We start from the raw sequence: 216,694 nt of genomic DNA on the forward strand, positions 1-216,694 counted from the left end.
GAATACAGAAATGATTGACTGGATTTTTTTAATTTCAACATGCTATACGAAATTTCGGAATTATGAATATTTGTAGTTTCAACGTCGGAAAATTCAAACTATTATTGATTGCTTCTAGTTTGTAAAAGAAAAAAAACCATGTATCAGAGAAAGTCTATAATCACGCAAACTTTGCATTATACAGCAGTGAATGAAATCTCATTAAAAGGAATTCAACTTCGAAAATCTGAAAATCACGTTACGGTTATTTAGCGAGCATGTCAATTTGCAAATTTGTGCTTTCAGTAGATGAAGTGTCGCGCAAGCAATAATTGAACTCAGCATACAGATACAATATTTGTTTAGACAAAGGAAAAAAAAGAAACGGAATTCGTGCTATGAAGATTTAAAGTTTCAAATATTGATTACGGTTTATCAAAGATACTAATGCATAGATTCGTAGATACTTTTTAAACATAGCGCAACTGAAATCTTATATTCATCTTTCAAGTTTGGTTTTTGAACTAGTCTAATTTTCGTTCGAAAGAGCGTCTAGATTAAGTTTAAAGAAGCTAATATTTCGAGTTTTTGGACTCAAAGTGTAAATCTTAACTCTCAATTCGCAGTTTTGCTCCGGTTCGACGTAGTAAAATTTTTGGGTACCTGATATCGTTTTTTTCAGGCGCTGTTTCTTAATATCGTTCACTTTTAAAAATCAGAGTAATATTAAGAAAACATCGGTTGGTTTCGACGATTTGAATTTCTTGCAAATTGAATTCGACGCAAGACGCTAATTTGTTTTATGCACTTTTGAATCGTGTAATGCTTGGTTGAAAGGGTGTTGCAACAACGATCTGTAAATATTACTGGACTTATTGTTGATAATAATTTAGATCACTGAACGAGTCATATTGAATAGATGGCTGAATACGACATAAGCAAAGCAGAAAATCTCGAGCGGACACGGCGTCGGACATTCTGAGAGAACGGCACGCTATCAAGGTTTGTAATCAATGCAATGTTTGGCTTAAGTGACTTTTTCGTTCATTGCTACATGTAAAGTTTGCGCGATTATGAATTCTCTCTGGAAGCATAGTTTTCCTTCTCTATGAAACTGTTTACAAATTAGAATCTGTTACCGGATAGAGGTATTGGTATTGACGAGCGGCTTACAATACGCTTCTATACCCATCCAAGACGTTTTTTTGGGCTTCTTTGGGTTCGTTCTTGTCGGTGCCTTCGCCTCGGGGAAAGGATGAGGAAGCAAGCAAAAAATCAAACGGAGAAAAGGTTTAATTGAATGTGTAGATAATTTATTGGACTAATGAGGAGTGTGAATGTTGTGAACGAAGTGGATTTTGGTATGGATGAAATTGGGATTTGATATTAGAAGTTGAGTTACTTGGACGTGGGAATAGAAATTGATATTCAATACCAGAAAAAAAAATGTTGGTGGCGATTTTATTTTTTACTTGTAAGTATGATGTGGAACGACTTCCACGTCTATTTCTGAACATCCGCTGATTAGATTACAGCGAGTAAGACCATGAGATTTCATATTATGTATGTTATATGTTTATTACAATGAGTGCTGCCTGGTGCAAGCGGAAGCAGTTTCAACGCGGAATAATATATGGGCTATTCCACGCCAAACGGGATGGGTTTCGGCCAATGGTCAGTGAATTTCACATCTGGTTTGAGTCTCACTCCTTACTATTTTGCGAAGAGTCTTCCACAGTTTTGGGTCCCAAATAATTCAAGTTCAAGGTATTTCCTGACGCATTGTCAAATATTTCCCCCGAAAACCTAATATTTGTTTACTGTTCGTTATTACGTAGGATAAGAGCCAAGAGGTACAGTTATTTACGCAAACTTCTCGTAAGATCCCGATCAAGTTGAGGTTTAGGATTACTACAAATATTTTATATAGTTATTATGAGTTGTAGTGTACTGGAAAAAATCTCTGATCTATTGAAACGAAGAATAAGAACCCAACCTTTCGGATGTTTCCACTGTAGTTGAAAAGATTTTGAATTCTGCGCCTACGGAAAATAGTTAAGATTAACCCATGTCTTTAGACTCGCTCGCTCTCTTGTAGTCTGCTTCCTGTATCAACCCATGACGTTAGATAAAGAAGCAAGTAATCCTGTTCCAGCTGATCAGAATGTACGTTCAAGTTAGTAACTTTACTGTCAAAGAATATTTAAAAAAAACACATTCACTTTATCATAACTTGACGGCCCTCGAGAAGGTTGAGACCAATCTGGTATCACCTAGATTGTGAGTATGCATTTTTTTTATTGTCCTCCCAACCCCAGAAAATCACCCCGATACGACGGACGTAAAATTGACTTGTCGACACGCGTGCGTTGCATTCGTTTTAGAATTTTATCTCGTTGATCAGGTTATAAATCACAGTATCTAACATCTCAATTGTTGGTGCCAGGATTGTAACCATTACCCGATCGTGCCGAGTGCACGCATACAACAACTACACCATATACATATTACACTCAAAGTTGTGGGGTGTTCTGAATTGAAATTTAATTCGCCTGTTTGACATAATTTTTTGCACATGTTTTTATTGGTAGATAATTAAAATCAGGACAAAAAATGTAACAACGTGTACAGTTGCGTACATTTAAATTGTAAGCGCAGAATTCGTATATCGGTCGGTTATCGGTGAATTTCTTTTTTACTGGCGGCAGAGCGTACGTGTCACCTGCAGCAAGCCTCTTTCCGAAGCGCACGGTGCAAGCCTTCCTAAAACTGCCGAAAACCTGCGTTAATTCTTAGGTTTCTATAGTAGTATGGTATTCCAGTTGCAGAGCTGATACACGATGTGTGGCCTTGATGACGCGTCACGTGACTTGGCTTGCGGAAGCTGCGGCAGCATTTGTAGCAAAAAAGTGATTTAATTAAAGTACAAGTACCCGAGAAAAGAATGTATCCATAGATCATAAATAGTAATAGATCAGATGGAATAATGATGCAGAGACCAAATAGTGTATATGTATATGCGGTCCATGTACGATATTAATTCCATTTACGATTAATACGAGATCCATGCTATAAATTTGATAATTTTTCAGAAGACAAACTAGATTACTTACAATAATACGTCTATAATGTGAAAATGAGGAATTATTTATTTTGAAATGGGATTCTATTCGACACCATCGAAGACCATCAAAGGGCCTAGCCGTTTGAGTCTGGAATCGGCAGGAAAGATGAAGTCCGTATTTCTTGTCTGAAATGTAAAAATTAAAATCATTATACATCACATCACAGCATCATACATCCTCATACAGTATACATCTACATCATACATCACACATAGTATTAAAGTTCGAAACTATAGTTCGGATGTTCAGAAAGTGACGCTATCCAAGTTTTTTTTTTCTTTTGCTATCCGAATTCCTCAGTCTGGAAACAACCGCGCAGTAGAGCGGATGTATGAGAATCGCGCTCTGCAGATTTCGAGTACCGGGTTCTCTACCTTCTGGGTCTTGTGCTCCAGGTCTGCTACCTGGTGAAACTTGACTTCAGGGACAAGCGTTCCGTAGTTTCTACGCTCAAGGTCCGCTACCTGGTGGAATTCGACTTTCATAACAAGCGCTCCGTAGTTCCAGTGCTCAAGATCCGCTACCTGGTGGAACTCGACTTCAGGAAAATGCGCTCCGTAGTTTCTGCGCTCCAGGTACACTACCTGCAGGAACTCGACTTCCAGAACAAGCGCTCCGTGGTTCCTGCGCTCTAGGTCCGCTACCTGATGAAACTCGACTTCAGGAATAAGCACTCCGTAGTTTCCGCGCTCCAGGTCTACTACCTGCAGGAACTGGTGGAAGAAAGGAGGAGAACGAGGAGGACGAGGATTTCTGCACCAGGAAGGGAACCCGGAGCACAGGATCCAGGAGGAAGCGAACCCGATACTCGATGTCTGTGGAGCGCGATTCTCACACGTCCTCTCTGCTGTGCGGTTTTTTCCAGGAGGAATTTGGCTGACTGATTTTAAATCGATAATGTTAAGAGAAAAAACATTTTGGTAAACGTTAACGAAAAAATTGTTCCCCATCCAGCTCGGTATCATCGAGCTTATAGACATGACGGTAGCATCCCAAGGCTAGGTTTCACTCGCAGCAAAATTGTGTGGCAATATTTAGCGTTGTTTTTTTCTTCATTTTTAGAGCCGAAAATTTTTCGTCTCAGGCTCGAGTATGACCCTTTCCTGACTAATTGGACGACGAGGAACTTAGAAAACGCAGGGAAAAGTGCGAAAGATCAACAGCAGAGAAATGTGGAGCAAATTTCTTCATTTTTCGGCTGCACCTTCTGATGCGTTGATCGCAGCGTATTGGGACTGCGCCTAATCGATTTCTCTCGCAAAATTACGTCGGAATAGTGCATGAAAGAATTTATTCCGGCACTTTTCAAAATCGCGAAAATTTTCGCCAAAAATGCAAAGGGGTTAGCCTTGTTACGCCCCGACGTACCGCCTTGGCGTACCTTTTTCAAAATTCCATTTCATTTCATTGCTTTAATTTCTTCAATGCACAGATATCATTTCATCAAAATCTCATATTCTAATAACGGCGAGTTCCACCCCTCCTGGCAAAAGTCACGTAGAGACCAACGATGATCCCTAGTATAAGGTTCAACTTTCTTCTATTTAACTGGTACCAAGAACTGAGATAGGAGACTGCTGAATTAGCATCAGTAGCGCTCAGACTGGAAATATCCCTCTTTTTAAGTTAAAACTATAATCAATAACTAGGATAAACCACTACCTTTAGAACCACCAAATTAAAATAGATTACTTATTGGAATGTATGAATGAATGTGTGAACATTGCATGCAAATATCTTTTGTTCATATTTTCAATGTGTCACCGACGAGATTGAGAATCGTCGGAACACCGTCGAAGAGCGAGAAGTAACGCTGACCATGTGGATTTGGGCACCAGGAGATCGCCCTCGCACCTCATTGGCTAATTACCGTTGTAACTAATTACAACTGCAACTCCTTGGACCCTCGGGCCCAAGAAGCCGCGTCTTTCGTCTGTCAAGTCGCGAAGTGCGTGGACGTAAACCCGGATTAGCCCTCTCGAGCAAGAGTAGAGTTTGGAAAATCTTACTTGTGACCGACCTAAAATCTCGCGCTAATTCGTCAAATTCGAGCATTCAGTTATTCTGTTAGCTGCAAGAGACTCACTATTTTCTACGTTTCCATCTTTTCTGTTCTTTACTAAATCTCATCATTTCGCGAATAGACATTTTTATGCAGTTCCATTTTCCATAATTAAACTGAGTTCGGCCCTGATTCAATCGAATCAGGTAATCTTAAGTAATAATAATAATAATTACACCATCATTTTCAATAAATAAATCGTTGCAATCAATTTCATCATACATTAAAATCAGAACATTGACACGTTCAACTATAACTTTCTGTAACAAGATATCATTCTAAATTCACAAAGACTAAGTGACCGGCGTTCAACATCATTCGATTCATCAACTCTTCCAAATTTGAGGTGAGGCCCCTGGTCCAGCATTCTACCGACGCAGACCGACACGATCCGACGGCTCTCAATCTCGTCGACCGATTCACCTAAAGCTAAGTCAATTCGAGTGTTAATCTTCAAAATGAGACGAATTCTTGTTTCACCTTGATAATCAAAAACTACTTCAGTAAATTCACAAAACCCAAGTCTAGAATTGGTGGCTAGCTTCACTACCCCCAATTAAATTGTACTTATTGTGTCCAAGAATTAACGAATAAGATTTAACAATTATATATATATATATAATCGATTTAAAATAATCTAAAAAGAGAGATACCATACAATACTCACGACCAGCTAGTTAAAACCATCGTTCAGAGTAGATGTTCCTGGTACCAAATAATAATATCCTCTAGAATAGTATAACACACGATTTTTATAAACTTGAAAACTTTATAAATTGTTATTTTCGGCTCATATATCATTATCGCCATCGATTGTTACCAGATATTTCAATAACCAAATTGAAACAGAATATACTTCATCTTTTACCAGTTAAATCATAATAAACATTTATTTTGAACGACCTTCTTCCCATTTTCTTTATTATAAAATTGCCTCAACAATTTAAACAAACCTCACAGACCTGTACAGTTCTATAACAACACGATCCTACAAATGACCGGCTTATCGAAAGGTGAGTCTTTTTCTTAGTTTTAATAATTATTCATTGTCGTTACGTGGGAGCTTGATTATTCAATTAATCATTAACTACCACCGCTCAGTACACCCTCACCCCCACGTAACAGCCTCACTTTTTCTTCGTTTTTGGAGCTGAAAATTTTTGGTCTCAGATTTGATTTAAATGACCCTTTCCTGACTAATTGGACCCCCAGGAACTCAGAAAACGCAGCAAAAAGGGCGTGGGATCGACAGGAGAGAAATTACGAAGGAAAAAGCACCTGCTGAAATATGTCGAAAACTCAGGTCTCGTTTTTTGGCTGTAACTTTTGATGCGTTGATCGCAGCGTATTGGGACTGCGCTTGATCGATTTCCCTCGCAAAATTACGTCGGAATAGTGCATGAAAGAATTTATTCCGGTACTTTTTAAAATCGCTGAAATTTTTGCCAAAAATGCAAAGGGGTTAGCCTTACTTTTTCTTCGTTTTTGGAGCTGAAAATTTTTGGTCTCAGATTTGATTTAAATGACCTTTTCCTGACTAATTGGACCCCCAGGAACTCAGAAAACGCAGCGAAAAGGGCGTGGGATCTACAGGAGAGAAATTACGAAGGAAAAAGCACCTGCTGAAATATGTCGAAAACTCAGGTCTCGTTTTTTGGCTGTAACTTTTGATGCGTTGATCGCAGCGTATTGGGACTGCGCTTGATCGATTTCTCTCGCGAAATTACGTCGGAATAGTGCATGAAAGAATTTATTCTGGCACTTTTTAAAATCGCTGAAATTTCTGCCAAAAATGCAAAGGGGTTAGCCTTACTTTTTCTTCGTTTTTGGAGCTGAAAATTTTTGGTCTCAGATTTGATTTGAATGACCCTTTCCTGACTAATTGGACCCCCAGGAACTCAGAAAACGCAGCGAAAAGGGCGTGGGATCGACAGGAGAGAAATTACGAAGGAAAAAGCACCTGCTGAAATATGTCGAAAACTCAGGTCTCGTTTTTTGGCTGTAACTTTTGATGCGTTGATCGCAGCGTATTGGGACTGCGCTTGATCGATTTCCCTCGCAAAATTACGTCGGAATAGTGCATGAAAGAATTTATTCCGGTACTTTTTAAAATCGCTGAAATTTTTGCCAAAAATGCAAAGGGGTTAGCCTTACTTTTTCTTCGTTTTTGGAGCTGAAAATTTTTGGTCTCAGATTTGATTTAAATGACCTTTTCCTGACTAATTGGACCCCCAGGAACTCAGAAAACGCAGCGAAAAGGGCGTGGGATCTACAGGAGAGAAATTACGAAGGAAAAAGCACCTGCTGAAATATGTCGAAAACTCAGGTCTCGTTTTTTGGCTGTAACTTTTGATGCGTTGATCGCAGCGTATTGGGACTGCGCTTGATCGATTTCCCTCGCAAAATTACGTCGGAATAGTGCATGAAAGAATTTATTCCGGTACTTTTTAAAATCGCTGAAATTTTTGCCAAAAATGCAAAGGGGTTAGCCTTACTTTTTCTTCGTTTTTGGAGCTGAAAATTTTTGGTCTCAGATTTGATTTAAATGACCTTTTCCTGACTAATTGGACCCCCAGGAACTCAGAAAACGCAGCGAAAAGGGCGTGGGATCTACAGGAGAGAAATTACGAAGGAAAAAGCACCTGCTGAAATATGTCGAAAACTCAGGTCTCGTTTTTTGGCTGTAACTTTTGATGCGTTGATCGCAGCGTATTGGGACTGCGCTTGATCGATTTCCCTCGCAAAATTACGTCGGAATAGTGCATGAAAGAATTTATTCCGGTACTTTTTAAAATCGCTGAAATTTTTGCCAAAAATGCAAAGGGGTTAGCCTTACTTTTTCTTCGTTTTTGGAGCTGAAAATTTTTGGTCTCAGATTTGATTTAAATGACCTTTTCCTGACTAATTGGACCCCCAGGAACTCAGAAAACGCAGCGAAAAGGGCGTGGGATCTACAGGAGAGAAATTACGAAGGAAAAAGCACCTGCTGAAATATGTCGAAAACTCAGGTCTCGTTTTTTGGCTGTAACTTTTGATGCGTTGATCGCAGCGTATTGGGACTGCGCTTGATCGATTTCCCTCGCAAAATTACGTCGGAATAGTGCATGAAAGAATTTATTCCGGTACTTTTTAAAATCGCTGAAATTTTTGCCAAAAATGCAAAGGGGTTAGCCTTACTTTTTCTTCGTTTTTGGAGCTGAAAATTTTTGGTCTCAGATTTGATTTAAATGACCTTTTCCTGACTAATTGGACCCCCAGGAACTCAGAAAACGCAGCGAAAAGGGCGTGGGATCTACAGGAGAGAAATTACGAAGGAAAAAGCACCTGCTGAAATATGTCGAAAACTCAGGTCTCGTTTTTTGGCTGTAACTTTTGATGCGTTGATCGCAGCGTATTGGGACTGCGCTTGATCGATTTCCCTCGCAAAATTACGTCGGAATAGTGCATGAAAGAATTTATTCCGGTACTTTTTAAAATCGCTGAAATTTTTGCCAAAAATGCAAAGGGGTTAGCCTTACTTTTTCTTCGTTTTTGGAGCTGAAAATTTTTGGTCTCAGATTTGATTTAAATGACCTTTTCCTGACTAATTGGACCCCCAGGAACTCAGAAAACGCAGCGAAAAGGGCGTGGGATCTACAGGAGAGAAATTACGAAGGAAAAAGCACCTGCTGAAATATGTCGAAAACTCAGGTCTCGTTTTTTGGCTGTAACTTTTGATGCGTTGATCGCAGCGTATTGGGACTGCGCTTGATCGATTTCCCTCGCAAAATTACGTCGGAATAGTGCATGAAAGAATTTATTCCGGTACTTTTTAAAATCGCTGAAATTTTTGCCAAAAATGCAAAGGGGTTAGCCTTACTTTTTCTTCGTTTTTGGAGCTGAAAATTTTTGGTCTCAGATTTGATTTAAATGACCTTTTCCTGACTAATTGGACCCCCAGGAACTCAGAAAACGCAGCGAAAAGGGCGTGGGATCTACAGGTGAGAAATTACGAAGGAAAAAGCACCTGCTGAAATATGTCGAAAACTCAGGTCTCGTTTTTAGGCTGTAACTTTTAATGCGTTGATCGCAGCGTATTGGGACTGCGCTTGATCGATTTCTCTCGCATAATTACGTCGGAATAGTGCATGAAAGAATTTATTCCGGCACTTTTTAAAATCGCTGAAATTTTTGCCAAAAATGCAAAGGGGTTAGCCTTACTTTTTCTTCGCTTTTGGAGCTGAAAATTTTTGGTCTCAGATTTGATTTAAATGACCCTTTCCTGACTAATTGGACCCCCAGGAACTCAGAAAACGCAGCAAAAAGGGCGTGGGATCGACAGGAGAGAAATTACGAAGGAAAAAGCACCTGCTGAAATATGTCGAAAACTCAGGTCTCGTTTTTTGGCTGTAACTTTTGATGCGTTGATCGCAGCGTATTGGGACTGCGCTTGATCGATTTCCCTCGCAAAATTACGTCGGAATAGTGCATGAAAGAATTTATTCCGGTACTTTTTAAAATCGCTGAAATTTTTGCCAAAAATGCAAAGGGGTTAGCCTTACTTTTTCTTCGTTTTTGGAGCTGAAAATTTTTGGTCTCAGATTTGATTTAAATGACCTTTTCCTGACTAATTGGACCCCCAGGAACTCAGAAAACGCAGCGAAAAGGGCGTGGGATCTACCGGAGAGAAATTACGAAGGAAAAAGCACCTGCTGAAATATGTCGAAAACTCAGGTCTCGTTTTTTGGCTGTAACTTTTGATGCGTTGATCGCAGCGTATTGGGACTGCGCTTGATCGATTTCTCTCGCGAAATTACGTCGGAATAGTGCATGAAAGAATTTATTCCGGCACTTTTTAAAATCGCTGAAATTTTTGCCAAAAATGCAAAGGGGTTAGCCTTACTTTTTCTTCGTTTTTGGAGCTGAAAATTTTTGGTCTCAGATTTGATTTAAATGACCTTTTCCTGACTAATTGGACCCCCAGGAACTCAGAAAACGCAGCGAAAAGGGCGTGGGATCTACAGGAGAGAAATTACGAAGGAAAAAGCACCTGCTGAAATACGTCGAAAACTCAGGTCTCGTTTTTTGGCTGTGACTTTTGATGCGTTGATCGCAGCGTATTGGGACTGCGCTTGATCGATTTCTCTCGCGAAATTACGTCGGAATAGTGCATGGAAGAATTTATTCTGGCACTTTTTAAAATCGCTGAAATTTCTGCCAAAAATGCAAAGGGGTTAGCCTTACTTTTTCTTCGTTTTTGGAGCTGAAAATTTTTGGTCTCAGATTTGATTTGAATGACCCTTTCCTGACTAATTGGACCCCCAGGAACTCAGAAAACGCAGCGAAAAGGGCGTGGGATCTACAGGGGAGAAATTACGAAGGAAAAAGCACCTGCTGAAATATGTCGAAAACTCAGGTCTCGTTTTTTGGCTGTAACTTTTGATGCGTTGATCGCAGCGTATTGGGACTGCGCTTGATCGATTTCTCTCGCGAAATTACGTCGGAATAGTGCATGAAAGAACTTATTCCGGCACTTTTTAAAATCGCTGAAATTTCTGCCAAAAATGCAAAGGGGTTAGCCTTACTTTTTCTTCGTTTTTGGAGCTGAAAATTTTTGGTCTCAGATTTGATTTAAATGACCTTTTCCTGACTAATTGGACCCCCAGGAACTCAGAAAACGCAGCGAAAAGGGCGTGGGATCTACAGGAGAGAAATTACGAAGGAAAAAGCACCTGCTGAAATATGTCGAAAACTCAGGTCTCGTTTTTAGGCTGTAACTTTTAATGCGTTGATCGCAGCGTATTGGGACTGCGCTTGATCGATTTCTCTCGCATAATTACGTCGGAATAGTGCATGAAAGAATTTATTCCGGCACTTTTTAAAATCGCTGAAATTTTTGCCAAAAATGCAAAGGGGTTAGCCTTACTTTTTCTTCGCTTTTGGAGCTGAAAATTTTTGGTCTCAGATTTGATTTAAATGACCCTTTCCTGACTAATTGGACCCCCAGGAACTCAGAAAACGCAGCAAAAAGGGCGTGGGATCGACAGGAGAGAAATTACGAAGGAAAAAGCACCTGCTGAAATATGTCGAAAACTCAGGTCTCGTTTTTTGGCTGTAACTTTTGATGCGTTGATCGCAGCGTATTGGGACTGCGCTTGATCGATTTCCCTCGCAAAATTACGTCGGAATAGTGCATGAAAGAATTTATTCCGGTACTTTTTAAAATCGCTGAAATTTTTGCCAAAAATGCAAAGGGGTTAGCCTTACTTTTTCTTCGTTTTTGGAGCTGAAAATTTTTGGTCTCAGATTTGATTTAAATGACCTTTTCCTGACTAATTGGACCCCCAGGAACTCAGAAAACGCAGCGAAAAGGGCGTGGGATCTACAGGAGAGAAATTACGAAGGAAAAAGCACCTGCTGAAATATGTCGAAAACTCAGGTCTCGTTTTTTGGCTGTAACTTTTGATGCGTTGATCGCAGCGTATTGGGACTGCGCTTGATCGATTTCCCTCGCAAAATTACGTCGGAATAGTGCATGAAAGAATTTATTCCGGCACTTTTTAAAATCGCTGAAATTTTTGCCAAAAATGCAAAGGGGTTAAACTTACTTTTTCTTCGTTTTTGGAGCTGAAAATTTTTGGTCTCAGATTTGATTTAAATGACCCTCTCCTGACTAATTGGACCCCCAGGAACTCAGAAAACGCAGCGAAAAGGGCGTGGGATCTACAGGAGAGAAATTACGAAGGAAAAAGCACCTGCTGAAATATGTCGAAACTCAGGTCTCGTTTTTTGGCTGTAACTTTTGATGCGTTGATCGCAGCGTATTGGGACTGCGCTTGATCGATTTCTCTCGCGAAATTACGTCGGAATAGTGCATGAAAGAATTTATTCCGGCACTTTTTAAAATCGCTGAAATTTCTGCCAAAAATGCAAAGGGGTTAGCCTTACTTTTTCTTCGTTTTTGGAGCTGAAAATTTTTGGTCTCAGATTTGATTTAAATGACCTTTTCCTGACTAATTGGACCCCCAGGAACTCAGAAAACGCAGCGAAAAGGGCGTGGGATCTACAGGAGAGAAATTACGAAGGAAAAAGCACCTGCTGAAATATGTCGAAAACTCAGGTCTCGTTTTTTGGCTGTAACTTTTGATGCGTTGATCGCAGCGTATTGGGACTGCGCTTGATCGATTTCCCTCGCAAAATTACGTCGGAATAGTGCATGAAAGAATTTATTCCGGTACTTTTTAAAATCGCTGAAATTTTTGCCAAAAATGCAAAGGGGTTAGCCTTACTTTTTCTTCGTTTTTGGAGCTGAAAATTTTTGGTCTCAGATTTGATTTAAATGACCTTTTCCTGACTAATTGGACCCCCAGGAACTCAGAAAACGCAGCGAAAAGGGCGTGGGATCTACAGGTGAGAAATTACGAAGGAAAAAGCACCTGCTGAAATATGTCGAAAACTCAGGTCTCGTTTTTAGGCTGTAACTTTTAATGCGTTGATCGCAGCGTATTGGGACTGCGCTTGATCGATTTCTCTCGCATAATTACGTCGGAATAGTGCATGAAAGAATTTATTCCGGCACTTTTTAAAATCGCTGAAATTTTTGCCAAAAATGCAAAGGGGTTAGCCTTACTTTTTCTTCGCTTTTGGAGCTGAAAATTTTTGGTCTCAGATTTGATTTAAATGACCCTTTCCTGACTAATTGGACCCCCAGGAACTCAGAAAACGCAGCAAAAAGGGCGTGGGATCGACAGGAGAGAAATTACGAAGGAAAAAGCACCTGCTGAAATATGTCGAAAACTCAGGTCTCGTTTTTTGGCTGTAACTTTTGATGCGTTGATCGCAGCGTATTGGGACTGCGCTTGATCGATTTCCCTCGCAAAATTACGTCGGAATAGTGCATGAAAGAATTTATTCCGGTACTTTTTAAAATCGCTGAAATTTTTGCCAAAAATGCAAAGGGGTTAGCCTTACTTTTTCTTCGTTTTTGGAGCTGAAAATTTTTGGTCTCAGATTTGATTTAAATGACCTTTTCCTGACTAATTGGACCCCCAGGAACTCAGAAAACGCAGCGAAAAGGGCGTGGGATCTACAGGAGAGAAATTACGAAGGAAAAAGCACCTGCTGAAATACGTCGAAAACTCAGGTCTCGTTTTTTGGCTGTGACTTTTGATGCGTTGATCGCAGCGTATTGGGACTGCGCTTGATCGATTTCTCTCGCGAAATTACGTCGGAATAGTGCATGGAAGAATTTATTCTGGCACTTTTTAAAATCGCTGAAATTTCTGCCAAAAATGCAAAGGGGTTAGCCTTACTTTTTCTTCGTTTTTGGAGCTGAAAATTTTTGGTCTCAGATTTGATTTGAATGACCCTTTCCTGACTAATTGGACCCCCAGGAACTCAGAAAACGCAGCGAAAAGGGCGTGGGATCTACAGGGGAGAAATTACGAAGGAAAAAGCACCTGCTGAAATATGTCGAAAACTCAGGTCTCGTTTTTTGGCTGTAACTTTTGATGCGTTGATCGCAGCGTATTGGGACTGCGCTTGATCGATTTCTCTCGCGAAATTACGTCGGAATAGTGCATGAAAGAACTTATTCCGGCACTTTTTAAAATCGCTGAAATTTCTGCCAAAAATGCAAAGGGGTTAGCCTTACTTTTTCTTCGTTTTTGGAGCTGAAAATTTTTGGTCTCAGATTTGATTTAAATGACCTTTTCCTGACTAATTGGACCCCCAGGAACTCAGAAAACGCAGCGAAAAGGGCGTGGGATCTACAGGAGAGAAATTACGAAGGAAAAAGCACCTGCTGAAATATGTCGAAAACTCAGGTCTCGTTTTTAGGCTGTAACTTTTAATGCGTTGATCGCAGCGTATTGGGACTGCGCTTGATCGATTTCTCTCGCATAATTACGTCGGAATAGTGCATGAAAGAATTTATTCCGGCACTTTTTAAAATCGCTGAAATTTTTGCCAAAAATGCAAAGGGGTTAGCCTTACTTTTTCTTCGCTTTTGGAGCTGAAAATTTTTGGTCTCAGATTTGATTTAAATGACCCTTTCCTGACTAATTGGACCCCCAGGAACTCAGAAAACGCAGCAAAAAGGGCGTGGGATCGACAGGAGAGAAATTACGAAGGAAAAAGCACCTGCTGAAATATGTCGAAAACTCAGGTCTCGTTTTTTGGCTGTAACTTTTGATGCGTTGATCGCAGCGTATTGGGACTGCGCTTGATCGATTTCCCTCGCAAAATTACGTCGGAATAGTGCATGAAAGAATTTATTCCGGTACTTTTTAAAATCGCTGAAATTTTTGCCAAAAATGCAAAGGGGTTAGCCTTACTTTTTCTTCGTTTTTGGAGCTGAAAATTTTTGGTCTCAGATTTGATTTAAATGACCTTTTCCTGACTAATTGGACCCCCAGGAACTCAGAAAACGCAGCGAAAAGGGCGTGGGATCTACAGGAGAGAAATTACGAAGGAAAAAGCACCTGCTGAAATATGTCGAAAACTCAGGTCTCGTTTTTTGGCTGTAACTTTTGATGCGTTGATCGCAGCGTATTGGGACTGCGCTTGATCGATTTCCCTCGCAAAATTACGTCGGAATAGTGCATGAAAGAATTTATTCCGGCACTTTTTAAAATCGCTGAAATTTTTGCCAAAAATGCAAAGGGGTTAAACTTACTTTTTCTTCGTTTTTGGAGCTGAAAATTTTTGGTCTCAGATTTGATTTAAATGACCCTCTCCTGACTAATTGGACCCCCAGGAACTCAGAAAACGCAGCGAAAAGGGCGTGGGATCTACAGGAGAGAAATTACGAAGGAAAAAGCACCTGCTGAAATATGTCGAAACTCAGGTCTCGTTTTTTGGCTGTAACTTTTGATGCGTTGATCGCAGCGTATTGGGACTGCGCTTGATCGATTTCTCTCGCGAAATTACGTCGGAATAGTGCATGAAAGAATTTATTCCGGCACTTTTTAAAATCGCTGAAATTTCTGCCAAAAATGCAAAGGGGTTAGCCTTACTTTTTCTTCGTTTTTGGAGCTGAAAATTTTTGGTCTCAGATTTGATTTGAATGACCCTTTCCTGACTAATTGGACCCCCAGGAACTCAGAAAACGCAGCGAAAAGGGCGTGGGATCTACAGGAGAGAAATTACGAAGGAAAAAGCACCTGCTGAAATATGTCGAAAACTCAGGTCTCGTTTTTTGGCTGTAACTTTTGATGCGTTGATCGCAGCGTATTGGGACTGTGCTTGATCGATTTCTCTCGCGAAATTACGTCGGAATAGTGCATGAAAGAATTTATTCCGGCACTTTTTAAAATCGCTGAAATTTTTGCCAAAAATGCAAAGGGGTTAGCCTTACTTTTTCTTCGTTTTTGGAGCTGAAAATTTTTGGTCTCAGATTTGATTTGAATGACCCTTTCGTGACTAATTGGACCCCCAGGAACTCAGAAAACGCAGCGAAAAGGGCGTGGGATCGACAGGAGAGAAATTACGAAGGAAAAAGCACCTGCTGAAATATGTCGAAAACTCAGGTCTCGTTTTTTGGCTGTAACTTTTGATGCGTTGATCGCAGCGTATTGGGACTGCGCTTGATCGATTTCCCTCGCAAAATTACGTCGGAATAGTGCATGAAAGAATTTATTCCGGTACTTTTTAAAATCGCTGAAATTTTTGCCAAAAATGCAAAGGGGTTAGCCTTACTTTTTCTTCGTTTTTGGAGCTGAAAATTTTTGGTCTCAGATTTGATTTAAATGACCTTTTCCTGACTAATTGGACCCCCAGGAACTCAGAAAACGCAGCGAAAAGGGCGTGGGATCTACAGGAGAGAAATTACGAAGGAAAAAGCACCTGCTGAAATATGTCGAAAACTCAGGTCTCGTTTTTTGGCTGTAACTTTTGATGCGTTGATCGCAGCGTATTGGGACTGCGCTTAGTCGATTTCCCTCGCAAAATTACGTCGGAATAGTGCATGAAAGAATTTATTCCGGTACTTTTTAAAATCGCTGAAATTTTTGCCAAAAATGCAAAGGGGTTAGCCTTACTTTTTCTTCGTTTCTGGAGCTGAAAATTTTTGGTCTCAGATTTGATTTAAATGACCTTTTCCTGACTAATTGGACCCCCAGGAACTCAGAAAACGCAGCGAAAAGGGCGTGGGATCTACAGGAGAGAAATTACGAAGGAAAAAGCACCTGCTGAAATATGTCGAAAACTCAGGTCTCGTTTTTTGGCTGTAACTTTTGATGCGTTGATCGCAGCGTATTGGGACTGCGCTTGATCGATTTCCCTCGCAAAATTACGTCGGAATAGTGCATGAAAGAATTTATTCCGGTACTTTTTAAAATCGCTGAAATTTTTGCCAAAAATGCAAAGGGGTTAGCCTTACTTTTTCTTCGTTTTTGGAGCTGAAAATTTTTGGTCTCAGATTTGATTTAAATGACCTTTTCCTGACTAATTGGACCCCCAGGAACTCAGAAAACGCAGCGAAAAGGGCGTGGGATCTACAGGAGAGAAATTACGAAGGAAAAAGCACCTGCTGAAATATGTCGAAAACTCAGGTCTCGTTTTTTGGCTGTAACTTTTGATGCGTTGATCGCAGCGTATTGGGACTGCGCTTGATCGATTTCCCTCGCAAAATTACGTCGGAATAGTGCATGAAAGAATTTATTCCGGTACTTTTTAAAATCGCTGAAATTTTTGCCAAAAATGCAAAGGGGTTAGCCTTACTTTTTCTTCGTTTTTGGAGCTGAAAATTTTTGGTCTCAGATTTGATTTAAATGACCTTTTCCTGACTAATTGGACCCCCAGGAACTCAGAAAACGCAGCGAAAAGGGCGTGGGATCTACAGGAGAGAAATTACGAAGGAAAAAGCACCTGCTGAAATATGTCGAAAACTCAGGTCTCGTTTTTAGGCTGTAACTTTTAATGCGTTGATCGCAGCGTATTGGGACTGCGCTTGATCGATTTCTCTCGCAAAATTACGTCGGAATAGTGCATGAAAGAATTTATTCCGGCACTTTTTAAAATCGCTGAAATTTTTGCCAAAAATGCAAAGGGGTTAGCCTTACTTTTTCTTCGCTTTTGGAGCTGAAAATTTTTGGTCTCAGATTTGATTTAAATGACCCTTTCCTGACTAATTGGACCCCCAGGAACTCAGAAAACGCAGCAAAAAGGGCGTGGGATCGACAGGAGAGAAATTACGAAGGAAAAAGCACCTGCTGAAATATGTCGAAAACTCAGGTCTCGTTTTTTGGCTGTAACTTTTGATGCGTTGATCGCAGCGTATTGGGACTGCGCTTGATCGATTTCCCTCGCAAAATTACGTCGGAATAGTGCATGAAAGAATTTATTCCGGTACTTTTTAAAATCGCTGAAATTTTTGCCAAAAATGCAAAGGGGTTAGCCTTACTTTTTCTTCGTTTTTGGAGCTGAAAATTTTTGGTCTCAGATTTGATTTAAATGACCTTTTCCTGACTAATTGGACCCCCAGGAACTCAGAAAACGCAGCGAAAAGGGCGTGGGATCTACCGGAGAGAAATTACGAAGGAAAAAGCACCTGCTGAAATATGTCGAAAACTCAGGTCTCGTTTTTTGGCTGTAACTTTTGATGCGTTGATCGCAGCGTATTGGGACTGCGCTTGATCGATTTCTCTCGCGAAATTACGTCGGAATAGTGCATGAAAGAATTTATTCCGGCACTTTTTAAAATCGCTGAAATTTTTGCCAAAAATGCAAAGGGGTTAGCCTTACTTTTTCTTCGTTTTTGGAGCTGAAAATTTTTGGTCTCAGATTTGATTTAAATGACCTTTCCCTGACTAATTGGACCCCCAGGAACTCAGAAAACGCAGCGAAAAGGGCGTGGGATCTACAGGAGAGAAATTACGAAGGAAAAAGCACCTGCTGAAATACGTCGAAAACTCAGGTCTCGTTTTTTGGCTGTGACTTTTGATGCGTTGATCGCAGCGTATTGGGACTGCGCTTGATCGATTTCTCTCGCGAAATTACGTCGGAATAGTGCATGAAAGAATTTATTCTGGCACTTTTTAAAATCGCTGAAATTTCTGCCAAAAATGCAAAGGGGTTAGCCTTACTTTTTCTTCGTTTTTGGAGCTGAAAATTTTTGGTCTCAGATTTGATTTGAATGACCCTTTCCTGACTAATTGGACCCCCAGGAACTCAGAAAACGCAGCGAAAAGGGCGTGGGATCTACAGGGGAGAAATTACGAAGGAAAAAGCACCTGCTGAAATATGTCGAAAACTCAGGTCTCGTTTTTTGGCTGTAACTTTTGATGCGTTGATCGCAGCGTATTGGGACTGCGCTTGATCGATTTCTCTCGCGAAATTACGTCGGAATAGTGCATGAAAGAATTTATTCCGGCACTTTTTAAAATCGCTGAAATTTCTGCCAAAAATGCAAAGGGGTTAGCCTTACTTTTTCTTCGTTTTTGGAGCTGAAAATTTTTGGTCTCAGATTTGATTTAAATGACCTTTTCCTGACTAATTGGACCCCCAGGAACTCAGAAAACGCAGCGAAAAGGGCGTGGGATCTACAGGAGAGAAATTACGAAGGAAAAAGCACCTGCTGAAATATGTCGAAAACTCAGGTCTCGTTTTTTGGCTGTAACTTTTGATGCGTTGATCGCAGCGTATTGGGACTGTGCTTGATCGATTTCTCTCGCGAAATTACGTCGGAATAGTGCATGAAAGAATTTATTCCGGCACTTTTTAAAATCGCTGAAATTTTTGCCAAAAATGCAAAGGGGTTAGCCTTACTTTTTCTTCGTTGTTGGAGCTGAAAATTTTTGGTCTCAGATTTGATTTGAATGACCCTTCCCTGACTAATTGGACCCCCAGGAACTCAGAAAACGCAGCGAAAAGGGCGTGAGATCGACAGGAGAGAAATTACGAAGGAAAAAGCACCTGCTGAAATATGTCGAAAACTCAGGTCTCGTTTTTTGGCTGTAACTTTTGATGCGTTGATCGCAGCGTATTGGGACTGCGCTTGATCGATTTCTCTCGCGAAATTACGTCGGAATAGTGCATGAAAGAATTTATTCCGGCACTTTTTAAAATCGCTGAAATTTCTGCCAAAAATGCAAAGGGGTTAGCCTTACTTTTTCTTCGTTTTTGGAGCTGAAAATTTTTGGTCTCAGATTTGATTTAAATGACCTTTTCCTGACTAATTGGACCCCCAGGAACTCAGAAAACGCAGCGAAAAGGGCGTGGGATCTACAGGAGAGAAATTACGAAGGAAAAAGCACCTGCTGAAATATGTCGAAAACTCAGGTCTCGTTTTTTGGCTGTAACTTTTGATGCGTTGATCGCAGCGTATTGGGACTGCGCTTGATCGATTTCTCTCGCAAAATTACGTCGGAATAGTGCATGAAAGAATTTATTCCGGCACTTTTTAAAATCGCTGAAATTTTTGCCAAAAATGCAAAGGGGTTAGCCTTACTTTTTCTTCGCTTTTGGAGCTGAAAATTTTTGGTCTCAGATTTGATTTAAATGACCCTTTCCTGACTAATTGGACCCCCAGGAACTCAGAAAACGCAGCAAAAAGGGCGTGGGATCGACAGGAGAGAAATTACGAAGGAAAAAGCACCTGCTGAAATATGTCGAAAACTCAGGTCTCGTTTTTTGGCTGTAACTTTTGATGCGTTGATCGCAGCGTATTGGGACTGCGCTTGATCGATTTCCCTCGCAAAATTACGTCGGAATAGTGCATGAAAGAATTTATTCCGGTACTTTTTAAAATCGCTGAAATTTTTGCCAAAAATGCAAAGGGGTTAGCCTTACTTTTTCTTCGTTTTTGGAGCTGAAAATTTTTGGTCTCAGATTTGATTTAAATGACCTTTTCCTGACTAATTGGACCCCCAGGAACTCAGAAAACGCAGCGAAAAGGGCGTGGGATCTACCGGAGAGAAATTACGAAGGAAAAAGCACCTGCTGAAATATGTCGAAAACTCAGGTCTCGTTTTTTGGCTGTAACTTTTGATGCGTTGATCGCAGCGTATTGGGACTGCGCTTGATCGATTTCTCTCGCGAAATTACGTCGGAATAGTGCATGAAAGAATTTATTCCGGCACTTTTTAAAATCGCTGAAATTTTTGCCAAAAATGCAAAGGGGTTAGCCTTACTTTTTCTTCGTTTTTGGAGCTGAAAATTTTTGGTCTCAGATTTGATTTAAATGACCTTTTCCTGACTAATTGGACCCCCAGGAACTCAGAAAACGCAGCGAAAAGGGCGTGGGATCTACAGGAGAGAAATTACGAAGGAAAAAGCACCTGCTGAAATACGTCGAAAACTCAGGTCTCGTTTTTTGGCTGTGACTTTTGATGCGTTGATCGCAGCGTATTGGGACTGCGCTTGATCGATTTCTCTCGCGAAATTACGTCGGAATAGTGCATGAAAGAATTTATTCCGGCACTTTTTAAAATCGCTGAAATTTCTGCCAAAAATGCAAAGGGGTTAGCCTTACTTTTTCTTCGTTTTTGGAGCTGAAAATTTTTGGTCTCAGATTTGATTTAAATGACCTTTTCCTGACTAATTGGACCCCCAGGAACTCAGAAAACGCAGCGAAAAGGGCGTGGGATCTACAGGAGAGAAATTACGAAGGAAAAAGCACCTGCTGAAATATGTCGAAAACTCAGGTCTCGTTTTTTGGCTGTAACTTTTGATGCGTTGATCGCAGCGTATTGGGACTGCGCTTGATCGATTTCTCTCGCGAAATTACGTCGGAATAGTGCATGAAAGAATTTATTCCGGCACTTTTTAAAATCGCTGAAATTTCTGCCAAAAATGCAAAGGGGTTAGCCTTACTTTTTCTTCGTTTTTGGAGCTGAAAATTTTTGGTCTCAGATTTGATTTAAATGACCTTTTCCTGACTAATTGGACCCCCAGGAACTCAGAAAACGCAGCGAAAAGGGCGTGGGATCTACAGGAGAGAAATTACGAAGGAAAAAGCACCTGCTGAAATATGTCGAAACTCAGGTCTCGTTTTTTGGCTGTAACTTTTGATGCGTTGATCGCAGCGTATTGGGACTGCGTTTGATCGATTTCTCTCGCAAAATTACGTCGGAATAGTGCATGAAAGAATTTATTCCGGCACTTTTTAAAATCGCTGAAATTTTTGCCAAAAATGCAAAGGGGTTAGCCTTACTTTTTCTTCGTTTTTGGAGCTGAAAATTTTTGGTCTCAGATTTGATTTAAATGACCCTTTCCTGACTAATTGGACCCCCAGGAACTCAGAAAACGCAGCGAAAAGGGCGTGGGATCGACAGGAGAGAAATTACGAAGGAAAAAACACCTGCTGAAATATGTCGAAAACTCAGGTCTCGTTTTTTGGCTGTAACTTTTGATGCGTTGATCGCAGCGTATTGGGACTGCGCTTGATCGATTTCTCTCGCAAAATTATGTCGGAATAGTGCATGAAAGAATTTATTCCGGCACTTTTTAAAATCGCTGAAATTTTTGCCAAAAATGCAAAGGGGTTAGCCTTACTTTTTCTTCGTTTTTGGAGCTGAAAATTTTTGGTCTCAGATTTGATTTAAATGACCTTTTCCTGACTAATTTGACCCCCAGGAACTCAGAAAACGCAGCGAAAAGGGCGTGGGATCTACAGGAGAGAAATTACGAAGGAAAAAGCACCTGCTGAAATATGTCGAAACTCAGGTCTCGTTTTTTGGCTGTAACTTTTGATGCGTTGATCGCAGCGTATTGGGACTGCGCTTGATCGATTTCTCTCGCGAAATTACGTCGGAATAGTGCATGAAAGAATTTATTCCGGCACTTTTTAAAATCGCTGAAATTTCTGCCAAAAATGCAAAGGGGTTAGCCTTACTTTTTCTTCGTTTTTGGAGCTGAAAATTTTTGGTCTCAGATTTGATTTAAATGACCTTTTCCTGACTAATTGGACCCCCAGGAACTCAGAAAACGCAGCGAAAAGGGCGTGGGATCTACAGGAGAGAAATTACGAAGGAAAAAGCACCTGCTGAAATATGTCGAAAACTCAGGTCTCGTTTTTGGCTGTAACTTTTGATGCGTTGATCGCAGCGTATTGGGACTGCGTTTGATCGATTTCTCTCGCAAAATTACGTCGGAATAGTGCATGAAAGAATTTATTCCGGCACTTTTTAAAATCGCTGAAATTTTTGCCAAAAATGCAAAGGGGTTAGCCTTACTTTTTCTTCGTTTTTGGAGCTGAAAATTTTTGGTCTCAGATTTTATTTGAATGACCCTTTCCTGACTAATTGGACCCCCAGGAACTCAGAAAACGCAGCGAAAAGGGCGTGGGATCGACAGGAGAGAAATTACGAAGGAAAAAGCACCTGCTGAAATATGTCGAAAACTCAGGTCTCGTTTTTTGGCTGTAACTTTTGATGCGTTGATCGCAGCGTATTGGGACTGCGCTTGATCGATTTCCCTCGCAAAATTACGTCGGAATAGTGCATGAAAGAATTTATTCCGGCACTTTTTAAAATCGCTGAAATTTTTGCCAAAAATGCAAAGGGGTTAGCCTTACTTTTTCTTCGCTTTTGGAGCTGAAAATTTTTGGTCTCAGATTTGATTTAAATGACCCTTTCCTGACTAATTGGACCCCCAGGAACTCAGAAAACGCAGCAAAAAGGGCGTGGGATCGACAGGAGAGAAATTACGAAGGAAAAAGCACCTGCTGAAATATGTCGAAAACTCAGGTCTCGTTTTTTGGCTGTAACTTTTGATGCGTTGATCGCAGCGTATTGGAAATGCGTCGAATCGACTCCTCTCTGTAAGTTACGTCGATGTACTGTATGAAAAGGTTGAATTCTGCATTGTTTAAAATTCACAAACAGCGGATAGAAAAAAACTGACGAGGTCTACCTTCCTTTTTTTCGAGCGGATAATTTTTCGTTATAGAATCAATCCGAACGACCCTTTTCCAGACTCATTGGAACTCTAGTATTACAAAAAGGTATTTCGAGCCTCGTGGGACCAATACCGGAGAAGATACGAAAAAATTATGGAGAAATTACAGTTGGTGTTATTCAATTTATTCAATATCACATATAATAGTAATACAACATTACACATCTTGAATCCTGCAGAGGTGCATTCTAGCTTTTAGCATCGTAGGTACTCAGACTGGAACCCAAACTGCGCTTACAAACAACATTAATAACTATTTTATACAACATTGTTCCTATTCTGCTCAATGCAATATATATCGCAGTATCTATTCTACATAGAAATAGCATACTAATTATATTAATGAGAATATTATTATAGTAATTATCGGTATAAAATCATTAGTATAATGTACTAGTATAACATAATAGATTCATAGTATTTGGAAACTTGTAAAGTAGTATACACTGACACCTGAACACTTGTACTACATTGAATAAACTGGAACTGGAACTGGAACTTTGTCCCTACGAGTTCGTGATTTTCCTTTCCCACCTCGTTAAAAATCCAGTGCAAATTTGACGTTTTTCAGCCGTAAGTTGTGATTCGTTGCAAAATTATGTTGATACTGGGTGTGAATAAATCGATATCAGCATATCCCAAAATCAGCCAAAAATTTGCGACTCTCGGAGTTTGGAAACCTTTCGTCGTAAAATCGTTTATTAAATTATTTAAATACTTATAAACAAAAACAAAATATTTTTTTTTCAAAAATTCTAAAAAAATTTATAGAATCGAAAAACATCAAAAGTTAAGAAATATAAAAATCATGCAAATACCCAATTGACCAATTAGAGTGAGAGGTCGGACTCCCGCCGTTGCTTTCTCTTTCCAATTAGGGCTTCAGCTCGGTGCGCGGACCACGCAGTCTATCTATGTTCTGTACAAATCTATGACAGTCTTACTGGCCGGTGAGAATGTCAAAGCGTGATTTGGGATCGCAAGATTTTGTTAATACCGGCTCTTGAATCGCAGTCTTTGAACCTCAGGTACGGCTATAGCAGAGGATAGATGAATCATTAATATAGACTTTTAAATAGGATTCAGATAACTTGTTGCTATTTTATCAGACGTAAACGAATCTGCATATCCTAACCTCGATAACAATGTGGCAACTTCGTTGCGCACCTGAAATAACCCACATTGTGCTGTTATTCTATTGTTTACAACGCTTATTGATGAACAAATAATCATCAGTAAATGAAAGTATCTAACAACACATTAGGATACACGTATATAGATATTTCACTGCTGGCTTTATCAATTCAATTCTAATTCAGTGTGATACGCATTATAAAATTATCCTCACAATAAATCAACAGCCTACTTATACTTTTTACATTTATTCTGATTACAAGATGTAGTTAATAAGATCAATTACAATTCAAAAATGAAATGCAATTTTGCAGCATATACAAGTTTCTCTGATTCACGGGATACGGTTGAGTTCTTAAAATCGTGACAATGGCTGCTGAGAAACAAGTTTCCTGTGGGCTGGACTTCTGTTCAGTCCCAGATTTAAGTAATTGTTTGATGACTGCGACATCATCAAGGTTAGTATTTATTATTGCCATTTGAACATGACGTTCTACTTGAAAAAATCTCTGATTCATGGACATCATTTGCAGGTATGATTTTATCTGCATACCCTTGGTGCATCCAAAATTTAAACGTGAATTTGTTGATCCTGAATTGAAAAAACGTCCTGGGCCATTCACGAGGTCTGACATGATCCTATGCAGCTCCGGTAAGCTGAGAAGAAAATCATTTGCACTGACTTTCAAATTTGCTTACCAGAATTTTTAGCATATACCACTGAGTGAATTTAAATTCGCAGATTGGAATAACTTGGTGATTGGGAAATTGTCGCCTTACATTGATGTAGATTGCACTAATCCAATCTCCCGAAAGAATAACGAAGAGACTTTAAACCAGGAATTGGCATTGGCTACACACCTAGGTCTTCCAGCGATTACATTCAAGCTAACAAGAAATATGAATCAGAATATTAATTTTGCTCGAATTATTTACAATAAGTCTACAACTCCTTGTGCCTTCCAGGTATGTTTACACATTGATGTTTAGTTCTGTGCAAGTGTATCAATATTTTGGTCTAACCGCCAATTTAAAATCATAGAATGTAGTCAATTAAATCTAATTGTGAAAAACTAAAACAAATACCCTTACAGATCAGTTTGATTGAACTTTATTTTTCATCATTATGTTTAATAACCTTGGCATTCGTAGGTGTGGGTTCAAGTTCCAATGGAAAACCCTGCTAAGCAAGCCAACACGTACAGATCAGACAAAGGAGATGATGCAGTTGAAAGCACATGGGAGTGGTGGAATTCCCTGAGATTAGTCTGTGACTTCCATGGGAAGCTTGGTGTTGCCTTGATTGTTAGTCACGACATTCCTAGTGCAGAAGAGGTGACTTGTAACATTGATATTCCCCTCATACGTGATTTTTTCTGTTTTACCTGGTCTCTGTATTACCTAATCTAACTTCAGATAAATAGATGGTTGGGTGAACCACTGAAGTGCCTAATTCTACCTACAACCTTGTTCATTACCAATAAAAAAGGATATCCAGTATTAAGTAAGGCACATCAAATGTTGCTCAAGAAGTTTTCTCCACTGAGGGTCCAAATGATTCTATCCGGATCAAACAGACATCAGGATATTACTTTTTATCATAATTATCTTGATCATCTTGCAAAGGTACGGTGTATCCAAATTATTCATTTCACTCTTGTGCAGTGCATTGTACACTTATTTTTGCTATCTGTGGTTAAAATGTCTAAGATTATTTCATTTTCCCAGACTTATCAAAGTAATGGGCCAGTTGAAAGATTTGCCAGGGGCTATGAAGATTATTTGCAATGCCCGTTGCAACCGTTGATGGATAATCTTGAATCTCAGACATATGAAATATTTGAAAAAGATCCCTTCAAATACAATCAATATCAGACCGCTATTTACCAAGGAATTCTCGACAAGATTCCAGAAGCTGAAAAGGATACCAAAACTTTGTAAGGAACGTGTTAAACCTTACACTAGAATAAGAACTTGTTTTGAACTGTGAATGGGTAGAGACCGCTGATGAATTTTATGATTAGTCAACCAGTTTTCCCCCAATTGAACAATCTTTTCATTGCCTACTCACTAACCAAAGTTATTAATACATCTTGTAACGTTTTACATTGTGCAGAGTTATCATGGTTGTCGGCGCAGGTAGAGGACCCTTGGTACGGGCTTCTTTGAATGCTGCTGAAAAAGCACAAAGAAAAGTCAAGGTTTATGCTGTTGAGAAAAACCCTAATGCCATTCTAACGTATGCATAATTTGTCTTGATAACCAAATTGATCAACTAAATCTGTACTTAACTCTCAACTTGCTAGTACTTACCAGATTATTGATCACAGGTTACAGGCTTTAGAAAAAGAAATATGGGGAGACAAGGTCACTGTTGTATCATCTGACATGAGAGAGTGGGTCGCTCCTGAAAAAGCAGATATTCTCGTTTCTGAGCTCCTAGGATCTTTTGGCGATAACGAGCTTTCACCTGAGTGCTTAGATGGGGTTCAAAAGTTCCTAAGTGGTATACCTTGCATCAATACTTACATTCATTCATATAGTGTTCCCATGGATTTATTTGTAGACTAATATGTCTTCTAAATATTTCTGATTGATAGATGATGGAATAAGTATACCTTGTTCATACACGTCATACATTAGTCCAGTGCAATCGTCAAAGTTGTATAATGAAGTCAGGCAATGTAAGGAAAAAGACAAGCATCCCCTGGCTCACTTTGAAACCCCTTACGTTGTTCATCTTCAAAACAAGTATGATATTGCACAACCACAGCCTCTCTTCACATTCGTTCATCCTAATAAAGGTAAGAGTTGATCAACGTTTATGGTAACTAAAAGCTGCGAAAGATTTCTGTTTTTCCTATTACAATGTAACAAAAATTTTCATTTTATTCTTTTTATCTTCAGAACCATTTATTGATAACAACAGGTACGAAGTGAAAAAGTTTGTAGCAGAACAAAATTCGGTATTGCACGGTTTTTCCGGCTACTTTGAAGCCATCTTGTACAAAGATGCGACTATTAGTATAGAACCGAACACACACAGTCCAGGCATGGTTAGCTGGTTCCCAATTTTCTTTCCTATCAAGGTAATAATTTACATGAATCTTATATTTCGCAAGGATATATCTGGTGTACAATCCAACTAAAAGAATGTTGATACAACTATGGTTACTAACAATAAGATAAGAGCTTTAGATCGTCACATTGTTGTATTATTTTTTTTCCTTGTAAGTTGTGGAAACAGATCAAAATTTCTAAATAAAATACCATATAAATTTTCCAGGAAGCCGTTCTACTGAATGCTGGTGATGTGGTCGAGGCACACTTTTGGCGAAGGTGTACATTAAAAAATGTGTGGTACGAGTGGTGTGTCAGCAAACCTGCGCCATGTTCCATCCATAATCCAAATGGCCGATCCTATACAATTGGGCTTTGAATTACAATGAACTGTGTGATATGAAAGGTTGAAACTTGAAAATTAAATAAACAAAGAACCACTTTTCGTTATTTTGTAAAAAATGATTTTTAATGTTGTTCGAAAAAAGATATTTTTTCATTTGTTGAACTGATTGTTCGGTGCAGTATTTGTAATCAACTTAGAGAATATCTTTTTTATTCGATGAGCCAGTAACTGCACATTATGGAAATACAAGAATGCATTTTAATGCGATTAGAAACATATATTTGTGGTTTGTAGCTTGTCGCATTGATGTGATGGATAGACGAGCTACCGCCCCTTGCAACTTATTTATAGTGATTCTGCATATACTTATGTAGGTGGTACTACGTAGAATTTCGATACATAACATGTTTGCTGTAATCACGCTGGAGAAATGTTGTAACGAACCGATAAACCATTGACCTCACGTGATCAGAACAGTCATGTACCGATACCACACGCAAAGTGCCGCGTAAATCGTAGATCTCGGATTCTATTAAAGCAAAAAATGTCCGTACAAAAATTTGTCACACGTACGGCGATATTGAAAATTATTAATCGTATTAAATTTCACCCAACTTTTTCAAAGCAGATGGGAGCAGTTCTAAATGATATAGATATTTTTATATGCCTAATGTTGATTGGAAGGAATTTTTTAAAAGAAGTCTGGTGGATATTAGTAATACTTTCTGGCTTTCTTTTTGATGACTTCGCAATATTTTTTTCTTTGACTATAATATAATGTATACTATAATCTGTATTTCATTCCATGTTTATTCTAGATTTCTATAGGTGCGTGAACGCACGACCTCAAAAGGTCATAAATAATAACGTTTGAAAAGTGTAAAGACCGCGTCAAAGTCGTTTATGCTCGTTGCACTGTCTGATAGTAAAGCAGTGATTGCGGGGAGGGGAAAGATCGTTCACAAACATAAACATTTTAAGGGAAGAGAGGGAACGCAAAGAAGAGTCTAACCAGATTGGAAGAGAAGAATTTCCAATATTTTATTGTGTGCGTTACGGGAGTTCCAACTTGAGCTTTGTTGCGGTCGTTTTGTCACACGCATCGTGAATTAGTTGAAACCTAGCAGACGACGCGGTAGTAGCAGAAAAGTAGTAAATTGTTTACTAGTACGTTATTAGTTCTATTTACGTAATTTATCCCGAAGAAGTAACAAGAAAAGTGTAATCAATGGCTCAATACGTGACGCAAATTTTAAGATGTACAGTAAAAACAATAGCCTCTACTCATGGTAAACAAATGTTCAATAGTGGTGTTTCCCTAAGATCAAAGATATTCTCATCACGAGGAATAAGCACAACGCGGTGTATGTCCAGTACCGGTGAGTGAAAATTTCTTACTTAATTCATCTTTATATATAGTAGGATTTGACATCCAGCCCGTCTCTCTAGTGTCATAATTTATAACGCACTACTATGATTTCAATATCGTCGGTTTGGTTGTGTTTGTCACAAGTTGCCTAATCTAGCCTAACCTATATTGGAATTTAAACTAACAGCAGACAAAGAGGGGAGAATGAGATCTTTGATCATAAAGTTTAATATGCGATATGATAACTTGCGTCATTTTTAGATTCAAGAATGTCGTTATGCACCAGTAGAGCTAAAATTTTTTGTGATACAATCTACGGATAGTATTTGTTCCACGCTCTCACGCGTACGTGAAATCTGGACCTTTGCATCGACTAAAAGTTACATTTTTTCAATCTCGCCATTTCAAAGCATTAAAGGCTAGACCGGTTATTATTTTTAGTAAACAAATTTTCAACTCTTATTTGTTTTTCAGAGAGATGGTATACAGATAAACACGAATGGGTAGAAATTAATGGTAAAGTCGGTACCATTGGGATTTCACACTATGCTCAAGATGCCCTCGGCGACGTCGTCTATGCACAGCTTCCAGATGTTGGCACTTCCATAAGTCAGGAAGGTACGAATAATTTTGTTTTCATTTGCTTCTTTTTCTCGGATTTTACATTACGATCTGGATTCAATGTCTCACGCAGGTATATGTTTTCATAAAAAATGTTTTCAGGAAATTCCTGAACTGAAATATTTCCAATGTGAGCATAATAGGTGAAGCAATGCTGAGTTACATTATTTTTGACAGTATTTACGATTATTAGATTGACGATCAATAGGAAATCACCTCGATAGGTTTTCATGATGCTGATATTAATCAGTATTGTCTTCCAAAATTTACCAACACGACTGTGACTTCAGCTCTGCTGTCCTAAAAATGGCACAAAAGTTTCGTTTAGCCACATCTAGTAACGATTTTTACAAAAATGAGTCTTGGTATAAAGTTCTTGTTGACTAACTTGAATTAAGCATAGAAACACTAAACTGAAACAATTTTGTTGTCTGTGATATTGATGGACAAAACTACTTATCTGATTGCGAGTCATATCATTTAATGTTTCAGACGAATGTGGAGCATTGGAGTCTGTAAAAGCAGCATCGGAACTATATAGCCCAGTGTCTGGCAAAATAGTGGAAAAAAATGAGGCAGTTGAAAGTAGTCCTGGTTTAATCAATTCTTCCTGCTATGAAAAGGGCTGGCTTTTCAAAGTTGAACTGACTAACCCAGACGAGATTAAGAAATTGATGGATGAAAAGACATACGATCAATTCCTGAAAACAGATAGCCATTAAATAAGAATGTGTACAAATAAATCGTACGTAAATAATTTGTGAAATAATATAGTTCCATTATTTATCATGGGATAGTATGAGGAGTTTCATGAGCCCAATGGATTTTGACAATTTTCATCGATATAGTTTTTAGACACGTCTTACAAACGAAATGAAGAACTTGTATCAGTAACATCACAAGAAAAAAAATGTACCAAATTATTGTATATGTGACAACCGGCACATCTAGGTTTATCTTTGGCATGTTTTAACTCTTGAAACTCCTTAGGCACTAATTTTATGTACGCAAAGTTTTCATTTCGACAGTAAAATTCAGGGGGCACAGCAATGGTAAAGTTTCTGGTTAGCATACGTCCATATTGAACAGAATATAAATAGACCTACTCTAAAATAGCCAATCTCGGGTCAAAAAGGACGTAGGTCATAGTTATGAGATCACGTGAATAAGGTTTATGAGTCAGAATACATTGTGTACAGAACATATAAGTGCGTTGGTAGAAAAAATCATTATGCCTTGTGCAGTAATTGGCAAAAATCTGTAATACAGATTTAGAGATTTGAATGACAGTTACAATGTATATTTATTCTGAAGTTTTTTTGTAATATATTAAATAGATTGAAACAACAAATTGTCTTCGCTATTTATCAATGCGTCTGAATAAAGGACCTTTTTGATTATTTAGCACTGTTTATAATCTATATTCTTGATGTCATATATGTATCGAATTAATTTTCTTACACATACAGCTTATAATTATTGGCTTAGGTATTATTACCAAGATTCGTTTATTTTTTGTGTTTCCCAATTTTCATTGTTACCAGGTAAATGGTAATCTGGGTAATCCGACTCTCAATTCACCAATTCAATCCGTAAAGCATAGCTGTGTGAAAGACTGGCTTTCAGAAGTTTACGTCAGCAGCCCAAGCCTGATAGTGTTAAATGTTTGTTGGCTCACTGACGAGTTATACATTATTTTAAGAACTGAAGCGCCAGATCCAACGATAATACTAATGTTGAGTCTGAGAAGGTACAATTGTATGTTAATAATAAAGATATATTTACAATCAATGAATTTTCTACATAATTTACAATTGCCAGTTTCTAATGGCAGTGTCAACAATGCGTAAGAATTTATATTTTTTTTTCCACGTTTTTCTTCGTTTTTGTTTTAATTTAATTCCAATGATCAATTGAACTAAATAATCATAATGATATCAAATCAATTTCTTGCCAATTGTAATTGGTAACTGTACATTTAATATTTAACACAATGTACATAACACCATATAATTATCGTATCTATAATAATTGTACAATTGTTGATAATCAGGATGTAATGGAATTCATTGGACAATTAAATAGGATGGGTATTTATAGATACAAAGATAGCGGAGGACCTCAATTGAGGGGTGCTCTCCTCTCTTCTTCAGGGGTGATGTTTATGGATGGTTTCGTATCGCATATTCGAAAATTAGTCAAACCTACTGGTGGCGGCACATCTTTAATTTAGGAACAAATTGCAATGCTTCAGGTATCGAGAGTTATTAAAACTGTAAAAGTACAAAAGTGAAATATATTCATTTGAGGTAATAGTCGTATATTTAAAGTTCATAACCATTTCATAACAGAGCGAAGGAAAAAATTTGAAAGAGGAAGTGTGAACTATTCTTCAAATCGATCGAAGATTAATAGTTACTTCTTCCTTCCACTTTTTCTCCTCTAGATGGTGTAATGGGCTTTAACATACACAGGGTGTATATTTTAACATCAAGATATTTCATGAGACTAAATGTACAAAGTAGAAATTCTTTTAGAAATCCCTAAATAATTGACCACATATGTATAGATTTATGTAGCTGTATTATAACAAACCAGCAGATTTGACACATTTAGAACATGTCAATATTATAGACTGTCAGGATCCGAAGTCGAAAGTGACCAACCAGCAGCAAAAATCCTTGCGCACAAGGCATAAAATTTAGCTAGTAACAACATCAAGGCAACGGCACAAGCAAACATTTGATAATATATTCGCGTAAAATAGCGCTACTCGCCGTATATGGTAACTCTGGATAGAAACTCTATGCACTCCTTCGTAGCATTGAAAGATTATTTCGATATACAAGCAAACTTACTTTATATGTCGTTAAAAGTCAGGAGAAAAAAAAGAAGAAACAGAAGAACTATGGTGTGTGCGTGATGTACAGAAATATAAATTATGGTGAGCGGCACGATTAGTTGAACGAATTTATAGAAGGAGGCGAGAGTGGGACAAGGAAAAAAAGCAAAGAAAAATTTACCCCTATTTGAATATTACTAACCATTGTGGGCAATGATTTCAGTCAGTTTGGCCGTTTCTGCCTCTCGAGTCCGACAATTGTAACGGGAGGCTCGTTAGAAGCCACCGCAGGTGTCCCAATGACAACCTTCACAGCACTGAACAATTTCTGACTAAGAGCTAAACAATATATAATATAATAATAATCTATTGATGAAAAATAACTATACGAGCATAAAACTAATCTATCTTAACATTCACTAAATATTTATCATTATATTTAACAACTTGATTAAGACAGTAATATTCTGATTATTATGTATGTATTATTAATTACAACACAATTTAGGACCACATAAACCTTGCTCCAGTGATTCTGTTGTTTTCTTAATATAATCTTTATTATGGTACAATATACAAGTAGTAATAAAATATCGCAATTCGTGGTTATTTTTTTCCGCCACCTATTTGAGAACAAAAAAAAAAGGGAAACAGAAAACAATTCAAAAAATCACATAAAATGATAAGACAAAAAATACATTCAAGAATAAAGTATTAAAATTAATGAAGACATTAAGTAGCTAAGGATTTTTTCAGTAAGCAACAGAAATAAATTTATTTCATTAAACTATACACAAATTATTGTAATTACATATTTAACATGATTTTATACTATACAATGTAATTGGAATGTGTTAACTAATATTTACAAGAACAAGAAGATAATCCCTGCTGTTTGCAAGTGTGACGAAAAATGCAGAATTAAAGGAAGTTCTAAGGATGCCCGGCTGGTGGCCTTTGCATACGTGCAACAAACATGTCACATGCAAATTCACTGTGTTATTCAAGTATGCCCGTTGAATCCCGTATAGAGATACGAATAACTGGAGAGATTGGTATATATGCGTATACATATACATATGACATGCAGGCGTACACATCCGCACACGTATATGTACATAATGTGTACATATATATACATATATCTCTCTTTTCTTTCATTACTTCTTTCTTTTTCCAACAATAGGATATTATCAGTTGAGAGCAAGGCTTCAGTGGTATTGTTACTTAAAAATAATATTGTTTCTAATATTAGAAAAATAGCTTTACTTATTCAGACAAAAGTTGCCTGCCCTTTGACCAATATTTTGTTAACCACCCTTTGTACTGTTTTCAAGGCATCTTGCTTACTATTCCCTGCGCATAATACCCCCCGAGTTAGGGTAATTCTTCACGGATACATCTCTAAAACTTCAACATCAAATATAGAAAATATATATCATTATGTTTATATATATTTAGATACATTTTTTTCTTTTATAATACATATATACTATGTATTTATGTAAAGTATGTACGTCTATACTTGATTTGTTTTTTTCTTTCTTCATTTTCATCTTTACATAGGTAATACATGAACCAGGGCCCCGTAATTTGGTACAATACCTAAATAAATCGCGTTACTTTGTGATAGATACGTGAGGTCCATTTCGTCCGTTGGCAAGGGGCGGTACCAGGACTTCTAATATAGTACAATATACTCTGTGGACAGCACAGCTGTCCATATAATTGATCATTTCATTTTCTCTTCGCATGAAGCATCTCCATGAGAAGGGTCTGTGTCGGGGCTCCTCCGTTACAGTGTTTGTGATAAAGGTGCTCTTCACCCCTACTCGCCACCGCGTGGATATCTGGTAATACTGTCAGCAGCTTGTGAAACTTGTCCTGGAGCAAAATATTTACGATTGTTAATTTTATATAAAACAAGTCATAAATTGTTGGTAAACTAGAAGAATTCCGGTACATAATTCTTGCTCAAATCATCATTTTAGTCTTCAATTGAATACCAGCTGAGTAAATGTTACCATCGGATGCTCAACATAAGTCATCTTTTTTTTTTATTACTATTAATCAAAGAATACGACAATGAAAACGTACTGGTAACGACGGATAACAAGTCAATGTGTAATCGAGTAAAGCACGTTGCACTTGCTCATGTCCCTCTTGCACATGTTTCTTGTTCACCAATCCCCGTACATCTGTAAAACACAATTTTATTTTTGCATCAATTAGAAGAAATCTTTTAGAAAGGTTAAATCGAAAAGCTTTTTAAACATCAGGAATTTCAAAAACAAAAACATTTCAATCAAAATGTTCTATTTCCATTCTATTAATTCGAAATCGGATTTTTTTTTAGTATAAAATAGATAAGTGCAAAATGTCGGTTAATAAAGTAACGGATTTCAAATAATTTATAACTCACCATGATTGAGCAGCATGAGAAATTTCATACAAATGTAGTCGGATAGGTCGAATTTGAGCTCTTGAAGTTTATTGGACAACTCATTGAAGAGATCTCCCAATGAAGGAACACCCAGAAGTCCAAGACATAAAAGATCGAACTTCTGGCCGTTGTGAAGAGTTGTTTCATCTGGTAAGTTGTTGTGTAACCTTTGATGGAGATGGTCAAGCACCAACATATCCGACCAAGAGTGTTGTAAAAGTTTCATTTGGTCATCAACCTAATTGCATGTACAGAAAAGAAATGAAAGAAGTTAGTAATATTTATCGATTTACAATCTAAATATTTCGGACAGGGTGACAATCGTTCAATTGTCATCATTGGCCGATAAGAATATTAATAGAACCTTTCTCTCTTTCAAATTTTTTAGTTGAATATAAAAAGGTATTTTACAATTGCTGTATCTAGACTTAATGACGCCATGACAATGTTACATATTAAAGCAGTGACGCAAAAAGCAAACAGCCATAACTTTGCTGGATACTTTTTCAATATTTCATAAAATATACGAAAATAATTTACTTTTCAAAAAATGGAACGAACTATATTATTCATCGGTTGATTAGATGTATGTTGCAATAAAAATAAAACATGAATAACTTTCTTTTCGATTCAAACAAATTCGTCACACATTCTACAAGAATGATATTCCGTATAAAATATGTATCATCGATTTCAAAGATGTATAATAAATTTGCTCTACAATTTTATTAACATCTAATTTAAGAACAGACCGCAGACATAAAAAATTAATTCGAATTTTATAATACCACGGCTATAAAACTACGAGCGTATGTGACCATGCGGTGAAAGTGATTACAGGTATATAATACCGACAAATCAAAACGAAGATGAAAAATCTTTGGAAAAATTTCAAACGAAATCAATTACATATTAAAATCGCCACATGTATAATCGGCAACAGCGTGTATACACGGTGTTACGGGGATTGGCTCAACGTCTGCAGCAATCGGCTTCTAGACTCTCATATTTGTAAGAGACAGAAAGAGTGAAAAAAAAACGAGCGAGGGGGGAGGGGAAAGGAGGAGGAGTAGTTTGAATGGCGTGGGTGTAGAGGTAGGTATATGGCATGTAAGTGAATTTTGGAGAAGGTAATACGCGAAGACATAATATCCCCGACGTAGACCTCCATAGAATGTAAATTACTATGGGCCCGCTTCGGGCCAGCCATCCAGCCAGCCCAGCCAGCCCAGCCAGAGCCGCCGCCATAACCTAGAAACGTATCGTGTTATGACCCAGATATGAGGCGATGCTTGAAATCATTCACCGATTGTGAAATACCTCGCGGTTACCTCACATACCCCGCTCTTACACACTCGGTGTGGCGGTGTAGGGGGGGGGGGGGGGGGGCGGCCTCATAGACACACTACAATGAAACGACGACGACGACTTGTTGATGTAAGAACATCGAGCAACGCCGTCGCGTCAACTGCAATGCAGGGCAGCCAACACCGGCCGCCACAGACTTTGGACGTCGCTGGTTGATAGCTGATGGCTGATCGTCGTGAGCGGTGTGAATTCTCTGCCCGTCGCGTGCGCCGCGTTTGCCGCATGACGTCATATCCGTTCACCAAAATGGCTCCAGGAATAGAGAACAACGTACTAAGAAAATTTTGTATTTCGTACTAAAACCAACACTGAGAGAAATTTTTAGAACGGGTTACCGCTCAGTCCTTAACTATTTTCACTTTTTACGATAATCGAAAAATATAGTTCTAGGTAGAAAATAAAAATTAGTTTTCTAGCTGTTACCGGAAAGTCTAGTATCCGTTGCTATTCTTTCTCATTACGATCACTGTTGCTATGTTTTCTTGTAACTGTTTCGAAAATGGTTGGTAATGGGTACCAAAAGTACTCCCGATATGAAAAAAAAAAATTGAAAAATAACTTAAAATCGTCATTTGGAGTTTAATTTGATCTAGAATATTTATATCGTTCTATATACACGCTGTCCAAATGTCCAAAATAACTATCGTGAAATGTCCTAGCATTAAAAAATGTTGAATTTCATTTTGCGCATGAATTTGATAGAGCTGACCTCTCTGCTGTACGTAGCACTGGAAGAGTGCGAAAATAAATGAATGCATATATTTCTTCCAACAGTGTATATATATACACTCCTATTATTAACATTATTATTGTTGTTATTATTATTATTAATGATCGGCGCAGGTCTGCACGTGTCCCATTATTTATAATTGCACGATTGTAAAACAATGTCACGTATTATTGAGCACGATTATAGGCGTAGACATTTCTCCGAAGTTAACATTACGTAGTACCGTGTAACAAAGTTTTCGAGCATAAAGTCCTGCAATGTACCATATCGAAAGTTATTATCTAAAGTACCCTTTCCGTTGCAAAAAGTTGTTCCTGCGGGTGATTCGTACAACGTATAAAAAAAAATAACGAAGAGTAGAAAAAAAAGATGAAGTGCAACAATTATTCTTTATAATAACGAAATCATTCAACGCTTATTCGAGTAAAGTCATACGATCATTTCCCTCACGAGTACCGAGGACCGGAATTGAAAATATTTCGAGAACTCGAGCTTGGGTTCCAGGTTCCAGGATATTGCCGTACTATGTCAAGGACTGTCGTGATATTTCGCGAGATTTTCAGGACTTCCAGGACGTTCAAGGACGACGGGCAACCTGTCAACGATACTCTATGGAAATGAGATCGCATAGGAGATACGAAGACCTCCGTAGAGTCTAACGACTTTAATATATTCCAAAATATACTGTTCAAAGAGTATAAAGTATGTATACCGTTTTGAGTTGCAAATATGTTATACTTTGCGAAAACGGGGGGTTTTTTTTTTGTGTCTTGGCAAATTAATGATTTCATTTTTTTTTTTTTTTACTAATCTATCGAATTACGAGAAAGAACCTTCAATACTATATAAAGAAAGAAATAATAACCATTTTCATCTTTAAAGTTTATCGCTGGATGGAATAAACCTATTGGTGTAAAAATACACAATGCGCATCGTTCTGACGATTGTACACGTATACCTACACACAAGTATTTCACAAATTTTCTACGGTGATTCGTGTATGTATGCATACAAATACGTTTTAATTAAGAAGGAATTTTTACTTCTCAATAAATTATGTCAAACAAGTTGTGAACCGAACTTACGAAACATTCTGATATCCTTCGTACTAGGTGGAAACAATGAGTAATAGCGATTATCACTTTTGTATGTGTAAAAAGTAAGAAATTGATTCTAACCGTAGAGATGTGTGTAGGTACATAAATTAGACACGATTTTGATGTTAATTATAACCATTGAAAACAATGGCATGCCGAAACTTAGTAAGAGCGGTAGGAGGAGCGGGATTGTAAGATCAAGAAACGAGTGTAACGGGGTGTAACGATGAGATTGGGAAACGAGGAGAATCGTCGTTGAAAAATGTAAATTGACAAACCTTCAGATCCTTGAAGAAAACCGAGTTTCTCGCCCAGTCGACCTGCGAGAAGAGATTCTGGTCGAGCACTTTGCACATAAGTTCAAACAAGTCCACTTCACACTGATTGTACGTTTGGTTTTGCAATAGGTTAAACAGCGATGATTGCCACTCCCGATCGTCAACGGTCTGAACGAAGTCTCTGATCATCGGACTAGTTTTAAGGGTAGCTGTGGACGGTGTGTTGGCCGGTTGATGAGACTGCTGGGACTGTTCGCCAAAGTTGAAGGCCTTCGGACTCGGCGTCGTAGAGTTTGCCGGCCATAATTTACTCTCGAGGTTCGGATTGGCGTTGTGGAGATGATTGCCGGCCGACATCGTCGGCTGGGAAGACGGTGCTATAAGCTGGTGCTGACCGGCTCCTCCTGGTCCCGACTGCGTCGTCGCGAGTCCCGCGGCAACCGCTGCCGGGGATGGACTCGAGTCCGGAGACGAGGTCAGACTCGAGACCTGAGGTATTTGAATCTCCTGCTTTATGTGGAGGAACGGCGTTACGGCAGACGGATAACCGACCTCGCTACCGAGGCCACTTCGTATCGTCTGAAGGGCCAATTGGCGCTGTCTCATTAGCTGAAGTTTCCTCGCTCTATCCCTTTTGTACATCGGTCCGAACTTGTTCCTACCGCCCCTCATCCTGTCGGCTCGTACGGCTGAAACACGGAACAACGCCCAACTTTGTTCAACAATCGGTACAATTTTAACGACATATTCAGATTATTAAAGGACGTTCGGGAAAAATTAAAATCCACGAATGTAGAGGGCACTGTAAACAATCGGCGCGACGTACGAGATTGTACATTTGGGGACAATGAATCTGAGACGGCTAATTTTTTTAACACTAGACAGTTATGTCGGCAACACAGAGAAACCTACAGCGCCACAGTCGGCCAAGCGCGAAACTAACTCAATCTCAGTTAACGTAACATAACCCATGACCGTCGAATCTAACCTTAAAATACCGCGGGGATATTGACTTGTTGGATTGACGCGTATTTGAGTTTGTTTCGCGTTCGGTCGACTGTGGCGCTGTAGGTTTCTCTGTGTTGCCGACATAACTGTCTAGTGGAAAAAATTAACCGTCTCAGATTCATTGCCTCCAAGTGTACATTGTTTCAACTAAAATCTGTTAGTAGGGAAAAACGATTAATTTCTTAACAACAGTTGCTCGGTGAACGTAAATAAATATATCATTAGCAGGAAATCTTAAAAACAGAATATTTCCAGGACTTCTGGACACCATGTTATTCCATGAGTGACAAATTTCTTTATTTCAATAACAACCTAGTAGTTAAATCAGCTGCTCAGGTACCTAGATACAGACATTTAAAGTGTTCTGGAACATTTCCCCTTCCTGCACGTATGCGTATATATCATATATATATATATATAGTTATATAATGTTATTTTTACATTTAATCCGAAGGAACGTTGCAATCTTCGGTTTTCGATTTACATAGGTACAACATACCTACATTACTTCCCGGATGTCGTAGAAAATAATACGAATATCGATTAGACATTATAGACTCAGGACATCGAGCCATGTGATATTGTAGTTACATCTTATACATATACTTGTATATAGTTCAATCTGCTTGCATAGAGAATGGTTAAACGATAAAGGAAAATTATGAATTTAGATAGTCATTTTCGGCATATAAACGCGTTTAAAAGTAAAAGTTCCAGTACGAACCTAAAAGCCAAACATTTCTTTCAGTCGTTTCTTCATTTTTTTCACGAACGACCGAAATCACAAAACACGACGTTTTTTCAACAATAATATTTTGGCTGTTTGAATTATGAAATGAAGAAAGAGAGAAAAAGAAAGTAAAAATAAAAAAAAAAAAAATAAATAAATAAATAAAAGGAAACAGTTCGTTTTAAATGCCCATTTACGGACAGCATATGATACACACGTATGTGTAAAGTAATTTCCCAACAACATTAAATTTAGCGTATATATACGTATACGTATACATACACATACACAATATACACCAGACATATATTTGTCACGTATATTTTTCTACCCACCTGCTAGTGGCAAATTAAACTTTCCAATAGTCCGAACTGAACGAACACCGGCGGTTATACTTGGCAGGTATAGGTATAGTGTAAACTTATACACGGCCAACTTACAACACTGCATATACGTATACATGCATGTCATATATACACGCTCCTTGCGGTAATTTGGGTCATTTCGTATTAGAACGGATAACGCGTGCGCTCGTCACGTTGTATGTATAATGTACCTACATACCTATACGTGCGCACATGCATACACACACATCACGTTTAAACTTAATGCAATTAAGGGAAATACTTTTGCAGCGGTCCGCAGCTGCTGACAATTTGCAAAAATGAAACGAAGCAAAGGATTTTTCTTTTTCTTTTCTTTTTTTTTTTTTTTTTAACAAAAATAAGAGTGAAATAAAATAAAGACGGAAAGATTATTATTATCGTGAGATAGGAAATATCCAAAGAGATGAAACTTGACAGGCAAACTTCAGCAGCACCGCGTGTACGAATTTGCGAATTTTTCAAAATCCGATCGGTATTGGGTGTGTAAAACTGATGTAAAAAAAAATATGTCATTTTTTTTTTCTGTAAATACACACGGCGAGTATTGACATGTACAATCGTACGTGAAGCGAAATTTCAAGCACGTCCTTCGACGGCCATATCGCAATTTCAGTGCTAATACAAATTTCATTTAATATACAATGAAGGGAATGAAACGATAGCAAATGTATTATTTGACGATACTGACTCGTTCGCAAGTAGACATTCGCGTATTGTACTTGAATATCGCGTAAAAACGAAAAACAAGAAAACAATTTACACATCGATTGCGAGAAAGTCGTTTATAAACGCACAATACAGATATTAATCCCTGCATTTTTGTATATCGTATGTACGTACGTATGTACACGTAATAATCACGCGATATTTGCGAATTAGAAGCGACGCATGAATAGCCGCGTGCAATATTGAACAAAAAAAAAATCAAGAGATCGGAACGAAAAGGAGAAACAAGAAAAAAAAAATAAATAAAAATATAATAAAAGTAACGACGAAAAACGCCTGTTAAAATTTCGCAAATTTTTTTTTTGTTTTACCCAATTAGTACAATTGATCTTCCAAACTCTATATATGTATATACACACACACACATACGTAAGTAAATAAACTGGTTTCGCGTGTTGGCAATATAATATGCCATAGCACATACATCGTACGTACATACACGTGCGGTGTATTACATGCATGCGAACGTTCTTAGGAAACCAAAGTGTCGACGACGTTTTGAGGGGGATCGGACTGCAGGGAGACACATTTCGTATTCCGCAATAACCCTGCCTCCTTTCGACTCTCCCCACCAATCTTTGTCTGTACACACGTGTGCACGTATAAAACTGTATACATACATACATACATATATATATATATACGCATGTACGTATGTACGCATACACGCAAATCGAATGCCGGTTCTGCATTATTCGCAATAAATATATGAGATACGTGGGTCTTGCCAGAGAGTATGTGTAACGGATAAGAAAAAGGAATGAAATGAAATGAAAAAAAAAAAAAAAATAATATTGTAATGCTTTGAAAGAAGATTATTATGTATACGTAGAATAAGTGCGGAAAATGCGAGTGAGGAAGATTTAGGTTATAGGTATGTATAGGTATACGTAAATGTAAAGGAACAATAATTCGTCGGGATGGTTTTCTACGTAGATAATTGTTGTTGTTTGAATATTATTTACCAATTAGTCGACTGAAAGTTTTCCAAGAATACGAGTAATTGCGAATATCTGTTATCGTGGTGAAATTGAAAATAAATCGTTATCTGAATGATTGAATATTTGACAGTATCAATGTTTCAATGAAATTTCGATCAATCTTTAATAAGTTAGCAAACGTATGCCACGTTAATCTCAACGTAACGAAAACTGCATTCATAATTGCAATTCCCTAAATTGACCTATTTCTTCATTCCAGAATCAGTCAAGAAAATCTTCAAATATTCGATTAAATTTCCTCGACCTTATCCATACGGAACATCTCAAATTCGACCCTATTAATCCATGACATATTATATACAACGAAATAATTTAGTCCGAGAAAAAATGCGGCTGAGGTTAGTAACACTAATTTAACGAAAAATTACTATTTTGCCTCGTTAAGGTTTACTGAATTTCTAAGATTCCCGCATCAGTGAAATAACGATTTTCCGAAACGTGAATCGTAAAAATAACGTTACCAACTCTAGCCTCGCGAGAAAAAGAAGAAGAAATAAATACATCGCAAAGCGGAATAAATCACGACTGATTTAGAATAATCGAAATCATCTACGGAATAATATTTTTCCCTATAAAATATAATCTTACTATACTTACTACCCTGAAATTTAATCCCAATTCGCGTCGACGATGTGTTTTAAAAAAAATAAACTGCTGGACAAATTCGCATTCACGACGATTAATTTCTTCGACGAATGCAACGACAAAAAATATCGTCGTCGCTGCACCATAGCTACGTAATCTTATAGGGCCGATTCCCGTCTTAAATGCGGCCTGGTAAATTACACACACACACATACGTTCATAAACGTGGCACGCGGCCGAATCAAATAAACGCAGCGTTGACATCGAATTAGATTAGATTATTGCGAGAAAGAGAGAGAGAGAGAGAGAGAGAGAGTTGGAGAGAGAGAGAAAGATTATGGCACAACAAAGCAAACCGTTGTGCGTTTATGGTGTATACCTACGACAACTTCGTGACTGCAACACACACTCTTCGCGATGCAGGCTTAGAACGTGATCGGAGTCCCGAGTTGCTCCAGAACGAATTCTTTTTTCTCTCTCTTTCTCTCTCAAAATGTATACGCGAACATTTCATTTCTCATTCTGCTCGGACATGTATTATTATTATTACTATTATACGTTTTTGTCCAACCTGCGAGAATTTTTCTCTACTTGTTCGTTGTTTCGAAATAATTTCACGAGATAAATCGAGCGACGATTCAGACACTTTGTAATATTGCGGTGCTTCGGCGAAGATGTATTGCAATTTTTACGAAGCGTATAGACAAACATATTATGTATGCAGAGGAGAACGATGTGCAGGTGTATAAAATTGACGAGGCGGGAAACAATTTCAATTTTAGAGTTGGGAGAATAGGTAAAAAAATAAATACATTTACGAAGGTTCGCAAGATTTAAATACTTTTGGAATTTTGCAAGGGATTTTCTCAACGGTAATTGTGAGCTCTTTGATTTTTTTTTTTTTATCGTCATTTTCTTCTCACTTTGATCAGGTTACTACAGATCGGTTGTTTTTATTCTGAAAGAAAAAAAAAAAAACTAGTTGAAGCTGATAATTCTCGTTTTAGAATGCACCTGACGTTTGAGCAAGAAAATTTTACCATACTTGTAAACTGTATTCAAGCTACCAGTTGCAAAAGTTTCTGCAACGAATCTGCAGTTATTCGCCTACGGACATTTTTCATTCTTTTTTTTTTTTTTTTTTTGTTTTTTATTTCTCTTCAGCTGTTCTATTTTTCTATTTTTCGAATAGCACGGAAATCGGATGGTACCTGTAACGAAATACATGTTTCAAAAAAATATTATAACTGTGGGAAATCAATTCGAAGGTGATACGCCAGCATAAATTAAATGATGATATGTCTTTTAATTAAGTCCGTCCGGATCATAAATATGAAAAACGACGAAAACAAAAAAAAAATACAAAAAATTATGAGCAATGCATCGGGTCAGCACGATTTAGGATTATCAAATATTTGCAATATTCTTTCCACCGAACGCATCTGTAAATTCATTTCTAGTATGGTGAAAAAAAAACAAACGTGAAGAAAAAAAAAAAAAATTGATAATCATCTTACATTTTCAAATTCAACTATCAATTTAATTATATATTGTGAAAAATTGAAGTTTTTCTTTTATTTTTCTCCTTTCAAGTCCCACAAGCTTATCAAAATTTCTTTTCCCATATATTGTTATAAATATACGTTACACGTATAAATCTTTAAGAAAGGCATCGAATATCAGAAACTTTTTTACACAGCTTTGTGATAAAACAAAAGAGAACGATAAAGACGAATGTAAAAAATTACTGTTGGTGAAATGTTAAGAAAACCATCTTTGTCTAATAAAATTTAAAAAAAAAAAACCAAGGAATTCTCGATTCCTACTCAAAATAATCCTAAAATCTAACGTACTAAGAAAAAAAAAATAAATAAATAAATAAATAAATAAATAAATAAAAAACTCTCATCAAAATCGCACAAAACAAAAGCGGCAAATAAATTGAACGCTTTCGGAGTAAAAAAAAAATAAATAAATTTAAAAAAAAAAAAAGAAGAAGAACAAAAGAACTAAAAATAGTAATAAAATAAACACGCGGCAAATATCCTCGTATAAAACGCGGGAATCCGCAAGATGTGCTCGATACTGTAAAATCAACGTTTAACTACTCGTCGGGAGGACTGTTAGAGGGGGCGGCGGGGGGGAGGTGGGGGGCAGTTGGGCCTGTTGGGCCCGAGTGGGGAGGGGGGCAGTGGGCCGAGCAAGCCGAGCGCCTCAACCTCCTTTCACTTTCAACGTGCTTATATTATGACCGGGTAGAGTCTGTATACGTTTATAAAACGCGTTAGTGTATTTTGTACGGTTGTATACGTGATCCACACAATTGTAAATAGCGTCCATTTCAGCCATTTTATTCGTTTCAAGTATATTACAGACAGAATGCCACGTTACTCTTGCCAATCTCTTGACTGCATCCCATGATGTGAGATGAACCTATCGTGTAACGTGGGTTATAATAAGTAAAATTATAATGCGCTGTCTGTTGTATCGAAATACGGAGTTATTGTTGAACGCGTGACGATAAACGTCGAATTTAGATCGATATGCTACACTCCGCGTTATGTTGAATTGCGAATTAAAAAAAAAAAAAAATTAATAAATGAAGAAGAAAAAAGGAAAAAAAAAACAAGTTACGTCTTTGAGTATTGATTGTAATATAGGTATGTGGAGGTATGCATATTTCTTGTTCTAAATTTATAATCAAATTAGTGGCACTTGTTAGCAATACCACGAACTCTGCGTTCGGTAGTAATTTAAAAACTCGCATACGCGGCGAAATTTCTTCAATTCTTGTACGATAAGTTCGATCTCGTTGCAATTTTGATGATTTCCTTTTTTTCATTACGGTTAAAACGATATTCATAAGCTTTTTTCCTTCGAATTTACAACGACGTTTGATATTTTTGTATTGCGGTGATTATGGAATTTTTTTTTTTTTTTAATCCACTACGATTGGACTTCGAAGTCATTGAATTTTTATTATTCTTACATAGAAGAGATATTAGCGGTAAAATCTATAGGATAATGTAAATAGTATCAAAATGTCTTGATTTTAAGGTTACGATTTTGAAAAAAAAACATGATTTTTTTTTTGTTTCTTCAAAGCACAAGTACATCAAAGGATGTTAGCAGTCATTCGACATTGTTCACACATAACATATACATCGCTACTTATATATATTTTTGTTTTTTTATTTTCACGCGTTAAAATAATTGGAACTAATCAGAAGAGAAGAAGAAAACTAATAGCTCCAACAGTTCATTCAATTGAGCTTTTTTTTTTCATCTCTTTTCAATTTCTTGCAAATTTATGTTATACTATAAGATAAAGATTATATTCCCAAATTCACGCGTAACGGTGACATACTTCAAGGCTTAAATTATCTTACTGTGAAAAGACAAGAAAAAAAAAAAAAAAAAAGTAAAAGAACAATATTAACGGGGGGTGGGAAAAAAAAACAACGCTCAACAAATAACAAATTCGACTAATGGTACCTTCGTTGGTAAATGGATACGTTGTTTTTTTTTTTTTCATCAACTGGATCGCGCGAGCATAATCGGACTTTCAAAAACAATGAAAAAAAAAAAATAAATAAAAATGTATCATCGGATGAAATGTATATAAGAAAAAAAAAAAAAAAAAAAAAAAGACTCGATTTTATAAATTTTCGATAGGTGGTAGAAATTGTAATAATCATTGTTATAAATACCTGTGCCTGTAAAATCGCGTACACAAGGTACGTAGAATATATACGGATCAATTATGCCGCTAGCAATGACATTATACTTACATACCGATCACGAATAACTACCCATAATAATATAATACATATATGTAGATATACGAAGGAGAGCTTTGACGAAGGCCGTTTTCTCAACTTCCGTGATAACACTTTCCCATTCCTCGCCGCGTATTTACACACCGTATTATCTATATTGTACATTTGTATAATGCATAATACCGAGACTGTACAAGGGAATCCACGTTCAAGTATGCGTTTGTATCATATATATATATATATACAAACGTACTTGATTCGTGTGTTGCATATACCTGTAAGTTTTGCTCCAATGTCACGGGCTTCGAGACGGCGGAGAACCCGGAACCGGAAACAGGCATCGACAAATCATAACAATTCTCGCTTCACGGTTTTATAAGTAAAATAAAGAAAGAAAGAAAGAAAGAAAAAAAGAAAAAGAAAAATGAGACACTCCGGGCTCGTTACACGTTACTTACAATTTTTGCAAGAGAGACCGAACAATATAATTACGGTAAATATGAAATTTTAAGAAATGTACATGCACGTGTAACTTTGTATAATTTAAAAACAATTCTCTAAATTTTTCACACTTTTATCTCATCTCTCAATTTAAGATACTCGTGTTTCGGACACATTTTCAGCGGCAGTATTTTATTTTAAGAGTAAATTAATAGTTTTAGTTGAGATAAGAGTTTGAAAAAATTTGATAATTCTTTTTTAATTATTTAAAGTTGATTTGAACGGCGTCCAGGAAACAAATCGCCGACACCCTCAATAACGACCACCCTAATACACACACACACACGCACACACATATATATATATATACAGTGAACTAATAATACGCGAGAAGAAATCATAACGAGAAATAAGAAATTCGTAATCATTATATATATATATATAATATATGTATATATACACTTCATATGTAAATCGGGATGAAGAAATTTACTGTACCCTATTGAGGTCACAGCGACGATAAATAACAAAGCTGGGTAAATGTTTTAATTTCATAATTATAAGGAAACGAACAAAGTTGTTTTCTCGTTCATTTTTCGTTTTTTTTTTTTTTTTCTTTTCTTTTTAAGAGTTAAAATCCTTAGGGTGTTAAAAATTAGTTACAAATCAAAGAACCTGAGATTTATAGTTTAATTGGAAGATTATTTTCACATAACGTCGCATTTTTGTACAATGACTCACTCGAATTGTAACTGGAATTATTTCCTATCATGGTTGACCTGAATTTATCAAGTTTCCGTGCATCATTCGTGCAGAATGCGCGATGAAAATTTAGGCGATCGGCTGAATGAATAAATTAAAGAAAGATAAAAACGAGGAAAAAAAAAAAAAAACAGAAGGAAACGAAAACCATGCCGAGAGACGGACGTCACTATCGTTTTTTGCAGCAGAATCGCGGTGAATGAATCTGGGATAAGCTTGATAAATGAAACGTGGTGTATAACGGGTAAGATGGAATATCTCAAGGCCGTTGCAACGTTTTCAATAAAATAAAAAGAAATAAATGACGAGAATAATGAAGTGAAATGAAAGAAATTAAATTGACATTAAATAAATATAATATTCATCAACGACGACAATATTTAGCCAAGTAAGAATATTTATTCTTGTATTTGACAAGTTGAACGGACTTTAATATGACGATATAACCATGTCCGAATGTTAGATCTAACTTGACGATATGCTAATGGGTATATTAAATCGGAATGACTCGCTGAACGCGTCCATGTAATATATTGATACCAATATAACTAATTACCGTCAAACCCGTCATAAAAATCTCGCGGAAATGTTTTTTTTTTCTTGTGTTTTTTTTTTTTTAATAGCGCACAACGATAACGTGTTTCGATAGTCGAGTTATAACATCGTCGAGTAGAAAATTAAGAAATAAAATGAAACAAGGAAATCAAACTTTTGTGAAACAACCGAAGTTTCGAATGGTCGGAAACAAGACGGTTCAAAGTTACGAAATGCGAGATTCAAAAAATTCCAAAAATTGGAATACACTCGACGAGTGGGTTTGAAAAATCAGAAAAACTGAAAATCAGAATAACCCGGATTCCGAAAGTAAAAAAGTATCGAAAATCCAAAAGAAAGAAAGATCAAAGTGGTGAAATTTCCAGACATTTCCAGAAAAGCCAGAAATTCACGGAACTGAAAATCTTCGATCATTCAGAATATCGATGTTTCAGATTTAAAAATTTCCTCATTATCGGACTTACGGAAATTTGAGCCTCGGATTTCGGACCATTCAAAACTTTGATGTTTCGGCAAGGTTTGTATTCTTTACTTCAAATTTCGCCGCCAAAAAAAATCGCAACTTTTCAAAATCGGATTTCCACCCCCCGGATATGATAAAAAAAAAAAAAATTAATAAATAAATTAATACAGTACGTTCTGCGTTGCAGATGAAATCGAGGATTGTTGAACCGCGTAAATTATTTTGTGATCGTTTATACGCATATGCGCGAGTTTCTCTCCTCCACAAGGGACAAAGAAATATCATTTCTCGCGAGAAGAATCGCGCAGGTTGGGTGCAATAAAATGACTGTTTATGACGCGTGTGACGTACAATATGCATATATATATATATATATATATATATATATATATATATATATATATATATATATATATATATATATATATATATATATATATATATATATATATATATATATATATATATATATATATATATATATATATAACATGTCACTCGTTTTTATTGTATTTTATTGTATCGTACATTAAACAGGTGGATAAAACTTTTATTTTCAATAAAAATGTACCAAGAGCTCGGTTATAATTCATACAATTATAATGACGGTACTCGAAATTAGCGTGTAAAAGCAACACGCGCGGGGATTACTGGGAGAAAAACAAGTCAAAAATCCACGAAGCGCAAAAACAGACAAAATGAAAAAAAAAAAAAAAAAAAAAAAAAAATACAACAAAGAGAGACAAAAATTTAAGACAAATCGCTAATTCTGCACAAAGGACAGAATGATTTTTTTTTTTTGAATTTTACGACTACGTTACACGTATATATGAATAATGCATTCTTTATCGATGTTATCGTTGTCGGTCGAATTCGGAGAGTATAAAGTGAATTTTTAACGAGAATTGAAAAAGGGAAGAAGATCGACTTCGGGACTAGGTAGAAAAGAAAAGACTAGAAAGAAGGAAAGGAAGGATAAGAAAAATAAAAAGAAATATACAATTTTTGTACAACTCATCGCACGATTCTGTATCTCATTTTAACCTTGGATTAACCTCTCGTCGTCGCGATGCCAATACCCTCCGAAACGGTGTGCGGTGTGCAGGTTCATTATACATAATTGAAAAGTTTTTCACCTCAGCCGTTATACACGCTGTGTATGTAAAAATGTATAATAAAAGTTTACGTATTATTTCAATTTTTTTTTTTTAAATATATATTATAAATCTCGATGAAAACCGCGTTGCAATTATCGAAACAATAACATCGATTATGCATACAACCGCGGTATCATGGATATATTATTGTAGGATATATGGGTAATTCCACGCGAACCCAACGAACGTCTGATCCTCGTCATCTTTGATTTCGTTCAAAATTTTTTTGTGCGATTATTCAAATTCCGAAACAGTGTCCCGAATTAGTTTTCATAGTTTTTATTCAACTGATTAATTATTTATAAATATTGAGAGTGGTCTTGAAAATGACCTTTTTTCAAAATCCTCAAAAACTGTATTTTTTTTTTTACAAACATTTCAAGACCGGGTCCATAATGGATCGATTCATTTTTTTTCTATTCCTTTATTCACGGTTTCAATATTTTTGACCAACTAAACTAACATCGTTTGAGCGGTTATGAAATTTCCAAAAACATTCTCGAAACATCAATTTTTCACTTGTAAAATTTCTAGACCTGTTTGTTTCATTGTGGAACGATTTTTGGTCAACTTTTTCAACATATTCAACTTTTTTTTATACTTTGTAACTTCGTAATAAAACCGGTCGAGAAATGTTCCAAGTGAAAGATAGAAGTTTGGAAAATTTTTCGGAAATTTTCGGCAGGTTCAAACAACGTTTCAGTTTCTCAGAAAAAAAAAATAAATAAATAAATAAATAAGTAAATAAATGAAATAAAAAAAAGAAAAAATGAAAGTGCACGATAAAAGTAGAAAAACAAATCAGCCTATCACGGGCCCGGTTTTGAAGTGTTTAAAAAAGAAAATACGGTTTTTGACAATTTTCGAAAAGATCACTTTCAACATATTTATAAATAATTGGAACACAAATTCTGGGCACTGTTTCAGAATTGTAACAAATGCCGAGTGTCGAACGTTGTTTGGGTTCGCAAGGAATCACCCATATATACATATTATACCACGCATACGTGTTTTATATTAATTTTATACACGTATGCGTATCGGAGTGATGCAGAACTACGTCATTCTGACGTACGTAATATAACATGCAGCGATCAAATTGTCGCGGCGATCACTCGAAACGTTCTGATAATAATAACGATAATAATAATAATAATAATAATAATAATAATAACAACAACAACAACAACAACAACAACAACAACAGAGACGAAGCGAACCGAAAAAGGGAAAGTTATGAAAAAAATAAATAAATAAAAATAGGCGTTATTCTCTTGGACAAATTTTGCACAGGTGTCGTATACAACGTATGCGAAAAAAGTAAAGAATCATATTCACTCATTGCACTCGTAATATAACGAAATCGATATAATTTTTGTGTTGTCATTCGTTGAAAGAAATGGATAAATCAATTACCGGGTATAAACTTTGGCACGAATTGTACACCTGTTATAGAAAAGTATATTGGTATACGATCAATTTCCGACGAGTGTAATTTTAACCAAATTTTTGATAAACAGAACAATACGTGACTTGTCGTATTCAAAATTCTCTTATACACACACACACACACACACACACTATTCTATAAATAATAATAATAATAATAATAAAGAAATTAGCGCATTCTGTGTCAAACGGAATATAGGTGAAATTTATTAACCCCGATAATTCTAATCGTCTCGATTAAATCTAGTCATCTTCTTTGTGGGACGATTTCGACAAGTTTGCAAACAAAACTCGTCGGAATAGGTGGAAGATAAAAATAAAAAAAATAAAAAAAAAAAAACAATCAAATTCCACATCCGAAGGTTACTTGTAAATTTTTGACATTCGTTTTCAACATGTTCGAGAATTCTGGCGTTTGCCGGATGCAGAGAAAAAAAAAGATAAAATAAAATAAGAAAAGAAAGAAAGTAACGATAATAATAATGTTCAAAATAATAATAATAATAAATAAACAAGCAAATAAATAATATACGCTCCGAGAAAAACGAAAAAAAAATATAAATCATGGATCAAACATGAAACGTCGAAAACAAGTCGCAAGTGTTTCGTCTTTCGAATGAAAACGAAAACGAAAAGGAAAGTTCCACGTACGTACCGTACATAAATGCATACGTACGTACAGAGTGTGCGGGCGAAGGAGGCGCGTGTTAAAGTGCAGTTAAACACCGTGATCAGTTGAACTCGAGTACAAACGAGAAGCTTTTTAACGAGCGCGTCGCATTGATGTATGCATTCGTTGTAATAACACGAGATTAATTATACACGCGCTGAGACAAATATTTATTTGTTACGGTAACTAGTAAAAATTCAGTAAAACAGGTATCGTTAAAAAAAAAAAACAAAAAAAAACTGTCTGAATATCGTTGGAATTACGAAAAACGAGCTACGCCTAACCATTTTCCGCTATTGTCGTACCTTTTTTTTTATGGGTTATTGCAACGCAAAATCAGTTTCCGAGGTTTACTCTACCTTTTTAGTCAAACAAGGCTTTAACGTCAATTTGTCGTTGCGCGAGCCTTAAATTTTCGCAACGGTTACCAAGAAAATCTAGCAACAGTGATCGTAACGAGAAAGAACAGCAACGGATACCAGACTTTCCGGCAACGGCTAGAAAACTAATTTTCATTTTCCGCCTAGAACTAGATTTTTCGATCGTGGTAAAAAATGAAAATAGTCAAGGACCGTGCGGTAACCGGAACTTAAAATTTCTCTCACAATCAGTGCGTATTGCAACAATACGTAACTAAGTTATCCTGTAGAATAATAGAAATCCACCAGCGATGCAACATCGCACGCATGGTGGTAATATGTGTATATACTGTAAATGCTGTTGTTATTATTGCTATTACTGTTATTATTATTATTATTATTATTATTTTACTGCAAAGGTATGCGCGACAATGACGTCAGTTTCAACTTTGGCCGGTATATCGAGTTATTTTCTTGGCCACCCTTTCTTTTACCTCTCGTCCTGCCACGTTATACATACATGTATATACCTCTGACACGTACATGCATACGACACATGTGGGCGTAATGCAAGGAGAGAAAGAGAGAGAGAGAGAGACAGAGAGACACACCGCACGATATCCTGCAAATCGCGGCGACAAAACACCGCACAAGCACTGCGTCCCGATGCATGAGATGAGATCAAGCAGGTTGTTCGCGTTCCTTCTCTCCTGCACCTACTCGCGAGTGTTTTGGTTATCTTTGAGCCGAGGAATGCGCGAGCATCCGCAGCTCCAAGGCCAGAGACGACCGGTTGAGAGAGTGGGAGAGAGTGACAAAATAAGAGAAAAAAAAAAAAATAAAAATAAACAAATAAATAAATAAAAAACGATCAAGAAAAACTTTCCCCATTTTTCATTCAACGTCCCCTCCTCCCTTCTTATACATATGCAATAATGACGATACATACGCACGCACATGCGTGTATACGTCTACGGAGGTGGCGGGTCTAAGAATCCGTCGATTATCTACAGCGGTTTTAAAATCCCCATCATCCGTTGCACCCTTTCTTAATTTCGAGTCGTTTTTTTTTCAATTTCTTTTTATTTTTCCCCATCCTCATAGATATCTCTACTATATTCCAGCTAAATAATAACCGTTGAAATTTATTAATTACGCAGCGCAGTTTTACAATTCACAGAGAGACAGAGATATTGTGTAGATACGTATGCGTGTATAAACATATTTAATATGTGTGTGTGCGTGCGTCTAGTTTTTCTTTAGTGAATTTTTTCACGAGATCAATCCAGCTGAAATGACAAAATCCGGTGCGAATGCAAAAATTGGAATAAAAATCCACTTACATTATGTATAATATTTAAGCTGAGGCTAATTGCTCGCTTTGCGATTCCGACACCGTCCGCAAATTTTTTTTATTCTACATGAAAAAAAAAAAATCGTGCAGCGGTAATCATTGTCCGAAAAGAAACAACAACAATAACGATAATAATAATAATAATAATAATAATAATAATAATAATAATAATGAATCGAACGTTGAATACAACAAAAAGCGAATATCGCGAACGAGAAGTTTCAGCCGTATCAGCCCTTTTTGCAAAAAAAAAAAAAAAAAATTCATTACAATCCATGTAACATCGCAAGTTATCGATAATCGAAAAAGCCGATTTCTTTCTATATGCTTGTTTTTTTTTCTTTTTTACTCTTTTCCAAAATCGTTCAATTTCATGACCAAAGGTATGAAATTTTTGCAAGAACGATATCAAGTCTCGTTTCGCACGATGAAAAAACATGACAAATCATCTTCAACGGGGGTCTGAGAGAATATAATTTTCGTAAATCGGTATAACAGGAGTAAAAAAAAAAAAAAAAAAAAAGAAAGAAAAAAAAAGATGCGGTAGGACCGAAATAAAAATGAGAAAAAGAAAAAGAATAAGGTTCTCGGTGGAGGCAGGGATCGCACATCGGTAATCGGGACGTTGCACAACCCCCGCTTCTTTGTATATATACATAATGTGTGTGTGTGTGTGTGTTAACCTTTCGCGAGTTGCAGTTAAGCCAAGCAGCCAGGCAGGCAAACAGGTAGATAGATAGCTAGATAACTAACTAGATAGTATGAGATAGGATAGGTAGGTGGATGGACAGAGAGGGAAAGGTAGTGAAACAAGTGTCTGTGCGCGTGTGTGCGGTTACAGATATAACGTGGTAATATTTAAACGTGACACAATAATTATGAAATTTGTAAGTTGATTTCTAAACGTGTTCGTATAATACAACCTCGGCAACTATATCATCCACGCACAATTACATTTCACTTCCCTCCCTACACTCCTAGTTTTTACATTTTTCTGTCCGCATGTACGTACAACAAGTGGATAAATCAGCAGTTGCTGTATGTAACTGTAATCCGGTTAAAGCGGCGCCGAAAATTAATTAAGCTTTCTGTGCGACCTCGCACGTAATAAATACACATATATATATATATATATATGCTTGTGTGAGAAACGCTGAGAAATTTCAGTTCAATAGTAAAACCGTTTTTCATTAACAATACGCGTATAATACAAAGACTGTTGTTATACGTAGTCAGGTATAAGCATGCATATATACCTATAGTAATACAGGTGAAGACCGTGTGTTTTCAATTACAGGTCGTAAGTTGACCCGAGAGCTTTTAAAATTATACAGGCATAAATATATATATATATATACATACATACATTATTTTAAATTAACGTTGTAAAATTAAATTTATGGGCTGCAATATTTTGACATCTTTTGACTGATATACGAGCCCTGATTTATGCTGTTCGAGTCAATTTAAACGTGTATATATTACACGTTATGCAGACTTTCACAACATTTCATGCAAACTGTGATAAAAATCAGGGTATGGTTAGCGGTACAAATTTCCCCAAATTTCCCAAGAAAGTGAACAAACAAATAAATAAAATATATATCGTAATATCAAAACATGATTAAACTTCCGATTCGTGAAAAAAAAAAAAAATAAAAAACTTTCCTGCATATATGTATATAAAATGATTACAAACAAAACACAACGTTATACGTGCGCGTCTCGTGTACGCAAGAAAAGTTTAAATACACGAAATATCTGTACACCGTATGTGAATTAAATGTAGACGAATAGTTGGATGCGCGTATTATATATAAATATAAATAAATATATATATATATATATATATTGCAACAACGATAACTATCTGTATTTTGAAATCCATGCGCAGGCGCGATGATCTTTTCCCGTCGTATGCTATGACGCAATACGTGTGTTACATTCATGTTCGTACACACGTGTATGTATACCTACGGTGTACGCATCCGTACATGCATATGTATGCATCTGTGCGAGGTGCGTTAGCTAAGTATTTAAAATTCATGTAGTGTGCAGAAAATGTTTGGTACAAGCATACCTGCGATAATGTTCGAACTGAGAATGATTGAATGAATAATAATAAAGATGAATAAAAGTAAAAAGCGAAATTAAAATCTTCGTAACGTCACGATGCCCCGCTGCAATAATTAAACGTTGGCCAATACGTGTAATAATATGCACACGATATTCGTGAGAGCGTACAAAATGTGTTGTAATGAAATAATTTCGTATACGTCAAAAAGCGGAGGTGAATGTAGGTGAATATAGAAGAGGAGAGTGAAGGAATGAAATAAAAAAAAAAAAAAAAAAAAAAAAGAACAAATTAAATTATCCACTCAATTAACTTCAGATGCGTGCAATATTTGCAAAGGTAGAGAGAGAGAGAGAAAAAAAGATTTCAAAGAAAATGCAAGTATTTTGAAAGTAGGTCACGTATTACAACCAAGTGTAGTTTAATAAATTAAACTCGAAGGAAAGAAGTATGATGTAAACACATACATTTATATACAGACAAACGTTGAAAATGGGCAAATAGTCGTCGTTGTTGTCGGAGGGACGGATTTTTATTTATTTTTTTTTTTTTTTTTGTTTTTGTTTTTTATAGGAATGCCCGTTACAACTGCAGTTCGGATTTATTTAAGTTGGACCATTGCAAAACTGTGAAACTGTGAAACTGACCACTTTCATAGGCACCGAGAGAACAACTGCACACAACACAGCCGTTCTGTGAAGTGACGAAATCTAAATTTATTAGGGCGTATAACTGCTCGGGCGAGCGTTTGGTTAGTGGTGCGAAATTCACCGAGAGTATCGAGTCTATAATCCATAAACATATATGCCCGTATCGTACATGCAATTGTGTATAACCTTACAAGATATAATAACCTCGTCACAATTTCGTGTGCAATATAATTTTGATATTTTCGCGTTACGATCTGATCGACGGATCAATTTTTAACTCTACTTTTTCTCTATATTATTGCAAATGAATGTCGGTCATTTTTTTTTTTTCGTTTTTAGACCATTTTTATTTTCCTCAATACACAGAGAGGTGAAAGATAATTGTAAAGATACCGAGCGATGTTACAGAAATTTTTTTTACTGCGTAGTAATAACAATTTATTGAATTATTCGTTAGAGGCACGAGTTTTTATAGATATATATATATATTATACGTTGAAATTTTATTCGCGCGAACGTTACGAGTTGTTAAAAATCAAAGAATCAAAGTATATTTTTAAATCACGTACGACAGCTTCGAGTTTTTTTTTTTTTTTTTTTTGAAAATTTCACAATTCTTCCTTTCGTTGTTTTCATATATTTCTTTCTTCTTTTTCAATTCCATCGACAAAATAATTATCTACTTTACATAATCGGTACGTTAATTGTCATTAGCAGTAATTGTACAAGTTATAAAACTCTAATTAATTATTTATTAGCCAAATCCAAAGCAATATTACACAACCAACGTGCACTTGTGAGATTTACCCAAGATCCGGTACACCTGATAAAACAGTGGACGAGACTTATTTTTATTTTTTTTTTTTTATAGGAATTCTTAATGATACCAGACAGCGGTTTTGTCTCAATCAATTGGTCAGTCGTCGAATCGAAGTCAAGAACGTTAAAAATCTTAAACGATGGGGGGAAAAAAAGAGAAAAAAGAACTAACCATCTGGTATTACTAGACTAGACTGAGAAAAACGGGCGTGCGATTGTGAGTTAACGAGTCATTTTGTTGAATGAAGCGGAGAAATATGTAGTTTCTTTTTCCCTCTCTCTCTCTCATTGGCATGAAACGTGTGTAAATAAGATAAAAGGTAGAAAAAATTGTAAACTCTTCGATAACATCGTACGCATAATAATGAGTGTCTAAAATAGCGGACGAAAGGGGAGAGAGAGAGAGAGAAAATTTCACCAATCTAAAAAAAAAAAAAAAAAATTATACGCGTAGTAAATATACTTGAAAAATATTTGATTCGACGTATTTATATACGTATAGGTAATATATATATATATATTGATTTATATGTCATCTGGAAACTCTATATAATCTTGTCACATGCATTTTCAATTTGATAGAAGAGTAAAGATGAGTTTCTTTTGCTGGTAAGAGAGTAGGAAGAATAAAAGAAAACAAACTCGGTGTTTATAAACGTCGATAAGAGTGATAAAAATCGAACGTTATGAACACCGGACAAAAATTGGCAAATAGAGAAAGAGAGAGAGAGAGAGAGAGAAAGAAGAATCGCGAAACGCGTCCAAGAACTAGACAAATATTCATAAATACTCGACGCTCCTGACCTACGCAATGTATATAAAAATAATATATGTATAATATAATTGGAATGCCAAAAAAATTGTTGAATTTCTTCCGTCCGTACGATATAACATCGAAACAACGAAGAGAGCACTCGTACATACTTGTAATATTATACGTATATATACGTGACACTGTAATGATAATAACTTTGAGCCGATAACAGTTTCGAAAACTACTAGCTTGCGTACGGAGGAAACGTGACGAAAAGGAAAGTAAAATAAGGAAAGAGAGAGAGAGAGAGGAAAAGAAAGAAAGAAAAATGAGTTAAGGAAAAGAAACGTGTTATTACTGTACATTTACATGCCTATATGTGTATATAAGAAACGTGTAATGTAGATAAAAGACACTTGTCAGGTTTGATAGCGCACTCACAATTATACACAAATACAGAGAGAAACGCGTTTATCCTGTGCGCGCGACGCGACACGCGGAGTGATGAACTTGAAAACGTTTCAATTTTCATTCGGCGCCGATTTGACGTTGACACATATCTCTGTCTCTCTCACTTTCTCTCTCTTTCTCTGCTTTGCAATCGGTAACGAGGCGGTTACGTACGTAGCAGAGTAATTAGAACGACGCGATTAATCGTAGGTCAGAGTTTAGTCGATGCTGCTTGTTGCTCTATGTACGTAGATATATACGTGTACTTAGAGGAGTTGAAGTTCCGAATTTTAAAAGTACCGAAAGTGCGAAATATCGAATTACTTGGTGGCAAAGTTTTGAAGTAAAGAAATCAGACTTCGAGGAAATCAACGAAGTTTCGAATCGTCGAAAAGCCGACGGCTCAAAATAAAAAATAAAATTTACTCAGACAGCGTAGTTTGCTCGACGAGTGATTGTGAAAAATCAGAATAACCAGGAATCGAAAACAAAGAAACATGAGAAAACGGCGAAATTTCACCGTACAAGAAAGTCACGGGAGTGAAAATGTTCGGAACTTTGAGCGTCGGGTTTCGCGACCGTTCGAAAACTTCGATGTTTCGTTTACAAATCGGCACACCCACGCACGCACGTAAAACTTTTCGTTTCTCTCAATTAACGACGATCCTTGTTTCGCGTGAAAAAAATAAACCGTACAACGTGAGATACCTGAGCGAAACGCGTTAATTATATCATCGGTGAACATTCACGTGTCGATTCCCTCTTGAAAAATAAATAAAAACGTCCGCGACGAATGAACAAAGTCATTGTCACCGTCTGCACGCAGTGTAATAAACGTACCCGTACACCACGTAAATCTATGCAGTCATATTGTATTTTACGTACGTACGTAATGAGCGTCGTGACACGGACGTAACACTTGGACGTTTCTCCTCCGCTATTACGGCAATGATTGCGTTGCAAGTCTGCGTGTATGGCATAAACGTCACACGCCCACCACCCCGGCATTGCCCATTTTTACGGGCCTTCGTGTGACGTCGAGACACGTGGGGTAAAAGAAGGCCGATAATCGCAATCCGCGTGACGCGCACACTTTTTCATTTAAATATCGCGCCTTCTGTTGCGGAAACTGCGATACACGCGTCTATGGACCACGATGCACGTCGGAAATTTGAAAGGCTCCGAAGGCGATGAATTTCGAATTTGGTTTGGTTGGCGTAACTCGAAGGGCAGAAATCAAACTTTGGCGAAACGTCAAAGTTTCGAATTGCAATTTCGAAATGCAATTTGAATGAAAATTGTTCCCTCTTATTCCCACATCGAATCCATCCGGAATTTTCGTAGTAAATTTGTAAAAAAAATTCTCTCATATTCGATAAAGGGAACGTTTTTAATTGCTGTTGAAATTGAAAATGATAAAAAAAAAGAAGTCTCATATCAGTTTCAATTGACCGTCTCCTTTGATGAAGGAAGATTCGTTCGTTCAAATACACGCCTGCCTACCGTACAATTTTGCAAAAGATAACAAAGATAAACGAAAGGAAAAAAAAATTTAATAAAAAATCATCATCAATCTCAAGATATCCGTGAGGTGAAGGAGTAACTTTTATGTTTATTTCTGCAAAAAAAAATCCTTCCGACTGGCGCATATTTCTGTACCTATCGATATTATTCGATAAGAGATTTAACGATTGCAAATATCGGCCGATATAAGACAACGTGTGAGAAGCGATTATTTAATCGTTTACCAAGCAATCGGATTTTGCAGCTGTTAAATAAGATTTCTCGAACACATATTTACACTTTAGGTACATGACGTGACATACGGTTCTACGTCATCACTGTATGTAGGTGTAACACAGGTGCCCCGTCTAACCAAAATGCTAAAGACCCGGCGCCGTTTTTTAAGGCCAAATCCCCGGAGATATTATAGAATGTTCGGATTGATTTTTCATCACTCGTCTGATAATTACAATATTGTAATACGGTGGTTTTGTAATTTCCGAAACCGAGTATGTTAAATACATATTTATTAGGGTGGTCGTTGATTTCCAAGGTGGACTTTCCCGACCTTGAAATCGATAAATAATTACGAACAAACAGTCTCTGAATGATTTCAGATTTTTAGCTCGATTGGAAAGGATGCCAAAATTGATTTAAGGTTGACGGTAAAAAAAAAGTGGCTCAATTTTCGAGTAAAAAACAAATAACTTAAAAGCTCTCGTTCAATTCAGTTTATTTCGTTAGAAGAAAAGACAAGATTGTTCCTCGTTTTTTTGCCCTACTTTTCTAACCGAATAAAACGAATTAAACAACAGTTATAAAAAAAAATTTTACTCCAAAATTGAGACTTTTCTTTTTTCATTATCAAATCGATTTCGCCACTCTTTCAAATAAAGCTAAAGACCCAAAGTAATTCAGACACTGTTTTTTTCGTTATTATCTATCGATTCCAGGGGTGGGAAGTATACCTTGGATATTAACGACCACCCTAATATTTATACATTTTATTTACCTCAAACTCCGTATTATTAATCGGTAGCAATATCGCGTATCTTGGTGATACTTCAATTCTGGTTGCATCATTAATAGAATGATAAATGCCCAACTAAAATGTATCAGAGAGGAAAAAAAAAAAAAAAAAAAAAAACGTTTGTTACAATAATTGCATGTATACATATATACTGAATATAATACTGTAAAGCAGGTCTGCTCTCCACGCATCGTTGATCCGTACGCCGAACAAACGACCTAGTATAGTTTGTTATTGCAAAATACGACGCATTATATTCGTATTCCAATATCAAATTTAAAATGCCTTGTTGTAATATACAACGAAACGACAAACGGAGCTACTTTTACTTCACAGAGCGCCTCTATCAACGAATCGTTGTACGGAAGCTGCATTCCATAATTCTACCTACATACTACAATATACACAAAGTTTGACTTTTACCGGGCGTGGATTTTAAAATGCAAAACTGGATTACTAAAGGAGTTACTCCACCGAGAGACACGCGGATTGGTGAAAAACATTTCATTTTCGTATATATATACAACAGTCTCTCGCGGCGGCAAAGGCGAGTTTTCCAAACACCGATATACGTATATAGAAGCATAAAATTTATGAAAAAAGCAAGATATAAATCAAAGAAACAAATCAAATGGTATTCGATATAACTTTTCTCGCGCAGGGTGGGAATATTATTTTCAGTTACCCCGATTTCATGTTTCAGATTCCAAACGGTTACCGGATTGCTCCAAACTGTTTCCATAATACCAAAGTCTCCGGTTACTTTAAATTATTCGCACTTACGAGTTCAATATTACAAACATGCTTATCATAATTAAACCGTTCATGGACATTTGTATGCATAATCGTGCATATGAAATTTCGATGATCGTTAAAATCACAAACGAAGTGCATCGCGAAAGGGTATTTGGAATAATCCAAATTCCGCGGTATAAACACAATTCAAGGATTTTCCTATCTTTTTTTTTTTTTTACTCAGGGCACGTCTGTTATCGAATAACGCGGTTAGGTTGGGTTAGGTTAGGTTAGGTCAGGTTAGACCGGTATCGATTTAAAACTGTTCTTTGGAATAAATTGAAAAATAAAAAGCGGAACAAAGAATCAAGTTCAATTTGCTCACCTTCAAGCTTCATCCCGACCTCGAGACACTTCTGGAACCGGCAGAAGGGGCATCTCTTCCTCTGTGTTTTGTCGATGTGACAGGACCTCTCCGCGACGCAGGTGTAGACCTTTTTATTCTGCACGGTACGTTTGAAGAAACCCTTGCAAGATTCGCACGTGAGTAGTCCGTAATGATAACCGGATACCTTGTCGCCGCAAACAGGGCAAAGTTCCTCGATAATGTCCTTCGCGTCGGTAAAGTCCGACGATCCTGGTATCGAGCCGGTAACAACGCCGACACCGACACCACCACCGGCGCCCCCGACTTGACCGACGCAACCGCCGCCTCCGTGTCCCATTCCCCCGCCGCCGCCGCCGGCGGAGGTGGCACTTCCGGTATTATTACCGGGGGTGTTACCACCGCCCCCTCCGCCCCCGGCGTAGGTACCGCCGTCGATTCCGGAAGACGAACCACCGCCGCCGCCTCCTCCTCCACCTCCTCCACCCCCTGTAGGCGAGAACAAACACGTGTACACTTTCTTGCTAACGCTCGGCGAGCCGTTGCGTTTAAAGAATCCCTTGCAGGATTCGCATGTGAGAAGCCCGTACTGATATCCGGACATTTTATCGCCGCACATTGGGCACCTCTCTTCGGGACAAGTGGCGTCAAAGAAAGCGGCATCGATACCCGAAAGACCGAGAGCTTGGGACTGAGATTGGGACTGATGCTGTTGCTGGTTTTGCATTTGTTGCTGTTGCTGCTGTTGCTGATTATTGTTGTTACTACTGTTACTGTTGTTGTTGTTGTTGTTGTTGGCGGCGTTGCTGGTTTGCTGATGGCAAACACCACCACCACCACCACCACCACCACCAGCACCTCCGCCGCCGCCGCCCCCCGTCGTCGGGGGACTTTGGGCGCAGTACGATATCGGCGAGCTGTAATGACCGCCGGCAGCCAACGCTTGTTGACCCCCCGCGGCACCCTGCGAGGGACTGCCTTGGGGGCTGAGATGGAACGGCGACATGTTCAACGACATTAGGCCAGAATGCTGTTCCATCTCCAATAACATCACACAATCAACCCGCTCGCTATCGTTACACACACCGGCCTACCCTCCTCGACCGTTACGTTACTCTTGCTGCTCCTACTCCTCCTACCGTTGCTTTTAACGCTAACGCTACGATTCCCGCCCCTCCTGCTCCTCGGAGGGCAATGCATTAATCCAATTCCTCCTCGCCGCCACCCCTTGACAGGGATCGGAGGAAATACTCGCGGTAAACCTTGATTCGAGCGAAATCCGTGGTCTCCACAAATTTTAATCCTTCTTTTTTCCCTTTCGTTCTCTCAATGTTTATACGAATCGTCGCGACGTCTCTCTACGAACAATTAAAGCCTGTCCCTGTCCTGCCTCAACACTACGCCCGAATTTCGGGCTGCGGACACGCGACGCACGTTCTTAACGACACACACCAGACGACGCACGTCGATGATTGATTGATGGTCACCACCTTGCACGATTCTTCGTTGTTTTTTTATTATTAGTTTTATTATTGTTGTTGTTGTTGTTGTTGTTGTTGTTGTTATTATTTAATACACCACCAAGTCCCTCACTGATTGTGAGATAACAAGAGTCGGTGGTACACTTTGGCAATGTAGTGATGATCGTCGTTTGAAAATATAACAAGCGTCCGTTTCATTGTGGCTGAATTGTAACAGTTACAGTTTTCTAGTATTTTTTTTTTCTTTTTCTTTTTTTTTTACAGATTTCTGTATCCGACGGTGTCAGTTTTCCCGTATATCTGTTTTACGATGTAAAAATTCTCGTCTATGTATATAGTATTTATGCATGTATGTACCAACGTGCGTTTGTTTTTTGTATAGTATATTTGTGTATATCACGAAACACCAATGTGACACATTTTCACTGTAATCCAGAGGCACGGAAGCGGCATGTATTATTATATGTTCGTCGTATGTTTTATCAGCGATGGGGAAGAGAGCGCGCGAGAGAGAGAGAGAGAGAGAGAGAGAGAGAGAGAGTTGGGGGGAAGAGACGACGATATAATGAAAAAAGAAAAAAAAAAAAAAAAAGTAGACAGAATTCAACGTGACACTTTATTTGTTTTTTGTTTTCTCGTTGGCTCGTTTGTTTTATATTATTCAATGTTTTTCCACCACACAATAATCACAGCGACGAGTAATCGTTTATAATCCTTTTCGGTACGTGTTATGATTTTCGCAATTTTGTTGCGAAGAAAGGGGAGGAGGGGAAGTACCCGAGAGAAAACGAGAACGATAAAGAAAGAGAGAGGTGTATAGGTAGCGTGTTGTAATACACACGCCGGCGATTAGCGCGTGCTTAAAAACGAAACACACCCACAAACACCAAAACACACAAGCTCACGCGTGAGTAAAGACACGAACTATCAAGCTGCGAGGTAACAGAAAAAAAAAATAAATATATAACAAGCCAATAAACGGCTCTCGCTGACACAGTATCCACGATTGTACAAAGTTACGGGATTCACTTGCGAGGTGAGAAGATGAAGGAGAAAAAATTAGAATAACATTAAACCACCCCGCGATGCGTTGCGTTGGAAGATGTTTAACAAATCGCGGGTAGCAATTGGCGAACGATTAAATAAATGTCTTGATGCGTGGTAAAGTGTAATCCAACAACAACGATGATTTACATGCTCGCGGTAACAAAGTCATCACACTTTCGTTGCAGCACGCGATTTAAGAACGAGTAAACATTCGATCGGAAGGAATTAAATTTAACCAGAGTTAAGTTAAATCACAACCACTCGTTGGTAATCAATGTTTCGTCACAGTCCGTTCTATGCACAAAATGATGTTAAAACGATGTAAACAGTCACAGGTCGACGATGAAAAAATTGAAAAAACAAAGAAAAAATAGAACGACGAAAACTTGGATCCATCGATCGATCTCAACGACACTTGGCGTTATACGATTATATCTCCTCTCCTCGTAAAAATGACAGCGCGCTACCGCGTACGTTACATATGACACGATGTCGAAACACGCGTATTCCTACTATTTTACGTATATCCGTTAGTTTCTCCTATTATTCGTTCAGAGAAAGAGAAGCACCGCGGTCTCGACCACGCGTCTCGGGTATCCGCTCGTGACTAGTTGATTCGGCCTCCTCGCTCGGTCGGCAGGGCCGCCACCCCTCCTACCCTTCTCGCTCGTATAGGTAGGCAGAGGCAAAGAGGCACGGTGTTGTCTCGGTGTTTCGCGCGCGGCTCGGCGGTGCGTTGTCTAAGCCTCGTGCCTCCGCGCCTATCCGTTCCCTTCTTCTTGCATTTCGTCCGTTTGCCGCTACGAGAAACGAACGCGACCCTCTTCTGCCCATCATCGCCCTCTACTACTTCTACTTCTTCGAATTATTATCCCCCCATCTCTCTCTCTCTCTATCTCTCTCTCTCTCTCTCTCTCCGCTTCTTTCTTCCAACGTCCCGACGTGTCGCGGTCTCCGTCCGTCGTTTACGGTCGTACAGTCGGGTCGTATAATCGTCGTCGTCGTCGTCGTTATTGGTGGTGGTGGTGTCGTAGTCGTTGTCCGCCTCGCGCCCGGTCCTCACCCGTCGACTGCGGCCCCTCCTCCGCCACCACCTTCTCCTACTCCGCCGAACGACTCGGAACCAACACCAGCGCACGGCATAAGTGAAAGTGATTCAGCAACAGCGGCAGCGCATGCCACCAGGTGCCGGGGGGGGGGGGTGAGGAAGGGCGGGAGGGAGGAAAGGAACGGGTGGGGGGGGTAGGTTAGGACTTGCGGGGCGCTCCGCAAACATTGAAGGGAAGGGGGGGGGGGGCTGTGGGAGAAAGAGAGAGACGGATAAATCGACGCGGGACTAGGGCAAGAACGAGAGAGGAGGCAGAGGAAGAGAGGGGGGAGGGTCGCTGCAACGACGGCGGAGGCGGAGGCGGAGGAACCGGCCCGGTGTCTCCGCGGTGGGGATGACCCACTTACGGAACCAGGTCTATGTCGGCCGGACAAGTATTGGCGGCTGGCAGGCTCGTTCGCTGCTGTGCTACCGCTTCTGCTGATTCAGGGGCGGGGGGTGGGGGGAGGAGTTTTTTTTTAACGCCGCGCTGCGGGCCGCTTGGTCTCAGCAGCCACGTGTGCCTCTGTCCGCCCCGCTGTCGCATCGCCGTCAACCCTAAAATGCTACACTGTATGCTACGCGTATCTACGGATGTACATTTTCATCGTCGATGTATATTCGGTAGCACCGTCTCCCGCGATATTTTTACTTTTCTTTTACTTCTCTTCGGATCGACTTTGATCAATTTCCCTGCAGTCGTGTAACGATTATTATTCATTCGGCGAGTAATACGATAATTGACCCGCGGATATGGGATATTCTCCTCGCCGGTGCTGATTCTGATCCGCGGTCTCCAGGATAGTGGGTAGACAGATTGTGACCGCCCGGCACGGCCGGGAATGGGACGAGTTTCGTATAGCCAGCGTTCGCGTTTGCGTCTATCTTGCGAGTGTGTTGTAACAACACACCGCGCCTGGTAAGAATCTGGTTATACTGCCCGACTGGTAGCCGCTGCCACCGCTGACACGCCGTATACGCGATAATACCCTGGAACTAACGAAGTGTGCGCAGGTAGCGAAGGGAGATTAAAATTCTCGTTACGAACGGGTTCCGCCCTGCGGCAGGATTACAACGCGCGTCGATCCTTGAATCGAATTGCATTTTCCGCGTTACTTCACCGCCAGTTATGAAAAATACGGTTGAAAGGAAGAAGAAAAATGTGCTCGAAAATATTGCATCGAGAAAGAAAGAAAGAAAGAAAAAGTAAAAGAAAAGAGAAACGATATGGAAACACCAGTTCCTAATATCGTCGCGTCAGATACGCATTAATATTACGCATCGTGAGATGCGTCGGCCTTTGTATAAGAGGAACTCGGTTTATCATGGATTTTTCTACGCGCTCAAAGAGTCACGTCACATCCCCGCCGAACGTCAAACCGCGGGACAACTCTTGCTTTCAAAGAAGAAGAAAAAGAAGAGGAAGAAGAAGAACTTCTTTGGCTCGGTAGCCGGGCAGACCGCTGTTTACAGCTGGGTCAACAGCAACGCCGTTGGCACTCCCGTCGTCGAGCAGCGAACACCACCAGCAGCAGCAGCAGCAACAGCAGCAAGCAGCGAGCTTGCGGTGCGATGTCGATGCGAGCGAGAGCCGCTGGAGGGGAGACCTACTGACCCAGTTCGCCGGGAACATGACGCAGCCGCGACTCACTACCTCCCCTTCCTTCCTCCCGCGGATCACCGCGGCTCAACGTCGTACTACCCTCACGGGAAAAAAAAACCCCAAATTGGGTGTAAATTCGTACCCCTAACTTTTTTCTTATGGGAAATTAGCATTATCTATGAGTTGGGGGTACGAATTTACACCCAAGTGGGGTTTTTTTTTCCGTGAGGGTACGGCGAGCCCTCTCCGCCCATCTATCTGATCATCTATCAGTCTATCTATCGTCTATCTAGCTGCCTATCTTTCATCTACCCAACAATTTATCCATCTTCTATCTTTCATGCTCACGGCCCGTCGTGCCTTGCGACAAGCGTGAGCAGCGTCTAATGTGCACGCGGTTAGAGGAATCCTGATATTCCTAGATCCTGGTGTGGCGTTGCGTCGTTGCGTCGTTGGTACACCTGCAGAGCGAAGCCAGCCTCTCAACGGGCCGCGATCGTCTTTTGGACATGCAGCTAGATATGCGCTGGTAACACACTTATTACAATCACTTACAGCCAGCGTCTATGGTCATAGAGGCGTATCGACGCGCGGGATGCGGAGTGACGCGTTTCGTGTTACTCGATTTCACGTAATGTTACATTTATTTTGTCATGCGATGACACGACGTACACACACACACACACATCCGTCGTTGTTTCGAACGTAAGCGTAATGGAATTTTGTGACGTATGTTTATATATACCTGTATAGGTATGCATGTATTGCAGGGGTTTTTGTTTTAAGGATATGCACAGCCTGCGGCGTGGAAGTTGAATTACATCAATGACTCATATATCCAATATTGTGCGGGAAAAAAATTATGAAACAGGTTGCGAGGGACGTTTTTTTCAAATGATGTACATAGGTATAACGAAAAAGAAGAGAAAATAGCAATGCGAAAATAAAAGGAACGTAATTTTGTCTGCAAGAGGTATTGTGAAATACGGGGATTCGAGAGCTTTTGCGACGAGTGGGAGGAAAAACTGCAGGTTAAACCCGCGTCTACCAAGAAGGCGTAATGAATTCAAGAAAAGTGGAGATATCGGAAACTCGACGGAGAGTCGAAGAGTTTGCGAGTGTCAGGCTGACTTGTCAAATCGTATGTATAAAATAGCACGCGACCCCCTGCATAGCGATTGCAAAGCGCGTGTAAGTGCAACAACTTTCTCAGCTGCAGTACGAAACGCGTCGTGTCCGGACAGCCGTTCAACTGTCGTTCATCTTACGGTTGTTATTTCGAAATTGGATAAACGGACGTATCGCGAAATCCACCCAGAACATAATCAAGTGCGCAAGTAACGAGAAGCCGTGGTTGCATCGTAGGAGAAAATCAAAGGAATCAGAAATTCGTTTCAAACTACTCGAGTATAGTATTTCATTTTAACGCAGCCGTTGTAACGTAACATGAAATTGGTGTTGAATCAGATTTCAACCGAAAGGAGCAAGCGTATGAGTAATAAAGAAAGGGAGTGAAAACGCATGGGAAGAAATCCGGCTATTAGACTTCGTGGAAACCGATGTTACATATCAACTGTGCGACAAATATGGATAGGGAAAGTATGTAATCATTTTCATAAGAGCTCGATTTTTTTATGCTTGGAACGGAGATGATCAGTGAGGCGAATCAAGTCATCGGAAATTCAAAATATCCGTTAATTGACAGTGATGACTTTCTGCTTATACCGTATACATAAAAGTGACAAGCTGATGATACTTTAAGGGTGCATAATAGAAGTCTATATTGTAATGTGAAAATTAGATTTGAAAGTCAAAGCAAAGTCTAAAATCTATATGTAAAGCTAACTTTACCGTTCAGCCAGCTGTTCGACAAATCTATAATATGTTTAGACGCAATGTATGTACATAACGAACGAATAAAATTTTCGAACCTCGGACTTTTCCCAACTTTTCCTTAACATGAATTGTAACGAAAACGTTACCAACTTCAACATAATGGAATCAGCAATCTTGGTATAGCGAATATATATGCATCTACGTACATAGATGCATACTCAGGTGCTCGTATGTGCATTTGTTGCATCGAACAGTGACCCATACGAAATATCTGGAGTACAGCCAAAAGATAAAATAAGACCCCCATCTATTTATTCCTATTGTCTTCATATTATTTATATACGTGGAATTTAATAGTATATTACAGGAATTGAATTACAAGCAGTAATGCGGACTGAAAACTGTGGAAACAAAGACATGTATAATTAATAAAGTGAAGTGGAAAAAGTGTCTAGATAAATTAACAAGAATCTCGATACGATTGTTTATCAAGGAGTGCCGTGCCTCGGTAACGTAAAGAAACATCAGTCTAGGATAATACAATTTCTCGTTGAAAGAGTTACGAAAATGATGATCAGGTGACAATTATATTGAGCTCGTTATTGAGATTATTAAATAGACCGATAAGCGAAAACTAATGAGAATAACAACAATAATAAGGAAAACATCGCATCTGTAACGTCTACGACACACATCACCAATGGGTTTTTAAGCCGTGTGTAAAGAGATATTATATTCGATTTGCCGCAGGTCAGGAAAAGGTTGCTGCGTTTTTCACTTTTCATTTTTTATTTATTTATTTATTTATTTTTGTTTCTTTCTTAATCGACCCTGAACCTAACCCAAAGGCCCGAAAGTGTTTTAGAATTGTCTTTCAGGCGCATGCATCGTAACACTGCATATGTAAGGCAGGTGTACGAACATCCGTGTATATGTACACATGTATATACATATATATAAGTATCTATTTGTAATTGAGATAGTTTTATTGTGGATGCAGATAAGCTCGCGCGGACCGCCGGTCGATACGCGTTTTATACATGCATAATGTATCGGTACAACCACGTACATGTTACACCTATGTACGTAAGGTACGCGTCCACGTATCCACGTATGTATGTACGTACGTATATAGTTAGACTTATACATATATGTATAGGTGTTATGCCTACGTTATACCTACAAATGCTCTCTTCACCTAGTCGTAATATTTGTCATAAGTGCGCGGCAAAAGTGTGCCAAGGCTGCATAACGAGCGATGTCCCCACCGCGCTAGCTGCTATAACATTTTCGAAACTAAAAGTAAAATCTAACTCATTGTATCACTTATAGCAATGCTGGGCAATCTCTCTCTCTCTTTCTCTCTCCCGCTTTTGCGGTGCATAAATGTAAAACAAACTTGTCCAACATTACCGTGGATCAAATAAACTGTCCGTCTATCTATCTATCTGTGCATCTAACTATCTATTAAACTATCTATCTATCTATCTCTCTCTTTCTCTCTCTCTTTCGCACACCCACAGCTGTGACCCGTATCTGTGAAACTGGGTTCGAAATGGTTCGTAATTAATATATAATAATGGTAACGATAATAAGAACGTGTTACTATACACAAGTTAGTTGTATGTATTATATACCGCATGACCAACCAGCGTTCAGCTCTGTAACGCAATAACCAACAATGAATTTACGTCATCTTATAACATGCACCGATATACGTAAATTCAGCTCTTCTATTCGTCCGTTAAAAAAATATCCAAGTATAAAGAAGAGAAAGAAGATAGAAAGAAAAGGTACCTCGCACTCGGTGCATTATTATTGATATCAACTATCGCAAACTTGAAACGGGCTATATCATCATCATCGTCGTCGTCGTGGGTAGGAAATACTTCGACTTACTGACCACATTCATCCGTCTATACAGTATACAATAATTGCACGTATACGCGTGCTGAAAACTTTGGCGTAATAAAACAGAGTACATGTTAAACATGTACGAAAATGAACGCGGGTTGTTCAAATTTTCAAAATTCAATTTCATCATACCAAATCTCTCTCACCGCGGCATGATTTCTTCGACAAGTGTGATAAGATTAGACCTGACCTAACAAAAAAAAAATCGTCACTATGCGAGGGCGGCACACGAACACCTCTGTTAACCCGTCGTCCATCTTTTATAACAAAGAATACTCCGCGAATGTCACAACGATTCGAAACAATGAAATCCTCAGAGCTGAGAAATGATCTTGCTCAAGATCGTTCTCATCCTCGGTTAAAATAATACACGTACGTTATGTTATGTACGTAATAACACAACCTCCGAACATTGGCGATAAAAATACGAAGAACAGAAAAATGAAGAAGGCACCGGTCAATATCTCCGCACCGTATACGTATTACAGGTGCACTCTGTACGGTGACTTAATTATACATGATAAACACGATGCGTGTACCTGTAACGTGGAATTGTATAAACGCGGCTAGAATCATCCGGCGAGCAGCAAGCAGCAACAGGATAATCGTAGGCTATCACGTGCATATACCTAATTGACGGATGCAGCAGCTGCACCTGGTGTAGTACAGTGCAACAATGAATACGTTACAACGCAACAACAATAAACCAACACCCGCGTTATACATTATCCGCGTGCAGTCCGCAAAAATCCCGATTAGTAACAACCGGACGAATTGTCGCAGAGTCGAATTGTATCGATGATAAATGAAAGGGACCGGAATCAATGATCATCGACCTTCGGATTTAAATTATTGCCCAATGTAATGCAGCGTAAATACACGCAAGATATAATCTGTATCGAGCGATAATTAAAATAAGAATCAATTTAACATCGATAACAATCCTTTAAATTCGGACCACCTCTCGTCGCTTCAATATTTTTAAAATAACATTACGGTACGTTGAAAGTAAAATTCCTAAACTCGAATACTGTTACTAACAATAAGAATAATAGTATCCCCACACCGCATAGATTTAAGACAGTCGGTGTGAAAAATAGTTTTACAAAAGCAACATGCGATTACAATGTACTCCCAAATGTTGAATGAATACTTGATGCTAGAAAAAAAGGCAAAAAAAAAAAAAATGGGCATCATTAAATTATTTCAAATAAAAATAATTTATTTTATATCACTATTCATTTTTTATCAAGTTTCTGTACCACCGCGCCACGAACATGTAACCTCGATTACCACTCTGCAGATGCTTACTTAATGATTCTGTAATTATTATGAAAATCTTTTTTGTTTATTAAATAAATAAATAAATGAATAAATAAACAAATAAATAAACGTATTTAATTACAGCCTCTGCAGGACGCGACAATCTCTCTATTCACTCGTTTCTGCGCAGGGATCTCTCAAAAATAAGAATAATAACGCAGATATATACGAATACACATACATGTACATGCGAGGCTTACGCTGGATATACGATATACTTGAGATGTATAAAATATAATTTATTATAAATTCTAATTGCGTCGGTGTGGTGTGTCAGGTGAGGCTGGGTAGCAGGTATCCCCCATGTGGGTAACCGTGTCAAGGCCGTGCGAACTGGGTTGCAGACCGGCGACGCGCGTTTCATGGAGAATGACTGGCGGAGGGGGTGAGAGAGAGAGAAAAAGAGAGAGAGAGAGAGAGAGAGAGAGAGAGAGAGAGAGAGAGAGAGAGAGAGAGAGAGAGAGATATCGTATATGAAATGTCCGAGTGAGAAATATTCGCAAAACTCTTACTTTTAATCATCTCACATTTCTACGTATACGTATAACGTGTATAGATCTATACATAGGTATATAATATATAATGTAAATTGTTTATTACTGAAATTCAACGAATCTGCAACATACGTATATATACATATATGGATATATATATTTTTTTTTATATCCATACATACGCACAGTTATTATGGACGCGCTTTCGCACGTACGTTCGCTGTATGAAATTCATACAACTTTGATACATCGTTATGATATTTCAATTTAAATTAAAATTATTGCAATGGACGATTCCCATGAACAACGGTGCACGATTATTATTGGCCTTGCTGTGCTGGTTTGAAGCTTAAATATCGCATGACAGAAACGTGAGATGAAATAAAAATTTTAGATATTGTTATTATGAAATTGAATTATTACATGTCCGAGTAAAGAAATGTTAATCGATTCGAATACTCGTGAAAATTTCACCCCCTATGACCTAATTATTTATCGATTATAATCGAAGAAAAATCCGACTTTCAATTTTTACTTTTAATTTATAAATTTCTTTTATTTAACCCGAATATTTACGATGGACTCTTGCTGATTTTTCCTTCTCTTTATTTCTTCTTCGAATACTCGTCGATAAAAAAGTATCAAACAAATAGCTTCATAAATATTTTCTCAGTAAAACTTGATTTTCAACGACAAGGGAAAAACAATTGACAAATAGTTAATTGAAACGTGTACATTTTCTTTCAATTTTATCAACTTGGTCCAACATTGTCAGAAAAAAAAAGAAATAAAAATACAGTTTTTATAAATTGTGCCGTTTGAGCAATAATTAAAATGAGTAAAAAAAAAAATAAAAAATCGATCCTATCGAAAAACCGTACGCATAAACATTATACTTGCGCGGCTGATTCTCATTAGATTATTGAGGCTGCGACAACGTAAACTACTCCGCATATAACCACGTACAGCTGAATGTGTATAAATTTTTTTTTTTTTTTTTAGTTATCAATTTTTTCCAAGCTTTATTTCAACCGAACGTCGTCGCACAAAACGCTACGATAAACTCCACGGTTTCCAAAAATTTCAACTTCGTTTTTACCATCGATCAGAAAACGAAACGTGCAGCATGACGAAAGTGTGACTTTAAAAATTTGTCGATAAAACTTGAATCTCTGATTAATGAGAATAACAACAACAACAACAACAACAACAACAACAACAATAATAATAATAAAAATTAGAAGTTAAAAAAAACAAATGGAGCAAAATAAAAAACGTATATATAAATATATACCTATGTATAATATAGAATAATGAATATATTTCACCACGGGCCCTTTCACCCGAAGTTACGCCACTGTGTCATGTCTACGCGCGGACCACCTTATGACAATTACAAATTGTATATAATACCTAACTGTAAAGTACAAACGTGTATACATGTATATACCGTAATACATAGATATATGTGTAATATATAGCGTAAATCGAGGATCACGTACTCGAGGTACAAGATATGGTCTATTATGTACACGTAAGGCATGCACGGAAGTGCTTTCGTGTAGGGCTGGCAGGATGAAGGGGGGGGGGGGGGGGGGAGGGGATAAAAAAAAATGTTGCGAAAGATCGTCAACTCGTTGCAACGCGAGCCCTCGTCGTTCGAGAGAGCGAGAGAGAAAAATTGGGCAACACTCGTGAACGTGCTGAATTATATTTACAATATACCCATATAGTTTAAAACGGAGCCTCTCGCGCGCATGCGGTAAATAATGATCAAAGATTAATCGATTTTCGATCGAAACGATTATTTTTTATTTTTTTTTCCGAATAATCGAGCGTAATCGATTATTTTTCAAAATCGATTAATCGGGTGATTCGATTATATTTCATCACTATCGATTTTCGTTTTTCAATCCCATTGACGACGCGGTGGAATATCAATTTGTGTGATCGGAGTATCAATCATTATCGTTGTCTTACTTATCGAGCTCATATTTGATATAATTAGTGAAAGATGAATGAATATTTTCTACCTGACCGAATGCACCGTTACGAAAAAAAAACAAAGAACAAAAAATAATACGAAATAATCGATTATTCAATTAATTCTTACCGATTCAATCGAGTCGCGTTCGATTCTTTTTCTGGACTTGATTAATCGATGCATCGATTATATTCAGTTTAGGGGCCATCGCTCGGCCATGTATATACAAGTATAAGAATTATGTTTGTGTAATTTTCTTTCCAAAAAGCCATTTGTCAAGTGTCAAACTCAATTTTCTCGACTTCGAAATGCAACTTTGAAATGCTTTAATTATATTTCATAACTTTCCCGTTGCGACAATTTTTCTTCGATTACCGAAGGAGTTGTACGGTATACAAGTAAAAACATACGTACGTCCTTTAACTCAGCATCGCGTGTTTTAACGAGATTTGTTGTACGTTTGCGCAAGATAGACGGAGTGATAAGAAAAAAAAAAAAAAAAAATTAACGATTTATTGGTCGAAGAACCGAAATGTGAGAAAGTAAGAAAGAAAACGTTTAAAAATCAGAAAAAAAAATTTGTCACTAAACGCGGAATACGCAGCGTTAACGCGGCAGATTGATTGCAATAAGAAAGTGATATCGCATTAACTGTGGGTAAAATAATTAATCGCCGTTCAAAAACGCAGCGGATTAATGAATAACACTTGAGCAATCCTCCGGTGTACATGCGGTAACATGTTCAGAGATATATAAATATGATAATCGAAACTGCAGGGTATAATAATAATAACAAAAATAGTAACAAGTATCGAATAATACTCGAATACGTTTCAAATTCGTAACTGTCCGCATGAATATTTTTCACGCGTGATCGCCAAGATAAAAGAAATAATAAAATATATAAACAAATATAACGAATAAATAAAAAAAAAAAAAAAAAAAGAGTTTGAAACGGGAATAATATTTGACATTCTTCGTCATCTTTCCATTTGTACAACAAAATTTCGAGCAAACTGGGTAGGCTACGATGTATAAAATTGTCATAGGTAACTAATCCATATGTATACATATATATTATACGTATAATATACAGACCGTAATTTTGGGAGAAAGTTGTAAGCAAGTTAATTTAGACAGCATGGTAGCGCAATAAATAATTCATACGCGTAAGGGTAACAAGGATACTTACCATCTAAATATTTTGAAAGCGTTTTTCATTGTCAGTAAATTGTTATAACCGGTGGTAATAAGGTGCGACCCAGTGGCGCAAATACTCTCTAGAAACTTGGCGGATGCTCGGCCTTCCTTTCTCATTATTTACTGCAGTTGTAATTTCATCCCCGACCATGACCATATACTGCAGACGGTCCCATTTTCTGCATTTCACTGCATTCACGAGGGCTATAACAAGACCGTCGTAAAATTCTTCGCAACTGCGAACTCTGGCGATGCAATAAAGTGCAACACGCTTTCCTCAAAATCGGAGAAGAAATGCCCACGTGTATAACAATGTTGTACTGAACGTAAGGAATCCCATGCGAACCCAACCAACCATCGGACCCTCCCAATTTTTCATTTTTTTCAACATTTTTTCTGAAATTCTACTAATCCTGAAACAGTACCCTCAATTTTTTCAGATTTTATATTGAATGGTTTATTATTTATACACATTGAGAGTGATTTTGAAAATGACCATTAACAAAATTCTCAAATGATTGTCAAAAACTGTATTTTATTTTCCAAACATTTCAAGATCGTGTTCATGACTGTATGATTTTTTAATATTTTCTTTTAGCGCTTTTAATTTTTTTTTTTTGATCAATTAAAACATTGTTCAAACGATCTGAAAATTCCCGAAAAATTCTCAAAACTTGGAGTTTTCACTTAGAAAATTTCTAGACGGGTTTCGTATTGAAGTTGATGAAAAAAGTTGAGTATAGCAGATTTTGAGAATTTTTTGTGCATTTCCAGACCGTTTAAACAACGTTTTTCTTGGTCACAAAAAAATGGAGAGTGATGAAAAAAATATTTTAAAAATCGGCCCATCATGGGTACGGTTTTGAAATGTTTGGAATAGAAAATATAGTTTCTAAGAATTTTTCGTTCAAACTTTAAATAAGCTCCTTTCCAAAATCACTCAAAATATTAATCAATGACTAAGCAGTTGAATACAAGGTCGGAAAAAATTCAGGATACTGTTTCAGAGCCGGGACAATTGCGAAAATTGTTTTGAACAGAATCAAAAATGTTTAGGATCAAACGTTGTTGGGTTTCGCATGGAATTCCCCATATAAATGTCGATGATGATGATAACGAGCGTGACTCGATAGTATCAAAAGTACGTTAGATTAATTTATACACCCTGCACATAACGTTCAGCTGCTTCATTTTATAACCGAATTACTCGAGCACCGAATACCGATACATGTATAATATAATTACAGGTAGGTTGTACGTTCTAATCTAGCGACGTTATCGGTTTTGCCCGAAGTTACAATGTGCACAAAACACACGTTAACACAGTCACATATTATCCCTCTTCCGATTAATTATAATAGTGCTTCGCTTGCGTTGCGGCCTTGATACGACATTCGACTCACAAAGGTGAGAGATAAGATACGACACCTTCGGTACCAAGGACTCCGAATATCTTCCTCAGATTATACACTTATACACAACCGCTTGTGTCGCACACGCGGTGCATTAGAGGCCTGCTTTAGGTGTAGAATTAGAAAAGTAAACAACGACGATATCCTACCTGTAATCAACCAAGTAAGGTCAGTATTGTACGATATAAACTCGAGGAGAGTTTAATTTCCTGCTAACTTGATTTGTTATAGTAGACAAATCAGCGTTAAAGTGACTTATTACCAAAAAAAAAAAAAAAACAACGACAACTATACCATCGAAATCATGAACTTGAATCTCACATTCGATCCAGCCATTAAATTCAAAATTGTCTTATCTGTGCCAGCTATAGATATTACAAATTTTCTTTCCATAAACATTCTCAACGTGTTCAATTCGTTCAAAGTATAAGAAAAGATAAATAAACAAATAAATAATCTTACAGATGTAAATCGACGTAAGAGGGCAATATTTAAGGGTAGCGAAAAACAGGGTGGCCATAAATTTTTCGGAAAAAACTTCCATGACATTTCCACATGTTCTAGGACTTTCTACCCACTTTTCCCCAACATTTCCCCAGTTGTAGTAAGTTACTAAAGCCTAAATCCTTCAGTTTATTAACTCTACGTTATTCGGCTCAAATTCAATGCGAAATTGAGTAAAATATAACGTCAAAAAAGTCAGTTTAAAACCCAATTCATTCTCTCGACGAAAATAACAAAATTTCTAACCTCAAAAAATCATTTCCAATTCCCGTGATAGAAAAGTGATACTTTCAGTTATCTACCATAATCAAATTAAAAATTCCCCGACAACTCCGGGTTTTTCAGGTCTGTGGCCACCCTGAAAAAAGGTTTTTTTTTTTATTTTTTTCTTCTTCTCATTTCTATCGCATTTTGCATCGCGCGAAACTGATCCGCATGTATCCATAAAATCGCTGCGCGAATCGGAACGATAGAGAGCGAAAATACTCGAAGCCGGTTGAGAACGAGACCGAGAACGGTTTTACTTTCATTGTGACATTACGAGGGGAGGGGGGGGGGGGGGGGAGGAGACTTTCATTGGCAATGGAGAAGCATCGGCGAAGCCAGAGATCCTTGCTCGCCGATTATGCGAGGAGTCTGTTACGCCTGTTACGCGATGTACCGACGCCTCTCTCCCTCTCTCTCTCTCTCTCTCATTTTCTCTTTTCTCTTACTTTCTCTCTCTCTCTCTCTCTCTTTCTCTCACTTCTCAGCGATGACGCGAGGCTTGCCTCACCGTGAAGTAACTCCTCACTCCTACTTTCATCGATCATCGTCCGGCGGCTTGACGCGATGTTGGCACACTTTGGAAACATCGCGTTGTTTGAATCGTTTGCTAGGATGCTGCGGCCCGTGATTATCCATTCTTTCGATTGTTCGTTATATACATATACGTACGCTGAGAAAAATTTCATTTCTTACAGTGACTAGAAAAATTGAGTGAAACAGGTATCGTTAAGGCAGTAGTCTGGTAACTTGAGACGATTTTCATGTATTTTTTTGGAGGGCGTTTTTTTTTTTTAGGACAAATAAAAATGAATCGTTTTGGATATTTAGGATGTGTTTATTTACATATTAAAGATACGAAAAAAAATTTTTTTTGAAAAAATTTAATAGTTTATTATTATTGTTGTTATTATTATTGATCGAAGTTGGCGACTCGAACAAAAAGCGCGTGGGTGGCCCCGGTGATTTTGGCTCTTGATGTTATCTGTATTCAAAAATTCTTGATAATTCTTGATCTATACAGACATGTCATTCTCCACGCACCACGTTCATTTTCCACATTTTTATCGGACCGTTTCTTATCTTGATAGATTTTTACTATTGGAGTGAAGGAAAACAAACAACTTCAAAAAACCTTATACAGTACACGTATCGTACCTCAATTATCGTTGTTCCATCATAATCGGCTGAATGAAAGAACGAACGAACGAACGAATAAAAGACGAAGGTAAGAATCGACGGATAGACATTTCGCTTGTTCTCTCAAGTTCTACGACCTGCACTTGCACAAAAGCAAGAAAAGCATCGTGTAATTACGCAATATATGGATACGAAAAGACGAAAAGAAGAAAATATTCGTGAAGGAGGGTTTTTTTTTTTTTTTTTTTTTTTTGAGGTAGCAGGGCTGATCCGCCATCGTCATCATCATCCTGTACATTGTCAGATGCGTATAACGCGTTCCCACGGAAAAGTGGGCCGGGCATCCGCTGCCTGCATGTTCGTACGTATTATAATACCTGGTGACTCGTACTCCCTGCTCAACGTCCCGGGGACTGAATACGACAGCAGCGAGGCTTACGAATAAGGCCCCAACGAGAAACGAGAGAAGTCGCCAATATTGAAAATGACAAATTTTTAGCGCCGGATACAAAGTACCACGATAAAAAGATACCGGAAGGAAAAGGTAACTCGGTACCTCGGTATTTTGCGGAGGGAAAGGTTTAATCGCACTGTTTATAATTGCCAAATTACGGGGATAAATGATAAGCGCAGTTTATTTAGAGGTCAAGGAATCGAGTCTAGGAATTATACGAAGCGGACGGGAAAACCTCTATAGGAATTAGCAACAAAATAGAAATAAACGTTGAGATAATAGAGACGATATAAACGCGACGTAAAGATATTTGCCTAAAAAGCTCAAGTTTAATGTATGTAGCAGAAAAAAAATGAATAAATCAAAGAGCGTAGCAGGAATCGTAATTCGATTGCACAAAAGGAACATTGCCTTAAATTAATACCTGCGACGCGAATTGAGTAGGTACGGAGGATATTCATGCGATATACAAACATATCTTACACGACAAATAGGGAAAGAAGCTAAATTATAACGTACGCGAGTTACCGACGGGAATACGCATACGGAATATTTTAGGCGCGGTAAGAAACGTAAGCCAAGTATTATTTACCAATAAAGGCGAAATATATTAAACATAGCACGAGCAAAAAATAAAAAACAACAATCGACGGTAATATTAGAACACGATGTATAAAAAAGCGCAACGCGACGCAAGTTCAGATTATTTCCTAAATCCAGTAAAGACGTAAGTAATTGACGAAACGTAAGGAAAATCGAAAACGAAAATTAATTCGCCAATCTAGACACGAAGAGTTTACCGGAATTAACAAGTCACCAATATTGGTTAGGATATTGACTATAAAACGGCTTATCGATGTGGTCAATTGAAAGAAATTGAGATAAAGAAAGCGACACGAAATGGAGAATTCGAAATAAAACTGAACAGAAGCCGGGGTTGGAAAAAAAACTCAGCAAACGAGGATGTACGATAGACCGAACAATAAATTAAAAGATACTGCAAAAAGGTAACGCGAAGGTGAAGGAAAACTGAAGTTAGACTGCCGGTCGGATGATCGTCATTCTCGGACGAGGCTCGGAGAAGAAATGTCCCTAGAAGTGACCACGTGACGGTTCGTAGCAGCGTTGCCAACCCTCTGGCGGCAACAGGCCGTACTCAAAGTGAAAACGGACCCGTAGTTTGAAATTTCAGGATTTTGCTTCGTTTCCAAAAGAACGGATAATCAATTGAATCACGATGGGAAAAAAATAAAATAATATTAAGTGAGTAAGGCGTACGCATAAAAATAAATAATAAATATTACAATAATTACTGGCGACCTATAAAAACGAACCGAAAAATTAATTCGATTACGGTCGAATTAATTGGATCGACGTAAGGCGTGAAACCAGGCATTTACATTGTAAACTTGTACGTACGAATGATGATTGACTTGGTTATAATATCTATTATACGCATTGATCGAGTTTCAATGAGAGTTTCGCGTTGTATAAAAAGGAGAAAAGGGTAATAGAAATTACTAATAACATTTAGATTCATCGATTCGTTTATACGTACGCACAAAATTAGCGTGCGAACAATTATATGCTGGTAATAATGAAAGAAGAAAAATCATACAATGCTAAAAGTTAATGTGAGATGAGAGAATATAGAAAACGGTGAGGAATTTTTTTTACGAAGTGAATAAACCAAAGAAAAAATAAACATATTTCATCGACGAGCTTCCTGTATTTAACATATATTGACGTAACGTGAATCAAAATTGCGACGAAACGGTTTTCATTGCACGCTGCCTGCAGTAAATGCGTGAAAAAAAAAAAAAAAAAATTGGGAAAGGAAAAAGAACGAAATGAATCCACAACGGAACTGTTCGCAACGCGAAATAATATGTATAACGAATCGAACCGAGCAAAACAGCGATAAGAAGAAAAACAACGAAGAAGTGAAAGAAAAAGGAAAGAAAATAAAAAATAAACTCGCGTAAATCAATAAGTCACAGAAACAAACCAACCGACAAACAAACAAACAAACATCTATTAAAATAGTGTATTCGTTGAGCTATGTGCTGTAATAATACATCAATTTTGCGAAAGAGGGGAAGAGTGTTATAAATGTTGTTCTCGAACATTATTCACCTAAGTAAGTGTGCCAAATTGCGCTCTGTAATACACATCTATAAAGGCATGCATCATGTGTGTATAACGTAAATACATTATGCTTATAATTATAAGGTTAATAAATCTGTTATCAGCGGCTGCAGATAACAGGTGCGATAACGAATGTAGGTCAGTTTGATACAAGTGACCCAATTCCCGAGAGTGCCGCGCCATGCAGGGTATACATATATTATATATACATACATACATATATATATATATATATATATATATATATATATATATATATATATATATATATATATATATATATATATATATATATATGTGTGTGTATATGTATGTATTATACGATAGAAGAATACAATAAATTGTACGTGACGCGTACATACACATATATATAATATATACTGAATGTTGAGTAAAAATGTGCAAGTTGTATATTGTTAAATGGCAAACTTCACATTAATCTCGAAAAGAAGTGAATTTTTACATAATTTCAATTTTAACCTTGAATAAATTTTCAAACAGTCGCGTTATCAAAACACGATAAGAAGCCTTTTTTGTAGAGCGTTCAATTCCCTGTAAAAATATGCATCGGACGTTCATGAACATTGCCTCGTTATTGAGCTACAAGAATCAGAATGAAACTAAAGCTACTTTCGCGTGTTATTCACATGGAAAATGAAAAATGGCGTTCAGGAACCACTAAATGTCGACGTTAAGGGCTCGAATTATGACAGGCGTCTCATTTCCTCTTCCTACAACTACTAAACGTGTGACTTTGATGAGGAAATATTTAATTTTTCTTGGGCCGGTTTAATATAATACATATCATATAGTATATGTAATAAGTACTTTTGTACCAATTATCTTTCACTTTATCATACTGTATCTGTGTACACATGCCTAATTAGATTATACCGGATATATTATCGTACCACAGGCGTGCGATCATTGGTTACATTGTTATTACTGTTACTATTATCATCACTATCATCGTACCGCATCAACTTTTATACATGTATGCAATTATGCGTACGTTTGTGTTAATAATTGATTAAGCAGGGTAAGGGGAAATGTGTGTAAGCCACTAGCTTGATAAAGTGAAAAATTAAATATGAATGAGAAATTTCATTCGACGAAGTTTATAAAAAACACTGCAAGCGCATGTTTGCTCAAATCATCTATGTAATACATGTATCGATTTATCACATTCCCCATAACACTTCATACGTATCTGGTACTTTAATTTTTTTTTTTGCCCAATGTTTTCTCAAACGAAAAATTCCCTTTAAATTGAATAACAAGTAAAAAAAAAAAAAAAATTCCATGTAACGTTGATGTAGATATTCTATTAAAGGTAAAATTCTGGACTAATTACGGTTTCTAAGCATCGACTGCGCACCGATACACATAATAGAAAATCATCGAAAACGAAACGTCTGCTACAATTGATTGTGTTATAACAATGACGAGATTGAAAAAATTACAAGAGCTATTAAATTCTATATTCATTCGAAGAGCTGTTACAAGACGTTCGAAAATTTCCGGAATCGTTTAAAAATAAAACAAGTGCAGGAGGAAATAACGATCAAGCTGTCATTTGTGATTAAGAAAAAATATACCTAAGATGGTATAATGTAAAATACGATACAGATTAAAGACAGTTTAAACTTCAAACCGTACAAATTAGACATAGTATAAATATTAACGTGTGTACGGGAATATACGGAGTAGATATTTTGATCTCCAAAACGACGGTTCGATTAACGCCGAAGGTGCCATTTTTGTGAAAAAAAAAAACAAAAAAAATAACTTCACCGACGAATTCAAGCGATAAACAATAAAAACCGTTCGAATCAACCATCGCAACGAAACATCTCGATGAATTGAACAGGAGAATTATAAAAAGGGCCGAAGGCGTCATTTTTGTCATAAAAAACGACTTGTCTCCGTTTTAAAAAAATTTTTCGTTGCAGGCACTTACAGCCTCTTTTATTTTTCTAAAGAATTCTGATAAATCAATGTAAAGAAGAATCGAATAAATTTTCTTATCCGCATAAGCTTCACGCGTGAGATCGAACGCGCGTTTAAAGTTTGTTAAATCCACGTGCAAAGAACGCAAGTATAATAACAGGGCGTAACCGTCGCGTTGCTTTGTCGTCGGTATGACGGGGAAATATTTGAATCTGGGTCAGCGGCGAGCGTATAATGGGCTAGGTTCGGGAGCGTCGCGACGCCCGGCGTCGTCCCTCCTCCGCAACTTGACCCATTTACCCGGTGCACTTGGACTACATATATAAAATATCGACGAACGACGCCTTCGGTTCTTCGCGTGCCGCAAAGACGCCGACGCTCGTCTCGTTGGAGAAAATAAAGAAAAAACAAAAATTTATAAAAATCTTCTTACATACGGTATGCGTGTATTTTTTATAGCCCAAGAAATTTGCCCAATCACCGATCGTGCCAATGTTTGCATACGTAACCCGTAACTCGGTTAGTTAATTAAGCGTAAAGGTAAATAAATTTATACATATATATATATATATATATATATATATGCAAAAAACAGTCTTCAAATATTTTCATTTTTCTATATCGCAACCGAATAATATAATTCGGAGTAAAAATACAAAAACCGAGTCTTTTTCTACCGTTATTATTATTAATTTTTAAATTCCTGTAACCTGAAAATTCGGTGTTACGTGTTACTGTTCGATCCTTTTTTTTTTAATTTTTTTCTTTCTTACTTTGGTCACCGGTATATATATATATATATACAGCCTACTAATTTTCTTGTTACTATTGCGATAATTCAATGTTGGCGCAACGATAAATTGATGTCAAGGTCTTGTTTGACTGAACGAGAGAAGAAGTTGAAAAAAAAAAAAAAACCAGCAAACACAAAACTTAGTCAACCAAACGAACAGGTTTAACATCGCTATGTAATCACGGAGAAAATTTATTTTTGACGATTGTAATGACAATAAATAATAATTCGTATCATATTCAATTGTAATTCGCACCCATTTTCCTTTGTAGATTTTCTTTAATAGATATATAATTCGATGACAGTTTTCTCAGCGTAACAAGCTATTCATAGTCATCGACAATACCAATCTAATAACAAACTTTGTTGTCATTCAAGTTGTTTCAGTAAATTTTATTAAAACTGAATAAAGCGTATAATATATACAAATAATTGGGGTTATTTTTGACTCCTGACTTTCAGTTGCTAATTATAAATGTATAATACGTGCACCGATTGTTCGGTTTGTTTCACGACGAACAATGATCGAACAGCTGAATACCGAAGTGTGTAACCAAAGGTCTGCGAGGAAAAGGAACGAAAAAAAAGAAAGAAAAATAGGTAAAAAACAAAAAAAACAAAAAAAATAAATAATTACAAACAATCAGAATAGCGTAATTGTTGGTTAAAGTAACACCAGGTGTTTTGGAGAATAGTACAAGTTAATCGTGCATGGTTACGCGTAATACCGTGAACCAGGCAATGAGCAACGAACGAATTTCGCAACGTAATGAGCGTGGTAGTGATTTTGTGTGTAAAGAATAGAATACCGGCTAAACAGAGAGTTCCCCGTTTTAAATACGGTATTTTTCCTGTTAAGTAACGAGTTTAACCGAGAAATATTGTTCCCTATATAACAATAAGTATATTACCGTAAGGTATGTCGTATTATTTGTACGTGTGTATCTATTTTAGAGTTGTTCACGGGAGAAGAAAAATAAAAATTTCCTGCTTTCGAGTTTTAGCTGTTACATTGATATATGACGTAAAAAAAAAAAAAAAATTCTCACCTTAACTCTCACCGCCGATTTTGAGTGAAAATATTGACCAAAATGAAAATATCAAGGGACCGGTTGTTTGTAGGCAACAATACTTAGTACGAGAAAAGGTCTCCAGATATTTTATTGAAATTTGCATATTTTTAGAATTGTTGTGACTTAAAAGTGAAGAAAATTGATATAATCGTATTAAAATGCGAGAAAATAAAACTTTTTGTCATTCTTTGTTTCTACAAAATTTTACGTGTTATTTCAACGTAAAAACGAAAACTGGAAAGCGGGACCTCTAAATCCTATCCGATCGAGTTCAAATTTTCAGGGAATTTTGCTTGTGGTTTTCAAGAACCGCTCCAGTATCTACGCATGTCTACTGTAAGCTTCTTTTCTCCTCTCTATGCTGTATTCTGTGTTCTCGCATCGCCAAAGTGATTTATATCTCGAGTAGTAGACCTTTACAGGGTTCCTGATTTCCCAGGGTACGTTAGATGCCGTCTTTACCGACATTCTTGAATTCAATACCGAATAACTAGCTGATTATCAACTTTTGACTAAAAACGGTACAACAACCAAACTTGCAGAAACTTTAACTCTCTACAATTTTACCATATACAAATACCATATTTTCCAACTTAAACCACAAATTTAAATTGGTGACAGTTTCCATCAAACAACTCGCTCATACTCAACTTTCGTTTAAAAACTGTACAACAACCAAACATGTAGAAAATTCAACTCTCCGCAATTTCATTCCGACCAATGTTTTTCTCTCTACGTTCGATATTTTCCAACTTGAACCATAAATTCAAGATGGCGATCTAAGCCACCGCGGAACCTGCTCGAAATTCTGGATTCAAGACCAACGTTGATCCCCGCCGGTGACGATAAAAAAAAAAGAATAAAAGAAGAATATCGCGCTATCAAAAGAATTGCGATTTCTCGTGTTCTTTCTCGGTAGGTACACATACCGACCGAGCTATAGAACGTAATACGCATTCTTGTTTCGCGTGTGCGCAGCCATACGTGGTGATAATAATAGGCATGTAACATATGTACGCCAATAGAAAGAGGGATGGAGGGAAGACGCATACCAAATATAATAGGTGGGAAGGAAAAGAGGAGAGGAGAGGTTGGATAGGAGATAACCGACGAAGATAGACACATTCCGCTCACGCACGGCAGGCATCTCCGTGGTTAGGTTAGGTTAGGCGTACCCGCGTGATCCTCGCGGCTTATATACGATGAGGCGCACACACGCCGCATTCGTTTCTCATTGACCCAGTTACCCAGTACACTTGACCGCCTCTGCAGCCACATCCAGGCATGCTCTACGCGCGTCTCTCTCTCTCTCTCTCCCCCCACCGCGGCCTTCTTTTTATTTCCCCTCCGCCCCTCCGACGCTTTTAGAACGGTTCTACTAGATTCTGCGCACGTGTAAAGCCGCGGGCGTGTGCTACGATAATATATACGTTCTTCAAGTGGGAGGGGGGGGAACAAAATTTATCGGAAAACCTAGAATAAATTATTGAACAAGTCGAAGAATAATTGAGGTTGGCTGGTTGGTTGGTTGGACGAAAATCGATCATTTTTATCAATTTTAAATAACGAGGATAATACGTACGGTCGTACGGATGTATGGATGGATGTACATACGTCGAGTTGTTGTCGAGGTATACTTTGAAAATATTCAAAAAAAAAAAATAAAATGAAAATTGAAAAAAAAATTAAAGAAATAGACGATACTGACATTGTAAACAATAGCTGAGATCCTAACGATGCTTCGCTTCAAATGGCTTCGAAGTATAAGCTTCGATTTTCTCTTTATTTCAGTCGGATCAGCGTCATTTTCTACAAATGACACCTGCGTTCGATTTAATATTACACGGTGCGAAAACGGGACGTAAAAATAGAAAAAAAACATGTATCAAATAAATTTGTCGAAAACAGTTCCTTCCTAATAAAATAATTAACCATTGTGTACCGAAATCGAAGGAATCATCTACTATACACGGTTTTCGACTATTTCCAAATCAATATTAAACTAAGCATCGTTATCGAATCTTTCGTCTATAATTTCATTACCTATTCTTTCTTTTTCTTTCCGTCTTTGTATTTATTTTTAAAGATCTCTTCGTCACAGCTTGCAAATACAGTAATTGTATATATTATCTTCAACGTACGATCTATCTAGATATCTGTAATGATCGTCCTATCTTGTTCTCCTTCTCCGGTAATAGCCCGAATCGAAACATAGAAATAAACCGCGTTTACTACCACTGCTACACAAATCCGAGTCCTTGAAGTGTTGTATATTTTATTTCACGATTTTATTTTTTATTGTTTATTTTCATTTTATTTTTTTCGCTGCCGCGACTCACGCGCGCAAGTTGACGCAATCAGTTTCAGTCCTCGATGCCCAAAACTTCGGGGAGAAATTTGCAGAAGGTGGAGGAGAGGACTTGCCCGAAAAGAGAGAGAGAGAGAGATATAGAGGAGAGAAAGATTGTAAAACGATTTGCACGTAGTTCGTTTGAATAATATGACGTGGTGTACGTGAGGAAAAAAAAAGAAAAAAAAAAACCAAGCAAAACGGTTAATACGCGACCTCGACAAATTTTTGCACTTAATTCACGCTTCTCAAGTGATGGGATATGTAACAATGCGAAGAGTCCTTGTTAAAAATGATCATATATATACCAGATGTTTGACGAAATATTTTCATTGCTTCTTTTCGTTTTTTTTTTTTTTTTCTTCTTATTCAATGTTTGTTTTATTTTATGTTATTTGGTTCGTTTATACGCTTCTTTCGTGACTATCGCCGCAAGTTTTCTATGAAATTACTCGACAGCGAACGACCTTGAATTATGCGATACTAAACATGTCGCAACGAGATTTTTAATACAATTATATATATATATATATATATATATATATATATATATATATATATATTGCACTTGTGCTTACCTACAATACATACTGTAAGTGTAATGTTGAAAATGGAAAGTGAGGTTCTTGCATGTGTAGGAAGAAAAAAAGACATACATACCTACCCATATATATCACAGATATGTATGTAATATTTTATTCGCAAATATGACGACACGTCGTCTATGTATTCAAGGTATATTATTAGACGATGCGAATTATTATCGACGGTGAAACGAATATTGTCCTCGAAGTAAATGATTGATTTTCTTTTTTCTCTTCTATCACATATTCTAGAAAAAAAAACAACCAAAACATTTCACAGTGTAGTTTTATGATATGACGGTATGGGAAACGGATTGAAAAAAAAAACAACGAAAAAATTAAAAAATAGTTATTTTTAAAGACACCATTCAACGAATAGTATTTTAAGTATACACTCAGAATATGTTCAAATTTTTTTTCTCGCTTCTTAAATAGGCAATGAAAAAATTATGCAGGTAGGTAAAGTTTAGTGTTTTTAGAAATTCTACCTGATCGAAATATTTACAGAATGTTTTATACAGACGTCACGCGGTGATCAGATTATTATACATCATATGCAGGGTGTATAATCGATCTGAATAACGAATTTTACGATGATTATCAGACCTACATATTTATGTAAGTTTACTCATGATAGCAAATACATAAATATATATAACATATATATAATATGGATATAGAAATTTGTAAATCCTTAAAGGCGTGGGAAAAATGTAATCCCAAAAATTACAAGGTACGCACCTCATGTGGAACCTGCGCCTTTCGAATTTGGAATGCTTCGTTTTTTCCGTAGAATATGCAAAAAGGAACAACTTTCGTCACTATATTTTATACATATTCACATAGGCAGAATAATTCGTCTACGGAAATTCCCGTCGGAGTGTCGACATGCCGCGTGCTTTTGTTTGACTTGAGTGAAGAGAGAAAAAAAAAAAAAACAAAGACAAACAATTTGTTTCTTCATATTCCCTTTTTCCCGGCATATATACATATATAATAAAGAAAAGTGTATTCGAAACAATTACCTATAATTTAACAATTGTTTTCTACTGGCCCTTTTCATATACATACGCATACATGTGTAGCTAAATTGTACGATACAAATGTTACAAAACATAATCCGATGGAAATCATAACTATTATATAAATGATAATCACTCTTTCCCCCCACTTTTTTTTTTTTTTTTGCAAATGTTTTTATACACCCTGATCTTCTTTCTTTATCACTGATCCCTTTTACGGTTTTACGCTGCACTACGACGCTACGTTATTGTAAAGCATGTTCACATATCATCTATTATACATACATACGCATGTATATCTATATGTGTGTGTGTGTGTGTGTGTGTGTGTAGTTAATTTCACCTCCTCGTCACGCGCAGAGTGAGAGTGGTGAACAAGGTCTGCTATTTTTATCTGATCGTATATAATGTAACACCCTGTCCTGTGTGTAATGTACACGCGTAACTGACTGCAAATATGTATATACGATACGTAGATACACGTATATATTTAATTATTTACGTTAGTTCGATGACGAGAATCGTTTTTTCTTAAATTCTTACGAAAATTATTAATTACATATATTATATGTATGTGTAACATAAGCCAGAAATTCCTCGCCAAAAAATTTCTGTATACTTTATTCATTTGTCCCACTTGCGACAGTACGGTGAAATTTTGAATCATCTTTTACAATGACGCGTATGTGCATATACACGTAATGTGGGTGGCGTATAACGTATAAAATGACAGATGCGTGCGGTAATTCGCGAGGGCGATTTTTTTACAGTCGAATCGAATCGAATGACGGTTTGAATGACTGGCGCCTGTTGTACCTTGCGGCCCACTTTGCCTCTTTAGACGACGGATTCTCAACGAGTATTATTTAACCTGTTGTCTGTCTGTCTGTCTACCTACAGTCTACAACGATGTCGCAATTGCGAGAAACTTGGGAACTACGACGCGCGGGATACTTCAAGGGTGATGGATTTTCGAAACGAACAAAAGAAAGAAAACCGATGGACGGAATCGAACGTTGAAAAAATGACGGGGAAAAAAAAAAAAACCAACATATAAACAGCACTGTTCACCTTTTATACCTGTATAGTTTATAAATATTAAGGATAAATTTTTTAAGGTATTATATCGAAATGAAAATAGGTGTATATAAGAAGAAAATATTTCGAGTCGAATTTTCATGACACCTATACGTCTATATTGCGATAAAGAGGACAATAACGTATTTATCCAAGATAATTCTGATTCCGAAATGACCGATGCTGTTGTTCTATTATAATAATATGATTTTGGTTGCGGGAGAGAGGAGAAAAAACAACTAATTTTACACGAAACTGCAGGTAAAGAGGAACGCGTCAAAATTTTGTGGTAAAAAATATCCACGTCGAGTATATTTTTTACCATAAACGTAACGGATTTTATTCTGCAGGGGCGGGGGGTTGAAATTCCGAAATTGAAAAGTTCCGAAAGCGACAAATTTCGAATTTTATTGGTGGCGAAACTTGAAGTAAAGAATTGAAACTTTGACGAAACGTTGAAGTTTCGAACAGTTCGAAACCCGACGGTCAAAGTTCCGAAAGTGCGGAAATTAGAAAACATCAAAATCTTGACCATCGATATTCCGAATGACGGAAGATTTTCAGTTCCGTGAATTTCCGTCTCGGAGAAATTTCACCACTTTGATTTTTCTTTGTTTTGGATTTTCCATATTTTTACCTTCGAAATCCTGGTAATTCTGATTTACGGTTTATCTGACTTTTCGCACCCACTCGTCGAGTGAACTACGCCGTGTGATTATATTTTAATCCTCAGAATTTTACTCCGTCAAATCTTGACTTATTAAAAATTTGCTTTATCGTAACTTGAATTTTCGAAATCTTGTATTTCGGATCTTTCAGCCGCCACCTTTTCGATCATTAAAAACATCGTTGTTTCGTCAAAGTTCGATTTCTTTACCTCAAGTTCCGCCACCAAATAATTCGAAATTCCTCGTTTTCGAAACTTTTCAAATCCGGAATATCAACCCCGTCCCACTCTCCGCACAGTCGTGGATTCGGAACACTGATTCTGTAGTAAACATTTAACAAAAAATAAAAAAAGAAAACACCCGACGTGTCCCTCTTCCCCTACAGTTTTCATTAAAATCGACTCTTTCGTTCTCTCTCCTCTTCCCCGTTCCCCTCTTCTTCTCTTCCCACTTACACTCAAATCCCAATTACAATAACAGAGCTAGCGGCGTGTCCGCAATTTATTCGTTTTTCCGACGGTCGTTGCAACTTGTGTCTAGTTTTTCCACCCGATCTGTCTGGATTTTCTCTCTCTCCGCTGCCGCTGCTGCTCCCCGAGTCTTGCAGGCGTTGCACCGTTGCAGCCTTGATCCTATTCCACGCACGACAGCTCGCGGCGCACGCCTGGTTGCACGGTTTCTTACTTCTACCCACCTCGGCTACTCTTTCAAAGGTTTTGACTGTATAAACCGTACGTACCACCTCGGATCAACATCCAAGAGGACACAGAGAAGAAGACATATCTCGTACGTTTAGGATGACAGGATATGCTTATGGCCCGTTGTACGCGTGCGGAAATTAATCGTCGTCTTCGGAGATTTCGCAACGTCCCGGCAAAGCGCGATTACGGCAGAGCGTCGATTATCCGAAATAATTGGGACCGGGAACCGTTCGGATAATCGAAAATACGGATAACCGAACCATGTGAAAAAAAAAGAAAAAATGTTGATTTGTTCAACGTAGATACATACGAACACGAAACGGATCAAGTATCTTCTTATTCGATACATAGTACTTTTGGTTAACATTTATGACGCTTACGTAATAGTGTATATATAGTGTATAAAATATACGTATTGAGAAACAAGTGTCTATACTTATATTAATATTTTATAAGTGGCAGGTGTATGTACACATTTGGTTTCAACCTTTGGAAAAAAGTTCACAATTTTCCTCTGTTTTACAACGGAAGTTCGGCTTGTTATTCGTAAAAACCAGGAACTAAATAATCTTTCGGACGATTGACGTTTCGGATCAATCAAATCACCATTCGGATAATCGACGCTCTACTGTAATTCATTTTCACTTTCATATTACTCAACAACTACGAATGTCCTTCTTCTTCATCTTCTTCTTCTATTTGTTTTCTACTTATAGAAAAATGTATCACAATACATTGCCAGATTGTAATTCAAATTGAAAGTGCGTATGTTACGTAGGCACAGCGTTCGAATTGCAATCCGAATGAACGTTCTCGAAAAATGATGTTCACGTATCGTAATATGACGATCCACGTATGTATACATGGTTGAAATTAATGTTGAAAACAAATGGTTTTCAAGTGTACACGATACATATGACTAGCAAAAAAAATAAATAAACAAACAAAAATACGTACCCCGCGTGTCTTAACCCTTTGAGTCACAGCAGTAAGTATTCTCACCACCTATTATATATATATATATACATTTTTTTTATATCCAAAGAACTTTGAAAACATATTTCTTTGCGGTTTTTTGCTATTTTTGATAGTATACTATCAAGTCTTCGATATTCGAGAGTAATTGTTATAGAATATTGAAATAATAATTAATTTCCCAGAAAGTTATCCCTCTACGCGTACACATGTTTCACACAAATTATAAATTTTGTGGTCGGTGATTACGAATCTGAAATCAGATTTTAAAAATCGAGACGTTGGATCCGATATACCGGAAGAAAATTTCAAATTCGATCGAATCCGGAGAAAAAAAACTCTGTCCAGGAGTTTTTGGAGTCACTGATTACGAATCCGAAATCAGATTTTGAAAATTCAGTATGCCGTATCCAATCAGCGGTCCCGAAAAACTCTGCACAGTGTTCTTCGACCAGATTCGATCGGTTTTGAAATTTTCGTCCGCCATATCGGATCCACCGTCTTGGAATTTTTGAAATCTGATTTCGGATTTGTAATCAGACGTTGACCCCAAGAATCATAAAATACCATCTTGTTACAACAGTTGTCTCAGCGTAATAATGCGCGGTTTAAAGGTTTAAATAAATCTCGGAACTTCCCCAATACCCACCTGCAGGTTTCCTTTCAACATCACTCGCGCATCGATATCCCCGGTAAGGAGACTGAATTATCTTTGTTACAGGAATATCACGTCGTGGGGCAAAAAAAAATATCCCCCCCTTTTTCTCGTAAAAATTTTCCTACGGACCGTATAAGCCAAAAAAAAAAAAATAAAAAAAATAGATAAAAAAAGTCGGGTAAGCCGCAGAGGTAAAAGTAGGTTAAGGCCGTGTGAAAGCGCACCGTCGGGGAGATTCGGAACTGATAGGTATTATAAGGGTTGGGACACTGTTGCACGGCAACAGCGGCAGCGACGAGAACGAATATAAAACGTGTCCTCAAGATATACGGTAATAAGTGAAAGCTCTTGTACCTATAATCGGAATATAGCGTGGAATACGGAAACCGATTCAAATCGATCTCAAGAAAAGCAAACCGGGATGTGTAAATTTGTGAAGATTCGAGATTTTTGAGGAAGACAAGAGAGGAAAAAAAAAATAAAAAATAAAAAATAAAATAAAGAAAGAAAAACGGAAATGAACATGAAGAAAAGGATAAGACAGAGATTGAAACGAGAAACTGATCACTTTCGTTAACGCACAACGATTATATCTGTATTACGTTTCAATACATGTGTGTCCGTATATATATATATATACGGATACAGAAGCACAGCCGAGAAAGGTTGCACAGGTTTCGTGAATAAAGAATGAGGTCAACTGTCAAAAAAGATAAGAAAGAGAGAGAGAAAAAAAAAGAAGAGAATAAATGAAAGAAAAGTTGCAACAGCTGATGCAATTACAGGTATATATGCATATATACACACATATATATATACGTATACATAATCGAAAATCATGTTAATAAATTGTTTGATCATTTCTCATTTTGAACGCAGCAACAGCCGTGTTACATTTATACGGATACACTATGATTTCTGAATCCATCCTCGATAATTTTTATTTTTTTGCTTTTATTCTCCTCTCGAAAAAATCTCAACGGTTATTTATTATACCGTAGGTATACACACTCGACTGTGCCGTGCTTTTACCTAACTTTCAACGGTTTAGCGTACTTAAATCCGAGTATATAGTTATGTACATACATACGACACATACGTCGGTTATTCGCTTCGGAATTATTGGTTCATTCGTGAGTTTAGACTAATCTCATCGATCAAAACTATTCTCGTACTCGGAATCCCGGTTGCAATTTAAACGCAAGTTTTCTTTTACTTTCTTTTTTATTTTCCGTTGTGCTGTGAATCGTGCGAATTTCGATGTATAAATACTATCGCGGATCCAAGATCATTTCGAAAATTTGTTCATTACATGTTATTACACACTAGACGGTCGATTTACCGCAGATACAGATTACAAATTTTCAACCAACGCGTGGAATTCAGCGCATGAATTTGTGCAACTTTGTGCAACCTGTTTCAAATTGCTTTTCACCGTCTCTACACACACACAAACACACGTGCACGTGCAAATGACATATATTATATATTGTTCAGGTATACAGGTGTTAAATATTATCGCACCGGCAGGTTTAATTTGACGAATTTCACGCGCATTGCATTGTTAATTGAAATCGAACGTGTGACACAACAGATTCAAAATCCAGGCTACAACAGCGTAAGTACATATGTATGAAATACCTTCTTTACGACAAACGGTGACAATGCTCCGACGTTCAAGTGCACGGCTAGTTTCTCGGTTCTTTGCCTTTTTTTTTTTTTTTTTTTTACTTTGGATATGTTTGTTCCGTTTTTTTTTTCTCTCTCTCTTCTTCTCTTTTGGTTTGTTATTATCGGCTTCTTCATCTCATTTCCTGCACGTAACCCCATCTTTGACTCGAATCACAACGTAATAAAACAAAGTGCACGATGCAGGCAAAGAGACAGCCTTCGCTCATCGGAGCGGAACTCGCTTTACACTACGACTCTATTTTCTTTCCAGTGTGTGCGTGCGTGCGTGCGTGTATGTGTGTATGTGTTTGTGTAATATTAATCGAATCTTGTGCATACCTCAGAGTAACGTAAATTATTACAAACACTGGTTCAGTGCAAGAATAATTAGCAGAAGCACTTTGCATCTTGGTTGTTTGAAAGGAGAAAAAAAAGAGAAAAAAAAAAAAACTATACAGTGGAATAAAATTAGAAAAAGAAAACAAAACGTATCTAGAGAGGAAAACGGAACTAGGTCATTGGAAAAGGACGATTGTCGTTTACAAGGAGAGCCTGCATCTTATAGAGTAGGTATATGTTAGAAGAAGCCGATTCGAATGAAAAATTCCACAATATCACCAAGGAATTTGTTGAATGTCCCGTTGTTATCGAAACAAAAAGCCAAAAAGCCGAAAAAAAAAAAAACACGTCTTTCTTGAATTTGTAATAGCGACTAACAATGATCTTTTCTATTATATCGCTACAACGAAATTTTCAAAACGTTCGATAATTGAAAAATCGCCGAAAATACGCGAGGAAAAAAGAACCATAAATATACCGATTACGAACATACATGTATATTTTTTCTTTTTCATAAGCCGCCGGATGATTATATTACAAGAGATCTCTGATGGATTTAAAATAAACAAACAAATAATTCGGTTTTAGTTTCAAGGTGATTTTTCAGCATGAATATGTATTTCGAGACGAAGGAAAAATCATAAAAACAGAAGAACGGGTATAAAGAGATAGAGAGAGAGAGAGAAAAAAAAACAAGAACAAGGCTTAAGGTCGTTGTTTCGGAAAATTGGCTAAACTTCAATGATGAATTTTTTAAAACTAGATTCTGAAAACGCTCCTAGCTCGATAGGAAATCCGAAACAACTGGTGGAGCTTTTGTATCATGTACTTATACAATTATACGTAAACGATTAATACTACCATCGAATCTCGAGCATTAATGTATTACAGCACGATTTCGTTAAACGAAATTTAAACGCATTTGAGTTTGAAAAATGATCCACTTGTACTTTTGAATAGCTACGATATTTATCGTCAGAACGATACCGAAGCTCTCCTCCCTCTTTCTTGTTTCTCCCATCAGGTCTACTACAGGCAGCGCTAGGATACAAACACGCATCAAGGCTCGCGGTTATTCCTATATATCGTTTGATATTTATATCGACCTACATTCTACTTTTATATCTCGCCAAGTCCGAAGAATACTGATCTCACTCAATGCAAATCTCGGGAAAATATGTCGCACTTAAATTGCTTGCAAAACACAGAGACAGACAGGCGTATCTAGACGCTTCGTGAAAATTGAAATTGAAACACTTTCTTCGATGCGGTATTGTGGATTAAATAATATCCGACGAATACAATTCTCATTCATGCGGGTTAACGTTACAGGTACAAATGCCTCTGGCCATATTCGAAAGTCGAGATCGAGTCCTGAACGAAAAGAAAAAAAAAACCGAAAACTACAACGTGTAAGAGAAAAATGTTTGTTACCACTGACTTCGCAATCTTCAAAGAAGATCGAACGAAATGTTATTATGTATACTATAAAATTTCACGTTAGGAAACGAGTCTATGTGTGTGTTTTTTTCCTTTCTTTCTCCAACGAATACATTAACAACAAAGAACAGCAATAAAATGGTGTCCGAAAACCTCGCCTGCGATTATAACATTGACTTCCGAATCACCATGAATACTTTTTCAAACAGGTGTACGGTAATGTCCTTAAAAAATAAACTTCGTTTTAATACCGAATGAAATAATGTCATACACACGGGAGTCATTTATTGAGAAGACTTCGTTACAGAGATGCATCTCCGAATGATTAACGACAGGTTGTACCACAAAATGCCTTTTTCCTGCGGTATTATTTCCTCTGCTCGGCATGCATACGCATGCAGGATTCTAACGTGCACTGAGAAAAATTTCATTTGTTACAGTAGCTAGAAAAGTTCAGTGAAACAGGTATCGTTAAAAAAATGTTTGAATATTGTTGGAATTACGAAGAACGAGATACGCCTAACCATTTTGCGCTATCGTCGATCCTTTTTTGGTTATTGCAACGCGAAATCAGTTTCTTCGGTTTACTCTACTTTTTTAGTTAAACAAGGCTTTAACGTCAATTGATCGTTGCACAAGCATTAAATTTTCGCAATAGTTACGAGAAAATCTAGCAACAGTGATCGTAATGTGAAAGAATAGCAACGGATACTAGTCTTTCCGGTAACAGCTATAAAACTAATTTTCATTTTGTACCCTGAACTATATTTTTCGATCATTTTGGTAAAAAATGAAAATAGTTGAGGACCGAGCGGTAACCGGAACTAAAAATTTCTCTCAGTGTGTGAAAGGTACCAACATTACATCGCAACTGTAAATCTATCTTGATCCTTATAAACTCTTAAGCCCCGTGTCAAGCATACCGTCACGCTCGGTGACCAGTGCCCTCCTTGATCCAAATTCCTGTAGCCCCGCGACTCTGCAGCGAGCTACCAGGTTGGAGGTTGAATAGTTCAATCTGATACCCTGCCCACCACCACCGCCGGCACCAACCTGCATATAATACACGCACTGCTCCTGCTGCCGCAGAACAAAGCATAAAGCGCAACGCGTGCAAGAAATGTAATAATAAACTCTGCACTGGTCGAATGAACGCGGTTAACGAGGTTCCGTTCCTCGTACACAAGTATTAAATATACATATGTATATATATACACACACGTATATATAATACTTTATATCGCATGTAACCAACGTGCACCATTGCTGTAGGTGCGTTACACGTACACCCTGTGAAATTACAAGTTTCTTTCGTCACCCCGCACGTCGAGTTTACAAGTTAGGTTGCACTTCTGAGTTCTACAATATTCGATGTTACAATATCACGGTTTCCAGTGGTCCTGGAATTGTCCTTAAATTTTGCATGTCCTTCAAAAGTCTTGGAAACTATTCTTGAATTTTTCTTGTCCCCTGGAAATATTCTATTTTTAATGTCCTTGAATAACCTGAAAATGTCCTGGAATTTGTAACGGATTTTTTACTGGACACCGTGAATATTCAGAAATGAAGAAAATTCACTTTTTCATCAAATGCGAGATCAAATGAATCCCTTCCTGCATTGGCAGGACTCCGAGTTGAGTGGAAGCGGTTCCCTCGAATGTTCGGAAAACTTACAAAATTTCATTGCTGTTAGAAATTCATGAAATCAGTATACATACCATTACTCATGAGTAACGTTCGAGTACTTCTTCAATTATAGAAATAAAATATCGTACAAGTAACTACATTTGCTCTAATTGGTATGATTTTATTGAAACGTTGTAAAGTCTTAATTTCCGTAAAAACGTCGTGAAATTGTCGATGATGATACGGATTATATAAATCGCAACGAATTTAAAGACGTCAGAACTTGGAATCCCGCCATTGATGTCTCTGCAATAGTTAAATTTCGGTATATCGTAGTGAAAAGAAAATCCGCGTCCAGTTCACCCACGTTCACAGTCACGTGTATATCCTTAATACACGCGTAATACGTGCCATGGACGGTGTGAATTATTTTTGCAGTTTGAATTTCCCGCCCGTCGGTATTTAGGTCGAAACGTATAGCGTGCGTAGATATAGAGATATCCTAACCTACACACATATGTATACGCGGGGCGAGCGTGCTAGGAGTTGCGCAATCCTCTTGCTTTTGTTATAAGAAGATCGTAAACGTGACCACCGACTGTACAAACTTCCGGTGCAACGGTGCGTCCCGCGTCGAGGCTTCACGCGTGCTGATCACAAATTTTTCTTAATTACCAGCCTGCACTCTACCTGTGAAATACGTATAACAACGTTCCCATCGCATCGTTCTACATGAACTTTTACGTATGCATTACAGTGTTACAGGTGATGAACTGCGCCTCTTTCCTGCCTTCGACCCCGTGACAAGCCGAAAATTCTCATCTTCATCGCGTATACGTAAGCCTTAAGGCCTTTACACGGATGCACAAGCGGCGATAACGCATTTACCTACATCCAAGTTTATGTATAATTTACATACATTAGCTATACATTGCAGAGATACGTACAGCAATACTTGAGAAAATTCAAACGAAACGCGTTACAAAGTACTGTGTATATACTGTATACTATATGTATGTACAATAATTTTAATTAATGCCTTGGACTTCCGGCTAACTTGTTTTCGGTCCGAAACAAAATGATAGCTCGATTCTAGACGAATTATGTGACAATGACTCCCGATTTCTTACGTCGACTGCATCGCTAGTCATTGTCACATAATTCACGTAAAATCGAGCTCGCGTTTTTTTTCCGGCCCGAATCTACCATTACCGACCAGGTAGCATCCCCCCAAATAAGTTGAACGCTTATTCAGCTGGACATGGTACAGAAATTATGATACGAACGGTCTTCAAAAGGGAAAAACCCCAGGCAAATTTTTTGTACCGATTTCAGAAACCCGGGCTTCCCAATTTATTAGAATTTCCAAACAGAACTTTGCTCGCGAAAACTGTTTTTTTTTTCTGTTTCAACCGAATAACAGAATAAAATTGAACAATTTTCAATTTGTAAGTATCTCCGGACACTTTGATTCGACAATAATTTGCGAATTCAATGAATTTTAACCAATTTTCAGAAAAAACCTGCGTTACAGCGAATCGATAAAAACATAGACGAACACAGAACCAATTGTAAAAGTGCGTCAATTTTATCCTACGGAAAATTCATTGTTTAAGAAATACGAATTCCGATGGTAAACCTACGTAGAATATACAGTAACACTCATCAATCCCTTCACAAATCATACTTGAACCCACGGTAAAAACCGAGCACGCCATTTCACTCTACAAATAAATTGACCAATGAATGTTGACCAGAGTCGCAGCTCGTTTGGGAATAACGTCGATTATATGATGCATCAAACCATAGAATGTGAATAATGTAGTAAAGAGTGAAACCGAACAAATGAAAGACCAGTTTTCGCATCGGTGTCGGAAAGTCAAAGGCAAGTTTGTAATAATCAATTGCTCAGCAACGTGGTTAAAACGGATAAATCACCACAATCGCACACAACCAAGTGTTCGGAAATAATATCTCTTTGTCCCGCGGTTTTCGAGAGGATACGAAGAAAAAAAAAAAAAGTTATAACCACCGCTAACGCGGTGACGGCGGCAAAGCGTTGATGAAAATAATCCAAGCCACAACGCGTTGTGGTAGTAGAAATGAGAGATAAAAAATCAAGTCAGAGAAGAGCAAGAGAGTTATAAAGAAAAATACAATTGTATACATAATAATAGAGAGAAAGAGAGAGAGAGAGAGAGATAGACAGGCGGAGCACAAATAGCGAACATGAGAAAACCAAAAAAAAATCAAAAATTATCAATGGAAAAAGGACAAATATGTAAAAGGTTGAGCCGGGAGAGAATCAGGTAGAGAAAAGACGAGTTTGTGCAACTCACCGTCGTCTCACCTCTCTTGTCTTAATTCGCTTAATTCGGCGTGCAGTATTGCCCCGTTCCAGAGAGAGAGAAAAAGAGAGAGAGAGAGAGAGAGAGAGAGAGAGAGAGAGAGAGAGAGAGAGAGAGAGAGAGAGAGAGAGAGAGAGAGAGAGAGAGAGAGAGAGAGAGAGAGAGAGAGAGAGAGAGAGTGAGTAAGCGAGAGGGAACGGGAGGGCGAAGAAGAAGAGAGACGGAGAGCGAGCGGCTCCCCGCGAAGAGACGCGAGATAGATAGACAGACAGATTGCCAGGCAGGCGGCGCGGCAGGTAAAGCGCACCGTTTCGGCTCAGTCCGCCCGTCTCGGACCGCTGCTCAGCGCGTTGTGTCCTTGACACAAATCCCCCCCCCCTCCGACTCTCCCCCCCTTCCCATCCCAACCAGCGACCAACACGCCGCACCCCGCGTTCCGAGGTTCTCCGACCAACCGACCGCGATTCGAGAACCGGCGGCGCGTCGCTCGCTTGTTTGCTGCCTCTGTGCTCATGCATCTTGCGTGCAAGTTGCGCTCGTCGCGGCGCAGAACCGGGAAATCGTCTTCTGCGCATCGGTGGTGGGGTGACGCCCCCCCCCCTCCTCGCCCCGCCGCACGGCCCATCGCGCCGAGCGATGTTTTATCTCGTTTTCATTTTTTTTTGTACACTTACCCGGTTGCGTTGCCGCGCGACACGCGGCGGTTTATGAATTCTACGTGCAGGCGTGCGTCGTAGGTCAGTTTTTGCAGCTCTGTTTTGAAAATTGAACGGCCATTAGTCGATGGCCAATTTTCAATAATGATACAATGGAATTGAAGGGGGGGAAGTATTGTGAAATGTTACATTCGTTGAAATATTTGCAGTAAAGGGAGATATAGAATTTTCAAAATCAATGAGAATTACATGGTATGGAAATTTAAGGATTTTGAAATTGTATGAAATGGATTCTCGCGTATTTGAAAATTTCTTTATTGCGCAATCCTTCAATTTTTCGATCTATACATCACGTTTTCGTTACGTCGTCACCCTTAATAACTTGCGTCGGCGTAAAATCCGATTTTTCTAATGAGATTTCGAATGATGATGATACGAAACTAACTATATTAAGAATTTTCGGTATTATTCGATTGAATAATAATTAGGGTTGAATAAATTCCTAGATGTTTCAGGCTATCATTCAACTCGAAATAAATAATTTTCAAATATGTAACAGCGTCACTATTTTCACGAATCATAGATTGTACAATAATGAATGAAATACAGAACAGTAGTTGAGTATATTAGGTATACATATTTAAATTCAGTATGACAATTAATACTTTTATGTTCCATTCGATTTCATATACCTAACATCCAAGAATACTGCTCAATGGAATATTGCTGAATCAGCATGACTTTCCCGATTTTTCTTCTCCCTGCAGTTTCCGCTATCGCAACTTTTTCCCATATAGACGCAGCGATGTAAATGCGAAAGACAGATTGCACATAATACAATGCAACCGAGGATTTTATATGAGAATGACGTCACCGCGATGCAGCAGTGAATAAGTAATTGCATGAACGTATAACGCACGTACGTACGTGCAGTCTCGTACAGTCTGCAGTTATATTTCAATCTATGATACCCCCCACGCCAAATGATTTCAAATGTTTACAACAACAATAAAAAATGGCATTCCATGAAATCATCCACTATATAAAAGATATCGTCCTGTTTTCACGGAATTGATCAGCATTCGATGTTAAATTTTACGTGTTTTCTAAAAATTCGGGTGAATTATCGTAAATTTAAAATATGCCGCATAAGATGCCACGGTAATGCCATTACTCCGGAAAATGCACGATGACTGGACACCGTGATACGCAACGTATAAATAATTATACATACATACAATGTATGTATCGGAGCATCAAATGTCCTTGCAATATGTACACAATTATGGTATTATAACATCATCATCATCATTCAAGTGTAAAAAGCAGCAGAAAATCGACAAATCATTGACTTCTATTTTTTTATTTGGCTTTTTTTAGCTGAAAATATACGATTAAAATTTCAACATATGATCGCCTTTTACTATTGTCACAGTTTTCAATCTGATATATGTATGTGTACATATTTGTTTCAATTTTTGTTCCATGGACAGAAGAAAAAAGTTGTATCCATGATCCAATTATTCTAGATTTCTGCTTTACATTGCACAGTACATGCATGCATTTTCATTATTCTATAATATATATACGTGTATTGTATACATGTAGGTATAAAACGTATTTTTATAAATCCTTGAGCGTATACAATATACTGTAATGATTTCGGTTGAACTATAAACATATTATTACTCTCATTATTGTTATTACCATTATTTTATTTATCATTATCCGTTACATCTTGCAAGGATTTCAGTTTTCTTTTCCTTTTTTTTTCTCTTTTTGTCTTTCTTGGCTTTGGCGAGTATACGCAGTCGTCGGAATCGATCGCGTTTATACGCGAACTCGTTTTTCCTTTTCTCTACGGATTTCACTACTCTTTTTCCTTGTCATCCGTGTGTACAGGTATATATACTCTTCGGATGTGAATATAGAAAAAACAACAGACGAGAGTAATTTCCTTTGAAGGGGGGGGGGGGGGGGGGGGGAAATAAATTGAAACAATAATTCGTCGTGTTTCAATAATGCTCGGGATATTCGCGAAAAAGAGAAGAAAAAAAAAGTATCGATTGAAGATCGATTTCTCTGTTTCGGAATCGGGTGATACGATATTTCAATTTCATTTCATTCGTTCCCCGGAAGGGTACGATTCGAAAAATAGGAATAATAAATTACGACAAGATAATACCGAATGGATAGAAATTAAAATTACAACCGTGGAAGAAAGAAAGTTGCAATTTGTATTAAAGTGGCTTCAAAATGAAATCGAAGCGAAAAAACAAAAACAAAAATCCAATTTTCTCATATCGCAATGCGTTGCGCGGTGTTAGACATATCATACATACATACGTACGTACAAAAATACACGTACATATATATATATATATACATTATTATACATATATATATAAAAATTAGTTACCTAATACGCGGCGGTAATTACAGCAAGGTTTAATCTTTATTGTCGAAAAAGAAACTAAACAAGCTCAAGGTAGCCCCTAACTATTATATTATAATATAAGAGAGGGAGAGGGTGGTATTATTACTACAAAGGGAAAGCGCCGCTGTTAGTCATGTGAAAGAGACAAGGAGTTGATGAAACGACGCAGAAAAACAAAACTCTGTGTGTTTTATAGTGCGGGTGTGTTTACGGACTAACCCAGAGAAAACTCAGAACATGGACAAGTATTATTCGTACATCGGACACCACCTTATATTTTATAATACATACTTTTGTCTTACGTTATTTATCAGGCATATATGTATATACCTATGTACAGGCGATCGACTTTGGCGGCCGACACAGGATACGAAAAAAATTTAACAAAATGCCCGTTTAACCTGTGTCTCACCGTTCATCGAGTGTACGAAGTCGATTATCGAGCCGACTCCTTCCTGTATCCCGGATATTCCCAGAGCGCACCTGTTTCGTCGAAATAAGAAAGTTCGCTTCTGTTGTACGCAGGAGCATGCATTGCCGGTATAAGGTTACGACCGTTTACCGAACCCGATCCGACGTAGTGTATAAAACGTGCAAGTTGTAACGTCTGAGTCTTAATTTTTTGAAATATTAGGCAACCGTTAAAATTGGCAAAATATTCTCGGTACATGGAAGATTAAACATGTGACAAAAGTAAAGAAAGTTACTCGTAAGAAAATATTGTCACTGCAAGTAACCGCAGTAATAATAATTTAAAAAAAAACAATTGTAAAACATAGACTAGATTTTCTGCATGGTTGAAGTTGCAAAAAACTCATCCTAATTTTCCGTCCAACTTTAACTTTATGATTTTCGATTTATGGTTAGGTAACAAAAAAAAATAAAAAATATTTAAGTAACCAGTAACTAAAAATTCGTCTCGTTGTGAGTTAGTAATATACGTATACGTCTATATGTATGGTACATGTAAACGTATAATGCACCATCAGATTTGCAAGATATAGTAAAGCGCGGCGTTGCGGAATTATCATAATCATCATGAAATGTCATCGTTGGCATGACATTAAATGTATATGAAATGACAGCGTTCTCTTAACAAGCGCAAATGTTTCTAAACTTATCTGTAGATGTAAGTGGGTGTTGTGACAGGTTTGCGATACATGTAACCTTTTCCCGATCAGTTACAATGTGTGTGTGTGTGTGTGTGTGTGTGTGTGTGTGTGTGTGTGTGTGTGTGTGTGTGTGTGTGTGTGTGTGTGTGTGTGTGTGTGTGTGTGTGTGTGTGTGTGTGTGTGTGTGTGTGTGTGCACAATAAACATCTAGCCAACTAATGTATAAAATCCTTTGTCTTTGTCTTTGCACCAAATTGTTCCTAAAGTTTGCCCAAGTTAACATAGGCTCAACAAGTTATCCAAAATGGAACCAATCAATACGTAATAATTACACTTGATATTACAGCAGATTTTTATACCGTAAATTGACAGCCGCAAGTAAAACAGATGATATAATATCATCGGTAAAATAGTGGAGTTACGAAATAATCTCGTCACGCTTTGATAGTTTAATTAAACGCATGATGTTCACGTTCATGTGGAGCGAGCGAGAAGAGTGCGAAGCTCTTAACGAGGTTCTGCATACACACCGTAATGGTGGGAGAGGAAACATGACGATGATGACGATGACGACGAGGCCGGGTTACTCAGGGGTGAAAAAGTACTCGAAACTCGAGAGGAGTCAGCGGGATTACAATTAGCAACCTGTTGCCCCTCCTTTTAATGGGAAACAGAACCTTCCTCTTGGTTGCCTCGTGACGAAAATGAGAACCCCTATCGACCGCGGTGACAAAGAGACTTTTAAAGCCACATCCCTCTAGCGTTTTCAGGATGAATGGATCTCACCCCGTCTGATTCAAAAGTTAGGAAAGGAGCAAAGAAACGGTTGACAAATTTCCAGAAAATTGTATTTTCACCGAGGCTAATGAATACGAATTAACCCTTTCAGTCACGGTAGGACGCTCAGCGTCTAAAAACTTTTTTTTTTTATTTTCTTGTCGCAGCTTTTCATTTATTAAACTACTATTTTGGCAACAACTACCGAGTTTTTTGGTTCCACAATATGCCCGAAGCATTTCTAAATATGAAAAAAAAAAGAAAATTATACAATTTATCTATTCGTCTATCGCAAAAATAGCACGTGTAAACAAATGGTCAAAATTCGTAATGTTCCACGAAATAAAAAAAAAAAGCATTTTTTGCTAATCTCCGATGAAAATCCGTTTACCAATTTTTAGACAAACTTATAATAAAGACTAAAAAATATTCACAGAATTTCTTCAACATTATTTTACTTGTTTTTGTTTGTCCGCCATTTTGAATTTTCGAATTTTGAGTTCGGATTCGTAATCAGTGACTCGAAAAACCATGTAACGTAAAATTTCATCAAAATTAACTAACTTTTTTAATTTACGTCCTTCATATTGGATTCACCATTTTGAATTTTCGAACTTCGTGTTCACTTTCGTAATTAGGAAACCCGAAAGCCGATTCGTACAAAATTTCAAGTGAATCCCATATAAGGAGGAATTTATGGATGAAAAGATTAAACAACGTCAGTATTGTGGTACTAGAAATGAATCTAAAACCAGTGAAATAAAAACTTCTATAACTGAAACATTCAAAATAATTGTAGTCTGATGTTTTTATCCGGTTCCAATGTTTTCAGTTCAATTTCCTAGCTGACTAACATAAATTGTATTGTAATATATAACTAATGAAAAATGTATTTGTTATTCACTCCGCGGAAGACATGTGCCGGCATTTGTGAAAAGATTTTTTCAAACCAAATCTGGAAATCTCTGTAACGATGAAGATAATTATATAGATTATATACATTGAAGTTTGTTGAGGGGGGAGGGAGTGAATTGCCTTATCGCATTCAACTCGGTGCGATATTTACACCTTTACAATCTGCATACCTGTAATATGAACGTGTGAGATAATTTATTACAGCGTTAAAAATTAATATCCGCGAATAAAAAAAGGAAAGCGTGATTCCGATGCGGGCGCGCAGATTACAAACCGGGCGGAAATATATTCGGGAATAATTCATACAGAAGCACTGATGTATAATTCGTCGATTACGTGCAGCGTTAGAATCTTTCTTCTTCTTCTTTTTTTTTTATTTTTTTCTCTTTTGTTCCGTTTTCTCTAAAAAAAGTGTAATTTCACGGATCTCGAGAGTAATTATACGTATGTTTCAACAGAGATTTTGCGAAACATTTGGACTCTGTAAGGCGAATATGATAAAAAGAGAGAGAGAGAGAGAGAAAATAGAAAATAAACGTATCAGCAAATAATTGTTGCGATCAGACGTATACATACAACAATACACGATACGATTGTTGCTTTTTTTTACATTATTTTTATTTCTTTTGTCTTTACATATCTCTCGAGCCTGAGATAAGCGAATGGAAAATCGACAAATAGCAACGATGATAAGCTGCAGCGATGAAACGCGGCCTGCTCTACTTTTTCTGCAAGATTACAAGATCGACGTGTAAATATACAATGAATTTTAAATAATAATGCGGTTGTGAATAATAACAAAATCACAGATGTACTCGTCAAATTTCTATACCTATACCAGATATATCCAGATGTATAATAACGAGAAATTACCTCTTGTATTACAAACGGGTCGGTGTCCCTGAACTTTTGATCCCCTGTGATACAGAATACAATTTTCTCTCCGATGGGGAAAAGAGAGAGAGAGAGAGAGAGAGAGAGAGGGAGATAGAAAATTAAACGAGAGATCGAGTTTTCCTTGATCAATCAGCCGGGCATCTCTCTCCCTTTTTTCTCCCTCACGTCGGGTCGGTAAATCAATAAAGAAAAGAATTGCAACAGCGAATATACAACGGCAATCAACGTACCAAGGGCACGTCGTCAGAAAAGAGAAATAATCCCTCTACGTGTAATATTAGATTCTTTATTAATCTGTACCTTGCGTATACGGTGTACTACAGTTGCACTTTCATAGCAATCTGCGGATAACGCAAAGAGTGCGAGGGAAATATAAATCGAGCATTTTTTCGAACCTCCGGTAATTATAAGTGTACATTTTTGTCAGTCATTGCACGTAGAATTGCGTAGGATTTGATAAAAGTGAAAGAGATTGACAGTTTACTCCGTCGGTAAGCACTTACTGCAGAACTCCCTTAAACCTTGTATACAAGGCGAGTATTCTTTCCGCGTTTTTTAAATTTACAAAAATTATAAATGAATAGTCTCTGTTAATCATGGTAACAACGAACGAGAGTGAAATATTACTCTGTTGGTAAAAAACTGACCAAAGAACTCCCTTAAGCATCGGCTGTCTTAACAGATAAAGACTTTGTTACAAGTCGAGCATTCTATCCGTGAATTTCAAACCTCCAAAAATAACAAGTGGACAATTCTCTTCATCGTGGTAATAATGAAAACGAGTGAACTTTTACTCTGTCGGTAAAAACTGACTAAATAACACCCTTAAGCCTCGGTTGGATTTCAAATCGTAAGACGGAGACTTTACATCGACGGATTGCGGAAGGGCGCAGTAATCGGATACCTTAAATTTCTCCTCGGAAGGTCTACGCAGGCATATTACATCGGTACCCTGGGGGGTTGGGGCGTCGTCGGACCTTCGTGATAATCAAGATTGCGGAGCCGAGTCGCTCTACAAGCGTAACCTACTCCACGAGTCGGGTTCTTGGGGCACTACAACGCTGTAGGTTAAGGGTGCGGGTGGAAGAATCGGGGAGTAATATACGACTCGAAGAGGGAAACAAGGCCAGGTTTACTCGGTAACCGTGTCACCGGCTATCGATTCGACCCCAACCAACGCGGCGTAATCGCGGAAGGAATTCTAGACCCCGAAAGAGTGATTGCGATAAACATTCGTGTGTGTGTGTGTACGCGAGGCACGTTCCAAAAGTACAATCGGCGTAAAATAAATTCGTCACCACTATCGCTTTTACACCGTCGTCGTACAACGAGAGAAACTGTTCCAGTTATCGTTACTCCAAATTCAACGATGTTTTTCAATTTTTATTTTCAAATGCCTGCATATTTTGCAGATATATTTCTACCGTAACCGGTAAACTATTTTCATTGATCTCCGTACAGGAATTGGTATGAAAATTATTCTAATATACTATTTTTTGCTGTTGATTTGTGAAATTGTTGTAATTGAAAAAAGTAAAATTTCGTATATTGTATGCAAGTAGGTATAAGGTATAAGCTGTTTAGTGTTAGTGATTAGGCCTGATTAAAGTAACCATATTTTTCGGTTACAGTGAACAATAGTAACAATTCATAGTTGAATGTACTGTGTTTAATAACAATAACCTGAACGATTAAAGATTTCGTTTCGAATAGGTAACATCGACATGTTGGAAAATTTGTTCGATCGAAACAAAAATTCGTAACATCAAATCAAAAAGAATAGAAAATTTTTATCGAATTTTCAAGAGTAGGAGAAAAAGAATGATTGTTTTTCTTTTGTATTTAATCCTCCTATTGACCTTCGTTGCGGAGAATTGCAACGCGTGCATAATTTGTTGCCGGTTACAATACGCGATTGAAATTCCGAATTTCAAAAACTCCGAAAGGGCCAGATTCCGAATTTCTTTGGCGGCGAAACTTGAAGGATAAAAATCAAACTTTGAGGAAACATCAAGGTTTCAAATGGTTCTAAAATTGCGAAAATGAGAAAATTCAAAAATCTGAAACAACGAAATTCCGAGCGATCGAAGATTTTCAGTTCCGTGACTTTCTGTCTCGTTGAAATTTCACCACTTCGATTTTTCCTTGTTTCAAATTTTCTGCTAACCCTGATTTTCGGTTTTTCTAATTTTTCACACCGACTCATCGAGTAAACTACGCAGTCCTGGTACATTTTGATTATCAGAATTTCACTCCATCGAAACTTTATTTTTCGTAACTTCGCTCTGTCCTAACTTAACTTTTCGAAATCTTTCATCTCGGAACTTTGTTTCTCGTTTCTTCAAAGTTCGCTCTCTTTACTTCAAGTTTCGCCACCCAAACGATTAGAAATTAGGCGCTCTCGGAACATTTCAAATTCGGAACTTCAACTCCGCCCCCCCCCCAAATCGTTCAATTAAATTTTTTCTCCTTCTTCTCGTCGAGGTAGTTTTTACCCAGCGGCGGCGGCCGCCTGCCATAGTCAAGTCGTAGAAAATGAATGTGTAATGTAACGTAATGTAACGTAACGTAATGCAATGTACGTATGCATGCGTGTATGTATAGAATAATAGGTGTGCAGGCACGACTCGGGCCGCGGTTAGCTTTCGTTTTCGCGCGCAGCCTACTTGTTAATCCGGTGAGTCAATATAGTTGTATAACACTGGAACTGAGTGAGTTACGTAACCATACCTACACCAATGCCTGCTTCATGGTTTCCCTCGCGACCCACTTGCCCACTAAACTAGACACACATTTCTTATCCTCGCACATCCCTAGACTCCTCGTAGCTTCCACGTCGAGCGCAATTTTTACACTATTACGGTTACACCTCCACCCACACCTGGCGCGATAATTTATGAAAAATTTTTTGAAATTTTTCTTAAACAACAGACGGATGCGCTATCGCCCAAAAGTAATTTGAAGAAAAAGTGAAAGTCAAAGTTTTCTAGATAAGCTTTCTGTCTAACGCGGTCAACTTTTGGCGAACAAATTTTCATCTTCTTCCGTTTATCGAAAATCATATCAGTATAAATGATGGTTTCATCGACTCGTTTTTACGGCAAGGATTTTACAGCGAAGAAAAACTGCGGGACAATTCACCGTTTTACCGAATTCTTCTAGTTATCTCAACAAATGACATTTTTCTCAATGTAATTATTTCTCCCCTTGTAATCGATATACTTTGCAAATTTCATTTGCTCTTTTTTTTTTTCTTCACTCGCACATTCCTTCACATCAGTACACATTTACCGTAAACAACGCAATAAATGTTAACAAAGATATTCAAATTTTTATGATTTTCAAAGAATTCGAGATTCGCGAAATTGTTGCCTTTCATCTTTTCCGCGTCACGGTCATAATTATTGTAATTCTTGTTGCCGTTACTGTTACAATTCCTCTTGTTCCCACAGTCAATATACTTCGTAAGTTTCACTTTCCGTAACAATGTTAAACAAGATTTCAATGTCGGATTACAGCACATCCGTAATAAGGGATATGTAACACGTAACATTGAAGCACACAGCTTCTGTATCCTGGAAAATTGCACAACCATACACATATAACATAGGCGGGGTCCGAGGATTCGTTATTTCGCAAGAAGGGGCGTCGATCGAGCGAACCAAATACTAAATATAACCGGGTTAAAAGGCTGCTTTTGAGGGCAGGCAGCGCGTTTCTTACACAAACATAGACGTACGATGGTTATACGTATACGCGTATATTACAGGTATAACGTATTATTATCCATGAAGTGTCATAGCCACGTGCAGGTAAAATTGCATCGGTGAAATCTTCGCCCTTTCGATTATTATCATAGTTTTTACTATAATTGTTATTATTGTTATGCTTGTTGTTGTTATACACGATTTTCTATCTCTTTTTTTATACATAGGATTATAAATAAGTTATTCTCGGCAGCAGCTCGGCGTGCCCTTGCCGAGAAGGTTTCAATATTCATTATAATATCGTCTACCAGCTATATTGTACGCGACGAGTCATTGAGAATTAATTTTTCGATAATTTTGTCAACAAGATTTTTCCTCGCGAAACAACGCACGGGTACTCGGTTTGAAAAAAAAAAAAAAAAAACAAAAAACAAAAAACAAAAAACTCTTCGTCTTCAAATAATGTCGTTCAATTCTCGAGATTCGATTTCAAAACGTAATTAAACGCAATTTTCACCAAAAGATTTGGAAGAATTTAAGGGAAAGTTTTTTTTTTTTTGTTTTTTTAAATCACTTTCATTTCAAATTCGTGTCTACGACACAGCGTTGGAGAAAAAATTACGTCAACGTTTGAACGTATGGAAAAAATGTTGACGAAACTTTTGAAAACACCATTTTTGCAGGGACGCGGTTGAAATTCCGGAATTTTCTGATGGCGAAATTTGAAGGACAGAAATCAAACTTTGACATAACATCAAAGTTTCCAATGGTGCGAAACCCGACGCTCGAAGTTCCGGGAGTGCGAAAATTTACAAATTTTCAAATCTGGAACATCGAAATGCCGAAAGATCGAAGTTTTTCAATTCCGTGAATTTGTGGCTCGGTAAAATTTCACCGCTTTGATCATTCTTCGTTTTGGATTCTCGATACTCTTACATCCGGAATCCTGTTCATTCCGATTTTCCGATGCCGTTTCTCGAAAATTAAACAATACAACCGTAATGCAATATTTGCTATAGATTATAACACGTGTAACCATACAGGTGCGGTGCGTTTAATAATCCATATTCAACATATCCATAGTTACGTACACACGTGTCACGTCTACATATATATATATATATATATATATATATATATATATATATATATATATATATATATATGTGTGTGTGTATAAATTTTATATCTATCTATGTATATATATATATATATAACGTGTTACAATTGGAATTTACACCCGCGAGTGTATTACAAATTCACAGCTTTGCCTCATACACCGGTAATTTAACTTTATGCGTTACGTGTTCTACTTAAAAAGCACGATACATGTACGCGCCTGTATTACACGCGCAAAGACAAACACAAACGCAAACACTGTACGATCGACAATCGTAATTACCCACATTTCTCTGTATAATGCAAAAGGCAAAGCGTCTACGCGTGCGTGCGTGTGTATAATACGTATTCGTATGCGTGTAGAATTTACATCGTAGAGACCTCGAAGTCGCTGTTAAGGTGCCCCGAAAACCTTGACAATATCAAAACGGAAGATGTGCGATGCGTAATCCGTGGTGAGAACGAAAAGTAAAAAGTTCAATTAAAAAAAATAAAAAAATACAATTAAAGCTCGATATACGTAATATAAATGTATTACAATGCTGAATTTCCCATTCCTCACCGTTTCTGGTATAATTATTTATTTGTTTTTTTTCTTCACACCCGCTTCCACGTACCTTCTAAAGCTTATTTGTTATTTTCCACGTGTAGTAGGTATATATTATACATATCATTTCCTTGTTTTCCTGTGTTTTCAACAACGTTTCGACGATAAGGTTTCGGTTGGATCGCCGCAACTATCAGCTCAGGTGTAATCGGTTTGCATGCGGTTTGGTCGAGTAAGTATACGATATGCATATGCATACATGTGTACAATATACATGCCTATGTAATAATGTTAAAAAATAAAGGAAACCGTGAAAAACAGATGGAGGGGGGATATATATATACACATACACATAGAAGTGCGTCTTTTTGGGTCAGATAAATAAAAATTCACTCGCGCTACAAGTATCATTGGTAGATACGTAATATAATTATGTATTAATAAAACTACGCCAGGCGTACGTCTCTTATTCAATGAATCAGACCAGCAGTGAGAGTAAATAGCCAGAATCACGTTTTGTGTATCATAACATTGTGATTAATTGAAATCAATTTCCTTTTTATCCCAGAATGTCCGTAGATGATAAAAATTTGTTCGAAAAATGGAAGAAAAAAAAATATATACACAATAATAATAATAAAAATGCCGTTCTACATATTGGAATATATACGCGTATAATAATATTATGTGTATATATATTTATATATATACATATATATACGTACAATAAACGCTGTTCAACACATTTGACCCACATTGAATATTTACTTTTATTGGAAATGCGATAACGTGTATGTTTGACACATATATTACTTTCACGATTGTTATTATACCAATTGTCTCTCGTTTTAATACGATACATTGTACGTTATTATTATTGTTGTTATTATTATGATTAAAAGGAACGGACCTCCGGGTTCGAATGTTAATAAAATTGATAACCGTTAATTCGAATCAGTTATATTCATGCCTATGTATGTACTAACAGGTCGAAGAGTTCAAATGCAACCGCATGATGTAATATCGATGGACAGTTTTGTTTAAACATTATTTCAAACAGAAAGTAATCTATCCGGACTCGGTATAAATGCGTTAATAAGTAAATACTACATAGTTACTATTTTGCAAAATAGTTTCTCGTGTATAATTCCAACCTGTAATATTTCACCCATTATATTTAAAATATTGCGTAACGATGTATAAAAACATGGCGAATTACTTACGACAGAATGGTCAGTAGTCTGTTACAATTTAACGCGCATGCGTGACAATTCGAGAGGAGTTGTTTGCCAGGGTGACCAACCGTCGTAAATTTAAAAGACAGTTCGCCCTGACGTATCTAACCTGAAAAACTTTCACAGTTATCGGTGTTTAATACAAATGCCGGTAACAATTGTCAAAATTTTTGAGGTTACGTTCACGACGGTTGGTCACCCTGGCAATCAACTACTTTCAGATTACAGCGCGTGCGCATTTAATTGTAACAGACAACGGACCATTCTGTCGTTAGCAATTCATTCCGTATAGTTACAAATAAATTTCACTTAAACTTTGAATATAGTACAATCGCAAGAAATTACATGTACAAAAAATTCACATCATCAAACCAGACGATCCGGACAAATTGCACTTCCTCTAAATGGAAGAAAAGTCAATTTTCGAGGGTGTGCGATTCGTCGAGATTGCATCGTAGGATGATGTGTGAATTTTTTCTCAGAGAGTATCATTAATTTCCGCTAAAACCTCGCAGTTACATATTTTTCTAAAAATTCTTACTTTTACAATAAAATACATACTTAAAAATTTGTCCGAAACACGTGTATTTCAAATATGGAACTCCACTCTGTTATCGGTACAGGTTTAGTGTCAAGATAAAAATCTGAAAAAATGAGGCAATTGTTTTTCAATTATTTGAAGAATATTTCAGAGATATTCGTTAAAAAATTCGTCGACGCCCTGATATATAAATACACTGCGATTTTACTGCTTTTCCTTACTCACTCTCCGTACATTATACACTGCGCGTATGCACGTAGTTACGTATTATACATATATATATTACAGCGAAAAGGTAAACCTCCTTCTGACACGGAGCTTTTTTTTTATTAGCCCAAGTATTGAGATTAAGTATATTCAATACCGAGTGTGCCATGACACACTAACCAAGTGGTCGAGACCTACTTACAGCTACTGGGTGACCTCCGTCAAAATGAATGGGGTTGCTTGCTAGTCTGTATCTCTCTCTCTCTCTCTGTATATACATAAATATCTATATATAGACCGATACGCAAGTATTTAATATACATTATACACACATCAAGGTGCACCGCATGTAATCTCTATTTTACGAGGAAAATAAATTATGCAATTACATTGTACACTCACACACACGCATACCGTATAAACATATGGATGTGTATGACACGAGCAACTCGTTAGCCGCAGGTGTATACGACTTAATGATACGCAACGCAGACTGACGCGTTACACGTATACACATGTATGCATATATTTATATGGGCAAGTATACGTATACACGTACGATAAATGCGCGAAGAATGATCATGATACATATGCTGTTGGCTTCAAACGCGTTTCGCAACTTGTATCGCGGCGGCTGAGGAACCAGGCTAATAAAAATATATCGTGATCACTACCGTAACAGCCAGAGAAATACATCCTGTGTATGTATGCCATGTATATATAAATATTTATATACATAAATACATACGAATACGAATAGTGTGAAAATCAAGTCTGGATGATGGATAATATCATGCGTAACGTGTATTATATTTAAGCAATTTGTGACATGTAATATACGCTTGATTATCGATTCATGCGGGAAAAGAAAAATCACTACGAGATGAAAAACGAATACGTATTAAATCGCGAATTATGCGAGTACGTTTGTCGTTTTTTTTTCGTTTTTTTTTTTTTCTATCCCGCGATTGAGAGACGATATTCCGATCCAATCGATCTGGAAGTTTACTTTATTACCGATTTTTTGCTCAAAAAGGAATTAGATAAACGGCGAAACTCTCAAGCGAATGACAATTATTTGTATGCTGTAGAATACGCGTGACAATCAATTGCTGATAAATCGATTGTGAAAGATAATCCATCTGTCGAATGATCAACGATGCAGCGCGGATTGATACGAACGGTGGGCATCGATTGGCTGGAGTGTAATATATTTATATATATATTTGCATACGTGTGTGTGTGTGTGTGTGTGTGTGTGTAACGTGAAGTTGAAACGAGGGCAGAATAAACGGGGCATCAAAATACTATGCAACAACTTTTGATACGTTGCCGTTTATGCGGCTGTCTAATTATCGGACAGTTAAAAAAGGCTCCAAGTGCCATTTTATTTTCGAAAAAGAAAAAAAAAAGAAGGAAAAAAATATCCAAGGACAAATTCAAGCTACAAATAATAACAATCAGATCACAAGTGATTTTTAGGGAAAGATTTACATTTTCCTGCATATACAGCAGCGTGTCATTTTTTACAAGAAACACGTAAATGAATGACAGCATGCTATTGTATTACATGTATTAAGTAGGTAGAATATGTTGTCCTTTGGGCGTTACTTTTTTTTTTTTTTTTTTACAATGAATCGCATCTCAGACCGGTCTTTAAATCGTGGGCAGTGGTGAAGTTTGTTATTACATACATATTGTAAAATATCGATGGAACGCGAGTATTATTACAGACGGCCGGACATCCGCGATCATCGCACAGTTTTACGAATCTCGTGAAAAAAAGCCCCTTGCGTCAGATAATAAAAATTCAACCGAGGTTGGTAGAAATCCTTTCCAAGTATTTTGGATCTAATGGGTGTGTAGCAAATTCCGGCTAAAGTGATTCAAGCCTGGGAGACACGAAAAACCCAACATGTATGAGAAAATAAAAAAAAAATAAATAAAAAAACAAAATTAAAAAAATAAAATCATTTATCTACTAAATATGGCGGAAGGTAAGACGACGAAATAGGAATTTAAAATTTGGAAGATAAAGAATAATACCGTAGTGTAAGAAAAAAATCGGTCAACGTGAATTTTCAATCCGAGTTCTAGATGTCAAATTTGGATTTCTTTCGCGTAACTCTAATAGAGGAGAAGAAAAAAATCATTTCATTAAAACAAAGTTTGCTCCTCGTTTCAACGTTCTGCTACCTGCTGCTTACGTCCATCAACCAAAAACATCGACACTTATTTATCAACGTTAAAAAAGACAAAAGTAAACTTTACAATACAACCTAATTATTTAAATAAAACCTCAAAAAAACCAAGAAAAAAAACTTTTTCCAGACCTCGCGTTATCCAAAATTATTCCAGGCAAATAAATATAATAGCCGTGCAATGAAAGGTTAGTTGAAGTTCCAGAATCCACGAGTAATCAAAAGATGGGGTGAGACAAGGGTGTGTAATCCAAGTATAATACGAGGTGTTACACATAATAATAATAATAATAACAACAATGAATAATGAATAATAACGATAATAATTTCACGACAATTTAACCACAGGAGGTAAAGAGAAACATGTACGCACACATGTATATGCAGCGAGTAAGTCCGAGCATTAGCTAATCATCATAATGAACACAGAGACGTATGGTAAGTAACAGTAAGATAAATACACACGTGTAAACACGCATCTAGAGATACACGGACAGGGATTCTTACGCAAACTAGCGAAAGTAGGCGACGTATCGCGGCTTGAAATACGGTATATCTATATATAGGATGAAATAATACGCGAACGTGTGTGGTTGCACGGAGACGTTGCGAAACGCGTCCCGCCGAAAGCGAGAACGGCCGTCCCTCTCTCTCTCTCCCTCCCTCTCTCACTCACTCTCACTCTCTATCCCATGGCATATGATATACGTGATACGCGAGGCCTGTAATTTGCCCTCTTCGAAGAAATCCGCGCGAGTTTCATCTTTTCGTACGGTATAAGGATGAATGGACGTCTGGACGAAAAGTTGGGTAGAAGGAGAGGGGTGACAGAAAAAAAAAAAAAAAAAATAAGTTTCGAAAATCCCAAGCAAATGTGTATGACGTTTGATAATGCGATCGACCCTCGCCGTTGTTTCCCTTTAAAAGAAAAAAACGACAAAAGTAATTCTGCGATCGTTCCAAGCTCTGAAAGAGAATTCTGAATTTTTTCTTTCTTTTTTTTTCAAATTTTTGTAAAGTTTGTAAAATACTTTTTAAACTGATTTTTGAAAGGACGTTTTTTTAAATTCCAAGCACAATTCTCAGAAACCGTATCTTCTATCCCAAAAATTTTCAGATTTTTTTCATTTTTCATTGTAGCACTCGCAATTTTGTTTTTTAACAAAACATGTTTCAACGGTCCGAAGATTCCCTAAAAATTCTCAAAACTTTTATTGTTCGCTTGGAACAATTTTAGGCCGGTTTCGTTATAGAGCGATTTTTGTCCCTTTTTTTTTTTTTAACAACCTTACGTTATTACAAACGGGAATGTAAGTTACGCGTGAATTCTGCTCCGAAGAAGACTGTCGAGCGGAATTTTTATCGTGCTCAATGCGAGATATAAATTCTCTAGCTACATCGAAAACGAATTAAAATTCGCAATTTCAAACCACGAATCTTTGAGATCGTCCGTTATTTGTTTAATTTCCACAGCGTAAGAACTTGTTAATTAATTGCATTATATAATAGTGGATTTGCAATGTGTAGTACGTTATTTTTTTGTTTTTTTTTGTTTCTTGCAATCAACAAAGGAGCCAAGTAAAAAACCATCCTCACAAGTATATTGTAAAAGGATTTAGAAATGAAACGTCAAAATTGCAAAACCCGTTAGATTAAATTTGACGAATTATGAAACTACTGTGCAATATTAATTCATGCACGTAATATCTCGGAGTTGAATTAAAATTCGTGACTTTCAATAAAATTCTACCTTTTTCCATACGTCAATTCTAAGTATAGACGCATAGTTTTCAAACGAATTTATCCCATAGATCTAATCTAGAGTATGTAATGTATACACGTGTAAACGAAAAGTTTTGAAACATTTGTTTATCATTTCGAAACTATCGATTCAACCTCGATTATTCGAATTAATTCAAATCTTCTACGAGTGAATTAACCCTGAAATATAAGTATCGTATATTATAATACATTACACGTTATACTGTAACATCCGATAAACTGTATTTTGTGTGTGAATAAATAGTCGTGGTCGCATTAAAAATACAAGGTAACGGCCTTCCAATATCACGGACAACACCGTCGGTAGATCTTTCTTAACGCACAGGAGTGCGTAAAGGTACGAACACGATCACCGATGTAAAGTATCAGACACGTACGATCAAGATTAGAAAGAGATTTCTTCCTCTTGATCGCGATACAAACTGAATCGAGTAATTCTTACCCTACCTATGCACTACGCATTATCTATTACAGGTATAAAAATGTAACGATCCGGTGATTACAGAATAAATTAACACAGCTTCGTGAGATTAAGAAGCGAATTAACAATCGGCGAAATTAAGAGACGGGGAAAAATGATTTTATTGGGAAATGAGTGTCGTCGGTTCAAAGTCTGAAACAATACCGTTATTGATAACCAATAATATAATATAACGTATTGACGCAGCAACCTTATTCATTTCACAACGTACGAGAGCTCTTATTATACCGGAACAATCTCTCGAAACTTGATGACTGGTAGGTAAATTATAAAACGGCGTGAAAACGTGCGATTTCACCCTTTTTAACAATAAAATACGCTGCCGAATGAGGGAAAAATTCATGCTCATCTCGTCGCAGCATCTTTCAAAATCAAATCTGACATGTAACCGAATCACTGTAGTTTTCTCTCATTAAGTAAATATCCGCGGGACGTATCCTGGCCTCTGCTTAACAAAAGGTTATTCGATTTCCAATACCATTTACGGACATGGGACATACTGATCATCGCGTGCGGAGCGCATTGCGAATCCTTGAAAACTCGTACAGTTCCATACCTGTAATCGTACCCTGTCTGTATACCCGTTAAATCCGGCATTGCACATACGGACATAACGTATGTGTGTATTAGCTATGTATAATTATAATAATAATAATAATAACGATGATAATAATATAAAACATTAAACCAACATCCGTAAATGCGTCACATAGGACCCATTTGTGTGTATACGCCGATAATGAATCATGAAATCGAAGAACGAAATCGTTTTCCAAAAAACAAAATCCTAAAAAACAATTGAGAAAACGATGATACGATATGATGTGTGATAAGAAAAGAAAACCCCAACAGAATGGGAAGAGAAAAGTGGTGCAGGACTGAAGATTTTTACCTCAAATATAGCCAATTTGGTACATCGTAAGGATAACAAGGATAAATACCTGCACCTTAATATACCATCGTTGTAACTTGTGTAAAATAATTATCGGATCTTGTTCAACTAGGTAACGAATTACAGTACCAGCCGATGGAATAATTATATTAAAAAAAAAAATTGCGTCGATCTAACGCGTGTATGAAAACAAATAAAAAGACTAACAATATGGAAAAAAAAATTCGACAAAAAATAGAAAGAAAAGAGAAAAAACCCGAAAAACCCGCACGTATGTATAATAAATATTAAACGTACATATCTACGATACAATTAGTTATATATGAAGTGTACAAAATTAACGAACGACGACGTCGATAATAATTCTACGTCACTGGGCGTCGCGTCAACCCGGACGGGGTTTTGCGGTGAGGTGAGGGGAACAAGCCTACGCTCCGCGCACGTATGTACACGTATCGATGTTTGTAACGCAGAGGGAGGAAGGGGGTGTACATCTATACATATATACGTGTATGCCCCCCCCCCCCCCCCCCCCCCCCCCCCCGATGCCGTAGCTCCTTCTCACTTATCCTCTCTACAAGGTACGTCATACAGAGAGACCTGCGCAGCGAGTCAGTCAGTCAGTCAGTCAGTCAGACCGCGAGAGATCGATGTCATTGTCAGTGGGTAAGGAGGTCAGTGGGTCAGTGGGACACCACTTTCAGTTTCGCTTCTGCACTACGGAGCAGGAGTCGCGCAACACCGCACGCAACGCGCAGGTCTCCGACGTATATCTCCGTTTATCTATCTATCTATCTCTCTCTCTCTCTCTCTCTCTCTCTCGCCGACGTTATCTCACCAACGTAGCGGAGGGAGGTGGGTGGGAGAGAGATGAGGGCTGACGGAGGGTGGTGAAGGAGGGGGAGAGGCGCCGCCGCGTTGCGCGAGATACCGCGGAAAGTAGGACGCTTATTAAAAAACCGCGCGCGGCGCTCCTCCGCGTGACGTGTTGGTCGTGGATATATACGTATACGTAGGTATTACGCGGATGTATGCCTGGTTTGCGGTAGCGCGCGTGCGCGTGCGCGAAACCTGCAACGTTGCCCGTTCCACCATTGCCCGTTGCCCCTTGCCCGTTGCTCGTTGCCCGTGTTGTCCGTGTTGGCGGGACGCGCGCGCGAGCGCGCTCACGCGATTTGTAATGTATGCCGTTGCTGGTGGTGCTGCTTCTTATTACTTCATGGCATGATGATCGTTTAAACTGTCGGTTACCCAATCGAATTAACATCGTAACTAACAATGTCTCTCTCTGTATACCGCGTTTATTGTAACACGCTTGTACACCGGGACAATATCTTGAAACTTGAAAATCAACCGCGCATGCGCCAAATAATTAAATCTCATTGGTCGGCGAAATCTTCCCGTAGCGATATTCTTGTCCGCGACGCAGGCGGGCCAACCTACGCAAAATGTGTGCGTTTGAATTTTCAAAGAGCGTAAGCGTCAAGTTCCGACCGTTCTTTGAAGAATCGACTCTCCGGCCCGATAACAAATGCTTCTCAAAACTTTCCGAGACGCTGCCTCGATTATTTGAGATTCTAGCCTCGAAAATTCGTGCCAACTACATCGCCGGCGGAAATAGTTTGACAGCTGAAACTCGGGATGGCCAGCCTGCGCGAACAGCCGATAAAACTCGGGCGTGCGCCGTTGATTTTCCAAGTTTCAAGAGATTGTTCCGGTATACATAAGTGTAGATGTATATACGTATGTATATTGTGATGTATATATATATATATATACTTACAATTAAAATTGTATGGAAAAAAAGATGTTTTCTTCTCGCAACTCAAACGAAAAATAAGCGGTTTTTGACCGCCTGTTGAAAATGAGAACAAAAAATAGTATTTGTTGAAATTTTAAAAAAGTACCGAACAGTTTACGAGGATTTCAACTTTTAACTAAAAGTGAAATGTTTCCATATTAAATGAATGCGAAATAACAAAATTAAAAGCAATCTGGTAGATTTGAGAGCTCATCTTTTGGGAAGATCTTATTCTGTCAAGCACTAACGTTTCAGGGGGGTAAGAGAAAAAAAAAACCTGTTTTTTCAACCACCCTAATGCACATGTTACAAATAAGATACATTAATTTTACCCATTTTGCAAATATTTATAATACGTATACCAATTCGTTTGTCGATATATTTATTTATCATCCATCATGTGTATACGCGCAACTTTTGTAGACACATATTTAATGGGTTTTAGGCTTCATCGCTCTAACATGAATGTATAATGAGTCCGTGTATGCACAGAAATGATCGTTTCTTTGTTTCGTTGTACATATTTTAATATCTAGATCAATGATAGTGTAAACGTTTTCAACAAACAATTACACAGACGGTACTTCTGTCTGATTTTCAACTTTATTTGTGTATCTTTCTTTTTTTCTTATTTCATATTTAACCTGATTTCCCAAATGTTAACTGTAGATGATCGATTGTATTCTCCATATATGTAAATTATTAGCGGTATACGTTTGATTGGATTCGATTTATTCTCTGTTATTCTTTTTCGGTTCCAGTTAATTTGACATTCAAATCGACGTTTCGCATTCCAATATAGACATGAATTTTCAGAGCGTACGCAGTATAAAATCTGATATCTGGAACAGTTGATGTTTAACTTTTTTCTGCAGGCTATTCTGTAAAATATGTACAGTGTACGTACAGATGTACAAGAATTGTGGGTACGAATTATAAATTGTGTTGTGGGAATTTGATGTATCAGAATTTCAGTAATTACCACCCGTGGCATTGTTCCAACAATAAAGAACAATTCAACTCTCGCTAAAACGTGGATTTACACATGCCTGAATTATTGTCGTTCCTATTTTGTGATCTTTTTATTTATTTTTTTTTTTTTTTTTTGACAAATTTCTTTGACCACGATAGCTGTAAGATTCTCAAAAATAGCCAATAGTATTCAAAACTAAACAAAAAAAAATAATAAAATGAACGTATTATGAGAGTGAAAGAATCCGGTCAATTTTTTTGTTTGGTTTATTTTTTCGCAAAAATTTCAACGCGCGATCTGCATATATTTTATGATTACGATACTTCACAACTCGCAATCTGTGTGTTTGTTTTTAGTCGAAAATACTGAAAGGCAATTATCGTTATTCTCCTTAGAACGAATTTGAAAACTTTTGGGACGATTATTCTAGTTCTTTATTTTGCCTCGCAGTTTATTGAATTATCGTGAAAGTGTGCCGAAGACGCGTAAAAATATTCAAAGTGGGAGGTCTGACCTAGTTTCAAATCGCAGAGGCGAAATAAATGTCGAATTGCAGAAGAAATATAATAACGTTGCTCGATTATTAATATGTGCGATTCGAATGATTTTGAAGCCGAGGAATTAAACTGATTGAATTTAATTGAAATCATAGATTGAATTTAAATCTAACTGACGTACGGATTATAATAATTTGAAATTTGGATTTCTTCTTTAATAAAAAAAATCAAAAATATAAACTCGAAATTTACAAATTCGACGTTCTTAAAAGTTATTCTGAAGCTGCGAAATGGTGATCTTTTTTCTTCTCGCAATCAGAAACTTGCAAAACTACAAGTTGGTTAATTTTTTTGTTCGTAAGATTAAAAAATTCATTAAAATTAATGATAGTACAAAATACTTAAAACGCTGCAATTGCGGATCGTATGAAAGAAGTCCAAACATCGTCGCCAAAGAGCAGCTATGTAATAATCGGAATAAAAAGTTGATTTTGAAATTGTATAATAAAACGGTTGCATAAATGAGAAGTAATAAAAAAAAAAAAAACAAATCGAGATTGTCTAAATTTTGCGGTACATAATTTAGTAAAATATCAAAAACGTCGGATACAATTATTTCAAATTTGATTTGTACCCGATTCGGTATTATCCGGCTATCATCGAATGAAATTTGTAAAAACAACACGAATTTAGCGTAAAAATAAAACTATTCGATAATGTGACTAGCTTTAAAGATTATCACAATTTTCGAGCAATTTCTATGTATAAAAAAAAAAAAAAAAAAAAGTCACGGTACTCGATTACTTTTTCCGTCCCAAAGGGTTATATTTTTTCGATAAAACATATCGGAATCTGATTCAGTTGCTGATTTACAGGCTCCTGTTCCTCAATTTCTCCGGTTTCGGCAATTTTTTTTTTTTACTAGACTGTACACCCGATGAATCTTCAATCAGCGATGTATAATTTCACCTAACTCACGTTGAAGCGGGTATATATATATATATACATCTCTCTCGCTCTCTTTATATATATATACATATATATATAGAGAGCGAGAAACGAAAAGGCGTGAAAAAGAACTGGAAGAGAGAAAAAAGAAAGAAAAAAGAGACAAAGTACTCGCAGCGTCTAAATTTATAGCCCGGGTGAGAGATTTATTTATTAATTTTTTTTTTCTATCTTTTTTTTTTTTTTTTAGTTTTATTCAGCGACCATGTTACAGAAGATGGAACGAGACGGTTAATCTAACGGTCTGGAATCGGGTCTCCCTTTTATAATATAAATATAGCCAAATGTACATTTATACACGAATGGGAAGGATAATAAAAAAGACTCGAACACGAAGAGCTGCAACACCGAAATTTAAGAAGCGCGTCTGTCTGGCTCGGCACAAAACCGACCGTCGGGTCAGAAAACGGAGACGAATGGACTGTGCCAACTGGTCCATGAACGAGCCAGATGTTCGCTAATCCCCGTGCAGAAAGATTGAAAGTGAAATATCGAGGTCCCTGCCTGCAGCGCAAGTGCCGTTTAAGGAGGATGTACTCTAGAGTGTTTCAAAATGACCGACTATTTTTTTTTTTTTTCGAAGAGCATTGAAAAATCTTTCGAGTGTCCCTCAAAAATGACCTCGGTAAAATATGAGCTCTTAATATTGATTTTTAGAGGTGGCGATTCTCAATTTTCTATTTCCCATTTAAATAACATGGGAAAATTTTTTTTAAAAATTTAGAATTTTATTGCTCGAAAACGAATCGGTGTGAAGATACAAACAAAACATATTCTTGTAGGAAATTTTACGCTCTACAAAAAAGATCTGAATAAAGATTTGCGTAAGGTAAGTCGTTTCGGAGTTATCAGGCCTCAAACATCGAACCGTTTTAAATAATGATGTTATTAATTTATAAATGCTACAAAACTGACTTTAACATGCATCGTTAAAGTAACGTTACCAACTTCAGCCTCATCATTAATAATAATGATCCTTGCAAATTATTAGCGGTACACGTTTAATTGCATTTCGATCTATTCTTTTTTGGTTCGTTTACGTAATTCGACAACTTTATTTATTTATAATAATATCAAGACTTTCCCGTCTGATTGTTTTCCTCTTCAATCGACTCGCTGGTAAGAATTATTCAAATTTCGAATCTTGTAACGCGGACTGCAGCTCGGCTTGCTAATTAAAGACCGCACGTACACACGCACATAAATATATATAGTTAAGCATACGCAAGGTTCGCAATCCGGTTAACTTCGTCTCGACTCATAGTTCAAACAACAAGTAAACATGACCCATCTGTATTTTCTAAACGAACCGTCGATTACCACTCATTGAATAATGCGATCACGATTAAAGACTGAGAAACGGTAATCGACTAGTCCGATAATTTTTGGTTGAATATTGGCGTAAAAAATAAGAATCTGCATTATCATCCGTGCGATCGATTATCTACCGAGAAAATCGAAAGGAAAAGTTTCGCTTAAATTAAAACTCATACTTCCTGCTCGCATGTTTATTATTCTTGAATAGCGTAGAATCTTGTTCTAAATATAAATCAATTTTTATCCCTGCAATCGTAATCTGTATGATCTCCACAAATACATTGCAGCATAATAAAATATTCATTATCCAACTGAAATTTACTGCTTGTTTTTTTACATAAGTACAACAGTTTTTACGACCGTACTCGGTACTTTTTTTCTTCCTAATTTCTTTCGGTGTACCGTTTTCCCGCTTTTTTCCGAAAAAGAACGTTAAAAAAATTAGAAGCATTTATTACGCGACACTCGATATTTGAATATATTTTCATATTTTTTGGAAATAAAATTATGCTGTGAATTAAAAATAATATCGATCAGCAATTTGATAACCAATGATTCTACGATGAAAATATTTCATGCTATTATTCTTCATCCTTATTTGAATGTCAAATTTTTCATCCGCGACGCTTGTCGTGTTACTTCCGAAGTAAGCACGCGTGTGACGTACAAGTACCCCAAGTGACTAGAAAGACATATCGAGTACCACGTAGACTATCTGTGCGGCACAAATTTACTCGCGGTACACTAAGCTGGGTAATATCGTTGTTGATACTCGCTTGTTTACTCCTGTATAATTACTAATTATACGGTAAAACTTACTCACGGTAGACGTACAATTCATTCCTGAACGTTCCATGCAATTCAATGTTTATCGATTCTTGCATTAGTTCAGCGCGGCGTCGAAAATAGAAACTGTTTATAAATAATACATAATGCATGAGGGTAAATACGATCAATTATTAATAGATCAGAAACTAGTGCCATTGTTTAAAAGTCATCCGTTACGAAGAGAATTTATACAGTATAAATTCGGATGATACGATAGCGTCTAAATTCAAATTTCACCTCTCGTTTTACGTGATGTTTCACATACACATGGGTCAGTTACGAGCGAATCTTCTCGATATTCAAATCATTGTCATCATTACAGTTCGCGCGGATCGAAAATTTCGCAACGACCTCGTCTACGATATTTACACAAACGAATACAGTTTTCAAATATTCTATTCAACGATGCTTCGTTCTCCTCTCTCCTTGAGTCAAGGATCGCGTTATTGCAGAAAGAAGATATATTTAAACTTGACACTTCTGTCGGTGGTAAAAATGTCAATCCAAGTTACAAGTTCAGTTGTTCACACGGGTCTGAAATCAAAAAACTGCATAGGTTTTTTAATACTGTTTCTTGTAGATTGATACCGGGAAAAATATTCAAAAAGTTCCATCGCGTCAGGTATTTTTTTTTTTTGAATTCGCATTTGCAGCTTCACTTAAAGTGAAAGTACCGTTTAATTCGATATCCGGTATCCTATTCTTGATTCTAAAAATCCTATGCAAAAGTGATTTTTTACTTTCATTTAATATGCATTAGAGTGAGACTCAAGAATAAATACAAACAGAGAAACAGAAATTATTGTATAATAGAGAATTATAAAAGGTTTCATTGGCGAAAAGAGATTGAACACGGAATTTTAAATAAACTAGTTGTAAAACCCTCGCTGGCTAAAGCTCGCTCTGGGTCGGATGTTTGGTTTCGAACTTTAATACTATGTATGATGTTTGATGTATGAAATTGTTTGTTTAATTGTTTACATGTTAATATAAACATAATAAATATGTTTAATTCGTTGTAATAAAATGATGATTTCTTTATTAGATTTATCCTTTTTTTTCATGCAAGCACCTTGTATTTTGCAAAAATACTCTGCGTGATAGAGGGAAACGGAAATCATTTTTGGATTTAGGAGACTCGAAAAGTTTAATATTTACTGAAAAAAAGCTGACCTGTGGTACGTGTAATTGCGTATTTGAAATTCAATTGCGAGTATAAAAAATGTGCGTCCCGATCATTCGATACTCTCCGGATAATATTGAAAGCCTCTTTCCCGAGTCACGTTTTCATTCCGACAGATTTTCGACCCGACTGTCCAACATCGTCGTCATCGTACGTCAGTCTCTGTCCCACAAGTCCTGCAATTCCACGGCAGCGATCTACACTATCGAACGATGCAGACGGAGTGGGCCGTGTGACGTCAGTGAAGGAGGCCCGCCGATCGTTTATCCCTGAAAGTGGTCGCGTGGCGGCGCTGGTGTGAAAGTCCGTGTAAAACGTTGCTGATTTTATAAAAGAACCAAGGAACCGTCTTGCAACCAATCGACAAACTCACGCCCAAGTTTTGCACTCCGTACAATATTTACCTTGCAACGACTCCTTGTTGTCAATTAATTCGTTCACACAAGAGGACTTAGTTTTAAAAGAAAACGATCGTACAAAACGGTCAGCCCAGAAAATTTCCGATAGATGGTGTTTGTGGCCGTAAGAAAAAGTACAAGTGTTAAGGCGTTAAAGCCTTTTTCGTCACATCGCGATTCAAGTCAAACGCAAAACTGATTCCAAGTCGAGGTCACCCTATCTTTTAGTTTTTTTTAATAACGCTGCACTGTTACACGTTTCGTGCACCAACTGTAAGATTACCGCAGGTATGGATTACTTGTACAACGGTTATAATATTTCCACCGAGGCATTGAAAATTAATTCTGAGATGCGCGCGTGTGTGTGTTGCGTTTTATGTATTACGTGTGTTATATGTATGATACATATTATAGGTACAATGGTATATTTTTAATGTCTTATATTCCCTCGTAGAAAATAATATGAACGTAAATATCGTATATTGTAAACGTTTTTCAACCATGGAATATAAGTTTCAACGATTCGTGTTCGGCTGGACGCGTGATTTTGAAATCCCGGTATCAAACGATGATGTTAATTACTGCAGCTCAAAAATGATTCCCCTTCCTCTCCTCGACTCATTTTCCATTAATTACCGTTTGTTTTCTGTACAAAACATCGAACCGAGTGTATAATTTATATATTATTTGGTAAGCATGTCACGTTTATGTTTGAATGTACATGCGTACGCAGTATATAAAAGCGCGAATTATCGACGCAGGAACCCCGAAAATCGTTGAGTGTAAAATAATGGAGAACGGAACATGTCCGACGATCCTTCAGAAACAAAAAAAAACCATTCACGAAGCACGATTTTTGGGATTGTCTGAGACATTTTGAAAGTACTGCGAAAACGGGAAGCGAGAATACGAATAATTTTATTAGTAATCAATGTAAATGAATTATAATACTTACAACGTGAAGAAAGGAATGTAAACAAAAAATCGTGCCAATTTCTTACGCGAATTTGAAGAATTCTTGACAAAAAAAAAAAAAAGAAATTACTCAAGCGGATTAAAGCAGGCAAACTCATTTGACGGCGGTTATTGCAACTTCAGGACTTCAGAACTAGCTCATGGTCTTAAAAAGAATTGTTAAAGTGTATAGAAAAGTTTAATACAATAGAAGAGAGAAAAAAAAAAATATATTCTACAAACCACTTCAATAAAATGAAAAAGAATAATTTTCAATCAAATCACTCTACTTGCGTTATTATTTCAAGACGGAAACGCGATTTCTTGCTTCAGACGCTGTGAATAATGAAAAAAAAAATAATAATAAAACACAACTTACGAATATCACAAGCTAAATATTTTTCAACACTTGTAAACGTGCCACTTGAAGAGTGTTAAATTTTTTCAACAAAATCAAAAATGGTCAAGGTCACGAATTGGTTGGTTTCGTATGGAATGCCCCATACATATTACATATTATATGCGTGTGTATGATGTATTATGTGCCAGACAAACGTTGTGCCAACCCGATATAAAATTGATATTTATAACTTGCACCCTGTTTAGGCTTCGGGTAGTTATAAGGCGCCTACCTATAAAGGATTATACAAACACTTGTCGTGTTTTTAGAATAAATAAGAGAGGGATAGATGGATAGACAGTTAGATGGATAGGTAGGTAGATACACAAATAGGTAGATAGATAGATAGATAGATAGATAGACAGACAGACAGACAAATAGATATATATATATATTTATAGATAGATAGATAGATAGATAGATAGATAGATAGATAGATAGACGGATAGATAGGCAAATGGTTAGATGGGCAGATAGATAGATATACGGATAGACAGAGTCGAAACAGTCAAGTACGTGCATAATAATTATTGTTAACTTTGTGGTGTATTATTGAGTTATTCCAGTGCGGGTTTATCGAAGTGGGTCAAGCGATTCAATAACTGAGGTATACGCGTGGGAGACGACGGAGCTGAGCGGAGGGGCAACGAGAAGAGACGCGGGGAACGCGGGGGTATCGCCAACGTTACCCAATTCGTTGGCAACCAGTGCCTCCTCCTCTTCCACCATCCTCCATCCACCTCCTTCTCCTCGTGCCTTTATGCCATTTTACAACCACTTTTGTGTACCTCTCTCTCTCTCTCTCTCTCTCTCTCTCTCTCTTATTCTACACGTTTCATCTTAACTGCACGCACGCAGGGAGACGGAAGGAAAGAGGGAACGATAAAGAGTAAGAAGGATTGCAGAAAAAATAAAAGAGAAAATACTGCCGCAACCCTAATCGATTCCATCGTAACTTGGTATCGATTTCCCTTATCATCTAGGTACTTCGACCTATATTCGCAAATTTTTCAAATATTCCTCAAAATATTTGTGTTATATTACAATTTATGAAGTAACGGTAAGGTTTTTAGTATAAACTGTGAGAAAAGAAAAAAAAAAAAAAGAAAAATATGTATACAGCAGATCTAGAACAACTATACACAGACACGTGTATTATATAAATATATAAATATACGTGACACGAGTGCACAACACGTAATTAAAACTTCTACATAATTATTCGATATTGATGAATGGACACTCGGTTTGACGTGTGACAATGTAAATTATATTATATTGTAAACCCGATAGCATTGAATGTAACCAAATGTTTGGCAAACAATCTTTTTTTTTTTTTTTTTTTTTACAGACAATACTAAATTTTTGGTATAACCTAGTAATATCTACACAATAAACACGTATCTAAGATAAAATTAAAATAAAATTTTGTTTCAAGTTCATTTCAACTGTAATCGTATAAAATGAATTTTTTTTTTTCAACCAAAAAGAAATTGCCCACAGCAAAAGCAATAAGAAAAATACGAAATAATTCCATCGGACAGTGTGCGTCGGATAAAATAAAGAAAAAAAAAATTAAACTATACGATCGTCATATAATTTTGTTAGATGTGAAAAATGACAGAATTGCAGTCAATAATATTTCACTGCACAGATTTTGACTGCTAGCCTAATCGTCATTCAAGAATCTGGTCACTCCCCTCCCTTTGGAACTACAACGAGGGTAAAATTGAGACTTTAAATTTACCGGGCCGCAGCTAACTCGGTATTGTACACGCGTTACGTAGCAATAAATACAACACTGCATACACAAAAGGTTGTAAAATCGTCGATCCTACTCCCCCCCGGTGAGAAAGTTGGCCCAACAACGTCGAGGGTTGCTGCCTCTTAAGCGATACCCATAACCGAGGGGAGAACTGTCAAAACCGTTGTTGCAGGGCCCGAGGTAGGTGTGCCTAATTGCGAGAACCGAACCCTGGGTCTATCCATTGGAAATGAATCGTCAGGGTGAATGGAGCAAGTGCCGATTTAACGCGAAGAGGACTCGAACCACCTGCGGAGACTCGCCCGGGCAAACAACCCCGTGAAAATGACGAGATTTTAACGGGGGTAGGGATTTTCGGCACGTGCCAAAAAAAGGACCGGGACCCAATGGAGTAAAAGGAAGACCGGCGTCTTTGGTCCTTTGTCAAATTGGGCTCATCGTCGTCCCGGATCCCCGCGTGCAGGTATGAATTTCGTGTGGATTTTGACCTGGTTTAATGGCGTCTGTCCATCCGTTCCATTCGTTCGTTCGCTCACTGGCGAACTCTTACTTCACCCGCGGGCTCGCGCCATGCACTTGGTCACGGAAAAAGGGAAAGTGTGACAACAATGCGACCTCTCCGACTGCAGTTGCAACATCCTTGTGCCGACAAAGGTTACCGAATTTTACCATTCAAATTCGACCGATCGCGTGCTACTATAGGCACCCAAAAAACGCGCGCGATTCCATTTTTCAAATATTCAAGTAAATGGTAAATCAAAAGGTCGATCAAGTTCGATCGGGTCAATAAAAAAACGAACTCTTTTCAATATGGAAAAGCGAACGGACTGAAGGATTTTCAAAGTGGAAAGAGCTCGATTATTTACATCTGCAAGAACTTGTTCGACAACATCGCGGAGTGCAAGATAAAATTCGTTTTCAACTTTTTTCGAGTGAGTAATTTGGTCGCAATTTAACACCATCTTTATACTCAACCGCCCCGAAGTGATTGGAAAAATTTACAGGAGTACCTTGGACGAGACATGAATTAAGAACAAGATCGTTATTATTCGGTGCTCTGTGAAAAAAAAAAAATAAATAAAAAAATAATCGAAGCATTTTCGTCTTCACGGTTCTGCTGGGTTCAAATGTACTAATAAATCCATTTGTTTGAATTGCATATAGTAGGACTTGATTCCACTGTTATCATAGCTTCTGTGTACAAAACCTCATTTTTAATCACGCATATGACGATACGTTTGTTTGTTCAGGTCGCAATTTCAAGAGTTTCGCAAATTTCACGTAATTCCAAGACGTTATTAAAGAGGTCTGCAATTGCAATCGCCGTTCGAAGTGCGTCCTCCTCATACGTTCCGTTCATACTGCGAAGGCTGTTGTAAAAAGATTGATTCGGTGCATTCCCATAATCGGAATGGTCCTTGATTGAAATCGGTTGTCGAATCATCAACGTTATCGTTACCACGATTTATACTTTGGAACAACCGGTTAGCTTCTCTCTAACTAGCGACCTCGGTTAATTAATAGTTGTAATAGGTACGCGTCTATGCTAGTAGACGAGATGAGTCTGCCGATCTAAAATAACCAAATGACGCTGATCGGGTGTGCCTAATTTTAATGAACCTGCAAGTGCGTCCAAGGATGCGAACAATAAACATACACCAATGCAAATAATAATCTGTAAGAGAATGCTCAGCAATGTTTGCCGGTAAAATTTCGTGAATTTCATTATTCGATCGTACGAACGAACGCATCGTTGTAAAACACAACGTAGACATTGCGCAAGATCAGAATAGTGAATACTTTTGATGACGTATGTATGTACAGGTATTGCGATTCGATGGAATCTCTAAGTACAAGAGAAAAAGCACACGCTGATCGCACGCGATAATGCCAACGTAAATATTGACCCAGTCAGTTTCAAAATAACGGGGGAACAAGAGAAGAGAAGATACCCTTCTTGGGTGAAAGTACGAACCGTAATGAAGGTGAAGAAAGGATCACGGTGGGTTCTGGTACCTCATACCTGTCGCCATGCCGTGACCGTTTACTGTTTGCAAATATCGTCAGTTTTTCGCCTGCGTCTTGCGCGTGTCTGTGTCCGTATACCTTTGTAACACCATTGAAACAAGCGCTGCGACGAAAGCGAGATTTTAATCTTGATTTATGACGGCGTTCGCACGTCGCAAGGTGCCTCTCACAGAGATCAGGGCCCCGAGTTAGGGCGTCGCTAAATTACTTTCGGAAATGTAACAAGTGCAAGGCAGGTGCAGGTACACGAGACATACCTAGGCCTGAGGTATGAGAATAGAATCGGATACGCGCATTGACTCGTCGTCAACAAACACGCCGGGAAGTCTGTGCCGAAGATTAACTGCGCCCTTTTCCCTTCATCGCCTAAACGCTGCGGCAGGCACGTGCCGAAAAGGGCAGCAAACCGTGAAAAAATTGCTTCTCCTATTTTTCGCCCCATTGAAAAAGCCCGCGGTACGGGAAAGAAAGTCACCGTGACGTCTGGTGCTGGAATTCGATGTTCGATCGATTTTCGAAGAGCGGCGAATTCGGATCAGATTTCACGACTAAAATTACTAATATAAATTAGCCGACGTTAGAAACCTTTGCGGTTATTTTTTCAACCTGTACGAATGTGATCGGGTATAGTTTTTAACGATTTTTCGTGCGTTAATTGGCTGCCAAAAATACGAATACGAGCAAGTCACTGTTTACAAGAATATTTTCAAAATAATGTAAAAGTGAGGATGAGTTGCGGATAAATTCGCATGTTTACGAATAAACTTTGAGCCTCTCTTTTTCCTCCATCAATTGATATGCATTACCATATACGTATGTACAGAGTCGTGTTTCTCTATAAGACTGATCCCGACGAAACCCACGCGCGAAACCTGTTACAACTTAAGCTAATGCGCCGATCGTCGCGTCGTTGATTGTGAATGTAAGATAAATTGAAGAAATGATTTTATTCGCCACATCTGCAGTGCCGATGTCTGAGGAGTGAGGAGACGCGAGTAACAACAGACACACCGATTTCAATTCGCACAGTTCCTACACGATGATTCCACATGCCGTCGATGTGCGACGATAAGTAAGTTCGAGTTAAAAGTGACTGATATTTTCCTTATTATTTTACATTACAGCAGTTCACCCATCCTGCCGATAAGTTCATACATTCCTTCCACTTTTCGCGATGACTAGAGACGATCGAATTATCGGTTTCATCGATGACGTGATACCGATTATAGCTACTGCATTTCATTCGGATAATATAAACGAGGCTGAAGTTAGTAACGTTGAAACACAAAATTACTACATCGCACCTTATTATCAAAATAACTGACAAACTTGAATTTAGACAATATGAGTTTGTGATCGTGTATTAACGGTTTGCTAAATATCAGGTAAATTTAAAATTGCAAAATGACAACTTTTTCCAAGGATGCATCGTTGCAATAACGTTACAAACTTCAGCATGGTGAACATAAAATCGGTTACATGTCTACACGTTTGACAGGTAGACACATATATTTGTTACCATATTATTTCTACAAGAAGGATGGTTCATTTTACAGCCAATAACGAGGAGAAGAGAACAAAATGGTCAAACGGAGCGCCGTACTGCGTACATTTGCACGTTTATTTCATACAATACCTACACAGACGTAGATACGCGACGTGAGCAATTAGCCTCTTTGCAAAGTTCTAGCTTTTTTTTTAGATTTTTCAGCGGTAATTTATATACGTAGCCTGAATTTATCGCGGTTCGCATCGCGCCTCTAATAATGTATCTGGGATTTTCTAACAATGCAGGGTTTCCTTTTGAAAGGTATTAAGAGTGCCTTGGTGGATTTCGCCATTGACGTATATATCTCCAAATATCGAAGTCCGTGTACCTCTAATGCGAAAAAGGACTTGACAGTCTGATTCTACAAGAAATTCTTAACAAAAACATTACAATACATTTTTATTTGACTCGGAAATAAAGAAATGGCACGAATTCTACGAATTTACTGTTACGATTTCGTAGATAACGTGCCATTTCTTTATTTCTGCGTCAAATGAAAATGCATTGGGGCGTTTTTGTTCAGAATTTGGTATAGAATAGGCGTTGTCCAGTTCTTTTTCGCATTTGATTTACGTGGACTTCGATATTTGAAGATATGTACGTAAACGTCGATATTGACCAGTGGCATCCCCTTAAACAAACGTCGCTATCATATAACAAATACGTACATTGTAACATGTCCGCGGCAATGAGCTAAGTGAGAAAGTAAAATCAATTATATACACGTTAATTAATTGCGTACGAGGCTAAAGCTAGCAGCCAAAATTAACAGGGCAAACGTTCTAACGTTCATTCGAATCATGTAGTGGAAGTTCGAAAATGAAAATTTTGTCAAATACCTTGATACCCCGATAATACTTTTATTGAATCATGAAGCTAAAACTGAACCGCATTTTCGTATTTTCAAAAAGTTTAACGCGTTTCGCTGCCAGCTCTTCAGCTTCGTTAATTAATTTGCGTAAAAATAACGCAGCGTCTCGGGACCGATTGTTCCGTTGATTCGCTTCATACTCGAAATTACCTGCAGCGCTAGCGCTGAGAGAGCGTTGGAGAAATAGAATAACCTGAGACAATACACACCAGGCTTGCTGCAATTGTGCAACGATTACACGTATTACACGTATAACGACACGACGATTGCGCGAGAGAGAATGAGTTATTTTCATCGCAATATTGAGCATATAAACATACATGTACCAGCGTGTTGGGGGATTGGGAGAATTATTATTAGCTGTGGTAGACGTACGGCGTACACACACCAAGGTATGGGCAAGATCGCGCTGCACGCGTCATTCACGGACATCGCGTGCACGCGTGTGAGCTGCAAACTCACGCGCACTGGCCCAAATTCTGCGTGCGAATAAAGAAACGTGTGTCTCCGGGGCAGCAGTGTAATGTCTAAGTTTACGCAGGCAGGCACGCGTGTGTCGATCGTACGCGCCTATGCATACAGGTAGGTACACACGTGCGTATCGTTGTACTTACTTACTTATGCCTACGCATGTCGCGTATCAGTCGTAAGTGTGCGAATGAATCGCAGAGACAGACCATGTGGAACGTCGTATTACATCGCGGCTGGATCTGACGACGATACGGCACGACGTTGCCGGTTTTCAGGCGCGATGCGTCGTCCCTGCCCTCCTGTCCTCCTGGCCTCCTGGCCTCCTCCTATTTCTCTTTCTCTTTCTCTTCTCGGCGCGCAGCGATCGAGTGACGACGACACACGTAGTGGGTCGAGCCACAGGCTGGAAACTTTAGTGAATGATCTTTCTCTTTCTCTCTTTCTCTCTTTCTCTCTTTCTCTCCGTCTCTCTGTCTGTCTGCCCCGGTGTAACCAGGTGTTTCCCTTTCGCAGGCACATCGCTACTCGCCGTGCTTTTATATCCTTTCTTTTCAGAGAGACCGATCTCTTCCTTTCGTCGGTTGCGTAACCCCGTCGTCGTTCTCGTCGTCGTCGTCGTCGTCGTCGAGACGACGACCGATGTGTCACTGCAGCGTGACAGCAACAGCAAAACAGCAGAAGTAGAAGTAATTAACACGGTAGCAACAGTTCCGCAGCGTCGGTCTTATCAGCAACAATGTCAACACCAGCAACATTCATGGTTGAGGAGGAAGGAGAGAATGGGAATAAATACCTATATGGGGTAAACGTGGAACAGAAACGGCGGGAAGGAAATGTAGGAGGGGGGGGATCGACGGACCCCCGACCACGGTTTACACCATCTACCGTGTTATGCCAGCGTAGCGAGCGCGTAGGTACGAACACAATACAACTGTACCGGCACAGGTAGGTGGTTGTAATAACACATTTCGTACAAGTGTGAGAGCGGCAGGTACGTAGAGTGTGCCGGGGGGGGGGGGGGGGGGGGCGAGGGAGGAGAGGCGGGGAGGCGTGTAATAGCCGACAGAAACGTCGGGGGTTATGGGTTAGAGAATTTTTGACCATAGACAAAAGAACATCGAAACAAAGAAACAAACGAACTCGTATAAGGTTTGACAAAGAGGATTACCACCGCCACCTGTAGTAGTAGTAGTAGCAGTCGGTTATCCCCGAGTTAGTATAGTATGTACAGTACGGCTGGCTTATCGGTTCGTTTTTGTTTTTTTGTCACTCGTGTTTTAATAGGCTCATACCTGTGGCTTCGACGGTGGCGGCTGGCACGGCAGCGCTGCCCTGCGAGGCTAGTGTAGGTGGGTGATGCGTTGCAGTTTCAGTTTGTACCTGTTGGGGCTGCGGTGGTCCCGTTTCAAGGACCGGGGCAGGGGCTGATACCGAGGTTGAGACAGGGACAGGGGCAGAGGTTGCAGGGGCCAGGGTGACCGAGGAGGCCTCGGACAGAGCGGCCGCCGGTGGGCTACCCGGACCCCCTCCGTCGGTCGTTGCTGCTGCCATTCGGCCCTCGTGCATTCTAGTTATGTATGTATGTACTCTCTGTGTCTGTCTCTTGCGCCCGTCTCTTCTGCCGCGCACAACACCTACACCACGCCGTTAATGCCCGACGCCCTTTTCGAGAAGCTGCGCGAACACCGTACGCTATCGGGACATCTATTATCACGCCGACATGACGACCCCAACCCTTCGAATTATTAATCCCTACGCGGGTAAAAAAAATCGAACGTTAGATAAATGTAGGTCTGTAGGCCACTTCACTTACACTTTGCATTCAGAGACGGAGACTCGCTAGTCAAGCGAGCGTTCGCGACTGGTCGTAGCCTCGTTAAGAGGGACTGACAGCCGACGGTCCTATGTAACCGAATTACCTACCTCTTCGTTTTTTTTTTCCTTTCTTTTTGTTTCTCTCTTTGATTTAATACGGTTACTTTAACCCCATGCGTTTACACCTACCCCTCGTACCGACCTAGTGTATCGAAACGATCAGATACATCGGTTTATTATAACCCGACCAATGATTTCGTTGATCATTTATTCCACCGCGGATAGGTGGTTTTTTTTTCCTCTCGGGAACAATGATGAAAGGCATTAAGTAGGTCAGATGTCACAATATTATTGCTCGTTTATTGACGATGCTTCAATGCCCGTTTTTCACATTTATTATATCGTTAATTCGAACGGTGGATAAACGTTGATAAATCAACAACAGAACCGAAGATAATACGATCTAATACGCATTTCATTAATAAGCGGCGCACTTGACTAGCACGTTAGAATTCATCGCCGAGGCGCCACCTACAACTTTTATGACCGCGAAAATCAACCTGACTAACGTGCGACGCGACGTCGCGCGGATATTCTAAACAGATTACTTTCGTTTTCGCTCGTCTCACTTTCTAATCTCGCCGGGCTGATTACACATTCGCACACGTACATTACAAACATACGCGCGTCGTTCGAATGATTTCGTTTTTCACCTTGTTTTGCTCTGTTTCTTTCTCGTCTTGTCGCGTATATGTTTAAAACGTAACCGTTGCTGGCGTTCCAGGGTATTCAATGAACTCTATGAACATTTTCAACTGCGTTCACATTAATAATTTCATATGAAGCAAAAAATAAAATGTCCGGAATAAATTTCGAGTTATTTTTCGAAAACAACTCTCCACTGTAATCCCATGTGAACATTAGAGATATGACTCATCATTCACCCCGCGAAACCTTGGAGAAATGGACTATAAAATACAAAATGCAAATTCCAGGATCACGAAGAATTTTACGGGAATAAGCAAATTATTTTACAAATACGTATAGATGATGCTAAAGTTGTCAAATCTAATGTCTCCTAAATATTGTATATTATACAGTCTACGACACTGATGAATGAAAAGTGATAAAGATAAGGAGAGAATATATTTACAATTTGAAATGGATTAGGAAACAGGTAGAGAATAATTTACGCTTCAGAAGTAAACTTCAGTCAAGTAAAGAGAATAAAAAATATATATTTTTTGTGAGCCTTATTTCACTAAACGCCCATATTTAAGACACACGCTATTTCATTAGCATTATGAATTCTGTAAGCAATTTTGTATGTACAATTGTATTGGCGGAAACAATGATGCATTGAGAATTATCTCAGCATTATTGGTGCAATGAGATATTATTATGATTTGTACATGTGATTGATATGATTTGATCATTTACCACCTTGTTGAGCCTCTGACAATAAAGCACGTGATATAATCATTCTTTGAATTTGAGCTGTACCTTCGTATATTTGATAAATCTTAGCGTCTCTCATTAGTTTCTCTACAGGGTATTCAGTGTTGAAACCACAGCCGCCAAATATCTGTAAAGAATCACACGTTGATACTTGGTGATTATACCTATTGGTGATTAAACACTAAGTAGTTTCAAATCAAACGTAAAAAACTGAATTCTACGTTCAACTTGCCATTTTGTATTTATGGATATGAATAAAAACTTTTTACGCAATGCTTATCGAATATACAATTGCAATTCTGGACTTGTGACAAACCTGTACTGCATCTGTGGCGCACTTATTAGCCACGTCTGCGGCATAACATTTAGCAATACTGGCTAGAAAGGTGTTCCTTTGGCCGTTATCGACAGCCCAAGCAGCTTTCATCCAAGCTAGCCGAGCTGTTTCGATTCCAATCGCCATATCAGCCAACAGGAAAGCTACTGCCTGATGTTCGGCAATGGGTTTGCCGAAAGTTTTTCGTTCCAGAGCATACTTGGTAGCTTCGTCCAGTGCTCTTTGCGCCAGTCCAACTGCACCAGACGCAACCTTGCAACGATGAAATAGTTTTCAAAGAATATGAAATTCCACGACAGAATTCTATTGGAGGAAAAAAAATAAACAGTTACCGGAGGACGAGTTTTGTCAAAAGCTCCCATTGCAATCTTGAAACCTTGACCCTCACCGAGCAAGACATTCTCCTGTGGGACACGTACATCTTCAAATGTGATCATGCGGGTATCAGATGCTCTTTGCCCCATATTCATTTCCTGAAAGTTTTATCCCTGAAAGTTACTTTTCTAACCGTGGGGTAACAAGTAAGTCATCCGATCATTAAACTTACTTTACGTCCAGGAGTTAGACCCGGTGTATCCCGCTCAACGATGAAACCAGTAAATGCCTTACTAGTCGGTGCTTTAGGGTCTGGATTAGTGCGAGCCAGAACAAAGTACCTATGAAAATGGAAAAATTGAATAGGATTAGAGTTCTTTTAATTTTGCTATAAAAGCTAAACTTCACATTAAATCAAAAATGCCGTTATAAACAAAGTCATGGATTTTCAGGAATATCAACTCTCTTACCACCATTCCTTTTGTCACAATTCATTCTATTAATCTATTCATTCAATTATTTTAGGCTGAACTGAATTTCGAAGTGCTTAAAATTGTACTTGCTAGATTGTAAATACACGTAGATAAATTTAAGGAGTAAATTTCTACCCTCAATATTACCAATTGGCAACACCGCCATTTGTTATCCACATTTTAGTGCCATTGATAACCCATTCATTTCCTTTTTTCTCTGCTCGAGTTTTAATGGCGCTTACGTCAGATCCAGCCCCAGGTTCGGTTACACAGTAGGCCTGCCATGAACGAATCATTATCAATTTATTCACTTACTATCATAGCCTGAAGAGTTCAAGTTATATCTTGGAACTCGTGGAATATGGCAATTGCCGACCCTTACAAAAAGTAAATTCTTCAATCACACAGATTTCCAGCAAATTTCTCGCGATATCTACACGCGTTCAAAGGTTATTCACAAGTCTCAGTACCTTTGATCCACTCTGTATGAAATGTGTAGCACGAACCTTGGTATTCAAATTGTGATGTGATTGAAAAAACAACCGAATTAAGAGATGAAAAAATTTTTCATTAATGAGTTTCTTATGTTGAGTATTAAAACACTAGTAAATTAGTATATACTATGCATAGAAGAATGACACACTCTGGTTCTTGAATAGAAGGGTAACTTACCGCTAGAAGTGGTTCGTCAATGAGTCTTCCCAAGTATTTCTTTTGTTGTTCTTTAGTTCCAGCAATAATCACAGGCATTTGCTATGAAATCAATTTTAACACATATTTAGGAAATACGGAATGTACTTTAAAACAGCAACAACAAGCGCAATAATTTTAATGTGACTAAGCAAAGGTTGTGCTTCAGTAAACTGATATACAGATGAACCTCATTACCAGATTTAAGGACATAATAGATGGTGCATAGACATTCTCAATTAAGCTGCAGCAATTTCTTACACAAAACAGAAGAGACAGAGAGCATTTATTTTCTTTCCCTACTTCGGATCCTCATATGCAAAAACTATTAAAATTAGAAGATGAAAATACTATAGAGTGAAATTTTGGCAATAAAGTTTAAAAAATATAAATTTGCTCATTCAAGACTGCACTGTAATTTACTGTGGAAATCAGTATGAGAGTATTGTTGATCGTGGTGAAAGGATGTTAATGTTTAGAATTAATTCATAAGTTAGTCAACAGAGAAAAAAATTAGTTTTCGATCGCGAGCAGAATGAACTTACGCCGAGACCTGATCCCTCCATTGCAGTCTTTATCCCTGTACAGCCATAGGCAAGCTCTTCCGCCACCATGCAACCGTCAAAAATACCACATTCTAATCCTCCTGGAATGTACCAAAAGCCATTTAATGTATCACATGTCATGGCTATTTTGGCATATCGCACGATTTTCGTTTCAATCTCGAAACTTCTCGTTATCGGGTAATGCTTTTTCCCTAATATATCTATTGGACCCACATGTCAATAAGTAATTCATAAAATATTTGATATCGCTTCGATGCTCCCATACAAGCCTCCAAATGTAAAGTAGAACAATATGTAATTACTAAGTAAGATAACCCACCAAGAAATCAACACTGATATTAATGATACGATGAATGACGTCCAACTCCCTTCGGCATGAATCCATATATCAGCTCAAGAACAATGAATTGCGATGGAATGTTACATTCACAAATGCCACTTACTCCTAATTTTGTGGATCCAATGCCACTAGCAATACCAGAGCATCCGTATGCAAGTTCCTCTCCAATCATACAAGAATCAAACGTATTCATTCCAATACCACCTGAATGTCAAATTAGTACTGTATACAATGTTACAACATTGTTCCATCTATTGCTATGCAATGAGCAACAAGTACTATGCTCATAATTTCCTATCGATAGTATTCTGTTTGTTTTGTTAACATAAGAATTCATAACATTGAAACATAAGATTGATTCAGTATAATAAAATGACTGAGGACATAAAAGTATAGTCGCCATGATAATGTGATGGACTGAACGTCACGGAAAGCCTGCAGAACTGTCGTAAGTATTAATTAACACTTTGTAGAAAGTAACTATGTCAACTTATATAATTTGGTAACAATCGGAAATCCACAAAAAGCTGAAAGAGGATGAACTAACGAGCCTGGATGAAACGGGCTGACTGCTCCATAAGCTTGGATCAAATTTTTAAGAATTCTTTTTCATCTCCGGCAGGAACTTACTCCTAAGTCTGTGGATCCAAGACCACCAGCTATACCAGAACATCCGTATGTGAATTCCTCACCAACCAGACACGTCTCAAAAATACCTATTCCCATTCCTCCTGAAGATTCAATTGTAATTGAAAGTGACCGTATTAATTTGGCTTTGAGAGAGAGCAAATTGGTTGTATAATTGTACGATTCCATGTTGATTCCTCATTCCCAATTAAAAATTGAGTATGAAGTAGATACTTCTTTTGATCTTCTGTTTTATTTGACTGTGGTAAACTATCAGCAATTATTATTATGTAATGTACAATTTCGTATAGTTGTAAAAACGATTCATTGCGGTATTTTGGCATATGTTAGGATACAGCACAGGAATTGATGTTGAGAAATGCCGTTTAATTGTAGTCTGGATGAATATTTTGCAAAAAAAAAAAAGGAATGCAGATATTTAAACGAACACAAGTTTTAGAATTCGAAAAGAAATTTAACTTTCGTTATACCACATACAAAAAAACTTGTATCTGATCTTGAACAAGTGTGTGAATTCTCACATTTTAAATAAAATTTTCAACCATCCATGGTAAACCAACATCAAAATATACTTAATCTTCTGATACATTATCAAACATATGGTTCAAATATCTTGACCTTGTTATTGTTCAAATATTATTGTTTTAGCATGACAAATCATTGATTAACAGATATCTTGCAGAGCGATCAGTGTACTACTATTCTGATTAGATAAATATTACTGCAAAACAGATTGGGGCACGTGTAATTATCAGAGATATAAAATAATCGCACATCACTATGGGTTAAAGTTCAAAACAAACTTACCATCCTAATTATTTCAATTTGGAATTAGCAGTTGTTCAAAAGGTTCAAGATTCAATATATTAAATGGTTGAAACGCTGAACGTTTATCCGAATGGAAATAATAATGGGATTATACTATGCCAGATGTATTGGAAAAACTTTGAACTGTGTACAAACAGTATTTGTCAGAATCGATACGAATCGATAGATTTGTTATCAAATTTGTAGAGAAATTGGTTGAAAAAACTTGTGTGGTATATGTTGCTTCAATTGTCGTTCATTTGGATGCCTCCAGCTTCAAATACACGAAATATCATATCATCGGAAGAAAATTCTTAGCCAAGGATATTTTGAACATACCGCAATGCTGTGGAATGTGTCCGTTCATGAGTCCCAAACCCCAGGCTTTCTTGACAATTTCCCATGGGAATTTTCCAGTTCTATCGTGCTCCGCAGCTACAGGAATTATTTCTTCTCTTGTGAACTTCCTGGCAAGTTCCTGCATTTCTCGCTGCGTCTCAGAAAGCTCTGAACAAAAAATATAACAACATTGCTTCGGCACTAATTCTGTACTCAGAATTTAAGTAATCAGAACAGTTTTATTTTCTTCGTAGAAAGTAATGCATATGCAGCTTGACATTTTTGCCATTGGATTACTCATAATACTAAACTGTTAAAATATAATGTAATTAATGTCAAAATTTAATACTAACGGAAATTGTAGCCATTTGGTACTGCAGCTTGAGAAGAAAAGGACCTGACTGCTGCTTGTCTCACTGACCTACTAATCACCTGCAATTAGACGAACAAATGAAGGAAAATAGTTTGGAATATCTGATGACGATGCAATTATCCCTACTAATATTTTAAACCGTGCGTACAGTCTTGAATATTAGTGAAAGCACACAACGTTCGACGGGGAAATTATACCTGGCTCAAAGACATCCTGAACATAAACGAGTCGATCGACGCTGGAGAAACGATTGAGGTGAGAGTCCAGCTACAACAGTTCAAAAGTTTTGAAACTCGAATGGACTTTAACCCAGAGATAAATACAATCAGCGGACAACGGTGATGGCCTACAATGACCAGTTTTCCATCTGGAGCTAAATACGTATGTAAACTGGTATAACCCAGTATAACCAGAATTGGATTGGAGCAATCTCTTGTATCGAGGCTGTCATTGGTTAATTCATTTGAACTTGGCCGGATTTAGCACTAGATGGCAACGCAGTTGATAACCAAGTATCACATTTGGCAAGAGCATCCAATATACCGCTAAGCGGTGAAAAGCGCGCCTTTTAAAAGTAGAATGCTTGTACTTAATGCGGAGCAATAAGTACCTTGGAATAAGTGAATGAGATGTAGTGAAATACAAGTAAAAATCAAGTAATTTCTACGGAAACATGTTAAAATAACTTTTATATCTGATGCATGAAAGTCTAAGCTGTCTATCCAATTGTCCGTTTAACGCATCGGGGAGTTTTTAGAGCTGGCAGCTGATTTCAGAACGCACCCTTAGCTACGTCGATTTGTAGAGCTTACAAACACGCGGTATATTTGAGAACTCGCGTTTCGGCCAATCGAAACTCGCGGCTTGTGGCTTGAGCTGGGTCGAGCATCGATCGTACACTGCCATCTAGAAGATCTTTGTAAGGGGTAAACGTCAAAATCGAATAAATAGTCGTCTGCAGTGGCAGACGTCATAATACACGACAGATGAGTAGAGTGGGGTGCGAGCAAGTGTCAATTTGATTATTGTTGTCGGTTTGATATAACAGTGCGGATTACAGTCTGTTATTTACTACCGATGATTGAGAAATTACGCTTAAAAATTTTTGCGGGTGCCACGGGGAGGCGAGAAGGGCCACCCTTTTAATTTCGGGGAAGGAATGACGCTGGAAGACCCCTTCTTTGTCGTCAAGGAGTAAGTTCACAAAATGGGGCTGACGTTATCAATATTTTCTTTGTTTTCTATACCTCTTTTATTCACACTTCAGCTCAGATACGCTGTTGCATCTGATATACTGTCAAATCACCTGGTTTATTTTTTTCTAAACAACAGGCAAAATTGTCATTCATCATTTACTATGTTTGTCAATACACGCGTTTCATGTGTGAGAATCTATTTAAATATCTCGGAATAAATTGCAGCACACGTTTTAAATTTTCGTAAACCGATATGTAAAATTACAAAAATTATTTTTGTCGTTTCTTCGTGTTCAAAATGTATCTTAGCATTATATTTCGCTAATGTTGTTAAAAAATAGCTGCGCTGCTTCTTGACAAAAAACGAATAATCATTATCAATTGTCTTCGTTAATATTGAATAAGGTCGCATAGTGTATACTCTGTGGATTTGCAACAATTTATATTCGTATTATTCTTACTATTATCGTCATTTACAATCCTACAACTTATACCCTGCACTTAATTATTAAACATATTAATCGAAAATTCATATGTTCACAATATTTGAAACGAGAAATAGATCAAGAGTATCAACTGTGAAAAATTTTGTAAATATATTGAATAAATGTCAACAATGTTTCGTATTCGAATTCGAACCGAAACACAGTAAAATATTTTAATTGGTTTCTTTAATAGATACACGGGTTGGAACCGATGTAAATAAATAATTTCCAATGAAGCAAATTTATGGAAGAATCAGAAAGTTACATGGCTACGATCTGTTTGAATAATTTAAGTAATTTTTATGTAGTAAAATTTTGTAAGGATGTAAAACAAAAAGTTGTCGTTTAGCGAGGTGTGCAAGGCTCTAAATAAAACACGAGCATTATACGGGCGTTGGACAGAGTTACAAGATGGGTCGAATGCAACAACAACTCCAACTGTAGTCGGAGGACTTCCGGTTTCGCGTGAAGAACTTGAGTGGACGACCACGGAATTGCGGAACGCTCTCAGGTCCATCGAGTGGGATTTAGAAGATTTAGAGGATACGATCTATATCCTTTTACTATTCTATGCTTTAACCTCGTGAAATTGTGTGTCAATAATAAAAAAAAAATAAGCAACAACTTTATGTATATTAATTTTCACGGTTTATTATCGACGAAAATTCTTAAACGTCAGATGAAGCTTTATTAGATGTTTATTAGCGTTCGCCGTCATGCCTGTAAAGTGCAATTCAGCACAAAAAAAAAAAAACTTGTCTGTCATAATTTTTGCGTAATCGACAATAACGCGCCGAAAATTGTATTGATATTGAAAATCAAGTAAGTTGAACCATAAATTAATTATTGAAAATATTTTACAATATTTTTGCTCTTGTCATAACCTTACAGGGAAATCGGGAATAGGCTAAGTTGAGAATAAACGTTTGTCTTTACTGATACTATTTCCTTCACAATATTCTGCACGTTGACAACATGTTTACACCATTCAAAGCTTAGCAAATATGTAAGCCTTAACTTCACACATACGTATCGTAGAAAAGAATCCAAACAAATTTAAAATCGATAATAAGGAATTAACCATCCGAAGAAACTTCATAGAACAGACTCGTGAGATGGTTAAGGTGAGGTTGTGCAGTTAAGGACTAACGTTTTTCTAAAATTTCCATTACCAACATTACATGACTCATCCTTCCATACTTCTAATGCACAATTGAGAGCCTCGTTCATTTTTTTAGATTATGAAAGAAAAAATGAATGTAAGCAGAGGACGAGACCGTGATCATACCGCGAGACAGGTCAGTATTCTTAACTGAAAACAAAGTATTGAATGCAAAAAGAAATTATTCGTTGATTTGTTAAGATTGTGCAATGAATGAATCCATAAAACTAGGAAGAAAAGTTGTTTATACCTGATTTTTACAGCCCCTGCTGGACAACAGTCCAGCAAGAGTTCCCGTCACTCATGGAACAACAAAGTACAGTAAGCTGGAAAATGAAATGGACAGTCCTAACCGGCAGTTCCTTGCGGACACGCTACAGCAGCAAAGCACAATGATGCATCAACAAGACGAGCAGCTAGATATGATTGGAGAAAGTATTGGTACCCTGAAAACCGTCTCTCGTCAGATAAATACAGAGTTAGACGAACAAGCTGTGTAGGTCTGACACTGTATTTAAAAAAAAACAAATTCAATAAGAAGTTAATATTTGATGCTAGTATGACAGTTCACAAGTAGCAAAGTTTCCTTAATGGAATATTTAATTTTTTAAATACTTCCAGAATGCTAGATGACTTTGGAAATGAGCTGGAAGTAACAGACTCAAAATTGGATGCGACAATGAAGAAAATGGCAAAGGTCCTTCACATGAGCAATGGTAACTATAACAATTACATTCCTGCTCCCACCACCTCATCGTCTACAGCATCCGACCTTATTTCTAAGCCTTCCTCTTTATCCTCTTTATCTAGTACCTTAACAAACTGTTTCTTGTGTTCCGCAGAATAGGACATTGGTAATAGTGTTCTAGTCATGTAAACATCAGCTACCAATCCGTGTAATTCCTAATTCTCAAGTTGATGTTGGTTTGATTTAACAAAAAATTTCAATTTGAACGAAACATTTTTCAACAAAGTTTGAAAACCAAATAATATTGTAATAACAGCAGCTTATGTTTACACAATTAATATACATTAACCAGTTCAGTCAGTGCAGTATCACTTTGCACAATTTTAATTTTTGTTTAGTGCATCGCAAGGTCAGAGAGAAAAATACGTGCAATTTAGCAAAATCTGATAACCTAAATCAATTGAGGGCTGGATGGATTAATGACATGACACTAAGAGTTTACAGTTTACAGCGGATTAGCCTGATTAAATGGTATTTTCCTCGTCTATAAAATAACACGATTCTTGGGGGTGAATATATGATTGAATACATTGAAATGAATGCATGTATTCCATTTACATGGCATAGTCTTACTCAAACGAAACACTTTGGTGCACATGGGCTACCAATTTCGACAGTATCCGGAATTTCGTTCTTAGCCACCTTTCAAGAAAGTAACTCAGATTTATATCTCCTATCTCTTGATGTGGGAATGTATAACACTGGGTAAGTTATAAATTCAAATCTAGTTTCCATGGCGAGTACTGTCAAAATCAGTCACCATGCATCCAACAAAAAGTGTCCTGTTGCAGCAAAACTATTCCACATGTGTGTAAAAAAAAGTCCTTTACCTAATATGTGCTTTAGACAATAATGTACCATCTATTTGAACAAGAAATGGTAAAGAAAAATTATAATGTAACTTTTCAAGAGTTTCAGCTAGTCAAAACTATGACGGTAGGTATTTTAAATACTATCATCCCAAAAGTTGTGTCAATATAATTACCTATTAGACATGTGGTATGTACATAGTTACCACTGTTAAAGGTCAGAGAAATATTGAACGGGATGTACACATGAGTTTTCAATTAGTAAGAGTAAAATTATACGTAGAGGGATCAGCAAATGGCATCAAATTTGCATAATGAAATAATGTCATTCCTATACCTAGTCTAACAAGACCTGAAGTTACAAAAATTTGTATACATATAGCATAGTGTTACGTTAGGTATTAAAATCATGTTGTTGACAACTACTATGATTATAATACATATGTTATGAAACTGTTGCAGAACTGATTGAAGCGTTGATTCAGAATTTATAGAACCGTAGAATCTCAGCTGATCATTCTGTTGTTGCGACTTCGGAAAATGTACTTGTATACCTAGATGAACAGATAAAACGTTGATAGTTTCTGGGAAGCGGATGTTAACTATTGTAAATGATGTTTTTGAAAGAAATTAGACATTCAATCCAAATATTCGTATTTGTTGAGAGATTTTAGAAAACTGTAATCAGTGGTCATTGTGACAAACTGAAAAGTAATTCATCTTAATCGAACACCAAATGATTACATACCACACTGAGTTGTATTGTACCCCAGACTACATATTCTAGTAAATTAAAACTTCCTTAAAAGTTGCAAAATATAAATTGAATACGTTTGCAGCTAATTTAAAGAAATGAAGACGATACTGTTCTGAAATACAATCCTGACAAAATCAACATTGTTAACTAGGCTCATTTTCAAACGCATATCAGTTTTAGATTTTATCAGTTACCATTTTTGAATAGTTAGATTTCTGCCAAAAACAACTTCTATAATATGGAATTTAGAGATGCTTGCAAATAATGAATGTTCAAAGGAATGTAAGAAGAAAATCTACACGTTAACTCTAACCATTATGGTATATATATACTGTACTGCTTGGCAGTGATTTAATTTTTTGATAAGTTTTGATTACACCTTTTAAGTTTAAAAACACTTGAGTCCCCAAAATGTTGTTGAATATTTAAACAATTTGAAAGATCTGATATTACAAAAATAATAATAAACTTCAATGTTAAGGTCTTCTTCTGATTGTTGGTATTAAAGTTTAAACTAGGGTAAGACTTATTTGTGTTTCAAATTGTTACATATTGTCTCTCACAAAATCAACAAAATAAAAAATGTAATTTTATAAGTGGCGCATGTGATGTTACTTTCCGTTTGTTTTAGATCGGAGACAATGGGTAGCCATTGGCGTCTTGACTGCGATATTGGTACTACTAATTATTTTGTTTATAATTAAGTGAATAACTTATTTCATTTTACAGACTGTTCATCAATTAAAGTGATTAATTTTCTTACTAGAATTTAAATGTAATCCAGTGTACACGTATACATATTACATACATATATGTATATGTGTATTATATATATATATGTATATTAACTTTTGTTAAACAGCATATTTATTTACCAGAGTACCGTTTTACCGAAGATAAATAAAAAGATATTTACGTTGTTGTTAGAAACAAAGTGCCATGTACCATACATATAATGTTAACTTGTCCTTTGTATAATGGAAGAAAAATCAATATCTCGTAAAATAAAGGTAGTCACCTTGAATTTTGACAAAAAACATTTTTTCTTTTCTTCTTAGTTGTAAAAATTATCAATTCCTGTTAATTTTTTGACATCATAAAGCTGTTACTTATTTCAATTTCGCGTTTCAATTATTCTCATAAAAAACAAATCTCATACGAGGCCATACAAAAATTATGAATCATTGTAATTATTTTTTTAGTGTTATCAGAGTACAATGATTTTATAATTGTTTATTGTTATATTTTATATGCTACATTTTGTTCTAAACTATAAACTTCGTACAAATGTTTTTTGTTTTTTATTTATAATTTTATATAAGTAAAAAGTTTAAAGAGTAAAGTATTAAGTATTATGAATTGCCAAACAACACCGGTAATCAAAGTTTCTAAAGTTGGCTGAAGTACCAGTCATTAATTTAGATTACCAGTTGTTCTTTCTTACTTTGTCGGTTCAAGGAGAGCTGAAACAGCCAACTTGACTGCACATCCATTGACAGATGATCCATACACAATGTTACAATGATTGATATAGATGTTCAACAATGACAAAGCTCATCATAACGCATTCGTCAAATGAGTTATAGTCTTCGTACGAGACTCTAAAGTTTCGGGACCTATTCTAAGCTGAGTTTTGAAAACGTGTGTTCTGAGCTTTAGAAAATGAAATAAGGAAATCCTTAAAAGTTGCAGAGTATAGTTGGCAGAGGTATATTATTGAAAATTTCATAATGTTGAATAGGGTTCTATTATTTAAATCTTTGGTATAATAATCATGATTGCAGAGATTATCATTGTATAAAAAGTATCAACGTACTTAACTTCAGAAAATACAAAGTGAATGTTTTAACTTATCTGTTAAATAATAAAATCTAGTAATTAATGTACAATTAAAATAGTTTTTTTTAATGTTTTCTTTTTTTTTTTTTTTTGTTATTGTTATTTTCTGATAAAACATTGTACAAACTGTGAAATTTTGTATAATAGAGAATTAAAATCTCGAAGTTCATTTTTCGTCTATTAAAACATGTCGTTTTTATGTTGTTTTTCGCCTATTTTCTTTCAATTTTTCGTAATTTTTTTCTGAAAATCATATTTTTGCATTCTCAGTGTTCATTTAAAATGTTTTTTGTAGCATCATGCGATACTGTATAGATTGTATAGATTTTGAGAATTTGACTTGTTAGTTCTGGTTTCATTCAAGTAAACGAAACGTAAAATTCATGATTTTTTTTTAAGTATTCTATGGCGTATTGTATGAGACATGATGGAAGTCTAAGGTTCGAGACGGACTCGTTTAAAGCAATCCGTTGGAAGAGCTAATTTAATAGTTTCTATATTTTCAACTTCAAGTTTAAGCCTTGCTACTTCTTCATCATAATTTTTCACCCACTGAATTTGAAGATTTTTCGCCACTGTCAAGGCACGAATTCTTTCATCCAAATTATTAGCCTTTATTTCTTGCTCGGCTGCATTAAGTCGTTCTTCCAAACGATCCAAGTCTGCTTCGTCTAAAAGTATGCAATGTTATAGTAGATTTTTTAATAATTAAATGACTTTGTACATCATCAAAAAATACTACATGTATAAGTATAGTTTTCTCAAATAAAATACTTTACGCTGTTCACTAGATTATTGTTTTCTTGCTTCCAAAACTCACTTATTTCTGGCAAAGCCTCTAGTTCCTTTATAATCTCAGCTACTTCTATCAGAGCTTTATCAACTTGTTGGGATGCAACACCAACATTGGTTTTTGATTGTCCGACCTTTTGTTTCGCCTGATTACAAAGAGTAAACATGCACATTATTTTTTTATGTTAGTTTTCAAATTGAATTGAATTAATCGAAAAATTATCATTTGAAAGAAGCATATTATATATATTTTTCGACACTAAAATCTGACCTCGCTAGTAACGTTTGCGTCCCTGGCTGCCTGTTCTTCTTGTTCCTTGATACGACTCTCTGTGAATTTTAGCCTAGTTTGTAGGTGTTCTGATTCTTGACTCAAACTAATGGCTTTGGATTTTGTTCTATTCGCTTCCATCCTGATTCTGTTGGCATTTTCACTTGCTTTATTTGCATAGTTTTCCTGGAATACTTACAGTTAGTATCTTTTCATGTTTAAAGTTCATTAGAAACATTGTTTTTATTTACCTGCGCTTCTTTAGCAATATTCCGTGCCTTGACTGCATTAACTTCAGCCCCATTCAAAGTTTGATCAGCTGATCTAGTTTTTTCAAAAGCATCATCAATCAGTTTTCTGATCTCGTCAATGTCACGCAAGGATTCTTGTGCTATCAGTTGTTCCCGTCGAACTTCTTCGTCAAATTCTATACAAAACGTGAATCGTAAGTTATGAACCATGTGATAACAACTTGAAAAAATAATTGATGTTCCAGCTATATTCAACCAAACTAACCGCTCAATTTCTTGTGCGTTTCTTGGGCTTCTTTAAGAGTGTGATCACCCCTTTTAACAGCTTCATCAACCTTTGCATTCGCATCGTCCGCTTCCAAGAATAGTTCGCCAATTGTGTCTTGTTGATCTCTCGCTCTTTCCAATAATTTTTCACTGTTCAAAATTTTCTCACTTATTTCTCGCAGTAAATCATCATTGTCTTCCAGTAATAGTTGAGCTCGCTCTTTTATCATTAATCCCTGTAACATAGACAAATGATAAAACTTATGAGATAGTATGACATTAACAATGTTTCACTCAAGTATATAGAAAAGCAAAGTTATAAGTAAAAAAAATGTATGGAATGTAGACAAAGGTGCAAAAATAATTTGAACTTAGGTAAAATCTCACCTCGTTACTGATGGCATCGGCTTGCCTTTGAAGTTCATCAATATCAATGGTTGGAATAATAAGATTTACAATTGATATCACCAATGCTTCTTTTAGAACTGCGGCAGATTTATTAGCTGTAATTTTTGTGAGATCCTTGACTTTATTAAATTTATCCTTGAGTAACTGGAGTTCATTATCCAATGCTCGAATCTCATCGCTGATGGAATAAAAAAAATTATGAATAGTAAAACCATATAAATTTCATGTCAATGAACATTCATTGCATTCAATAGATGTTGACCAATTAAGAAAATTTTCAAAGATTACACTGACCTTATGTTGGTGTTTTTGTACATAGCTTGTTTTGCTAGATTATAAGCTTGCAGTGTTCTGTTTTTTGCATTATTTGCAATGTCATAAACTTTCTTTGCTTCGTTTGTGTTACTGTAAGAATATTTCATTTAAGCCTTAGAAATAATTTTCATGTGATTCGAACAAGTTTTATTACAAGTCACATACGTCTATACAAGTTTCGTCGCATAGTTTTAGCTGTATTTAGAAGAAAAAATACTTGACCAAATGAGAGATGATATTAAACCCATGGTTGTATAATACCGAATAGGTTGCTTGTAACTTACATATCCGCTAGTTCACGTGCCTTCTGCGCGATAGCGGTCATCTGATTATTTTGTTGGCCAACTTCCTCGGCTCGTTTTCTAGCATCCTCTAATGCAGTTCGACCTTCAGTTGCTAAATAACCTTCAGCTTCCTGCAGTCAAATGATTTATTTTGCATTGATGTATAAGTACGTTATGCATAAATGCTAGTTTAAAACTATAAAATAATAGACTTACAGACAGTTGTTCGTGAATTGTATCTAACACTGTTTCGGCCTCTTCAATACTCATTTGGCCGTTAGTAGCGGTCTCGTTGGCTCTGTTAGCAATAGATTCGACCTCTTGTGAATTGTCATCTATCTCGTCCAGAAGATTACGCAACTCGTCCAATTGTTCGACTAGAGATTTCTTGTTACCTAAAAGATATACAATTTCATTTGTGAGCAGTTAATCATTTTGAATAACAACATGAAAATGAACTCTACTGAAAGAAATCTAGATACCACTTACTTCCAGAATTTTGTTGAGCATTTTGTAACAACGTTCTGACACGATCTTGAACGTTCTTTAAATCTTTTTCAAAGTCCGTATCTTTTTTAAACGCAGTTTGAGAGCCTCCAATTTTTCTTAATGTATCTTCTAAATCATCTAAGCGCCTCCGATGCGCGTTTATGGCATCTTGAACCAAATTGTAGCAAGGAGGACAGTCTATACATCCACGCTGCCGGTCATGCTTGTTTTCTTTGCAGCGGTCACAACGTCGACCTTCCACATTTTGCAGACACTGAGAAATAGCACAAAGTTCGTGTAGAACAAACTCAATTGATTTGCATAGTACAGAATTAATAACTTACTGGACACTGCCCATCTGGACCACATTGCAATTCTTGTGAACCAATTTCATCGCAGTCACAGCGCTTGCACCCTTCATTACCAAATCCGTATTGGTAGGGCAAACAGGCGTCGCAACGTTGAGATGTTACTCCAGGTTTACATTGACACTGTCCTGTCAATGCGTCACAAGTCCGGTCATGCGATCCTTCGGGGTCGCAGTTACAAGCAGCGCAACCCTAAAATGCGTGTTTAAACAATATATGTGAACTTGAGTGATGTATTACTCTTGAAATTGCATTTGAATTAGCTACAAATTCCAAGAAATTACCTCTCCGCTAGCGATATTATAATATCCGTCTTCACACTTGTCGCAGTTACGCCCAGTCACATGAGGCTTACACCTACAATAGCCTGTCAATTGGTCACAAGGAGCGATACTTCCGTCATCAAGTTCCTGTGTGCCTGGAGCATAACACTGGCACGCTACACAGCCATCCTCTTTACGATCGGATAAGGCATCGCCATAATATCCTAAAATGGTCAAGAAATATTCATGCAATTGCTTATTATTACGCAAATGAAAAAGTTTTTCACATCAATGAAAATGCGAATTATAGATTACCTGGAAGACACTCCTCGCAGTTAAAGCCAGCTGTGTTGTTTACACACTTCAAACATTCTCCTGTAAGTTGATTACAGTTTCGCACCGCATTCAAGTCGATGTTGTTATTACACTCACAAGGCCTGCATTTTTGGTTATTTTCAGGGTCACCGAAGTAGCCATCAGAGCAAACTTCGCATCGAGCACCTGTGGTCGGATGTGTTTAATCAGTATTCAAGTATATGTCAGCGTTATACAATATACTATTAAGTATACATGTTACTGATTTTGTGCTTCCAGTATCGTAGAATACGAACCTGTACGTCCTAGAGGACATTCCGAACAAATTGGGTCGGCATTATTATCAAGTAAAATGCAATGCCCTTGATCTGGACAAGGGCATGGTTTACAATCATCAGGTGTCCCTTTTAATGGGTACCCATAATATCCCCGTTGACAGTGCTGACAATTATCTCCCGAGGTGTGATGCTGGCATATACATTGGCCTGTGGATAATTAGCAGGCACAAGTTTAAAATATTGAATCAATTTCTGATTGTACTTGCAAATCATCGGTTTTTACCAATAACGATTTCTGCATAATGATCATACTTTTATTATGTAATACGCACCTGTTTCGGCTTCACAAATCTCGGCATGTCCATTACAGTTACACGGTACGCAAAGCGCGAATGGACCACCGTTTGAGGGTTCATGATGAAAACCTGGCGAGCAGGATTCACAAAATTGACCAATGTATCCGTGAGGACAGGTGCAGTGTTCTATCCAATCGGCCGGTTCGCCGGCTGCGCCACGATGTGCTGTTTCTAGCATTACATCATCCAAGAATCCTCTGCCTGAAGTGCATGTAAAAAATTAATAAAAATACAAGCTTCAGAGAAGGAAATTAGAAGATCTTGATTACCTTTGTGAGTGTAAGTTCCCCTGATTTTGATCGCGGTCAAATTAGATAATATCGACATGAAATCTCGCGATGATAATTGCGGAAGCCAACCATAATCAGGATGCTCGTGTAGCCTAAATCTGTATTCCATAAACTGTGGAAAAATCGTGGATTAACGTCGCGTCAAATGATAGACAATGCCGTTTCAATAATTATATACGTACTACACCAGATGGTGAAGGGTTGTTCTGTCCGAATATTGGTTGCGCAATCGGCTGCCCATTCCTTCCTTCAAGAATTACGTCACTTACAGTTGGTGCCGCGCCTCTATCTCCTATCCTCAGTTTGAAAGTCATATCTTGATTGTAAGACGCACGTTGATCGCCAAGAAATCTGTCTACAAGGAACATGAGTGATCAAAATATTATGAACAATATACGACTCGATTGACATTCACATTTTATAAGGTTCACACTTACCAGGTGCAACGAAATACACATCTTCACGATCTTGGGCTGCCACACTGATAGATTGTGTCAGCGAGTCGTAATTGAGTGGTAAACGTCTGCCATTGACTTCCGCCGACCAGCGCTCGGTACCTCTAGCAAACATGCTCTCAATAACAACTTTAGAATATCCAGATTCAGATTCACAGACTGATGAATGCCCGTAACAGAAGCACGGGGTGCACCCGAATACATTTGAAACAGCAAGATTGAAGAAGCCAGGACGACACCTGCGAGTGAAGGTTGAGATGTTATTACGACTGTATGGATGTCGAGTAAAAATTGGATACAATATAATTTTGCAGTATCTTTAAAAAAAACATCAAATTTGTAATTTGATTAAAGCTGACTATCAAAATTCTTACTCGCGACAACGTTTTCCTTCAACGTTTTCCTTGCACTGGCAATCTCCGTTATATGGGTCACACGTTTCAACGTTACCCAACGAACCAGCAATATTACACTCACAGGAAGTACAACCAAGTGATCCAAAGTTATAAAAATTAGGAGCACAACGATCACATTTGTCTCCGGTAACACCAGGCTTGCACTGACACTTGCCTTCACTGTTACACTGCAAGCTTCTTGAACCTGTGAACATCGAATACCGCAGTGAAATATATTATATATTTTAATTGAAAATAACATATTTGTACTCTATTTTCACAATTTCAGCAGATTCCTATCTAATTATTACAGAAGCTACGATTCACTTACCAGTTTCATGACAATTGCAAGGAAAACAATAGCCGTCCTCAGCACGTTCGTAGAAATTTTCACGACATCTTTCACAATTAGCACCGTCACGATTCAAACTACAGTCCAAACAGTGTCCTCCGTGTCCAGTAGCTTTATACAGTTCATTATCAAAGTAACATCGGTCCGAGTAGCCGTTACAGTTGCACGCTGATATTGAGAAAAGAAATGTATTTAATTAAGAATATTACGTAGGTATAACAAACTATGTAAAGTATAAAACTATCATCATCCAAATTGCGCATTAAAAATCAACGAAACTTATAAAACAAAATATGCATATCCTACAAGGAGGGGCTGCATAAGGAAATCCCTTATAGAGGAAATATATGTATAGGTACAAGTATGCAAGATACATCGCGGCGGCTTCTCGCAAAGAAGTCTTCGCAGTCACCGTGAAAGGGAAGGCAGGTCATTGTTTTCGAAAACCGCGTGACTTCTATTTTATCAGCAATTGCTTTTCATGTCACTATATCGGAGATGCCCATAATTATTCTCGACTTTCTTACGTTTCTTCTTAACAATTGGCTAACTCGCGATTTCAAATACTTCGGGACAGCAAAAATTGATACGTGATTCCAAAGTAATAATTTTTTTTTATATACATCATGTTGAGAATTTAAGAGTGATCAATTCATTTTAGATTTCTGCTGTTTGTGGGAATATCAGTTGCATAGATATTCTACGAATAATGGCGTAATGTATTTCAATCACTCCAGGGGATCGTTTGGTTATTTATTTTTTTATTTTTTTCTCCTTAAATAAATTCAAAGAACTCCGCAACGGCTATCGCACGATTCACGTTCTGCATTACTTATCGTTGTAGCGAGAACGAAGAGCGTGCGAAGCTTGGCGATGATGGTATTCTTTCGTTTCGCGACTTGGTTGACTTGGTTGACTTGTCCATATAAGGTGAGGCCGCACAATGGGGTTCTAAGCCGACCGAGCAAGACGGTGGGCAGGCAGTTTATACGTGAGGAAAAAACATTCAACAGATCCACGAAGCGGCAGAATGTTCGCGGATATCGCGATCGCGAAGATATGATTATGCATCTGAACGAAGCTGCATAACCGATTCGAATAATAAATTTTATCGAATTCTAATTTAGCGATGAAATAATGCGTTCCAATATCAATTGAGAAAAAAAAATCGTGACGATGATTATACCTTTGCATTCATAGGCGTTAAACGACGTGGCTCGAGCCCAGGGTGCGTCATTGTAAAATGGCAAACACTCGTTGCAATCGGCTCCAGCGGTGTTGTGTTCACAGCTGGAAAAATTGTTGATATATTGTGAATTTCAATTGTTCAAAAACATATCGTTGAATAATTTGTTGTTGTAATTGATACGTAAATTGAGAGTGAAATAATAATAAGCATTATAGAATCGAAGAAAAAATGCGGAGATTACTTCGATAAAATCCGAAACGTGTCAAGATTTGATTTTTCGTCTAGACGATACGTTCCGCAATTAAATTTCGCGGCTTCCCGAGTCAAATGCTTACCGACAAACGCGACGAGTTGATCCATCGATACCCGTACTCTGAACACATTCGCCTGCGTGTCCGTTGCAGGTGCAACGTGCACCAACGGCTACTTCAGCGATGGCGTAGTAGTACGATTTCAACACTTGATCATCCCCGAATACCTCGTCACCGAATGTGTTCAGCCGATCCAAAGTGATCCTCAAGTCGCTGGCTTGGACCCATTCCTATAATATACAGAAAACAAGTTTGCGCGAGTAATGGAAGATCTTTAAGCCTTTAATTCACGCTGGGAAACTCAGCTTCCGACCGTTTTTAAAGCTTTTCATTTATTAAACTACTTTTTTTGATAACTGCCGAGTTTCTGGTTCCACATGGTTCCTAAAATACGTCTAAGTCTAGAAAACGGTATAAAATAAATTTATTTACTTATCGTAAAAATAGCACATGTAAACGAATGCTCCTAATTCATATTTTTCCACAAAAAAAAGCATTTTCCGCTAATCTACTATGAAAATCCGAATGCCAATTTTTACACAAATTTAACAGACACCAAAAAAATTGACATGATTTTTTCCAACTTTTTTTTCTCATTCTTTTTGTTTGTCCGCCATATCGGATCCGCTATTTTGCATTTTCCAATTTCGAATTCAGATTCGTAATCAGCGGCCCCAAAAGCCCATGTTTGCAAAATTTCAAGCGAATCGCATCTGAGGAAAAATGTATACACGAAAGGATTTAAAGACTTCGGCGAAAAAATCTCGACAGTCAAAATTAATTACCTGCAGTTCCGGGTTGGTCTCAAACCAGTAAGCAGAGGGTCGTCCTTCGAGGGTGGAAAAGGCTACGTTCCCGCCGGTTAGGGGAGATATGTCCGAGTACTCAGAGCTGCACAACACTCTGGTATCGTCGCCGCGAACGGTTTCCTTGGAGTCGGGAAGTCCGTAGGTGTCCCTGCAGGTAGCCGAATAAAACTGGTACGGCTGCCAGGGGGAATTCTCGTTCTTCCTCTTGTATATACCCAAGCTTTCGGGTCGCGGTGATATGAAAAGTATCCGGACGTAGGTAATGTCGTAAGTCTTATCTGAAATTTGTTATTACGAAAATTCTTACTTCTCGTTTGAGAATTCAGATTACTGGGTATCTGTAATTTTTTCGTTTGTAAACGAGGGAAGAATGATTATTGTGGTAAATGTTCGAGTTTCGGTTTTTCATTGTGATTAAATTTTTCTGAGAAAAACAATCCCGTTACCGCATTCTACAAATTCCAGATCCATCTGCGCAATTCGTCAATTGCACTTCTCTGATCACATTTCGCCGATTCGTTAACAATGAATAATTATTGGCTACTTGGGGCGAATCGTAGAAGAATAATAACGGTTTGGGCGTTCAGTTTCCGTGAGAATGAGGAAGATTGTACCTATAATATTTTAATGCTGCAGCAGCTGTCCTTTTAAAAATTCGTGGAAAGACCGCTTGGTAGGTGGTCTTCGTCACGTTGGTTCAGATGAACGTTGAAAGCCTTAGAAAGTCGGCTGTTGTTTTATGAATGAACATGTGGGGCCCAGAAGGTCTCGATGGTTTATTCTGTCGGGACCGCATGATCGTTAACTCGCAAAAATTTCTCCCTCGCACAGCCATATACATATACTGTTTCTTATTACGAATGTTTGTATGACCCTATGTTGAAATAAGAGAATACTATAGTAATACGAAGCTACAATATGAAGTGTAATTTTTATTCATAGTTGTTTTTCAACATGAGCAAATGAAGATCAATGAATATCAAAGTAACGAATTTCTTCTTTTCCTGAATTAGTAGTATGTATATTATAGTATGAGCAATCTGTTATAAAATGCCCACAAAACCTTATCTAAAGAGGTCAATATTTCACCCCGCCCATTCCATTTTCCTCTTCTTTGATACTCTCGCATTTGACTCTCCCGTCTCTTATATCAGCTTATATCTTCGCTTCTCTGTCGTTATAATAGTCGTAACGAATGAATGAATCTTTTATAGTACAGTCCTGCTGCAGCTAGACGCCATACTACGTGTATATAGGTATATCATACATCATACCCGACCGTACGATATTACACACAGCTGTACGTCTGAGAACTGATATGACTATGAATACTTATCTGTATAGAAAAAAAAACAAAGAAGAAAAATAATCATGAATCTGCCCGGATGTATGGTAGGTATATGAAACTCAGTAATACGTCAACTATATTTGCAAAAAAATTAAATCTCATCTCCTCGACGTTGAGTTTTGAAGACTTCGTTTGTTAGGTATTCGCAAAAAGAATATAGAATAAAACGGTTTTGTTAATGGATATAAATTGACGAAAAAAACAAGTTACAAATCGCTAACTTTTCCGCGAAAGTACAATATAATGCAATGAAAACGAAATAATATAAAAATCGTTTTGTGCAGGCATCAAGCTGCGTTACCGGAAAATACGTCACGCACGTGTTTTACATGCACTGCGCCAAGGTGGGCGAGCTACCTGTACATGCATTTCATGGGTGTAATAAGCCCGTGCGTGTTTACAATGTTGAAGGCTTGTAACCAGTGACAGGCGATATAAATAACGTCGAAATCACGGCTAAGATAGTTCAGTGGCATCGCCATGCAGAAAAATGTAGCAGAGCGCCTCTGCCTAAAGTTAGAGTCTATATTTCACTGCCCGATATATACGTTTCAACCATCAAAATTAAGCGCATGATGAACGACCACGAACTCGGCTTTACGCTTTACCGCGTTACACTCGTATAATCATTACTAGAAAAATTTAAATATGTGATATTGAAATGCGAATGACGTGCAATGTGTGTTTTGATTTTGTTGTTTCACAGTTCGCCAAAAAAAGTTGGTGGGATTTATTTTTAATTGAAGAATTTCAAACGTACCTAGGTGAAGGGTCAGATTGACCTGGTTGGGATACTGAACCGCCTCGTACATTGTTTCCGATTGCCACCACGTAGCGTTGTCGTTATTCCCAAGATCCGTTAGGTAGGATGCAGGGTGATCACCCGCATGGCAAAAATCGCAGGATTTTTGCTGGACTCCAGTTTGCTTGCAGTATTCGGTAGGGATACCGTTTTCACCGCAGGTGTTCGTTGCCTCCATGGGAACGCTGAATGCCGCGTTCAAAAACGAGGGAATGCATCTCTGAAACAATATGATTCGATTCGTCATTTTCAAGTCTATTTCATGCCTTGTAGGTACAATATAAATAGAGAAATTGGTTGGTATAGATCATTCGTCGTTGCGTAAATACGCCGAGGTTCTTAATCGTATTTCCTTCTACTTCGTCAACAGCAAGCCTCGTAAAAGCGTGGCGAAGATCATCGAGGCCTCTGAAAACGTGGCACAAGTCGTAGAGATGTTATGTTATTTCGAACCACGGATTCTGTTGACGATAATATGCTGACCCGGTACCGATAATACAGAGATTTACATTCAACGGTGATTTCCCGGAATAATTATTTACATCGAATCGCGGCGGTCCGAGTTCCGTCTGGTCCGGTCTATTCGTCAATGAAAACCGATATCCGTTCCGCGTTTATCTAACGACTTTTATCGATATTAGCAACTACGACGGTCTATCGATCACTCCTTCTCACATTATACAGTACATATAACACAGTTCTATGTTTAGCGAATAACTCTTCAACGGAATTGCAGAGCTCTGCTTTTGTTGCTTACAAAAACTCAATATAATTTCCGTTCCTCAACTTCAACGTCGCTACTGTTGTATGCATATTTTACAGCGATCGATCTGTTCTCATTTCTTTGCGTCTAATTATTACTTTTCGCCTCGCGTACTGTCATTGCAGGTTATACTATCAGTATGATAGGTATACGAACTTTTTGCGAAAAAAAAAACTGTATAATATACGATATTACAATAATTTTCTCCGTCTCGTTCTCTCGTTCTCGTTCCTTCTGCTTCTTCTTCTTCTATCAGTCAGCGCACATAATGGAGCGGTAAGTTATTAGCCTGTAAAGATTGAGACTTTCTAGCCGCGACGGACGGAGAGCTATGAGTACCTAGACGAAAAAACGAGAGGTCTCCTTATCCCTCCTTGCAAGCAGGTTCATACATGCACGCTGCACTCGAAACGCTTGCCGATATCGCGGTCGCACTTGTGAACTTAGAACATACAAGATTACACCACATGAAGTACCTATTCCGAGAAAAAGGTTTACATTATTTCAGGTAAAAATATATTTCACCCGATATTGAAATATAACTCGTTTCAAGTATATCATATACCTATGTTTTGTTGCTTTACAAAAATTCTGAGTCAATTCGACAGAATTTTACCTTCCCGTTTGCTGCTCAACTCAACGGTTTGTAAATCCTATTCTTACACGGTTTTATTACTAGAGAGCATCACGCGTTACATGGCGAATTTCTATGCTCAAGCGGATTGCGGCGGTGAAGAACGATTCGAACAATAAAGCCGGTGAATAAGCTGCGGAGAATGCGACAAAGGGAAAAGCCCTGCAAAATTTGTCAACCGACGGAGTTCGGACAGTCAGTCTGTAGAAGTACTGGAACAACCGAGGGAAACTATGAGGAATAATCCTTACGCATTTTCTGGAATGTTCGGACCTTGTCTCCGCTCACAATCACCCTTAGACAGGCAAATATTTACCGATGGAGGATTCACCCTCGGTCTATGGTGCTAACGAGCATTCTATCGCGTCTACTTCAAACCGATAAATCCGACGAGGTTGAAGTTCGTAACGTTATAGTAACGAAACGTCGAGAAAAAAATCAGTGTTTTCTTATTTTTACAATGATTTTGACGTAACTAGGATTGCAAAATATCAGCATGTTTCATTTTATTACGGTTTACTGAATTTTAAATAGTTCCAAAATTGCGAAATAACGGTTTTCCCTCAGCACGAATTGTACGATAACGTTACTAACGTCAACGTGATTAAATCCGCATCGGCTAAAGTCTTTCAATAATTCAACCAACTGTGGTGCCTATATTCACGAAAGAACCGCATAAACTCGGTCTTTGTTGAGAATCGTGGTTGCAGAAACGAAAATTTTTTTGAAAATCGAGATCGTGAAAACATCGGGGCAAGTTCGAACTTGCATAACATTATTTCGATGTTCTTCTACGGAGTTTTGACAAACGATTTTCGGAATATCTCAAATTTTGGTTACGGAATTTGTACAATTTCGTGTCCAAAAATGGAACAGCTGAGAAGTATCATACATTTACATTGTACGCGTAACTACATCATTCTTTATTATAAATACGTACTCGAACAAGGAGAGCGGCGGTGCTAGTATCGCGTATTTATCTGTGGTGTGTATTTATCTCGGCGGAGAGTTCAAGCAACTTCGAACTCGTTGATAACCCTCCTGTACCCTAGGCGTCCCTAACAAAACCCAAAATTAAGTCATCTAAAAATAGATCGTCATTTCTTCTCCCGTTTGCTCGCAACACACGCGGCATGTGCAGGCCATGCAAAGACGTGGAGTTACGACGTTCCAGCCTTCTTCTTCTTCCAGTTCCAGCGGCGTCGTGTGAACTACTTAACAGCTTTACGGGCGAGTTCTTCTCGTCATTATCAACCATCTTCAACATATCCTCTCCTTCCTTCGCTGCTACTACGCTATATCGGCTTTCTACGCTGTATAGCCTACAAACGATAATAGTATATTGTGTAACAAGGAGGCAAACTCGGTCTTTTCGAGTCGAGCGTAAGTTTGCGATACGAGTCGTGGATGAAGTAGAAGTGGAATATTGCAAATAAGCGAGGCGAAAAGACGTTGTCTCCTTGTTCCACACGATTCTTTATGCAACAAAAGTGTGTTATGCGTTTTTTCGCAAAGCGTGAAATTGAGGTTAGGTTCCCGTAATGTCAGATTTGTTCGCCACAGCGCGCGCGCAGTGTAGAAAAGGCCACTTTTATCTCCTCGGTCTTAAAAGTGGTGTTTTCTGTACTCCGCGCATGCGCATTCGCAGACTCACTCGACCGTCATGGAAACGGGTACTTTGTGTAAGGAAACACGCAAGGAAAACGCGTAAAACATGCTCGCGTTACATAAACAAAATTTACAGCATCGATCAAACTCACCTGCGCTCTTCCGGTAGTTTCGTTGTAGCACTTGTCATCTCTACGCGTTATCGGTATCTGGTCAAATTCCGCGAGCACTGTAACCACGGAAGAGCTCACGGCGGCAATGAGGAGCAGCGAATTCCACATCGTCCCAGACATATTGTCAGTAGTTTTGTCACGGTACCGATATCGTCCGTACCAGTTTTATACTTAAACCTGTTTATTATCTTCGAAGAACGCGCTGCGCCGATTTTTCCGCTCACTCATCTATGCGCGCGATTTTATTCTTTGCGTACAATAGCAGCTGAGAAACACTAAAGTCCACCACTCGTTATTCTAGTGGCAGTGCCAGTTCCTTCATCAATCCTCGGCACTGTAATCAATTTTCACTATTCAACTACAACGCGGCGTAAAATATAACCCTGCTAATGATATCATTTCAACGACATTACAAACAATTACACGCTTATTTGCCGATATCGTTCACCGGTAGTTATACAATTATACATACAAATTTCCAACATCAAACCACGGGCATCGGCAACTTTCGTTGTAATCATCAATGTTTCACGGATCGGTAAAAGAGTCCAGAATCATTGATAGATAGAGAAATAAATAAAAGTTGCTAATGCCCTGCATCAATATGAAGATAGTAAGTATCCTTTACGAACGTACGTACGCATAGGTACATACATACATACGTACATACGTGCATACACCGTGTAAACAATAGACGATCGGCACGTGGTGTCGGAGGATTGACGCGGGAACGTGGGAGCCGAGAACTGGGAAGAGAGGATAATCGGCCAACAATAAATTACAAGGCACCGGCGAGGCGGTCAAGACGTCCTTAAACGCACGCAGAGACGACGACAACCGACACTGAACACCCTCCGCCTGGCGGACTCCAACTGCGGACTAAACTCAGCTCCGTCCTCCGACTCTCTCGGCTTGGGAGCAGGCGGCGGCACTCGGCGAGCCTTATATTTCCCATTGTCAGCTTCGCTTCGCCTCCTTTGCCCTCGGCTTCGCCGGCACTTCGCCAGGCTGCGCCAGGCTTCGCTCAGCTCTCGAGAGCGCCGATGTTGTGGTGGTGTTGGTGGTGGTGGATCCGTCGATGCGACCATGCACACCAAGTCGTGAACGGGCTCCCCGAGAATTCTTCTCGTTCTCGCTGGAACCTCTCCCTTTGCTGCACGCCCCCCTCCTCGTCCGCGGTCCTTCGCTCCTCGAGAGTCAGACTCGCCAAGCCTCCGGCAATAACCCGTCGACCCGTTCCTTCGCGTCGTGTTGCTGGGAATGAATGCCGAATGCAGCCGTTTCGCTTCGAGGGACACCGACACGCGTCGTGTTTGTATTAAGCTTGACGCTCGCCCGGCGCCCTACGCCCACGGGATAGGTATAAAGGGTATAAAGTACGCGTTATTTGCGAGGTTCGCCAGGTTTCACGCATCTCTGCACCTCGCGACGCGCGCCCTTCTCGGTCTAACCCCCTTGGTGAAAATCATTTCTATGATTTTCTACCAATTTTTAGGGAAATTGGAACACTTCGTACAATTTTGTACAAAAAATTTGTCGATATGTATAGTATTGTTGTAAAAACTCTTGTAGATTTTCGGTAAAAAATCTACAAGATAATACAATTTGTAACGAAAATTAACAATTCTTTACAACTAACTATGTATATTTACAATTTTTACGAAATGTTCCAATTTCTGTAAAAATTCATAAAAAATCGTAGAAATGATTTTCACCAAGGCCCACTGATATGTATCAGTGATCTACACTTTCGAGGCCCTTGTTCTTTGACTTAAGCACGCGATGTTAAGAATATTCTCCTCCCGATTATCGGCAGCTAGTGGACTTCCTCGTCTCTTAATTAATCGTCAAACACTTAGAGAAAATGAAACGGTTGCGTGCGTTACGTCGTTATTACATACCATTTACGAGGTGCTAAAGTGTACTGTTTTCTAGCGTGAAACAATAATCAATCACGATACTTTTATACGCATCGAATATTCTCAGCATTGTATCTTATTGTTAATTACGGTACTAAGTTACGTTAGTAACGTTAACGTAACGAAACACCAGGGAAAAAATCATTACTGTGCAATTTTAAAATGGTTTTGAAGAAGTTGGATTTTCTAAAATAACAGCATGTTCTGTCTATCATGGATTACTACATTTCGTACATTGCCAAAGATGCGAAGTAACGATTTTTCCTAAACATGCATCGTTACAGTAACGTTACTGACTCAATCCTCGTTCAATGAGACGACGGTGAGGTGGAGGTCGGATGTGCCATGGGGCAAATGATATAGATATCTCTTTACCCGGAAACGACAAGCGATACTGTGCGCCTCCCACGCTTCGAGACCATAATGGTACAAGAGCGGGTATCTCGGTGTTTGTACATACACATAATGTAATATTCTCGATTTAGTTATGCGGTATATGTGTACTGCAATCATGCGTCAGTCGCTTTGCGGGATCTAATATTGGGCGATCGATCGTTAATCGAATATGTTCGCGATCACCGCGGTGAGATTTACCACGATGCATATTTATTACGTATAATGTGGTCCACGGAATTTCTTCGTTGACAAATTCACCGACAGAATCGACCTAAATAACATCGAGATCAGTTTCAAGCATAAAAAACAACAGATATGCCTTTACAGTATATGTATGTTGTATTGCACAGATAATATGACCGACGAATAAACTTTGTTTCCTTAGTTTTCTTCAACTTTCAACGTCAACAAATTACACAGCTAACATCCATCTGCACGTAGGTACAAGGTAGAGCTGTGTGCGTTATCTTCCATGTCGATGAAGATGAACTGGTTAACTTTCGTAGTTCTGTAAGAATATCCTAAGGATGACTTATCGATTAAAATTATTATAAGCACAATTTAATTTGTTAAAATCGACATCGTGATATATTGTATACCTACGTTGCTTAAATATAGTAACAACACGAAGTATACCCGTACGAAAACGTTAAATGTGGAAACGAAACATTTTTAACACGACCATATTATTTTCGTATCGTAGAATGACTAATTTTGTTGTTCTTTACTTCTGTGCCTGAAGCGATAAATATTATAGGCCTGAAGCGGTATGAGGTTAAATATGAGGCCGTATTGTAAAGATTGTACTGTTTAAATTGACACGAGTAGAATATTGAATGACATTGTCAGCGTAATCTTTTACAGTAGAAAAAAAAAATACGATTTGTATCTTTATTGTTTTATTCGCGAATTTTCAATTCAATATGACAATAAAATTAAAATCGATATCATTGTATAAGTCGTACATGAGTATTAAAATATAATAAATTTATTTCACCTTACATTAATCAAATTGTATTATCTTCAAGCTTACACACAAATGACTTTAATTAGTATAATCAATCGTTGATTAATTTTCCGTGCCACCAAATCAATGATTTGTCAAATTACTTAGCATGTGTTAATTGGTACACATATCTAAATCGTTTATATGAGTTAAATATATTAAGAATAAACAACTAAACAATAACACTAAGAATTCCTGCGGTGCGAATTATCCGCGGCGTCACAACTTTATCAATATAAATATTCATAGTCATTCGTGAAATAATATGTACATGTTTTCAACCCTTTGCTTCGCATTGCATGCAGGTGATACAAATGTGCCTCTAAGTCTCATCGTCAATATTAGAGTTATTAGGGGGTAGAAAGTAGTTTTCTCTATCGCATGAATTGATCACGGAGGATATTCATAACATGTAAATATTGTTCGGTAGATCCGTGCTCAATATCAAGCAATAACGTTGGTAACACTTAAACGGAATTTACTCTAGTTTGACATACTCATTTCTCAAGTCAAAGAGACTTTGAATAATTTAGTTACATGTGAAACTGATTTGCTAAGGCGATTCCGTCATCTCGTAACGAAAGACTTTGTCGAAATGGATTTTGAGGTCGTTGAGGCTGCGGTAAACGTCGCGATGAGGTACTTTCGTGTTATCGGTTGGCTTTTTGTCATCACGTTTGATCAGTATGGCGTTCCATTTGGCATTTTTGGCACCGAGATAATCCTTGTCGTACGTATCTCCGATGTGTACGGCTTCATGGGGTAGAACCGATCTATCGCAATAACGTTTCGTTATTTTTAGAGCCTCTTCAAATATCAATGGATCGGGCTTTTCGGTTCCAAGGTCGTACGAGGACAAAACGAAAGAGAAATACGGGCGCAATTCGGTGCTGACGAGTACAGACTCTAGACGAGCATCAAAGTTTGATATGACACCGAGTACGACATTCTTCTTTTTCAAGTAATCGAGTATATTTAGCGTGTCGGGATACTTGTGCCAGCATTCATTCGTACTATAACATTCGATCAGGGTGCTCGCCACCTTTTCGAGGGCCTTTTCGCAAGTGTGCTCGTTTTGCTCTCGGAAAACGTTGTACACTATGGTTCGCCACCAATTCTCCCATCCGAGTCCCGTGTGCTTTCCAAACACCGGATGATCCGCCGCCAGTTTGTTAAAGTTCTGTTTAAAACTTCCCGCCAATTTCCCAGGGTCCACCGAAATCCCGTATCTCAATCCCACTTCCGAGTAGTGAACCTCCAACCCCGTCATCAGCAGAGTTCCCGTCACGTCAAACGTGACTAAACGCGGTCGTATAGCGTTCATTTTTCACCCTGTATTTTCACGATTTTTTCAATACCGCACAACTTCAATTAAATCTGACTGTCACGCGATCAAAACAGAAAATCATCACGGATTTGCAAAACTGATGAGATAAAAAAGGGTTTAATTTTTTTATTACCACCGGTGCTGCTAGCGCTTACAAAAATGGCCGCCATTCGATATTTGTGCGCATCAACGTGCGCATCTTTTACGTTATTGTTATGTTATACTTCTATCGTAAAAATTTTGTCAAAGGAATTATGGGATTTTGTACATATTTGTCCACCAATTCTACGAATATTTTTTTAATTATAAACGGTCAGTAATTAATTTCTTACACTCTATGTTAGTACCAGCGTTAAGTGACGCTGAAAAGTTTGTGCGCCAAACTGTGGATCACGTGATTCTGAACAGCGGAAATTTTAAATAAATGATCTTAGATAATTATTTTCCTTAGTTATTATTATACTTATTTATGATAATACAGAATTATTCATCAAATTCATCAAGTACGTCAAAGTACTCCGACATTACTTCGAAAGCTAACAAAGCATGATCTGAAGGCTCATCGATATCGCCGATAATCTCTTTAATACCAATTTGGTTTGCAGGCAGTGATTTTTTGTCATCTTCATTATCGGCGCCTGAACGTGTGTCTGAAGAATCTTCTAAAACAAATGCATTGGAATTGGATATAAAAATTTTTGTTGAATTTGTTTCTCACAGACATCATTCGAAAAATATTTATTTTAATATAAGAGGTTCAGTTTCTTGACGTTCAGTAAAGATTTCCCCATATAATTAATAACATTCAATCCGTGTAATGTATGCAAGCCTCATACTTAGTGTAGAAATGATACTGTTACTTTGGATTGTTACATGTCAGAAATCATACACTAAATTTATCTATAATAATCCACTATATTTACGTTGAGAAAACAGGACAAAACTGTAGCAACACGGCATAGATCTCTTGAGCCAAACGAAACAATGTTTAGCTTCTCTAACTTATTTAATTGAAAATTAATCAATATTAATGCTGTAACATATTTTATTACAACGTTAGTAGATCCTCGTAAAATTAAAATAAGAAAACGCGAAAGACTAATGATTATTTATTTATCCGAAAGCAGAAATTGTATCATTCATCTTGTTTATAAGATACGTATCTGAAAACAGATTCATTCTAATTTTTATGCACATGCTCAAATACACTTAAAATTGTATCATCCCGCAAATATCCAACGTAATTACTCCATTAATTATCCATGTATTTTATTCCTTTATCGTAACTTTTTTTTTTTTTTTTTCAAATAAATTTATATTCAATTAATATATAATTGTCTTGCCAATTTATTGCCTCGATTTCTTCATCCGATCTAAGATAGTTATAATACCTTTGGTTAAACTCCGACATCCTGAGAATGAACTCTGCTCTCCGCATTTATACTTCCGTTTCGATCTTTTTCAATATTATTGCAATAAGAAATTGGCGCCCAACATAATAAATATTGTATAACGCACGACAGCCGGAGTTTCACAAGATAGAAAATCGATCACAGAAATAACGATGGTAAATATAAATATCTGCAAATTCGTATCTTACCATTCGCCTTTGAGGAATTCATGATGCTTAGCGTCGTGATACGTCAACGTGAATGATGCGATTTGACTTGAGTAATTGAACATGACCATCATGTGTATTTCCTTCTCTCCCAGAGTGATTATAAAGGTTTTTCCCTGATGACGGTCTTGCCGGAAGTGGTATCGCCAGCGTTGTTTGAAATGTTGAAACAATGGTACATTAAATGATAAATGCGGGAAGTAGGGGGTACCGATTCCAAATATGTACAGCAAACTTGCGCTGTAAAAGATAACCGTAACGGAAAAAACCACATTTGTATGTTTGAATACATACATCACGAGAACTAAACTAAATAGTTATGAAGAGTCTCATGGATTCTATAGCGAAAATAGTATATTAGTACATTGTAGACTAGAATGAAAAACGATCGGTATGTTTAATTTTTATTTTATTTTTTTTTCTGTTTAATAATACTTTAATCAATTCTTAACAAATGGAATATTTTGTAATACTATATATCCAATATGTACAATTATTGCAAAATAAGAAGGAAGAAAATAAGGTAAAATAAAGACGTGGATTGAAGTGTATAAATTCTGCAATGTACATTAGCCAGATGGAGTACGGTACACTGCAATAATAGCAATAATGAGATATTCATCAGACATTACAAATATTAGATTACAAAAAATGGTACAATTACATAAACAATATTACTTAGAACTATAAGTTACTGTAGAAAATAAAGATCTGTGTTGGTTGGTATGTGCAGTCGTTTAAAGTTTATCATAAAATAAATTTTATATTACTTCTATATAGAGAAGGAAAAAAAAAACATTTAAGAAAGAGAGAGATACGATATTACGTGTATGCTTATGTAATAATCTAGGGATTATGTTATAAGAAACGTAAATATAATATATTAATCGATTACACAATACGAAACGAATTACTTTTTGCCCACTGCCAAATCCGTGTGCTGATCTTATTTTATACAGCAAGAGATCAGTCAACAATACACGAAACTTATACATACTGCCTAACACGCGTTCAATTTCAAATGACATATTTACGCCGGAATAAATTATCAGAATACAAAAATTTTCGTTTATGTAGTTTTACTCATTTTTTCCTGCTCTTCCCATTATTCGTTTGCGCGAGGCGTTTCTTTGCGATCTAGAGTACATCATTACCATTTTCTGCATATCGAACAATTAAAATTCTTAACGACTCTCTTATAATTTACGAACTACACTTGTAAGATTTGATATCTGCTATACTCAATCTTGCTCTCAACGCAAGTTGTACGTTATTATTTGTTTTTTAAAAGCCCAGCAGCATAATTTATTATTACTCATCGATCATATCTAATTGCACGGTCGTATTTTTATTTATTTCTTTTTAAATCACACAAAATTAGTGATTTCGTGTAAGAATGTATCGATTCATATACATGCGAACACAGTATAAACTAGATATCAAGTAGGTGAAATGAAATAAAGTTTGCTTCTTTAGAAAGTATCAAGATTTATAGATGTGAATAGAATTTTGAATGGACCTTCAGGATCGTTTGAAACTGTTTTTTTTTTTTTTTTTACTAAACTTCAGTATTGAAATATGTGAAACGCATTTAAAAAAAACTGCAATACAGTTTTGTTAAACACCGAGTAATTTGTCCAGTCTTTCCGTCGACATTTTCCTTACAAGAGGAAAAAACCGAAGGCGTTAGAAGATATACCTAGATTTAAGTTGATACGAACTATCATAATTTTAGTATAAAATTCTGCATTAAATGCTATTTTCGGTATAGAACAACACTGTGGATAATATAATAATAGTAATAATGATAATGATAATAACAATAATAATAAATATCATCTAATCACTAATTTATGTCATCTAAATTGTAGTTAGAAAACGAGCTTTCTCATGTAAGCCTTACGTGTTATGATACAGATGTTTTTGGTTTCACCAAGGACACATGTATATTAAACGGTATAAAATTGCATCGGTTCAAAGCGAGCTTTGAAACCATGAAATATACAATGTCTTGTGTGTTGTGACTGATTGATACTTAGGAATAGGTGAATTGCACAACAATGATTTTTGTTAGCTTATAAAGACAGTAGAATGTATTATACCAAAAATCTACTTGTTAGGACCAATTCAACGTTTACTAAAATGCACTTTCGAGAACATGATCAATATCTTGCAGCAGTGAAGTAAGCTTGATCACATTTTCAGTTTCGATTATCGTACTAATTTTGTTATATATGAATGTATAAGTGTATTTCTATGTGTTTACGTAAGTATGGATGCACGTATGAATGTATGCACAGATAACCATATACAATTGACAATAATTATGGCAGTCATAGTTTTTCATTGTCAGAATTTCATATATATATACATATATATATATATGGCATTAATCTTTGTATAGTTTTTCATTCATTAATTGTATTTCAGTTAAATATTCATTTTAGTACATCGATCAGTCTCACAAGTATAATTTTACGATTTGTATAGAAATTCTATGATGCAAGTGAACTATTCGATGATTAAACTTTTTTCTTATATAAATAGTATTTACCCAGTAAAATCACCATATTTGTAATATGATATTTATTACTTTCAGTATTGACCGATATCCATGCTCATTCTACAAATGGCATATAATGTTTTCTTTCGTTTACAGCTTCATGACATTTCTAAAATCCACTCTTTCAAAAACTCATTCAATGTGTCTACCGGTACTTTCAAATTGTAATTAGTTCCAATTTTATTAGATCAAGTAGTAGAGGAGTAAGGGATAATCTTGCAAGTTTGTTACTCGCCGCCTTGTTTACAATGAATTTCATTCATTAATCCATCAAGGCATCAGTTATTCGACTAATTATTAGTGATCACTCATCAGTCAGTTCTCAGTGAGATGCCGAATGATAGTTCAGTTCATTTTATGCAGCATTTGTCTTACTACACACGATAAATCTCTTCGAAGCTTAGTTACATGTGAAAACGTTACATCGTCATAGAGTACGTATTTGAAATATGTGTATCAAAGATGGTTGTATTAAAAATGTTTAAATTGAATTTATTTAAATATTACTTGGCACAGGATTTTTTCTAGTCTGTATGTATAGTTTGGGTGATAAGAATATAACTAGACAACATGTTAGATTAAAATTGTATGTCTGATTAAAACAGCAGTGTTCAAGGTTTCTTGAGATATTTGATTTACAATTTAAATTGCACAATGATATATGTTTCGCTACAGACATATAATCATGGCGATGATATTGCTGCGTTCTTTGTCAAGTAATTTCTTGCTCCGTACCTGGTACATTGCACCAATTCCATATTTTCTATAAAAGCGTTGAATGTTTATTATTTGCTGATTAATTTAACTTTACCAAGTTTCGTTCTTGTTATGCTATAAGATAAAAATGAATTTTACTAATTGGTATAATAATTGGCAAATTTATGCTAGTTTTGCTAAAGCAAATGGGTTACAATCAAGTTAGGAGTTAATGATATACAATTTTATATTTTCAATGGTATCTATTAATTTATTTAAATGTATCTTTCTTTGCTGCTGATACTTTACCTCATACATATAATAAACATAAAATACAAACATTTCTGTTTAATATAAACGGTGTACTGTAATTATCTAGGATGGATGATGCATTCCATTGAACGAAATATAGGATATTTTCGCAGAGAAAATAAAAACAAAAAGAAAATTTCATATATTTACCGCTATCTCCGAACCTCGCACATATCGAATGAAATAATTCAAATTGAATTTGATTTCGAATTTTTAACATGTCATTCTATAGCGTAAGGTTATTTATTCAGTTCAGAGTATTATGGAAACACAACTTTATTGGTTGTGTTCAGTTACCGATATTATGCTGACATGAATAACAATCATTTATTGCGTTTCACGATTTATGAAAAATGTATGTTCAAGTCTTAAAAATGTAAGTCATTTTCATTAAAAATAGGCGATGAAAATAAATAAATTTCTCAATATATAGCCAATAAATTACCTGGAATCAAACATTACCCTCTCCGGCTACGTGGCGAGAATTTGATTATAAAGAATTGGATACTTAGTTTGCATAAAAAAAAAAAAAAAAAATGAGTATAAATTTGATACAAATAGAGAAGTACTAGATATTATGATTACACAAGAGTGTATCGCTAAAATAAATAAGTATACCGATAATCGCCTTACTTTTTATGCACTAGACCATGTGGCACAAGAGTTTGCACTTTCAAAACTTGGATAATTACGTTCAACATTGAAACTTAATGGCGACTTGATTGAGCGTCCACATTTAAATGTACAATTTATAATTTGTCAGGTAACAAGATGATTTATATCGTTGCCTGACAAATTGCAGATTCGATGTTTGATTCCAAGCGAAGAAACCTACGTGTTCCTCTGCTACGTTACAAAGATTGTCAATGAGCCTAGGTAAGACGGGCAGTAAGTAAAGACTAATTTGTTAGCTACTCGGATAAGTGAGAAAACACCGAATATAGTTTGTAAACGAATTAGCAGATTATTGACATTCTACGGAACTCGATCGAAGTACGAGACTTCAGAGACGAATGGGAACACTTTGCGTGTTTCAATTCTAATTACAAAATTTAAGTCACGTCGTTATCTATAAGTTAATATTTAGTTTGTGCCGAGCGAGATTCATTTAAAATTAATGAAAGTTTCGCAACAGATTAAATCTATAAAATCTGTAAACATATTGAAAATTGCTTACTTGATGTGATTTTCTTACAACTTGAATGGAAAACTATGAACTGAGTTGGAAAAGCGAGAGTTTCACTCCTTTATTTGTCATTGCGGAATAACGTATTTAATAAAGATGTGTGTACCACAGGAATCTTTGTGCTATTCACTTCGTTACGTACCCATCTTTCAAAATTAGGAGTCAAGCTTCCCAACTATTCATTATCAAAGGTTGTCTATATATATACACACCCAAACACTTCGGCCTCAATTTGATAGCAGATTTCAATGTGATTAAGTCCATAGCTAACATTGAATTATTCAAAACTCAGTCCCTTAACTGATCTAGTTTCCTTACTCTCTCTCTCTCTATACACATCGCTGCTGTCCGTTGTAGTAATAATACTGCATTAATATATCATCATAACAAATACGATGCTATTTAACAGACTTCATGTTTTCATTACATAATTATATTACTATTATTATTGCTATAATTGGATCTGAGCTCTGTTACCCGAACACATTGATTATCATTAAGGACATGGGTCACCTGCGTGCCAACTCAGATTAGAAGGATTGGGGACCGAGTTGGATGACACCTAGACAGGCTAGCTGTGGTAAATCTGTTATCGCTCCAAAGTTGCATGTGGTCATAAAGACCCAACCGTACTCGTTTCGTTTTTCAATACATGCAAATACCTGAAAGAAAATGCGACTTCGATTCTATACGAATTATGTGACAATGCATTCCATTCTCTCACGTCAGCCACATCACCCAGTCATTGTCGCATAAGTCGCATAGAATTGAACTTGCATTTTGTTTCGGACCAAAATGAAGTTAGCCGGAAGGTAGAGGCATTAATTAATATTATTGTACCTGTTATTTTTGCCCAATAAATTTTCAAAAATGAAGATGAATTTTTCGTTACAGTAGGCGTAAAGTACGGGATTTTATACCTAGTTGGCGTAAAGTAGTCCCATGAACGTTTTCCCGTACTTTACGCCTACCGGGCGTAAAAAAATCTAACTCTATACCCGCGAACATAAAGGTTTTCTCGTAAATACACCGACTATGATGGAAAATATTGTTCGTATCACGGGTGTATAACTTTAAACCCCTCGTGTGATCGCGCAATACTCGTGGCGTAAAGTACGAATTGATACGAAAATAGCTATATCGAAATTTTTTTAGAAATAATTTATTTGGTGAAAGATTTGGCGTTAAATAAGGTCCGATAATTCTAGGTTTGCAATATACAGAAAAACGTTGTTCTTTATAATATTTACTAGTTGGTTTTGAACTTTTGGCTCGAAATTAACATAGCCCGTGCTACACAGTTTCAATTTCGATTCGGTGCTAGTTGGATATCAGAATTATTTTACGTCAAATAAAACTACATTTTCAAGACAAGTCGCTTACAATTTGAGATGTATAAATCTTGAAAAAACATTGATGGTATTTAGTTGTAAACTATGATAGTTACTCTGATCCGTAAAAGTCAGAATGTTTTCTTGAAATAGAGCAAAATCTAGCTTTGTCATCGTACCATTGGTTTATCAAATTTTGTTTTCATATATTCTGGCTGAATGATTTTGTCATTATTACATTGAATAATGTCATTTTCACTAATTAAATTTTACAAAATGAGCACGTAACTTCGGCTTGAAATCACGTGATTCCTATATTTTTATAATTCAGCACTTGATTGAAAAAGGTTGACCCATGCCTTTAAAGTTGTTACCTAATAATAGTGTCATGGAGCATTACGCCATTTATTTCAAATGCACATGTATATTAAAACGTATGATCGCCATTAGGATCTTTTCGAACAAATTATTACACTCAAATTTTTGTTGTTTCTTTTTTGGACCCAAATATGATTTGAAAGATGATTGGCATCTCGGAATACCTATACAATATTCACATATATATATATATAATTGCATCAATAGATTGTCTCAGAAAACTCGAGCTGTGGATGATGAGAGATTTTACTACCAGGAGTAAATGAATTAAAATGACTTTGGAAATAAACAAAATAAAGAAAATAATAATAATAATAATAATAATAATCGCAATAGACGAAAAATCTCGAATAACTTCCTAAAAAAACTGCCACGAGTCGAGCATTTTTATTTAATTTTTTTCACTCTAAACATCTTTTTTTTTCATTTTTTTTTAATCTTTTCTCTCTTTTTCAATAACAATGTTTATACTCCGCGAAAATTAACACTATCATCACAGTGTTTTGATCTATCCAGCTAAGTTTTATCTTAGAATAAAAACTTTTGAGTTTTTTCTGAACACTTAGTCTATTTGTTAGACATTTGATGTTTTTTTCCTTCCTGACTTATGAACAGTCACGAGTTAGCAGGCAGTAGATAAACTAAGTATTAATTTTTAAAAAATTACAAACGCTTTCATATTATCTAACATACATTACTTGACAAGTATATATATATATATATATATATATATATTTTCTCTCTTTCGAGACTTACTCATGCACAGCCTTTGCTGTCTGAGTATGTCTTCATAAAACTGTGACAATAATCACAGAATGATAAGGTAAGTAAGTCATTGCTAGAATGTACACCTACCTAGCTACATACATGAGAAAGAATAAATTAAAACTCTACAAAAGATTGACATTAATTAGCAATAGACTGTCTGGCAGAGGCGTGTATAGCAAAATCGACTAAACGATTCTCGGAGATGTTGACAGTTTGATGCGAGCTCGTGATAACGTTGGCAGGAGATGCTACCGAGATCGGCTTGTACACAATTTGGTCTATCTGTTTCAGAGGTACCAATTTAATAGGTAGGTCGGAGTCTAACCTGATTCCTTCAGTTACCGGGATCGTCTTGAGTTGAACACTCTGTACAGGTATTGTCTTGACCTCCTGCTTAACAGACGGATTCGAATTTGGAATTATTTTCGCTAGCTTGCTCTCACCAACTCCCTGATTGGAAGATTCGTCATAGCCCGAATCCGAAGAGGAGTCACTGAACGATTTGGTGACCGGTTTGGGAACGGTCGGTTCTACAGTCGAATCTAAGCTGTGCGCTGGACTCGCTGACGCTGAACTGTGCGCAGGACTCGCAGATGCTGAACTGTGTGCAGGGCTCGCGGATGCTGAACTGTGCGAAGGACTACTGCTCACTGCATTTGCCTGTCTCTGTCCCTCTTGCCTGGCCAAGCACCCAATGCAAGGTTTTATTAATGATGGGTCGATCATCACTTCTCCATACGGACCCTTGAATATCGTACCGCAGCAGATTGTTTCTCTGGAAAAACATTCCATCAAGGTTATTTCAGTTACCACGAGATACAAATTTACGTGCACATGTCTAAATATAAGAGCTTTTTCTCCGAAGCAAAGAAATTGGTTCAGTTACCTTTTGAAGTAGGTCAGGTCAATGAAACCACTGACTGGTATTTGAGGCAGTCGTCTTTTTATTCCAGATTCACCTTGTTCCGCAGCTAACCTTTTTACTCCTGTTAAACCATCATCGCTTCCGGCAGGGCTGCCAGCACGGCTTGAATTCTTACTGCCTCCTCCTGCATTATCTGGTAGAAAGTCCTCTGCAAAGAATAATCGAATTCTATATACATTTCTCCGCCTTCAATGAATGAAATAAAATATGAAGAAAAAAATCTTGCGATTTTTTAATTCATCAAGACTTGTCTTTCCCCAAGAAAATAAAATTTACTGGTACTAACCGGCGTACTCATCACTCATTGCAGGACTTTGTTCCCTTTCACGATCAGGTTTCAGGTAAACATGCTTCTTTTTAACGATCTTCTCATGTTTGTCTTGTACTTCCTTCAGTTTTTTCTTATTCTTTGACTTGAACTTTGTCAGAGATTTTATTCCAGGTCCAGCACGAGCATCAACGACCTATATAAAATAAGATAAATTTGAAGTTTTCTTTCAACAAGTAAAACGGTAACGTTATCATTTGTGTTCCTAAGTATACTGAAAGCTACTTACGTGACTCCAATTACGGTCGCTTCCAGCAGGCAACTTTTTCCAACGTTTCACCAGGAGAACACAAGCATTACATATCTCTCCTGTACGGCGTTCCAGAAGCTGGAAACATTCTATGAAATCATCCTCGTACTTTTTGCTGTCCGTAAATCGTGAGCTGGAATGAATAGAAGATGTTAAGTATTCTGTAGTTTTAAAAATTATAATTTGAAATTAATAAAATATGATAAAAGTCAAACCAACTTGGAAAATTATAGGAATAGACACCAAAGGTTTAATTAATCAGGACTTGATATTCAAATAATGCCCTTTAGAGGATGGAAAATAAATGATATTTTTCTCAACAAGTTTTGACAGCCATATAATATTTTATTTTTAATTGAATGGAATTGGTTTTGATTCTTTATAAATAAAAAAGAATAATTTTATGCGTTTCTACCAAAATAAAAATCGTAAGTATAAGTATCAATTCAAACAAAACAGTTCCACATATCACGAAAGAATTACACTGAATTACCATCAATACCACAGAAATAAGATTACCAAAAAAAAAAAATCAAATAATTATAGAAATTCAAAAAATACACATCATTGAGAACAATTGGGGAAATTTCGACAATGCAAGTAAAATTCTAAGATACCATCACAGAAATCTAACAATAAGACAGCAGAAACCCTATGAAAACATCAGAAGTTTTTTCAACGGAGTTATAAACTAACAGATATTGAAAAAATTTCCAGGATTGTTGAAAGTTCCCCAATTTTTTCAATTTCGTTTAATCGACTTTACAACTTTTTTCGTGAATGCAAAGCGAATGAAATTTGTGTTTACAACTTCGACGTCGGAAAGAGTATCGAAATAATTGAGTAAAAATACAAAACCGGTTTCCGGCTAATGAATACGTAAAAACATCACAATAATTACCTGCTCGACTTGGCTTTGCAGATGCAACAGCCTGTAGTCGACCGATACACCTTCGGCTTGTGAAAACTAAACATACTGGCGTTGGTTTTGGGATCTCCACGTTGTCTCTCTGAAAAAAAAACCGAACAAATATAAATAAAAATAATCCTAAATCGAAGGCGTACTTTGTATCACACATGTTTCTCCAGGGAGACGTGTGACGCGGTAAAACGCACGAACGCCAAGGGGGGGGGGGGGAGAAAGAGGTGGGAGAAAAGGCGTCTCTCCGTCTTTCTCATTGCACCCCGCCTCCAACTGCCGCTGCTGTTACAATTTCATTTATACCCGGTTGCTCAACGCGCTTTCAAAAGTTACAGGCAAAGCTTGCGTGTACCGTGCGTACGTTTTTATCGTACTGGTATTTCTTTCTCGTTTTCTTCTCGATTTCGCAATCGAAACGCGAGAGGCGCAGATGCACCGCCGAATTATTTTTGTTACCAAATGATATTGCAATAAGCGTGTAACGTTACTTCCAGCAGACGTACAACTATGTGCATACAAAAAGAACCAGTATGGAAGCCCAAATGACAGTATGAAAAAAACAGCTAACCGGCACAGATCTGGCGGTTTTCTTTGTTGATTTTTTTTTTTTTTTTTAACACGCATACCGATCGTACGTCGACCGCGCAAACACGAATTCAATGCAATTCGTATGTATTGCCGTTTTCTCACTTATCGCGATGTATCAAAGTGTCAAGGTCATGTAGTCAAGTTGATTAGCTTTATAATAAAATCAAACTTCATGTCCGGTATTCGGTAGACGAGTCAACTGAAATCGTCAATTTTCGAATTTTTGTGTACGTAACTTCGTGCTAGACGGACTTATAATTAATTATATTTCATTTCGTTGATAACGCGCGTGCATCCATCTTTGGCGGCGCACGTTAGAGAGCAAGATATAACGGGAGCGCGAAAAGAATTACTGAAATGGAAAACTGTCCTTCACCGAGTTATATTGCAACAGTAAATACGCGGTCCAGGAATAGATGGAGGAATGGAAGAGAACTCGGTTGCAATATCGCGAAACACCTTGTCTGACACATGATCTAGATCATAACGATGCGTTTCGCAAATACGAATTATCTTAACGATTGTGTATCTGCGTAATGTGCGTAGAGAATAAGAGTATACTTGAATATATGTACGAAATTTTCGCCAACTTTCAACGCCGGACACATTTCTCCGTTGTGAAACGTCACGCGTCCCTGTCCTAGACTTACTTTAACGCTCCGTTATACAATTTCTATTATTTAATCTGAACGAACTAGGAAGAAACAGAATGTATTTAGGTGAAACCTCGATCGAGAGACGCGCAAGGCACGTATAAACGTGCCCCTGACACCATTACCTGATACTTGAAACTTTCATTCTCATTTTTACTGTCGCTGTTAATTCCGCAAAGTGTTACGTACGAATAAAAATAAAAAAAACATATCGAAACACTTTTACTCGACGTATGTATTGTAACGTACTTGACGAGGTTTGGCTCGTCTAATTAACGAAACGATACAAGCGTTGCAATCAATTGAAAAACCGTTTCTCTCATTACGTTTTCGCGGATGTAATTTTTTTTACCCACAGTTTACTGACATTTCAGCGAATCAGGAAGGAACCAAATCAGTTCCTTGGTATCAACGCAACGACGTGTGTTACATTTACGACATACGTAACAATCGTGACGCTGACTGTGGTTTGGGATAAAACGATGATAAAACAAATGCAAGAAAGTGAGAAGGGGAAAAACCCTCGTGACTGCCTGCGATTGATATTACACGGTGAAATTTGAGATGTCAGGGTGAAGTACGCGACTGCATGTAATTCCCTAACAAGAAAGTGGAGCAGTGGAACGAGCATGACAGATGGAGAGACGCAACGACGTGCGCGAGAAGGAGGCAGGCATGGCGCGTGGCACCGCACGGCGGTCGCCATAACCAAACCGCCTCGCATCGGTCCTGAGATGTACCGACAAGGAGAGAGACATGCGTGCGATAGTCGTTTGTTTGCGGATTACATACACGTCGACGCGCGCCAATTGTCAACATAACATGGTCAGAAATTGAGGCAACGGAACTTCAGTTGGGGATAAACAAACCCTGCCGCTGTCAAACTGGAATTCACTGACGTGCAAGCGTCAACGAATATCGTGTGCACGTCGGCTGAGACCCCGCCATACGAACGCCATGACAGATGAGACAGTACGCAAACAAACAAGTCCACTTGCGAAATAGAACGGCGTCCCATTTTAGGAAGGACTTAATAGAACGCTGATAAAACTCGATTGTCCAAGTAGAATAAAGGAGAAAAAGAAACAAACGAAAGTTATCTCACGATAATGACAGATATCGGCGGCATCTCGTCAGATGTCAAACGCGTGGTAGAAAAATGCGAAATATTTCACAAAATCTCATAGCGTACACTTTCGGTGAAAGTTTCGATACGTATATTAATTATTAACAACGATCGAATGGCACGGACCGGCAACCGACCGGGCAACCGGGAGAAATACTTTTTTCAACTTTACGATCTTATCCACGCGAAAAATATTTGCTGTTAGAAAATGCTTGCTCTATGTCATGATACAGCAGGCTGGCAGTTCTACAGCGGCCGGAGACGCTGACGTTTAGTCACATATTTCTTGATAATAGAGGGATAAACAAATGTGACAATAGTTCCAAATATAAATAGCTAATTGCGCTGGCTAAATATGATAATCTCGCATTAAATCCGCTGAGATTATCTAATAAAACGCTAAAATTAGTATGACTGATTTGCTTACCTTTTCAATACAGGTGACGGCCGGATTCAAGAATTCTTCAGCGCAATCTTAACGCGCAGGCTTTGGTTCACGCTGTCAGTCAAACTGGCAGCTTTTAGATGACAAACTTTGGAAACTACTTCATGCCGGAATTCTGTGATATTTTTATTTACCGCATATCAATAGAATATTTTATAAGACAATACACACCGCGCTTCACCAAGATTTTAATTTACAAAATGTCAAGTAATCTATCTGGCTGTCAGAATTAAGCTTCCGGTTATCGCTGATTCGCTTCCTGTGCGCCATTTGAGTTTTGTTGCTAGACGAGAGTTTTCGATGTCACCGCCAGAGTGCGTGATGATTTTTGTATTATCGGCATTGAGCTGTGTTGTCAGTCGTGATGTCGAATTTTAACGTTCGAATCTTTGGATTTATCCTACAGCACAAATATTTACTGATATTACGGCAACTTGCGGGCAAAATTTGTTAATTTTTCTTTCTCCAATATCACCATTTCATCCACAGAGAAATAATGCATAGATACGGTACAAATCTCGTCGACATACGAGATGACTTAAAATTTGGGGTTACCGCAAATGCGCACGTTCATTCGAAACAGGTTTTCCCCATCATTGCAGTATATTTTGAGCTGGTATTTTTATCCAGCGTAGAGTAAATAGTTGATGCTTTTGCTCAATGCTACTCAATTGGGATTATATTCTCGCACGACGAAATAATTAATTATGTAAACACTACGAACCACCAAATGGAAAACGTCATATTTCGACAGTTTATAACTATTTCCACCGGTTGATTCAGGTTAAATGAGGACAAGTCCGTTTCTTTGAAAAATAAGAAAGTTCATACATTTAAATCTGTGAGAAAAGAGTGAACATTAGCAACAATTAAGAGGATTACAAAGACTCATTGATATACTCCTTGTTAATTCGATTTGGCAGCTTAGAGAGCTAAGACGCCAAAGGCAATGACATTTGAATGCATCAAAATTACTTTCGTCTCTCAAATGTTTCCCGAAGAATGATCGTAAGGCATTAAATGCATTGTAAAGCAAAGATTGTTCCGAGTTTCTAGTCGATTCAAAACGATCGAGATATTGCAAATCGTTCTAAGCATATAACAAACTGATCTCGTTCGAAACCATTTGTTCACGTCGGATTGACGTATCGTATGCGGCATACGGTGTTTATTTTTTCCATTTTTTCCTAGAGGTTGTAGACCACCTGCCATCTACTGTAGATGATTCTAACCTTCGTATCAAGAAGATAACGCACGACGATCGCGCATGCGTTTAAATCTGTTGTTGAGGAAAATTTCTTGTAATGATACAGGTGAGAACAGCTGATCTCTCGCACTTGACGTTCCGTGGACAACCGCGACAGAGATAGTAGTTGTAAAAAAAAAAGTAACATTACGTACATACATACGATATACATCGATTACTTCTACTGTCAGAGAACTAGGCCTATAGAATATAATGACAAATACTAGTTTGTACGTTAATGATAAACGCGTAAAATAGTATTTTCATAAAAGCTTATTCTCATTTCTTTTCTCAATTATAATATTATTTTACTTTTGTAAACAATGGCCAGTTCCTCACCGACTGCGAATAATTCAATCAATGGTTACAATTTTAAAGTTGTTTTGCTCGGCGAAGGTTGCGTAGGAAAAACATCTGTCGCTCTACGATATGTCGAGGACAAATTCAACGACAAACATATCACCACTCTCCAGGTATTTGAATTGTCATTTTTTTCTCTTATCCTATTTGGAACGATACGTGCATACATAAATCATTCAACTTGTAACCTATTTACTTATTCGCAGGCTTCGTTTCTTAACAAGAAACTCAACATTAATGGAAAAAGAGTGAATTTGGCTATCTGGGATACAGCAGGACAAGAAAAGTTTCATGCCTTAGGACCCATCTACTATCGTATGTCAAACGGCGCAATTCTGGTATATGATATTACCGACGAGGACTCGTTTCAAAAGGTTCGAAGAGTGAATGAACACCAGCTTGTAACATATATTATTTTATTTTATTTTATTCTCAATTAATTAAAAATAAATCAGTAAACTGCGTATTGAGTCAGAAGTTTGGATCAATAATCATCAAGATACGACGTTATAGTTGGATACGTAAATTTACAATAAGTTTTGCTCCGAAACTTGTTCAATTGAGGATACGATTTAGATACAGCGATATTATGGCTGACAATACTTATTTTCTCAACTTTATGTGAAAAATATGGAGTTGTTTGATTTGAACAACTTGAATACTTTGAAAATAACTGGATTAAATTTTACTTGTTTCTTGCGCAAGCTGTTTCGCATCGGCATCGATAAAAGTCAAGTAAAGTTTCTTCGACTTTGCACCAAAGAAATAAACGATGTTTATGTTGCTTTAACTCCATCATCCATTCTCACAAATTTGTGATTTACCACTTTTCATTTATTATCAATTTCTCAATTGCAAAACTTCTCCCATTAGTTAAGTTGCCTTTCATTTTTATCAATCTCCTATATCAGTTCTACACTTCGTTATATTACTTTATTTTTCGTTCAAAAGTGTAGAATCATTATTTGATTCCTCATTTTTATATTTATATATTTATAGGTAAAAAACTGGGTGAAGGAGTTGAAAAAGATGCTTGGCAGTGAAATTTGCCTTGTCATAGCTGGTAACAAATTAGATCTTGAGAGGGATCGGAATGTAACACAGGAAGAAGCAGAAGAGTGAGTTACACGTTGTTCGCTGTTTTGTTCTAGTAAAGTATATGTCAGTTCACATTATAAACTTCATAAAAGTATTTGGACATCACTTTCAGAAGACCTAACAAGTGTACAAAATCAACAAAGAAAGAAAACGAGTATGAAAATATCTGTCAACGAACCTGAATCTTTTCTCTGATAAGATAATCTTGTTTTTTATTTTTTCAATCATCAATCTGCTTTGTTTAACCCAGCATACAAAGTTATAATTAGACTAGACTGAAATAAGAAGAAAAAACAAACAATTACATGCGAAATAAATGCACAAGCACAGATATTCATTATTCCATTTCATTCTTATCAAGGAAGCAAGCTACCAATCTACTATTTTATGTTTAACAGAATCAATTTATACGAATTATTTTCTCAGATATGCCAGACAAGTTGGTGCGGTCCACTTTCACACATCAGCAAAACAGAATCAAAACATTGAAGAAATGTTTCTAGATCTAACCCGCCGCATGATGGTACATGCGGATATGGTTGAGCAAAAATCTACTCTTACACGGTCAAATAGCACGCGACGGAATGTCGTGGTTGTCGAAGACGAAGCTGAGCAAGAGAGACCAGCTTCAAGCTCCTGCTGTGGAGGATTTTCGCAAAGTTCATCATAGGTCGATGACGTGGCTTAAGTTTTTAGGGGGTTTGAGTTATACATAATTGTATATAGCAGTTGTTTTACAATTATAAAACACGAAAATTTGCAAATTTCAATGTGATCAAGTATACTGTAGTCGTTTTGAACACATACAGCCTGTGGATCAAGTACGAATTAGGTGGATATACTTACAGGTATATGAAAACGTAATTGTATTCAATCAGATCAGTGTCTCATTTATCATTCGATCATAAAAATTTAACAATAATTGAAATTGAAAATAAATAAACTTCTTATTTATCTGTATTTCTTTGATAGTTTGAAATTTTTACCTGGAACAAGCCATTTAGAAATGTCAACAGTAAAATCAATAGCTTACCTGCCTACCGAAGACGAGAATACAGGAGATATTTTACACTATATGTTAAGCGATATACCGTATCATATGCACGTGGTTTACCAAGAGTAGAACAGAGTGAACATTCAGCAATATTTTAGCTGTATCACTTCCACGTGTACTTGCATATATTCAAATATTTAATAATTAATATTTTAGCTGATGCTGTAACAACTTTACATTACTCGCAGTGTTAAAATGTGAAAGAAAGTTATATATCATGCTTATTTCAGTTTTAATCCCATGTAAATTAGTTAGCTTCACATGGATTATTATAGGAATAACTTGTTACTAACGACTTTGAAACTTTTTTGCTATGGGAATTTTCAAGAACCTCGTCAAAGTTTTTAATAAAAGTGTTTTGTACGCAAGATAAATTTGTGTGAATCTACCATTGAAATTCCAAAACATTTTAGACAGCATAATGTTCCTATTGAATGCAAGCTCATATATATATCTAATAGATATAAGTATAATTAATGTATAACGTTTGAACGAAGAAAAAAATCAAATTTCAAATTACTGACGTATTTAGATTGTAGAAAAAGATTTATAAGGACGCCTATTTCGCGTTACTGTTCCAGACTGTGTAAATTCATAATTGTCTTTGACATGATGTTACATACCACTGTATCGAATTACCGTACTCGTACTAGGGACTTATAAATGATGTTATTATATAAATTACACTTGTTGTTTTGCGTTGCCATATACTGTATTTGTAAATATATTGCTGTCTATTGGCATATATTTACACGAATAAATTTAATATAATTTACGACCTTACTGTTTTTTCACTAGTATAAGTCTTCGAGACTCTGTCAAATAGTGTTGACGATATTTTCTTAATTTAGGCGAGATTCTGTATAAATTAAAGAAATGAGAATTCGATTGGTATAATTTGATTTTAGTACTATATTGTTTTTATTCAGATCCGTATGATGTTCGAAAGATAAAGATACAATGTGCTATTCTATCACAGGTACATGGATCGTGCATACATTTAGTTATCCTAACATTTACAGCTCTTGGTCAGAACTATAATGCAATGTAACATATGATGATATTTCACTGAATAATGTATTGACGTGTAAATTATGTATTATCCGGAATGACGAGTCAACCTATGACTGATGTATTTTTTTTTCATGTTCGCAAGTGGCAATTGTGCAATTACGTAATGCACATCATATAGGAATGTCAGTGGCAAGTTATTTATATTTTCATAAATTGTGTGCATGTCTCATATTGTTAGATGTGCGACAGAACAAATTCGTTTCAGACAGTTACAAGTTGTTTAAAAAAAAAAAATTTTTTTTGTTCTTTTCTGAACACATTTGTTGACACTCTCTTTGAATATATTTGCAATTTCTTTCAAAACAAATTAATCGCGTATGCATAAGATTTTTTTAAACTTACAATTCAGTTTCTAACCATGGAATGGTTATTTAAATTCTTGTCTGTTTAACGCTGTTGAAATACAGTTTTTGCGTCGCCAATTACAATTTTTATACTCAATTCGTTCAAGATTTCTGTATTTTGTTATATAGGTATATCTATTATCGATTGCTGAAAATTAATACTTGAGATGTTCAAATTATGACATAAACTACGAAATATGATAAATGAAAATTACTATATCTCAGTATCTCACTTATTCGTCGTTCTTATGCCAGCATAAAACAATATTGAATAATTTGCTAATTCGATTATCATAATATTTTTGTCACTGTTCGTTATTATATGTATTTATATTTTATTCTTATACGCTTTTTTCAATACTTTATTTAAAAATCAGTACTATATTTATATGTATATATATCTATTCTATGAATTTATACACCATGAGATTATTTACAATTTATAAATTACAGTACGGAATGTGTCGAAGATTGTCTAACATTGTGTGACAAAATTCTTTGAGAATAATAAATTACTATTCTATGTAATATAATTGAAGAGAGACTTGGCTTTGGTTACTATTTACTGGAATATTGGTAAAACTGTAATGGGTATCACGCAAGAAATTCAATAAACCTAAGCAAACGCACATCTCAAATTTTTTAATTCGAATATAAATGATTATCTTTTATAATACTATACTGGTTGAAAAACTTTGTTACCAAGAAATATTCAATCTTCGATAATCATTCCGTAAAAAATATAATAATTACTAATTTTACCCATTTAATTAGACTATTTTGTGAGTATACCTACAGTTTACACTGATTACATTATATGACGTTCTCACCTATCTTTGGTATACAGTGGTAATTTTTTCCCTTTTTTTTTGTATAAATATTATTCACATGTTAAAAACTGTCATACAACACTGATCAGCTTGCTCACATTCATTCTACGCAACACTCATGACGATCGCAGCATATTTGGCTAGAAAAAAAGTTGTGCATTCATTATTGTGAAATACTTTACGAAGAAAACCTGTGTATGTTCTACGATTTTTGCTTTTCAGCAAGTATATAAATTAGTAAAAAATATCAACTATGCTTTACACGACAAAGACAAAAAGGAAAATATTTTATAGAACATTACACAAGAACGTGTGTTCAAACGTGAGGCTTTTTTGTAGATATTAAAAATTGGATTTGCGTGTACTTGCTACTGTGATTTATATAAAAATACTATATGCTCATTATTGAATTGTACTCATATGTAGGATCCATCTTGTGAATATGAAAATGCTTCGAGCTATATTCGATAAATACGAGAAATATTATTCAAAATTAAATAACTGACCTGCAGTGTCCCTTCCAAGTCTGTAAATTAAAATTTTTTAAATCGAGGGAAATATAAAAGTTTTACCGATGCAATGATTTATGCAAAAATGAAAGCCGTGGAGCAAGTGTCTAATGCGCTCAAATTAGATTTTTTTTTTTTTAATTAATTGACACATGTACTTTCATATTCCCCACAAATCCAATTTGAACAATCTGATTAGTGTTTCAGTCTGTTATTTGAAACGAGTGCCAATTTTGTTAACGTTTTATAGGCCTTTAATGAATCAACACTTTTAGTAATCTAACCCAGTCTTAAATGATGAATATTTTATCTTGGTACATGAACAAAAAGTCGGTAAACTGATTGATCGGACCAATTGCTGAAAGTGACATTCCTCGAGAAGATGGAGCTCTTACTAAATTAGGACCGAATACTACTGCCAGATTATTCGATGTCATCTTGTTAAGATCACTTCTGTCCATTACCTACGAGTGTTAAAAAATATGAGTATTTGATCCATAGCCACGACGTTCCATGAATTACAGTGAGAGAAACAATGAGAATTGAACTCACCCTGGATAAAAATTGAACGATATATTTCAAAAGACGATAGTTAGCTTCAGGTAGTTTTTCAAGAATCAATATCTTAACTTTCCGAGGTCGTTCGTCTTTTGATAAACCTTTGGAATGATGAAAAAAGATGAATGGTAAATAGGATCTAAATAGATGCTAATGTAGAACATCATCGGTTTAGAGTTGTTTTTACTTACTTTGAAACTGGGTTATTTCATCGTAAAGTTCGTAGGTCATAAGTGGTTCGTCCAGTTCTCGAAGGAATGTTTTTAGAAGTACAGCCGCTATGTGAGGATCACCTCGAAAGTCTACAGGCAATCCCAAGTTACAACGGTTTTGAAGTTCTTTGATCACGGTTACATTGGCTGATCTTCTGAACAGGCCTTCAGTTTCCAACGCTGTCGAAGTAAAACAATGTTTATTATTGTTTGCGCACTGCTTTGCAAGAAACATTGAATGATGTGCCTCACCGTCTGGAGTATCCAAAAATTCTATACACTGCGTTACTATAGGTGGTATCATTTCGTCACCATTATTTTCTCTAATAAATTGTAGACTTGCGCCGAATTGCGTTGTTGCTACTGGAGTAACGACAGTTGTGGGTGGTGGACTTACAGGTACATTTTTTCTATTTTTTATCATTAACTGTTCGTCGTGTCTGAGAATTAATAAATACTTGATGTTACATTTGTGGAAAGCATTGCACTCCCTAGTTTCAATACGAAAATTGTGTGGATGGATGAAACAGAGGTCTAAGTCGGTTCACAACTTTTTCAGACGATTGGTTGCAGATCGACCTTTTATCAGTAGTCAAAACTTCGTTACTTCTTTTTATGTTTTTAACCATAACTTTATAGAGTAAGTGACACTTTTTATGGCTTAATTATTTCTATCAAAACCATCTTGTGAAACGTTATTCATCTTGAATATGTATATGGTATTTTGCTACATTTTAATGCCAACAACAATATTTTACGACTTATACACCTTATTCTCACATCCTACATATATTTGGGGGAAAAAACATAGTCAATTCCAGCTGCTTACTGTAAAACTTGCTGAGGAATACAAAGTTGATCAAGATTGATATGTTGTGCAAGCTCCTCCAGGTAATTAACGTACATCATTTTGCGCCCAAATTTAGCACTGAAAACAGGGAAAACAGGTTAAAGGAATAACAAAAGCTTCAGTAATTTCGTATTTTCTGTAACTCTTACCTAATAACTGGTTTAAAGATTTGCCAGACAAATCTGATAAAATTTGTTGGGTGTACTAAATAAAGAGCCTTAAGATTTTTCTTATATTTTCGGTCAAAAGCTCGATATGCTTGACGCAACCATGCATATGGCGGTTTATTTTTCGATGTCAGACCATGATGAAAGTACACTAAGCTGTAATCTTGCTCGACGAAAGTGTCCAAGGTATGTGTGAGATATCTGGAGAAATTAATCATTCTTAACTGAATATACATTGTTAGAAAGTTGTAGTATGGGGTGCAGCGTCAATATTTTTCGTCCCACGTAATTTGGGAATAACTTATTTCACCTCAATAACTTAGCATGATTGAAGGTCTCCTCGTCATTTGACGGCAGCTTACAAGCAGACACAACAATCACTTTTCTCCCTGCACTGTCATCCCCGACTACCTCAACAATCCCAAGTCTCGCAATATCAAGGTAATCCTCCTCGTCCACAAGGTCACCTTCGAGTGCTGCCAGATCGTCCGCTGCTTGTAATAGAATATCGTTATTCAATACTTTGCACAATTCTTTTGTTCATATTCCTTATTCAGGTGAAATTCTACACTATCTAATCAACAGTTTTAATCTTGAACATTTAAAAGTTATTTATCTTCAACATTTGAGGGATGTACAAAGGAATCCGAAGGCCACATACCGGTTTCAATAACAGGTGCATCCACCAAAGCCTCTTCAAAATTTTCTTCTATTGTTCCATCGCTTACGGGGCTCTCTAAGTAGTCCAGTCCTGTTCCAGCGCAGCTTGCACTTAAATCTAACTTTTCTTCGAGCAGTTCTACAGCTGTAAAGTGTGACTTCGAATCAGTAAACGACTTTGAAGAAAACGTGAACTAAAGTAGTATGGCAGATGTGATATGTTGCTTGTTCAGCTCCAAATTACTGGTCAAAAATGTTGAGGTAAGAGTAAATTACGGTATACGAGATGATTGTAATGTCTTATTAATTAAATTAAATAAATAAAGCAACTAATCTATGACGAACCATTCATGTTGATATGTAATTAAAAAATGTTTTTAGGTATGATTCCCATGTTGAGGAACAAAACATGTGGAGAAAAAGAAAATCTAAGGAGCGAAAATTTGCTAGCAGCTTTAAGTAGAACCATGTTAGGGTGAAACTAAAGTTGCGAAAGCTTGAAGCAAAGCAGTTAGAAGTATAAGCAGCAAGAATATGCCTTAATAACTTGTTTGGGATCTTAAGCTGACCTCTTAGTATATCGAAGGGAGACTTTTGTCCTCGGAAACAGATAGCAGAGGGTGTCTAGTAGCTAGAAGGATTATACCAACTTATTACATAGTCTAAGGTCACTGGACACCCTGTATTGAGTGGGATGATAATCAAAAGAGAGAAAAGCTGGTTAAATTCTGATACACAAGGTAAGACTTTGGTCTCTAGTGGTTAGTGAAGTTTGAATGGATTTTGCGTGGATCTATTTCAGAAAATTTCAATAGTATTACAGACATTGAACGAAAATTAGGCAAAATATAATTTTTACTACAAAACGAACACGCCTCGTTTACACCTTACCGCTGTCCGAAGTTGCCTGGAGTTCGGTGTCATCAAATTCCAAGTTGGGCTCATAATCATGATAATCCGACAGACTCGGGTACGGGTCTTCGCCTTCATTGTTCATTGCTACCACACAGACACAGGTACGTCAATACACATGAAGGGGTTTAGGACAGGAAGGTATTGCAAACGTACGACAAAGCGGTGGCAATTTCTTATTCTAAATCTTTGAGTAACCACACATTAAAAGTTTGTTGTATCGATCTGCCCACCTTTCACTCATGGAGCATAAAGTATTTTCTCCATAAACGATTTACGAGTCTTAATGCTAGGCAGGGAATTTGTGCGTGAATCTATTCATGCTCCGCGCATCTACGTAGGCAAGCTGTTGGTAATTAAATCCTATTTACAAAAATGAGAACCAGGGAAGAAAAGGGTGATTTTTACCACAATTATTCTTGTAAATACCCATAGCTTTGAGGCATGCATAGTGGAGACATAGAATCAGAGATAATACCGAGCATATAATTATTGTTTGTTCATTGCAATTAAAGATTCGTCACTTATGGAGTGTTTCTGCTGTGACCAAATTATTGAGGGCGAGTAAATACAGATCGACACTTCGAAAGTCATGCGTTATTATTAATTGTACATATTATACATGCAAATTGGTGGGCAAATCGTGTTAAAAATAAAAGAATTCAATCCAGCACAGGTGTATTGTGACAAGTGTTTCCTTAATTTTTCCATTAATGAAAAGCATTCATTAGGAGATGATTGTCGATTACAAAACATGTAACAAAACGGATGTTTTTTTTTTGAAATAACAAACAGTGGATCGTCCGGGGAAAATTACAAACGGTATAAACAGTACTTCGGTTCGTGTTTGATCCAACTATTTTGTTTTCGTTCAGCAGCGCACGTTCTTTCCCAGGGATAATTTACTCCTTCAGTGATAACTTTGTTTTCTTTCTTTTTTTTTTTATTATTGAACAAAATTTTCGCATCTCTTGTCAATAAATTACCCTACCCATTGAAACTCAAGTTTATAAGTGAAAAGATGATTTTTTAATATCCAATAATAAAAATTGGATACCGGTATGCACGTTCCACTCTGCCCATCTGGCTAATTATTTGACTAATTTAAAAGTTTACATAAGGCGATATTTTCACATACGTTTTTTGCCGATGTTATTGACAGACTTCATGGTGTCAACTCGTACAGAATAAGAAAATAAAGAGATGATCGTAACTACACCTCTAGAGTGTTTGACAAATGTTTATTTCGCTTGATTAAAATTACGAAGCAAGAAAAAGAAAAAAGTAAAACTATATCATATATCGGTGAAACTATGAGAAAAGAAAAGGTGGAGTTGTAAGTAGGCGACTTTCGAAATAAATTTTTTTCTCTCCACTCTTCAAAGATTGTTTGCTTATTTCTCCCCCACTATCGCTTCTCTAACTACGGAGAGTCAAACAACAATTGCGTCGTCGCGTAATATGGTGGGAGTACGCGTTACGTGCGTGCGTGTGTGTATTTACATGTAGATGTGCGTGAGTAAGAACGCGTTATAACCTCTGTGACGGCGGATGTAATATTTTCAAGATAAGGAGCGTTCGAGAATCGAGTAACGAATGCCACGACTTGTCAACCATTTTTTCAGACTTTTACTTCCGACGCATCGAATTGCCGAGTGACATTTAACTGTCAGATGCGTGCCGTTATCGATATAATCTATTTCAACCTCCAACTGACTTTCTTACCTGTCAAAACTCTGGCTGGACTTGGCGTTGGTTGATAGTCGGCTTCCATAGTTGGAAAATAGCCTCACCAGAACAAAAGAATGTAATATTGTGTTGTTTTTTTTTCCCTTTTTATCCGAAAATTATTTTCACTATTTCTTTAGACTTTGCCACATCGTTATACCTGATAACGCGAACCCAACTACCTACGCAAGCACATACACTCGGGACACACTTTCATCCGCATCTGCTCAAGTGTTTGGTGTCGCGACTCAGTTCCCAGCCTAATAATCGTCACCTCCCACTTCAGATCAACGGCTACTTCACTACTTCACATCGTTCATAATCGATTAGTGGATTGCTGCTACTTTCAGCTTGTCTCAGAATGTCGCGCGACAGCTCCTCTATGTATATAAAATTTCAATGGTGGCGTGATTTCAGGGTTGAAGACGTTTTGCAAGCTTCCGATGTCTAAGTTTGATGTCGCTGCTATCGGGGGAACAAGGTCCTGCATACGTCAGGCATTACTTGAGACAATTACAAAGTGCTTGGTTTTCCAAGTCGAGTCCACTTTTGGAAATTCGTTTGAACTTATAAGTGTAAATAGAGATCAAGGTTTAGAGGATTTGCCCATACACTTGTAATTGGATTGATTTATATTTTGAATCAGTTTTAATTGGCTCATTAAAAAATACTGATAATGTTGTTATTGTAGATCGTCCTACAGAAATTATTTCTAGGTAATGAATTACAAGATAAGTAAGCCATATATTGATTCGTCGCTTGAAAGTATAATAATGAATAGAAATAACATTACATTGTACCTATATCAGTTACTCATAAATTCTATATATGTATTAACAAAAATAATCATTCAAGTCTATTGCACACGTTGGCGCCTACGTGCAGCCCCTAGTTTGTCATACCGCGATTCCATTTCTTCCAGAAGACGAGGAGTATACCGAACAACTAACTTCACTGAGTTTTGGGCTTGTTTCAGTAATTCCACAGGTTTATCATGATTCTCGCCTTCAACACACTAGAGGAAATGAAAAAATAAAGTTATTTACAATATCCTGTATCATCATACAAATTCTTGAGTGGCAGCGTTTAAATATAATTAGATCTTAATTTTTCAACAATGTAAGAATTTCACATTACTCACCACGCCGTTAACAGAGAGTAGCTGGTCACCACGTTTCAAACCACCGTGTCTGTCAGCCACACCCCCTGGAATAATTCTAGATATATATATAGGCCAGTTTTGCTCTTTTCCTCCCATTACGTTGAATCCAAGACCCTCCTCTGTTTTTGGCAATTCGACAACTCGCGGATGGGCATGTCCTTCACTAGCTGCAAACGCAGCCACAGTTGCCTTAGCTGTGGCGGAAGCACGCACATCTTGAGAACCCTGTACCAAAAATTCCACATACCCTTATATTAAAGTGGTTTTAAACAAGATACGTGTAATAAAGATAAAATCGGAAAAATTCACGAATGGCGCATACCAGACACCAAATAAAGTAAATGTTTGGAATCAGTTGCATGTTTTTCAAAACATTATCTTCAGAGAAAAAGTTGATTATTTTATGAAAAAGATCTACTTGCTTGTAATTAGTATTACCTGAATATCAACGGTCTCATACACATGTTCATAGACTTCTCTTACTGCATTGAGAAAGTCGCTTTGAAGTACCTTCTGCAGTGCTGCTAACTTTGTAGCCGGTACTTCGCCACCTGAAATAAGTCAGCATCATTGATCAATTATTCAACATAAACTTTGTTGAAATATAAATAAATAATTTTTGAAAAAATGTCAATAATCAACTTACTCTTTTGTAGTTTGTCGAGAAGTTCGATCGATCTTTTAACATCTATAAATACAAAAATAAATATAAGTCAGTACCAGAATTAAAAATAGTAAATGCTGAGTACACTCTAGTAACTAATAATTAGATAAGCCTATAGGCATATAGACAAATGGATTAAAGCACCAGATAATGTATTTTTTATTCTAAAATTCTTTATTCAATGGATTTACAGTTACACGTTCAATTCAATTACTAATCACACTAAAAAGCGTATCTACGAATTGAAAAATATATCGTTTGCACGACGAACTGACAACATTGCAAACTGATTGTGAGTGAACAAGAGTAATAAGTTAACTTACCCCTGGCTAATGTGAGAGGTTCTCCAATCGTTGCCATTGATGTTAAGCGAGATCACGAATATTCCTAATATGATAATTACTCTCTTCGTTCTCCGCAATGATCACTAAGTTAGTTTTTCTTAACTTTCACCAACAATGTTCTTGCTCTATCAATAACTCTGCTGGTGTAGTCGAAATTCCATAACAGTAATTATCGAACACCGTCCAATACAGAAAATTCCAACGCCTTTGAAAATGGCCGATAGATGGAGGTTCGGCTCAAATCGACTTGGAGCACTGCGAGTCAACTTTCGATACAGGCGATTCTATGAGGTTTCCCTCTGTTCCATGTAGAGCACCGTTCGTTGCCTAGGGAGCGTTCCAAAATCAGCTATCAACGCCAGTCAACGCAAATCCACGCCGTAAGACCGCGCAGTCTATCTCTATAAGCCTATGGACGCCCCTAGTGATACCTACTCTATGGTCCAGGTATGAGTTTTCCCCATACAATATATCTATTGTTCATACCGTTGAATAATTTGAACATTACACCGATTTTGCACCCAAAGAACAGTTGAAATCAAAAATATCTTTCTACCCGATGCCGACTTCTCACCTGCTTCTTTGTTTAGCCCGTGGCGTTAGACAAAAAACACGAAATGGTATACCAGGTTTCCTCCATGTCTATACCTAGCTCTAACGAACGTCGTCTGAGGATTCAAATTTACGCCTGACGCTGCGTATTACAGAAATTTTTCAAATATCTGCGAACGTTTCGGGCAGCTCGCAACGCGAGTCCGAGCGTCAGTTGTTTTCGAGCAGCCGGGGTGAAATGTTGTACAGGATCAGTCCGGAATTCAGATCGCGTTGTGTCGGCTGTTACGTTATTCGATCAATCAGTTTATCTCTACGATACTTAACTGTGAATAATACACAAATAGCAGTGTGTGGCCCAGACAATAAACGAGTGACTGCAATGACAACATCCTGCGAGGATCGAAGGTGAGTTTCGTGTTTTGGGTTCCATTGTTTTCTGTAACTTCAGCTTTGAGCGATATCGAATTTTGTCTCTCTGAGTCGAGTGTCATTTTTTTTTATCGATTGTTTGGCTAATTTTCAGTAAATGCGCAGTTAGATCGTAGCCAAGTTTTCTCTGTCGTTTCAAACGGCCAGGTACAACAGAAAAAAGTGAGATTAAGTGTGGAATCGAGTGTTATTGCGGTGTAGCTTCTTGGATTGTAGATTTCTAAAGTTTGATGAGTAGGTTATCGACAGACGTTTAATTAGACACAAGCGTTTTGTGACAAGCAAATGCCCCGATAACCTTCCATGTGGTTTTCATTCTTACGTTCTGATGAAACGGATCTTGCAAAACGTGACCTTCGTTTGAGTTTGTGACTCGGATTACGGTTAACGGATCGCGTTGCTCGCGTAAACACATGTTTGTACAAGGCAATAGCAACGCATTTATTAAATTTATATCACCACTGCCAGTAATTTTTGTGGATTTCACATATATTTCAAAATTTCGAGCAAATGTAAATCGTTGGTGGTTGTTTATTCCTCATACCTATTATATTTTTGAATAATTATGTTAAATTTCGAATGCTGTTTAAATTGATGCTCACATTACATTACTAACAAAATACTGTTCTCTTATATGATGATAGTAACACATTGCAACATCGTTGATTGACATTAGTAATTATCCGGATTGAAGGATCCTGTCAATAAACTTTGGAAGACATCATTTGGCAGCAGAACTCATGAATTTATTTCAGAAAATCAACAGATATTAATGGAGTCCTTACAAAACAGTATAAATTAATGTCAATCATGTCACATTTCATTATGTAATCCATATCATTTTCCACGGTTTGGCATAACACAGAACACACTGAAATTGCGTTTGTTTAGCTACTCATAATGAGTATATACCATATGAATGTTAAACATGAAATATTAACAAAATATTGTGGTATTTTATCTAATTACAGAATTGAACTGCAGCAAGCTTAATCAGGGCTAGTGAACATATGAAGTAACTGACATTATCAATATATAATAGAAAACAAAGTGCAGAAGCTGAACAGGTCAACATATTGTGGAAAAATACGAAACAGGTATAAATTTATAAACATTCTTGGTTATAACATTACGCTCCCTTCACTTTGAGAATTTAGTATTTTAGTAGAAATTTATTGCTATTGGATCTTTGATTATATTTCAAAAAAATGATTGCAAAGTTTCAGTGGCGCGTTTATTGATTTGGAAAATAAAATACTAACAAAAAGTCATCGCTTATCTGACCACAGAGACAAACTATATTTCAGCCGAACTGAATGCATTTCGAAATGATCTAAATGCAGTAACCCGATCAATCGATGTCTGCGAACAAAGTGAAAACTAGAGCAACCCCTGCAGTGAATAAAACTGGAAGGTACATAATTGATATGATTTTTAATTACTATTTCGCTTTTCATTGGAAATTAGTCGTAAAGCTGCTCATTGATGTTATGTATTTATTCAATGTTTATTTTATTAGCTTTCTGTTATTAATTTTCGCAGTTTATTTATTAATACATCAGAAACTACTGAAACTCTATGCATAAAAAATTGTTTTGAAACAGGTAGCATGTAGTGACATGAAATCTGATCCAAGTATATTGTGTGAGTAATATTCTGTTACATTCTTATTGCAGTGTTGAAAGTGCGTCGCTTCACCATTCAACCTGAGATGCTACGAGAACTACATGTTTACAATGTAGAGCAACCCAGAGGAGGTAAGAATTCTTATTTGATTAATTGTTTGACAATTCAAGGTGGTACCTTTGAAGTGAAATTTTTGTGTTTGAGTACAATGTGGTGAATAAATCTAGTAGTAGACAACAGTGATAATTAATCTGATATAATAATAAATCCTTTTGTTTAATACATGTAAAATTTTGCAAGAATAAATTATTACTACTACTACTGTACTACTAATGTGAGAACTGAAAATTGAGATGGATAAATTGATTCAAATTTTCTTTTTTGCTTCTTCCAGATTCAAGCAGAGACATCCGTGTAACTTCTCTATTACTCGGCAACGTTGGTGAGTTTGCATGTGTTAGGTTACGGGTATTTCCCCAGGTTTCCCTTGTCACGTGGCGTGGCGGTAACAATTGTCACTCAAATTTTTAATTTCTTAGCTTCATGGATACGCTCATTCGCGATCGCAACGATGCTTGACTTTCTGTTGAATCATTTTGTTACCACAATTTGTTTGACCTTAGCTTATTCGGAGGTAGAATGTTGCACGTTGCTGAAAGTGGAATGAGCATCGCGATCGTAGGTTACTATCGCTTACTCGGCATTCGCGACAACAAATTGTGTATAGTTACTGACATCTTAATTTATGTTTGATGTAATCAATGATGTCGTTTAACTGATAGTTTCACCCGAAGTTTCAACACAATCCAACGATTGTTCAATCAAATTCACATGATTTTTGGATCAATGAAATTTCAAAATCTGGCCCAGAGTAAAATCTTCAAACTGCATGGTATATTGTCAGTAATTTTCTATTATCTAACATCTAACAAATGTCGATCAATTGCAAGTTTAGCTCGCTTAGAAAAATGCCGATAAGCAGACAGGATGTTTCTAATCCATTTTACAAAAGGTTGATCGACAGATAGTCTGCCAGTACTCACTAAAATAATACATAATATGCTGAAATTATAGAAGTACTGTTGCTTCCACTGAAGTTGTTCATTATGATTTTTTGAATCATACTCTTTTCAATATTATCGTATAACAACAGGCTGACTATAGTACGAAAAACATTTTGCTCCCCACAGGTAATCAACGAAAAAGTAAGTCACAGTAACCACGGTACGAATGAGGAAGAATGGTGTGTGTTGGAAAACATGGAGAATCGCTTAGATCGAATATAGGTAACCGGGTAGGTAGGTGGTCGTTTCGGGAGCCGTCGCGGAGTGTATGCTTATGCGTGTGAATCACTTTTAATAAACATTTCCGTTGGGTGGTTCCGGTGGGAATCAGGCGAGGGTACGAAGGTCGTAATGTACCGCGATGTTACTAACTTTTGTAATCCACAGCGTCAAACGATCACAGAAATTTTCCTCCTAAAACACGTAAAATACTCAGTAAAAGAATGTCTTCGCTATTTGTAAGCTTTTAAATTTCAACGAGGTTCAAATCTCCATTTCTTGTCACCCTGCTATCATCCTCCAGCTGTTATTCAATCCAATTATTGAATTATTACCAATTATTATTCAATGAACTTGATCTCTGTGATCGTCTGAATGGGCAAAATGCATCTCTCAATCATCTATCGCGTTCCGTGGTACGCTAGATGAGGACAGATACTGAGCTCGAAGACTTCGCGTCGAAGAGGATCGCCGACCGTCACGCCACTCAATAATGCATGCCTTTTTTTCACCCCACCCTTCCTTCCGGACTTGATTCGTATCTGAGAACAACAATCCGCATAGAAATGCGTTGGATTCAAAAAGACGCAGATGTGGATTGGATTTCTACAGAATTTTACGACAAGTCTTAGATATTTAAAGTGTTTCCACAGATTAATCAGTCGCGCTTTTGCGTATAGATTAAATACTGGATTCGAATGCGACATTCATCGATAAATTTCGCAACTGTATACAAAAAAGTAAATCATTCTTGATCTGTTGAGTGTTGAGCTCTTCGATCAATTTTCTTATGAATAACGAAGTTTTTAAGTTTTTCCGCGTCATTTGCGCGTGGACTTGATACTTTTCGATACTGAGAGGCAGCGCGGCATTTACTAGCCAGCGCTCAACGCGCGGGGATACCAATCGCGAAGTAGATAGTGATAGAGAAGAATCTTTTAAGTAATATAAAGAATTACTTCTGAGGTGTATAAAAATATTTGTTGTACTGATCGTATTATTTTCTGTTTCAGGGTAACGAACCAATTTTTTTTACAAGTACACTGAGAAACAATGTTCTGTCGAACAAAATATTTACTTCAATAATCCTCGGTCGAACATTGATATTGATTAAAAAAATTAACAATTAATATTGTTATTTACCAATACAAATAATCAAGTTAAAGACTGTAGCCGCGAATGTCACGTTGGGCTCGACATAGTTTTCATCAGTGTACGCTTGTTGTTTCCAACAAAATGTCATAAACAATCACTAACTCATACAGCCACGCCATTTATACTAGCTATTTAATAGAAAGACAATTCCTTATCAATTCACGAATAATCGTCATCAACGATACTAGGAAGTTAGTTCAACGCTTTTAAAATTTATTTCGGGGGATGGTCAGGAATTGTGTTTTATACACAGTATCACAATTTTTCCATGTATTTATTTTGTTGAACAAAGTAAACTCATCATCGTGTGTAACTGTGGAAAATTTTGAAAGTCATGTACTAATCAGATTTCTATTTGTTTTCCAACACTCGATGCCGACTTGCCAATTGCCTGGGAATATGCCTCAACCATCGACGAGTAAAGTGGTGCTGGATTCTGGAGCTACCGGAAACCCTGCCGTATTGACGCTAGGATCAACAAGAGAGAATAGCCATGGTAAATAGTCAACGATACTGGTGTGCATCGTCGGACTCGCAGGTACACATCCTGCTTTAAGCGTGTCGTTACTGTCGTATATTGCTGCAGTGTTGATCGCTGCTAGGTCCCCGTTAATAATGACAGGGCCTCCAGAATCTCCGCCACACGTACTTTGCGGATCTGGTTCTTGGCCTCGGGCGCACAATATTCTGTTCGGTATATCCTCAACGTTACAGTCCGGGTTGCCGCTGCAACGATTTGCACCAGGCTTGAACTCTGAATTGCACACGTCCCAGGTCACAAGCACTGACTGTCCGCGTAAAAGAGTTTGAGGATATTCGTCGTATCCCATTTTTCCCCAGCCCACGATGGTAGCCGGAGTGCCAGGGGGGTAACGGGTGCCTGGTGGCGGAAGGGAGATCGCTTTAAGTCCACCACTGACCATGTTTTCAACAGTTCTTATGAGGGCGACGTCAAAGGCGTACCGTCTCGGGTCGTTCTGGGGGTGGATCACGCATTCGGCAGTATGTATCGGCGGTGGCTGACCACGCTGCGAATTCGAAGGGTATATTTTTATCGCCTGACATCTATCCCTGACTATACAGTGAGCCGCAGTGACGATCCAGTAGTTGTTTATTATGCTACCACCGCAGAGATTTCCGTCCGCGACAAGTCTCACCAAAAATGGAAAATCTGCGGGATCGGCTTGCTGTCCATTTATGATGCGTCTGCCAGAATCGTTGTCACTGTATGGCGATGCGAGCACGGTTGACCTTGAGCTTCCATGTAGAAGAAGTAGTAACGGGGCACACGTAAGAATAGTGGATAAAGTATTGAGCTTCATGATGTTCGTGAGTCCGCAGCACTCTGTTTCCGACCCAGACTTATTCCCTGATTCATATACCGTGTGCAATCCGCTTATCATTCAATCGTCGGAACCGTGTTGAGAAAATTACCTTCACATTCATTTGGATTTCATTACAACTCTTGTTCATTAGCTGCGCGATGCAATGGCGCCGTTGCGAATCGTCACGCGTGATAAGCGTCTACTCTCGAACGATCGTTTATAACCTGATCAAATGGAAATTTAATGTAGGAGTGCTTTATACACGTACATCGAAAACGAACTATTTGTTCAACTGAGATGAAAAAATTCGCATTCACTGATACGATACAATCTTAACTGTTTTCTACTTTATTTTATCTATTATTTTCAATTAATGACAGCGTGATTTGGACTTCCAGCCTCATTTGCTATATCCGAAAATCGTTATTCAAAATATGCGTTTTAATGTTTCCATCCAAATTGGTTGCGTAGGTATATCTGTATTATTTACGGCACGAAAATGAAGTGTTGTCGGCTTGAACGAAGCGACATCGTATTTTACCAACTTTTCTTTTCAATCAATTATCTCTAATTTCGGTAACGATATTCACCGCTTCACATTTTAAGGTTTCATAAAAACGTTTGGTTGTGTCGATTCGGTTTTTATTTTTCATTGTGTGAAATACATGAAATATTTTTTGGGTTGACAAATTTATCGGTGGTGTTTATAATCATCGTGATCACAAACGTGATCACAAAGTGTGATTAATTTATTTAATCGCTTTTTTTAAATGCTTCTGTTGTCTTCTTCGACCCTTTTGGGGACGGTATTTGATCAAGATTTGCCGATGGTCCGTCATATGAATAAATTTTCATGCATCGCGTTCGCTTTGTATTTTACTACAGATTTGTCCAGGTTATAGAAATATTTTTTATTCTACATATGTTAGTCTCAAATACGGTTCCCATACTTTATATTCTACGTTATTTATCAACGACATACTGTCTGCCAATAAAAATCGATCACTCTTGTTAGATGTCTTCATCAGTAGATTGGTAACTCGCATATAAAACCAAACTGTGTACCGCAATTGATATCGTTAAGTCCGCCACTTTTGTGCAATGATCCGCAATTTTCGGCACCACCCGCATTGTCTGGTTGTCCATCTGCCCACTCGCCGAAACCAGCTTTCGCCAACGTCTGACCGTGAATGGTCACATATTGGCCTTCCCGATAAAGATCGTGAAATCCAATACTGGCAAAATCCGGATGAGGTGATCCAGTGATTGGAGATGATTTTTTGAACAACTCAGTGACTACTTTCGCTTCGGCTATGGAGTTGAGAATGGCCAAGTGACCACCCTCCTCTTCGCAAGTCATTCGTGCATCGTTCCAAGGAACAGCTCGCGTGTGAACTTTGTAACCGCCAATATTCGGCGTGTACCTGCGTACGTAAAATATTCAGAAAACTGGACGGGAGTTCTATAAAATTTATCACGCGGAGTGCACTAGTGTACAGTTAGAAGAAATATATACTCTGATCAACTATTGATAGTGAAGGCTTACGTGTAATCGTCTCTTTTCGCGTACGGTTGATTCCACGGCAGGTAGGGCGGTTTCGGCATAGAAAGTGAGTTCCAGTTGCAACCTATACATAGGAATTATATATACCAAGGAAAACAAGTGGATGAGCCACCACCTATGACGTGAAATACATTTCTTTCAAATTTCTCGCAATTTCAAATCTGCTACCGATTACTGCCGAGTTATTAGAGAAGAATGGAACAACAAAATGGAACAGGCAAAACAAAGACAAAACAAAAAATGCAAAATCCATACATGTGTTACAAAACTTACGATTTTTTTCACTCACGGAAAATACTTACCGAACGATGGTTGATAATACCAGTTTACCGCAGGATAAGGGGCTGGTTGTTGTTGTGCCATTGACAGTCTGGCACAGAAGAATATTTGAATCAAAACGAAGATGATTCCCATGGCTGAGATTAAGATGTACCGAAAGCTTTACCGGTCTCGACGTCTCGTGGATTCTTCACAAAGTTGACTGAGCGTCGATGCCTCGGGAGTAACCGGTTTACTGGCAGTGACTGTTGAATGGGCGAAAAAAAGTGCAACAACTGGTTATGACTCATAGGTATACATATGTGTGTACCTCGTAGCACATTGAATATCTTTCAATTTAGAAACGGATTTACATCGAACTTGGTATGCTCGTGTCTTTTAAGTCGCTGATTACAAACCTGAACTTGAAATTTGGAAATTCAAAATGCGGGTCGAATTTTGCGGAACGGAATCCAAAAACTTGCCAAATTTGGGTGAAATTCGGTTTCTGATCACAAATCTACATTGAAGTTTTTTTCTGCATGCGAGGTTTTATCGCGTAATCGAATCGTTTTAAACTCGGGATTTTTATTAATCATAGTTTACTCAGAGTGAATACCGGTAATTAAAATATATCAATGTTTCGCAATTACAGTGATGAATTTTAATATACGCAATTTTTTGCCACGAATTTGAAACGTGCAAGCTACATTGTCGAAATTTGAACCGTTCTCATTCATTTGTTTATTGATTAGACGAAAAGTAAGGTTTGCTCGGTCGGTAAAGACAAGCTTACCATACGGCCTGGTTTGCGATTTGTTCGGTTTCGACCACTTCTGTGGCGATATTTCGTTACGGTAAATATTCTCTGAATTATGCACCGCTTTTTTGCTGGTAAAGCAGCGTAAAGAACCTGCATTTAGCGTCCATAATTTATCGAAAATCAATTTCAAAAACCTATTTCAGTGTCAGAAGGCGCTACCAAAATTGTGACACGTGAAACGGAAGTTTGATCTCTCCCAGGTTTCTTTCTCTCTGGTCTATATGGCAATTTGCTTGTTCCGAACAATCCAGAGAGAGAAAAAATTAACAATTTTAAACAGGCGAAGAATCTATCTTTATTTAAAAGTAATTCTTTTCCGTACGTAATTAATGCTGAAGCGATTCTTACAGATTGTGAAAATCCGCGATATCAACAAATGGTTATCGGCATAAATTTACTATCGAGCTGCAGCTTCCTGCGAGCTTTATTCAAGGTCGTGGATACTGAATTCCGGTTGTTAATTGCAGAAACCGTTTCCACCATCGGCCAGTGTAAAATTCGATTGATGCGGATTTAAACCGATAGCTGATGGTCTTTGAAACTCGTAACGTTATTGAAATTTAATTAATTCGACAAAATTTAACGGTATTACGAGCTCGATTAGATTTTGTAATACTCTGTAACCGAGGGAGTATAATGATTAATCGAATTGGCGTACAATGCACGTATTAATTTCACCGGAATGACGTTTCAAAAACAACGAAATCTCACTAGAAACTAGAATTGCGCATCTGTTTAGGTAAACATGGAGTACGTAGGTTTCTTGCATAAAATATTAACAGTCAGTTGTAATTCAATCATATGACGAAAAATGTTCTTTTTACTCGGTTTATTCAACAGTGTGATATTCATGTTCATCAACATTATCGTCGGACTGTACATTTGTAGACGAGTGAGTGTAATATAGTAAGAAATTATGTCTCGTACTTAAGCTGAATTTTGAGGTTTGTTTCAACACACTTAAAGTGAATTCAACTCCGTACAAAATTAAGTTCTATCGGAGAATCGTTCCACCGTTTTCGCAATCTGAAATCAAAATCATTTCAGGGAATGAACATACAACTCCGTAATAATTATTTCTTTCCAACTTCTAGTTCTTTTACGTAATGAGATCGCACAGCAAATTGGTGGCGGAAATCGCGGATTTCAATTACGCGGTAAGATAAAAATCGTCGATTATTTGACTGGAAATTTTTCGATGCGTATACAGATAATTTCAGGTAATCTTTCGTAGGTTGGAAAATCGCGATCGAGCCTCGATTACATAGGGCAGAAAGTTTCGGACGCTATGAAGGAAGTGAGCTTTTTAAGTGAACTATTCGATCGTATATTTTAATAATTATCTCAACTATCTAGATTAGTTGGACAATCGCATAGATTTTTCATGGTTTGGCGTAATCCGATTCGGTTTCGACCGTGTATTTTATCAATCAGATCGAGGGGGACATTAACAAGGAGTTGCAAATCACTCATCGCTTGACCCAACTCTCAAGTCAGCTGTCTGAGGTCAACCAACGTTTTACGAGTTTGGAGGAAAGCGTGATCGAGGTTCGTTGAATTTCACGATAGAAGCACGAACTTGACTGTGTTGGAAATAATTGTAACTTATCAAAATACTTCCGTTTCAAATTTCCGTGTAAACGTGAATTCAAAACCTTTGATTTCGTTCTTTTACATCAAATTTCCGGTGAATCTAAATCGAAAATTAATTACTTTTATATCAGGGAACAATCAATCATTTTCCACACAAATCGATGTGAATTATATGCGAGAAGAATCAATCGGCTCATCGTTTGGTTCTGCACGAAATCGAAAGTTTTAACCCTTTGAGTTACACGTTATTGTACTGAGTCAACTTTTATCATAAGATAGTATGCTATGGGTTTTGGGCTCGCTGATTACGAATCTGAAATCAGATTCTGCTGACAAATATCAATTTACATTATATGGCAACAATTACTGTTCGTATGCTATCAGAAATAGCAATAAACCGCAAAGAAGTATGTTGCCAAGTTCTCTAAACATATAAAAAAATAGATATCAGAAAGGTAGTAAGAATACTTATCACCGTGACTCAAAGGGTTAAACCTCGAGTAAAACACGTTTAACACTAATAAATTATAATTCAGATGGTTAGGACGGACTGGAACATGGAAAGCGTTAAAGTAGCGACACCAGCGAGCATAAACGACGAGGTAAAAAAGGTTCTGAGTCTGAAGCAGCCGAAGGTTCAAAAAAAGCGAAAATTCTCGACGTCGACGTTCATGGGAAATCTTCCTACCCTCCAAAATCCACCGTTGAAATCAACCGCGCTTCCATCGCTGACCGGATCCGGAGTAGAGTCAATTTTTACCGAAGAAAAATCGGAGGAATCGGATCCGGATCGATTTCGAATCACGGCCATGCCGGTTGTTCAACTCCTGAGGGAACAGCGGCCTATTAACGATGGAAAACCAATCGGTTTTCGTCCTTCATGGAAGTGCGACGCGTAGATGACAGATTTTTAGTATCAGAAATCAACCACGAGTCCTGAAAATTGACTGTAAACATTTTACGCTGCGTCAACGCATGAATAATGTTTAAAATCCAAAGTTCGAAAGCACTCGCGGGAGTTGATGTAAACTTTTTTCTATCCTCGTTTGATTCTACCGTACCCGTGGATTCAGTCCGTCTATTCGGTTTCTCTTCAAACAAACCGAGAACCAATTATCCCCGTCTGTCGGCTTGGCTGGTCTTCTTGAAAAAATACGGAAACGATCCAAAGTTTCTTCACAATTGTGCGTGCGTGTGTGCGTGTGTGTACACAATTTTGTGCGAGGAAAAACGTCACGAGACGGTAGAAACTCGAGTCGAAATTTTGCGCTTACATTTGACTCATTGTTAGTCGAGGTTCATATAAACATACCTTGAAGGAAAGTGAAACAAGAAATGTTACGTTGAACTTCCGAATCCTAAAAATTAAAGTACCAAATCCTACTTTGACGCTCTTAGTAGACCATTGAAACTATTTTAATGCTATCCAAGAGATATTTGGAAATAATTTTGACGAGCTTCGATAACATTTGAAAATTAAGTATTGCATTTCAACTGTATTCAGTCAACGTTCTTACGAATACAAAAACACTTTTAACCGATTGAATATACGGAAAGTACGATTAAACACCCGTGTAAATCGATTCCTATTTATTGGGATTTTAATTTCATTTCATAATCATAATCGATCAGAATCGATGGACCCTTATCAGCGTGTTAGGATTTTGAGCGTTAAAGGAGGATTTCAAACAAGCAGATTTAATCCTGCTTCTGGGGGTTAAAGGAGGTTCTAAACAGACTCTACTTTAAATTTTCGGACATTTTTAGCGTCGAAGTAGGGTCTGACATTGCATCGAAATAGAACCTGCTTTACTGTCTTCAAGCCCTACGTAGGGTTTGAAAACTAGACGTTAAATTTGGACTCTGGAAGGTTCGTTTCGTGAAATTTTTAAAAATCGTTTCACCTCGCCTGCGCAACGTCATCGTTCATTCGTTCGTATCACACGTCACGTATCTTCCGGTCTGTCGGTGCATCGGTTCGCCACGAGTAGGGCAGGTATGCCTGACATCCTGATGCGGTAAATTCAGGCCATACGAAGCCTTGCAAATTGGATTGCGAACGGTTGTCAGCCGGGGGACGTCAAAGGATCGTTATACCTGTAATTACTCTATTCTGTGTGCCTGAAACTACGGTCGCAGCACTTGCGTTGATGATAAGTATAAACTTGCGTAAATAACGAAAGACTTTCACAGTGTATATATAATTTGTCTTCAAACTCTGCAGTGGGCAGGTGTGCGATTGATTAAAAAAAAAAAAAAAAAAAATCGTTATTCTTTGACGGTGAGAAAACTAGAATCGAACAATACAAGACCGCGATTCGGCCAACGTGTCTTGTTACGTAACATCGCATTTTGACGGATTGTATTACAGATCCGTCAACAAAAATATTTTATTTTATCTGTTCAATTAATGTGATTAATAATAATCCTGAACACAGAGGCTTTCCTTTTTAGTGCATCATCCGACAGCGGAAGAGAAGAAAAAAAAAAAAAAAACGCCGTTGCGTTATATTAAATTTGCAATATTCCCGGATATGTTGCTTGTTTATCCTCTCGAGAATATAAGAGCTGCTTCTACGGATTAAATGATGTGTGTTTCGCATTACGACGGAGGATCAGCTTTTTCATCGCCACTTTATCCCTCGCTTATTCATCTCAAAGAGGGCGAATCGGTCTGTATTACAAAAAGTAATTCTTGAGGTAAACGGATGTGACGTTTTTTTTTTTTTTTCATTTTTGAAGCTTGACATAATCGGCGAATCAACGATAAGGAAATACTTGCAATTTTTTTTTATGTTTGCATTTACGTATTTCGGAAAAAAATAATTTGCCATTTTCCAACGTGGAACACTCTAAAAAATTTTCTTGGGTCAAGAGATGTTATCGAAAGATGAGCTTTTTTTTTGCAGTTCTCGAGGAAACACGTTTCACCACTTCAATTATTATTTCTGTCATTAAATTTATATTCAACGCAAAGATCACGTTCCACTACATAACAATATATCGAACGGAAATTTTATTTTCCTAACTTTGTGCTATTAAAAATTAAATTGTAACTATTTTGTGAGATTGAATTAATAATGATGAAAATAGTCGTTAGATGCGCTTTTCAAACATCAAAATTAGAGGCTTAATATTAAAACTGTGGGTCTTTTTTGTAACGTACATTGATATTATGATTGATGTAAGCGATAAGAAAAAAATTGTTTTTTTTTTTTTTCACACACGATTCTTCATAAATTCAAAACACTGTAAAAAAGGTGAAATATCTAATTAAAAAAAAATCTTTTTATGAATCCAATTAAACTTCTTAGGAGGCGCTACATTAAAAAATCGCAAATTATAATTTTTTCTAAAACGTTCCGACATGCGTGTATATAGCGGTATTTATTATATACAAGCCAGTCCTTGAAGCGATATATTTTTCACCTCTGTTTGGTATTCAACGAAACTCTGTTGTTTACCGCGTGGATCAATGGGCATTATTTTTAAATTATTTTCAAGTCACTTGTGCAGTGAGAAAAAGCTCGCTACGTTTTTTTTTCCGCGATACACGGACGGGAACGAGTCAATCCCAGGGAAAATACCGCGACTCTCATTTTACCCTGAAGAATTAATAACGACGCTGGATTATTCGGAAGGACTCGGGGAAAAAAAAACGGGAAAACTAATCACTCCTGGAACTCGACGCGAGAAAGATGAATAACAGTCAATTTCCACAGGTCTTGTGACTGAAGAAAGCTTTAGTAATAATTTATGCAAAGAAAAATGGATCAATTATGGTACGGAATTTGAGCGAAGAAGAAAGATTTCATTTAATTTTTCGGTTCAATTTTTCTCGGGATTTAAGGCTTTCTAATTTTCTCTTTCCCCCCTTTTTTTTTTTTCTTATTTTCTATTTGATCGACGAATTGCAGGATCTTATCCAATTAAAATTGGCTAGGGAAAACTTTTCCACTTAGCGGAAGCCAGATGAAAGGTGAATCGCCGTTTTTTTTTTTTTTTTTTTTGTCAGACCAAAATTACTTTCACCACGGCTGATGGTCAAATATTTAAACGCCATCAGAATTTTACACTTTTCATCATCTACTGCGTTGGAAACAAAAATCTAGTAACGATGCTGCTTTTCAGGTCTGTTATGTTATAACTTACAACGTCTCGGGTTTTTCAAATTGATTTCACATTTATTTTATTACATTTTCCAGAGTAAACGATAAAGGGTGTATTATTATTTTTTTTTTTAATTCTTTTTACGTCGTCACAATCACGACCTTCGACGACAGAAATAATATACGCATATGTATATATTTTATCTCTTCTACATTTATATCTCTATACATATACGTGTATACATACGTATATATATATATATATACATAGAATCGATCAGGTTTCTCACAGCAAGCAATTTTATTGAAAATCGCTAAATGGCATATAAGTATATGTTGTATAATGTTTTCTCGTTCCATGATTTACTATAATATAATTAGCAACGCTTCCACATTAATAAAATTTTGAAATTCTTATCTAGTTATACGAATTCTCGATAATTCATTTAAACAGTCAGAACAGGGAGAACGAGACACGATTAGAGAAATCGGGAATCGGGAGAATATGAAGGGAGGACGAGGGGAAAAAAGAAATAAAGTTACAACACAGTAATTCTGCTAGAAGTTATTCAACTTGCTACCGAATATATTAGGGACTAAATTCTAAAATACTGTGACGGTTTTTCAAGACAAGCATCATATATATATGTTAATATATATATATATGTATTAAATATAATACTTTTATACATGGTTTGAGAGAAACTTTGTTTGGTTTTTTGATTTTCTTGAATATTTTTAAGTACAGTGTTATGAATTGTTTATTTCAACAACGCAGCCGTGAGACATTGATTCAGGTTGATTGGATGTGATTTGATAGAATTCCTTCGTTATTTATTTTTCCTTTTTTTTTTTTGTCAATTTACAAATGAACCGATAATAAGTCAACATCGAGTCTGCAGAAGGAGACGTCACAATTTGTATGATGAAAAATATTACATCAGCACTGATTTACGATTTCTTTCAAATTATAATACACAAATACTTGGAATTGTATGCACGGCAAAATTTTTATTTAAAAATCGAACAATCACTTGTTTTTTTTTTTAAATATTGAACGAAGTCTCTCTTTTCTACATAAAGTGATGAAAAGTTTCTTTGATTAAGTAACGAAAAGTAAAATAATCAACAGTGACATTCGTGTATTGTGTTAAAAGCAAAAAAAAAAAAAAAATAACTGCAAGTAAAATTGTTTTACTCCGGCTTCAATCCACACAACTTTTTGATATCTTATCCTCCTACATCTCTGCGTTCATCGATAGCTTCTGTAAATTGAATCGACTTAAGTAGGGTAAAAGTAGGCCGTTGGTCGGATAAATTTGTTGTAATTAATGCAGCGGGGTAGACTTTGGATCTTGGAATGAGGGGGGGATTTGTTTTTAAAGGGGTTTAGACGGGGCGCCGAGGCGTTAATGTTGCTGCTTTTTTTGGAGATAGGCGTCGATCAGCCGCCGCTTAACGAAGTCACCCCATCCAACGCGATCGATTTCGTCGAAGTTTCGCTTTACGAAACTGTCGAATCCGCTCCGGTCGATCTCGTCGAAATTCTTCTTGACGAAGCTGTTGAATGCGCTCCGATCTATTTCGTCAAAGTTCCGTTTCTGCGTTCCGAAAGTGATGCCGCTGAAACGATATCGAATGTTCAATCAAAGCTCGGTCCAACAACAAATTGGGGTATTATTCCTCGCTTTTATCGAGACACGAAAGTTGGGGAAAGAGCACAATTTTTTTAGCAACGATATGGGAGCAGGAATGAAACGATATTCGTACTACGTGATAGAAAATGGTCAATGGAAATTGGAGCAAAACTAATGCGAAGAGGGAAAAATATAGACGTAAAATAGAGTGGTTGAATTACAAGTTTTGATAACGAAACTATGGTAGCTTTGGAAAGTTTGGAGACTGTCGCGGCTGACTCGAGAGTAAGTCGGAGAACAAGTATATGTATTGTTGGGCTGAAAAACGGAACGAACAAAGCGTATGATTGTAAGCATTGTCCCCGGGCACGGGGTGAAACCCGGTTTTGATAATCCTGACGAGGGAGTTGATATTTCGTGAATAAACCCGAAGCGAGTTTCTCGCTCAAAGGAGTCAGCTTCCATGGACCAATTTATACGAAGTTTTCATCAACAAAAGAAACCGCGATGGTGTTCCGAGATTATAGTAAATGTTAACCCAGCTCGGGTATTCGAAATGCCAACCGGCAGACGGATCACGCGTGAACGAACACGTTCATCATTTGATTAAACTCGAATCGCGCACACACGCACACCTCTCTTATCTGTAAGGAGAGATCCTAATTTGAAGCTACGACAAACCCGGGAGCAAGTCCTAAGGTTCCAACCCTCGCATTTGCAACGTAGCTTGAATATGTATTACTTGCTCTAAAATAACAATTTGAAAGTTCATCCAGCGGTATTATACGCACGGATCATTTTTTCAGATATGGAGTTTATTATAGAAGTGGAAACGGAAAGGGTTTTTTTTTTGTTTACTCCGTCAGAGTTACATGTTCATTTTGATTAACGTTATATCTTTGCACTTGCGAAACATATTGACCGGATTCGTACATCATTTTTTAAGAAAAACCAAAAGTACCTTCAAGTTCAACATTTCACTTATCTATGATGGAGACCCGATTGACTTCACTTACCATTTTTGCCCGAATGTCAAAGGTTGCTGTGTGAATCAATCCAGATACCATTATTAATCTGAGATATGAGTTTTCAACCTCTGTCAAATGAAAATATGTCCGTAACGCAGTACAAGACGACAAGTTTTTGTTTGTTCTATATCTTAGCAAACTCGACGCAAATCTGGTTGTATAGTAACATTTTTGTAAAAATGAAACACTAGATTACCACGAGCACCTCGTGAGACGATCTTTATATTCAATACATACGACTTGCAACAACCTTCTGATAAATCGGTTCTAATTGGAGGCTGAAAATAGTAACTCCAAACTTTCGCATCGCCGATAATCGTCACCGCAAACATACCCGGTTTTGGAATAAACAGCGGAAGCGAGATTCGCGTCGATGGTTCAAACGGTCTGGGTACGAAGTGGAGGACGTTAGAGATCAGTCTATGACCAGCCCAACGTTCCCAGACTTATTGTACAAGGTTTCGCTTTCGGGATGATGACTTCCACCCATATGCCGCGAAGCGATATTCAGTACGAACGAGTACGAACATCGGGTAGCTGCTCAGCTTGTTTTCCCGTCATATTGCTGGTGCTGGCAGTCCGATGGGAGCAATGACGACGACGTAGACGCGAGAACAGCCCGGAGAAGCAATTGAGCACTCCTTTTATTCTGCTCAATTGTTTCTATGTTTTTCTTCAGAGACTCTTTGTTTCGGATTTCCTAGCGTCTAGACGAGGTGACTGTAGTAGTTACCTGAGAACGAGTTTCTTGGCATTGCACCTCGGTGGGCTATCAATTGCACTCCGTGTTACCGGCTGGTGTAGAAAATGGTATCAGAAAAAACGGAAGAAACGGTTCGTTGACTTGTTATCGCGATTCTTTATGGATATTTCGTTGTGTAAGAGATTTCACGAGATTTCAATGAATTCTGGTTATTGGTCAATTTGACAGTTTCTTCGGAGTCTAGGTACGATGCTCGTGTGGAAAGATTTCATCGACGTTCGTC

The 216,694-nt window shown here is 37.3% G+C and overlaps 14 protein-coding genes and 1 long non-coding RNA gene across 31 annotated transcripts; 4 read left to right on the forward strand and 11 right to left on the reverse strand.

Annotated features, from left to right (window-relative positions):
* The first annotated feature begins 23,902 nt into the window (after positions 1–23,902).
* On the forward strand, positions 23,903–27,677 carry LOC124298669 (protein arginine N-methyltransferase 5). 2 transcript variants are annotated; one of them, XM_046750984.1, is made up of 12 exons: positions 23,909–24,071; positions 24,492–24,635; positions 24,711–24,829; positions 24,920–25,143; positions 25,330–25,512; positions 25,594–25,803; positions 25,906–26,114; positions 26,294–26,416; positions 26,508–26,683; positions 26,778–26,981; positions 27,085–27,266; positions 27,464–27,677. In XM_046750984.1, the coding sequence occupies exons 2-12, from the start codon at positions 24,547–24,549 to the stop codon at positions 27,614–27,616; spliced, it is 1,872 nt and encodes a 623-aa protein (XP_046606940.1). In that variant the 5' UTR covers positions 23,909–24,071; positions 24,492–24,546; the 3' UTR covers positions 27,617–27,677. The 2 variants fall into 2 exon arrangements, with proteins under 2 accessions (XP_046606941.1, XP_046606940.1); XM_046750985.1 differs by lacking the exon at positions 27,464–27,677 and having other exon boundaries at positions 23,903–24,071; positions 27,107–27,248.
* Positions 27,447–29,094, reverse strand: LOC124298675 (uncharacterized). The gene is made up of 2 exons (XR_006906858.1): positions 28,982–29,094; positions 27,447–27,597 (listed from the first exon to the last, which is right to left on the reverse strand). It is a non-coding gene; the product is annotated as an uncharacterized LOC124298675 (long non-coding RNA).
* LOC124298673 (glycine cleavage system H protein, mitochondrial) lies at positions 28,462–32,784 on the forward strand. Of its 2 annotated transcripts, none has more exons than XM_046750997.1 (4): positions 28,462–28,962; positions 29,427–29,570; positions 30,066–30,318; positions 32,639–32,784. In XM_046750997.1, exons 1-3 carry the CDS (start codon positions 28,812–28,814, stop codon positions 30,293–30,295), a joined length of 525 nt encoding a protein of 174 aa, XP_046606953.1. In that variant the 5' UTR covers positions 28,462–28,811; the 3' UTR covers positions 30,296–30,318; positions 32,639–32,784. The 2 variants fall into 2 exon arrangements, with proteins under 2 accessions (XP_046606953.1, XP_046606952.1); XM_046750996.1 differs by lacking the exon at positions 32,639–32,784 and adding an exon at positions 31,118–31,364 and having other exon boundaries at positions 28,464–28,962.
* Positions 31,099–63,860, reverse strand: LOC124298667 (nuclear hormone receptor FTZ-F1). Its single transcript, XM_046750983.1, has 5 exons — positions 62,157–63,860; positions 38,332–39,020; positions 34,838–35,096; positions 34,513–34,613; positions 31,099–34,299 (listed from the first exon to the last, which is right to left on the reverse strand). Exons 1-5 carry the CDS (start codon positions 63,205–63,207, stop codon positions 34,153–34,155), a joined length of 2,247 nt encoding a protein of 748 aa, XP_046606939.1. The 5' UTR covers positions 63,208–63,860; the 3' UTR covers positions 31,099–34,152.
* Positions 63,861–63,867: 7 nt separating this feature from the next.
* LOC124298672 (early nodulin-like protein 2) lies at positions 63,868–139,189 on the reverse strand. Of its 2 annotated transcripts, none has more exons than XM_046750995.1 (2): positions 138,164–139,183; positions 63,868–64,062 (listed from the first exon to the last, which is right to left on the reverse strand). In XM_046750995.1, the coding sequence occupies exons 1-2, from the start codon at positions 138,435–138,437 to the stop codon at positions 64,034–64,036; spliced, it is 303 nt and encodes a 100-aa protein (XP_046606951.1). In that variant the 5' UTR covers positions 138,438–139,183; the 3' UTR covers positions 63,868–64,033. The 2 variants fall into 2 exon arrangements, with proteins under 2 accessions (XP_046606951.1, XP_046606950.1); XM_046750994.1 differs by lacking the exon at positions 63,868–64,062 and adding an exon at positions 136,916–137,518 and having other exon boundaries at positions 138,164–139,189.
* A 715-nt stretch (positions 139,190–139,904) lies between these two features.
* On the reverse strand, positions 139,905–145,397 carry LOC124298670 (probable medium-chain specific acyl-CoA dehydrogenase, mitochondrial). Of its 4 annotated transcripts, none has more exons than XM_046750989.1 (10): positions 145,230–145,397; positions 145,013–145,091; positions 144,660–144,827; positions 142,969–143,069; positions 141,942–142,022; positions 141,417–141,547; positions 141,029–141,137; positions 140,814–140,954; positions 140,461–140,733; positions 139,905–140,271 (listed from the first exon to the last, which is right to left on the reverse strand). In XM_046750989.1, exons 1-10 carry the CDS (start codon positions 145,251–145,253, stop codon positions 140,119–140,121), a joined length of 1,260 nt encoding a protein of 419 aa, XP_046606945.1. In that variant the 5' UTR covers positions 145,254–145,397; the 3' UTR covers positions 139,905–140,118. The 4 variants fall into 4 exon arrangements, with proteins under 4 accessions (XP_046606945.1, XP_046606944.1, XP_046606942.1 ...); XM_046750988.1 differs by lacking the exon at positions 142,969–143,069 and adding an exon at positions 143,496–143,596; XM_046750986.1 differs by lacking the exon at positions 142,969–143,069 and adding an exon at positions 142,505–142,605 and having other exon boundaries at positions 145,230–145,396.
* Positions 145,398–145,943: 546 nt separating this feature from the next.
* LOC124298671 (syntaxin-6) lies at positions 145,944–151,213 on the forward strand. 3 transcript variants are annotated; one of them, XM_046750991.1, is made up of 7 exons: positions 145,944–146,226; positions 147,063–147,265; positions 147,743–147,837; positions 147,952–148,011; positions 148,139–148,371; positions 148,497–148,591; positions 148,962–151,213. In XM_046750991.1, the coding sequence occupies exons 1-7, from the start codon at positions 146,192–146,194 to the stop codon at positions 149,111–149,113; spliced, it is 873 nt and encodes a 290-aa protein (XP_046606947.1). In that variant the 5' UTR covers positions 145,944–146,191; the 3' UTR covers positions 149,114–151,213. The 3 variants fall into 3 exon arrangements, with proteins under 3 accessions (XP_046606947.1, XP_046606948.1, XP_046606949.1); XM_046750993.1 differs by having other exon boundaries at positions 145,946–146,226; positions 150,821–151,213; XM_046750992.1 differs by having other exon boundaries at positions 148,497–149,099.
* A 1,097-nt stretch (positions 151,214–152,310) lies between these two features.
* Positions 152,311–166,870, reverse strand: LOC124298666 (laminin subunit gamma-1). Of its 5 annotated transcripts, none has more exons than XM_046750980.1 (26): positions 166,485–166,870; positions 165,794–166,148; positions 162,595–162,856; positions 160,463–160,764; positions 159,702–159,907; positions 159,364–159,467; positions 158,157–158,345; positions 157,805–158,030; positions 157,413–157,669; positions 157,158–157,330; positions 156,955–157,087; positions 156,662–156,886; positions 156,348–156,536; positions 156,052–156,237; positions 155,758–155,960; positions 155,450–155,665; positions 155,106–155,379; positions 154,833–155,011; positions 154,617–154,747; positions 154,312–154,422; positions 153,997–154,195; positions 153,608–153,845; positions 153,343–153,518; positions 153,092–153,277; positions 152,849–152,966; positions 152,311–152,699 (listed from the first exon to the last, which is right to left on the reverse strand). In XM_046750980.1, exons 2-26 carry the CDS (start codon positions 165,932–165,934, stop codon positions 152,464–152,466), a joined length of 4,860 nt encoding a protein of 1,619 aa, XP_046606936.1. In that variant the 5' UTR covers positions 165,935–166,148; positions 166,485–166,870; the 3' UTR covers positions 152,311–152,463. The 5 variants fall into 5 exon arrangements, with proteins under 5 accessions (XP_046606936.1, XP_046606937.1, XP_046606935.1 ...); XM_046750981.1 differs by having other exon boundaries at positions 165,794–166,089; positions 166,481–166,870; XM_046750979.1 differs by having other exon boundaries at positions 166,481–166,870.
* A 2,153-nt stretch (positions 166,871–169,023) lies between these two features.
* On the reverse strand, positions 169,024–172,241 carry LOC124299082 (rhythmically expressed gene 2 protein-like). Of its 2 annotated transcripts, none has more exons than XM_046752002.1 (2): positions 172,063–172,241; positions 169,024–171,121 (listed from the first exon to the last, which is right to left on the reverse strand). In XM_046752002.1, the coding sequence occupies exon 2, from the start codon at positions 170,457–170,459 to the stop codon at positions 169,689–169,691; it is 771 nt and encodes a 256-aa protein (XP_046607958.1). In that variant the 5' UTR covers positions 170,460–171,121; positions 172,063–172,241; the 3' UTR covers positions 169,024–169,688. The 2 variants fall into 2 exon arrangements, with proteins under 2 accessions (XP_046607958.1, XP_046607957.1); XM_046752001.1 differs by having other exon boundaries at positions 169,024–171,124.
* Positions 172,242–175,119: 2,878 nt separating this feature from the next.
* LOC124299081 (uncharacterized) lies at positions 175,120–184,739 on the reverse strand. Its single transcript, XM_046751999.1, has 6 exons — positions 184,534–184,739; positions 181,719–181,827; positions 180,797–180,950; positions 180,526–180,703; positions 180,201–180,387; positions 175,120–180,089 (listed from the first exon to the last, which is right to left on the reverse strand). The coding sequence occupies exons 2-6, from the start codon at positions 181,790–181,792 to the stop codon at positions 179,453–179,455; spliced, it is 1,230 nt and encodes a 409-aa protein (XP_046607955.1). The 5' UTR covers positions 181,793–181,827; positions 184,534–184,739; the 3' UTR covers positions 175,120–179,452.
* A 1,115-nt stretch (positions 184,740–185,854) lies between these two features.
* LOC124299083 (ras-related protein Rab-21) lies at positions 185,855–190,692 on the forward strand. The gene is made up of 4 exons (XM_046752003.1): positions 185,855–186,270; positions 186,364–186,531; positions 187,157–187,275; positions 187,682–190,692. The coding sequence occupies exons 1-4, from the start codon at positions 186,121–186,123 to the stop codon at positions 187,923–187,925; spliced, it is 681 nt and encodes a 226-aa protein (XP_046607959.1). The 5' UTR covers positions 185,855–186,120; the 3' UTR covers positions 187,926–190,692.
* Positions 189,207–196,492, reverse strand: LOC124299079 (rho GTPase-activating protein 1). 4 transcript variants are annotated; one of them, XM_046751995.1, is made up of 10 exons: positions 196,151–196,491; positions 194,405–194,512; positions 193,515–193,658; positions 193,164–193,347; positions 192,836–193,054; positions 192,666–192,764; positions 192,089–192,276; positions 191,816–192,016; positions 191,619–191,725; positions 189,207–191,530 (listed from the first exon to the last, which is right to left on the reverse strand). In XM_046751995.1, the coding sequence occupies exons 1-10, from the start codon at positions 196,197–196,199 to the stop codon at positions 191,357–191,359; spliced, it is 1,473 nt and encodes a 490-aa protein (XP_046607951.1). In that variant the 5' UTR covers positions 196,200–196,491; the 3' UTR covers positions 189,207–191,356. The 4 variants fall into 4 exon arrangements, with proteins under 4 accessions (XP_046607951.1, XP_046607952.1, XP_046607953.1 ...); XM_046751996.1 differs by having other exon boundaries at positions 193,164–193,344; positions 196,151–196,487; XM_046751997.1 differs by lacking the exon at positions 196,151–196,491 and adding an exon at positions 195,564–196,077.
* A 275-nt stretch (positions 196,493–196,767) lies between these two features.
* On the reverse strand, positions 196,768–198,560 carry LOC124299084 (protein lin-7 homolog C-like). The gene is made up of 5 exons (XM_046752004.1): positions 198,303–198,560; positions 197,962–198,003; positions 197,754–197,866; positions 197,295–197,540; positions 196,768–197,168 (listed from the first exon to the last, which is right to left on the reverse strand). Exons 1-5 carry the CDS (start codon positions 198,337–198,339, stop codon positions 197,010–197,012), a joined length of 597 nt encoding a protein of 198 aa, XP_046607960.1. The 5' UTR covers positions 198,340–198,560; the 3' UTR covers positions 196,768–197,009.
* Positions 198,561–203,626: 5,066 nt separating this feature from the next.
* Positions 203,627–204,762, reverse strand: LOC124297674 (trypsin-1-like). The gene has a single exon (XM_046748943.1). It carries the CDS (start codon positions 204,691–204,693, stop codon positions 203,776–203,778), a length of 918 nt encoding a protein of 305 aa, XP_046604899.1. The 5' UTR covers positions 204,694–204,762; the 3' UTR covers positions 203,627–203,775.
* A 559-nt stretch (positions 204,763–205,321) lies between these two features.
* Positions 205,322–206,760, reverse strand: LOC124297675 (hemolymph lipopolysaccharide-binding protein-like). The gene is made up of 3 exons (XM_046748944.1): positions 206,563–206,760; positions 206,243–206,324; positions 205,322–206,120 (listed from the first exon to the last, which is right to left on the reverse strand). The coding sequence occupies exons 1-3, from the start codon at positions 206,672–206,674 to the stop codon at positions 205,721–205,723; spliced, it is 594 nt and encodes a 197-aa protein (XP_046604900.1). The 5' UTR covers positions 206,675–206,760; the 3' UTR covers positions 205,322–205,720.
* Between the last annotated feature and the right edge of the window lie 9,934 nt (positions 206,761–216,694).

The sequence above is a fragment of the Neodiprion virginianus genome, chromosome 2 (genome assembly GCF_021901495.1).
Source record: "Neodiprion virginianus isolate iyNeoVirg1 chromosome 2, iyNeoVirg1.1, whole genome shotgun sequence".
Taxonomy (NCBI): domain Eukaryota; kingdom Metazoa; phylum Arthropoda; class Insecta; order Hymenoptera; family Diprionidae; genus Neodiprion; species Neodiprion virginianus.

What these genes read in the sequence shown, in the direction of transcription:
- LOC124298667 (XM_046750983.1), bottom strand. Translation starts at nt 63,207, where the DNA reads ATGTTATTGGAGATGGAACAGCATTCTGGCCTAATGTCGTTGAACATG. An exon ending in TTTTCTTCAAGGATCTGAAG is followed by an intron (nt 35,097 to 38,331) that starts GTTTGTCAATTT and finishes ACATGCAATTAG; the next exon opens with GTTGATGACCAAATGAAACT. An exon ending in CTTGTTATCCGTCGTTACCA is followed by an intron (nt 34,300 to 34,512) that starts GTACGTTTTCAT and finishes ATTTTGCTCCAG; the next exon opens with GACAAGTTTCACAAGCTGCT.
- LOC124299079 (XM_046751995.1), bottom strand. Translation starts at nt 196,199, where the DNA reads ATGGAAGCCGACTATCAACCAACGCCAAGTCCAGCCAGAGTTTTGACA. An exon ending in TGCACCTGTTATTGAAACCG is followed by an intron (nt 193,348 to 193,514) that starts GTATGTGGCCTT and finishes TTCTATTACAAG; the next exon opens with CAGCGGACGATCTGGCAGCA. An exon ending in ATCTTTAAACCAGTTATTAG is followed by an intron (nt 192,765 to 192,835) that starts GTAAGAGTTACA and finishes CCCTGTTTTCAG; the next exon opens with TGCTAAATTTGGGCGCAAAA.
- LOC124297675 (XM_046748944.1), bottom strand. Translation starts at nt 206,674, where the DNA reads ATGGGAATCATCTTCGTTTTGATTCAAATATTCTTCTGTGCCAGACTG. An exon ending in GTATTATCAACCATCGTTCG is followed by an intron (nt 206,325 to 206,562) that starts GTAAGTATTTTC and finishes TCCTATGTATAG; the next exon opens with GTTGCAACTGGAACTCACTT. An exon ending in GCGAAAAGAGACGATTACAC is followed by an intron (nt 206,121 to 206,242) that starts GTAAGCCTTCAC and finishes TTACGTACGCAG; the next exon opens with GTACACGCCGAATATTGGCG.
- LOC124298669 (XM_046750984.1), top strand. Translation starts at nt 24,547, where the DNA reads ATGGCTGCTGAGAAACAAGTTTCCTGTGGGCTGGACTTCTGTTCAGTC. An exon ending in CAACTCCTTGTGCCTTCCAG is followed by an intron (nt 25,144 to 25,329) that starts GTATGTTTACAC and finishes TGGCATTCGTAG; the next exon opens with GTGTGGGTTCAAGTTCCAAT. An exon ending in CAATTTTCTTTCCTATCAAG is followed by an intron (nt 27,267 to 27,463) that starts GTAATAATTTAC and finishes TAAATTTTCCAG; the next exon opens with GAAGCCGTTCTACTGAATGC.
- LOC124298672 (XM_046750994.1), bottom strand. Translation starts at nt 138,437, where the DNA reads ATGCACGAGGGCCGAATGGCAGCAGCAACGACCGACGGAGGGGGTCCG. An exon ending in CGCCACCGTCGAAGCCACAG is followed by an intron (nt 137,519 to 138,163) that starts GTATGAGCCTAT and finishes GTCACGCTGCAG; the next exon opens with TGACACATCGGTCGTCGTCT.
- LOC124299082 (XM_046752002.1), bottom strand. Translation starts at nt 170,459, where the DNA reads ATGAACGCTATACGACCGCGTTTAGTCACGTTTGACGTGACGGGAACT.
- LOC124298671 (XM_046750991.1), top strand. Translation starts at nt 146,192, where the DNA reads ATGACGCTGGAAGACCCCTTCTTTGTCGTCAAGGA. An exon ending in CCCTTCTTTGTCGTCAAGGA is followed by an intron (nt 146,227 to 147,062) that starts GTAAGTTCACAA and finishes GTTGTCGTTTAG; the next exon opens with CGAGGTGTGCAAGGCTCTAA. An exon ending in AGATTTAGAGGATACGATCT is followed by an intron (nt 147,266 to 147,742) that starts ATATCCTTTTAC and finishes CTTCACACATAC; the next exon opens with GTATCGTAGAAAAGAATCCA.
- LOC124299083 (XM_046752003.1), top strand. Translation starts at nt 186,121, where the DNA reads ATGGCCAGTTCCTCACCGACTGCGAATAATTCAATCAATGGTTACAAT. An exon ending in AACATATCACCACTCTCCAG is followed by an intron (nt 186,271 to 186,363) that starts GTATTTGAATTG and finishes ACTTATTCGCAG; the next exon opens with GCTTCGTTTCTTAACAAGAA. An exon ending in ACGAGGACTCGTTTCAAAAG is followed by an intron (nt 186,532 to 187,156) that starts GTTCGAAGAGTG and finishes ATATATTTATAG; the next exon opens with GTAAAAAACTGGGTGAAGGA.
- LOC124297674 (XM_046748943.1), bottom strand. Translation starts at nt 204,693, where the DNA reads ATGAAGCTCAATACTTTATCCACTATTCTTACGTGTGCCCCGTTACTA.
- LOC124298673 (XM_046750997.1), top strand. Translation starts at nt 28,812, where the DNA reads ATGGCTCAATACGTGACGCAAATTTTAAGATGTACAGTAAAAACAATA. An exon ending in GCGGTGTATGTCCAGTACCG is followed by an intron (nt 28,963 to 29,426) that starts GTGAGTGAAAAT and finishes TTTGTTTTTCAG; the next exon opens with AGAGATGGTATACAGATAAA. An exon ending in CACTTCCATAAGTCAGGAAG is followed by an intron (nt 29,571 to 30,065) that starts GTACGAATAATT and finishes TTAATGTTTCAG; the next exon opens with ACGAATGTGGAGCATTGGAG.
- LOC124299084 (XM_046752004.1), bottom strand. Translation starts at nt 198,339, where the DNA reads ATGGCAACGATTGGAGAACCTCTCACATTAGCCAGGG. An exon ending in TCTCGACAAACTACAAAAGA is followed by an intron (nt 197,867 to 197,961) that starts GTAAGTTGATTA and finishes GACTTATTTCAG; the next exon opens with GTGGCGAAGTACCGGCTACA. An exon ending in TACTCTCTGTTAACGGCGTG is followed by an intron (nt 197,169 to 197,294) that starts GTGAGTAATGTG and finishes CATTTCCTCTAG; the next exon opens with TGTGTTGAAGGCGAGAATCA.
- LOC124298666 (XM_046750980.1), bottom strand. Translation starts at nt 165,934, where the DNA reads ATGTCTGGGACGATGTGGAATTCGCTGCTCCTCATTGCCGCCGTGAGC. An exon ending in AAACTACCGGAAGAGCGCAG is followed by an intron (nt 162,857 to 165,793) that starts GTGAGTTTGATC and finishes ATATTGTTTCAG; the next exon opens with AGATGCATTCCCTCGTTTTT. An exon ending in ACCCTTCACCATCTGGTGTA is followed by an intron (nt 157,088 to 157,157) that starts GTACGTATATAA and finishes ATTTTTCCACAG; the next exon opens with TTTATGGAATACAGATTTAG.
- LOC124299081 (XM_046751999.1), bottom strand. Translation starts at nt 181,792, where the DNA reads ATGTTTAGTTTTCACAAGCCGAAGGTGTATCGGTCGACTACAGGCTGT. An exon ending in TGCAAAGCCAAGTCGAGCAG is followed by an intron (nt 180,951 to 181,718) that starts GTAATTATTGTG and finishes TATTCATTCCAG; the next exon opens with CTCACGATTTACGGACAGCA. An exon ending in AATGAGTGATGAGTACGCCG is followed by an intron (nt 180,388 to 180,525) that starts GTTAGTACCAGT and finishes TATTCTTTGCAG; the next exon opens with AGGACTTTCTACCAGATAAT.
- LOC124298670 (XM_046750989.1), bottom strand. Translation starts at nt 145,253, where the DNA reads ATGTTCAGGATGTCTTTGAGCCAG. An exon ending in ACCAAATGGCTACAATTTCC is followed by an intron (nt 144,828 to 145,012) that starts GTTAGTATTAAA and finishes TTTTTTGTTCAG; the next exon opens with AGCTTTCTGAGACGCAGCGA. An exon ending in GCGCCACAGATGCAGTACAG is followed by an intron (nt 140,272 to 140,460) that starts GTTTGTCACAAG and finishes GATTCTTTACAG; the next exon opens with ATATTTGGCGGCTGTGGTTT.